Genomic DNA, 288358 nt, shown 5'->3' on the forward strand with positions numbered 1-288358 from the left:
GATCGATTTTTCAAAAGTTGTTCATGTAATCAACTGTGCAGAGATAGTCTCTATCTGCAAACTTTTGCCCAGGGTCTATCAGGGGCTTCATGGACCCCTAATGGTTCTGCCGGATTGGCTACTTCATATTTTCTACATGTGGGTCATTTTGAAACGTAGTCCCTTATGTCACTGTTCATATTTGGCCAATACAAACATTCTCTTGCTCTTCTGCAACATCCCTCTACTCCCAGGTGTGTGGAATGCAGCTTTTCTTTCAATACTCCTCACTGTGTCAGTGGGACCACTACCTGGTTTCCTCTGAAAATTAACCCATCTTGCACTGTCATTTCACTCCGCATATTATCTTCATCGTCCATATATTCACTGCCCAATCCATAGATGTATGCTCTTGATAGCGTGTCTGCAAGGAACATTTTCTTACCTGTATGGTACAGAACTGTAGCATCGTAAGCCTGTAGTCGCATCAGCATGTTTTGCAGTCGTTTTGATCATTTCACCAATTCTTTTTTCATGATCGCTTCCAGTGGCCTATGATCAGTTAGTACTGTTATCTGTCGACCAAACGTATATTGGTGAAACCATTTACATGCATAGACTACTGCTAGTAGTTCCTTCTCAATCTGTGCATACCGAGTTTCTGTGTCAGTCAGTGCACGGCTGATATAGGCTGACCCTCTTGCAGTAGTGCAGCCCCCATGCCCTTCTCACTTGCATCGCATTGAATGACCAAAGATTTGTTGGGGTCATAATACCTTAATACTGGTGCCTCACTCACTAACTCTTTAATTTTCCCAAAAGCCTCTTCATGAATTTGATCAGATGTCCATGGCACATCTGCCTTCATTAAATTTCTAATTTGGGCCATCACGTCAGATATGTGTGGTAGAAATTTTGCCAGGTAATTTACGAATCCAACCAATCGTTGCACTCCCTTCACATCTGTTGGACACAGCATCTCTTTTATGGCTCTTACCTTCCCAGGATCAGATGTAAACCATCATTGTAATCATGTGCCCCAGGAAAGATATAGACTTTTGTTGTAGGTTCAATTTTTCAGCATTCAATCTCATCCCACGATCACGACATCTCTGCAACAGTTTCCTAAGTTTTTGGTCATGATCAATTGTTGCTTCTTGCATAGTTTTACTCTTCCCAATAACCAGAAGATCATCTGCTTTGTTAATCACCCCTTCTAAATCGGACACATTGTCAAAAAGGGTCTTTTGAAATATCTCCAGAGCTGGAGCAATCCCGAAAGGTAAAACTTCCCACCGGAACCTACCATATGGTGTAGAAAATGTTGTTAAGCGACTGCTGGCTCCATCTAATTTCACATGTCAAAATTCATCTCGTAAATCCAGGGTAGAAAATACCTTGCTGTCAGCCAGTTCTTGTAGTAAATCGTCCAATGTAGGTAACTGAAAATGTTCCCTCTTCAAAGCTTTATTCAGTGGTCTTGGGTCTATGCATATTTGTAGGCTTCCATTTTTCTTAGCTACGTGCTAAAGCATTTACCCATGGTGTTGGGTCACTCACTGGTTCAATAACATTCTTCTTAACCAGTTTTTCTAACTCAACTTTTAGCTTGTCCTTAAGTGCCACTGGTATTCTTCGTGTTGCTGCAACATTTGGTGTTACTCCTGGATCCACCTGTAAATGTACCTCTCCTGGTAATTGACCCAATTCTTCCTTGAACACATTTCTGAAGTAATTGATAATGCTGTCTGAGTACTGGCTGTTGGATTCATTCATTTGGGCAACCATTTTTGAATTTGTCGTTATTGATTGTGACAAGTTCCATTTTCTGGATTGCATTTTTTCCAAGTAAGGGATGGAAATCCTCTTTCACAATGACAAACTTGATGCATACGTTTGTCCAGTTTTGGGGGTTTATCATTTTTATTCGACACCTTCCCAATGGCTTCACTTCTGCTCCATTCCACATGACAAGAGTCTTATTTGAATGTTCCAGTGTTTTTCCAATCACGTGTTTCTCATTCAATATGTTCACAGACGCTCCACTATCGAGCTGAAAGGCATTGGTTTTCCTTTCACCATCATTTCCACTTTTATCACCTCTTGACTTACAGCGTTCACCCTTTCCTTTATTGTTACGCCGTCTACATGTCCATAGTCTGAACAACTACTAATGTCGTTTTCCTGGTTATAATGTTGGGTTTTGACAGTCTGCACCTTCTTTTTCCTTGATACTTTGCATTTCACAGCAAAGTGTTTTTTCCCTTACATTTATAACAGGTTTTACCAAATGCAGGACATTGCTCACTCCATGCCGCAATGCACACGCCCAGCAGTTTCAGTCAGATTATACCAATGTCTTTCTCCTGGGTTTAAAATCAACCCTGTTCACTCCTTCAGGCCTTAGGATTCTGGACTGTAGCATTTTCAGACAGCTTACAGATGTCAATACATTTTTGTAAGTCTGTCTTATTTTCAATAACTCAGCTTGTGTCTGAGAGTTGTGTATTCCCAGTACTACCTGATCTCTGAGTACTGATGAAACACAATTGTCACAAAAATTGCACGTTTTTATCAACGTCCGAAGTGCCGTAATGAAAGATTCCACAGTCTCTGATTCTCCTTGCTTTCCAGAATGAAATACGTAACGCTCGTAGGTTTCATTGATTTCCTCTATAGCATATTTATCAAATGCCTGAATAATTTCGGTGGGTGTTCTTTTGTCCTCGGGTGTTGAAAATTGAAACCTGTAATAAACTTTCAATGCATCGTCTCCCAACGTATGAAGCAAAAGTGCCCCCTGATATTGTAATGACTGTTTCATCAAACACGTAATAATGGCGCAGTTATACCATTTCAGTTTAAACAACTTCCAATTCGCCGCTAAATTGTCTTCCATACATAGGGGCGCCAGAGGCCTTATGCCAGCCACTGATCTGTTTGTTTCTTCCATGTCCGCTTCCGACATTTTTTTTCTCGTCCATGTGACATACGTATAAATTAGAATTCGAAACAAGAACAATAAAGTTATCTGCTTCTGCAACTTTCCACTTCTTATTCTTTTCTACATCTTGGACTCTTTCCATCCCACCGCTGCCGCCATGTGTCGTTATCTTATCGAGGATGTCAATGGATTAGGAAAGACAGAATGATCGACTTTTACATAATGGCGTCTTTATTATCATTCGTAACAAAGCAAAACGTACACCGGTAAGGGACACAACTCGAGACGGTGAAAACTCTTATGAGTCCCTCATGGGAGTAATTTGGGAGTTTTTTAATTTTTGCATTTAACTGGCTTTGCAAACTCACTTTCAGATTTAAACAATCTAATCTGAGCTAAACAGGTGACTCAACAGTCACAATTTTTCTATTACTAATAATAACCGTCTGTTCCATCTGAAGTCATTCTACAATAACAAAAGAGTATTTTGATGGCATCATTGGTGCCGTCAACCAGGGTTTCCAGACTATAATAAATGTTTGAAGCCAAAATTTTCAGGAAAAAAGGCCAAAACAAAAGTCAAATTGAAATCCAAAGCCACTTTTAGAAACAAAAAAAAAAGCCAAAAATATCCAAATGGAAAATTTTCTGTATTAATGCTATATAAAGAAAAAAAAATGGTTATATTGAATATGTTAACTGGGCTATATTGAAGATGTTAGCTTCCAAATATTTGTGTTTTTAAAATTAATTTTGTATTGTTTTCATATCAGTGAAGTAAAGGCATTCCCTATAAAATTGAAATTATGGGCTTTTTATATATGCTGGGGGGGGGGGGAGAATTTTTTTTAGATAAATACATTTGCACTAAGTAACATTAATAATACATTCTACAGTGTACATATTATTTTTTTAAGCACACTAGAGAACTTTAAAGAATATTTGTAAGTATTATATATTGTCGATAAATATGTAGATGAGTAACCTAATCTAAATCCTACTCCTTAAAAATAAGATCCTTCTAAATATTATTTCAGAATTTAGAGTTGGCAATTAATTTGGCATGATGCACATTCATAATCCAATTCAGACTAATCATATATTCAAATAGCATTCTAAGAATATATACCCCGATTTCTTTTCGCTAAGTGAAATAAATTGTGTGCGTGGTTTTTTTTTGGGGGGGGGGGGGGGTGAAAAAACTTCATTAGCGCTACCGCAAACCCTAAGTCCAGGTGACAACAGTTCTCCCCAAATCCCTCTGTTAATTTTATCATTAACCTTAAGTTCAGGTGCCGTCCCCCACCCCCTCCCAAAATACTTTACTTCATAGAACTAGAATGTTTAGATGGCATTCAAATGTAATCTGGCCAAAAAGTAAGAGATCATGTTGCATTAAACTCATGTGAAACTGATCCCTGAATTTAAATTCTAAAATAATTGTTTTTGTTTTTTCTTTTTTCAGAGTGCTCATACTAGTGTTGCGTCTGGAATGATTAATCAGAATCGGGAATCAGATAAATTGGAACTTTTGGGGGTATCAGAATTGGAAAAATTATAATCTTATTTCCGATTCTAAAAATGATTCATTAAAAAATTTTTCTTGACAAAAAAAAAATGAAACAAACATGATGTATTTATTTATTAGAAGGTTGTTTATTTATTGCATAAAACCAAGGAGCACAAGATCACAGATTAGGAATTCCATTCCCAAATTTACCATTAGACTCTCAAAGTTTAATGTACTTTTTTTAAATAGTAAATTATGGTAAAAAAAATATTGTAGAGTTCATTTGCCTACTCCCTTATCAAATCTTTTAAAATGTTAAAATTTCTTTTTGTACCTATTTACTAAACTTCTATATGAGCCCTTCAAAGAGATCATCATTAATATGATGAGATTTACAATGCTGGAACAAGTTTTACTTTTTTATTTTATTGGCATCATTCTGACTTTACTTGTTGCCTCTGAAATAATGTTTCGCTGAACTTTTTCAGTTTTTAGCAGAAGTTAAAAATGTAGTTTAAAATCTTGTTGCGGCGGCCGATCGTCCGGAGACAATCGACCCAACAACTAACAAAATAGACACAGGCAAAAAGTAAACAAAGAAGAATGACAGACACAGGTTGTTTGGTTAAAGACGAGGGTTCACCTTTTATTTTGAATAGAAGAAGCAAAAATCGTTCACTCTGGGTGCTGGTCGCACGTCACTGGAGGCAAGGTCTGGAGGTCCGGACTGGTATTCTGGACATAGTGTGGTTCAAAGGGTGCTCGCTGGGTATGGAATGGTCAGCTGGGCGTCAGGGCGATCCGGAACGAAGGGTGAACACTGAGAGCTCGGGGGTCAGTGTTAAGGAACAGACAACACTGAGAACGGAGGGATCAGTGTTCGGAACGGACGACACTGCGAACGGAGGGATCAGTGTTTAAGAACGGACGACCGGTAGGGAGCCAGATTGCGGAACAGAGGAACAACGTGCGAGCGAGGTAGCGGACTAGAGGTGCAAGCGAGGTAGCGGACCAGAGGTGCAAGGCACCAGCGAAGTAGCAGACCAGAGGTGCAAGGCACCAGCGAGGTAGCGGACCAGAGGTGCAAGCGAGGTAGCGGACCAGAGGTGCAAGCGAGGTAGCGGACCAGAGGTGCAAGCGAGGTAGCGGATCAGAGGTGCAAGCGAGGTTGCAGGCGGGAGATGCAGGTGCAGTGCAGGAAGCTGAGGCTGCAGACAGGAGGTGCAGGAAGCTGGATGCTGCAGCCAGGAGAGGCAGGACGCTGGACGCTGCAGGCAGGAGGTGCTAACAGAGTAAACAAAGTGGTAGGTCTTTCGTAGGAACCTAGCCCTGAAAAGGGCCCTTTGAATTACTGCTGCTGCTGCTTCGGCGCTGGTTCATGTTCTGGGGTGTTTCCTGACCGCTGCTGCTCCCGCAATGAGATCCTTCAGCAAGTGAGTGGATATCCAATTCAGGGAACTCGTAGCCCCCTAGCCGGCTTCACTTTTTTGTACGAGAGGCGCTTTCTTTGTGGAGACAGGGTGTTACAAGTGACGTCGCTCTCGGAAAATGAATAAATGAAGGTCATTAATTCCAGACGAAATTTTTACAAGTCAAACTTAGTTTAGAAGTTTGAGAATTGTATTTTAATTCATTCCGTCTGAAACAAAAAGACAATTATTTAGCTTTTAATCGTAAAAGATTAATTTTTATGTGTATTTTCTTTCACAGCGAGAATGCTGGGGAAGGAGACATAAGTAGGTCAGCTGGCCTTGCCTTTGAGGTGAGGCTATTCGTCCACTCTCCTCTCTTTTCTTCTGTTGCTCATGCTAGAAATGACGCGTGCTTATTTTATTGGATAAAAAACGGTGGAGTGGGGGAAGGTAGTTTTTCTTGCCCCCACGACAATCTCACTATGAGTTTATCAAAATCCTTGGCCCTCGGGACAAGATCAAAGTGTAGTATCTGTTCTCAGTGCTTACTGCGGTCTGCCTCAACGCCAGTTGTGAGCTCTTAAGCTTTTAGCTTAGAGTTTTTTTCCTTTTGGCTCTCTGCAAGGACCAGCCCCTTCTTGGGGATTTGGACCCGCAAAGACTTTTTTGTTTCTTGTTTTATTTGTTTTTGTTATTGCCCATCCTGGGCAACTACTAATTGTTATTGTTTTCTCTTTTCTTTCAGATAGTCCGGGGTCCAGCTAGCACTTAAGCAGCCGGCAGGGCCAAGGGAAACCGACGTGCCTTTTTAGGCGAAGGTCCCCTTGGTTTCCGAATCGGCGGGTGCTTAGCCGGGCCTTGGGCCGTCAAAGTAGATGGAGCAGGCCTCTGCTCCTGCCACCTTGGGGGACGCCCCGGGTGTAGTGATCGTGAAGGGTCCGGGGGGTGCCGTCCCGCAAGGCACCCCCAGTTCGAGAAAGGTTCCTGGGGTCGCCACCCCAGAATGTTCGGTCGAGTCGGTGGTCGGATCGCGAGCGGGGGTCGCCACCCCCAGTAGGGTCGAGTCGGGTGTTGCCACCCCGAAAGGCAGCACCAGTGCAGGAACGGGAGAGGGGGTCGCCGCCCCCAGTAGCGTTGAGTGTGGTGTCGCCACCCCGAAAGGTGACACAAATGCCCGTTTTGTCCGAGAGCGGGTGGAGAAAAAGTCGAAGAAGTGGTGGGTCCTTGAGGAGGAAAAGCCCAGGGTCCCTCTGACAAGGTCGCAGTCTACTAGGGTTAGTCCCAAAAAGGTAGATGAAGGTAGCCTTAGGAGAAGCAAATCGGAGGAGGTAGTTGTGGTCGATGGGTGCTCCCCCGGGGGGACGGTGTCCGGTAACGAGACACCAATTAGCCTGTTCGAGTGGCCAGCCCTCACAATGAGCGATTGCTCCCCAATCCCTCCTGGACAGGATAGAACAGCAGAGACGGTAGCAGCAGCAGCAGCAGCAGTGGAGGCCAGTAGGACCAAAGCAGCGGAGAACTGTGCGTGGGGTCGGAAAAAGCAGACCCAGAAGACCCCAGGCTACTACCAGGAACTGTTGCGGGAAAAATATCAAGGATTTATTAGCGGAAACAAGCTGATGGTGGTGCCCGGAGCGCTGGAAGACATCAAACTCCGCACGGTTTCTCTAGTCACCCTGGATGCCAACGGAAAGGGGCTCGTCGGCGTGCCGCTAGAGAAGATGTGCGATGCAATAGGAGAGCTCCGGATTCCCGCACAGTACCTGGTTCGAAAATACCACGCCACGTGGGATCTCCTCCTGCCATCAAAGGAGGAAGCGGAGAAGTTAGCAGGAGGGGACCTCACGTGGAAGAACTTAAGGCTCCGCCCCGAGTATCTATCAAAGAGGAGAGCGGGAGTAACAGTACTCGGGGTGCCCTGCTTTATTACTGCCGATCAGATAGGTGCCACCTTGGCCCAGTTTGGAGAGGTCGAGGAAGTTAGCCCAACAAAAGGACCTAGAAATATCCAAACTGGGTCATATAAAATACATATGAAGGTGGACCGGCAGAATTTTCACCAAATACCGGCGCAGCTAACATGTGAGGGCTGGCAGATGGCCGTCATCGTTGAGGGGAGGAGGCCATACTGTTGGCAGTGTTCCAAGCCAGGGCACGTAGCCCGATTCTGCCCGCAAAGGAAGGGGACAGAGACACAAGCATCGGGCACAAAGTCGGCAGCACAGGAGGGTCCAGCAGCAGACGGAAAAAAGAAGGAAGATGGAGAAGGAGGAGCTTGGAGCAAGGTCGTCGCCAAGAGGGGCAGGAAGAAGGAAGGAGAGGCCCCTCCAGTAACACCAAAAACACCGGCGGCGACCTCAAAAAGAAAGTTACAAACGAGCTCCTCTGAATCTGAAGGAGAGGATGGAGAGGCTGCCAACAAGCACACTGAAAAGAGGGAGAGAAAAGAAACACCGAAAGGATCTCCTAAGAAGTCTCCCAGGAGTAATGAAATTGAAATGACCGAGACCAGCTCTGAGCCTCCAACATCAGCTGCCCCAGAGGACGCTCAGCCCACCCCACCCCTATTTAACACCCCGGAGCCAAAAGTGATAGCTCCAGTTGCCGAGGAGGAAGAAGCAGGAGAAGTGGAACAGGAGAAGGCGGCCCCCAGGAAGGAAAAAACCCGAAAGTGCCCGTTCTGGCCGGGGGACCGTCTCTGCGAGGTGGATGAAGCGATAGGGGATCTGAGCGGGACGCAGCGTAAATACCTGCGCATCCTGGAAAGTTTAAAAATGGTGGAGGGGAAGGACGTCACCGACCCGAGGAACTTCCCTGACGCCCCACAAATCATTACTTTTGTTAGGCCCAACAGGGGTGGGCGAGCTAAAGCCCTCTGGAGAATGTTGGAGGAGGGGAAGACGGCATTCCCGGGGATTAGACTAATAGACGGGGAGCACCCATCCTTAGAGCAGGTCGCGAAGCGATGTGAGGGGAGGGTCCCTGTTTACGTTCACCCTTCATTTTATAGGGCCATTAAGTTGACGTTCCCTCTGGACGTGGGAGGTCTGGCCAAAGACGGGCGGCTTACGCCTGTCCTGCTTACGGGCAGTCTTGGGCAGACCTTTGACGCCCTTTCCCCCGAGGATTTCAGACCCTTGTTAGAGGAATATTACTAGTTAGGGAAACATGGCTACAAGCTTAAACCTAGCTAGTTTGAATGCGAGGGGCATGAGGTCTCGAAGCAAGGCTTCTCGCGTGCTGAGGGACCTCATGGCCCTTGAGGTAGACATAGCTGCAATTCAGGAGACCCACTTTGTTGGGGCTGGGGACTGCGATGTGCTGGTGAACGATTTTAACGTTTACTCAGCATATGGCAGTCTCCAGAGCCGGGGGGTTTCTGTGCTAGTAAGTCGCACCCTATCTGCGACGGTTACACTTGTTCATGCGGACGCTCATGGGAGGCTGGTCGTGGTCGATGTTGCCGTTAGCAGCAGCGCGTTCCGGATCATGGCAGTTTACGCGCCCAACATCCAAACCGAGAGGGTTTCCTTTTTTCGGCGGGTGGAGGGGTTTCTCTCTTCGGGTCCGGAGCGGGTAGTTTTAATGGGGGACTGGAATGCCATCCTGGACCCCAATTTAGATAAGGTCGGGGGGCCTAGCGGGCAGGGTAGGTGTGATAGCAGCCTGTCTGACCTGATGGCCTCGTGCGATCTGGTCGACAGGTTCCGTCTGGATCACCCCGGGAGGGAGATGTGGACGTGGCATACTAGTGCGGCCTCCAGTCCAAGCACATACTTGGACAGGATGTTAATTAGAAGGGGCGACGTAGATTTTCTATCTTGTCCCACGTTCCACTGGTTAGGTCATTCGGACCACAAACTCGTGTTGGCCCGTTTGAAGTTAGGTAATAGACCTAGGTTGGCTGGCTACTGGAAGATGAACGCCTCCTTGTTGGAGTCGGTCGACTTCCGGGAGCAGCTGACAACACTAATTCAGAGGGAGTTAGTGGGGGCGGTTACCGGGAGTAGATGGTGGGTTAATCTTAAGGTGACCATTAGGCATTTTTGTGTCCAATATAGCCAAAGCCTCGCTTTAACTAGGGCACGGACCAAAAAGCACCTAGAGGATAGATTGACCCGGGCGGTGGCAGGGGGGATTCCCTAGATCTAGCACTAATTAAGGGGGACCTCAGTCGCTTGGCTAGCGAGCGATATGAAGGTCAAGTAGTTAGGGCTAGGTTAAATAGAGTCTCCAACGAAGCCGTGAACGTTGACGCTGTTGAGCGTGGGGCCGCTTTAAGACGCGGCTCGGATGGGTACATTCGGGAGGTGAAAAACCTGGAAGGACGTTCTCTCGTATCGACGCGGGAGATCTGCAATGGGTTTCGGCAACATTTGGAGGAGCGCTTCACCAAACTACCCAGACTCCGCGGCCAGGAGTTTGGCAGCTATTTAGCTGGCTCGCCCCGCCTTACTGCGGCCCGAGCGGCTAGTTGCGAGGGGGTGGTTACGGAGCGTGAGGTCATTACTGCGTTGAAGCAGGTTGGCCACAACAAATCTCCGGGGCTCGATGGTTTGCCCTACGAACTGTACTTGAGGCTGTCGCCCATGTTTGTGCCCCTTTTGACGGGCGTGTTTAACCACTGGTTTGCCCAGGATTCGATCCCGAGGCAGGTAACCAAAGGAGTGGTCACGCTTCTGAAGAAGGGAAACCAACATGGAGGGGGGAACCTAGATGATTATAGGCCCATAACTCTGCTTAACGCAGATTTTAAGATTTTGGCCCGTATTCTTGCGAATTGGCTGCAGGTCGTTATCGACGAGTTGGTCGAACCGGATCAGAACTACGCTGTGAAGGGTCGAACAATTCAAAACAATCTGCACTTGGTTCGCACGATAATAGAGGGATTAGAAGACGACACGGAAGCCGCGCTGATCAATTTAGATCAGTCCAAGGCGTTCGATAGGGTGGACCATGGGTTCCTGAGGGCTGTTGTGGAGGCCGCCGGCTTTGGTCCGGACTTCCGCAAGTGGATCTCCGCCCTGTATCGTGACCCCGCGGTGGTGGTGCAAGTCAATGGTAGGTTGTCGGAGTCCTTTGGGGTCTCCCGGTCGGTGCGGCAGGGCTGTCCGCTGTCGCCTCTGCTCTATGTCCTGGCGTTGGAGCCCTTCCTTCGCAAATTAAGGGACGAGGCGGCGAGACCAGTCCTACGCGGCATTGCTCTACCTGGCGGCCGAGTTGCCAGGGTGTCCGCGTACGCTGATGACGTCACCGTTTTCGCAGCCAGTCGTAACGACATCGAAGCGGTGATAGAGGCGATCGCTGAGTACGAAGTTGTCACAGGGGCCGTAATCAATCGCAGCAAGTCCGTCGGTCTGCGGTTGAGCGCCTGGACCGGGGTAAACTCGCTTCCAGGTGCGTTCGGCTGGACTGATGGCCCGGTTAAGATCCTCGGTGTGTGGTTCGGGCCGGATCTCCAGCTGGACAGAAATTGGTCGGAGGTACAGACGAAGGTCGAGTCCGCTGTCGGAACTTGGATTCGAAGGAGATTGTCCTTGAAGGGTCGTGCGGAGGCATGCGCCACTTACGTGTTTCCGCTGATCCTTTACCGGTTATCTGTTCTTCCCCTGCCTGCGGACCGCTGTAAGGCTTTAGAGCGACTCCTTTTCAAACTGCTCTGGAAGGGAGGAAAGCCGTATGTCCGTAGACAGGTCTGTACGCAGAAGCTTAGCGAGGGAGGCTTGGGGATGCCTGATCTGCGCAGCCATCAAAACGCAGAAAGACTGGCGTTCCTAAGTCGGACACTGATAGAGGAGGCACCCTGGGTACCAGCCGTGGAGCACGCTTTCCCACGGCTGTTAACCGACCCCGCCGCCGAAGGTCGCCGTCGACCAGCGGGGGAAGGGCGCTTCCTGACCGAATGCCGAGCCGCCCTTAGGGCATTGCCGGGGTCCAGTGACCTTGCACGGCCTAGGTGGAGGCTATATGAGGATTTAGTGGAGGGTACCGCAAACGACCCGCTGGTGGAGCGGCTACATCTGTCGAGGGGGGAAGTTCTCTCGCTTTGGAGTTGGGCGCCTGCCAGTAGCTACATAAATAATGCAGAGTTTTCGATAACGTGGAGGCTAGTCCGGGATGCGTTGCCTCTCTTCGACCGACTTGCCAGGGATTTTAGGGATCGCGAGTATTATTATCCCCCGTGCCCACGCTGCGACGATGAGAACGAGGACGAGACGCGTGAACACGCGTTCTTTCTTTGCAGCGGGGTACGGAGTCTCTGGAGGTATGTCGAAGGGGTAACGGCTCGCATCGACCCCGAGCGGTCGGTGCCACTTGATTTGGCGTACGTGGTTGACAATGTGGACCCACCGTTTATCAGGGAGAAACGGGCGGTGTTTCTGGCGATACTGGCTGTAGCTAGGCTAGTGACGTGGGTTACACGTCTGAACATTGTCTATGAGGGGCGATCTGTTTCCGATCAGGATCTGGTCCTTTATTTTAAGCACCAACTTAAAATAAAAATCAGATGTGATTGGAAAAGGTTGCCCCGCATCGACTTTGATAGGAGATGGGTGCACAACACTAGTTTGTGCATCCGACGAGGAGCTAGGTATGAGCTTGTGTTTCCACCCTAGTAGTATTCGTCTGGAGGTGCTGAAGTTTCGATTGTCGTGCACTCGGAACCCAGCCCCTCATATGTTAATACGGGGTTGACCCCGTAATCATGGGTAGGAGTAGGTTTGCTAGTTAGGCGGAGTAACCACCTAGAGTGGAAAGCATGTGCTTTATTTAGGGCCTAGACTAGGGTGAATGTGAGTTTGATCCTGTCCCCTGTAGATCTTTGTTTTTTGTTAGATTGGCACTAGGAGAGCTTCCAAAGATGCCCAAAGTCCACCAGTTTTATTTTGTCCTCGGCCTGTTTTTACCCCTTACGTACATTATCTTGGAAGACGCCATCCATCCCTGTTTTCCCCGACCCTAATGTATTTTTCTTACAAATCCCTAGTTCCTCCACTCCCCCCTAGGAAACGACCTGCTTGCTTTCACCCTTTCCCCCCGGGGGAAGTGGACCGGAAGACAGTGGGCGTTTCATACGACAGACCAGCCGATAGGTAGGGAGGGTCCCCTTACTAACCCGCCCCCATAGGCATTTTATTAAGTTGGTTTCTTTTTCTTTCTTTTTGGGTGTATTTTAGTTTGCCCCCCTCCCCATCATCTCACCCCCATTTATATAAAAAAAAAAAAAAAAAAAAAAAAAAATATATATATCTTAAGTTTGTACATATGATTTTTTGTTTTGTTTTTGTAAATAAAGTTCTTCTTTTTTCACAGTACGAATGTCGCCCGCCATCCCGATAAGCTGGGGAGCTGTCTATTTTAAGTAGGTCCTGGTAAGAATGTAGGCGGATGAGTTATGATAGAATCTAGTGTAGGGTTTTTCTAAATAAAATACTTGCTTTTCAACGCAAGTTTAGCTAGCAAATTTAGTAAAGTCCCGTTTTCTTCCCCACCTCCCCCTTACTGGCCTTTGTGCCTAAGTTGTATCGGACCCCAAATGAGGGCTTGGTAGTAGATAATGCCAAGTCCGGGGCCGATACGACTAAATACCATCTGTTCTTCAGATGCTGCACTTCTATTTCTTGTTCTCTTTCGGTGGAGGAGAAATCCTTCACGACTGAGACAATTTTTATTTTTGTACCTTTTCTCCACGTTAAAATACGACCCTGGTGTCTAACTCTGTCCCGTGGGGAGGCATAGTAAATAGGTACATAAAGAGAAACGATTTAGAATTTAGTCAAATTAAAAAAAAGCAATTATATCTGCATTTAAAAGTACCCCGCCCCCCAAAAAATAATGAGATACTACGTTTTTAGGAGATTATGTGTTAATGCATTGAAAAACAAACAATTATTTTAGAATTTAGTCGAAAGTAATAAAGTAGTTGTGCACATATTAATTGAATGGAAGAAAATGATTCTCATTTCCTGCCATTCTAAATTTTGGGAAAGTTAACTAAATTTTTACCACTAACTTTACATATACGACTTGCAAATTTTTTGTATTACCACATAAACTTAAGGGTAAATAGGAAAGTGGCATGTTTTTATGACATAAAAATGACATATTTTACACCAAAGAAATATGATCAGAAATATGACAGATTCAAAACAAAATTGGTTACATGTCCTACAAACAAAATTGGTTACATGTCCTACAAACACTGTCTGATCCGAAAGCGGAATCATCTTACGTTATATTTACATGCAAAAATGATGTTTTGTTGTTATATTTTATTTTTGCCAATAAATTCTTCAGGCTGCTTACATGTAATTGCTTAAAAATTGGGAATATCATTTTTTTTTTTTTTTTTGGTAAATAAGTATGAAGTGCAGAGATGTAATAATACTTTATTATAAATTTATAATTGTAAATTGACGAGAAAAAAAAAAGAAACAAGTGTGTCACAGTTTCAAAATCACCGCCTTCATTTTTTCCTTTCTCGCTTCACCCCTGCTGTTTTCTCTTCACTTAAACAAACGATGCGATTGGCTAAACGCGAGCTAACGTATGAACAATATCCGGGTTCAGTGAATTCATTCACCCTCCCTTTCTCTTTTCATCATCAACGTCGCTACACATGTCGGAATTTAAATGTATCAACAAAATGCCAACAAAACAGGCGATTGACTTTTTACCTTTTAGATGAAATTAATTTAAATGGAATCAACAAACTCACAATCTACTTTTGATTGCATAAATTTCGTTCTAGAATTAATTAGAGTCGATTAGTTGTTTCTTTGAGAGCGACATCACTAACATCACGCTGGCCAAATGAATACAGCCAGCCTCGGCCTACGGGGCTTGACAACAAAGTGTAGCATCTCTTCTGGCAGATACTGCAAGCAAAGACCATTGATCTTGTGGCAATGAGTTTCTGGTCCATGCAGGGACAACCCTATATACCAAGAGGCTCCCATTTCCCACCTCTCGGGAGCTTGTCCCCCATCCCTATTCTCCTCCCCCTCTCCACATTAAAAAACGGCTTCATACCTAATTTGCTCTTGTGGGAAAGCAAATAAATACAGAGCAAGTCTCGGCCGAGCGCCAGCCCTGGCGAGAGGAGAAGGAGGAGGCTCCCGAAGTGACGACTGACGCTACCATTCACGTTGACCGAATCCACCATCGCCGAAGGATTCCAACAGCAGTAGCAAACTTCAACTTCCAGTCTCCAGCGGCTTCCTGCAGCCTTTCCAGCCCTTGGTGCCTCCAGCTCGCTCCAGCACCTCCATCTCATTCCTGCAGCTTTCCAGCCCTTGGTGCCCCCAGCTCGCTCCAGCTTCCTCCTGCAGCTTTCCTGCACCTCACTCCTTCGGTTTGCAACCTCACTCCCTACTGACTGTTCGTTCTTTAACACTGACCTCCCCATTCTCAGTGTTGTCCGTTCCTTAACACTGACCTCTCCATTCTCAGTGTCATCCGTTCCTTAACACTGACCTCTCCATTCTCAGTGTCATCTGTTCCTTAACACTGACCACTTCATTCTCAGTGTCCACCGTCTGTTCCGGATCGCCTTGACATCCAGTCGATCATTCCAGATCCAGTGATCAACCCTGAACCACGCTACGTCTAGAGTACCTGTTCCAGACCTCCAGACATTAGCCTCCAGTGACGTGCAACCTTCCCGGCGACCAGCATTCAGATCATACGATTTTTCGCTTCCTTTGCAAATAAAAGGCAAACCCTCGTCTTTAACCAAACAACCTGTGTCTGTCATTCTTCTTTGTCTTTTTTGTGCTGTTTACTTTTTGCCTGTGTCTACCTTGTTAGTTGTTGGGTCGATTGTCCCCGGACGACTGGCCCCACAACAAGTGCCATAATTTCATAAAAATGTAAGGCGGAGTTGTACAACCATCACCCCTATGCGTAATTTCTATATTGATAGGGTTTTTTTTTTTTTTTTTTTTTTCACTGGATTATTATTGATTGCACACTAATTAACCAAATTATGGGGGAAAAAATCATTATTTCGACATTTGAAAGGGGTGCTCACTTTTTAGTTACAACGTTCTGGTAAATCAGTCACCCATTTTGTAACCAATAAAAACGCGGGTATATCAAAACCATAGAAAGTAAAAATGACATGAGCCTACCGCATTTGTAAGTAAGAAATATTTTTGTTTCTTAAGAAAAAAAAAAAAAAAAAATAGAATGAACATGACTTTTTGGTGCTAATGCAGAGAGTGATCCGAGCTTTTTTTAAATCGTATTTCCACGTTTAAAGTTTTATGATGTTTTTTTTTTTATTCAGTTGTAAGAATAGGTACAAACAAAACCCCCTCCCCATGTTAAGAATGGCTTTTTTAATAATAACGTTATTATTTCAGCACGGAGTGCATGCTGCATAGTATCAGAATTTTTGTAGGAATTTTTGACACCCCTAACACGAAACTGCGAAATACAATATAAAAATCTCGTAATTTCTCTGTTAAAAGTGGGTTATTTATTTTCTTTATGGATTATACTTCCAAAATAAACTATTACAGTTGTTTTAAAAGTAATAGAAATTTTTTTTTTTTAAAACAGTAATGAATTTTCCGAACTCAATATTTTTCACTTTTTAAACTTTAAAAATCTATCAAAATTTTTCTATTGATTCTATTTTTACGATATTTTCAGGGTCAATGTGAAATTTTATGTTCTTTCCAATAAACCGAATATAATATTTTAGACAAACGTTTTTTTTTATTCACGCCCCCCCCCCCCCCCAAGTGTCACCCATTTTCAACTTTCTCTTAAAAAGTAAATAATTAATTTATGTCGGAGAGTTTTATATATCACAAATTGAAGAGAAAAGGTCAATAAATAATATATTCAAATTTAAAACAAAAAAAAATCCCTTTTTTAGAAATTTACCTGTAAAGTCCGAAGTTTAAAACTTAAAAAAAAAAAAAAACACATTGTTTTTTTTTTTTTTTTTAATAAAACCTTGGTCCTTGCTCCTTTAATTGAAAAAAAAATTAGGGCTTGAATTACATTTTTCGAGGAGTTATAAGCTTGGAAAGATGGGGTCGAATTATTCACTATTTTCACGAAATTTCTGACACTGATGACTTAGTACCGACTTTTTTTTTTATTGTTGTTTATGAAAATAAAGTTTCAAGGTTTGTTTGTTTTTTTTGTTTTTTTTAACTTATTTAGTTTTTGGTATTCAAAAGTGAGTTTGTGAGTGTTTTTTTTTTTTTTTAATAATTTATCTGTTTTTTATGAAAGGTGAGTTTTTTGGCTTTTTTAAAAAAAATTTAAGTATTATAAATTTCTCTAACATGCTGGAGAAATGTTTCATAATTTTCCATCCCGTTGTCAATTTTCATATCGTCGTACGCCTTTCAATATATTGCTTCAACATGGGACCATTTCAGATCTCCCGAAGACACTTCCCTGTTTAGAAAAAAAAAAAAAAATGGGTGACCCAAACGATTTGCCAGAACATTGTAACTAAAAAGTGAGCACTCCTTCCAAATGTCGAAATGATTTTTTTTTTTTTCAGAATCTGGTTAATTAGTGAAATTTTTTTCAAAAACCCTCAGAATAGAAATTACGCATGGGGTGATGGATGGTTGTACAACTCCGACAAATGTAATTCTAAAAAATCGGAAAAATGTTCAAAATGAAATAAAAAGTTTTGTGAAGAACAAAAAAATACTAATAAACATTTATTGTGAATAAAGAAATTAATGGAAATTGGAAAGTGAGAGATCAGTTTCACACACAAATTTTATGTAAAATGGGCTTCTATTCTAGCGTTTTAGAGCAGTTAACCAAATTTTTTTTCCTATGGGAAATAAATTCTGCCTATTTTGGAGGGTGGCTATTTTTTCAAGTGATTACGCATGCTTTTACGGCCTTGTCATGGTTAGTAAAAAAGTTAGTGAACAAAACAACATCCCTAAAACGTTTAAATGCGTTGAAAATGATGATCATTTGATGTTAAATTTAAATATGGAACAGATCTCCCACTCTAGATTCCAAAATAATTTTGGGGATTTTGTGGTACAACAAAACGATATAGTGGTAAAAATACAAATATATAGCAAATAAATGTTTTTCACCTTCAGTAAAAAAGGAAAAAAAAAAAAAAACCTAGTTCACTACACACGAGTCTAGTTTATTAATGCGTTTTTTTTTTTTACGCCATATCTTTAAAAGCTCCTACATTTAATAAGATAGTAGTTTAAATTGGTCAATTAATATTTGACTTTTCATGAAAAATAAAGAAAATGTAGCTTTTCGTACTGGCTTAATCTGGAAGTCTGGAAGACTTTGTTGAGAGAGAGTTCGTCATTCATTAAACAGACAGGCGGTGATTAAGGGAAGAACTCTTCTGCGCGAGGAGAGCAAATAACTAAAGAGAACATCTACGCTTCTTTTTTTTTTTTTTTTTGGTCGTAGTTCTTTTTCCTTTCCTCGTTTCACCTCTTCAAAACATTCGATACAAAACGTCGTTTGATTACACATCAAATGGATAAAATAGAAGATGATCTGAGGCTTCTTTTGGAGTCTCGGTCCGTTCAGTTACCCGATGAAGAACCGGACAGTGTACGAATTAGTAAGTACTTTGCCTGTTTTTATCTTTATTTTAATGGTTGCTGAGCACGTTAAAGATATATTTAACTAAGTAAACCCCAAGATCAAAATAGTAAAAACTCTACACGATTAAGTGGAGCAATTCATATATTAAATAAAAGATGAGTAAAAGTTACATTGAACTTTATCGTATCATCAGATCAATAAGAAAAAGGCTGATGGATGACACAGTAAAGTTCTATGTAACTTTTAATCCCATATATATATATATATATATATATATATATATATATATATATATATATATATATATATATATATATATGTATATATATATGTATATATATATATATTTCTGTCATTTCGAATATACAAGTTTTGTAGTTTTTAAAAACTGCCGGTTGTCAACATTTGAAATAAAAATCATATAAGATATTTTAGTCTTATTTCCATAACCTGAAAAAGTATCATCGTCTCGGAATCGAATTCATGACACTGTCATATGTTGTCAGAATGAATCTGTTTAAATTTTATATTTTTTCTCAAAATGACAGATAACAAATTAAAGTTTTTCGTTTCTGATTTTTATTTTAAATGTAACTCAGGCATTTGAATAATGAAAAGTGAAATTAGAGATGAAATTCTTGTTATGATCGAATTGTTATTGATCTGTTATGATTCTGCCCCCCCCTTCTCCCTCTCCCATCTCTTTACCATCCGTTTCTTGTTTTTATCTGAACTATCTCATTTACATCATTATATATATATATATATATATATATATATATATATATATATATATATATATATATATATCGTCGAATTTATTTTCACGAACAAATCGTTCATTTGCTCGAATTCATTTATTTTTTCTTATTTCAAACATTCTTTAGCTGATTTTCTCATTTAAAGAATTTTCAAGCTAAAGAAACAATGGGCAAATTATTATTATTATTATTATTATTATTATTATTATTTCACTATCTGTTTTTAAATAAATTTTACGTAGTTGTGAAATACAGAATTTTCGAATTTTTTAACATTGGATAAACTAAATCAATTAGTTTCCGTATCTTTAAGCACTGCCATCTCGAAATTGCTTGCTTTGAGCCGTTATGATCAGTTATTACAGACGAGGGTGATTAACTTAGTTTCTGGTTTTATTGTCATCGTTAATTGATTACAATTATTACTAACCGCACTTTGAAGGTTCACGGTAGCAAAGTGTGATACAAAGTCAGCTTCCCCTGATTGGGGGTGGGGCATTCTAGATGAGCATAGAAACAGCCCCGAGAGGGATCTGTCGGCATCACCCAATAAGGAGCGCCCCAGGCGAAAAGGAATAAATCAATATCACTCTCAAAGATGGGATGGGATGATTTTATTTTAATATAGAATGAGACCATATCTCATACCGACAAAGAACGTTTGATGTCAAGTCAACCCCTAAGTTGCCAGAAGTTATGAAAAAAATGTGTGCACAACTTTGTTATTCTCTGTAAAATTCTTTTGATTACAAAAAATGTAGATTGTCAACATTTGAAATAAAAAATGATGTAAAATTTTTTTTATCATTCGAATTATTCTCACTCCTAGTCTTGTTTTGGTCATTTCAATCGATGTAAACTCCGACCTTCGTCAGAACTACGAAATATGATCGTCGAACTCGAGAACATAAAAGTTCCAATGTTGGTACTAGTGCAGAGAGTGATCCGGACGTAAATAATAACGTTATTATTTAAAAAGCCATTCTTAACATGGGGAGGGGAGGATGTTTTGTACCTATTCTATACTTAAACTTTACAGTTGAAGAAGAAAAAAAAACATATTATAAAACTTTAAACTTGGAAATACGATTTAAAAAAAATAGCGCGGATGATCACTCTCTGCGCTAGCACCCCAATGTTAAAAGAAACACATGAAGAAGATCGAAATTTACATTGGTCGAAACGGGAAAAAGTGGAAAAGTAAAAGACCCTGCTTTAGTGCTTTAACATTTGAAATGTTGAAGTTCATTTTGGAACCAATTTCATATTAAAACAAAAAAATAATGAATGTTCGAACAACTCCATGCCAATTAAAGTTGATTGATTGATTTTAAAAAAAGGTTTTTCGAATTTTTTTTTGTTTTTTTTTTAATAAAATTGTTGTTTATTTATAATAAGTTTAAAATTTAATCTCCCTTTTCTGTTAAGTGTAATTGTTAAAAAGAAATGCCGGTATTATCACACAGATTTGGCATTGGCATTATTTCTCAGAACGTAAACAAAACATTAACATATTTCTTCGTTATTCAATAACGACCATTATTTTGTTTACTTCATTACGTTGTGAAGGAATCTTATTTTTCATTCATCGTTCACTTTTTTCTTTCTTTTTTTGACGTTTGTTTTTGTAGGCCAACCATTTTATAAAATAGGGGGTTGAAATTATCTTTTGGAATTTGTTTTTTAAAAAAGGATTGATAACTTCTATTATTTGGTTACGTTTTCAATTAGACTCGAGTCTTAATACGAAATTCCGAACTGGACGCTTTATTTTATTTTATGCAGATTTGTCGGGGTAGATTGTTCTCGTTCTATTAGCATGACCGGATAAAAGTGTTATCGTTATAGCGTTAGTTAATAACCAAGAATAACGCGATGATTAATTAACTAATAGTTATTATCACCTGTGCTAAGAATACTATATTTATTGTTACCGTGTTGAAATAATAATGTTATTTAGAGAGCCATTCTTAACATGAAGAGGGTGTTTTCGAACTATTCTCTACTTTCATCTAACAATTTAATATAAAAGATATCATAAAGCTTGAATTTAACTTGAAAATACTATTTTAAAAAATAGCGCGGTAACAAAAGTGCATAAGCACCTATTTATTTAATCCGGTTGTGTTTGACGGAACATCGAACTAGCATAATTTATCCTCTATGTGAGTTCCACGTAAACATCCCCAAGTGCAAAAAGATGCACTTGAAAAAGGTTGGATGTTATATCGGCCGAAACGTTATAAAAATAATAAAGATGAGAATAATGCTCCAAATGATACAAACCTTTACTTTTTTCTTTTTTTTTTTTTTATTAATAAGAAACTCACAGTTCAGTATTTTAAAAAATAAAAATAGACACTTAAATTTTTATTTTATTATTATTATTATTATTATTATTATTATTATTATTATTAAGCGATTTGCTTTAGTAGTTTTTAGTAATAGGTATTTATTTTTTTCAGTAATATTAAGTGAAATATTAATGCAAAATCGGAGGGGGGTGCTTGAAAGTTGATGTGAAATTGTAATTCAGTCATTGACTCATTGACTCAAACAAAATCAAAACAAACATTCTAGTGAAAAAAAAAATTAAAAAATAAAAAGTTAAAGTTTGAAAAATCGATTCTAAAATGTTTTCTATTCTTATTTTATACGAATGTGCGAAAATTGAAAAATCTGAAAAAAAAATTCTTGTTGAGTTATTCTTTAAATAAACAACGACGGACATCAAACACGCACAATATTAATTATTATGATGATTGCGTCTTGCTACTATTTTCGCTCGCTATGACGTCATATGTTCACATCTGGAGTCGCAGAAGCAGCAGCAGCAGCCGCCGTGCAGGTCGAGGCAAAAAGAAGATATTGCCAATAGATGCCATTCCATTCATTTGTGAATTTAATACTTTCAATAAAATACGCATTATACATGCAGGTCGTAATTTTCGGGCTTAGATCATCAAAAATGTCACTTTCTTGATCAGAAGGGTTTATTTCGAGAAAAGGGATAAATGCCTGTCGCCTGAGGCGCCCTTATCGGGAAATACATGGGAACCGTACTATGGGATGGAAGGGGACTTCTAGACTTCCCACCTTATATCACAAGGAAGACAGTTAAATAGAAACTGTGTCTATTATTCAATAAACTGAAAAAAGGAAGAAAATTAATTTAGCCAATAAAAAAAAATATTTTTTACAGCGAAACAACGGAACCAGTAAATTTAATTAATTAGTGTATATTTTTTGTGTGCTCAATTCAGTTCAATGAAAAATGTTATGAAATCAAATTGATATATAGTTTAACCCGGATATAAGAGACCCGTATATAAGGAAAAACTAATGTAAGAGAGATTTTCTCTGGTCCCAGTTTGGAGCCTGTATTAATGTACAGTGTAACCTGGATATAAGAATATAAGAGAGTTGTAGAGACATTTTAAGAAGTCTCTTATATTCGAGTTATACAGTAGTTAACATTGGAAATTCCAACATAGATTATCTCTCACGTTGCTTTTTCCTTTGTTGTTCCCGTTCATGTTTGCACAGGTAAACAATTTTGTTTATGGAGCTGAGAGGAAACAAAGATTCAAAACAATAATTAAAAAAAAATAACACGAAATAGGTTGATGGTTACATGATAGTTAATACAATTAGAAAATTGAAAATCTCCATAAATCATCCACTCAAATAAACGAACCAGAAAATATCAATTCTTTTCCTGGTGGATTAATAATGGGTCATTTCATCTTCTTGTAAAATTATGTTGCATAATTTTGCTGCTTCTGCTGAGCCTGATAGGTTAGACTTTGCAAAGAATTGGTAGCGAAAAATCTTCTGTGAAGATTATCATTAGTTGTTGGCTTGAGGTTCATTTAAAACAATGTTGGAATTGAAAAAAGTGGATAATTCCGACAACGTGGCAAAAACTGAATTCAACATTCTTTGCAAATTGGAAAGAAGATGTAATATCTTCTTTCCAATCTGCAAAGAATGTTGAATTTCAGTGTCTTGAAAGAACATCTAACTTAGTCGGTTAAAATTGTCTCAAAGATACCGACAATATTGGGCGCCTAAGGGCCCTTAAATTAATAAGAAAATTAATATGAATCCATCTCATATGAAAGTTTTTCTTGGACTGAAATTTTCAGTTAAAACGTGCCCACATTCACAGGTTAAAGTTCAAATCAACTAATAGGAAAGGCTGTAATTAAAAACAATGTGTTAAACCAATCAACCAATGAAGTGACAATTTCTCACAGACTAAAGCAAAAAATAGATAGAAAGCAAAAGTTGCCAACGCGGCTCAATTTTCCTTTAAAAAAAGAAAAGAAAAAGTTTTAAAATTATTGCCACAATTTGATTTCTCATAAAACTTTACTAAAAGATGTTACATTTGATCTTGGTACAGGTTTTTGTTATCAATTTGAATCTCGGAACAAAGAGACAGGTACATCCCCCCCACACACACACACAACTTCCGCTCGGGGTACAGGGATTACATAAAAATAATTCAAAATATAGTCGCATTTAAAATTTCTTTTTTAAAATTTGTTTTAGTTTCACAAGAATTCTCCTTGCTACCACCAGTGCAAAGAATATTCTTTTCTTCCTTGTGCGTCTAACATCCAACGGAATTACTATGAACAGAGTTTCTTTACTTCTCATATTGCCATATGATTGCTTCCCTGAAGGCTACAACATGGTCATCTTCGAATGTAATGTTAATAATCACTTTTCGTTTATGCCGTCCTTCCATTTTTTTATTTTTTTCTCCTCATTAATAAACAATGACTACGATATTACCCCGATGATTACTGTGCACTCAATAACCCTTATCTTCGAGTGGCCTCCAGGCCTTGATAAGTGGTGACTCCTATGTAAAAAAAAAAAAATTAACGGACATTATCCACATTTCTATCCTTATCCTTCAATTGCTTTTAGCCTTGATAAGTGGTGATTCATTAGTAAACGGTTTTTTTTTATTTCAAAATATTTTGATTAAACAATAGTTCAATGTGTTACAATCAGTTACATTTGGGCAAGAAACTCATATACACACAATATCTATGATATTATAGGAATTACGAAATAAAAGAAAGCAGCCATTTTATTTGAAAGTTGGGAGGGGGTTAACATTGCCTTTTTTGTTGCGTTTAGTTCTCTTGATTCCAAGTAAAAATTGACTTTTTTCTTATGAAAATTCCGCTATTTCTTTGACTGATAAACTTTTGACTCCATAAACGAGCTATATATAGAATTCTGTTTTTTATAATTGCTTATTTTTTAATTTATTTTTTACAAAGGAGTCACCACTTATCAAGACCTGGAAGCCACTTGAGGATAAGGGTTAAATGAGTGTACAGTACTCAATGGGAAAATGTCATAGCCATCGTTAGTAGTGGAAATTTGGTAAACTGGATTACTTAAGGGGATGGCTCATCAAGAACTTATTCACATTGGACTTGAAGATGATCGTATTGTAGTCAGTTGGAAAGCAGGAAAACAGAAGAGAGTTTCACAGGCGTGCAGTTCTAAGAAAGAAGCTTTGTTTATGAAATTTGCGTTTAGGTTTAGGCGCAGATAAAGAGTGTGGGAAATTATTGATAGACAAGTATTCTTGGGGGAGACCATAGATTGGAGTTCAGATGAGCACTTGCCATGAAAATAACAATAAAGCAGAGACAGGCTCGCAACATCTCTTCTGCGGGAAAGAGGTTGCAGGGAAGATAAAAGGGCAGCTACAAAGGCAGGATAAGATGCTTCTCGCAGCTCCTGCCCAGATGTGGCAACAGTGCTTGATCGTTGGATGCACTTCGTTCTTATACAGGTAGAGAATTGCATCAGCAGCGCGATATCTACTAGAGCCGTAGAATGATCCTACCATTTTCCCAGTAGCCCTAGCAACGAATTTGATGTACATGTTCCATCTCAGATCAGGAGTAATGGTCAAAACATGAAGCCTCCTCAAGATGAGAGCCATTCATTTCAATTGAAGCCAGATGTAGATCAGAGTGTTGATGATGTAAAGATAGAAACTGGGTTTTATATGCATTAAAATTAACCAGCCACCTCTTTCCCCATTGCACCATATGATCAAGATCAGAGGAGAGAGAATCAGAGAGAACTTCGTTGTTTATGGCCTTTGAAGTGTTGCCATAGATGGTAGTGTCTATGAATGATCTTAGGATGTTATTTGGGAGATCATTGATGTAGATCAGGAAGAGAGTTGGACCCAGGATAGAACCCTTAAGGACTCTTGCTGTAAGCCTTTGATCTCTGCTCATCGACCACTACACTTATGAACCTATCAGAGATAAATGATTTAATAATTGAAAAGACATTTCCAGCAATACCATAGCTGGAGATCTTGTGGAGTAGCTTATTAGTATATGTTTTCAAAAAAGCATTTTTAGTTTCATTTAAATTCACTGTCTTTTATATTTCATCTACTCAGCCATTTTTGCTTTGTTTAGTAATTTCAGTCTTGAACTAACAATGCCCCCCAAAGTAATAAGCTCTCTTTCTTCACCATAAAAGAAATATGGCAAAAATGTAATTAGGGTTACTTTTTTGTATCACACTTTAGAAGGTTGCTATGGTATGTTGACAGAAAAGGGTAATAGCAGTTTTGTGTGCTTCTATGGGATATATCTGCAAAAATGTAATGGAAATATTTTCAACTTGAATTATTGTCAGTAATTAAAAATGCTATACTTCATATCTTGTTACTGAATTCCTCCTAGGCTGAGCTGTTGTTTTATATTAAAACAAAAATCCCACGTGCAACAACACTATCTGTTCGCTCATGTCATATTAATCACTAAACTTATCTATATATATATAAAAGCAAAAATGTATGTATGTGTGTATGTTTGGATGTCTGCTAAAAACTTTTGACAGACGCGACGAAAATTCACAAACTCAGTATCACATCGAAGCTCCATCCTTTGCTCGAAAAATATCAAAAAATTGGCCAAAAACGTTAACTTTTTCACCCCGAAATCGACAATTTTCGACAGGGGGGGGGTCAACAAAAATGGTCCTCTCGTGACAATGACTGATTCTACGCATGTGTCAGATGACGTTGTGACCTGATTTACTTTAAATAGTTGAAAAACCGAACAAATTTCATGTACGTCACGTTAGGTCGTTTGCTTAAGGCCTTGGTTCATTTTGGGTTTGAATCATGGTGTGAGATGTTTTTTTTGTTTTTTTTTTAATCTAAATATTGAACCAGTGTTTCGTTTTTCTGCTTTTTTTTTTTTTTATTTCGCTTATTATCAGCGACACCCAAAAACACCCGGGTACCCACCGATTTTTTAAATTTTAATATCGAAACAGGCTTATTGAAGCCATTTTTCACATGTTCGTTTTTCTGTTTTCATTGTTCGTTTGCCTTACATTAGTTCTTTTTTGTTTTTTTCCCCGCTTAAGTGTTAACGTTGTTTTCTTTTTTTACTTCGCTTATAACAAACAAACCTACGTCGTCATTGTCGTCATCGTCGTCGTCATAGTCGTCGACTTCTGGCTACGCACCTGTCAATTTCGTTCTTAAATAAATTCAAACATCTTTCACTAACTCATTCTGGCTGCCCGATTTTATTTTCAAACTTTGCCTCAGGGCTTCGGGTTCGATCCTAACCCGAGTTCTTTTTTATTTAACACCACACACACCTACAAACACCCGGGCAACACCGGGTACCCCCGCTAGTCAGTTAATAAAAGAGACTTTCCAAAGTTACATTTTCAAATTAAAAATAGTGCATAAATATCCATAATCTACTTTCCCTTGATGTTCTTAAAATATACATAACCATGCAGCCCTACAATTCTTCTTTTTTTTTTCTAGACTCAAACTTGCACACAATTTTTAACTTTAACACAAGTTTGATACTAGCAACATCCCCCCCCCTCCCAAAAAAGTGTTAGAAATTAGAGGAAATAAGTTGATCTGCAGAAAAAAAGTTATAGGAAGTAAACTTAGGAGAAAGACAATTGAGAGGAAGTTGTTCACCAAGGAACACAAAGGAAGCTTAAATAGGATTGTTAATCAAGATGTGGCAGGTGAATGGAACAAAAGATTGGGCATGTTGATATATTTAGAGTTTACAGTTTTAGGAGTGACGGTGAATTTTACAACAGAGATAGTTGATGGACAGTTTCCAGTAGAATGCATATTGTGGCTCTGAGCAGATTGAGATGAGCTGATGCCAACTGACGAATATGGCCTTGATCGATTCAGTAGATGTGGACCTTAGCACTTTAAGGATTGTCCAATAACAAGATTAATGATGCAAGTGAACAATGGAAACTGTATGGAGCGATTATTTTGTGGGTTAGTTCTTTCATCAAGAAAGTGTAAAATGAATGATAAGACAAAGGTCACCAGATGTTGCAAAAATGTAGGTGAAAGAGACATTAAGATGATCACAGACTTGAGAAACCAGAACAAAAGAAGTGGTTGTTCCAAAAGATTGAGATCTTAGTACAATTGTATTGTGTAGTTAAAGAAAGAGCTCTGAATAGATAATTACAAAGGTTTAAAGTGGTTGGATGAAATCCTGAAAGTGGTTGAAAGAATAACTGACCAGCAAATAAGCTAAGCATAGATGAAATGCATTTTGGCTTTATGATGAAGTATCACTGGTGAAAGAGTTTGGCTTTGTTAGATGCTGACGGAATCTTGTTATAGTCTGCTTCTTTTGAAAATGCAAAACTTTTATTCTGATTAATAATATGAATTTTTACAGTCCTAATCTATAAATATATCCTAACAGTCATTTCTGAATGCATATACCATCTATTGGACAAAGCACGTGAAGTTAGGGCAGTAGCGTTTGACCTTTTTCAAAATTTTGTTTGACAAAATCAGATCCTTCTTAGCTAAAAAAATACAATATGTGTCCGTTGCTTGACAAGTGCCGCCAACCCTATCATTGTGTGCCGTCAAGTTCTTTGTCTGCTCTGCTTATGGCCATATCATCGTAGTTTCTCACACTGGCGTCCATCTAGGGGAGTGCATGGGCTTACAAGTAGAAAAATAAAATGAGAAAAACACAAAGTTTCACATATGTCAGTTGAATTCTGAGTGTGTATCACCATTGATCCTGTCGAGGCTGGGTTTGTGCATTGCTGTCAGTTCATCTCTATCTTCCAAAGCTTTCCCAACCTGGCCTAAGCCATGATCTGCTTTCTTTGTTGTTCAACTCACAATTGTTGTCAAATCTGAGTCACGACTGTCATCGTAAAAACTCATTGACTATCACAAAATACTAATTGCTGCAAACTGCTTCCCCATCATCATAAAACTAATGGTCAATCCTAAAGTAACCTCAAACCAAATCTATCTCAGGTCCATTATTCAATTCGTTTTCTAACCATCCTGGCCAACAATCCCATATTAAGTTTTTTTTATCTACCTTGATAACAGTCCTCTGGTTCTTTTATTCCTGTTATTTTAATTGTGGCCACACCTTACCTCCCTTTGCATTAAGGAGGAAATTCCTATCGTCTAACAAATCCCAGCTTCTATTTCTTTTGTTACCTGATAAACCTACTTCCTTTTCTTTTGTTATCTTTTTTTCGTTTTCTCTCCCACTTCCGAGCACTTTTTCATATGTACAATACCTTTGTCCTCATCAGCCACTAATACAGTTGACATGAATTGTATTCTCTTTATGGAAGAAGTTTAGTTCTTCACAGACTCCTCCACAGCACATATAATATCATCATTTTTTCCAGAATCATGACTATACATATATCCATGTATATATTCTGTTTTAAATAATATGTAGCAGGTGTGTGTGTGTGTGTGTGTGTATATGTATATATATATATATATATATATATATATATATTTGTTTTCAAGTAAGATCTTTGACTTGTTGTTTCATCAAATACTTCTGCATGCAAAATTCGATCCTGCATTTTGCTAATTCCTACCCTCTGATGAGAAGGAAAGTATTTCTTCGAAACTCTGCGGATTAAGGACTATCCATTTATCTAGTGTTTGCTTTTCAGATTAAATATGTTTTTAGCTCATTTCAAAGTGTTTTTTAACATATTTTATTAACTGTTTGCTCATATTATAAGCTCTATTTCCTATTTGGCTTTATCGAGCTTTTACATCTGGCTGAGATAATTTTATAAATATTAATTCTTTAATATTTATAATATACTTTAATTTTACCATCTTGGATCATTTTGGTAAATTTAATTGTAATTTTTATTTTATATACACACAATTTTTATTTTATATGCATTTATTTTTTATACACAGACGTGGATATAAAACGTGTAACACAATATATAGGCTTTGAATCTAAAATGTGTAAATGTTGCATAACAAGTGTGTAAATATACAAGATGCCATATGTACAAAACATGTATATATACAAGATGCCATATGTACAAAACATGTATATATACAAGATGCCATATGTACAAAACATGTCTTTTAGATCTTTTTCTAACATCATGCCCTGAACTGTTTATCCTCAGTCCTGTCTCTACTAGGATCTTCTGATCACTCAGATGTCTTAATAAAAATAAAACCAATGTATAACAAAACCTCAAATATTCCTCTCCATTGAATAGTGTACTGATATTCAATGGCTGACTGAGACGGTTTCTGAATATTCATATTGAACTAACCCTATGTTCTACGTTTAAAAAATGTGTCTTTTATAACATCTGACTTAACTGATTGGTTAATTATTGGCATAGACAGCTACATACCATATAAATATTAATGGCATAGACAGTTGCATACCATATAAATATTAATGGCATAGACAGCTACATACCATATAAATATTAATGGCATAGACAGTTGCATACCATATAAATATTAATGGCATAGACAGTTGCATACCATATAAATATTAATGGCATAGACAGTTGCATACCATATAAATATTAATGGCATAGACAGCTACATACCATATAAATATTAATGGCATAGACAGCTACATACCATATAAATATTAATGGCATAGACAGCTACATACCATATAAATATTAATGGCATAGACAGCTACATACCATATAAATATTAATGGCATAGACAGTTGCATACCATATAAATATTAATGGCATAGACAGCTACATACCATATAAATATTAATGGCATAGACAGCTACATACCATATAAATATTAATGGCATAGACAGCTACATACCATATAAATATTAATGGCATAGACAGCTACATACCATATAAATATTAATGGCATAGACAGCTACATACCATATAAATATTAATGGCATAGACAGCTACATACCATATAAATATTAATGGCATAGACAGCTACATATCCTCCAAAAAATTCCAACAGAAACTAAACAGCCAACCATGGTATGCTTCTAAATATGCAGTTGCACAAAGAAACCATTACTTCAATTGCTTTAAAATCGTCTTCAGATCTACCAACAATTACTGCAGAAAGATTACAGAAAGCACAAGAGGGTTGTATGTTCAGGCCATCAAGATGAACAGAGGCTTTATTTTCATAAGTTTTGGTGAATAACAAACAAGGTCCTAAATAGATGCATGTCCTCTATCCTAACCATCATCAACGGGGTTGAGGTGATTTTGTCAGCATCTAACAAAGCCAAACTCTTTCCAGCAAACTATGTGATCAGGGTTTTCTAACTTCCAAATTTCCTCCCAAGACAGAAAGTAATTTGAATGACATACACATATCTGTAATATTACTACACTTATCGAGAACCTTGATGCTAGCAAAGCAACTGGTCCTGACTATAATTCAGTTATAGTACTAAAAAGCTGAAACCAGAACTAGCACCCTTTATTGCAAAGCTGTGCAATCAATGCCCAAAGGAGAAATGCTTCCCAACACTTTAGAAAACCTCATTAATTTGCCCAGTATTTAAAAATAGTGGAGATCAGTCTTCTGCATCTCAGTCTTCAGACCGATTGGTCATGAGTTATGAGAATCCATGTTAAATAGAGAAATTGTCAAGCACTTCAGCAAAAACAACCTACTCAGTGACAAGCAATATGGTTTTCACCCAGTAAGATCTACAGCTGATGTACTGACTGTAATTTCACAAAGGATCAGTGAATCTATAAACAGGGGTTTCCTCTTGCGTAATAGGTCTTGACATATCAAAAGGTCTACTTTACAAGATTTCCAGCTATGGAATATCTTGAAATGTCTTCGTAACCATCGAATCTTTTCTTTCTGATAGGTTTTTACAATTAGTTGCCAATGTGCAGATGTCTGAAAATATCAATGCTAGCATGCCTTGGAGATCCATCCTGTGCACAACTCTTCCTTATCTTCATCAATGATCTCCCAAATCATATTCTAAGTTCGGCAGATAACACTACAATCTATGACAACATCACCAACGACCAAGATCTCTCTGATTCGCCTCAGACCTTGAGCATGTGAGGTAATGGAGTAAAAAGAGGTTGGTGAATTTTAACCAAATTCAAAACCAAATTCAAAACCAAGCTTTTATCTTTGTCATAAATGCTCTGATCTACATTTGCTTCCAATTGATATGAATGGCTCTTGTCTAAAAGAGGCTCCCTGTTTTGACAAACATCTGGGTCTGGCCTTCACTCTTAACCTGAGAAGACTTACATCAAATCTGTGGCAAATGTCGCTGGAAAATTGGTCGCATCATTTTACCAATCCAGAAGGTATCTCACTTCCAACGCAATCTTCTAATCATATAAGAGCCAGAAAAATCGTAAAATGAAGTACTGTTGCCATATCTGGGTGGTAGCTGCTCAAATCTCCGACTGACACCTTCTCTCTCGATGTGTTTGCAAACCTAATTTTTATCAAAACCTTTCCATCTACTTATGTCAGCAAGTTCAACCTTTATTTATTGTTGAACTCCGGAATCTGCACAGAATTACAAACGTCTTTCCTTTTACGCTCTTATTTCATTAGCCAGGTAGAAATAATTCACAATTGTATTTTTGAGTTGCGCATGCTGAGGATTGAACCTTTAATCTCTAGAAATTGTAACTTTTTACGACTCTGTCCATGTGTTTGGATGGAGTCCAAGCACGTGGGAACAATTCTAATACAGATTTAGGAGCCTTAAACCTCTGGTTAGGGATTTTAAAATTTGTAGTGGAATTTGACAAAAAAAACAACCAAATGTGTTGTTATTTTTTTTTTATTTATTTTATTATTCACCAATTTTATTTTTGTCTTACAGATGAACAGTTTGTTCCGATAGTGAAGAAGACGGTTGGCTACATTGTGTGTGGCATCATCTTTGATGAGTGTGGTCAAATTCTAATGATGCAGGAAGCTAAGACTTCCTGTTTTGGAACTTGGTATCTTCCAGCTGGTCGAATGGAAACTGGAGAAAACCTTTTGGTAAGTTCTTTAATATTGTTATCAATGATTGTTTTATTTTACGTTTTAATAGTATTGACTTTTCTATTTTTTTTTTTTTCAATTTTTCTTTTTATCAACTTTTTAATAGTATTGCAAGTTGACTTTTTCTTTTTTTTTTATCAATTTTTCTTTTTATCAACTTTTTAATAGTATTGCAAGTTGACTTTTTCTTTTTTTTTTTATCAACTTGGGTGAAAAGAATAAAAGCTGAAAACTGTTTGAATTATGCAAATGGTTTAAAAGTTCTAAGAACTGTTTGAATTATGCAAATGGTTTAAAAGTTCTAAGAATTTAAAACTGTTTGAATTATGCAAATGGTTTAAAAGTTCTAAGAACTGTTTGAATTATGCAAATGGTTTAAAAGTTCTAAGAACTGTTTGAATTATGCAAATGGTTTAAAAGTTCTAAGAATTTAAAACTGTTTGAATTATGCAAATGGTTTAAAAGTTCTAAGAATTTAAAACTGTTTGAATTATGCAAATGGTTTAAAAGTTCTAAGAATTTAAAACTGTTTGAATTATGCAAATGGTTTAAAAGTTCTAAAAACTGTTTGAATTATGCAAATGGTTTAAAAGTTCTAAGAATTTAAAATACCAAAATTTGTGCTTTTCCATGGATATTTAGCTATGGACAAGCACAAATAAAAAAAAAAAATAGGTCAAAATATTTCAAGAAATTTGATAATTTCTTCATAATTTATTGTGTATCTTTTACCTCAATAATTCTTTTTTTGTTGTTATCCATTATTATGTTAATCATATGGCTTTTTTCTTATCTACTTTAATCATAAAAATATGCATCTTGAATTATGTGTTTTAAAAAACATTCTGTGTTGTTCTAATTATAATTAACTGAACAAGTCACTCATCTCTCTTAGCTACGCATTTGAATCATTCACTAATATTTTTTAATGTCTCTGTAAGCATTTACATGCACTTTTTTTTTTTTTTAACTATGGGCATCTAATTTACATATGTGTATCTGTACACACCATATGCTGTCAAGTGTGAAATATGTGCAAAAAAATCTTTAGAAATTGTTTGTCATATATTTTTGACTGCTAGAATGAAGTGTCATTTTTTAAGAACAGACTTGAAACTGGTTTTTAGGTTTTAGAAAATTTTTTTAAATAATTAAAATGGCATCATTACAACAAATGTAACATTAAAAAAAAAAATTTTTTATTGATGTATTATGCCTTTTTGTGTAATAATGTGTGGTATGTGGGTGTGTAAATATGTTAAAAACGGTATTTTCCAAATAAGGTTGTATTGAGTGAAAGTGGAAAATTCCATTCGAAGTTAAAAGATTAGAATTGGTGCTGAATATTGTAACAGAGACAAGACAATGATCTGATAAAATCTTTCTCTTTTCTTCTGAATCGTGGAAGGGGGTGGTCATGTTTGGAAGAGCTCCTCCCTTGCCCTATGGCCGATAAGTTGAAGGGAGACTTACAGAGTGTTATGTTGACCACATGTACTGGCTTTTTTAGCTTGCTTGACTGCAATCCTCTCTGTGTTAAAGACTAGCATCACTAGAGTTTTTGGATGTCTAATCTATGAGATAGTGACAAAGGCCTTTCACTAGTTCCAAGGTTGCTTTGGGGCTGTCATCAAAACCAAACACAGATTCATTGAATGAAATCAGCAAAGCAAGTCATCAAGACAAATTGAGCCAAGTTTGATGATAAATCTCCAAAATGAAACTATTGTCAGATTATTTTTTCCCATAGAAATGTCATCTGCTCCTTATAATATATATCTGTTTCTTTTTCAGGATGCTGTCAAACGAGAAGTACTGGAAGAAACTGGTTTAGAATTTGATCCTCATTCGTTGCTGTGTGTTGAATTTGGTTCAGGTCATTGGTACCGGTTTACATTTGTAGGAGGAGCTATAGGTTAGTCTTGTTTTGCATATTGTTAACAAGTATTTGTATAAAAGATTATGACAATTTTTCTATGTTCTAATTAGCCATAATTTGCACATCAAGTGACTCATTTCTACTACGTTGCAGTCATTCACTGCACCCTCTCACTGTATGCTGTTTCATCTCCAGTTTTATATGGTGTGTATCCACTCTTGTTTCCGTATTTTCCTCTCCTTGTTTATTAATCAACCTCCTTTTTTTCTATATTGACAAATCTCTGCATAACAAACATCTTTTACACGTGTAAACAATTTAGTATCATCATTCTAACCTGTCGAATCTGTCACCCAAATGCTTGGTTTGGACAATTTTAAGAAGTCCAACTCCAATGACTAAAAAATCTTTTTCCATTATTAATAAAATTGTGTAACCATTTCTTGTGTTTGTTTCTCTTCTCTACATAATTTACACATCATTATTCAGTTTTAATCTAAAAATGTATAGATTCCAATTGGAGCACAGTGTGATAATCTGTGGAAGTGAAACCTGTCCAGTGATAGGTGAGGATGTGTTATGTCTTGTATGGAGAGAAATGACGTGATAATAATATGATCGATGTGTAATGAGTCTTAAAGACAAACTTAGATCTGATGATCTCAAAGAAATATTAAATCTGGACAATATAGGAAGATGTGTGAAGAACAGTAAACTTTGTTTGTTTGGTCACATTGGAAAAAGGTATGAGAGTTCTTGAGTTCGTAGATATAGAAAAGTTGAGGTCAGTTGGCAGCTAAGAAAAAACATGGAGGAAGTGATAAGAATGGATTTTAAAGAAAGAAGGGTAAATAAAAACCTGGCTAGAAATAGATTAATTTGGAAGACAATTTCTAAAAGCTGCCCAACACATGTGAGAATGTAAAACAGACATTAAACCAAATATGATGAGATGATGATGATGACTTATTTACAAAGAAATGGAAATTAATGTTGATGGTTTTAATTTTAGTACTCAACGCTAATCTCCTATATATAATAATTTGATTGTAGAAATTCCCCTTTGAACCAAATGACAGTAGGTTTGCAATAACAGATGCCACATGCAAATTTATTATGTCTAAACTTATACCCACCATCTTTTGTAACTTTTGCACTCTGTTACAAACACATTTATTCGTTCTAATAAAATCCTATTTTAATTCCTACAAGCGACATTGTCACAATTGCCAAGATCTACAGAAGAAGTAGTTTGTATTTGTCCCTCTACCTGAAAAGTCCTCCCACTCTCCCATTAAGGACCGAGTAAATATATAACCATTATAACTATATTGATCTGACACCCTTATTAACTGGATTAGACAGTCACACACATACAACTATTATTACACTTCACTATTCGAAAATAATTATTTCTCCCCAACAATATTCTGCCTATATAGAATTGGCTGCGACCATGAAATTCTATTATTCTGGATCATACAAAAAACAAACACTGTAGCCCGAATTCATTATGGCTGCTCAATCGTCACGCATTAATTCAAATCCTTTCTACTTTCCTATCTTCTTATCATATATGTTTCAACATCCTATATTAAGCGATACTAAAATGAAATGACCTCTTACAAACGATTAGAAACTGTTCTTTGTAATCAGGTATTAACAAAAAAAAAAAAAAAAACCACTGATACTTACATTACAAAAAACAAAAAAAAACAAACCACTGATACTTACATTACAAAAAACAAAAAAACAACAAACCACTGATACTTATATTACAAAAACAAAAAAAAACAACAAACCACTGATACTTATATTACAAAAAACAAAAAAACAACAAACCACTGATACTTACATTACAAAAACAAAAAAAAAACAACAAACCACTGATACTTATATTACAAAAAACAAAAAAACAACAAACCACTGATACTTACATTACAAAAAAAAACACTGATACTTACATTACAAAAAACAAAAAAACAACAAACCACTGATACTTATATTACAAAAACAAAAAAAAACAACAAACCACTGATACTTATATTACAAAAAACAAAAAAACAACAAACCACTGATACTTACATTACAGGAAAACATTCACCAAAGAAAGGGTGGCATTTTCTCCTTTGATTTAACAGTAAATAATATGGTACAGTTTTTCAAAACAATTACAGAAGCAACAATGTTTCCAGTCAGTCAATATATTTACACAATAAGTTGTGGCAACTATGTTTATTTATTTTTACTTATTTATTTTTTTTTTTTTGCGCAGTACATGTTATGGTAATGTTTGCAAAACATTTGCCTTCCACATTAAAAAAAAACAAAACAAACATCGTCCAAGTTTTATTCCGCTAATGATTTGATTTAATAACAAAATTCAGGGATCAGTTTTCAATTATAACATTTTAATAAATTGACCATGTATTTTGTGACCATAACTGAGAAAAATATTGTCACAATATTTTTCTCGGTGATGGTCACAAAGTATGTATTCAATTTAGTAGAACGTTATAATTGAAAACTGATCCCCGACGATAAAAGTGATAAAAAATTTTTTTTTTTCATCTGAAAGTTAAGTTTGTAATCGATGAGATTAACGTGAAAAAAGAAAACAAATTATAGTTATTTCAACTAATCCCCCCTCACTCTCCACCAAATAAAAACAAAAGATTGAGATGCAAACATTTATTACTGCAATTAATAGAACAAAACATAAATGGAAAACAAATATTCAACAAATAAATGTTACAAAGGCAAGACTCTTCTACCTACCTAGATAAGTTTCTTTGTGTTTCGACTTATTTTAAAGCATGTCTTTAGTTCAAAACAAATGTAGTGCTCACTCTGTTGAATTAGAATTTAAAAAATTGCTGTCTCTTTGCCCTTCACAAAGACCCTAGATAACCACTTAAAATTGAAAATTAAGCAAACACTCGAGAAAAAATGTTATGTTCTACCAGTTCTACTACTATTTTGTTTAATTTTCGATTTTTAAATGATTAGAGAAGATTAGAAAAGAATGAGCCGGAAATGAATATCGTTTTATGTTAAATTTATGTACAAAACTGCTTTCTTACTTTAAATTCTAAAATAATCCCCCCCCCCTGCTACTTAATCGTCTAAGAAAAGTAAAATTTCATTTCGGGGAATGATTTAACTAAATGTGTTAATCTATTTGCTATTATTATTATTATTATTATTATTATTATTATTATTATTATTATTATTATTTGTGTCTTGTTTAACACAAATCCTTTTACATTTTTTTTACATAATTTCTACAGTAACTATAACTTTTTACATAATTTCTACAGTAACTACAATCTAAAAACCTACCAAATCTTTATAATTCTAAGAAAAAAAATGTAAATATTTCTCCATAGAGGAAAGATAAACTAGTTAACAGAAACTCGTCCCAATATTAAGAATAGTTTTCTAAATAGTAACACTATTATGTAGAAACTCATTCTTGACATGGGATGGGCTTTGTTAACTATTCTGTTTGTAAACTGTTTTTTATTTTATTTTATATACTAACCGTCGATTATTTTTAATCATTTATGAAAGTTTCAAATGGTATTAATGACAACCAAATGCAAATGAGATTTGTGTTTTTAAAGAAAAGCAAATCTTGTCTCACAATTTTCAATCTATTACCAGGAAAACATCTGAGAGAAATATTTAGAAAAACCTAGTCTTGTAATACCAAGTATAGTTTTAACATTTAGCAAAATATTTGCAAACATTAGATGGGGGAGGAGGAGGGTACATTGAACATTTTTAAAAAGCATCAAATCATGATAAAGAAATTTTTAAAGAATCAAAATCAGAACTTGTATCAGAATTGGGCATTTAGAACATAATCGCTGTATCAAAATCGGGAAATATTTTGGATTTGTCCCGTCACTAGTGTGTGTGTGTGTGTGTGTGTGAGAAAAGTGTATATTAAAAATAGGAGTTTACAAATATTTTAAACTTTCAAAAAATTTATTTTTTGTATTAAATGTTTTATGTGCTTTATCCACATGTGTTAGGATGTGATCCTTTTGCTAAAGAGAATAAGTTCTATAGGGAATGCTTGTAAATTCATTAAATTTATGGCTTTTCTTCATAATAAATTTTCCTCTGTTTAAGCTGTGTGTACTTGTGTATCTTCTGTGTGGGTGTTTATTTATTGCCATTTCTCTGTGTAAGCATGTTTGTGTATTTGTACTTTTTCTAATGTGAGTTTGTGGTTGTGTCTTTGTTTTTAACTTATATGAGTGCATAATATTGCTTAGGGTTTGTTTGAATGTTGGTAAATTTTATGTGTTTTGTGTTTTTACAAGGTGCATAATATATATTTGCGTTCTGTTTTTATATAAGATAGTAGTAATGATGTATCCCTCTTTTGCATGGTGTGTATGAGCTTATTTTGATTAGTGTGCATATGTTATTCATACAAGTAAATTGTCTTGTTGTATTAGGATCTATATGGTACATATGTGTATGCATCTCCTACATATATACACACTCATGTACTTTATATAATTTATGTGTGTGCGTTGTGTTGTGATTTCTCTAGTGCTGGTGTGAATTTGTTTCTGGATTTTTGCTCTTTTTCATTAATAGGAATAATCTGTTTGATTTATCATCATGATTTTGAATTCACATTTGCTGCATTTTTTAATATGTTGAGAAACAGTGTTCTCTTTTATCTGAAAATCTCATGTTACTTTTGTGGAGTGTGACCCTGTTGTTGAGTTATGTTTGAAATTTTGTTTTTGATTTTTCTAGGTGGTTACTTAAAAGATTTATCAAAAAGTGACAAAGAATCTTTACAAGCTAAATGGTTTACGTATGATGAAATCAAAAATGGGAAAATCAAACTACGGTAATTACTTTCATTTAACAAATCAATTATATAATTTAAAATATTGTAATTAAAAAAAAGCTCTTCGCCATTTTTATTGTTTTTCTTTTATATAAAGTTACCCCCACCCCTCAAAAAAATACAATTCTACGCATGGAACTCTTAATAACCTTCACAATCCTGAATCTGACCATATTTACTACAAATAAACTATGCCTGACTTGTCCATCAAATTTCAGTCATAAATATCCAACAATCTTTCTTTAATTAACATTCTGTAAGAAGCATACCTGTATACAGATGGGCAAAATTATCAATAATAATTTGACACAACTATTCTCTTGGTACTTGCCTTGATTTAGGTTGTGATGGCTTCAGTTCAAGAATAATCTTCGGTTTGTTTTGATGAATATTATCTTTGAGGTCCCATCTAAAAATCTGGAGGATTAAAGTTCAGAAAATATGAAGCCCATCCAGGATCACACCAACAAGATTATCACTAAAGTCTCCTCACATCCATTTCAATGAGTCATTTTAAGTATGGGAAGTTGCTCTATTCTGTTGAAACCACTATTCATTCCTGACAACACTTTTTGTCTGCCCAAAACTTAAGAATCATTAGACAGTGCTCAGTATTTATCAGCACAAATCATTGAATGGCAATAAAACAAAGACTGTTGCACATTGGGTGGCATTTTTTTTTTTGGGGGGGGGGCTCACCTTATATTGTCTAATTTCTAAAGTATTTCTTATTGTAGATTAACACTTAAATGTGAAGATTTAATTTCTATCTCGTATCTGATAGGTCAAAGGATATTCTCCCACTCGTTGAATTAGGAATGAGACTAAGAAGCAGAAGTCCAACAGATCGTCATGCCAACTGTTTACCTGTCGAAACCCCTCATAGACGTCTGCTTCTGAGAATGGTAATTGCAGTAAAGACTGATAGGTAAGTATTTATTATTTTTCTTTTGTTTTTATTCATTTCTGGAAATGTATGCTTCAAATAAGATTAGAATTATTTACATTACATACATTTTTTTTCAGATGATAACTGAATGCATTAAAATTGCTATACAGGGTAAACCCCCTCTCCAAATACCAGCCACATAATTGTTTTTATTTTACTGCTATTCAATGATAATCACACTTGGATGATACATGCAGAATTATCAATAACTCTGAGAATTAGAGAGGGTGTCTTGATAAAAACATTGAATTAGCATCAAGAAAGCTTATAAAAATCTTGCCTCAATTAAGGAAATGACTTCCAAAGAAAATTGACTATGGAGTTGAGAAAAAGAAATGAAGACCTGATCAGAGACATCTCTTGATACTGCCATGATTTGTTTTGATAGGCACATCTTTGAGATTATTTCACAGATAAAAATCTGGAACAATTATGGTCCGACGAGTGTGAAACCTATTTGAGATCATATCTCTTACTTATATGAAAATGGCCAAGATACTCTCGCTTATCATTTAACGATGAAACAAATTGGATTGTTGAAAAGATTGTGAATTTTAGTAATGATAGGTGGCGTTTTTGTCAGGGGTAAAAATAACTTTCCATTTCTTCTGTTTTGCTTTTACCTAAAAATTATTTCTTTACATTTTTCTGAGTAACTTGGGAAGAAAAAAGAAATGTATCTTTCCGAAAATCTGCAGAATTGTCAAAACCTGTGAATACAATCCAATGTAGGTCAAAAGACAAAACAGAAATAAGATTTTGTTTTCTTGTTTTGCTTATTGAAAAAGTCTTACAATCAAATTGAATGGGCAAATTTTCAAGAACGCCTGAGAACCATCTTTTATGAAATTCAAAAAGAAAAAAGAACAACCTGAAAGTGATAATGAAACAAAACCAGCATTGGCTCAGTATAATCATGAGTTACATCCATTGAATGATACCAGCTTTTCATCTATACCCTTCTTTCTTGTAATGGAACACATCGACTTGCTGGGTTCATTGTTTATTTTTTTAATTATTTCCCCTGCATAATGCAGAATTGAAAATCAAGATGTGCCTTTTTTGTTTTTTTATTTTTTTTTCAGGCGTTCAGTTAGAGGTTGATTAGACATGTCTGCCCAACTCTCCATTTTTGCATGCTTTACTTAAGAATTATTAATTATTTATTATTAAGAATTATTTATTATTTATTATTAAGATTTATTATTTATTATTAAGATTTATTATTTATTATTATGAATTATTTATTATTAAGAATTATTGATTATTGATTATTTATTATTAAGATTTATTATTTATTATTAAGAATTATTTATTATTTATTATTATGAATTATTTATTATTTATTATTAAGAATTATTTATTATTTATTATTAAGAATTATTGATTATTGATTATTTATTATTAAGATTTATTATTTATTATTAAGAATTATTTATTATTTATTATTATGAATTATTTATTATTTATTATTAAGAATTATTTATTATTTATTATTAAGAATTATTTATTATTTATTATTATGAATTATTTATTATTTATTATTAAGAATTATTTATTATTTATTATTAAGAATTATTGATTATTGATTATTTATTATTAAGATTTATTATTTATTATTAAGAATTATTGATTATTGATTATTTATTATTAAGATTTATTATTTATTATTAAGAATTATTTATTATTTATTATTATGAATTATTTATTATTTATTATTAGGAATTATTTATTATTTATTATTAAGAATTATTGATTATTGATTATTTATTATTAAGATTTATTATTTATTATTAAGAATTATTTATTATTTATTATTATGAATTATTTATTATTTATTATTAAGAATTATTTATTATTTATTATTAAGAATTATTGATTATTGATTATTTATTATTAAGATTTATTATTTATTATTAAGAATTATTTATTATTTATTATTAAGAATTATTTATTATTTATTATTAAGAATTATTTATTATTTATTATTAAGAATTATTGATTATTGATTATTTATTATTAAGATTTATTATTTATTATTAAGAATTATTTATTATTTATTATTATGAATTATTTATTATTTATTATTAAGAATTATTTATTATTTATTATTAAGAATTATTGATTATTGATTATTTATTATTAAGATTTATTATTTATTATTAAGAATTATTTATTATTTATTATTATGAATTATTTATTATTTATTATTAAGAATTATTTATTATTTATTATTAAGAATTATTGATTATTGATTATTTATTATTAAGATTTATTATTTATTATTAAGAATTATTTATTATTTATTATTAAGAATTATTTATTATTTATTATTAAGAATTATTTATTATTTATTATTAAGAATTATTTATTATTTATTATTAAGAATTATTTATTATTTATTATTAAGAATTATTTATTATTTATTATTATGAATTATTTATTATTTATTATTAAGAATTATTTATTATTTATTATTAAGAATTATTTATTATTTATTATTAAGAATTATTTATTATTTATTATTAAGAATTATTTATTATTTATTATTAAGAATTATTTATTATTTATTATTAAGAATTATTTATTATTTATTATTAAGAATTATTTATTATTAAGAATTATTGATTATTTATTATTAAGAATTATTTATTATTTATTATTAAGAATTATTTATTATTTATTATTATGAATTATTTATTATTTATTATTATGAATTATTTATTATTTATTATTATGAATTATTTATTATTTATTATTAAGAATTATTTATTATTTATTATTAAGAATTATTTATTATTTATTATTAAGAATTATTTATTATTTATTATTAAGAATTATTTATTATTTATTATTAAGAATTATTTATTATTTATTATTATGAATTATTTATTATTTATTATTAAGAATTATTGATTATTGATTATTTATTATTAAGATTTATTATTTATTATTAAGAATTATTTATTATTTATTATTATGAATTATTTATTATTTATTATTAAAAATTATTTATTATTTATTATTAAGAATTATTGATTATTGATTATTTATTATTAAGATTTATTATTTATTATTAAGAATTATTTATTATTTATTATTATGAATTATTTATTATTTATTATTAAGAATTATTGATTATTGATTATTTATTATTAAGATTTATTATTTATTATTAAGAATTATTTATTATTTATTATTATGAATTATTTATTATTTATTATTAAGAATTATTTATTATTTATTATTAAGAATTATTGATTATTGATTATTTATTATTAAGATTTATTATTTATTATTAAGAATTATTTATTATTTATTATTATGAATTATTTATTATTTATTATTAAGAATTATTTATTATTTATTATTAAGAATTATTGATTATTGATTATTTATTATTAAGATTTATTATTTATTATTAAGAATTATTTATTATTTATTATTAAGAATTATTGATTATTGATTATTTATTATTAAGATTTATTATTTATTATTAAGAATTATTTATTATTTATTATTATGAATTATTTATTATTTATTATTAAGAATTATTTATTATTTATTATTAAGAATTATTGATTATTGATTATTTATTATTAAGATTTATTATTTATTATTAAGAATTATTTATTATTTATTATTATGAATTATTTATTATTTATTATTAAGAATTATTGATTATTGATTATTTATTATTAAGATTTATTATTTATTATTAAGAATTATTTATTATTTATTATTATGAATTATTTATTATTTATTATTAAGAATTATTTATTATTTATTATTAAGAATTATTGATTATTGATTATTTATTATTAAGATTTATTATTTATTATTAAGAATTATTTATTATTTATTATTATGAATTATTTATTATTTATTATTAAGAATTATTGATTATTGATTATTTATTATTAAGATTTATTATTTATTATTAAGAATTATTTATTATTTATTATTAAGAATTATTGATTATTTATTATTAAGAATTATTGATTATTGATTATTTATTATTAAGATTTATTATTTATTATTAAGAATTATTTATTATTTATTATTATGAATTATTTATTATTTATTATTAAGAATTATTGATTATTGATTATTTATTATTAAGATTTATTATTTATTATTAAGAATTATTTATTATTTATTATTAAGAATTATTGATTATTGATTATTTATTATTAAGATTTATTATTTATTATTAAGAATTATTTATTATTTATTATTAAGAATTATTTATTATTTATTATTAAGAATTATTGATTATTGATTATTTATTATTAAGATTTATTATTTATTATTAAGATTTATTATTTATTATTAAGAATTATTTATTATTTATTATTATGAATTATTTATTATTGATTATTTATTATTAAGATTTATTATTTATTATTAAGAATTATTTATTATTTATTATTAAGAATTATTGATTATTGATTATTTATTATTAAGATTTATTATTTATTATTAAGAATTATTTATTATTTATTATTAAGAATTATTGATTATTGATTATTTATTATTAAGATTTATTATTTATTATTAAGAATTATTTATTATTTATTATTAAGAATTATTGATTATTGATTATTTATTATTAAGATTTATTATTTATTATTAAGAATTATTTATTATTTATTATTAAGAATTATTGATTATTGATTATTTATTATTAAGATTTATTATTTATTATTAAGAATTATTTATTATTTATTATTAAGAATTATTGATTATTGATTATTTATTATTAAGATTTATTATTTATTATTAAGAATTATTTATTATTTATTATTAAGAATTATTGATTATTGATTATTTATTATTAAGATTTATTATTTATTATTAAGAATTATTTATTATTTATTATTAAGAATTATTGATTATTGATTATTTATTATTAAGATTTATTATTTATTATTAAGAATTATTTATTATTTATTATTAAGAATTATTGATTATTGATTATTTATTATTAAGATTTATTATTTATTATTAAGAATTATTTATTATTTATTATTATGAATTATTTATTATTTATTATTAAGAATTATTGATTATTGATTATTTATTATTAAGAATTATTTATTATTTATTATTAAGAATTATTTATTATTTATTATTAAGAATTATTTATTATTTATTATTAAGAACCCTCAAATAAGACATATTTACCAGCCCAAATATAACAACAGTACTCCATAAATGGTTTGATAGTAGACTTGTAGGGGTACAAGTGTGAGAAAGTGTTTAGAGTGATCTTACAAGAAACAGAAAGCGCAATGGATTTAATATAGGAACTCAAGGAAAGATTTGATGAGAATGAAAGATTAAAAAGTTTCAGAATCTATGTTTCCTCGAAAATAGTACCATCCATGAGAATTTCAGGAAGGAAAAAACCCTCCTATGATTGAGTTTTCATTGGTTTAAAAGAAACGAGCCATTTTGTACTCCGATCCACAACCGAATTCAAGTCAACTTTTAGACTAGTGGCATATTTCCGCATCCTATGGAGGAGCAACACCAGAATACAAGAGTGGTATCATCAGCAGAGATGCTAATCTTCTGAATAATATTTTCGGAAAGATCATTGATATAAAGAAACAGTATTGGACCAAGAATAGAACACCAGTATTGATAGGAAAAGAGAATGAGGAGACACTAGCCAGAGTTATTTTCAAGCTTTGATCAGAAATAAAAGACCTAATGAGTCATTTTTAAAACTTTTTATATCACGTTGAAATCATAATATCTACGAGTTACGAACTGGGGTCGCGTGTGTGTTTAATTTGCCCGACTTTCGAAAGCTAAATATTCAACATTTTTCGATCGGCGCGTGTAGATTCGCCTTTTTCATATAATAAAAGCAAAACTAATACAAAGGTTGTTACATCGTTCCCAGCGCGATTCGCCGGGAACGTCCAAAAGCGATCAGTTTTAATCAATGTGGTTTTTTCCTTATACCAGACAATTGCCATTCAATTTAAACAATCCCCTTTCAATGGGGAGCTGGCCCCCCCCCTCCCATCATCTTGGGGAAGCCCAAACTGTCCCGCACTAAATGAAAAAACGATCCCGCAGTGAAACAAAGTAAACAAATGCCAAAAAACTGCCCTGTCATCATAATGCTCCCACGATGGCCTTATTAAGCGGCGACCTGTCAATCAAACCTCCCTGACTTTACTCACTTTAATCGCTCTTACATTAACATTGTCGCTGTAGCGCTGGTGTTCAGGCTTAGTCTGTAGGCCTCAAGGCTCCGGGTTCGAGCCCACATGCCACCAACCCCCATCTTTTTTTTTTTAAATCGCTATCATTAAATTTCCTTTTTGTTCTGATTTACCCTCCTCCCACCACCACCATCATCACCAAACACACAAATACCCGGGCAACGCCAGGTACCCCCCGCTAGTCTATATATACAAAAGCGAAAATGTGTGTATGTATGTATGTTCGCTTTTTCTGTATGTCCGCAAAAGAATTTTTTTCAGCGGCTTCTTGAGGCTGTCGCTCATTTTTAAAACTTTTTATATCATGTCGAAATCATAATATCTACGAGTTACAAACGGGGATCGCCCGTCTATTTAATTTGCCCGACTTTGAAACGTTAAATATTTGACATTTTGGGATCGCCGCATATTGCTTTTGTTTTTCGGTATAAAAAAAACGAAACTCGATTCGAATACCTGGCCTATGGCCAGTGATCTCTAGAAAGCGATGTAACATTTTGTCAATGTCAGCTTACCGTTGTCATATCAGACGGTTGCTTTCATTTCGAGATGAGACACTCCCCTAATAAACGGGGGGAGCTGGTTTTCTCCAAAGTTAGGTAAAAACAAACAAACCGGGTTATTGACCTCATTAAAAACTGTCCCGCAGAAAATGTTGAATAGCTATTGCTTACGTCATCGTCATCGTAACGCTCACACAAAATGTTAACTCTACAACTTCCACTTGACGTCATTAAGTACGGGCACCTGTCAATTCTCTTCTTACTTAAATAAATTCAAACATCTTTCAGTAACTCATTCTGGCTGGCCGAGCGGTTAATTTGTCATGTTTTTTTTTTCACATTTTATTTTCCAACTTCACCTCAGGGCCTCGCGATCCTACCAGCTTACCAAAACTTTTTTTTTACCCCCCCCCCCCCGGATTTCCTTTTGATTTAAGGGCACCCACATCTCGTAACATCCCCACTAGTCTTCTATATATATAAAAGGCAAAATGTGTTTGACCATCTTGTGTATATCTCGCAAATGCTTCTTTCGCACACGCTCCCAATCAACATTTTCTGCGGGACAGTTTTTAATGAGGTCCTCTCGTGACGACGACCGGTTCTACGCATGTGTCAGATGATGTCATGACCTAATTTACTTTCAATAGTTAAAGAACTGACTAAATTTCATGTCGCGTTAGCTCAGTTGGTTAGCGCATTGGGTCATTATCTAAACGTTTTGGGTTCGAATCGTGGTGTGAGATTTTTTTTTTCTTTTTTCAATTTTTTAAATTTAAATATTGAAGCAGGGTTATTTAAGCCATTTTTCACATAACCTTCGTTTTTCTGTTTTTTTTTTTTACTTCGCTTATTCTTAGGTTTTCATTAACACCCCACACCCGACCGACCACACACACCAAAAAACACCCGGGTACCCACCAATTTTTTAAACTTTAATATCGAAACAGGCTTATTTAAGCCATTTTTCATGTGTTTTTTTTTTGGGGGGGGGGTTAGTTTTAACGTTCGTGTTTCTGTTTTCTTTTTTGATTTTCAGATTTTTACATTTAACATTGTTCGTTTGCCTTACGTTATTTTTTTCTTTGTTTTGATTCCCCCCCCCCCCGCTTTATTTTTCAGATAAGTTTTAACGTTCGTTTTTCTGTTTTCCTTTTTTACTTCGCTTATCCTTAGGTTTTCATTAACAACCACACACACCTCCAAACACTCGGGCAACGCCGGGTACCCCCCTCCCCGCTAGTCTATATATATAAAAGCGAAAATGTGTGGGTATGTATGTATGTTTGTATGTGTGCTTGTGTGTCTGCTAAAAACTTTCGACAGACACTACAAAAATTCACAAACTCGGTATCATATTGAAGCTCCATCCTTTGCCCGAAAAATATCGAAAAATTGGCCAAAAACATTAATTTTTTCTCTCCGAAAATCGACAATTTTCGACAGGGGGGAGTCAACAAAAATGGTCCTCTCGTGACGACGACCGGTTCTACGCATGCGTCAGATGATGTCATGGCCTGATTTACTTTAAATAGTTGAAGAACTGACTAAATTTCATGTATGTCGCGTTAGCTCAGTTGGTTAGCACATTGGGTCATTATCTGAACGTTTTGGGTTCGAATCGTGGTGTGAGATGTCTTCTTATTTTTTCAATTTAAATATTGAACCAGTGTTATTTAAGCCATTTTTCACATAACGTTCGTTTTTCTGTTTTTTTTTTTTACTTTGCTTATCCACCCCCGACCACACACCCAAAAACACCCGGGTACCCACCGATTTTTTTAAATTTTAATATCGAAACAGGCTTATTTAAGCCATTTTTCACGTGTTTTTTTTTTTGGTTTTAACGTTCGCTTTTCTGTTTTCTTTTTTGTTTTTTCGATTTTTACATTTAACATTGTTCGTTTGCCTTATGTTAGTTTTTTTTTTCCGATATTTTGATTATCCCCCCCCTCCTGCTTACGTTTTAACGTTCGTTTTTATGTTTTCTTTTTTTACTTCGCTTATAACAAACAAACCTGGTCATTGACCTCATTTGCTGAATAGCTATTGCTTACGTCGTCGTCGTCGTAACGCTCGACGACTTCCATGCGGGCACCTGTCAATTTGGTTCTTACTTAAATAAATTCAAACATCTTTCATTAACTCATTCTGGCTGGCCGAACGGTCCATGTTTTTTTCACATTTTATTTTCAAACTTCGCCTCAGGGCTTCGGGTTCGACCCCCCTCCCCGGTTTCTTTTTTATTTAAGAGCACACACACCTCCAAACACCCGGGCAACGCCGGGTATTCCCCCCCCCCACTACATTAGTTTGTTTTTCGATTTTTTACCCCCCCCCCCCCGTTTGCCTGACGTTAGTTTTTTTGTTTTTTTTTTGGTTTTTTTTTAAGTTTTTGATTACCCCTCCCCACCACCCGAGCACACACACCTTCAAACACTCGGGCAATGCCGGGTACCCCCACTAGTCTATAAATATAAAAGCGAAAATGTATGTATGATGTGTATGTGTGTTCGCTTTTTCTGTATGTCTACAAAAGGCTTTTTTCAGAGAAGCGGTCGGTCGCTTCACAACTTTTTAAAACTTTTTATATCACATGTAAATCGTAATATCTCAGAGTTAACAAGGGAGCTCACCTGTCTATTTAATTTGCTCGATTTCGGGAAGATAAATATTCAACATTTGTCTCTCGCCGCATGTGGGTTATTCTTTTTCATAGGAAACATCTTGGAAAAATAAAAATAAAAAAAGCGTTCCCGCAGTAAATGAAATACTATCCCGCAGTCAAACTTGACCTAATTAAGTCATTAAAATGTGCACCTGCCAAATCCAAGTAATTAAATAAATTCAAACATGTTTCTGTTAACATCTCGCGATGGCCCAATAGTTAAAATCATCGCACTCTTTTTTTTTCACACTTTAATTTACAACTTTGCCTCAAGAGTTCAGTTCGATCCTCATACTTACCTACCAAAACATTTTTTTTTATTTTAACCCCCCCCCCCCGCCCCGGAGTTTTGATTTACCCAAAACCACACACACCTCTAAACACCCAGGCAACGTCGGGTACTCCTCGCTAGTCTATATATATAAAAGCGAAAATGTATGTATGTATGTGTGTATGTTTGGATGTCTGCTAAAAACAACATCATCGTCGTCGTCATGAACGTTGTGGATTTGTGCCGTTATGAACGCGTTTTCATTTTAAAAACTGTATAACCGGCAAAGCGAACGTCTCTCTATTCTATCTTCTGTGTATTTGGCATTGTTTTACTCTTTTATTCATGTTGAATTCACCTATTCGTAACAACCATCATCATCGTCATGATAAATGCTCCTCCATATATATTCTACATGTACGTGTGTGTGCATATGTATGTACATGCATGTATGTATGAATGTTTGAATGTATGTGCATGTTGTCATGTGTGTTTGTTCTTGCGTATGTATGTTTGCGTGCATCTGTTTGTATGCATGCTTGTATGTGTACGTGAATATCTTTATTTCGATATGTGTGTGGGGTGGAGAGGACTTCCAAAAGCCCTGTTAAGGCAACCCCTCTGGGTGAAGCAAATCTCTGATTTAAAAAAAAAAAACAAAGCAGGAGACCAGTACCCGCATTAAGCTGGTCTGCAGTTTGATTTGTTGCTGGCTATCTTGCTCATGCTTGTTCCTGGATCTTAACATTTTGAACCGAGAGAGAGACTTAGCTGTCGTATAAAGCTAAAACTCTGTAATATCATCTTTGTATAGATACTTCCTCAGGCATTTGTCTATAAAAATTGTCCGTGGCGATGGAAAAAGTCTCATGTGTGTAGCCCTGAAATGCTGGAAGCATGTAATAATTGATCTGCCATCATTCTATATATGCATATGTGTGTGTGTGTATGTATGTATGTTAATATATGTACTAGTGTATGTATACCTATTTGTATATGTATGTATATATTTTTATTTATTTATTTATTGTGTATACATGTTTATGTGTGTTTGTATGTATATATGTATATATATTTGTGTGTATGTATATGTATATATATATGTATGCATATAAGTGCATATATATGTATGTGTAGGTATATGTAGGTAACTTTATGTGCATGTATGTATATGTGCATACATGTGTACGTATATGTATGTGAATATGTATGCATGTATATGTGTGTATGTATTTGTATATGATAGTATATATGTGTATGCATATATATGTATATGTGTGTATGTATATGTTTGTATGTATGTGTTATATGTATTGTGTATGTATGGATGTGTGTATGTTTATGGGTATTTATGTGTGTATATATATGTATGCCAAGGACCGTCTTCAATGTCATGTCTGCTTGAGCGTGTGAATTCGCTGGCAGGACTAAAAAAAAAAAAAAGGGTTATCTTCGGGCTCATGCACTTTCAGTGACTGAGGGAGCGGCACTCGTCTGACAGGACGTTGCAATCATAATGTGTGTATGTTTGGATGTCTGCTAAAAACTTTTGACAGATGCGACGAAAATTCACAAACTCGGTATCACATCGAAGCTCCATCCTTTGCTCGAAAAATTGGCCAAAAACGTTAAGTTTTTCACCCCGAAATCGACAATTTTCGACAGGGTGGGGTCAACAAAAACGGTCCTCTCGTGACAATGACCGATTCTACGCATGCGTCAGATGACGTTGTGACCTGATTTATTTTAAATAGTTGAAAAACCGAACAAATTTCATGTATGTCGCGTTAGCTCAGTTGGTACATTATCTAAACGTTTTGGGTTCGAATCGTGGTGTGAGATGTTTTTTTTTTTTTTTTTTTTTTTTTTAAATTTTAATATTGAACCAGTGTTATTTAAGCCATTTTTCACATAATGTTCGTTTTTCTGCTTTTTTTTTTTTTACTTCGCTTATTCTTAGCGACATCCAAAAACACCCGGATACCCACTGATTTTTTAAATTTTAATATCGAAACAGGCTTATTTAAGCCATTTTTCATGTGTTCGTTTTTATGTTTTCATCGTTCGTTTGCCTTACGTTAGTTTTTTTTTGTGTTTTTTTTATTGTTTGATCGCCGCATAGCGGGGAAAACAGAAACTGGCTTCCTCAATTTGACGTTGTCGCACCTGCTAATTTCGGTTATAAACATCAACTTAACACACTTATCAATTCATCTGTTCCCGTGGTCGCGATGGTTAGGTCGCAGGGGTTTTTTTTTTCCATTTCCTTTCCACCTTCGCGTCAAACATTCGGGGTTCAAGCCTACCTTTATACCAAACTATTTTTTTTCTTTTACACCTCCAAATAACCAACCAACGTTTTTTTTTTTCAACAGGGTTGTTTTAATCTATAAAAAAATTGGCGAAAAACATTCATTCCTTCAACCTCAACTTGGCCATTTTGTACAAGGAGGGGTTACTTTTTTCGCCAACATTTTAGCAAGTCATCATCATCGTTGACTGCACTTAATTTTGACGTTTGCGACTTCCAGTTTTGCGGTGGATGCATCGGCAAAGATGTCATGTTCTTTTTTCACCTTCTTTTCCTCCTTCATGTTACCTACTACCATTTTTTCTTCTTAACTCCTCTCTTCACCCAAACTGCCTACTGTTGTTTTACCCCCCCCCCACTACTACCACTCCCCCACCCAGGTTCCTTACTACACCTCCACATACCCAGGCGATGATGGGTACCCCTGCTATTCTTCTATATATATAAAAAGCAAATGCGGCGCGCATTTTTGTATATCTCAAAAAGGCGTTTTTCGCTGGCATTCTCGGGGGGGGGGGGTTACTATCGCGTTCGCAAATCTTCGATATTATTATCTAAGGGGTATATAAATACCCCTTAGATAATAATATCGAAGATTTGTGAACGCGCATCGCATCTAGATTTATTTACATCGACTTTTATGAGATTCGCGCTATTTCGCTCTGTCCTCTGTTTGTCCTGCTTTTTAGTGTAAATAAAGTGAAACTAAATTCAAACGGTTCTCGGCTTTTGCGCCGAAACGTCCAGAAAGCAATCAGCTTTTGATCAATGTGGAGTTTCTCCATATATCAGACAATTGCTATTCGATTTGGAAATCCCCGTTAAATGGGGAGCTGCCCCCCCCCACCATCATCTAGGGGAAGCGAAAACTAAAAATACTGCCACGTCATCGTAACGCTCCCATGATGACCTCATTTAGCGTCTACCTGTCAATCAAACCTCTTTCACTCGCTTTATAATCAATTACTCTCACTCGTGGTCGAGACGGTTAAGTGGTAGGCTTTTGTTTCCACCTCTGCGTCAAGGCTTCCGGGTTCAGTCTCGCCTCCCGACCAAAACTATTTTTTTTTCTTTTACACCTTTAAACACCTGGGCAACGTTTTTTTATTACTTCGCTTAATCTTTAGTTTGCCCCCCCCCCTTATACACACAGCGTTGTTATCTTAAGATGACAGGTCCGATCCGACAGGTTTATTTATGCCATTTTTTTTTCCGTTTTGGTTTTTCCAATTTATTTTTAACATCATCTTTTTTATAATATTTAAGCAGGGTTATCTCTGACCCCCCCCCCCCCATACACACACCTACAAACATCCGGGCAACGCCGGGTACCCCCTGCTAATCTATATATATAAAAGGCATATGCGGCACGTGCATTGTTGTATATCTCACAGCCTTTTTTCATCGCCATTCTCGGGGGGGGGGTTACTATGTCTTAGAAGTGTTTATATATCCCCTAGATCATAATATGTACAATTTGCGAACGCGCGTTGCGTCTAGATTTATTTACGTCAATTTTTATAAAATTCTTGCTTTTTCAGCCCGTCTGGTGTTCGTTCAGCTTTTTTGTATAAAATCAAAAGTAATTCAAAGCTAAGGCACTTTTACCGTCCCTCCATGGCCCAGGTGACAAGATCATAGTGTAGTATCTGTTCCGGCAGATACTGCAAGCAAAGACCATTGCCCTTGGGGAAATCTTCTTGTCCATGTAGGGGCAACATGGGCCAGCTGGCAAATCACTATCCACCTCCCATTTCCCACCTCTCGGGAACTGGTCCCTTTTCCCTTCCCCTTCCCCTCCACAATAAAAAACGGCCTTGTGCCTAATTTGCTCAGTGAGAAAGCAAATAAATACACCCTCTGTGGCCCGGGTGACAAGATCACAGTGTAATATCTGTCTGACAGATACTGCAAGCAAAGACCACATGTGGGGGCAACCCCACATATAAGACCTTGGTCAATGTAGGGGAAACCCTTCATACCAATTGTCACTATCCAGCTCCTCTACTCCCCGGGGAGTTGGTCCCCATCTCCCCTTCACTCCTCACATAAAAATTGGCCTTGTGTCTAATTTGCTCGGTGGGGTAGCAAATAAATACACACTGTTCCCGACAATCACACTGGGGAACATCCAGAAGCAATCAGTTTTGATCAATGTGGGTTCAAACACCTTATATCGGACAATTGCTATTCAATTTGGACAACCCCTTTTTATGGGGAGCTGGTTTCTCCCTCCCCAACATCTTGGGGAAACAACCAGCCAAAGTTGGGTAAACAAACCCAAAAGTTGCCCCGCAGTAAAAATTAACTCCGCTACTTCTATTTGACCTCATTAATGAGGTCACAAAGAAGGAGTGGAATTAACTTTTATTGCGGGCACGTGTCAATTCTGTTTTTAATACTTAAATAAATTCAAAGTGTTTCAGTTGCTCTTTGTTGGCCGAGTGGGTAACGTGTCAGGTTTTTTGCACACTTTCTTTTCCACCTTCACCTCAAGGCTTCAGGTTCGATCCTAACTACTTACCAAAACTGTTTTTTTTTTTTTTTAAGACCCCCCCCCCAACACAAACATCCGGGCAACGATTTTCTTTAAAGAAGTTTTAACATTGTTTTATATATATATATATATATATATATATAATATTTAAGCAGAGTTGTTACTTCGCTTATTCTTTTGTTTTGATCCTCCCCCACCCAACACACACACCTCTAAACACCCGGGCAATGCTGGGTACCCCTGCTAGTCTATATATATATATAAAAGGCAAAATGTGTGTGACCATTTCGTGTATGTATTCATTCTATTATTCATTATTTTTAATCCTATCATTTAACTGACAATCCATTTATTTCATTAACTTTTGTCCTTAAATGATTTGTATACTAATTCCTATTGTCTCATTTTTTTTTTATAAATGAATTTTCATCTTGTATATCGAAATGTTTTGATGAAATTGCAAAATCTGTCATCTGATTGTTTTGATTCAAATGAAATGTATTATCGCCCGATTTTTTTTTTTTTTTTTTTTTTCAGTGATGTAAAATTATTGGTAAAAATGAATAATCTCCCTCATTTCCCTGTGAGTGACATTGCACCTGATGACTGGTCCTTACTTATGCCCGTATTCTTCATCCTCAGGGTAAGTTCATTTTTTTAATTAGAATGTTTTCCACCACGATTTTTTAAATATAAAACACTTGTTTTGACGATGTGAACAAATGTGTGAATTTATCATTATTATATATATTATATTATTATATATATTATATTATGCTAAAACTAAGTTAATCAACGTTTGTTTCCCTATGGCTTTCTGCTTAGATATTTGAATGCCACAAAACACAGGTTCAGGATTGAGTTATGTTTGAAAAAATAAATCTATTTTAATCGTTCTAATTGACCATAATTTTCTATTTACTCACCAAGTCATTTATTTCTTATCCTCTTTCTATCATGTTTGATCCTGTCTCTTTCTCTTATTTTATACATTCTCTATCATTCTCTCAAATTTCGTTGAGCACAAATGCTATTAGAATGGAAACACGTCACTTCTATCCTGCTGAATCATATAGAATGAATTACAAAAATATTTTATTGCTTTTTTTTATTTAATGGCAGAAAAAAATTGATATTGCATAAAAATCAACAAATGTTAGATTATCAAAAATGTCAGATCCCAGAATAACAAATAAACTGTGAAATTTGAGATTAAAGCAAATTGAAACTGTTATGAGGACTCATCCATTCACTCATAATAGACTTTTCTAACCATTATAAAAACCCAGTCTAATACTCTCGTGAGGAATTGTTGTGATCTAATGGCAAGACTACTGTCAGAAAAACCTTTTCTTTGTGTTCACTTTTTGTACAATATACTCTTTTCTACCTTTTGTTTGAGTCTGTCTTTCTGACGTCTTCCCAGGGCCACAGCAACTGGCAACAAAGAATTCAAATTAACAACGTGGTATTCAAAGGCATCAAACTTGCAACAAAGTATTCGAACGATCCATTGATAGTGTTCCAAGTCAATACCGTAAAACCCAGACAACTAAATGTTTTAAGGACTAGGAAACAACTCTGAAAGTTGCACAGAATTCTACAAGATTCTGAAGGATTGTTTTTCTAAGAACCTTTTAAAAAAACAACAAAAAACAAAGATAATAGAATTATTCCACAAGTAAAAGTTATAAATGAAAAATCTATAAGTTGATTTTTTTTCTCTTTTGTTGAACCAAAAAGTGACTTCACAGTTTTTGTTTTTTTTCCTTTGTGTTTTCTCTCAGAAAATTAAATGCTGTCACAAAAAGAACTTGACTTAAATTTTTTTCTGCCATGAAAAAAATAAGGTGAATTTTAATTGAGAGGAGAGATGTGATCTTTTTTCTCGTTTGATCTCAAGATCTACATTTTGTGATGATTAAGAAAAAAAAAAGCTACATAGAAAATAGTAAATAATTTTTAACACATTCAAGGCCATATTCAATTTTTTTGCCTCTTCTTAAGAGAAAAATAAGAAGTCATGGACTTAAAATCAACTATGGCACAACTGTGGAGACACCAATTGGAACAACAACAGAAAATGGAAGGAAGATTTTAAAAATGGCTACGAACAACAAAAAAAACAGACGTATAAACTTTTACAAATAAATACCAAATCATGAAAAGTAAATAGCATTCTCACAAAACGCAATCTGAAATACTATTGACAATTTCATTCATACCCCAGACGAAGACAAGACTTTCACTTTGTATTTTAGAAGGTTTGAGAACCTGTATAACATTGATTGTGCTAATTGAGCAGATTCTAAAAAGGCCTGTTTACTGTTTTGACAACTGGGATCCACAGAACTCAAATTCATGGTTTACATTTTACCGCAAAAAATGTATGACTTAACTTTTTCTGAAACCATAAAACTTAACAGAAGATGAAAATTTGTTAAGTCTTAGGAAGTGGAAATTCCTAAATTTAACCAAGAAAGAAGACAAGAACTATTTAATATTTGTATCAATAGACAAACATTGCAACAATTATAATTTAGCTGAATGAGTACTGATGATTTCAAAGGCACAATATTTGTACAAGGATTGATATTGGCAACAGACTCTGAAATTTGTCACAAAGTTTGAATTAAATTAGAAAATGAACCAAACCTGACACTACAAAAATTTTTAGAACAAAGGACAAAATTAAAAGTCAGGTACAACACATTAGAACAAATGAAAAAGACAATAAAAATATGTATAAATATGTGCTGGTGAAAATATTAAATAAAAACAAAGTTTCAGTTAGGTTCAGAATCAGACTCATTAATTTACAGAATTATTAATTTATATACATAGAAAAGATTAAATAAAATACAAAAATTAAAATTAAGGAAGTTATAACTATTTTTATGCTTCACACGTTTGGATATTTTTTCCTCTTTAAGACCATATACGTTTTGTCACATTTTTTACACTACGCTAGTATTGAATTATGATCACATATTCTTAAGGAAGATAACTCAGCATGACGGTATTATTTTCAGTTGTCGTCTGTCTCTTCTATTTGTGTTTGTTTTTTTTTGCTATCAAACCTTGTGTAAATATTGAGCATTTGAAATTATCCGAAATCTTCACAGTGCTTATTAACTATAGACGCAAAAGTTGTATAGTCCTGACTCTCCATATGTGCAAGTTTCATGCATTCCATCTTTTATGAAAAAGGCTTCTTTTTGGACAGTATAACTCCATTAACAGTTTGACTGCCTCGTCAAACAACAATTTGTTGGGTTTTCTTGGTCCACAAATTTGTTATATTCGGATGTACCTAACTCCCATCGCAATAAACGTTCTTTTGATCAGTCCATGCACTGCAATCAATCTTAAAAAGGTCTTCAAATCTTCTGAAATATGCTTCAAACATTAGGTCTTCCTCAGGAACATAGTGAAATGTATCAATAGCTGACTAGATCGCATTTTGGGAAAAAGCTGTGCCGGTTTCTTCTCCACTGTCCTTATTCACTAAAACTTGCGTTATCAAATCCATTTTTTTATCTGATTGGTTTTGTTACTCTAAATGTAATTTTTTCAATTTCAATATTTGTTTGTTCATTTCTTTCTTTCCTCTTTCCTGTTTTTCTTCGAGTTATGTCATTAATTCTAACTGCTTTTCCAATATTTGTTCATTCATTTCCTTCTTTTCTCTTCCTTGTTTTTCTTTTCATCAAATTTAACTGTTTCTCTTCGTTTTATTTCTGTATTGCCAAATGCTCTTCTTGGAACCTTTTTTCAAGTTCTAATTGTTGACTTTGTTGGAATTTCACCATTTTCCAAAATTTGTTTTGCAAATTCGTCCATTTTGTTGTTCTTTTTGTTGTTGTTTTTTTTTTTTTGTTTTTGGGCAGTGTGAAATTACTTAATGAAAAAATTAGTTTTTTCGGAAACAACACAATTCGTTGATTTACTTTTCCTATAGTACCAACTCTATAGAAAAAACCTTTACAAAATTCGTAACTGGTTATTTAACGAATATTCCTTTCATATATGTCTTTTCTCATGTGGCAATTTGTCTGAGAAAATAATTCAGCATTTGCATTTATACAAAAAACAGTAGATTTTGTTTGTCATTTTTTGTAACTGGGTCCAATTCCTTGTTAATCCTACACATTTTTTCCCCTCTTTTTTCCTTAAAAAGAAAAGTTACTTATCTGTGAAAGAGAGTTTATAGCATTTATTTAATATTGGCTATTCTTTTTGATTTCTGTGTAAAAAAGAATGTCCTTTTCTTGTTAACACTTTATTTGTTGTGCTTAGCGAAATCATTTTTTTTCTTCTTCGACGTGCAGTCCTGTTGACCAGTGAAAAGTTTATTTTAATTGGATTAAAATCCAACGTTTTTTTTTATTATTTGTGTGTGAATACTCGCTTTAGCCAACAAAAAATATATCATTTACTTTTGCTGGAGTTTTTTTTTTTCTCTTTTCCCAATGCTAATGCCTTTTAACCATAGGACATATTAGCAAGACATGCTTTTTAGAACGACAAAGTCTTTTTTCAACATTACCTTTTTATAGGGATGGAAAAAAGTTGGGTTTTTTTTTTTGTACTTACTGAAAACTTGGTCTCATTAATTCAGTAGTAATAATTCTCCATGTAATTTGTCGTATGAGTTCTGTTTCAACTCGTAGTTATGTTCTCTTTGAGTAGCTTTTTTAACAGCAAGAAAAGGCTTCGACGACGTCTTTGTAAAATCCTTTTTTCGGCAAGGATTGTTGTTCTTTTTTTTAAATGTTTTTTATCCCGTATTTGTGGATTTTTATGCTCGAATGTTGTTTTTTTTTTTTTTTTTTCTCAACGTAGACAAGTAGTTTTTCCTGTTCTTCACCAAACTTTTGAAAACTAAATACTTTTGAATCTTTGAATTTCCCCTGAGTGTAAGAAAAAATTATTTCGAATATCTGCGTGTGTCTATATATATATAATCATGTTCATGTAGATATGTATAAGTTTACACTATTTACATATATATATAAATATATATATATATATATATATATATATATATATATATATATGATTTTCCACTATTTACATATATCTATCTATATATCTATAAAAGTGAGTGTCTGTCTGTGTGTCTACACTTCCCTCCACAATAACTCTGTCAATTTTCAGTCCACAGACTCGAAATTTGATATACAGGGTATGGAGATTTGGGAAAATCTTTGTAATCCGTTTTCGGCCAGAAATTTGGTTGTAGGGGTCAAAGTTCAACGATTTGACCTTTGAGAACTCTACCAAACTCCTCAATTGAAATTTTAGATATAGGCTCCTAACTTAATAACTTGATTTGAGCCCAAAACAATAAATGTTAAGGGGTTATAATAGGGGTTAAAGTTAAAAAAAAAATTTGATCTGCAGTTTCTACCAAATTACTCAGACAATTTCTGGTCTAAACATTTGAAATTTTACATAAAGGGTATTTAGAGATAGGGCAAGATTTTTAATCTGTTTGGGTTGAAAGTTTGAGCTACCAATATATAAATGTATGTATGTTTGCATGTCTGCCTAAAACTTTTGACAGAGGCAACAAATTTTAACAAGATCGGTATCGTTTTGAAGTTCGACCCTTCAGACAACAAATACCAAAAAATTGGATAAAAACATTGTTCACCCTCAACTGGGCACTTTTCTATGGGGAGGGATCGCTTTTTTCACCAATATTTTTGAAAGTCATTTTCGATTGTCTAGCCTTAATTTAAACCTACGTCACTTCCGCAGTACGGGTTCGAGCCTGCCTTCCTACTACCACTTTTTTTTTTGCACCTCCAAACACCTGGGGAAACACAATATATATATACTAGCATTTCAGCCCGGCGTTGCCCGGGTGTTTGCAGGTGTATGTTGAGCAAAAAAAAAAAAAAAGAAAGCGTTCAATTTTTTTAACTTTGACCCCTATTATGACCCCTTAACATTTATTGTTTTGGGCTCAAATCAAGTTATTAAGTTAGATCCATGTCCAAGGAACCTATATCTAAAATTTCAAGTGTTTAGACTCAAAATTGTCGGAGGAGTTTGGTAGAGTTCTCAAAGGTCAAATCGTTGAACTTTGACACTTTCACTTTTATAGATATATAGATATCATTTTTTGAAAAAAAAATTATACATATATAATTTTTGGAAAATATATATTTGAAAAATAATTCCCATTTTTTAGCATAATTTTTTAGAACTAGTAGTAAGACGTGATGTTTTATGCGATTGAATAAACGAATGTTCCATGCTTCCAATACTTTTATTGTCATCGAAATCAGTGAACTCAACTATTTTTTTATCGGATCGATTGTCTGCTCTAGTTCTTAACTACTGTAGTGCACTGGGAGGAGGCTTCGTATGCCTCCACACACACTAAAAACTAAATTAGTGCACATTGTAGTCGACATTGCACTGTAGAGAACTTTCTGTTGATTTTATAAGATTATTTTATATAATGGCTTATTTAAAATTTAGAATGCAAAAGTCAAGTCTCATGGTTCGATTGGGCTCTAAATAGAAACATTTACTTCGAATACACCTCTGTTTTTTCAAAGAACTACTGTGGATCTTATACACCAGTCTACTTTGATTGTGTCATGATAAAACTTCTCAAATGCATTTGGGATGTTAGACTGCATAAGGGTGTTAACTGTAGTCAAAATGCGACTGTTCCTTTTTTAATCAGATTTTTTGATTATTGATTTTCATTCAAGGCATTTTGATATCTAAGAACACTCCTGGGCACTAAAGTACATTAGTGTGAAAAAACAAAATCGGCACAGTTTTTTCAGTGTCCATAGGAAACGAACGCACACACGCAAAAGTGTCTTTTCTATATCAGTAGAGATGAAATGTTTCAGCATTATGGCTGATAGTTGTTTATAATGGGCGATTGTAATCTTTTCTCTAATGATTTGGTTAATAAAATCGAGCATGATGAAAATGGCAGTGATAAAAGTGATGTAAAAGAAGAGTGGGAGGAGGGTCAAACAGGAAAAGCTTTGTATACCTCCGTGTGTGTGTTTTGAAAGTGATGAGTTAATTGCAAATCACAACTAATAATTAAAACAAATTTTTTTTTTCAAATGTAACCTCAAAATCAAGGAATATTTTAGCATATTATGTGTGCCATTAAAATATTTTAGCATATTATGTATGCCATTAAAATATTTTAGCATATTATGTGTGCCATTAAAATATTTTAGCATATTATGTGTGCCATTAAAATATTTTAGCATATTATGTGTGCCATTAAAATATTTAAGCATTTTATGTGTGCCATTAAAATATTTTAGCATATTATGTGTGCCATTAAAATATTTTAGCATATTATGTGTGCCATTAAAATATAGGAAAAAAACCTTAGGGAAACAATTGTTGAGAAACTTTGCTTTTATGTAATTTTTTTTTTTTTTCAATTATTTGTGCAAATTTAAAAATTTATGTATAACATTGTTGAACTTGAAAATTTATCCATAATTTGTGTGAATTTTAATTTAAATTTTTAATGTCCAGTTTTTTTTTATTTAAATATTTTTCTTTTGTGTTTAGGATGCCTTTGGACATCATAGCCTGAAACCTAAAATCTGTGGAATTTTGTCTGTAGAGCATTCTGGTGTTCCTGCTGTGGCCAATGATGGAATTTGTTTGACTTGTGTCATCTCCCTGAATTTCTCTGATGATTTGCAGATGTACAATTTTGTTAACCACGATTACCAGTGGTACTCCATAAGTGATCCGACTCTTATGTCTTTCCTGGACAGATCTTTAATACCAGGCATGTCGGTACCACTGATTGACCACCATTCCTATTAAATTATCCAACTACCCATCCACCATTTCCCTCCTTTTTTCACATCCCCCTTTCCCTCTCTTTCATCCACTCATGCGTATGCTTACTTTTTTTTTTTTTTTTTTTTTTTTTTTTTTTTTTGCATCCTTTATGTCAGCCTCTCATAATGCATTTTTTTGGATGCTACATGAGCCGGAAGTGGAATACAAAGTGCTCCCTCTGGAGGAGGGGGTTTATGGAGCAACAACCAAGAAGGTGGCAAGCAAGGCAGACTTGGAATCATGACAGCACTTTCAACTTCATGCATAATTTGATGATTATCAGAAAGTTTGAATTTATTTTGTTTGTTTTGTTTGTTTTTTTTGCTTCACCATGTGTGTGTGTGTGTGTATGTAAGTGTTTTTTTTTTTTTGCATTGGTAAAAATAGGTTTTCAAAGTTTTACTATAAGTTAAAACTAAACTATAATTTGATAAACCAAAGGGAGAAATTTTAAACATGAATTGTATTTTTTTTTATCTGTGTTTAATTAGTTAATCTATTTATAGCACTGGCAGTAAGATTAAAACGCACAAGTCATATTCAAACTTTAGCTTACTAATATACTGAACATGTCTATGCAATTGATGAACTAAAACAACTAATTTGCATATTGCTTTGTAAATGGACATTTCATTAATTCACTGTTCATTCTTATTTTCTAATTTTCATTTATGCCTATTTTTTTATTGTGGATAGAAAATTATCATTATCAAAATTAACTTCTAGTTCTACATTTTAAATTTATAATTTTTATAAATATAAAAATTATAGATTATAAATTATAAAACAAATTCCCCCCCCCCTTCTAACATCATACACACTGCAGTCAAGTAAACAAGTTAGTGAACATTCCTTATATTTCCTACCCCGAATAACTTTTTATAAATATTTTTTTTAACTGTGGATAAAAGGTTTAGCAATTTACGTGTAAAGAGTCATCCAGTCATTCAGTTCTTCCCGGTCAATTTATTTTTAGGAGTTAGGATTCTTGATGTGCTCAATTTTTGCAGCCAACACTAGGAATTTATCCTGTGAATATAAGCATCCCCTGTTTCTTTGACATATAATATTTTTAATGGGAATTTTTTAGATGAGGATTGAAAATTTGTTCAGATTTTTCGGACTTCTGTTCTCATCTTGGATGTTATTCTCACAACGTTTTTGTTGATGTGACCTTCAAACTCCAAAGCAGGTGCATCTTGTCAAACTCAGAAAAATCTATACAAAATTTCTAATGGCACTTTTTATTTAATCCACAAGAATCTCTCACTCCATCAGGTAGAAGTTTTAAGTAATTTGCAATGTTGTATTGTTAGTATTGCCTGCACTGAGGATTGAACCTTCAGAAGACTGTCACTAAGGATCTGTGCAGAAAGAAATAAAAGTGCTAAGTAATAATTCGTTCAAAGTGAATCTTCTGGAACTTGCTTTTATATGTTTTTGTTTTCGGATTTTTTACTCACTACAGCTAGTGTGTTTCCTATTTCAGTGTTTGCCTCTCAACAAGAAATGAATTAAAAAAATGAAACTTAATTCTGATTGATTTCCATATTTAACCACAAAATTATATTTAAAACAAAATCTTAATATTTGCGAGGCATGAGGAAGCACGAACGGATAACACTGGATAGATACAGCTAAAAACAATAAACTTTATGTAACATTTTGGGAGAACATTTTTTTTAAATTGCGTTTTGAATTTTATTCATTGATATTATTTTCATTGTAAATAAACAAATATGACAAGCTATAAATAAACTTTACGCTAGTAATTTAGCCATACTGAATTATGGTCCCTGATGGTGGGGCTCCAATCAACTACTTTTGTATTCGTATGTGTTTACAATTGGGTCCAAGTTTTTTCATTCTACTTTTTAGTAATTCTATTTTATATTCTAGTAACTGGTGCGGTAGCAGTGACGGGATTGTATGTTAGGACATCCAATTACTGGAAAGTATGATAAAGAGACTTTATTAGAATCAAACGTAAATGCATGAAGAGAAAGATATCACTAGAGGGCCAAGAATTGTAACTCAGTATAACTAAAAAACTGGCAAAAAATATTTGTAATATTTTCAGCCTATAAATAGAGGATGGGGGCATTTTTATTTTAATAACATACTTTTAGAATCAATTTTGTCATAAATAAAATAATGTATTTACAACAACTGAATTAATCTGTAATTAAAAGAAAATATATCTAGAAATTAATTCAGCTGATCTTTTTGAGAAAATTAGTTTATCATAATGAAAACAGCTCTTTCCACCGTGCAATATTTTTCTTTATTCTGAACTAAACGCCATTTGTAAAGTATGAATGTTTTTGAGGGCTATGAAAGATTGTTAATTCATGATAAACTTAACAATAGATTGCATTGACTATGAGCAAATTTGAACCAATCTTAATTTCTACTGCAATACTAACTTGATCTCAGAAAAACACATTGCTGTGTTTAAACTTTGCAGAGATAGACAACTTTTCCTTTTATATGTATATTAAATTGTACAAATCTCTATGAAATGACAAAATATTGGCCAGTGGAAAGATGCTATATTCTCTTGAAAGTTTTAATTTATTTCATTTTTATATAATAATTTTCATGATAGGTCCCAAACCAACATTTTATTTTATCTAAAATCTTTTAATGTGAGACCATAGATCTTTGCAAAACATAAACAATGATACCAGATTTAGTTTGGTAACCAACAAATTATGACTGTTCAGTTTGTTGGAAATTAGAAAATTTGCCATCTTGTGTGTTATTGATCCAGAAGTCAATGCAGGCTTCAAACTAATGAAACTCCTCACAAATGTAATTTCATTTTGTGATAAATAAAAAATTAATCATAATGGAAGCAGTAATTTTTAGATCAAGACATTCTAAATATTATTCTTGGAAAAAAAATGTGCAAAACTCATATGCTTAAATTTGACAAAAATCTTTAGAAAACACCAACATTTTGTTTTCACATAAAATGAATCGTCTATCACTAAAAATAGTGACCTAACTAGAAATAGCATTTTTTTGGAGGGTGATTTTATTTATCGCTAATGTCAGATGGATGTGCTTATTTGCTCATAAGCAGCTAATTCCAGTTTAGAACAGGTGGAGACAATGCTACAAGCAGGTCAAATATAGTGTCAAGCTGGTTTCTGGTCTTTACTTGAGTTAATTGAGAATATCCAAGTCCACACAAAATAGTTGTAGACTAATAACTCATATCCGCCCCCCGCTCTAAATTACAGTATTCAGCAAGTATATTAGATCTGATTTTTTTTTTTTTTGTAATTTTTCTTTTAGTTTATTTTTTTTTACTTGCAACTGTGAATTTAAAATTATATTTTCTTTTAAGCAAGTCAGTATATTTTTAACAATAGGCTTGTGTTTAAAATCAGTTTTTAAAAAGTTTTAATATTAAATAACCCATTAATGGTTTGATGTGACATAAAACATGTTTTATCGCATATCAACAACCAAATCAAACAACATTTATTAAGTTAAAAATCAAATGATATGCAAATATTCCGGTTATAAAATATCCTCTAATCCTTAAAAATTAAAATTAAGTTTTAATTTTTCACCATGGAGGAAACTTTGTATTGCAAAATATTCTATTTTTTTATTAAGATTTCTTATTCATTGTTGGATTTTCCTTTTCTTTGAAAAACTTTGTCATCAGTTGAACCACTTTTTGTTTACATTCTTCTCTTTTTATCATCTCCCAATTCCTTCCGACCCAACTCATCACATTTATAAGTAATGGTTCTGATATTTTATACTAATTTATTTTAAAAGTATTTTTGCTTCAATTTTTTTTTTTTCTCTCAAATTTAATTTCACTGTTTCAACATCCAAAGATGAGCATTGATAATTTGTATCAATTGAACTACTATTCTCATCTTAGTTATTAGTTTCATAATGTTTCCACTGATGGAACCTCCAACCTTCTTTAGGTGCTTTGTTTCAAACTTGGGAACATATACAGAATTTTGAACTAAACCCATTTATTAAATTCATATGGTAGATTGTTCTTGTTCCATTAGTCATAATTAATTTTTATATCATTAATCGTTTCACCAGTTTTATGTGGATTAAATAAAGAGTCTAGTTTGAGATTTCAATTGATAATAACTAAGAATACACAGTTTCTCGATTTTGACATAAAGATTCACAAATACAAAATGATGAACAAGGTTGGCAGTTACTTTGTCTGAAATGTTGTGCAAAAAACAACCAAAATAGAACAATCCAAATAATACACATTTTTATAAACTTTGTGCAAAATTTCTCTAAGAATTTGTGATACAACGAAACGGTTCTTCTCTGATTCTTGTATTTTTTTTCACTTAATTGAAAGGATTTTAGTCAATTAAGTTTAGTGAATTGGCAAAATGGACAAATGCTTTAACGCATTGCCCATTTAAATGTTTTGCATTTAGAGCTGTTGTCAAAATGTCTTTAAAAAATGGTAGTTTTTTTTTTGTTGTTTGTTTACTATTTTGAATATTCTTCAAATACAGCGTATTTAAATGCTGTTTTCTATACAAACTGAAATATTTTGTGTCTGTTTTATCCATGATGATCCATGTGTATCATGTCTGGTCATATATTCTTCTCATATATTTTTCTTTAAACAATCTATAATATTCTAAAGAGCAATATTTTTCACATTTGAGTAATTTTGTGTTGATGGAACTTTTACTCCCCAATATTCAGTGCATATGGGAAGAGCGTTTTTCAAGTTTTTTTTTCAGATTGGCACAGAAAAAATAAAAACATTTGCTGCAAATTGAAACCTTTGGAATTACATTTTACAGTGGGGCAGATTCATAATACGGAGAGGTAAACACAGGATAACTAGAAAAAAATGATACAATAGTTTTACTTTTTTTTTTTTTTTTAAAAGATGTATTTATCAAACTTGGATCATTTTGTCTTCATGATGTGTTCGATTGGTTTCACTCAATGAACCCACCTTTTGGATTTGAGGACAGCCTCAAGGCGACTTCAAAACCAGCCACAGGTCTTTGTCACTTGAACTATTCCAGAATTTAGCTTATCTTTGGTGTCTCATTCCATCAAATCCTATACCAACAAGTTGAGAGAGTTGCAGTCAGATGAGCTGGGAAATCAGATTTCAGGTGAAGTATAGTCAGCAAAGTTCTATGACAGCCAGTCCTTAGTCTTCTGTCAGGTATAGAAAACTGCTGAGTCTTACTGACCTGATTGATTTACGGCTTAACTATTTAGAATGTGGATGTGGGGTAGCATTATCTTACCTTCACTGCTAACCCTAACCCTTCTAAAAGAGCCAGATCATGTATTTTTCTCTCTGATATCACCACATTAATAGAATCTTGAAATTTTTCAATTCCTTTCTGACACTTCAGTGCAGATATCAAAGAGAATTGCATGTCTCTTACACAACTATGGAGGTTCATTTATTTTGAAAAAATTTGGAAATATAGTCATTGTTTTCATGAAAACAAAACTGACAACAACATTTTTTTTTTAAATTAGCATAAAATTAATAGTTTAAAATTGCGAACATCCTCCACATATTGTTAATAATAAAACATCTTTAATTTTACTATGATTCTTAGAAACTAAGCCAGAAAAATCATTTGCATTTTTTTTTTCTAATTAAAAAAATGTTTTTAAAAGCTGAGAGAAAAAAAATTATCTTTGTTTTAGATTTGAAAAATAAAAATCCTTTTTTATAAAAAAGGATTTTTATTTTTCAAATCTAAAACAAAGATAATTTTTTATATGATATATTTAGCAATAAATCAATTTTGGAAAATTAAACCCAAAATTTCAAAGAGAATTGCATTATATACATTATATATATTTATTTTACATTATGCATATTTATTTCACATTATCTCAAATCATTTGTAACATATAATGGTTAGAATGTGTGCTAATGGGTTGGGAGACAGGCATTCAATCGGCTGTTAAATTATACTAAAGACTAAAATAATGACATTTGATACTTCTTCTCTAAACACACTCAGCATTATGAGGGGAAAATAAGAGCTTTCAGGTCGACTGTGACCGTGGTCGTCAGTGCATTTATTTTTTCTTATATCTCAAATCTACAGATTCAGTTTATGATATTGTAGATTTTATATTTAATTGATTTTATTTTAAATTTTTATTTAAGTAGAATCTTTTGTGAAAAATGTTAGAAGATGCACTTTATTTACTGAAATTGTTTTTTATTTTGTCATGCAGCAATATTGAGCCAGCTTCCTTCGCAATGTTGTAGACATTTATGATTCTATTAATCTATTAATGAAAGAATCTATAACATTTTGTGTGTAGATTCTTTCAAATCGCTAGTTTTTTATCATTGGTTTATTTTAGATTTATAACAAATTCCAGTAGTCTCAGTTTCCACTTGGAGCCGACTTTTTTTGATTAGATTTCACAAGAGGTAAATTATAATAGTCTAAGATAATGCTGTGTAAAATAAAACGGATATTATTTTTTTGTCAATTTCTATTTGATGAAACTAAATGATAAATGTTTTTGTACATTTAAGTAATTGTAGGTTTTAAAAAAAATCTCTTTTTGAGAATATTGAAAGCAAAACCAAATCTATTTTTTATATTTTTTTGTCTTAATGCAACATCAGAATTTTGTTTCTGGTGAAATTTTTTTTTTTTTTTTGCGCAGCAAACTTACTAATTTTATAAGATATTTTTCAAACTCAAATTTTATTTTCATTAATTTTTACATTAAATTTTTTTATTAAACTTTTTTTATTATTTTTTAAAAAACCTTTTATTGTTGATTGTTGGCACATAAAGCTTTTCAAAAAAAAAAAAAAAATTTACAGAATCAGTTTCTGAAAGTCATCCAGTGCATGCCAACATATAAAACAAGCCCGATGAAGACGATTAAGTAACTAACTAAAAATGCAAGTGAAAATATGTCATCTTGTGGTAAACGAAAATGAATTATTTACAAGATGGCAATAATTTTTAGCCAGCCTAAACATTGGTCAAAATTCCATTACTTAAAAGTGCAAAAATGACACAGAAACACAAGTTTGACTTCATAGAAAATTCATTTCATAGTTGATTTTTCCTTTAATATTTTTCCAATCACTAAAAAGACTCATATTTGAATTATGTAAAGATAAATGAAACATTATTACTATAGGGATGAAATTTCTTTAACAAAAAATTATGAATCAAGTATTAAAGATAACTTAAAACCCTATATTAAATCTGGATAAGTAACCGTTTTTCTTTATACATAGACATACATAATATCTCACATTTCATATATGAAAAATATGAACATGTTTTTCTCGTAAAAATAAATTGCTTGTCACCAAAAATAGTAACTTGAAGTAGCCGGAGAAAAAAAAAAGCAACTATTAATGACAATAGAAAGAACTATATTTATATAGAGAAAAAGTGAAATTTATTTGCATCCAAACTTTATTAAAATAACTCAAAAATAAGATATCACAAGGGACTTTCACGATGTCTACCAATTTTTGCACTCTAACCTAGGATGCTTCATGAACCCATGAAGATGTCATTAAAAAGAAACTGAAAATCTGGACTTGATATCTTTTAGTAGTTGAATGTTCAGTTATTTCCGACTTGTTTGTAATATTTTCTATAACCCTTGTCTCGTTATGATGTACAATGAATGTAAAATCAACCTTGATCTTTAATATTGAAATAAGTTTTTATAAACACAAAGGAAAATATAACAGATTCAGCAAGAAATTGTGTCGGTGCAACTGCAATCTTCCTTTGTACAGGATGACTCTCATGTCCACCGCTAAAAATGGCAACCATGACAGTTTTAATAAAATTTAATCTTTTCTGCAATCCCACCATATTTAGGACTGTGCCTGACATGAAAATCCAAGTTTTTTTTGGGTTTTTTTTACATTATTCTATGATATTGCTATCATCTTATCAATAGGAGATGTAATCCTGATTGGGCTTCACGCTCTTTTGACCTTAAATAGTCTATATTTTTATTTGTGAGGTCATCTCAAAGATGATGTATATCCAAATAATTCTGAGATTAATCTTAAACTGAAGAGAGCCGTCACAACCTAAATCATAGCAGTATCAAAAACATTTGTGTTAGTATCACTTATTGTGCTTATCTTTGAATGGCAATAAAAAGTGAATTGTTAAATATGGTTGGATTGCAGAAATTATGAATTATAATAATAAGTCCATATGTGACATTGGTGGCTTTGTGGTAAAACCTTGTACCTGTACAACTGTAATCTGCTCTTGTACAAAACTTGTGTAAATATCCATTGTTATAAACTGCAATAAAGCACACAAATAGCAGTTGCTCCATACAATCCATAGGAAATCATTATTATCTTAGCCAATAATAAGTTTTATTCATAAGAATTATAATATGACTTAAATCTACAGCGTATCTACCAGGCAACTATCCAAACCATCCTTCTCTAATGCTACTGACCCATAGAAGCTTGAAATATTCAACAACTCTACATGTCGTCTTGCCCTATTGTCACGTTGATTGTCTGCAACCAGTCTATGTCAACAACGTAATCTGCAACCATTGCAGTAATGTTTTCAGTGGTTTCATCATGCTGCTCATCGTCAAGCTGGATAATTGGTTTGATATATTCTCCTCCCACCACCACTACTCAATTTGTATTGGTAGGCAGCCGACAACCTAGACAGCTATCATCAAGGATATTGGCAAAATTTCTGGCGGTTGATCTTCATTGATGGAATAGGAATGATCTTACCAACTTAGCGGAGTTTGTGCGGGATTGTTATGCATGAGCTACTATCGTCAAAAATGTTATGCAGGTGAAGGACAACGTAATCTGCCTAGAGTGAATGCCGCACCAAGAATATTTAGCATTGTGGTAAAAAATCAACCCAACAAGCAATAAGATCACATGAATTTGTTTAGCACTCAAAATGACTTTCAGTTCTTGTCTTATAGAAATTGATTTTTTTAATATATGCACAATTTAAAAACTTAATTTTGATTCTTTCTAATAAATGAATGTCTTGAAATGTGTATACAGCTTGCATAAATTGTATATTTCCCACTGGGTTGTAGACTATTGGATCTAAATTATTGAAACATTCCTTATAAAATATAGAGGGATCCACAAACCCTCTAAACTTGATAGATTGTATGTTGTACCACCATATTTTGTGGGGTCAATTTATCCGGTGTTAATGGCATGAACGAACTGTTCAGCATTTTTTGTACCATCCATAGATAATATTGAGAGAAAGTTTATTTCAAATGCAAAAACATTAAAAAATTTTTGAAAAACAAGAAAAATTATGTAAAGTGCTAGCAGTTGTGTTTTGACAAGAAACCATTCTATGGAGACTTTTTTCTAAATGATTTAACTTTCTCTTCTATTTAGATTTTCTTTCTCTCAATAATTGGAATTCCTATTTTTGATGTTTTTTTTTTTTTCATACCAGAAAATATTTTTGTGTTTTGCCTATGGTTTATATTTCTATGATTTTTATTTTTCATAATTCAACTGTGCTGAATGGTATACTTTCTATTTTCAAATGTTCTTACACAGATGATAAAAACAAAAATTAACAAAAAAATTATGGTATTTGATTGCATCTTTCTCCATCGTCCACATTAGTTTTTTGCATAAAACTACTGAATCATACGTGGATGTTTGTTCAGTATGGACGCCATATTGTCTTTCTTCCATTATTTTTAACCTCACACTTAAATGTTTCGTCTTTTGATGTTTTTCATTGATTTTCCTTTTCTGACTTGATCTACAGAATGCCACTTACGGAATTGTAAAAATTCACAATCTTTTTTGAAATGTAAACATTATAAACTTCAATCTATACTTTATTTGTCAACCAATTTTCAGTCAGAAATCTTTAACAGTCTTTGTATGCATCTGTTCATAAATACTGAGTGTTACTTAGTGGTCATTAAGAAGTTTGGGATGACAAAGAGGTGTTGTGAGTGAGAGGGACACTTTGGTGACCGTCTCATTAGCAGGAGGTATGATCCTGAATGAGTTTCACACTCACAGATTTTTATTCAGTTATCTAAAAGATAATATCTATCAAAACAATCGTCAAACCCTCTTTAAAATGAAGAAGGCTATTACAGCCCAAATCAGTTTAGTGCTAAGAGATAAGTGGACATGTGATATTCATAATTTTGTATGTTGTATATCATTGAACAGTAATAAAACAAAGATTTTTTGGGATGTTTGTGATTTGAACTTACTGGACAAATAAGGCAAAAACAGAAAAAAACATTTATTGGATTGCAGAAAGGATTGTAAATTGTATTACTGATTTCATTGGTGACATTTGAGGGACGGTCACTCTGCATGAATCTGACAACTTGTGTCCGATTCTTTATAACTATGCTCCCTCACAAATGAAATAGTCTCCGCTGTGATATTTGTAACCCGTCCTTTTTAGTTCAACTTTGTAGTTTATCCTTTATTTTATGATTTTTACTTCACTGAAATTTTGAACAGTAACAACAATTATAATTTTCTAATAAATTGGTTCAATTAATCATTTCATAACCAAACAATACTGTACCCATTTTTTGAAATTATATTTAAAAACAAAATCTTAATATTCAAAAACAAAAAACAAAAGCAGTTTAATTTATGTAAAGAAAGGAACAATACTGGGTACTGCTGCTTAGCCTTTTTTAACAAAAATATCTTTTGCACATTTCTGCATATTTGGTGATATATAAATTCTTAGAATCGTGCATATGTTGAGGTATCTTTTTTTGCAAATGTGTTCACTAACAAACATCACATCAGGGTCACCACTTAATTATAACAGTATTTATTTGCACTTACAAGCAATAGAGAGGACTCCATCATTTTTTTCTTTGCATTAAATGAGTAATGATTAAATGTCAGTCTTCATTCGACGAAATGACCTACTTTTTGGCCTCTGTTTTTTTGTTTTTACATGTTACATGACTTATGTTTTTTGTTTTTTTTATCAGTTATTTAAATCGTATCATATCATAAAGAGATTTTATAAAAATACCAAAATTTACAAAATTATAAGTTATGTTTTATCTTTCATTTATTTTTCCTATAAAAGAATTACTGCAAAACCAATATTTTTTCATTTGGGAGATTTCCACCAACCACATTTGATAATAAACTGTGTGGGTGTATTTTTTCAAAGAATAAAAATAGTTAAAGAGGGTTCAATGCTAGAAGCAAAAGTCTCTTGAGTTACTTCATTTTCCTAGGACATACGTCTCACTAATTATGATAGATAACAGGCACGTAAAATGTAAAACTCAGCTGAGAAAGGACATATGGGTCAATTTGTGTTGTCATGAGAGTCACTTGCAACTAATTGAAGTTGCTTGATAAAATTATTGAAAACTATGCTAAGAAACATGCAATATATACATATGATCTTTTTTTTTTTTTTTCAGTCATTGGAGTTTAATATAAATTTATTGTTTTTTAATTTTAATTTCTGGATTTAGGAAAATGTGAAATTTTGATTTCTGGATTTAGAAAATGTGAAATTTTGATTTCTGGATTTAAGAAAATGTGAAATTTTGATCCCACAGATGGATTTGTCTGTTTTTTTTGCTTTTTAAAAGCAATAAAATATGAAAATCAATTTGAAGTGTAAAGAAACAATAAAAGACGATGCACATTTATCCAAATAACTGATAAAAACTGCAATTTTGGTCATTAAATTGAAGAAATTGCATTATTTTTTATATGGACCACAAGTTTGCTTGTAACGGGCCATGTTCTGCATGTTTGTTTGCCTGGTGTATAAGATTAAAGAAAATATTTGTACCTTTGTGAGTAAAAATGTTTTTCCGATTCTAATTTTCTAAATTTATGCTTTACTAGCTTGTAAAAAGATAAATATTTTATTTGAAATTAAAAACCATTAAAAAGAAATGAAACTTTCATATTTGATAGAAATTAATTTTATCTCGTTAATATACATTACTGTTGTACATACCCAGTGTTATATGGGGTGCCATTTGGAGTTTAATTTTTATTTGTTTAGATATTTTTAAACTTAAAGTAGAATTATTTTCTTCAATTTAAAATATAAGTTGTCCTCTTTATTTTTAGATGATTATTTAAAAATGTTCCATATTAACCTGGGCTTGACTAAATAATTTTTAAAACATAGCAAGTACATTATTATACTGCCAATTGCATGTTACAACAATAATAAATGAAAAGGGCCATGTACTAAAGTAATCCACAAGCAATTTCAAAACTCAGGGTCAACATCACTTAGCAGATCTTGTGTTGAGGCACTTTCATTTAATGGCTCTAAATATGCCATCAGCACTGAAGTGCACATTTTGAAAATCTGTTTTAAAGTTTTCATTTCATAACTAGAGATACTGAATGGACATCCATTTTAATTATCATTTCAGCTTTTAAGAAATCCAATTTTTTTTGTATGGTTCTTAAAAGTTAGATGGGTTACCACGTTTACACTGAGACATATTAATATTATGTATTTTTGGTTTCTTCATTCTTGTTTTTTACTAGTCATTGCTTACCAAATTCAAAAGCCACTCGAGGATAAAGGTTAATGAACGGGGAGGGGGATTAACAATTAAATGAGAGGGTTTAAAATTATGAATGGAATGAATAAAATTTGATGACTTATGAAGATGGTTTATTGACATTAGATTTGAAGATGATCACGTTTTGGCTCTCATCGGACAATCTTGTGGCATGTTTTTTTTTTTAGGTAAAAATAGAAATGATAAAATAGTTTTATTTTTATGTTTGTCATCATAAAAGATGAGCATAGAAAAAAAGAACAAGAATTTAATTTTTTAATAAAATGTTTATTTGAATGCAGTCTGTTTTTATGTATTTAAAAGCAAACTATTTGGAAAAAAAAGCTTCATTAATGCCTACTAGACATAATCCTCTAGTGTCTAAGGTAAAACCTGTTATAAGAATACTTCTGCCCTACAAGTAAATCCTAAATATTCAAAATAATATGAAGTATCTGGAGCATAAATAAAATCCCCTCCACTAGTTTTAAACGAGGATTGGAGCACCTTCTCTAAGTAATATTGGTTCCCACTGTGGTATACTCCACTAGAATAGATGAGTTTTTGTCATGTAAGACCAACAGAAAGATAATCTAGAATGTAGTTAACTAGTTATAAGTGAGAGGAAAATTAATATCCAAAACTTTTTTACTAACTCAACGTTGTAATGAAATATTCAAATATCTATCCATCCCATATAGAAGATTGGTGCAATTACATCAAAACTCATTGTATATCTAGCATAAGCTTAACACTAAGATCTCCATGTTCACAATCCAATACTGCAACTCTAACCAGCTTTTCAGTCGTTCATTAACACAAACATTGCATAATATTGAATCCAGGTGAGAGTTTCTTGTGTTTCTCAATTTATCCGGTAAGAAAATTAGAAGGAAATATTTAAACATATAGATGGGTGCACCAAACAACCTCTACAATCTGGAGAACAATACGATTGGTTTATTTTAGGATGAACTGATAAGGCTTCTCTTTTTTATAGTTAATCTTTTAAAAAAAAAAGTATTGTAATCTCTATGGAAACAGTAAAAAGTAACTTATATATGATTCCAGTTACGTTTGATTTATAAGAGTTAATCCAGTGAATGCTTACTCTGTTTATATAAAAAATATGCTAATAAACATTTTTTATTTATATTAGACATTTTAGCAAACATGCCTCAGTTTCATTTGGAAATCAGCTGAGCTTCATCATTCTTTGTATGAAGGCAGAGATGAGAATGAACAAAATTTCAGAGCGCTTACAACAAGCATAGTCACATGATATGGATTTATAAAATAAATAAATATATATATATATATTTAATAGTACAGAAGTTCAGAAAAACATTGGTACCGTCGGTTTCAAGCCCAATATAAAGGGAAGCAGTTAATGGTAAAACGTAAATGATGTTAGGCTCTCGTCAGCCATGTTGTTTTTGTCTGTTTATGTTAGCCTTGAAACCGACGGTACAAATGTTTTTCTGAACTTCTGTACTATTAAATAAATAAATATTAAGCTCTTATATCGAAAAAGTTTTTCTTTGTAATCGAGCATTTTGTTGGAATTCTTTTCCCAAAAAACAGTAAACAAATATATATATATATATATATATATGAGTTGAATTTAAATTTTTTTACATTTTTAGCTTTTATATAACATTGTTCTTCCAACTCCTATAAAATGGTTTTATATAAAAGTTCAAAAATTAAGATTTCAATTTCTGAAAAATTTTCTGTACTAAATAAATATTGTTGAGCAACTATTATATAAACACAATATATTAATGGTTAAACAGTGATTTTTGGAATATGGGGAAGATTAAATAAATGGACAAGAGTTCTTGGCTCCCCTATATATATATATATATATATATATATATAAGTAGTGAGAGTTTTTTCAGTTTTCTTATGGGATGATCATCTTTAGTTAACTATTACATGTAATTATATTTATGCAGATATTCTACATGATTTATACTTGGGTAATATTTGTGTAAAAAGGTTGTTAAACACAAACCTCTCTCTCTCTCTCTCTATATATATATATATATATATATATATATATATATTCTCTCTCTCTCTCTCTCTATATATATATATATATATATATATGTATATATAACTACTTCATTTACTTACATAAATTTAATATACGGAAGTATAGATTTATGCGTAAACTTTAAGTATTTACTTCAAAAGTGCTCAATACGTAGGTAGAGCTAGTTAGTAATTTATAAAATATATATGGCGATTAAGCTACACTGAATATTCTGCGTTTAATCCATTGTAGGATTCGTCAGGCTTATGCGCAAATTCTGTGGTTGCTTCTTGTTTTTATATATGTTGAGGATTTCTAGTTAGCCAATCAGCTTTCTAGTATCCACCGCGCCCCTTCCTATCAGCCAATGGGCATGCATTTTATCGAACAAAGGATCTGTTTTTGAACTAGGTTAGTGGTTTTAGGTAGATCTTTTCCCTCCTTTTTTTTTTTTTATATATATATATATATATAAATATACCTATGTGTACACACATACATGCACATATATATACATATATATATATATATATACATATGTGTGATCGTTTATGTATATTCATGTTTATTTAATTTATTTATTTGTTTGTTTTCTATTGTTATTGTTAGTTTTAAAGCTATTTTGTATCGCTAATTTCGAAACATCACTAAAAAACATCCCCACACCCAGCAAGCATAGCTATATTATTAAATTAATCCAAAAAAAACAGATGAACTAATGAATGCGATGGCGAGCAAATTTCTTCCTTAAAAATGAAAACGTAAACAAAAAAGAATCCTATGGTTTTAAAACTCTTAAAAATGCGAAAACAGTAGACCTTCTGATAAACTTTGAAAATGACCTTTTAAACATAATTAAAAACCTAGAATTCCACAATCAACCTAACAATTTCCAACGGAAACTACACAAAATCGTTAGAAACATAAACAACTCTAATAAAATCTTTGTAAAAGCAGATAAAACCAGAAACTTTTATAAAATAGATAAGCAAGAATATAACAAACTAATCACAGAAAACATTACAAAAAACTACAAAAAACTAGACACAAACAAATGCGATTACATAGATATAATAAATACTGAAAGTAAACAAATTACCGATAAATTAAAAATTAGCGATAAAGTTGGCAAATTGAAACCTAGAGAGTCATACATTCTGCTTAAAGACCACAAATGGGACTTTAATAATAATCCGAGCACCCGCCTGATAAACCCAACTAAACCAGAAATAGGTAGAATTAACAAAACTATACTTTCTAGAGTAAACAAACAAATCAAACAGGACCTAGAATTAAACCAGTGGGCAAATACTACCGAAGCAATCACCTGGTTTAAAAATATAGAAAACAAAGATAAATGTACGTTCATACAGTTTGACATCATAGACTTTTATCCCTCGATATTCGAAGAACTTTTTAACATTGCCCTAGAATTTGCCGAGGCATACGCTGATATATCCTCAGAAGAAATCAACATCATTAAAAAATGTAGAAAATAGTTCTCATAAATAACAATAACCAATGGATAAAAACTAAAATGAAAAATTCGTTCGATTTGGCGATGAGTGCCAGAGACTCTGCAGAGGCATCAGATCTTGTGGGATTATTCATTCTATATACTCTCACAAGCATATTCGATACTACGGATATCGGCCTATATAGAGATGACGGACTAGCTATAATAAAAAACGCCAACAAAGTCAAGGGAGAAAACTTTAAGAAAATCATACACAAAGAAATGAAAAAATTAGGCCTAAAAGCGGACGTATCAGCTAACATAAAAATAAACTTCCTGGACGTCACGTTAAACTTAGGTAAAAACACATATGAACCATTCTTAAAAGATAACGCTACTCCAATTTACGTAAACCCTAAGTCCAACCACCCACCATCAATTATAAAACACATTCCTAGCTCGATCGTAAGTAGACTCAGTAATAACTCAAGCGATGAAAATATCTACGAAACAGCCCTAAAAAATAGTGGATACAAAAATATCGATATCAAATATAAGCAACAAAACACCAACAACTATAATAAAATTAAAAATAGAAGAAAAAGAACTATAATTTGGTATACGGCCCCATACAATCAAATGTTAAAAACAAAACTTGGCAAGAAATTTCTAGATCTTATTGAAAAACACTTTCCCGCAACCAACCCCTTACACAAAATCTTCAATAAAAATACCTTGAAGTTATCTTACAGTTGTTGCGAAAATTTAGAGATGATAATTAAAGCACATAATAACAAAATACTAAATGAAAACAATGTAAACAACAACAAAATAAACAATAAAAAAAGTAGACACCATGACAGAAATAAAATCAACACTAGCAGACATAATAATAATAATAATGATAATAATAATAATAACAAACCAACCCGACAAGAACAACCATACCATAAATAAAAATACTAATAACGAACAAGATAAATGCAATTGTAGACACCGCACACTTTGCCCAGTCCAAAATAAATGTCTAATAAAAAGTGTAGTTTATCAAGCAACAATATTTGCGAAAGAAAACCCGAATAACAAGAAATATTACATAGGCATGACTTCCTTAGATTTCAAAATCCGATACTATGACCACAAAAGTAAATTCAAAAATAAAAAACACCGTATAAAAACAACACTTGCGAATAAATACTGGGAACTCAAAGAAAGCGGACATTCGCCGGTAGTCGAATGGAAAATAATGAGACAAGCTACCACGTGCAGACATTTAGACGATCCATGTAAATTATGCCTCCATGAAAAATTTGCGATCTTGTACTTTAAAGAACCTCAAAATCTATTAAACTGTAGACGAGAAATAGCAAACAACTGTGTTCACAAAATAAAACTTACTCTAGGATAGCGATACAAAATAGCTTTAAAACTAACAATAACAATAGAAAACAAACAAATAAATAAATTAAATAAACATGAATATACATAAACGATCACACATATGTATATATATATATGTATATATATGTGCATGTATGTGTGTTCACATAGATATATTTATATATATAAAAAAAAAAAAAAGGAGGGAAAAGATCTATCTAAAACCACTAACCTAGTTCAAAAACAGATCCTTTGTTCGATAAAATGCATGCCCATTGGCTGATAGGAAGGGGCGCGGTGGATACTAGAAAGCTGATTTGACTAACTAGAAATCCTCAACATATATAAAAACAAGAAGCAACCACAGAATTCGCGCATAAGCCTGACGAATCCTATAGTGGATGAAACGCAGAATATTCAGTGTAGCTTAATCGCCATATATATTTTATAAATTACTATATATATATATATATATATATATATATATCTTTTTTTTTTTTTTTTTGTTTAAAAAATTTGCCTACCAAACTCCTCTATCAATTTTTGGTCTAAAAACAGGACACTTAATATATAGGGTATTCAAACCCATGCAAAATTTTATATTTGGGTTTTTGCCAGGGAAAATCAATGCAAATGTGCAAAATTAGATAAATGGAAGTTGCCAGATGAAGGTCGAACGATGGCATCACAAATATGTGTAATAACTTTTGGTTCATGTTTTGATTTTTAGCCTTGCCACACACGTCTTCATAGCTCAGTCATTAACGTCAAAGGAAAAAGTAAATTGTAAGCTAAACGTTTTGTTTTGATTCTCGGTGGTGGCACACAAGTCTTTTTTTTTTTTTTTTTTTTTACTTTTTAAACCATTACTATATATTGGATCCAATACGACATAATAATAAATATGAAATCTGCATCAATCAAAATGTCATATTTAAGCGTATTTTATGACCGAGCAATGTAGGGCGGCCTGCTAGTGTACATGAAACCGAATGTAAAAATTAATTTATTTCTTAACTTGATTTTTTTTTTTTTTTTTTTAATTTCTATGTTGAATTCTTTGAACGGATATAAATGAATATTTCATGAATTTGTTTCTGAACTAGTTAGCAAGAAATGCACGTCTGTGGATAACTTTTTGTGTATGTAAAAAAATTATATATGTAACTACTGTCATTATTATTTACTTTTTTGTAACAATTTGAATTATAACTTATTTTTCTTATTTCTTAATTCCTTTTAATCCAAAGATTTTGTTTTATTATTATTATTATTATTATTATTATTAATACTCTATCTAACATATAAAGTTATTTTGTCGGATTTTTCAAGTCAGACCCAAGTAGCATTTAAGCTGACAATACAAACTTTGCTTCTAATTAGCCAATTTTGAATAGTTATTATTGTACTTTTTTATTGGCAATATAATAACATACTTCGCTACAATTTAATTTTAAAAATATTTAGTCTGGTTCAGACTGCTAAAATGAAACATTTTTAAATAATCACCTAAAAAAAAAATCAGCAAAAGGAATAACTCATATTTAAGATTAAAAATATAATAGGAATTGTCTACCTTATGTGCAACCAAATTAAAAATAAATTGACTTAAATGCATCCTGAGCAACGCTGGGTAGGTAAAGATAGTCTTTGAATAATATTAAAATTTTCGTCTTTGTTTCTTTTCTTTTTTTTATAACCAACTTAATACTGTGATTTAAGCCGCACTTTTGTCTTTCATAGAACAGGATGCATACACGTTGATATGTGCATCTCATCGTTCCAGTGCACCTGATTTCACATGTGTACTTTTTTGGGTGCATGCACTTTTAATTACATATCGTACTAGTTGTACATACTCAGTATTGCCTGAGATAGAATTTTAGTTTTTAATTTGTACTTGTTTGCACATTCTTATTTTTAGGTGATTATTTAAAAATTCCTTATTACGAGTCATGTGAGCTGTACTAAGTAATTAAATAACTAATAATACTAAGTAATTAATAATACTAATTAATAATACTACGTAATTAAGTAATTAATAATACTAAGTAATTAAATAACTAATAATACTAAGTAATTAATAATACTAAGTAATTAAATAATTAATAATACTAAGTAATTAAATAACGAATAATACTAAGTAATTAATAATACTAAGTAATTAATAATACTAAGTAATTAAATAATTAATAATACTAAGTAATTAAATAACTAATAATAACCAAGTAGGATGTGAATCTGCATTTTTGTGCATTCACAGGTTGTGATTGTCCATTCAAGTTGATTTGATTTCAACACTGATCTTTGTGTCACTAATGTGGTCTCGGTCAGTAACAAAAAGTTTTCTCTTCCAAATAAGGTTACAACTCAAGTTTAACAATGTTTTATTTTTTTATTTACAATTAGCTTTAGCTAACAAATGAAAGAAAAAATAATATTGTACTTCTTACCTAATATATAAACTCAGTTTCTTTCTTGATTTTTACTTTCTTACTACAAATTCAATATTTGATTCTGTCAGGGGTTTTTTTGGGGGGGGGATCTTGTGAACATGTTGTTTGTTGAACAGTAAAATATAAGAATACTTTGAGTTAGAATTATTTTCATACAACTTTGAATTGATCAATACAGAAAAAGTATTTGAAGAAAATATATGTTCAAAAAAAGTGGCAAGTAAAAACACTACTGGGCAACGCTGGGTATGAATAGCTAGTATATAAATACTTTTATGGCATCAAAATTGTTTTCTTCTGAAAAACTTGAATTTCAATCAAAATTAGTAAAAATCTATTCATGAAATTAACATATTTCTAAAATAATTAATGTTAAAAATATTTAAATTTGAATTTTCATTTAAACATTTTAATTTTCCATTGTAAATTTTTGTTTTTTGTTAAGAATTTTAAAACAAAATAATATTTTTGTCTCCTACCAAGCTCTCTTCTGTAAATTTTTTTTTTAATGTAAATTTTGTCAGTTTTTATTGAGAGTAAAAGTGCTCAGAAAAACCTGAAACAATTGTGAATTCAAAAATGTGTACATAACAAAAACAGTGATTAATGATGGATTTGTTTCAAGTTTGTTCACACATGCACACACTTTTTTTATATTGGCAATTATTTTCAACAGTATATTTTATTGTTTTTGTTCAAGCTAATGTGTTAGTAATATCATTAAGCAAAGGATTACGGCTGGGTATAAGCAAAAAATAACACAAGATAAAAAATGAGACTCATACAAAAAAAAGAACCACTTGACACAAGCATCGTTTTAGACTGCTTGATCATACATAGCTGAAATTGTACAAATAACTCATGGACTAAATAAATCATTTTTTAGTGGTGTTATCGAAAAACATTAGCTTAAAAACAAAAGCATATTATATAACACTCATACACACACACACGCATACATACATGCTGTCTAAATGTTATCCATTTAATAACTAACTATATATATATATATATATATATATGACGAGAAATAGCAAACAACTGTGTTCAAAAAATAAAACTTACTCTAGGATAGCGATACAAAATAGCTTTAAAACTAACAATAACAATAGAAAACAAACAAATAAATAAATTAAACATGAATATACATAAACGATCACACATATGTGTATATATATATATATATATATATGTATATATATGTGCATGTATGTGTGTACGCATAGGTATATTTATATATATAAAAAAAAAAAAGGAAAACGTCTACCTTAAACCACTAACCTAGTTCTAAAACAGATCCTTTGTTTGATAAAATGCATGCCCATTGGCTGATAGGAAGGGGTGCGGTGGATACTAGAAAGCTGATTGGCTAACTAAAAATCCTCAACATATATAAAAACAAGAAACAACCACAGAATTCGCGCATAAGCCTGACGAATCCTATATATATATGTATGTATGTATGTATGTATGTATGGTGACCCACAAAAAACGGGCCCCAACTCTAATTAGGCCTCGTTTTATAGTGTTTTGTCCGAACGAAATTTAACACAGTGTATTCTTTGTCCCAGCTCCCACTGGGGGTCTTGGTGAACTCACGGTCGTTGATTCTACTATGTCCTGTAAGATAAGGGCAATCAGTGAATAAATAATAGAGATATCACGTTTTTTTAGGGGTCACCCTGTATATATAGATATGTACACAAACACAAATATATATATACATATACAGGCCGTCTCAGTATCAACATGAGTATGTAATAACTCTGCCAATATTAATTTCAAGATAGAAAATAGAATGCTTCAAACGATCCAAGGAGATGATGGCGTTATCACTGATATTGAATTATTAATTTCCAAATTGATGTTGTTTCGTGATAAAGCCCACTAATACCATGTCAACAGTAAAAACAATTTGTGTTGTACTGAGCCATTCAGAAGTCACAGCACTCAGTGAAGTGCATCACATAGCCATCACTCAGAAGAGTGTGTCAGGGTAATTGACAATTTCGCTCAAAATATGCCATCATGCATATTTTGAGATTTGTTAATTTTATAACAAAATATGTTGAATGAACATTCATTTGAATTCTAAAGGAAATCCAAATTTTTTTTTTTGTCTTTCTGGGCTCGTTCATAAGTTATGAATGTGTAGATGGACCATTATTTATATTGAGACATGAGTGAAATAAATTTGCAATTAAAATGAAATGCTTAATGTATGAAATGAGCTAATAAGCAAGAAAACAAACTAATTTAAATATTTCCACAAACACCGGTTTAAAAAGTTCACAAACTTCAATAGTTTCTTTACACTAACCAGTTTAAGTATATATACACATTTAAAATGGTCTACAGAAATCAATTCATGTTCAATATGTGTGTGTGTGTGTGTGTGTGTGTGTGTGTGTGTGTATATATATATATATATATATATGTAATTATTCAGTGCTTTTAAATCTATGTAAGTGTTTAGTCAAAATCCAAGTATTTTTCCAACCTAGAAATCCATTTGAAATGCTTTAAGATATGGCAAATATGTTGGTTTATGATATTATATATTTGAGTGAATATTTTCTTAAATGTCAATCCATGGGTGAATAATAAGGCAATGATGTGTGTGCGTATATGTGCATATCTATGTAGTTTTTCTTTTCAATTGTTGACTTCCCTCCACCATGGATGTCAACATAGAACATGAAGGTTTCAAAACTTTTTTTCAGTTTTACTGATTGTGGTTTAAATAAAACTGAGTCAATTTCAAAATGTTGTCTTCATTTTTTCAGTTATGAAATTTCAAAGAATTCAACTTGTCATTTTTCTTGGCAGAAATTTTTATAAATTTTGCGATGAGAATAATATGTATTGGACAAATATTTTCATTTTGGTTATATTTTTTTCACGTTTTTGCCATTTTTTTCATATCTTTTTCAATACAGAAATCTTTATGTTGAACTTGGGAAGCGAAGTTCAACATAAAGATTTAAAGCTGAACTTTTTAGTTAATCCACAGTTTTGTTCTCTTAGCCATAACCGGATAGAAGTGTTAATTATTATTATTGTTATTCTTAGTTATTATTGCCTGTAATAAGAATTGAACTTTTAAGAATTCTAAAATTCATACTAGAATTGATCTATGGTGCAATGGATAAATGTGTTGATTAGCAATTAATTCCAAGTGATAATCTTCTGCAAGTTTAATCCTTATAACAGGTGACAGTAACTGAGAATAATATATTCACACTTCTACTCATTCATGGTTGATGACACAAGAACAATCTACCCCATAGATATAGAGTTCGGTTCAAAATACCATACAGGTTTTGTAGTTTGAAAAGATGCATAGATGCATCTGAAGAAGGTTGGAGATTACATCAGCAAAAACGTGAAAATAACAAGATGAGTTTAGTAATATGAATAATACGTTTTTTAAAACATTCTTTGTTGTTGTTGTTTTTTTGTTTTTTTTACAAATTTTTTTTTTTTTTTACAAAATTTTTTAATTTTTTTTTTTTTACAAATTTTTTTTTTTTTTTTTTACAAAATTCCAATTCTCATGAATTCTCAAAATTTGAATTCTTTGAAATTGTTAAAAATTCGATGTTTGTTTCGAACTTATGTTTTTGATTATTGTTTTGACTGATGCTTGTTATTCTGCAGCTAACGTCATCGAAAACAACATGCATTATTTTTGTGATAATCTTTTTTAGCTGAGGAGTCACAACTTATTGAAGCTAAAAACACTTTGTTTTAATGAGACTGATTATCAGGTGAATGATAATGAACATTATAAGACGATTGAAAACCTCTACATACAATCCACTCGAAACATCAGGTGATGAGAAAACAGCAATTCTTCCTCCTTTGTCAGAAACGTCACTCATGAAATGTGGGGATTTAACAACAAAATAGGGGGAAGCAAAGTTAAGAAGGTACAAAAAGTAAACACAAAATATTATTTTCTATTCTCCATAAAAATCTGCTGGCATCAAACAGATTGCTTAACCATAACAGATTCAATATTTCAATCATTTTACAAATTAAAATTAAAAATGATTAAATAACAAATCACTATATACATAATATACATATACTATAACTATAATATACATTCCATCTAAACACACACCTGTGCTCATTTTTAACATTTTCAACAACATTGCCTTCACATTTATTAAAATTGCAGACTTGAAAAACTGATTCATATATAAAAAAATAAAAAGCCAACGGAATATTTTTGGAATTTTATTTCTTATTGGAGAATTCTAAAATAGATTTCGATTGTTGATGATGATGATAGTCACTGAAAACAACAATATCGCCAACCCCAACACAATGTGCCATGAATATATTTTCTACATTTGACTGTGTCGTTGTCTCACATTGGCGGCTGCTGAGAAGGTAAGGCGCACGGATTCACACGTGTAAAAATCTGTATCTACAACCATGTTTTGTCAGTTGAACAATTCATTTCCCCATCTCCACTGAGCCATTACCAATGAACAATTCATTTCCCCATCTCCACTGAGCCATTACCAATGAACAATTCATTTCCCCATCTCCACTGAGCCATTACCAATGAACAATTCATTTCCCCATCTCCACTGAGCCATTACCAATGAACAATTCATTTCCCCATCTCCACTGAGCCATTACCAATGAACAATTCATTTCCCCATCTCCACTGAGCCATTACCAATGAACAATTCATTTCCCCATCTCCACTGAGCCATTACCAATGAACAATTCATTTCCCCATCTCCACTGAGCCATTACCTACTTTCGACTGTGTTCAACTCGTAATTGTCATCAACCATCCATAACTGTTGCAAAACCCATCACTCTTAAAACTCTAAAATATACTGACTAATCTTTTTGTTTTAGTAACTGCCACACCTTGATTGACAATCCCATTTTAGCTTTCTTTTGTGTTCCTTGGTGAACAACTTCTCTATTGTTCTGCTGATAAACTCATTTCCTATTTCTTTTGTTATACTTTTTTTTTTTTCTTTTTTTAAAAAGTTTTTTCGATGGGGGTGCGTCGATAGTATCACATCTTTACAATCACCACGTCATAAAAAACGGAGCTGATGTGGATGATGAATTACTGACTGCTCCAGTTGATAAATGGCTGCCCATGCTCGTCAAAATGCCAACAATTTTTGTGCTATCTTCAGTGATGATTAGGGGATAATTATCTGAAACCATTGTAGATAAACATCAGGAACCAAAAAATGAATTACATCTGATTATGCAAATGACTCCTTGACCAATCGTCGACATTTTGGTACATGTATTTCTCTTATTCAGTCAATTAATTTGACAACTAGCCTGCTGTTCAGTTCCAATTGGTCTTTGTTGTAAACTCGTGCCCTGTTTGTTGTTGTAAGAGGTGAACAGATCAAGGAGCCCTTGTTCATCCATTAAAATTTAAGTCAGTCAAAAGTTGGTCGATTCCAACCTTTTTTAGCAACTCTGAGATTAACAAATAAAAAAATATCTGCAAACAACTTTTGTTTTTCTTAAATGATAATGAAGGCTGACCCCCCCCCCCACATACACACACACTTAAAAATATCAGCATTGGAAATTCACAATCGTTTATTCAATTCTACAAAATATTTGCGGCAAATAAATTTCACTCTATACCTGCTTTGTCCACCAAGTCATGAAGATCCAATAGTTTTAGTTTTATCACCTCAATTATATGCTCCAAATATGCACGTCTGTGTTGCAAACATGTTTGGTTATGACTTACAAAATTGTCAATAACTCTGACATGCTCCTCCCTTGACATTGTTCTGATTTGCAATTGCCAATGTTAGTTCAGAAACATTCTTTCGATGAACATTATCAGATAATGATTGTTTGGATGTGATCCAGTGTGTGTGAAGCCCATTCAAGGTTACACTTTCTACTGATGAGACAACAGTCAAAATGTCCTCATGGCCAATGATTTGAAGTGTGCTGAGTTGCCACATCCTGTTGAAGTCACTGTCCAATCTTCACAACATCTCTTCATGTGCTCCAAACAACCTCCATGGCATAACACTCACTACTGATCAATGCATATGTGCACATTTGGAGCATATTGAATGATAAAGCAAAGACTGTTGGATATTATGATTTAAATTTGGTGGACAAGATTATTTGTACCAAATATGGTCAGATTTCAGATTGGATTGTCTATTTTAATAATGATTGCATGGGTTACATTATTTTGAAGGGGCAGAGGAGGAAATGAGAGATTGCTGCATGTTTCTTCATTTCACTTTCTTTATTTGAACTGACAATTCTGTCCAAACTATTAAGCACAAAGCATTTTTATATTTGATGCCTTCAAATCAAAAGGTAGCCTAACAATAACCATAACAATAACCATAACAATAACCATAACCATAACCATAACAATAACCATAACAATAACCATAACAATAACCATAACAATAATTCTGGTAGCTAAAGAGAGTGCAACCATATTAAATGCCATCAGGCAGAATAGGAATAGATAAAGTATAAATTAATCTCCTATGTACAAATTAAGTGATTAATCGCTGATGAGAACCAGGATAAAAATATTGGGTTAGCAATGATAACAACCTTCATGATGATGATGATGATGACGACTAGTGTTATTAGATTTCTATAGACTTGATAAGGAGACTAGAAGAGCTAAATGAGGTAATAGTTTGACAAAAGTCTTTATTTCAATTACACATTTTGATATCCACTTTTTTTGTTTGAAATTTATTATTTATTATTAATATATGGATTATACACATAAAAATGCAATAGTGTGAAGTAATAAAACCAATGCATTTCTGCTTCTTTTTAAAGTCAACCATTTTATTGTTTTGTTGTTAGTTGAAAAAAATCTAAATATTTTTGTAATCCTTTGAAAATTCACAGCAATCTGAAAATATTTAAACTTGAATAAAAAGTAATTTTAACTAGTTTTAAAATTCTAGTGCGATGTATTGAAAATTGAGAATTTTTACTCTTTTTACATAATTACAGAGTGAAACAACTTTATTTTAAGAACAAATAATTAAATTTTTATACAATTGCATTTAATTAATAATTTGATAAGCAAATTTTACTATAAAAATTCAATTCAATATTTAAAACTAAATTTAAAAACAAAAAATATTATTTTGAAAAACAAAATGAAATGAAAGTAAAATCACTGAGAATATATACAACATGTAATATATATAACAAATACTGGTCCCCAACATGTCTAGTGGTACAATAAATATAAAGCAATAATTACTGTGTACTGTTTTATAATATATAAAGTTATCTTGCCAGATTTTTCATGTTGCCCTAATTAGCATTGTATCTGACAAATATTTGATTCTGACTAGCCATTTCTTCCTTTTTATACTTACAGCATGTTCTTTACACTAAAAATGTGTAATTATTCCAGCAAAAAAGATTATTAGAATGAAAACCTAAATTAATGACCAAAAGGCTCAAAATGTAATCCATAATTTAACGAAAAAAATGAATTATCTCTGTTTTACATTTTAAACTTTTTTCTTTTCTCCATCTTTTTGTGACTTACACATTATTATTTTTTTAATTTTAAAAATTTAAGCTAAAATGGCATTGATGAATCCCAGATGATGCCACATACAGCCTCTGTACCCAGAGTTAGGTAAGGTACTAGCTGTATAAGGTACAGCTAGTACCTTACATGACATCAGGTATTCCTGTGCCAAGGAGAAAAAATAATCCTTTGTCTGTATGAACGTTTTGTCTGTTTACCAATATTAGACACACCAAAGATTTTTTAGAATATTTTCAAATTCCTGATCTGATTGGATCCCAAGACTCAAACCTTCATAATATTCTTCCCATTCGATATATTCCAAGATTTCACTTTCTTTTGTTGACTTTTTACAAACTCCAAGCATCAATTCAAAAGCATCATACAAAGTACCACCTGAAAAAGGAAAATGAAAGCAGAAATTAAAAGTTTCTTCAACATCTAATTAATTTTTAAAACTCACAAAAATGCACCTCCATTTTAGTGTAAAAAAAACCATATCATCATTAAATTATTAAAAAGGAAATCAAACATTTCTTTGCTTTTTTAATGTACAACAAAAGGATGGAGTACTGCTGCCACATCTGGGCAGGAGCTACTAAAAACAACCTATCCTGCCTTGACAGAGTACAAAATAGACTTCGTGGCTTGGTGGGGGATGCCTTTTCTCTTCCCTGCAACCTCTCTCACACAGAAGAGATGTTGCGAGCCTGTCTTTGTTTTATCATTATTTCCATGGCAAATGTTCGTCTGAGCTCCAATCTCTGGTTCTAGTCCGCCAATATTTAATGAAAAACACCTGTCTAGCTGAAACCATCAAAATCTACAAAATCATGTCTGTACACGGTCGCTTCTACAAAATCATGTCTGTACGCGGTCGCTTCTACAAAATGATTCTAATCTTAACATTTTGTTACAACGCTTGCAACAAATGAAAGAATACAATATTTTCAAAGAAATTAATTCGCAACAATGTAATCTTTTTGTAACATATACTCACTAACTTTCTACGATGGCTCTAATAATAAGATGTAATAAAAGTTCTTGAAATAAAATGCATTTCATTCTTCAAATAAGTAATAATTCCAGTATTTTTCTCAGTTCCGATACAATTACCAATTTTGATTCTAATTCTTTTTCAATTTCTATACATAGTTTTTTTTTGGGGGGGGGGAGGATTGGATCACCACAAAAAAACTATGTAATATGTGCATATATTTTCACATTTCACATACATAAAATACACTTGTGGGATGATGTATAGATTTTAGTTTTGCTGATGGCAAATCAAGATCAAGAAATATCATTTCATCATTAATATAGAAAATTACATTTGGAACAAAACAAACATCACTATAAAAGAATTGTTTTTGTGTAACACTATTGCTTAAGCAAAGTCCCAGTGCCCCCTCACTATGGCTAGTTCCAAGAAATTCAACCTCCAGGCCAAACTAATTGCCATAATAACTATAAGCCCTGATTGAAATCAGCAATGTATCAACTAATGGATATTAAGGGCCAGTGTGTGTGTTTGGCTGGATAATAAAATTACGCAATATTCATGCAAAAATGACAAATAATTGTTGGTTAAAGATGTTTCCAGACAGGAGCCATGTTGATTCGCTTTGGAATTTCAATTGATGTGTGTACTAGGGAGTAACAAAATATTATATATATTACTTAATTATACATACGAAATACACCATAACCTAAAATGTAGCTCCAGTTACACCCTGAGTGTACTGCACCTACACCCTAACCTCCGTAAACCTAAATATACAGTGACTGGGCAAAATTTCTTAGCTCAATTCCTAATACCTACTCAAACTATAACGTTATCCTGAACCCAAACTAACATAAAGTTATAAAAAAAAAAAAAAAAAAAAAAAATGAAAAAAACCTAAGGTAAAAGTCTTAATCCGCACTAACGCTTTTCTAACAAGCCTCCCCTCAAAACTGCTCCCACTGCATGTCCCTAAATAACTTTGAAGAGTGTAACTATTCATTAGATATATAACCTCTACAAACTAACCCTGTAACATTAACAAACAAGCCTCCTCACAAAACCGCTTCCACTGAATGCCCCTAAATCACTTTGAGGAGTGTAACTATTCATTAGATATATAACCTTTACAAGCTAAACCTGTAACATTAACTAACCATGCGGGGTCGCAGAAATACCTGGAGTAGGACCCAGGCACGGAGCAAACCCTCTCAGGGCTGATGGACCCAGTAGATCTTCCCAGATCACCGTCTAGGAGAAGGAAAACTCTGAAACTAAACCAAAGGGGAGGGAGGCCTCTCCAGTCTTGGACGACAACCTTCCTAGAGCTGGTGACTCAAACAAATTACCGGTCTGCAAACCTAAATTGCTTAAGGAGTAGATAGGCTCTGTCTATCGCCGGCTTCCATACTCCTTCTTTGCCTATTAGTCAGGCGCAGAGACACTATCACAAGTGAATCGACAAAACACTTAGTGGTAGATCTTGTTTCTTGTCTAGGGCATTGAATGCCGTTCCCCCACTCCCGACACATCCCACCCCTCATAACTGGACACTTTGGAGTGCTTGAGTACCACGCATGCCTGTGCAATTAGATTGGGTGATCTTCTTCTGATGGGCTGAGGGTACCGGATTGACAGTTCCTGGCTGCTGTTTCCGACTGGTAGTACAGGACCCTAACTCTTTGGTAGCGCTTAGAGCGGCTGCTCCATCAACAGTTGTATAATATCGGGTTGTTTGTAGTGCCATGTCGCGCATGGAAAGGGACCCTGCACTCACCCCGATGGGCTTTCCCGAGGCCACAGTCCTAGTTGAAGAAAGGTCAACCAATTGGTCTATTTGTGCTGCATGTCTGATATCCTGCATAACCTCTTGTTCAGCTCCCCCTCACCTAACTGAAACTCTTTAAAAACATGATGACACTAAAATCAAAAAATAAGCTTAAACCAGGCCTAGGGACAAACAAATTCAACTTGCCTCCTCCCTTGAGGCTTGCATTCACTAACATCCGTGGGCTTAGAACTAATTTAGCTGATGTTGAAGCATTTCTCCTAACAAATACCCCGGATATCTTAGCACTAAGCGAAACTAACCTACACTCCTCCATCCCCTCTAACTACTTTAACATGCCTGGCTATCTCCCACTCTGCCGTAAGAACTCTAACAGACATATGCACAGACTTGGATCTACATTCGTAATACCCTCCCCCTGACTAGAGAAACAAACCTAGAAACGGACGATCAAGCCTTTATGTGCTTTAGACTAAACATACAACACAACATTAGCTACTTTTATTTTCTCTACCGCTCTCCCTCAACCCAGGATTGCACCATAATAAATAAAGTCTCTGACAGTATAGACACAGCACTCTCCCTCGACACTAGCGCCCAAGTCCATGTATTTGGTAATTTTAATGTCCACCACAAAAACTGGCTTGGATTCTCTACTCACACAGATGCAGCGGGCAGCACAACACATAGTTTTGCTATATCTCACTCCCTATCACAAATGGTTACGTTTCCAACCCGTTTCCCTGACCAGCAAGAACAACAAGCATCACTTCTAGATCTGTTTCTGACTACAGTTCCCGAGGATTGTACAACAAATGCTAACAGCCCACTCGAGAACGCTGATCATGCAGTGATAATGGTAGAAATCGCCCTAAATTCTAGACCCGAAACTGAAGAGCCAGTGCTCAAAACAACGAGATATTATAAAAAGGCTGACTGGGAAGCCATCAGAGATCTTATCAGAGATGCCCCATGGGGAAATATTTTTTCTCTTCCTGCCGAACAGTGCGCAAATGAGACCACTGAATGGTTCAAAACAGCAATGGAAGCACATGTTCCCATGCGGAAATTTTATAGCAAGCCCCACTCTCCCCAATGGTTTACTTCGACTTGCGCAACTGCCATTGCTCAAAGGCAGCATGCATACCGCAGATTTAACTGACATAAGTCCAGTTCAAACAAACAGAAGTACATAGAAGCGAGAAATAACGTTAAGAAAAAAATAGCGACAGCTAAGAGAGAATTTACTAAAACCACTAAAAAACGCATCGAAGCACAAAAATTAGGAACTCGTGACTTCTGGAAAATCTAGTAGTGTAGTAAATAATGGGCAATCAACAATTCCCCCACTAACCAACAATCACGAGGTTGTTTGCTCAGCAACCGACAAAGCTAATATGCTTGCCAGCCGGTTTGCCTCGAACTCCACACTGGACCCTTCCAACCACCCCCTGCCTGACTTTCCTTTGCGGACAGACGCCACGCTAGACGATCTAAAAATCACCCCTGCTCAGGTACATGCTATCATAAAAAATCTTGACACTTCAAAAGCATGTGGACCTGATCTCATCCCAGCTGTGCTATTAAAAAAGTGCTCAGCCGAAGTAGCTCCAGTTCTCTCCAAACTCTACAACAAATGCCTTAATGAATCATGCTTTCCGGGCTGTTGGAAAACCGCTTCTGTGGTACCAATATTCAAGAATTCTGGCGAAAGAACTGACCCATCAAATTATCGCCCCATTAGCCTCCTCCCACTTTTCACCAAAATATTTGAGACCATAATTAACCATGCTCTAGTCCGGCACCTTACAGATGCTAAACTTCTGACTGACAAACAATATGGATTTAGACAAGCCTGTTTCACAGCTGACATCCTCACTGTAATCTCTGGACGTATATACCATTCACTGGACAAAGCAGGGGAGGGCAGAGCGGTAGCTCTAGATATATCTAAGGCTTTTGACAGGATATGGCACAAGGGTCTCCTCAGGAAAATTAAATCATACGGTATCACTGGTAGAATACTTAGCATAATTAAATCCTTCTTAGATAAGAGAAAAATCCAGGTTGTCCTCGACGGTCGAACATCTAAACAGTGTGATATAAATGCGGGAGTGCCTCAGGAGTCTATTCTTGGACCTGTATTATTCCTGATATTTATTAATGACCTCCCCAACAAAACTGCCTCTGAGATGGGTATATATGCTGATGACACTACACTCTATAACAGGCATGACAGGAAAACAAATGAACACATATCTAAAGAAATGGCAAAAACACTAGAGGATGACCTCCAATCTGTAGTGGAATGGGGACATAAATGAATACTCACATTCAATGCTGACAAGACTAAACTGGTTTCCTTCAATAACTACAAGAAACCTTCTCTGCCACCAATAGCAATGGCCAGTGACTCCCTGTCTGAGAGTACATCTTTCAAACTGCTTGGCCTAACGTTCACAGGAAACATGAGCTGGAACAATTATATTGAAAACATTGCTAGGGCTGCTGCAAAAAAGGTAGGCTCTCTCTACTGTGCTAGAAAACTACTGACACCTGAAAGTATCCTGTACCTCTATAAGGCCACCATTCGCCCATGTATGGAGTATTGTTGTCACATCTGGGCTAGTGCGTCTACTACTAGTCTCTTGCTAGACAAGGTTCAAAAAAGAGTCGGCAATCTGATAGGCCCTGAACTGGCATCTAAGCTTCAGCCTCTGTCCCATCGATGAAATGTTGCATCCCTCTGCTTGTTCTACAAGTATTTTAATGGTGAATGCTCTGAAGAATTGCAGACACTTGTGCCCCCACGACGCAGACACCCTCGACAAACCTGACAGGCAGCTAAATCCCACCCCCACACAGTAGAGATCCTTAGATGTAAAAGATCTTTCTACTCCAGTAGTTTCTTCCCCAGAACCGCTAGACTCTGGAATTCCATTCCAGGATCCTGCTTCCCTAACTGTACTGACATGCAGAAGTTCAAGTGCAACGTGAACCGACATCTTGCTGCCCAAATCCCTACATAGTGCCCCAGTAGTTGCTGACCCTGATAGTAGCCCCCTACACCTGAGTGGCAATGTGCCTTGTTTGGGGTGAAAATGTAATTAAAAAAAAATAAATAAAAAAAAATTTAAATGCACTGACCAACGAAAATAATAAATAATAATTGAAAGATGTTTCCGGGCAGGAAGATGTTGATTCACTTTGGAAATTTAATTGACGTATGTGTTTGGGAGTTATGTAATAAATTTGATCAGCAAAAATGACAAATAAATAATTGTTTAGTTTAAAAGACTTAATTTTGCGCAAAAGGAGTTGAAAACCAGTTCGTTTATAATTTGACCACTGAGTAATAGGCTTGAACAAACTGACAGGGGTGAGAGTACCTTTGGTAATTGGTTATTTTGGTTGGATATTATTTTTTTAAATTATTATTAAAATATTTGTCCCTGTGAAAAAAAAATGGGGGAATGTCATTTTGATTGAAAACAAAAAGAAAATGTCAACTGGTGATAAGATCATGTTTGGCCTTGGATGCCATAGAGTTAGTTGCTTTGAATATTCAGTTTTGTGTTAAAAAGTAAATTTACTTTCACTTCAGAGTTGTTCCTTGATTATTCTACTACACACTTATTCTACAATCTGCTTTGAGTTGGGTTTGTCATTTGTGATGGCTTAAAACATTTGAAAAATAAATGTTTTAAGCCACATGATGGAGTGGAAATTTAAATAAAATAAAATGATGGTGTAGAAATTAAAAACAAAATGATTTAGAATGAAGTGAAACTTTAAAAAAATAAAATGGAGTAGAAATTAAAAAAAATTAAAATCATGGAATGAAAATTAATAAAAGTTAAAATGATAGTGAAAATAAAAAATTATTAGATAGAGGAGTGGAATTTAAAAACTAAAATGAAGTGGAAATTTTAAAACAATTAACAGGAAAAAAATAGAGATTAAAGACAATTAAAATAATGAAGTGAAATTAAAACCATTAAAATGATGAAGTGGAAATTTTAAAACAATTAAAATGAAAAAGTGGTAATTATAAACAATTAAAATAATGACGTGAAATTAAAAACCATTAAAATGATGAAGTGGAAATTTTAAAACCATTAAACTAATCGGAAAGGGAGTGTATTTCAAAGACAATTTATAAAATGGAAAAGGGAAGGTTTCTTCAATAGAAATTAATGAAATGTATTTTTAAGCAAAATAATTTCCATCTTGAAAAATAAATTTACATTTAAAAGTGAGAGCTCTTTTGTTACCTGCCATTACTTTAGTTTGACTTCCAGCATGATAAAATTTTCTCATCTCTCCGATAGAAATACTGCTATTTTTAGCAACTCCCATTTTCTGGTAAGTCTGTAGTGCAAGAACAAAATAACAAATTAAAATGATTCATTCTAATGAGAACATATTTTTAGATTGCAAATTAATTTTTTTTATCATAATCGAACATATAAAGCTATCTCGTCGAATTTTATATGTTAGACCCAAATTGCATCGCATTTATTATATCAGTATTTGATTCTGACTAACCCTTTTTTTTTCTTTTGGCTATTAACAATACAAAAATCACAGTTTGAAAAAGGAATTATTTTTGCTAGGAAGATTCTTATTATGGTGACAATTCTTAAATAATGCATCAAATAATTTACAGGATAAGCCTTTTCAGCTTAAAATATGATTTATCTCTCTTAGTTGAGTTATTACTGGGCTTTTTTTACTATCTCTTCTATAATATTCTGTGGCTACATTGTTTGTTTCTGTGTGTCTGTGTTTCTCACCTATATGTGACTTCCACATTATATTTGCATTTCGATTTGTTTCTTGCCTATTTTCTTTTTTTTTGCTTTTCCTTCATAACTTAAAAAATGTGCAACCAATGAATTCTGGGCAACACAAGATAGGTTCAGCTAATTAAATAATATAATAAACTGTTTCATTATTTAATCAATACTAAATTTGTATTCATTTTGCTCAAATTAAACAAATAATGATTGAAAATCCTGAATGTCCAATCTTGTATAGTGATAATTGCTGAGAAATTCTTGCTCTTGTTGTAAATTCAGAATATTCAGCAATTATTAACCTTGAATGATATTCAAATTATCTCCTCTAAATTATCACTAAGAAACAAATGAATGGCATCTTATATTCAAAAGCACAAAAAAGGAATTGTTTCATGCGTGTGAGATTCAAAATGAGGCATTTCTGGTTGGAAGCTTCAAATTAGGTGGATGTATTCTGGCGAGCTATACTTTTAGATGGTTTTCACACCTCAGATGTCATTTTGTCAACTATCATTTCTAAAGACTCTCAGACAGTATCCATGCTTTTCTATTGTAGGCATCATTCCCAAATAATATCAACATGAGTTGTATTATCTACCTAAGCATCTCAGTATGAATTGTTTGCCATGGCAATACAAACCTATTCCAGTTGTGTGTAGGGACAACTACTGTGGAATTATGTTAGTAGCTACATCTTATTTTTACTCTCTTTTTATGTATCATGTTACATTCGTTTTGTTAAACCTTCTTTCTGAGTAATAAATGTGTGTGTATGAATCTTGAATACAAAATACAAGTATATTTATTAAAACAAATTCAATATGTCGAATTATAACAAATTTTTTCATCAGGGAAAATCTAGGTGTTTTTAGTTTTATTTTATTTATTTTGATACTTGGGACGTCTTCAGATGTTGTTAAAGTCTTGAATGTTCATTACAGTGTTGGTCAATGGGTGTTTCATTTATATATATATATATATATATATATATATATATATATAATTCACTGTTTTTTAAGCACTGTTGATATATGGAATACAAAATTCAAGCTTTAACGGTTTTAAGACCAAAACAAGTGCAGACATTGTTTTTTTAAATAAGTATGTGTGTGAGAGAGTTCATATATAGTTTATTTATTATACAAGCATTATTGATTCTATACGTGGAGCGGAATCCAAATTCAAGGCTAACATGCCATCAAACCTAAAAAGAATCGATATTGAAACAGGAATCAAAATTCTTTCTAGTTTTATTTAGTTTTTATAAGATATTCAGGTGTGGTTTACGTTCTGAAAGAAAGTGGGTGTATACTTTGAATGTGAGCAGTATGGGTTTTGGAAGGAGGTGTGGTGAAGGAAGAGAGTAGGAGTGAAGAAGGAGGGGGGAAGTACGATTTTGCATGGTTAAACTGTCGCAGTGGGGAGGTGTTAGTATTCTTTTAACTTGCCCGTTGTTTATTTGTCTATTTGTTTAGAATACTAAGACCAATAAGCAACGATCAAGTACAAAGAATAGGACCTCCCCACTGCGGCAGTTTAACCACACAAAATCGTACTCCCCCCCTACTCCTTCCAAAACCCTTACTGCTCACATTTACAAAGTACACACCCCACTTTCTTACAGAACATAAATTGCGCCTGCTCTTGTAAAAACTAATGTGATTTTTACTCCCGTTTTAATATCGATTCTTTTTTGGTCTGATGAAGTGTTACTATGAATTGGGATTTCACTGAAACATGTATGTACATATGTAACTAATAATGTGTGTATAATAAACAAACTATATATCAGTTCTGTCTGGTATTGAGCACTCTTTAATAATCATGCGAGTTTCATTGGATTTACATCTAGGAAATCAATTGATACAACCACTATATACATATATATATATATATATATATATATATAGAATCATCCACATACAGTACTGTTTCACAGCTCATCAGTGCGGCTAGACAACTACCTCAAGCCAGGATCGAAACCCGATCACCCAAACAACAGTTGAAGTTTCTAACCGTTGCACTATACGGCTGCTGCTATGCAGGGAGTGAATTAACAATGTTTTGACATTGTCCAAATACCTAAACTCAATTTGTTTACACCACGAGCTTCACTTCATATGCTAATGATAATTTGTATATCACTTCCCAATATGCTCAACCTAAGATAGGGAGCATTATGTGTGCGTGTGTGAGTTCAACCATTTCTTTAACATTGTTCTTTACATTCTGTTCCCATGTAAAACTGACAACGTATTCAACATCATGGGGCTTTTAATACGTGCTGTAAAAAACATAAAATATCAAATATTCTTATTTTTCACAGTAAAATTCTATTCTTTGATTGAAAAAATTACTGACCTTACGCACCAAATGTTTGCGATTTTCATTCATTTGCCCAATCACCGCAAACATGTACAAATAATAATCCAGTGAGTCTTTATGCTTGTATTTTATGACTGCAAATAAATCAGCCAATGTCTGTGGATAAAAAAAAAGAAATCCACAAAAATGGATGAGTGAAAATAAGTGTTTGTTATAAAAGAAAACGTTTTATTCAAAGAAGCAACTTTAAAGCTAAAATTTAAATTAAATTAACCTTGGTTTTACATGCAAAACAAAAAAATGACAATTTTGGACAATTACTATTATAAAGAAAAACCCCAAAGACATTTTTAGAGACATTCAATTAGCTGTAATGAATGACTAACTTCTTTACAAAAAAATCAGAAATTAATTTTGATCACTTTCGTAATCAAATTTTTTTGTGAAAAAGGAATTAATAGTAAAGTATGTAGCGAAATACACACATACACAAATATAGGCACATTCGAATACGAATGTGAGTAAGGAAAAATGTCTCCATTCTAACAATTTTCTGTATTTTCAGAAAAAAACTGAAGCAAAATAAAAAAGAAGAATGAAAAAATAACAGATCAATTTTAAAATAATTAAAAATAATGTCAGGTGATCATTTCAGTTAACTTATACTAAAGGTCCATACAAAATTTCAGCCAGATCGACTCCGTAGTTTGCAAGAAAAAGTGGAACAGACAAACAGATAGATAGACTAAGAGAAATATTATTGTTATGTCCCTTGGATTGGTGGGAGTTGCCCCCCTTTGTTCAATGTTTTATAATGTAAACTCTCGGACATAAACGTGAATAAACGAGACTTGGTCAGTCGGCCATGTTGATCTGAACAATGATATCCTTGTCCTGTTGTTATTAATAGAAACGTAACAAAACATGGTGTCAGAAGTGAGATTTACAAACAAATGTGAGCAAAATACGGGGAAAGACTTATACTAAATATCGAGCCTCAGAGCCGTTAAAAAAAATAAAAAAGGAAGTTAAATTCCATAAGACCCCCCCCCCCCGAATGAATAGCCATGTGAACCTACCAGAACCCTTTCCGTTCAACCAATCCGAGTTATGGGAAAAATGGATACAACGGTTCAACCGTTACCGGACAGTGTCCAGCCTTGACGAAAAACCAAGTCCTTGTCATGTGGACACCTTAATATATTGTATGGCCGATAAAGCCGAAGACATTTTTACCACATTCAAACTTGCACCTGAGGAAGCCCAGAACTTCAAGATAGTGGTAGCAAAGTTCAATGACCATTTCAAAGGCGACACGAACATAATTTACAAATGGGTCACATTCAACTGAAGGTGTCAAGAAGAAGGTGCGTACATTGATTCATTCATCACTAATCTCTGCACACTAACTAAAAACTGCAATTTCCAAGACCTGCACGAGGAATTAATTTGCGACAGAATTGTAGTTAGGTGTACAGATCCTAAGCTATTGCTAAGTCTGCAAATGATTCCAGACCTCACCTTGGACGGGGCCATTAGACGCGCGCGACAGAGTGAAACAATAAAATCACAACAGTATCTCCTGCAGTGTTCAGAACACATCATGGTGAAGATTCGGCTTACAATAATATTGCAGTCCACTACATTAGTGATAACAGAATTCGCAGACAAGGTCAGGGTAAACACATAAGACCCAGGCGAGAATTGCACTATGAAAATCGACAAAAAAATGAGCGTATACAGCAGCATAGACCAGAGGCTGAGTGCCAACGCTGTGGTAACAAAACCCAACATCAGAGATGCACATGTCCTGCGATTTCAGCCAACTGCCACAATTGTGGTAGGATTGGCCACTATGCTCAGCGCTGTCGCACGAGAAGGCTGCATGAAATTAATCCTAACTTGGATGACCATGAAAGTAATCAGAATGTGTACCTTGATGTTATGACGATATCAGAGATCAGCATGAGTAAACCTTGGCGAACCAATATCACCATCAATGGAGTGCCACTGAAATTCAAGCTGGGCGGATGTGACTGCGATTCCAGAGCACATACACAAGTTAAGGAGAGACCTACCAGATCTCTCGGATCCCCACAAAATTCTTCATGATCCAAGACATATTCCACTCAAAGTGACTGGAGTGGTCACTGCAACTGTCTCGCATGAAGAGCTTTCAACACAACAGCAGATATTTATTATCCCCAATCTCGAGGAGCCGTTGTTAGGAAGGCCAGCCATCGAAGCATTAAGCTAGTAACTATCCACCCAAACCTGCATACCATCAGCAGCCAGAAACGACCATTCGACCCAAAAAATGAAATGCCAGACCTATTCACAGGCCTAGGAACATTTGGGGAAGAATGTATCATACTCTTACATCCGGATGCAAGTCCATACTCAGTAACCACACCACAACGCGTACCACTACCCTTGATCGAGAAAACACGGGCAGAGCTCCAGAGAATGGAAAAGCTGGGGGTCATAAGATTGACACACCCACTGAATGGTGTTCCCCCATGGTGGTAGTACTGAAATCAAACAGAACAATTAGGATATGCGTAGATCTCACAACAGCAGATATTGGCAGATTCCACTTTCATCAGAATCCCATTTGCTGATGACCTTCATAACTCCATTTGGACAATACCAATTCAACTGCCTCCCGTTTGGTATTTCATCAGCGAGTGAGATCTACCAGAAGTGCATGTCACAAGTACTAGAGGCCGAAATCAGAGCCATATGTATGCAAGATGACGTTTTAGTATATGGAAAAAATCAACAAGAACATGATGCCCAGCTGAAAAGCGCACTACAAAAAATTCAGGCTGCTGGCAATTCCGAAAAACGCGAAATATCCAAGTTATCAGTAAAATTTCTTGGACATATACTCAGTGCTGACGATCTGTGACTTGATCCAGAAAGGCTCACTGGTGTCTCCAAATTCCAAACACCAACGAACATGACGGAAACCCACCGGTTCTTAGGGATGGTGAATCAATTAGGAAAATTCATTCCAAACCTAGCAGACATGACAAAACCATTAAGGGATTTATTGAGTCAGAAATATGCGTTTGTTTGGGACAATGCACAACAGGATGCATTCAGCTCCATCAAGAAGGCATTGTGTTTACCACCTGTGCTATGCCTGTACAACCCATCAAATGAAACTGGTTTCTAGCGACACTTCATCTAATGTGTTAGGAGCAGTATTATTACAATGACAGGATGAGACAAAATTACATTCCATCGCCTACGCTTCACGAGCCATGTCAGAAACTGAAACTCGTTATGCTCAAATAGAAAAGAAGGCCTTAGCAATAACATGAGCTTGTGAATGCTTTTCAGACTATCTTGTTGGTCTTCACAGTGGAGACAGATCAGAAACTACTAGTGCCACTACTAGGTACCAAGGACCTCAGTGAACTTCCAGCAAGGATATAGAGGTTTTGAATACATTTAATGAGGTATGCATACACAATTCGCTATGTCCCTGGTAAGGAACTATATGCAGCTGATGCTTTGTCAATGGACTCACCAAGATAAGGACCTAGAAGAGTTAGCAACAGCATTCGTTCACACCATGATGGAATCTTTACCTGCCACAGAAAAACGTCTGAAAGAGTTGGAGGAAGCCACTAAAACTGATGAAATCAGCAACTACATATTACAATATGTAAGAAACGGCTGGCCATCAAAGGATCAAGTCCCAGCATCAATTAAACCCTATTCGGCGTACCGCAGCAGCATCACATGCGAGAATGGATATATGGCACACGGATTATAATCCCATCACTACTGAGACTGACTATCATTGCCAAAATCCACTCTGGTCATCAGGGAATTACTAGGTGCAGACAAAGAGCTCGCCAATCCATATGGTGGCCAGGACTGTTTGACCAAATCAAAAGGACTGCGGAAAACTGCCCAAGATGCGCCAAGCTAAGACACCAACCGCCTGAACCCCTCATGACAACTGAGCTTCCGACAAGACCATGGCACATTCTAGCCTCTGATCTGTTTGAGTTGAAAGGCAGCAGCTATGTCATAGTTGTCGATTACTTCTCTCAATATGCAGAGATCGCCATGCTTACATCAATGACTTCTAGTGCAATAGTACAGAGCTTTAAAACTATTTTTGCCAGTCATGGAATACCTGTCAGTCTAAGAACAGACCCAGCCAGCCATTCTATTACACTTCAAAAGACTTTGCCAAGTCCGCAAGTGACTAGGGATTTCAGCATGTTACAAACAGCCCTCACTATTCCCAAAGCAATGGAGCTGCAGAAGCCTGTGTAAAAACAATGAAAAAATGCTAAAGAATGCAAAACACCTATATCTTTATTTGCTTGCACACAAAGCAACACCAATGGACTGTGAGTTTAGCCCTAGTGAACTGTTAATGGGCTGAAGTCTCAGGACAAACATCTCGACTCACCCGGATCTACTAAACTGCAGATGGCCCGATCTTGAGAGTTTTAGACAGAGGGGAAAGAACCAGAAGGCTCAACAACGACTCACACACCACCTATCACATAAAGCTAAAGAGCTACAACCACTCGAAAATGGCACATCAATATAGGTCAGAAGCTCCAACCCTCCAAACCAGGAAGGCATCATTGTTGGAACGGCAAATACACCACGTTCCTATATTCTATGGACCAAAGAAGAAGGGACAATAATCCGACGCAATCGACGACACATCGTACCCAAACCACCAGAAATAGTCAAGACTCACACATCGGACTCCCATGCAGACAGTCATCTACCAAGGGAAGAAACAGTCAGAACAGCATGCCTCACCTTTACCTCTCAAGAGTATACAACAACCAGATCTGGATGTTAGTCAAGACCACCTATCAAGCTAGCCCTATAATATATATATATATATATATATATATATATATATATATATATATATATTAACTTCTTTTTTTTTTTTAATAGATATTATATCGAGAGAGAGGGTGTGTGAGAGAGAACGAGAGAGATCATACAGCTTGAATACTGAAGGACATCAAACATTATTAAATAAATTTAAAAAAAAAAAGGAGATGTTATGTCCCTTGGATTGGTGGGAGTTGCCCCCCTTTGTTCAATGTTTTAAAAAAACTACCCTGGTGTCTAACTCTGTCCCATGGGGAGGCATTGTAAATAGGAACTCTTGGACATAAACGAGACTAGTCAGTCGGCCATGTTGGTCTGAATGATATCCTTGTCCTGTTGTTATTAATAGAAACGTAACAAAACAATTATAATTTATATATATATACTAGCGAGGGGTACCCGGCGTTGCCCGGGTGTTTGTAGGGGTGTGTGGTGTTAAATAAAAAAGAAGCCGGGGGGTGGGGTAGGATCGAAGCCGAATCCCTGAGGCGAAGTTTGAAAATAAAATCGGCCAGCCAGAAGTGAAAGATGTTTGAAAGTCATCGAGCGTTACGACGATGACGATGTAAGCATTGTTATAAGCGAAGTAAGAAAAGAAAACAATGTTTTAATTAAGCGGAGGTGGGGGGGGGGGGTAAAACACAAGAAAAAATAACGTAAGGCAAACGAACGAACGTTACGTGAAAAATGGCTTAAATAATACAAGGTTCAATATTTAAATTCAAAAAATCGAAAAAAAAAAACATCTCACACCACAATTCGAACCCAAAACGTTTATATAATGAACCAAGGCCTTAACTCCTGCGCTAAAGCGGCGTATATAAAGTTTGTTCGGTTTATCAACTATTTAAAGTAAATCAGGTCACGACGTCATGACGTCATCTGACGCATGCGTTGTTGACCCTCCCCCCTGTCGAATCTGTCTAGACATCTCTCTCTCTCTCTCTCTCTCTCTCTCTCTCTCTCTCTCTCTTCGTCTGTCTTACTCTAAAGACTGGAAAATGGTGTCTGGCTGTTTTATTTAAAAAAAACTTTGATCGTTAATATTTTTCGTAAGCGTATTTTTTTTTTTACTTCACTTTTTTTTTACTTTATTTTTCGTTTAACTATCGTATCTACCTATTTTGAATGTGGTAATAACTTTGGTAACGTTGCCATAGCGTAGAAGTTCATAGTTTAGCTTTAATTAATTTTTTTTTTACCGATAACAACATTTTTAAATTGTAAATTAAGACCGCCATTAGAGGTTGCTGACGTCAAGATCACGTGACATGACTCAGCGGGTTTTAAATACAAGTTGACCCAAAATAAACGGCCGCGTGTATACTTTATGTAAAAGAGTTGGCGGCCGTATTTTTTGGGGCAGTTATAAATCGATTTAAAAATATGTAATGTTTAACATTAAAATGTCACTTTTTGGGGGGACCCCCCTGCAGAAAATCGATCAGTTGACGTGCTTTGGGCCAATTTTTCGATATTTGTCGTCCAGAAGGTGGGGCTTTCATATGAGACCAAGTTTGTGAATTTTTGTTGTGTCTGTCGAAAGTTTTTAGCAGACACACAAACATGCATTCATACATATATTTTCGCTTTTATATATATAGATATATATTGTAGAGGACTAGGATATATAAATCCTAATCCCGTTACAAGAAAAAATAATGAAACAAATTGAATGAAGGAAACAAAGAACTCAAATGCTGGAATAAAATAAACATGTCGTTTATTTTCTGTTGAGAAATGAAAGTCTTGGGTGTACACGTGTTCATTCAGCCATTGACGACTATGCGCGTGGAAAGAAAGGGGAATGCAATAGAGAAACACGAAGTGGCAAGGCAGCCTGTAGAAAGAGAGGGTTAAGCTCAGTAGAACGTCGCGCACATGTCTGTGTCGATGGGCCAAAGCGAAGGGGAGATAGAGTGAGAAAGTCAATCCAGTTCATGGAGAGAGAAAGCGTATAAAGTGTACGTACTGTCTGTTGGCTTTTTGTCCCAAATAGTAGCAAGTGGCGTGAAGTACGCGCGTGCATGCCGAAAAGGCACGCTGTCGGTCCGTAGACTGTACAGCTCGAAAGCTGGTCCTAAAAGGAAGAAGCAGCTTATTGCTCTTGCTTTTATAGGTGTTTCCGTTGGTCTTTTGCGCATATGTGGATTTCCTTTGAAAGGGGAAGTGACGTCGTTCGTGTGTGCTTACGTGTGCGCATATATGAGTACATGTGTGTACGTTAGCGTGTGTGTATATACACGTGAATGTGAGTGTATGTACGCGAACGTGAATATATGTATGTGTGTGGACGTGTGCGCGTATGTATATGACAAGTAATATAGCTTGAAATGTGAACGCGTGTTTTTGTGTGAGACTAGAAAAGGCTCGCGCAATATATATATATATATATATATATATATATATATATAAATTAGTAGACAAGGCTGCAAATGAAACAACCAAGCAAAAAAATAACCCTAAGCAAAATTCATCCCAAAGAGGCAAATTTGGGCATACTTTATTGGTTTAAAAATATAATTTTTTTACCAATTGTCAGAAAATTTGTCTTTCTAGTTTTGCATATGAATTACAAAATATCTAATATTTCCCCAAAACCTATGGCCTTGATGGAGAGAAGAATAAAACTTGCTGCTATGTTTTCAAATAATCTGAAATAACAGCAAGGGGAAACTTGATTCTAAATATTTCTCATATGTTATATCTTCCCTCTTTGGTTTTCATACATAAAGTAAATTTCATGGTGTATAAAGATTATTTGATACTGGAGATATTCATAATCGTACCCTATTTCCAAAAGGTTTGGGGGTAACATGAGTTTATATAAAAAAAAAATATATAGTTTTAAGGTATCCCTTTCAATATCATACGCATTGTTTTAATGTCAACAAGTTCAATGAAGTTATGTTTCTAACTACTAATTGGTTGCATCGTCCAGTGATCAAAGGAAAAAATCAGATCACAAATATAATTTTTGTTTATTTTTATTTCGTCAAATGCTTATATTTATTTCCTTTACTATCTTAAATGTGTTTTGCAACTTTTAACAAAAAATAGTCTCTTTGGTTTATTTGGCTGCTCTTCAGAGACAATCAAATTTTAATAAAACAGACACATTATTCCAAGACAAAGTGAAAAAGGAAAAAAATGATGAGAAAGTAAAAAACAAAACAAAAACTGCAGTAGTAATGCTACGAACAATCGCAGGAAAATCAGAAGATGAAGTGTGGCATGTTTTATGGAGAGAAATGAAAGAAAATATGTGACATGGTGAAAGAAATCAGTATTTCGTTTGCTCACATGGTGAGCGCAAAATTTGAAAAAAAAAAATTCTCAAAGAGTTTATATCCGATGTTCTTAGAAAGTGAAAGAAAAGTATTTACGCAAATACAAAGAATTTTTATATTCTTATTGCCGTTTTTCTTTGAACTTTCTGAAAAATTGACGTCATATCGACTTGTGTTGATTGAAAAGCAATTCGGAGGTATTTTCTTTTGGTTAATATGATAAAACAAATTGTACTGTGGAAATTGTTTTTCTGTCATAAAGAAATTCTTAAAAGAAGTTTACGTATTTGAAAAAGACGAAAAGGATCTCTGAAAATTTGTAAACCATTGATATTTTGTATCGTGAACTTTTTTATTTCTTTTCCAACATTTCTTAAGTGCTGACAATTTTTTTTTTTCGTGACGAGATCTGAATTTTTGGAACAAAATTTTGTATATGTATATTTGTGCATTTAAAAAAAAAATGTCTTCTTTGTATATTTGTGCGTTTAAAAAAAATGTCTTCTGAACAAATAGTAACAAAAACGTTAACTGAAAGCGTGATCGCTCAGCAAAAAGCTCAAATTGAATTTCAAAAACGGATGTTGATTCAGCAAGAACGTTTTGAATCACTCGCCATTCAGCAAATTACAGAGAATCGTCTATTATGTGAAACTGTGTTGTCACAAAAATCTGAAGATGGCACATCTAGATATTTTTTGGCAGAGGGTATAGCCAACTCTCTAATAGAGTTCAAATACGACCCAGAACGAGGTGATACATTCCCTGCCTATTATCGCAGGTTTGAGAAAATTTTTACAAAAAGATGTGAGAAATGGTCGGACGAGGAAAGAATCACACTCCTACTTCAGAAATTGGGTATGGAGGAAAACACAAAATTTACGAATTTGATTTTACCAAAGAAACCAGAAGATATTTTTTTTTCAGAAACTGTTCGAATTTTGTATTCGATATTTAGTGAAAGAGACAGCCATTTTTCATACAAGGTATAAGTGCTTGAACATGCAAAAAGAAGAAACTGAGGATATTGTCACATATGCGGGTAAAGTGTGAACTATTTAAATTAAAAGATTTGTCAGTTGACATGTTTAAGTGTTATATATTTGTTCAGGGACTGACAGCACAGAAGGACAAGGATTTAAGGTCAAGGATTTTATTGCTTATAGAGCAAGATCCGGAAGTTAACTTGCAAAAAGTGACGGAAGAATGTCAGAAATTGATAAATGTGAAAAGGGATACCACTATACCCTACGTCCTAATGGTAAAACAGAAAACATTTCCCAAGAACAAATGAAAAAGTTTTAAATGTTGGAGCTTTGCGGGTTTGCAACTAAGAAAAAATTGCCCTTTTAAAGACCAATCTTATGCCAAATGTGGTTTAGTCAGACACTGAGCTTCCCAGTGCCGAACTAAACAAAATAAACAAAAACAAAATTTAAGTAAATGTGGTGTTGTCAAAAGAAGAAGTGAGACAAGGAAATAAAAGAAAATTTGTCAATACCAAAATAAATGGTCACATAGTGAAACTACTTTTGGATACAGGTAGCGATATTTCAATTACACTGTGCAACACTAAAAAAAGTACAGGATATCTGCAGCAATTTTTGTATACCTAGTAACATGGAAATTTTATTTCTGGCTTTCTTTTTGTTGAATTAGGTATAATTTGTGCAAAATTGCCACAGTCGTAAATTTCAGTAAAAACGTCAAAAATGGGTTACTGACGACTTTGTAGTCACATATTATGTGTATTAAATTATAAATCTTAAGAGAAAAACACAGTTTAATATACACATATTATGTACATTATTTGTTAAATCATTTATTTGAATCATTTATTTGCTAAAGTCAGCCGAAATGAGCTATTTTTCCAGATTTAAGAGAGCTAGATGACAGAGCTAGCTTGGTTAGCATAATATTTTCTAGACCAAGGACTAATTTTTTCAAAAGTAAAAACATAATGCTGTAGCACATGGTTTGGTGTTCACCACCTTCCGAAAAGCGATGGCATTCGTCAAGAAAGGCATTTTTTGATGTAGGCTAAAAAAATCAAGGAAAAGAAGCTAAAACCTGCCTCAGAACCTTATTTGTAGGGCAAAAAATCTGAGGGTTAAAAATAGATATCCATTTAATAAAGTATTTTTTAACTAAAAACTACAATAAAGACCGGATTATTGTGTATTTTAATGTTTTAAACATAAAGGGGCATTTTATACATTCTTTTCTGAAAATTTACTAAATTAAATGCAAAAAATAGAAATGAAATTTTATCAACCCCTTACTTTATGTACGAAAGAATCTAATAACTTGCTAGTGGGCGTTTATAATGGCTTAACATGTTAACATTATGGAATCCTTATTTTTCTTTATAAAACAATTTACTTTTTTTCTTGTCTTTATTCTTTAGATACAGTATAGGCTTTGACGATGACTTCAAGACAGTGCAAAAATGATCCAAGCAAATTCTGCTACCTATGTGGCGAATTAACATTTGCTAAAGAAATGCGCAGCATTACCAGCCATATCAAGAAATTGTACAAGGCGTACTTTCATTTTGATATAGGAGACCAAGACAAGTCATGGGCTCCTCATGCCTGTTGCCTTACATGTGTGAAAACATTGAGCGCATGGTATGCAAAAAAGAATGTTCACATGAAGTTTGGTGTGCCAATGATTTGGCGAGAGCAGAAAGATCATTCTAATGATTGCTATTTTTGTCAGCAAGACTATACGGGCTGTACAATAGCCAAAAAAAAGAAACACATTGTTTACCCAAATTTGCAATCAGCAATGCGCCCAGTTGAGCACTCAAAAGAATTACCTGTACCAAAACCCCCTGATCAGGAAATGTGGAGTTCAAGCAGTGGGGATGAACATTACAGTGATGAAACAGTAGAATTTTCTAATTCAGAAAGCAATAATAAACCAATACTATTTTCTTTTAACTTTAACTTTTAACACACATCTCACGAGAAAAGAAAAATGTGCCTTTGAGTCATTCAAGAAAGTTTGTGATAACTTCCTGGGAAAACATCGTTCAGAAGACTATGTGCAAGTTGTGAATGATCTATTGCATCATTTTCATGATATGGGATGTAACATGTCTCTAAAAGTTCATGTGCTCCACTCTCATTTGGATTTTTTTGCTGAGAATCTTGGCCATGTGAGTGATGAACATGGTGAAAGGTTCCATCAAGATATTTCATTAATAGAAAAACGTTTTAAAGGAAAATGGAACACTGGTATGTTGGCAGACTACTGCTGGAATTTAAAAAAGGATGCTGACACTCTACACAAGAGAGTTAAGAGGACAAATGTTGTTTAAACTGGTGAATTCGGTGTTTTTTTTTTTCAAAATAATTAATAATAAAGTACATGGAAATGGTACCTAATCCAGAGAAATAAATGTCAGATTTGGAATCAGCATACTTTTCTTACACCGAAACAGGTCTTATATGTCTTGTACTTTTTTTCAATTCAAATTTGTTGCACAGTGTTATCGACAAAGTGACCTGGAAGAGGATTGGGTGCCCAAAACTAGGAAAAACATTTAAAATTGCCAAAGAAGTATCCGGCAAGAGATTAAAATTCATTGGAGAATTTAATTGCAGTGTATCCCTTGGATCAAAAACTTTTTCTAGAAAAGTGTCAGTTGTTCCAGGTATAAATTCTTGCCTTTTCGGAATTGATTGGATCGTTTTGTTTGATTTATGGGAGCTACCCATAAATTCATTTTGTAACAGTGTGAGTGTAACTGAAAAGAAAAATTCCAAACAAAATGAGGATTTTCTTACGGTCTTAAAAAGTGAATTACCCAGGGTTTTCCTGAGGGGCTAGGTATGTGTACTAAGACCAAATGTGAAACCTGTTTTTAAACCAAAAAGAAATGTGCCTTTTTCTTCAAAAGAAAATATTGAAATTGAACTGCAGAGACTACAGGAAAATGGTGTAGTAAAAAAAGTTGACTATTTTGATTGGGCAAGCCACACTGTATTTGTTAAAAAGAAAAATAAGAGGATTCAGGTATGTACCGATTTTTCTACAGGCCTCAATGACTGTCTTATGCATCATAGTTATCCACTCCCATCCCCTGAAGACAGTTTTACAAAGCTGAATGGAGGGAAAATTTTCTCCAAAATTGATTTATCTAAAGGTAATTTAGGTAAAAGTCAGTGAAGAATGTTTGAACTATTGGTGTATCAATACCCATTTAGGACTCTTCAGACTCAAAAGGTAACTCCAAGCGTTATTTCAACAAATAATGTAACTCCAAAAGGTAACTCCAGCGTTATTTCAGCAAATAATGGACACAATGCTTGCTGATTTAGGTTTTGCAATCGCATATTTGGATGACATTCTTGTAAAGAGTAGAAATGTGCAGGAATATAAGGAACATAAGGATTATATCAGGACAGTTTTCCAAAGAATTGAGGAATTTGGTTTCAAATTGAATGCCGAAAAATGTGAATTTTTTTTTATACAGATAAAATATCTGGGTCATTGACAGCCAAGGCAGAAGACCAGATCCTCAGAGAACAGAAGCCATTGAGAAGATGCCAGTGCCTAGCAATGTTGCCCAGTTACAATCTTTTTTGGGTTTAGCACAATATTATTCTATCTATATCCCAAAAATGCATAAGTTGAGAGCACCGTTGAACGAATTATAAAAAAAAGGATGAAATTGGAGTTGGTCAAAGGAGTGCCAAAGTGCATTTGAAGAGATTAAGAAATGCCTGCTATCTGATTTAGCACTGGTACACTTCGATCCACAGAAGGAATTGATTGTGGCGTCAAATGCAAGTGATTATGGTATAGGAGCAGTACTTCTCCATAGACTGGAAGACGGATCAACGAAGCCAATAGTTCATGCTTCCAGATCACTTTTGCCTGCAGAGAGAAACTATTCTCAAATTGAAAAAGAAAGTTTAGCAATAATTTATGTAATTAGAAAATTTCATAGATTTATTTATGGCAGGATTTTTATGTTGCAGACTGACCACAAGTCCTTGTTGACTATTTTTGGATCTAAAAAAGGCATACCCACTCACATTGCAACAGACTTCAACGATGGAGCATAATTCTGTTGAATTATAATTTTAAAATGGAGTACATTTCATCCAAAAATATCGGACATGCAGATGGACTATCCAGATTGATTCAAAAGTGTGCAGAACCTTTAGAGGACACAGTGATAGCTGCATTAAGAGAGGTATTGTATGACTCTTTTAATATTCCTCTACCCATAGCACAACCTACTCCAACCGTAGTATCTTCTACTCCAGGTCAGAGAGTACCAGTTTCACCACCTGCTCCACCCCCTCAAACGGTGTTGAAGAGAAAAAGTACAAGGGTGAAAAGAAAAGTTAACCGACTGAGCCCCAGACCTAAAAACAAACGGTATTAAGCAAAATTCTCCAAGGAGAAATTGGCTTGGGGGAGGTTTTATGTGGAGATAGGCAACCAACCCGGAACATTCTACATAAGGAACCGAGTCACCGGTTTTCACCGGACCCTTGAAAAAACAGAGATTTCTCCCTGAAACATAACACGCTTTATTTGTCTCTATGGAAATAAATTTCTCTTTCAGTATTTAAACCACAGTGTGTATTTATTTATTTATTCCTTTCACGGAATACTTTATCTTTGATTGTCCGAATAATATGCCACCTTAGGACATATCGAAAATATAAAAATAAATATTTAATAAATATAAAATTAAACAAAGATATTATTGTCTACATACAAAATGACAAAATTAGTTTGGAAGGTGCACTAGCTATATCATAGTTTTCACTGTAACTTCATCACCCCAGACCAATATTTAACCTGAAACAGATAGTATAAATTCTACCCAAATTAAACTTAAGATTACAAACAATTAGATTTTTTTCTGAATTCTATAACTTGATAATTAAATTATCTTCATATAATTTACAATCACTCATTTGATTTTAGGATTATGAAAACAAATCTGAAAGATATATACCATAAAATATGAATGAACTCACTTTTTGAGGTAAATCAATATGAAATTCTTTCAGGCCATCTTCAAGGTCTGATTTGGAGAGACACCAATCCTTTGCTGAAAGATGATGACATAATTTCCGATAGTGTTGACCAAGACCTGTTATGGTGCGCACACCCCGCTTCTTTAACATATGCTGCACAATTTCTGATTAAAAAAAGTTGAACAATGATAAGTGAATCAATGACACAAGAAAATGATACAAAAAAATGACACAAAAAAATGACACAAAATGTCACAAAAACAAATGATATATTTCCATTTTCCTTCTTACTTTATAAAGTAAAATGAAAGTTTTCCCCAGTAAAAACTTATAATCAAAAACTACATAAAAAATTGTTTTGCTGTGGTTATATAATCGATAATGAAATAGGGAAAAAATCATTTTAGTTTATTATAAGGATTATTGTTACTGAATGAAGTGATGAAAAGCTGAATGTATTTGTATAATATTCAGTTATCTCCCCTTAACCATTATCAGTCAAAAAACGAATGCACGCTCTTAAGGTAATTCCGCCCATTATTGAACAGTATTCACATAGTAATTGTCTGTATTTTTGTGACATATGGCCGAGTGGTCCTAGACGTTGTATCAAAAGTTTACAGTTACCCAAAACGGCCGAAACGTTGTGACGATAACAACCAAGATGAGGAAGTCAGTCCAACAATCTCTGCTGCTATGCATTTTAGACATCTTCTCATCACTGTCATCTTCCAACCCTTATTTAATTAAATTATTGTAAACATTCATTGACCCTCATAACTCGCACATGTTTTTCTGTGTTGGGATATTCATGTAGTTTCAGTTTTAGCAACTACATCTGTAGTTTCTACCTCTCTATGCATCATGTTCCGTCTGTTGTTTGTCTTCGATAAACTGTTTATGTGAGAATAAATGTATGCAACACGTAACATGGCAGCCATGTCTCTTGGAAAGAAACATGTGGTCATTAAAAAGTTCAAAATACAAATACTATTGGAATTTATAAGGTATTCATAAATGGATCAGTAGTCGTCTCCCTGGTCCCTTTAAGGGTAGCATAGATTGACCAAAAAATCACCGCTCCCTTAAGAGGTCATGTGAGCAAGCTTATAGAAACTCAAACCGTTTGTGCTTTTTTCTCAGTAACCATGGAAGTCAGTTTGATTTTATTTTAAAAGCCACAGAAGCCAATCCTCTTTCTTTTTTTTTTTTTTTTTTTTTTTTTACAAGGTGGTCACCACTTATCAAGGCCCGGAAGCCACTCAGGGATAAGGATTATTGTAAATACAGTACATTAGTGTCTACTTAAGGGGGGGGGGCGGTTCATCAGGAATTTGTTTTTCCAGCTTCCCTACTTTGATTGAAGTAGCTATGAATACAATACAACACAAGCCTTAGAAAGTAGTCGCAGGTAAAGGTCATTCCCTCCATAACAAAAAAAGCTAAAATTGTCTTGAGCCAAGCATGTGCAAACTGTTACTTGAACATTTTTTCATTTAAGATAAAAAAAGAAAAAAATCTGAGGATGAATCAGCTGGATTTTAAAATAGTCATAGAAAATATGAATTTTGAAGGTCAAAATCACAACATACGCTGAACTTCTGCAAGCAATTTTGTTTTCTCTCTGTCACCCTTGTGGTAAGAAGTGTGCAATTTGGCATACACATTAGGAAAATGGTTGGAAAATTTCACACCAGAAAGTCTGCAAGAACAGAGTCAAATAGAAAATTTACAAAACAAAATATGTAAATGGTTGGAAAATTTCACACCAGAAAGTCTGCAAGAACAGAGTCAAATAGAAAATTTACAAAACAAAATATGAAAATGGTTGGAAAATTTCACACCAGAAAGTCTGCAAGAACAGAGTCAAATAGAAAATTTACAAAACAAAATATGTAAATTCAGTAAATGAAATATTAGTAGAGTAAATATTAAGTTGCTTTAATTCTATATTATTATTATTGGCTCACAAGGAGCTTTTACACAGGTCATCAAAATCTCTCCTTGATAACAGCCTACGGTGTTTCCTGAAAGCTGAGTGACAACAAGTCTCCCCAGGTTTCCAGTACTCTCCACCTCTTTCGATAACATTTGCAAATAAATTTGCATTATCGCACCAGCTGCTTTCCATTGATTTCTCGTTGGTGGCACCTATTGGTTTTCACTGAAATTTGATTGGCAATAAGTCTCCTCAAGGTCCCAGTTCTCTTCACACTTATCCAGCAGAGGCCTGGTCAGTTCATCGATCTTTCCTTCCTCCTTGACTCTACTTGGTTATTTGGTTTCACTCTTTTTTGGGGGGAGGAGGAGAAGTAATGTGGCAATGGGAGGATGGGGGTGAGGTTGTAGTTAGAGAACATAGATATGCGGCTTCAGTGTTCTCGGTTCCATGTAGTGTTTCATGTTTTGCCTTTGCAGCAGTTTGTCTGGCCCGCGCTGTGTGTCATTCCCTTAATTCCAATTTCTCCCATTCTTTTTTCAAAGGTTTTCGGGATTGTTCCTAGTGCTCATACTATTATAGGTATTATTTTGATTTTCTTCATCTTCCATATCCCTTTCAGCTCTCTGGCTAGCTCTGTGTATTTGCTCTGTTTCTCCTTTTCTTTGATATTTATCCTGTGGTTAACTGGCATAGCAAAGTCTACGATTTGACAGGACTTTTCTTTCTTGTTAATTATTACAACATCTGGTTTTCTTGCTTGGATGGGTTTATCAGTTTGTATGTCCATGACCCATAGAACTTTGTGATTTTTGTTTTCAAGTACTATTTCCAGCTTATGTTTGTACCACTTATATGTGCATTCGAAATACAGTTGTTTGCATAATTCCCAGTGTACTACCCTTCCCATTTGCTAGTGTCTGTTCTTGTATTCTTTTTGGGCTAGTTTGCTGCATTCACTTATTATATGGTTTATCATCTTGTCTCTTTGTCTACAGAGTTTGCATTTACTGTTTTCTTGTGTTTTGTTGATCTTTGCTTTGATGTGGTTGGTTCTTATCAAGTTGTCTTGTGCTGCGGTTATTATTATTATTATCATTATTATTATCATCATTATTATTATTATTATTAATTAATTTGTAATGATAATGATGCCACTGAACATCTTGAAGAGAGAGAAGCTGGTGTATAACTTTGGATCTGGTGGCAGACGCTTCGACCATCTACTGTGTGTGGATGATTTGAAGATATTTGGTAGAAATGAGAAGGAAATGGAGGGACTGGTAGAGCTCGTAAGGACATACTCAAAAGACATCGGGATGGAGTTTGGGATTAGTAAATGTGCGGTGCTATTGATAAAAAGGGGAGTAAAGGCTCATTTGAATGGAAAAATTATAAAAAAAATAGAAGATACAGGGTATAAGTATTTGGGAGTGATGGAGGGTGTAGGCATCATGAACAGAGAGATGAAAGAGAAAGTCAGGAAGGAGTATCTTAAAGAGTTAAGCTAATTGCGAAGTCGAAATTGTATGGAGGAAACCTGATGAAAGCAGTGAATGCATGGGCAATCAGTGTTTTGAGATACAGTGCAGGAATTTTAGAATGGTCTGACAAGGATTTGCATGCCATGGATATGAAAACAAGAAAAGTTTTAGGAATTCGAAGTAGCATAAAAAGAGTAGCAAAAGAGGAAAGGGCAGAAGAACTGGTTAGGAAGAAAATGCATGGAAACTTCTTCCAGGATATAGCTGAACTCATATAAAACTCCCTGGACAGCATTTCCAAGAGAAAAATGAAACACAACAGCAAGAGTTAGAAGTTTACAGATTCTACTGTAAAGGATAAATAATTTAAGAAAGATAAAGTGAAAATCTTTTTAATGAAAAACTTGAGAGAAAAACAAGAAATTAAAACTTACAAGATATCAGATTTTTCTTTTTCTGCGACATCTGTGACACGAAAAATAACATTTGGTTTAGATTTTAAGGTTTCTGGTAAACATGACTGGTTTTCTGTATTCAATACCAAATTGGATCCCTGATTGCAAAGGTGTAAAAAAAATCATATCTGATTTTGAAATTTCTTTTGAGTAGTTCATAAAACATAAAAACATAAACGAAAAATATTCAAAATAAAAACTCACAGATCATATTATTGGTTCCTAAATTAAAAAAAAAAATCATTTTTTTAACTTTAATTTTAAATTAAAATAATTGTAAATTGAATCGTTTTTATATTTTAAGCAGGAATTTTAAAATTATTTTTGGCTAAAATTAATTTAAAATTCAAAATAAAATATAAATGAAATTTTTAATTTTATGAAAGGAAAATGACAAGTTTACAGCTTTCCACTTTTCTATAAATATCAAAACTGCACATTTGAATAAAAATTTATCTGACCCATCTATGTGTTGCGCAGGAGTATTTATATTTTCATTTCACACAAACCCCATGATATACAATGTACAATAGCAACAGATAAATAAGAAATACCCTGTATGTAAAAATAGTGTTAAAAATGGTATCCTATATATAATGTTAGATTGAAGGGGAAAATTCCATTTGATGTTAAAGATAAAGGGCTGACATGTACCATATGTTATGTATTGGAAGGAAGTACATGGCAAAGAAACCAAATCATTTCTCACTCATTAAGTTTTTGAGGTGTTTACACCACCCCAGATAGGTTAGCAGTGAATATGCAGTTCCTGTATTTACTTTAAATTATTGTAAAGATCCATCAATGATGTTCAAAAAGAGAGATTAACATGTTTCCAGGCTACCAGACTCCAGCTATGTAAAGAAATAAGGACGATTTCACTGAAGATAAAGAGGATGATCACCAAAGAGACAGATCAACAAGATAAGAGATGATACTAGTATGCCATTCTGTGTTGAAAGACTAGCACAAAACTATGCAAATTTATATGTTTAAATAAATAATGCACAATAATGAAACAAAATGTAAATTGTTACCGGGTATATGTCACATAAGGTATAATGTTGACTTGAATCAGCTGCGTCTGGAGATGAATATTGACCTTTCTTTATGAAGGGTAAAGCTTTAGAACTAGAAAAAAGATAAAAAAGACAATCATTATGAAAATTAGGATTGAGATTGTCTTATAGCACATCAACCTTTTTGAGTAATTGCACTATATACAAGGTATTTATAAAATAGTCGTTTGATAAAGTCTGAAAAGTGATGCATTTTTGGCTTCTCCTAAAGCGATCTATTTAAGTGAAAAGAAGAAAGCAGAGAGAGATAGAAAAGAGGATTGAGATTAAAACAATCTCATCAACATTTTTGGTTATTTTGTGCCATATGATGTTTTTATGAATAACTTTCTCACATTTCCACATTTTCGTTTCTAACTATTGGTTGATGTTCGTACAATTTGTTGTTGAAAACATATTGTCTGCTATTTTTCTTTTCATGAAATGTACGGCCATCTTGATTTTGTAATCAGCATGCAGAAATGTAAGAATTGTTATTTTCATTGTTTTGTTTGTGAGTCAGCTTTTTTCTGATTGATGCCTATATAGAATGGGAAGCCAAGTCAGGAATATCATCATCTTTCCAATATTTTATGTGCATAAGAATGGTTAGAATTTCCTCTGTCAATTCGTTTCAGACAAAATGTCTGAGAAAATTATTACATACCATTTTTATATATTGTAATTCAATTGGAAAAGTCTTTAAAAGAAATAAAATTTGAACGTCCTAAAATGGAGTACTGTTGCCACATCTGGGCAGGAGCTGCTTGACGTGCCCTATCTTGCCTTGATAGAGTTCAAAACCAGCTTCGAAACCGAGTAGGTGATGCCCTTTTTTTTCTTCCTTGCAACCATTTTCCCACAGAAGAGACATTGCAAGCCTGTCTCTGCCTTATTGTTATTTTCATGGCAAGTGCTTATCTGAACTTTAATCTATAGTCCCCTTTTACCAACATTTCACAAAAAACACTCAACTAACTACAACCAATATCAACAATTTCCCTCAATCTCTATCTGTTCCTAAATCTAAACGCAGATTCCATGAACAAAGCTTCTTTCATAGAACTACTCAGTTGTGGAACACTGTTCTACTGGCCTGCTTCCTGGCCAATTTCAATATGGTAACCTTCAAGTTCAATGTAAACAAGTTTTTGCTGAGCTGTTCCTTTAAAAACATCCAAATTCTACCTAATCTACACCATTAACGATTACTACACTACCACCTTACCTTCGTTAATCCTTATCCTCGTATGGCCTTTGGGCCTTGATAAGTGATAACTTCCTTGTAAAAAAAAAAGAAAAGAAATATATATATATATATATATATATATATATATATATATATATATATATATATATATATATATATAATGCTTACCTTTTCCCAAATTGCCGGAATTCATAAATTGTGATTGTTTTATCAACATAGAAGAAGAATCCAATCAACTCCCTCAAAGCATCATGGCTATTGCTAGAGAGAAATGGTATGAGAGACGCAAACAATTCATTAAAATACATCTTATAATATTAATATTGATACAAAGTCTATGCTAATTATTAGCTAACATATTCCAGTCTACATCATATTCTGTGTTTCTAAAATGAATGGCAGTTATTTAACATATTTCAAGTTGCTAACAATCGACAAGATCATTAGAGGATGACTTAAATAATTTCATTCATCATACAACAAAAAGTTAAACAACAAAAGCAATTTCATGGTACTTGTGTCTGCTTATACTGAAACAACTGCTATTATTAGAGACGAGCAGTGAAAGTCATTTATTTTTTATTTCTAATGCATGTTTCCAGAAAATGTGAATGCATCCCATATTTTTAAATAATTTCTTACATTTATTCTGGAAAAGCTGATGTTCCCGACTATGTATTTTACAAAGAAGATGGCAGACATTTATCACTCTCCTTCAATTATCTACTCCTTGTACCTCGCATACATTGAGGAGTTTCCTTAAAAGATATTTTTGCTTAAATCACTATTATTGTTCCATTTTATAATTCGTACTGTTGCCTACATATTATACTAGATATTTAATATAAATAATGAATGCTCCCTCAATTTCACTTTAATTATTCCAGTTATTCTGACTGTATTCAAGAAATAAAGGAATATCAAAGTAGATGTTAAATACATGAACCGTTATTTGTACTCTTTTTTGAAATTATTCATGGATTCTTTTATTCTTTTATATTTTTCTTCTCATATTTCTTCATTTAAAACAAAGAACATTCGCTATATATTCAAATTTAAAAGTTAAATTCTATCAGACTTCCTAACAATATATTCTGTATACATTTTTTCACATTTCAGAACAGAGTGGAATATGTCAATTAATGAACAGCTTCTTAACATGGCAGGTTTTGCTGCCGGCATTCATGTATGGGCATTATTATAAATTTATACTTTTTCCAAAATAAAAACTACATTTTGCAGCTTTTCAAAAATCCGTTAGATCATAAGGAAAACATCTCCATACAAGCACTGGAAAAAGGTCACACATTTTTACGTTTTTTATATTTTTTCTGTGTTTACTTAATTTTTTGTGTTTTGTTATATTTTTACCATCGTAGCTTATCCACAGTAAAAAAATTTTTAAATCCGATTCAACTATTTGGGGACAAATACATGTAAACGGTCTAAAAAATATTTGCAAAGAAGGAATATAAAAACACTTAATATTTTGCATTTTTGTAGTGGCAGATCATTTCCCTATATATATTTAATGTAAAATAAGCACACAGCTGAAAACTTATTTCTTAATTTCCTTCATTTATTTACTTTTTTAATCTGATAAGATAAGCTTCACAAAAATTTTGAGTGACATTCATTTAAAAAAATTTATGCACAATATTAGAATGGGAACTTGTGCTATTTGAAAGTCAAACTAATTTCTTTGTAATTCAGGTGATTGAAATAGAATTTATTCATGTTGTCCTTCAAAATATAGAAAAAATCTATTTGTTTTATTTGAAACAATAAATATTTAACAAATCTTATTTTAATCACCTTAATGGCTTACAGTGGATGCTCTCATGATTTTTTTTTAATTTTAATATTTCTTTTTATTAAATTAAATTATTATTTCATATTTTCCTCAGTTAGTACTAAAATATTTGAACATCTTGCAGCGAAATGGGATTTTTTATGACTTTTTATTTACAGGAGTAATGCTCTAATACTTACATATTTTAAAATTAAATTATCATTTACATTTATCCCAGGCAACACCGAGAAACAAATCCTTCTAGTTTAAATATTAGATTCATATCAAGTAATGAACATGCGTGCTTTAAATCTTACCATGTCAATATTCTGACACCAAATCTCACTCTTTTGGAAAGTAGGTTTTCAGTTGAAGACCCTTGAGTCTGAATGCTGTGGAGTCAAAGCAAAAATATGAAGTCATAAGAATTCAAATAAGTATTTTCAACACATTTTTTCATTTTGTATTTTTAATATTCATTGTGCTTTTTTGTTGGTTCATAGCTTTTTTGTTGGTTCATAGCTGTTTTGTTGGTTCATAGCTGTTAATCCAATGAAACTACAGTGTTTATAAAACAGTGCTTAATGAGAAGTAGATCTGTATTTTAGTATACATTTTTATTTATACAAACATTTTTGGCCACAAAACAATACAGATCGATATTTGTTTCTGCATTGACAATCTTGTTGCACCATGTTATTTAACCTATAAAAAAGGTTCTTTATTTTGGTTTATTTAGAAAATTAATTATTCCAGTATGGAAGAATTATAAATTGGTTACATTCGCTATTAATGCTCAAAAAAAAATATTTTATAGCAACTACTTAAAGTGCTGTTATGTAGATTCTAAATAAATTTCTGTTTACATTTATTGAGGTAAAATCCAGTAATATGATTCATTTGTGCAAAATAGATAAACATTTTTTGGGAAGCCATTATTCTAGCAAATAGCCAATGTAATTTATTATATAATAAAACAGTCATTTCACAAATTGTTGTCATTAATAATTTTTTAACAACAAAATAATGTGCTTCGATTCATTTCTTTCATAAAGTATTTCATCCGCCAAGGAAAAATTTAAATGGATGCCATCTATTTAGCAAGAGAAGCCTTAGCAAATATAAAAGGCAGTAGGAGACAGCCAACTAGAATAGCTCGGTTGGAACTGCATCAGAATGAAGAATTAAGCGGTTCATTTTCAGTCACAGAACAACATGTGCATTTTTCTTTAGTGTTGGATATCTGTTAATTAATTTCGATACATTCTTTATTTAAATCAAAAATGCAATCTCATATTGTGTGGAAACCACCGCATTTTTATTTGTTAACAACTCAGTTATTTATAAAACTTTTGTTATTAAAAAAGAAAAATACTGATTTTTTAGACCCTGTAGCGATTTCCATCAGTCCATAAACATTTAATCTAATTAATTAGTCATTTCAACTAGTTTTCAGCTTCTTAGCAAACCTCAATATTGAAATTATTGGAAGCTATTTCCACCTAGAAATTTTACAAATACAGATTAATCCAACATTAACTTAAAAATTAGAAACAATTATAATTTTATAATTTGATGCAATCAAGAACTTAATAATCAAACAATACTCTTATAAGTACATTTCACTTTTACAATTAAAATTTGGAAATATAACAATCTTAAAATTTGGGATAATAAATCATCTTAGTTTAAATTAAAAAGTAAATCATGAAAACAAAATGACAGTAAAATAACAGAAAAAGCAGAGAGTGAGGCGGGAGAGAGAGAATGAGAAAGAAAGAGGGAAAGCGAGCGAGAAAGAATGAGAAGGAGAGAGGGAAAGCAGGTTGTTGAATCATGAATTTCATGCAACCTTATTCTTATTCATTCTTTTATCACTATTCATTTTTTATTTTTATTCGTTTTCTATTCTTATTCATTTTTTATTCTTATTCGTTTTTTATTCTTATTTTTTTTTATTCTTATTCATTTTTTATTCTTATTCATTTTTTTTTTTTCTGATTCGTTTTTTATTCTTATTCATTTTTTATTCTGATTCGTTTTTTATTCTTATTTTTTTTATTCTTATTCATTTTTTATTCTTATTCATTTTTTTTCTTATTCGTTTTTTATTCTTATTTTTTTATTCTTATTCATTTTTTATTCTTATTCGTTTTTTATTCTTATTCATTTTTTATTCTTAATCATTTTTTATTCTTAATCATTTTTTATTCTTAATCATTTTTTATTCTTAATCATTTTTTATTCTTATTCATTTTTTATTCTTAATCATTTTTTATTCTTAATCATTTTTTATTCTTATTCATTTTTTATTCTTATTCATTTTTTATTCTTAATCATTTTTTATTCTTAATCATTTTTTATTCTTAATCATTTTTTTATTCTTAATCATTTTTTATTCTTATTTATTTTTTATTCTTAATCATTTTTTATTCTTATTTATTTTTTATTCTTAATCATTTTTTATTCTTATTCATTTTTTATTCTTAATCATTTTTTATTCTTAATCATTTTTTATTCTTATTTATTTTTTATTCTTATTCATTTTTTATTCTTAATCATTTTTTATTCTTAATCATTTTTTATTCTTATTCATTTTTTATTCTTAATCATTTTTTATTCTTATTCATTTTTTATTCTTAATCATTTTTTATTCTTATTCATTCATTTATTCTTATTCATTTTTATTCTTATTCATTCATTTATTCTTATCCATTTTTTTTTTATTCTTATTCATATTTTTTATTCTTATTCATTTTTTTTCTTATTTTTTATTTTTATTAATTTTTTATTCTTATTAATTTTTTATTCTTATTCATTTTTTTATTCTTATTCATTTTGTATTCTTATAATTTTTTTATTCTAATTTTTTATTCTTAGTCATTTTTCATTCTTATTCATTTTTTATTTTTATTAATTTTTTATTTTCATTCATTTTTTTATTCTTAATTATTTTTATTTTCATTTATTTTTTCTATTCTTATTCATTTTTATTCTTATTCATTTTTATTCTTATTCATTTTTATTCTTATTCATTTTTATTCTTATTCATTTTTATTCTTATTCATTTTTTATTCTTATTCATTTTTTATTCTTATTATTTTTGTCTGATTCATTTTTTTATCTTATTCATTTTATAAATTCTTATTCATTTTTTATTCTTATTCATTTTTATTCTTATTCATTTGTTATTTTTATTCATTTTTTTAAATTCTTATTCATTTTTTATTCCGATTCATTTGTTATTCTTATTAATTTTTATTCATATCCATTTTTTATTCATATTCTGTTTTATTCTTTTTTTATTCTTATTCTTTTTTATTCTTATTATTTTTTTTTATTCTTATTCATTTTTTTTTATTCTTATTCATTTTTTATTCTTATTCATTTTTTATTCTTATTCTTTTTTTATTCTTATTCATTTTTTATACTCATTCATTTTTTATTCTTATTTTTTTTTTATTCTTATTCTGTTTTATTCTTTTTTTATTCTTATTCTTTTTTATTCTCATTCATTTTTTATTCCGATTCATTTATTATTCTTATTCATTTTTTATTCTTATTTATTTTTTATTCCGATTATTTATTATTCTTATTCATTTTTTATTCTTATTCATTTTTTATTCTTATTTATTTTTTATTCTTATTCATTTTTTATTCTTATTCATTTTTTATTCTCATTCATTTTTTATTCTTATTCATTTTTTATTCTTATTCTGTTTTATTCTTTTTTTATTCTTATTCTTTTTTATTCTCATCCATTTTTTATTCTTATTCTTTTTTATTCTTATTCATTTTTTATTCTTATTCATTTTTTATTCTTATTCATTTTTTATTCTATATAATTTTTTTATTCTTATTAATTATTTATTCTCATTCATTCTTTTATTCTTATTCATTTGTTATTCTCATTCATTTTTATTCTTATTCATTTTTTATTCTTATTCATTTTTTATTCTTATTCATTTTTTATTTTTATGCATTTTCTTATTCTTATTCATTTTTTATTTTTATTAATTTCTTATTCTCATTCATTTTTTATTCTAATTCATTTTTTATTCTCATTCTTTTTTTATTCTTATTCATTTTTTATTCTTATTCTTTATTATTTTATTTATTTTTTATTCGTATTTATTTTATTCTTATTCATTTTCAATTCTTATTCTTTATTATTCTTATTTATTTATTTATTCTTATTTATTTTTATTAATTTTTTATTCTTATTCTTTTTTATTCTTATAAATTTTTATTCTTATTCTTTTTTATTCTTATTTATCCTTTATTCCTATTCATTTTTTATTCTTATTCATTTTTTATTCTTATTCATTTTATTTCTTATTAATTTTTTATTCTTATTCTTTTTTTATTCTCATTCATTTTTTTTTTTATTCATTTTTTATTCTTATTCATTTTTTATTCTTATCCATTTTTTATTTTTATTCATTTTTATTCTTATTTATTTTTTTAATCTTATTCATTTGTTTTATTCTTATTCTTTTTTATTCTTATTTATTCTTCATTCTTATTCATTTGTTATTATCATTCATTTTTTATTCTTATTCATTTTTTATTCTCATTCATTTTTTATTCTAATTCATTTTTTATTCTTATTCATTTTTTATTCTTCATTTTTTATTCTGATTCATTTTTAATTTTTATTCATTTTTTATTCTTATTCATTTTTAATTCTTATTCATTTTTTATTCTGATTCATTTTTTATTCTTATTACTTTTTTTTATTCTTATTCTTTTTTATTCTTATTCTTTTTTTATTCTTATTCATTTCTTATTCTTATTCATTTTTTATTCTCATTCATTTTTTTTATTCTTATTTATTTTTTATTCTTATTCATTTGTTATTCTCATTCATTTTTTATTCTTATTCATTTGTTATTCTTATTCATTTTTTATTCTTATTACTTTTTTTTATTCTTATTCTTTTTTATTCTCATTCATTTTTTATTCTCATTCATTTTTTTATTCTTATTCATTTGTTATTCTTATTCATTTTTTATTCTCATTCATTTTTTTTATTCTTATTCATTTGTTATTCTCATTCATTTTTTATTTTTATTTATTTTTTTTATTCTTATGCATTTTTTATTCTTGTTCATTTATTATTCTTGTTCTTTTTTATTCTTATTCTTTTTTATTCTTATTCTTTTTTATTCTTATTTGTTTTTATTTTATTCATTACTTATTCTCATTAATTTTTATTTTTATTCATTTTTTATTCTTATTCTTTTTTATTTTTATTCTTTATTATTTTATTTATTTTTTTATTCGTATTTATTTTATTCTTATTCATTTTTTATTCTTATTCTTTATTATTCTTATTTATTTATTTATTCTTATTTATTTTTTTATTCTTATTCATTTTTTATTCATTTTCATATGCCTTTTTTATTCCATAAAAATATTATTATTCATTTTTTATTCTTATTTATTTTTTATTCTTATTAATTCTTTTATTCTTATTCATTTTTTTATTCTTATTCATTTTTTTATTCTTATTCATTTTTTTATTCTTATTCATTTTTTATTTTTATTCGTTTTTTATTCTTATTCATTTTTTATTCCTGTTCATTTTTTATTCTTATTCAGTTTTATTCTTTTTCATTTTTTATTGTTTGTTTTTTTATTCTTATTCATTTTTTATTCTTATTCATTTTTTATTCCAATTCATTTTTTATTCTTATTCATTTTTTTATTCTTAGTCATTTTTTATTCTTATTAATTTTTTATTTCAATTCATTTTTTATTCTTATTCATTTTTTATTCGTATCCATTTTTTATTCTTATTCTGTTTTATTCTTTTTTATTCTTATTCTTTTTTATTCTTATTCATTTTTTATTCTTATTCATTTTTTATTCTTATTCATTTTGTCTTATTCATTTTTTTAATTCTTATTCATTTTTTTTTTTTACCTGGATTCATGCAGGAACCTATTTGCACCTCGGGGCCGATGAGCAATATATTCATGAGGCTCTGTTAAATATTTATTTTGGTCAGGATCACATATTACACTTCTATAATAAAAATGAAATTACATTTAAATATTTTTTTGATGTGATGTTCAATTTTAAACCAAAAATTGAATAATTTTTAATGAGTTTGAGATAAGTTCAAATTTCTAAGCAGTTTTGCTCGATAATATTTTCTTCTACATATTTTCCTCTGTAGGAAGTTTTAAAAGCCAGCACTCAGAAACATGTATTAAGCTCTTTCATATTACTGGCCAACAAAAAAATATTGACACAGTGCTTAAAATGTTTTAACGATTTTTAACTAATTTAAGGACACTGATTCCAGAAATGCTGTCACTTTTATTCTATCTAGTTTTTCTGTTATGGTATACTCCCTCTGTAGGAAGCTGATAGCTACAATAAAACCAGGCGAATTGAAAAAACAATATTTTTATGTAACTTTAAGACAGATATTCATGAAATCACAATAAAATATTCACAATTAAAACTGGAAGTTGTAAAAGAATATTAAGCATAGACATCATCATCATCATCATCATCATCATCATCCTCCTCCTCCTCCTCCATAAATTGGCATTTTACTGACTTTCTAGAATGGGGGACTCCGGCATCATTGCACTTAATAGACCAACAGTAGTCTGCAAGCATGGTGGCATCCCAACGACCTTGATAGCGAACTTTCATGTTGTTGATGAAAGTGCTCTCCTTGCTCGTCACTTACATCACCTAAATTTTCTGAAAAACGGGCAAGATAGCTGTGCAAAAAATGTAACTTGATGCTCATATTTGCATCGAGTTGATGGAAACTTTTGAGTAATGTTTCAACAAACTTTTTGTAGTTGAGTGCCTTTATTTTTCCAAGAAGAAATTTTTTATGTTCCTAAAAGCTGTCCAGGCACTCAATTCTGCAGGATTCATAAAATTACAGAAATTTGCATCATTCATTAAATTTTGCTTTTCATTCATTAAATTCCAGCTTTTGATTTATCTGTGGTTAGGCCTGGAAATTTCATGCAAATATATTTGAAACCGTCGCCATCACAAACTGTTTTATGATGCCAAGCTTTATGTGAAGAGGAGGAAACATAATTTTGGAACGCTCCACAAAAAGAGGAACCAGAATATTAAGAAAGCCAGAAATCAGTTCACTGCACACAGGCCAATCTTTTTTTATTCAGTGGTCTGTTCTTGCTTTGCTATCCCACAAGCACAAGAAGCAAGGAAATTTTGTGTAGCCTAAGGAGAAACCCAACCATTTTTAAATTGACACAAATGATCCGTTGGTGCTGTCTGTATGAAATCTTTTCTAGAACAAATTTGATTTCATCATATTTTTCTTTGAGGATCGTTGAATGGCCAAGAGGAACTGATCTATATAAGTTGCCATTGTGAAGAAAAACACATTTTAAACTTTTTTTGGAATTGTCTATAAAAAGGCGCCAATCCTGAGATAATACTGTTTGACACCAAGCTGCTGCAGCAGGCTGGCAACATCCTTACAATATACTGCGTCATTTTCCTGAGTGAAATATGATAAGAATTCAATATGGTATTATCTATAGAAGGTTATGCGAGTTCTCAGCTGAAGTAGATTTTTTTCTTTGAGTCTTGAAGCTAAAAATCCAGAAGATTCTTTGGAAAGGTTGAGATCTCATCAGATCGTTAAGTTCTCCTTGAGAAAAAAAACTGTGGTAGTGAAGGAGGAGGAAAACTAACAGTAGTGAAACAGTGGTTTCACTACTGTCAGTGGACAAAACAGAAGCTTGGTCTTCTTCAGAACCAGGCAATTCCAATTTTGGCAAGCCTTTAAACACTGGAACAGTAATTTCATTGTATTATGGTATTGGCCAAATTGCAGACTTGAGGTTTGAATAAACTAACGAATTTCTGTTCCTCCTGTTGATTCCTTTCATTTCGACTGCACAGAAATAGCAGTCATTGAAATGGTTTTTTGGTTCATGCCAGACCACTGGAATACCAAAGCAGAGTTACTTTCTATCCTTTTTTTGTCCACTGCTGAAGATGCTCAACACATTGCTTGCATACAATATGGGTGCCTATGCCTTATCTTGATCAACTAGCGTTATTTTGAAATAAGCAATATAAGCACATTTCACAAATTTGCTGGTCCATTTCCTGTTGGATTGCAACGCATATTCCTCACAAATATAGCAAAACACATTTGGATTAATTAAACAACGTCGCCTAGGAGATGAGGTAGTCATACTTAATTTTTGCTCCAAAAATCTGCAAAGAAAGTAAAATAATGCAACTTAATTATTTGCTGTCTGACTTATGAGTTCCTAATATTAAGAGAATAAACCTTACTTTGACCCAGAAATCAACAAAAACATGCAACAATTTACCAACTACCTCATCGCATAGCAAATTTGACTTTTTTACTTTAAGGTTTGTGATGTCATAATCAATTAACATACATCACAATAACAACTTGTTATTATGAAGCTAGAATGTATATAGAAACATGCCTAATGTACTGTCGTCGCACGTACCTACATTTCACAGTTAGATAAACTATTTAAAAAAATAATGATTCTGAAGACTAATACATATTTATTTAAAGAGAAAAAGTAAAAACTGAAAGAGAAAAAATGACGGGTATGAGAAAATAAAAACAATAACAACTAACGAAGGTAGGAAAATGAAGGAATTAAAGAAGTCGAAAGACTGAATAAGCCCGTAAAGAAATGGAACCTGAAATGTCACGTTGCATGACAAAATCAACAAACACATTATCCAGGAAAGGAAATGAGTAAAACATACCGTTGATGCCGGGGATGGGAGCAGATAAAGAAAAAAGAGGTGTGGTGTGTCGCCAGTGGTTACAAAATGGAAGTAAAGACCAACCGGAAGAGGAAATTAGGAAGAATGTAACTTTGTAGTTAAGAGTAACTTAAAGGAAGATAAACAGAGAGGCAGAATTTTAAGGTAAAAAAAAAGGTATATAGTAGCACCTTCTGCACCAGAAAATGTGTTGGCAAGTGCATTCATCAAGTTTAGCAATGTGTGGATAGAGAAATTAAATAAATGTCGTGGAGTTTGCTAAAATTTTCTATGTATCAATTCACAGCAGAGGCACATATTGGAAAGTAACAAAAATAGTAAAAGCAGCCGTGAGAGACAAGAACATTTCATTTATTAATAATTTGTCTATGATGTAAAAGAGACATGTAATAATACATTGTTCACACACAAGAATGCACAAACTATTCCTGTAAAAAGATAAAATGTGTGAAAAACTAATAATAATGTTTTAATTTTCACATTTTTAGGTGAACAATTGTTGAGATAAATCTTTTTTGTACATAAAGTTGCCAATTTGAAAGAAAGAAGTGGACCTATGTGAAGAACACATACATAGTTATTCACAGAGATTGTATAAAACAATATATACAGCACGGTACCAAAAATGATATTCTCCTAAAAATATTATATATATACTAGACTACCCGTGACCCATTGGTTCAGTATGTTATATTAGCTATGGAATTTATGTATGAGCGTGACACTTGTGACGTAAAGAAAATAGTTTTTTTTTACATAACAGAAACATTTCTATGAACGTATATTAAAATGAAAAATCACGGACGGATCACTCAAACATAAAAAAAAAAAATCCTCCCTATTCGTGTAAAGTTACTTATTTTTCCAAATAATCGCTCAAAAATAAAAAATTAAACATGATTTTCCTACGAATCGAACGCCGACGAAAGTCATTTAGCAGCAAAAACGCACATGAACCTACCGATGAGAAATATAAGTATGAAAAATCCTTACTGGAATCCTTCAACCAAGTTACAGAAACTTAAAATCTAAAAAAAAATAATTAATAAAACCTGAAGCACAAAAATAAGACCTAAATAAATAAAATAAAATAAAACTAATATTGAAACAGATTAGTAAATGTGTCAACAAATTCACCGTTCTCACACAACTATTTTGTATCTAGAAATGTAAACAAAAAATAAAAAAAGAAGGAAGGAAGGAAAAGGGACGGATAGAGAGTAGTAGTAGTAATAGTAGTAGTAGTAGTAGTCTTGGCTTTACTACAATTGTTCTTATGTTTGTCAATGGGTTAAAGTTGTTTAGTTGTAAGAAAATAGCGACAGTATAGTCGTAATAAAGAATAGTTGCAAAACACCCCCACTCTTCCCATGTTAAATAATAATTTTGAAAGGTCAAAATCTGCAAAAGAAGCGATTTGTGTTTATTTGTTTACGTTATTATGGGTTAATGTTTATGCGCGCATGCGCACCCAGGTGTCGTAAACCGGAAAGTGGGTTACATCACTCGTTACAAGGTCATTTGAGTTTTATATATATATATATATATGACAACCATAATTATTTCTCTTACAGAGAAACTTGTTTCTTGACATGAGGTTGAAATGTGTAAATACACACACACACTCATATATATGCATATGTACACATTTATTCACACAGAAAGAGTTTGTAAAAGAGGGATAAACAAAACAAAAAGGGTGAAAAATCATAAAGTTGCTAAGGGAAAGGCTCTGTTAATCATCCCAACAAAATCAAAGTACATTTGTCGACAGGCTAAAACAATATTGACAGGGTAAACAGAGAGAGAGATATCCAATGAATCAAGTCAAGTACAAACAAATTTTGACTGACTTTGTTGTTACTATTCCATACTTTGTGATTAGGAAGAATTGTATGTGTGTCATTCATGCATGTTTTATTATCCTGTCTTTATAATTTGTTGTAAAATATTGATGAATGAAATTTCTTTGTTCCTACAATTTTTTAATTAGCTTGTGCTTTCTAATATGTTTAACAGCAGTGAAATAATAAACAACGTTTTGAAAATCATTACATGTGTTCAAATAATTCATTTAAATATGCTAATCTTGATAAAATAGAATAGCACATATTCTTATTATTACATAAAAAATAAAGCAGCAAATGTTTAATTCAAATTTAATTAAGTTTATTTTGAATCAAATTTCATTAAATCAATTTTAAATCAAATTTGATCAAATCAATTTGCTTTTTATAATTTTCATTAAACAGAAAATAAAAGAATTCTGTAAAATATGAGGTGCCTTCAATAGAAGGCACCTCATATTTTACAGAATTCTTTTTTCCAGACTTTTTCGTATGGCACTTTTATTGATAGTACACACATGAAACTCTATTTTCCTTCAAAGTAATTTCCTCTGGCTGCAATGCACTTCTTGTAATGTTTCAATAACTTCTGGGAGACCTCATGAAAGTCCTCTTGTGTAAGCGTGTCAATGGCCCTCGTCAGAGCCTCTTTCATATTCTTAATTATCTCATAATAACAGCCTTTAACGTTTTCCTTGAGCTTAGGGAATAACCAAAAGTCACAAGGAGCAAGGGAGGGTGTCTTGATGCCCATCTTGGTCAAATAGTTTGTGACAAAAATGGAGTTGTGGGCTGGTGCATTGTTCTAGTGAAAATGCCACTGACCCGATTTGAAGAGTGGTGGCCTCTTCCGATGCAAATAATTTGGTGTACAGTTCCTATACTGGCATCAAACTCTGCACTTATTGTCTCTATAGACACACGACAGTCCTTATCCATGAAATTCTTTATTTGGCCAATCAACCCTGGTGTTTTGACTTCCTTACACTTCCACACCTCTCATCATTTTTCACAGACTCTCTGGCTTCCTTGAATCTCTTATGCCACCAGAAAATTGATGCTTCATTCATGAAAGATGGTCCAAAAGCAGTTTGAAACATTCCATACGTTTTGTGGGAATTTTTCCAAGTTTAAAACAGAATTTTATTGCATATCGTTCTTCTAAAGTGTCCTCACATCCAGATTGCATTTTTGAAATTCACCAGCTGTGACAATCAGGCTTTAGTATGGTGTATTCTAATTACTGCTGTAATTGTTCAGTTGAACCTGGAATCATAAAAATTGCCGAGTCATCTCATAAGATGTAATGCAATAACATACTAAATTTTCAAGATTCTATCACAATTTCAAATGCCTGTACAAAAAATTTGAAATCTTATTGAAGGCACCTAGTATATCAAATTATCATTTCAACATATAAAAATTAAATTTAATTCATTAAAAATCAAAAACAAATTCATTTTTTTCAATCAAAAATGTAGAAATTATTAATCCTTACCTTGCCAATTGATCAATCATGACAGTTTCAATAAGTTTTTCTTTCTTTTTCGTGTTTTCTGATTCTTCCTGAAAAATAACAAAAAGAAAAAGTTTAACAATTAACATTTTTTTTCCATTTGGTAACATAAAATTAATATATATTTCTTTTCATCTTGTTTTTAAACTCAATCTGAATAGTCACTGTTCATTAAAAAGAATTACCATAATTTAGGCACATGAGATGAAAAAAAAATCTTTTCTTAGTATATTGTTTGTAGTCTGTCTAAGCAACACTAATCTAAATCAACATATCAGTGTGGCAGCCTCCCGTGCTCAGGTCAGCAACTGACCTCTAACCTCATCGGAAACTGTGGCTTGTGATCGTCAACCAGGAGAGCTTCACAATGTTCTTTGCATCTCTGTGTTAATTTCTGCTGAAAAGCAAAAGCAAAGCTTGCATGCACGCTGAGAAAGAAGACCGACACCCAGGGTTCGAGCTACGAAAAGTTAATTTAACAAAAGTTACAGATTTTTTTACATATGTACATCATTCAGTTCACCAAAACATTTTACGTCTCCAAAATCTATTCTTCCACTGAAGAGGGGTCGGACGGTTTTTGTGAGCTTATTTCTTTCTGGAAAATCAGCCTCAATCTGCTCCCAACCATCTGGCGCTTGTTTAAATATTCGGTATGGCAATTTGCCAGATCAACCAAAATCCAACACGTCAAGAGGGAAATCCCTCAGCCATTTTGCATGTGTGCAATTCAGCAAACCGTCCGCAATTCTGAAAATCTGAGACCAAAAATGAAACCCTTTTCACACGACCTAAAGGGATCAAAACCTTTCATTCAGAAAGCCATTGTCTGAACAGGTGTTCTTCAAGCCAGCATAGGTCTGGCTTCCACATTATTCTGACATTTCCGGTCCCTTCATTTGCAAACAATAAAAATTATGTCTGTTTTTCCCAAGTACAAGTAAATCAGGGCACCCGCCACTGTCCGGGATTCATTTAAGTTCAACAAACAATCTTAGCATATTTACCCGGCCTTCCTCAGGATTTAGGGGGGTCTCAACCTCCCTAATGGGGAGCAACATCACTCCCTCAAGACGGTGACGTCACCCCCCCTAGACATATTGCTTCATACAGAACCAATAGGTCTAAGCCCAACACACTATTCCGCCCTTCTCACTGCTCACCACCAGGTTTCTTGTGCCCCCTTTCTCTATCGTTGGTTTACCTGTCAAGAAAAGACAGCATGCACATAGTCCGACAGTCACCCTCCAACGAGGGTTCTTCCCCTTTTTTTTTTTCATACAAAAGTTCATAAGAACGTCATTACAAAGAATTAGAAAGAATATCAAAAAGTTCATTAAAAGTAATAAAATCTAGAGTCCACAGTCTTATTCAGGGTAATTAAGTCTCCTTTTCTTTTTCATCATGAAAGTTTTTGTTTGTTCTTTTTTTCACAATTTAAATTTACAATGATAACACAAAAAAAATTCAACATTTATAAATGTCACTCACAAGTTTTTTTTTTTCCAGTTCATAAATCCTGTATTTTTTAATTATCAACTTATTTAAAATTGTAATGTTTTTTTTTCAAAACTTATAAGAGTTATCTCCCCTGTTTAAAAAAGAATTTTTTTTTTTTTTTTTTTTTAAATAATACTCAGATTTTCCCGTCAAGGGTTTACAAGAGTTATTTTCTCATCATTTTTTTTTTTTTCAGTTTCAGTCACAATTTATAAGATTTTTTTTTTTTATTAACATCACAGTCTCTTAATAGAAGGTATACACCCCTAATCAGGGTACTTAAGCACCTGCTTTTTATTGAGCGAGGGGAGGTTTCTCCCACCTTATAACCAGTCACAGTTGAGATTTCATCTTATAATTCACAGTTCAGCACCTTATAAGAAATTTGTTGAACTGAGGACTTCTTCTCATCTCATTCAAATTACCGTTGGGATTTTTTTTTGGCAATTCTCAGCTCAGCATCCTACAAGAATTTTGATAAAACAAAAGAAAAGAAAAGAAAGAGAAGAAAAAAAAAAAAATATATATATATATATATATATATATATATATATATATATATATATATTCAAGTCATCTTTTAGTGCTTCTGGATCTCAGCGTTGGGAAGGTTCAGCACGCACGATTGATCTCTCTTGAGTCAGCACCATGAATCTGCATTCTCCTCCGGAATTATAGGCGGGTTGGACCAGAGTTTCTCTTGCTATCCACACAACCAGTCTCGAGATGCTTGTCGCCTCATTTCCCCATCACATTCGTTCTTTTTACACACGATATGATCGCAGGAAACAACACATACCATCATCACCAGCAGCATGCATATCATTCATAGTACGCTTACTCCCCCCCTATTCTCGTACACCACACCTATGAATGAACACAGGACCTTTGAGGGACGGAGGCATCACCATTGGGGTCAGGTCACCCCCGGCCGGATCAAAAACCGAGAGCCACCCAACAATCATTACAATGGCACATGGCCCGTTCCACTGTCAGCCCTTTTACTGTTCTTAACACTCCCCCCAAATTAATTAATGCTAAAATGCATAATGTTTAACGGCCTTGCAAGCCGTAGGGTCAGTTAATGCCCCGATATCTCGCAAGAAATTCTGTTCTTGACTAATGTTTTCAGGTGCGAACACCATGCGCACAATTTACTCACAATGAAAAGTCCATCTAAAAACAAATATGAATCACTTTCGAGCTAAATTTGGGTGCAGTACAATTAGTTTATTACCTCTGCTCAGTGATACTGATAATTATTTTCAATTAATCCCACTCAATTAGCGGCTTCTTGACACTTATTTCTCAATTAAGAAATCCTTCCTGACTGAGGTAAAATTCTATTTTCTTCTCAAAAGTTAATTTAATCGCTGAAATTAATGCCCTCAATTATTCTCAACTGAATTCAACTAAAATCTGTTGAATTTCATGAGAAATTTTTCCAGACCGAGGAAAAAAATAAAAATAATAATTTTCCCTAAAAAACTATTCAATTCTCAAAATTAATATCTCTACAAAACCTGTTAAAATAATATTCGCATCATTTTTTTTTTTTCAGTTTTTCTTTCAATTAAATTTAATCACCGGAATTCTCCCTTCACAATTTATATGTAATTTAATCAAAATCATTATCATCAGAGCCAACTCGTTCTTGATTTTTGTTCAATTATTATTACATATATCTATTTTTTTTTTTAAATTAGATTGACTCGTCACAACTTAATATTCATAATTTCACAATTAGGAATGATTGTTCCATACTCTATAAAAAAAACGAAGTCGATTCAACTCATATTCCAAATAAGATGTCAACAGTTCTCTCCCCTTTTCCATCAATTTTATCACCCTATATCCATGAGCGAGCAGCATTTCGCCTCATTGGGTTATTATCCAAGTTAATTTAGGGGTCAAAAGTTTCCCTCTCGTTCTCTCTCTCTCTCTCTCTGGCCGTGGCTCCCCTCAGCCTGTCCTTTAGGGGCATTTCCCTTGGAAGCAGTGCCCCGCTGGTCCCCTCCGTTCGCTGCGACAGCCGTTCTTTTAATAAGGATAGGGAATTTGATCCTCCTCCTTCCAAGAACCGTCGGTATCTTCCGGGGCTTCACTGTCCGCATTCAACACCTCCCCTGGGTCATCTCCAATGCCGACGCTTTCTGTGGTTCTCGGATCGGAAATCGGCTCAGACTGGCACCGACTTCCTACCGCCTGGGGTTCCTGAGAGACTGGTGTCGCCGCCTTATTACCCCGGTTTCTAAGCGTCCTAATAACATCTACGTTGAGCTGAACGGACATCGCCTCTTCATCGGAGGTTTCTGTTTCCTGGGGTGCAATTAAGGTAGCCTTACGTGGGTGTCTCCCCGATTTTTGAGGAACGAGTTTTATATCACATTCCAATTTTGCCAGCTGAAGGTCATTGGCATGTACTCTTTTTATCTTTCCAGCAACCTGGTCCTAGATTATAAAGGAAAGAGGACCGGTCTGCTCTACTATTCGGTAGTAAGGAGTTCAAGGTTTATCTAGCTTCCCTTCTCGAGCTTGCACGTTGTAGTAAATGGGATCTCCCACCTTGAACTCCACCTCCCTTCTATCTTTATTCACTCAAGCGTTCCATTTCTTTTGTGCTCGTTTAATACGGTCTCTGGCCCGACGGACAAATCTATTATCTTGCTGTTCCAACAATAACTCGTGATGTTCCTCCCCCCCAATACTTCCTACACGGCTTCAAGAGATTATCAATCAGGAAAATCACATCCCTCCCAAACACCAACTCAAATAGTGAAAATTCCGAGGTTTCATTCATCGTGAACCTCACTGCTGCTAAGGCTTGTGTGAGGAACCGATCCCATTCCACTGGATTATCAGTGACAAGTTTACTCAGGATATCCACCAGTGTCTTGTAAAATCGCCCGACCTTGGAGTTACTCTGGAGGTGGTAAGGGGAGGCCAACACATGTACCTCCTTCATAATCTTATTCACATTCTCTGCGCCATTGTCGGTGACTAATTGCTCTGGGGACCCATACCTCGGATAGATCTTCCCCAGGATTATACCGGCCACTGACTGGGCAGTCTTATCTGGCACCACGTAAGCCTCTGGCCAGTTAGTGAGCCAGTCCACTATGCTCACAATATATTGATTACCACGCTCTGTCAGAGGGTAGAGTCCAGAGATGTCCAGACTCACTTTCTGGAAAGGATACTGCGGAACATTTGTTTCTGACAGTGGAACAAGCGGTTGATATCTACTGCGAGTCTGATATTTTACACATCTGTTCACCCATTCCACAACATCCCTGCCAATAATAGTTTCTAAATATTAACTGATAAGTTTTTTTGATCCCTAAGTGTCCTGCCCTCTCAGGATTTCTCTCTGGAGTTGGGATGGTACTACCATTTTTAATCCCATTTCTCTGTCCCGACCAGCAATATAATACAGCTGGTCATGGTAGAGGGTGTATTTTTGGGTTCGACCTTCCACCACCCGGGCTCTTAGCCCCGCTAATTCTTTAACTTTTTGACCTGCCTCGATCATTTCGACCCAATGTTCAACTTCGATTACATCTGTTTAACTCCAGTCATATCTTTCCTTTACAGTGTGGGAATTAATCGCTCCTACCTGGAAAGCCCTGTTATCCACCGCCAGTTCCAATCAGATGACTTCGGATTCCAGCGCAGCTGGAATCCGGGACAGAAGATCTTGCAAATATTCGATTCGGCACTGATAGACGAACAACTTGAGTGACCACTACTGGATCTTCTTGTTCATCCAATCTGCCTCAAATAGATATTTCAATGGTTTGTGATCAGTTTTCACCACAAATTCAGTCCCACTCAGATAATAGTTTAGCTTTTGTACCACGTATACAATCGCAAATGCATCCTTCTCAATCACTGGCCACCTCTGTTGGGTTTCGGATAGCTTATGCAACAGGAAATATATGGGAATTTCCTCTGGTATGCCAGGCATGGGGCCTTCCTTCTCAGGACATGGTTGGGTCAATACTGCCCCTATACATGTGACACTCGTGTCCGTATACAGAACCATAAGCTTACTTAGGTCTGGATACACCAGCAACGGTATAGCAGTCAGCTGCTCTTTCAGGGCGTCAAAAGCCCTCTGACATTCCGGGGTCCATTTATAATGGGCATGCTTTTTCGTTAACGCTATTATGGGAATGGCCAATCGACTAAACGCAGGTTTAAATCGGCAATAATAGCATTCCAATGAACCCTCACACTTGTCGCACGATCTTCGGCTCGGTAGAGACCTAATGACTTCCACCTTGTCTATGCTCGGTCTTATTCCAGCCTCATTAATCACAAATCCCAAATACTTGGTTTCTTTCTTAAGAAACTGACACTTGAGCAATTTTATTTTCAGTTGATGTTGCCGCAACCTCTCAATTACTTCTGTCAAATACCTGAAAGTGCTCCTCAAGCGTTCGTGAGAAGATTAGAATATCATCCAAGTATGCCACCGCAAACCCCTCCAACCCCGTAAAACTATCGACATCAATTGTGAGAAGACCCCTGGTGCATTACAGAGGCAAAACGGCAAAACTCTGGAGTTAAATACTCCCGCATGACATGCAGAAGCCGCTTTCTCTTGATCAGTTTTTCCATACCTACCAACATAATAGATGTACTGAGACTAAAGCTGCTTTCTGGACTGCCAGCAACCACTGTAAAAGAGTAATAAAACATGCAAGAGAGCTATATGCTCAGTCTGTTAAATCCAAAGTAGCTGAGCAGTGGTTTGGTTCCCGCCAATTCTGGCAAATAGTAAACGGGATCTTGAACAGAAGCGTATGTTCTATCATCAATGGACCTGAGGTCATCTCGTCAGCATCAGACAAGGCCAGACTATTTGCCAAGAACTTTGCAGCTAATTCTACCCTATGCGACAATGGCCATCAACTCCCTGTATTTCCTCCTATAACAGACAACACGCTATGCAACATACAAAATCTGTGCGTGATGTCACCAAGCTAATCAAGAACCTTGATTCCAGTAAAGCAACTGGCCCTGACGGCATTCCAGTTATAGTGCTGAAAAAGCTCCAACCAGAACTTGCCCCTATACTTACAAAACAGTTTAAGAGTTGCCTTAAGGAGAAGTGCTTTCCAACACTCTGGAAAACCTCATCAGTATGCCCTGTATTTAAGAATTCAGGTGAAAAGTCATCTCCCTCTCAGTACAAACCAATAAGTCTCCTGTGCGTCATGAGTAAATTGTTGGAATCCATATTAAATAAAGAAGTAGTCAACCACCTCAATAAAAACAACCTTCTTAGTGACATGCAATATGGTTTCCGCTCTGCAAGATCTACAGCAGATGTGCTAACGGTTATATCACATAGGATTAGTGAATCTCTTGACAAAGGTTTCTTTTCCAGGGCAATTGCTCTTGACATATCAAAGGCCTTTGATAAGGTATGGCATAAGGGCCTACTTCACAAGATTTCCAGCTATGGTATAACTGGAAATGTTTTCTCAATCATTAAATCATTTCTCTCTGATAGGTTCATAAGAGTAGTGGTTGATGGGCAGAAATCAGAGGCCCACAGTATTAATGCTGGAGTCCCCCAGGGGTCCATTCTGGGCCCAACTCTCTTCCTGATCTACATCAATGATCTCCCAAAACGCATACTTAAATGATTTGTTGACATCTATGCTGATGACAACCATCTATGGCAACACATCATTGGCCGTAAATGACAAAGTTCTCTCTAATTCTCTCTCCTCTGATCTTGAGCGCGTGGTACAATGGGGGAAGAGGTGGCTGGTCACTTTTAATGCATCCAAAACCAAGCTTCTATCTTTACATCATCAACACTCTGATCCCCATCTGGCATCAATTGAAATGGATGGCTCTCGTCTTGGGGAGGCTCCATGTTTTGACAAGCTTCTGGGTTTGACCTTTACTCCTGATCTGTAATGGAACACGTACATCAAATCTGTTGCCAGGGACACTGGGAAAATGGTGGGATCCTTCTACCGCTTCAGACGATATCTCACTACTGATGCAATTCTCTATCTGTATAAAAGCCAAGTACATCCAAGGATGGAGTACTGCTGCCACATCTGGGCAGGAGCTGCTAAAAATAGCCTATCCTGCCTTGACAGAGTACAAAATAGACTTCGTGGTTTGGTGGGGGATGCCCTTTTCTCTTCCCTGCAGCCTCTCTCCCACAGAAGAGACATTCCGAGCCTGTCTTTGTTTTATCGTTATTTTCATGCCAAGTGCTCGTCTGAGCTCCAATCTCTCGTCCCCCTCGCCAATCTTTCACAAGAAACACCCGTCTGGCTGAAACTACTGTTAATAATTTTCCCCACTCTTTATCTGTGCCTAAATCCAAACGTAGATTCCATGATCAGAGCTTCTTTCTCAGAAGTGCACGATTGTGGAACTCTCTTCCGTTCGCCTGTTTCCCACCTGACTACAACTTGGATGTCTACAAATCCAACAGAAACAAATTCCTGACAAACCGCACCCTTAAGTAAGACACTCTATCAAATCTCCGATACTAATGATTACTACAATCTTATTGATTACTGTACATGCAATAACCCTTATCCCTTAGTGGCCTCCGGGCCTTGATAACTGGTGACCCCATGTAAAAAAAAAAAAAAAAATCCTCCCCATCAAGGGCTACTTGCCAGTAACCCAATTTTAAGTCTAGGGTGGTAAAACATCTTGCTCTACCCAACAAAGCCAGTATGTCGTCTATTAGGGGCAGAGGCACCACTAAGGGTTTGGTAAATCTGTGTCCGCTGTCCTTCTTCTCCACGATCACCACGGGGAAACTCCACGGTGAGGTGGAGTGTTCAATTATTCCTGCCTCCAACATCTCAGACACCGCCTCCTCTACAATTTTTCTTTTATGAATCGGGGTTCGGTAGGGTTTCAATCTTACAGGGGGGGGTCTCCTGTATCAATCCTCATCGTTACTGTGTTTGTACATCCCAACTCCCGATTGCTAGAAGTCATAATATCTCGTGCTCAGGTCAGCAACTGACCTCTAACCTCATCGGAAACTATGGCTCATGATTGTCAGCTGGGAGAGCTTCACAATGTTCTTTGCATCTCTGTGTTAATTTCTGCTGAAAAGCAAAAGCAAAGCTTGCATGCACGCTGAGAAAGAAGATCGACACTCAGGGTTCGAGCTACGAAAAGTTAATTTAACAAAAGTTACAGATTTTTTTACATATGGACATCATTCAGTTCACCAAAACATTTTACGTCTCAAAAATCTATTCTTCGTCCACTGGATGGCGGTCATGATGTAGAGGGGGGGGGCGGACAGTTTTTGTGAGCTTATTTCTTTCTGAAAAATCAGCCTCAATCTGCTCCCAACCATCTGGGCACTTGTTTAATTATTCAGGGACGGGGTGGGTAAGGCAATTTGCCAGACCAACACATCAAGAGGGGAAACCTCAACCATTTTGCATGTGTGCAATTCAGCAAACCGTCTGCAATTCTGAAAATCTGAGATCAAAAATGAAACCCTTTTCACACGACCTCCACGAGTCAAAACCTGTCATTCAGAAAGCCAGCATAGGTCTCCACATTATTCTGACATTTCCGGTCCCTTCATTTGCAAACAATAAAATTATGTTTTTCCCAAGTACAAGTACATCAGGTCACCTGCCACTGTCCGGGATTCATTTACTTTCAACAGACAATCTCAGCATACTTACCCGGCCCCCCTCAGGTGTTTGGGGGAGGGGTCTCAACCTCCCCAATGGGAAGCAACATCGCTCCCTCAAGACGGTGATGTCACATTATATCCAACAAGATATGATTAACAAACTCTAAACATGATGGTCGATGCAACTAAGATTGCATGCCATGAGCAGCAGCTTAACGTCCACCGCTTCATCATCGTGGTAGGTGTGATGGCAACATGATAATGTCAGAACTACTTGACTAAAAGATCTCTAATGAAAATCCAGGATCCAATGTCTTCTGCCTCTCATCTATGGCAAGCAAAGCCATGTCGAGCATCAAATTGCAAATCCATGGAGGATAACAACGTTGCTTTTTTTCAAGGTAAAACCTTCTCCGACTTCATCTAAAATCACTGAGCAAAATCCGATACTTTTGCATAAAAAATAGTTACAGTCAAAGTTTTCTTTCTAAAATTCAAATAAAAATTATTTTTATCATAATTTTTAATTGTAAATTTTTTTGCTGGATATATAAATTATTTCGCTGAATATATAAATTTTTTTGCTGAATATATAAATTATTTTGCTGAATATATAATTGTTTTGCTGAATATATAAATTATTTTGCTGAATATATATGTTTTTTGCTGAATATATAGATTATTTTGCTGAATATGTCATTTTTTTGCTGAATATATAATTTTTTTGCTGAATATATAAATTATTTTGCTGAATATATAAATTATTTTGCTGAATATATAAATTATTTTACTGAATATATAATTTTTTTGCTGAATATATAAATTATTTTGCTGAATATCTAAATTTGCTAATTTGCTGTATACTATTATTTGATACATATAGTTGTCACAATGTTAATGCTCAAACAGCCTGAATTATCTCCTCTTTGGAGAAATTATTTTCCAGGCCAGAGTTATTCTTATCCTCATCATTATAGAGACTCTCATGCAAACACATGGTTAAGAAATAAGACCAGAATTCTTCCTCATTTGTTTTGGCCACACCTTTCACATTTTTGCAGTGTGTTTAGCATATACATTCTTTACTTCCTTATGAATCTTGTAATATTATGATGTATTTACTTGTATGTTTAATCTATGTATACATGTCTTCATAATGGTCTTTATAGGTTGTTGTAGGCAAACTATTAATAAATGATAAGTATTTGTTCACACCAGTATTTTTACCACGTTTTATTTTCTACATGCATACGTATGTAATACATGGCAATTCTTAACAACACCCAACATGCACAACAAATTCATTTAAATTCTTGACCCACATGTTGCTGTTCTTGATGAAATCGAATATCAAAGTCAAAAATAGAATACTTACCACATCGAGTTTCCTCTCAGTAAAAGAAGGAAATAATGACTTCAGTTGAGTAAAACTCTGTTCCAATATGGTGTCGTCTTCATCTTTGTTCACTTTTTTGCTGTTTTTCTCTTCTTGTGGATTTGTTATAGCATCTTTCTTTGGATTCTGTTCAAATCGAAGCGAATAGACAGCATCAATAATCAAAACAAAAAAACAATAAATAAAAAAACAATAAAGTCATTAAAACAATAAAAAACAATCTCATTGGAACAAGATCAATCAATTTTTTTTTTAGTACTGAATGGTTGTAAGAGAAGACAAGAGAAATAGATAACAAAGAGAGAGATGGGTTAGTTGTTTAATTAATTACAATTTATGCTAATTATAAGGTGTGTGTGTGGGGGGGGGTTTATTTAACTAATGAGCAGATCATTGTATATTTTGGATGTATATTCTTAGCAACACGGTGAGTAATATTAGCACATTATTTTTTTTTTTGTGTGTGTACATTTTAAGGCTGCATTTATAGTGTTTTTTGTGTACATTTTAAGGCTGCATTTATAGAAAGATTTTATTTATGAATTTTGGAATATATGTTCTGGGCAACTTGATAAGTAACATGCATGTATTACTTTTTGTTTTTTGCAAACTTTACTATTTAAGGGGTGTGACCATTCAAACTCAAAATCACTCTCAAAATCATTTTTTAAAAATTCAGATACAAAATTTTCTATTGCCCTAAATTAAATTTTGATTAAATATTTTTAAAAGGAATATTGAGTACAACCAGGTGAGTAACATTGTTTAGTATTTTTGTAAATTTACGATTTGGGAGAGTGCCACTGAAACCATATTGTACTCCTTAAGGAAAGAAAAACACATTTAAACTTAAAGCTAATGCTATATGCATTGCTTATGCCCATCCATAGATGGGCATTTTGCTAGTAATATATATATATATATATATATATATATATATATATATATATATATATATATATAAGGCAAAATGTGTGTGATCATTTTATGTATGTTTCGCAGAGGCTTTCCAGGTGGTTATTATCACTTAGAAGTGTTTATATACCTATCTAGGATTTGGAAACGAGTGTCGGGTCTAGATTTATTTACATCGACTTTTATAAAAATCGCGCTATTTCTCTGTCGCCTGTTTGTCCTGCTTTTTAGTATAAATAAAGTGAAACTAAATTCAAACGGTCCGTGTTCTCGGCTTTCTTTTGGCCAAGATCAAACTGTAGTAGGATTAGACTCCAACCAGAGTACCTCAACAAAAGGAGAACCAATGTGACCGTGCTGAATGTCCCGGTCTTCATGGGCGCCCGGCAGGTCGGGGCAATACTAAGCCAGTACGGAGACGTGGAATCCGTCACGCCAGTCCGCGGTCAACGGAATGTGATGACCGGAGACCATAAGGTCAAGATGGTCCTGGACAAAGCTGAATTCTACAAAATCCCTACGATGATGAAATTCGACGAGTGGACGATGACCATCATTGCGGAGGGCAGGAGGCCCCAATGTTGGCACTGCCAAAAACAAGGGGACATGGCTAAGGAATGCCCTAAAAGACAGCCCCTTCCAAATCACAAGGGATGGCCTCTACCAAAGAACCAACCCAAACCCTGGCTGCAGGCCCATCAACAACTTCCACTACAGCTGAACTGGGACAAGCAGCAGAGGCTGGTTGGTCGACAGTCACCAAGAAGGGCAGACGCCCCAAAGCCATGCCCAAGCAAACAGTAACCCAAGACCAGCCAGAGCACACTCCAATGAACATCCTGGCACCCTCTTCCTCGAACAAGAGGAAACTTCAAGACTCGGAGGAAGAGAACGCGTCGGAAGAAGAGACAGCAGCATCAGCAGTGGCGGTAACAATAGACGCTGTAGAGACGGCAGAGAAGAAGACGAAGAGGAGAAAGAGTAGGAAGGCAAAAGGAAGCACCCCCACCTCTAAAGACAAGGTTTCATATGCCGAGGCTGATCTCCCTTCAACCCCAACCCCCAAACAGCCAGAGCAACAACCCCCCCTACATCCACAAACCCCCAAGAACTCTAGCACGCAACCCATCCCCAGAAAGATCAAATAACGCCCCCAAAAAAGAAACACCCCTACACCCGACACACCAACCCCCACTTCCTCCACCCCCATTACTCCTCCTCCCACCACCAACCCCAATCACAACAGTCCATACGGAGCGGACATAAAGACCCTCCATCCTTCCAGGAGGAAGGATATGTGAAACGGGCCGTCTGCCAACTATACCTGAGCACAAAAGCCAGCAGAAGGTCCGCTACAACCAATTTAAGGACTTTATATACGTCGGGGCGATAATGTCACCAACCCAACCAAGTTCCAAAACGCTCCCTTGTTGACCACATTTGTTAGGGTCAACAAGGATTCCAGGACAGAGGCTCTCTGGGTCATGATAGATGCCGCGAAAGATGCAATCCCAGGCCAGCAGCTGGTGGACACGGAGCATCCTTCGCTGAACAATTTATTTTTCAAATGTGAGGGCAGAGTCCATCCACCCCCTCCTTTTACAAGGCACTCAAATTAACCTTTCCCCTGGACGTGGGAGGTGTGGCCAAGAATGGATCACCCTCAGCTGACTTATTGACCGGAAGCTTTGGACAAGCCTGCCACGTCCTCACCCCGAGGATTTCAGGCCCGTGTGTGACACTGAATAATGTAGGTGACCATCGCTTTAAACTTGGCTACTTATAATGTGAGGGGCCTCAGATGTCGAAGCAAGGCTGTGCGCGTGCTGAGAGATCTGGTGTCCCTCGAGGTAGATATTGCCGCTATACAGGAGACCCACTTTATGTGTGATGGGATTGTCAGGTCCTGGTGAGCGACTACGATGTTTACTCAACATATGGCAATAGCTATAGCCGTGGAATCTCCTTGCTAGTAAATCGCACCCTATCAGCATCGGTGAATGTTGTTCATGCAGACAGGGACGGGCGGGCGATTGTCGTCGATGTTGCCATTAATAGCAGTCTGTTTTGGATAGTCGCAGTTTATGCGCCTAATTCCACTGTGAAGAGGGCTTCCTTCTTTCGACGGGTGGATGGCTTTATAGATAATCCGGAGAGAGTAGTTTTAATGGGTGATTGGAATGCCATCCTTGATCCCAAGATAGATAAAGTCGGGGGGTCAGTGTGGTGTGACAGCAGTCTGTCTGACCTGATGGCTTCGTGCGACCTGGTCGATAGATTTCGCCTGGATCACCCGGGGCGGGAGATGTGAGCATGGCATCCTAATGCGCCTTCCCATCCAAGTACTTACTTAGATCAGAAGTTAGTTAGAAGAGGCGATGTAGATTTCCTATCTTGCCCCACATTCCACTTTTTAGGACACTCAGACCACAAACAGTTATGGCCCGTCTGAACTTGAGCTCTAGGCCTAAATTGGCCGGATACTGGAAGTTCAAAAGCACCTTGTTGGAGCTGGAGGACTACCGGTTGAAGGTTACAGAGATAATCCAACGGGCATTAGTGGGGGTGGTTACTGGGAGTAAGTGATGGGTTAGTCTCAAGGCTAAGATTAGACGCTTCTCAGTCCAGTACAGCTAACGCCTCATGCTAGATAAGGCCAAGAAGCGTATAGAGAATAGGCTGACCTGGGTGGTGGTGTGAGGGAACCCCCTAGAGATAGTGGTGGTGGGAGGGGACCCCCTAGAGATAGCACTAGCTAAACAAGCCCTCAACTGCTTGGCTAACAAGCGGTACGAGGGCCAGATAGTTAGGGCTAGGCTAATGAAAGTCTCGAACGAGGCTATTAATGTAGATGCTGTTGAGCATAAGGCTGTTCTAAGGCATGGCTCGGACAAGTACATGCGAAAAGTAAACGACCTGGAAGGGCACATTCTCGTGTCGACGCGGGAGATTTGCGAGGGGTTTTGAGAGCATCTATCGGAGTGCTTCACACAACTACCCAGACTCAGAGTTGAAGAGTTTGGCAGCTATTTAGCCGACTCGCCCCACCTCATGGCGGCTCGAGCGGCTAGCTGTGATGGTCTTGTCGCGGAACATGAAATCATTACTGCGTTGAAGCAGGTCAGCTGCAACAAGTCCCTGGGGCTACCCTACGAATTCTACTTGAGGCTGTCGCCCATGTTGGTCCCTATTCTGAAGGATATGTTCAACCATTGGTTTGTTCAGAGCTCCATCCCTGGGCAGGTGACCAAGGGAGTGATCACATTGCTGAGGAAAGTTCAACGGCATAGTGGGGAAGAAGATTTAGATGATTTCAGGCCCTTGACTCTGCTAAACACAGAGTTAAAAATTTCGGCTAAGGTTCTTGCGAATCGGTTGCAGGTTAGTAATTGTCTGTATTTTTGAGATGAGGTGTTTTCATTAATTGAGATTGTCGGACTGACTTCCTCATCTTGGTTGTTATTGTCACAACGTTTCGGCCGTTTTGCCTTCCGGCCTTTGTCAGGTGTTTTGTATCGAACTGGGGAACCGTTTGTTAGGAGTCTTGAACCCAACCCTTTATTATTATTACGGGGGTACCGTGTTCGGACTCCAGCTTGGGACATAGTTGCTGATTCTCTGTTTTTGAGTGTTACTTTTTCACTGCCTTCGTTCAGGATTGAACCTAGCACCTTTGGGTAACTGTAAACTATGATACAACGTCTAGGACTACTCGGCGAAATATCACAATTCTTAGTTGGTTTTTGTTAATCTTAAACCTATGTTGTTATTCAAGGTTTTCTCTCTCTATCAGAGGTGTCCAAATTGCATTCAGCTCTATGCTTGGTTTGCTCAGTAGGTTGTTATGTCCGAGCATGTGAGCTGTTTCTTTAAGTTTTCTCACTTTCCAGTGGGTCTCTCTGTTTATTATTTTTACTTCATCCCATGGGGGCGATGGTCCCCCCTCTCCATCCAGACATGGTCGGCTATACCTGATTTTTCCGTCTCCCCTTTAGTTATCGCTTTTCGGTGTTCTTCCACCCTTACTTTAAGGGGGCGGCATGTTTCACCCTTGTAAAACTTTCTGCACCTGCATGGGATGGAGTATGTTCTCCTCCATGCGGGGCTTCACTCGTACCAGGTGTCGTCTGAGTGTTGACTCGCTCTTGAATACCGTCCTAATGTTGTAGGGGGCACATATTCTCTGAATCTTTTCGGAGATGCCTCGTATGTATGGTAGGCAGACTGTTGGAGGATTTTGGGTTTCATTCTCCTCTCTTATACTATTAACACGTCTGGTGGATAGTATGCTATCGGGGTAGTTGTTACGATGGAGGGTATTCTTCAACCTGACCATTTCTTGGTGATATGTAATGGTGTCGCTACTTATTATCTCTGCTCGATGTTGTAAGCAGCGTGCGATTCCATGTTTGATACTGTATGGGTGATGGGAGTTGAAGTTTAGGTATTGTCCAGTGAAGGTAGGCTTGCGATATACGGATCTCTTAAACCCATGCTCTGTGCGTGATATGAGTATATCAAGGAAGGCCAGTTGGTTATCTTTTTCTTTCTCCATTGTGAACTGTATCGATGGTCTTATTGAGTTCACATGGTCTAGGAGAGCCTGGATGTCTTCCTGATGGGGCCAGAGTATGAAGGTGTCATCAACATATCAGCCACATGGTGGGCTTTAAGGGAGCTGAACCTAAGGCCATGTCTTCGAAGTATTCCATATATATGTTCGCCATCACTGGTGATAATGGTGAGCCCATAGCTAGCCCCTCCTCTTGTCGATATAGGTCAGTACCCATTCTGAAGTAGGTTGTTTCTATGCAGAATGTCAGCATTTCCATTAAGTTTGGCAATGGTACACATGTGCGCTCTTCTATGGAGAGGTCCGCAGCTAGTTTGTCTTGAATTAATGCTAGTGCCTCACTAGTTGGGACTTTAGTGAACAGGCTAACCACATCTAGGCTTACCATTTGGTTTGTACTGACGGGTGCTCCCTTGATCAGTTCCGTGAAGTGGGCAGAATTCTTTACATGTGTTGCTGACTTGCCTGCTAATGGGTTTATTATATCCACAAGGTACCTGCTCAGTGGGTGGCATGCTGAGCCTTGGCAGCTCACTATGGGTCTGAGTGGAATACCGTCTTTGTGTATCTTGGGGAGACCTTAGATATGTGGTAGCTTACTGTAATGCTGGACCAGCTGTCTATATCTCATCGGAGCGATGTGTTCCTTGTTTTTGGTAAGGATTTGTAACAGCTTTCTTTCGGTTTTCAAAGTTGGGTCCTTCTTTATTTTACCGTAGCTACCATCTGCGATTAGGCCTGCCATTTTTTCAGTACTCCAACATGTCCATCACCACAGTAGCATTGCCTTTGTCTGCTGGCAGAATTATTACACTGCTGTCACTCTGTAGGGTTCTTATAGCCAGCCTATCTTCCCGAGAGATGTTTGATTTAGGAGGCTTAGCTTTCTCAAGTACTTGTCTCACTTTCCATCTTATTTCATCACCTTGGGTTGATGGGATTCTCAAGGCTATATCTTCCATGTGTGTTATGATATCTAAGAATGGAACGTGTTTAGTTGTTGTTGCGAAGTTGAGACCTTTATTTAGTACTGCTTCCTCTGAGTGACTCAGTTGGCGGCTGCTGAGGTTGATGACCGCTTTCACAGGTGAGCGGTGTTTTGATGTTACATTCCTCTGGTCTTTGAGCTTTGTGAGCTTCTTGATTTAGCATTCTTTGACCTTCTCATATTCTTGTCTGTACGAATTATCCAAATCTGATTGGATTCTCACCCTGTCTTCCTCTTGAGTCACTTTGACAAGGAACGATGTTAAGGTGTTGGAGATCTCGTTCCTTAGTTTTTGTTTATTCCAGCGGGTGTGTTGGATTCTTTCTCGAACGAAGGCATGCCCTGCCCTTTCCGCGACTCTACGTGCCTATCTGGAATCCACTGTTGTTTGTAATGTCAACCCTGCTGGTATGAGTTTTAAGTCTCTACATCTGTACAGGAAGGTTAGATGGTTAGCGAGTCTTGCCAGTTTCATATGACGCTTTTCTAGGTGTCGCCATTCAATTCTAATGTCGGGTCCGTACCGATTGGATAGTAATTGTCTGTATTTTTGAGATGAGGTGTTTTCATTGATTGAGATTGTTGGACTGACTTCCTCATCTTGGTTGCAGGTTGTCATCACTGACTTGATCGAACCAGACCAGAGCTATGCTCTGAAGGAGAGATCGATTCAGGACAATCTTCATCTGATATGCACGACCATAGAGGGGACATAGGATGATGCTGAGGCCGCGTTGATCAGTTTGGATCAGTCCAAGGCTTTCAATAGGGTGGACCATCAGTACCTGGGATCTGTGCTGGAGGCTGCCAGATTTAATTCGGACTTCCGCAAGTGGATCTCTGTACTGTATGACAGGCCGACGGTAGCGGAGCAGATCAACGGTAAGCTGTCGGAATCTCTCAGTTGGTTCGACAGGGTTTTCCGCTGTCACCTCTCTTGTACGTCCTGGCGTTGGAACCCCGCCTTCGCAAGTCAAGGAACAAGGCGACTACACCAGTCCTGCGCGGGATAGTTCTCTCTGGAGGCACACGAGCCAGGGTTTCCGCATTCGCCGATGACGTCACCGTGTTCCTGCCTTGCCCCACGGACATTCAAGTGGTCACCAAGGTGCTCGCTTGATACAAAGAAGTTACGGGGGCCGTCTTCAATCACAGTAAGTCGGTGCATCTGCGCTTGGGTGCCTGGACTGGAGTAAATTCACTTCCGGGCATCTTCAGTTGGACCGACGGCCCGGTCTGGATCCTCAGTGTGTGGGTGTGTGGTTCGGACCAGGTCTCCAGCTGAAGAAAAACTGGTCGAATCTTCTGTCAAGACTTGGGTTTGAAGGAAATTGTTCTTGAAGGGTCAGGCAGAGGCGTGTATTACATACGCCTTTCTGCTCATCCTTTACCGTCTATCTGTACTTCCCCTCCCTGCAAAACGATGAACCAGCTCACAGGAGCACCTCGACACACTCTTGTGGAACGAGGGTAAGCATTATGTTTGCAGATCCGAGCGAGGGAGGCTTGGGACTGCCCGATCTCCTGTGTCACAAGCATGCAGAGAGGTTGGCCATCTTGAGCCGTTCGTTGTACATAGACGTTCCATGGGTCACAGCGGTTGCAAGCTCGTTTTCCAATCTCACACCCAACCCCTCGGTCTCCGCCGAGATTCGACCGAGGGGGGAACAAACATTCTACGCCGAATGCTGGTCCGCACTTAGAGTGTTGCCGGGGACCAGTGTCCTTGAACAGTCTAGGAACAGGCTTTATTGGGAGCTAGTGGGGCGTAACACAAAGGAACCGCTAGTGAAATGGACGGGTTTGTCGTTAGAGGAGGTCCACTCCCAGTGGAGTTGGGTGCCAGGACAGGACTTTCTTACAAACTCGGAATTTTCCCTTACCTGGCGACTTGTCCGGAACGCACTGCCCCTCCTTGAGGAACTCAACCTATACAATGAAGAAACCCAGGTCTACTGCCTGCGCTGCGACGAGGACATGAGGGAAACAGCCGGACATGACTTTTTCCGCTGCAGCAGGCTCTAGACCCTCCTAGGGTATGTCAACGCGCTGGCTTGAACTCGATGAGTCATATTTTGTGGAGAACATTAATCCGCCGCTGCCTAGGGAGAAAAGAATAGTTTTTCTAGTGATACTAGCAGTAGCGAGGATGGTCATATGGATCACACGCCTCAAGCGAGTCCACAAAGGGATATCTGTTCCGGATCGGGATCTGATCGTCTACTCTAAAATCTGCTTAAAGTAAAGATCAGATGCGACTGGAAGAGGTTACCTCGAGTGGCCTTTGACAAGAGGTGGGTGCATGATGCTAGCTTGTGCATCTGACGAAGCGCCAAGTTTGAATTCGTGTTACTACCATAAGCATGGCACGCACGGTACTGGGTCCTATGGAGCTCATTCTGCTAGGTTATACAAATAAAAAGTAAAGAAACTTTTGACTGCTGGTACAAATGAGATCCTGTCCCCCGATTGTTTTGGGGTTTTTTTTGGCACTAGAGAACCTTCCGAGGCTACCCTACTGTCCTCCCCCCCCCTATCTTTTTGTTTTATCACCTCCTGGTCAACCTTTACTTCCCCCCTTTTTGTTTTTTGACAATCTATTTATTTTTCCTCCCTACACCCGATAAGAATTCTTCCCAATCTCCACTAGGGATCTTCCCGCTTGTTTTCGGTGTCCCAGAAAAACAGTAGGTGATCTAACTTTGTAGATTAGCTCAGGGAGGAACCTTACTAACAATGCACTAGTCAATTTTATTTTTGTATATTTTTTCTAGATTCCCCACTCTCCAACACGAACTGTTTTTCTTCCAAATTCAAGAACTTTTTATTTTCCAATGAATTGAACTGTTCACACACACACACACACACACACACACACACACACACACATTTTAATAAAAAAATTTTTTTAAATTTGCACACACACACATACAGAAATTGTATATATATCCTTTCTTGCAAAAACGATGGGGTTTTCATTAGTTAGTTTAGAGTCCATAGAGCGAATGACGTATTGTGGTAAATGTTGCCAGTCAAGAGTAAAGTCGCCGAGACTCCAATTTTTACCTTAGTTACAAAGACCGTACAACACTCCCCTCCCCAGATCTTATAGGGCCTTGTGCCTAAATTTGTTTTGTCTTTTGGAGATTTAATTTTTAAAATTTTTTAATTGTAATTTTTTTTTTAAACCGGCAACGACCACCCACTTGACCAATCTTTGGTCAAGTTTAAGGGTTTTTCTTGTTTGGCCTCAAAGGACCACTCACCCCATTTTTGGGGTGAGTGGTCCTTAAGGCATTGTTTTGTTTTTTGTTATTGTTTCTACTAATTGTTACTTGTTTTTCTATTTTTTTCAGATAGTCCAGTATCTGGACCCAGCTTAAGCAGCCAGTAGGGCTAAGGGATACTGACATGCCTTTTTAAGCGAAGGTCCCCTTAGTTCCAAATCGGCAGGTTGGGAAAGGGCACTGGAACACCACCTGGGGGGGGGCAGGCCTCTGCCTCTTCACCATGGGGGACGCCCCTGGTATAGCATATGAGAAGGGTCCGGGGGGATGCTGTCCCGAAAGGCACATCCAATTCGAGAAGGGTTCCGGGGTCGCCACCCCCAATTCGGTCAGTTCGGTTCCGGGGGTCGCCGCCCCCAGTTCGGTCAGTGCAGTTGGTCCAGGTACATGTGCAACAGCGACCAGTAGCGTTAAGGGCACCCCACGAGTGATCAACACCCCAGTGCAGTCTCGGGTGTAGCGGTGGTGGAGGTGGAGCCAGCAACGATGCCGGCAGAGGAGACCAAGAAGCCTTGGGTAACTTCAGAGACAGTGGTGGCCACTTCTAGAAAACAGGTAGTAGAGGCCTGGAAGAAGTATGTGCTGGAGACCCCTGGAGGAGAAGTACAGAACGGAAAAGAAAGAGAAAAGGCGGCCGGTGAAGCGCTGGTGGGTCCTGGATGAGGACACAGCAACGGCCACTCAAACACAGTCGGAAAGGAACAACCCCCAGAAGCCTACAGCGAAGAGGCTTAGAAAGACTAAATCAATGGAGGTGATAGTAGTAGATGGGTGCTCTCCGAGGATAGGAAGGGTAAAGGAAACAGCACTATTGCCAGTCAGTACAGAAGAATGGCCAGCCCTCTCGAAGGACGATTCCCCAATACTGGCTGCACAGAGACAAGTCGGCACAGCATCAACATGGAGCGGCTTGCAGAGGGAAGGAGCAGCAGTAGCAGGAGCGTCGGGTTTGAAGAAGAAGAAGACCCCACAATACTACAGGGACCTGTACGAAAATAAATACCAGCAATATGTGGCGGAAACCGAAATGAAGGTGGTCCGGGGATCCTAGAAACATTGCAAGAATGAACAGTTTCCCTTGTGACATTTGAGGTGAAAGAAAAAGGACTGACTGGAATCCCCAAGGATAAAATGATCGAGATCCTTGAGGAATTAAAGATTCCCACCCAATATATGGTCCGGCGTTTCCACGCCATGTGAGATCTCCTTTTGCCGACGAAAGAGGAGGCAGTAAGGATTGCAAAAGAGGACCTCACGTGGAAGAATTTCCGCTTAAGACCGGAGTATATGTCCAAACGACGTGCTCTCGTAACGGTTGTAGAAGTTGTTTTGTGTCAGAGGACCAGCTGGGAGCTACAATGACCCAGTTTGGTGAAGTGAAGAAAGTGGATTTCAAGATCGAAATGAGGGTCACCAGGTAAGAGTTCGACCATATCCCCTCCCAGTTGACATGTGAGGGCTGGCACATGCTAGTCATTGTGGAAGGTCAGAGACTGCACTGCTGGCACTGCTAGAAACCAGGGCATGTGTCCCGTTTCTGCCTCAAGAGAAAGGCAGCAGAGGCAGAAAAGGAAGAGGTGGTTGTGAGGCCAGCAGAGGAGGAGGACAAAAGGAAGGAGGCAGAGAAGAGCAAAGCCGGCACCTGGAGCAAGCTGGTCTCTAAAAAGACCAAGAAACCAGCAGAAGAGGCAGCTCCTCAAACAGCACCAAGAGGAGCAGCGGTGTCGGCTAAGCGAAAGCTGAGAACGAGTTCCTCTCAGTCTGAGGACAAGGAAGGAGGTGATAAGAGGACAAAAGAGGTAAAAAGAGAAAGAAAAGAAAAAGACCAAGATATTGAGCATCCACCACAGGTCCCCCAGGAGGATGCCCAGTCCACCCCTCCCCTATTCAATACTCCAGAGGAGCAGAGCGAAGCTCCTATCACAGTTATGGAGACGACACCATCAGAGAAGACAGAGATGAAACAGGACCAACAAGAAGCGGCCCCCAGAATGGAGAAAACCAGAACATTTCCTTTCTGGTTGGGGGAACGCCTCTGTGAAGTAAGAGTAGAGGAGACGACCAGTGACCTTAACGGACACCAGAAAAACACATAAAAGCCCTCACAAGCCTCTCAAAGGTGGACGAGAAGGAGGTCGCTGATCCTTGGAATTCCTCAGATGCTCTTCAATTAATCACATTTGTGCGTCCAAATAGGGGAGAGAGAGCAAAGGCCCTGTGGTGGATGCTGGAAGCTGGAAAGACGGCATTTAGCGGACTGAGGATCGTGGACGGGGAGCAGCCATAGCTAGGGAAGATAGCTAAGCGCTGCGAAGAGAGGGTCCCCATTTATGTTCATCCTTACTTTTATAGGGCATTAAAGATTACGTTCCCCTTGGACGTGGGGGGTCTGGCTTGAGACGGACGGCTTACGCCCGACCTGCTCAAGGGCAGTCTCGGCCAGGCCTTTGACGTACTTAACCCCAAGGACTTCAGACTCTTAGTCAACGAATACTACTAGTTAGGGACACATGGTATGGGCTTGAACCTAGCTAGTTTGAATGCGAGGAGCATGAGATCTCGAAGCAAGGCTGCATTGCAGGAGACCTACTTTGTTGGGGCAAGGGACTGCGATGTGCTGGTAAGCGATTTTGACATTTACTCAGCATATGGCAGCCTCCTGAGCTGGGGGGTTTCTGTACTAGTGAGTCGCACCCTGTCTGCGACAGTTACCATTGTCCACGCGGACGCTCATGGAAGGCTGGTTGTGGTCAATGTTGCCGTTAAAAGTGGCGCGTTCCGGATCGTGGCAGTTTATGCACCTAACATCCGCAGCGAGACGGTTTCCTTTTTTTGGCGGGTGGAGGTGTTTCTCTCCTCGGGTCCGGAGCAGATAGTTTTAATGGGGGACTGGAATGCCGTCCTGGACCCCAATATAGATAAGGTCGGGGAGTTAGGGGGTCAGCAGTGTGATAGCAGCCTGTCTGACCTGATGGCCTCATGCGATCTGGTCTACAGGTTCCGTCTGGATCACCTCGGGAGGGAGATGTGGACGTGGCATACTAGTTCGGCCGTCTGTCCAAGCACATACTTGGACAGAATGTTAATTAGAAGGGGTGACATAGATTTCCTATCTTGTCCCACGTTCCACTGGCTAGGTCATTCGGACCACAAACTCATTTTGGCCCATCTGAAATTAGGTAATAGGCCTAGGTTGGCTGGCTACTGGAAGTTGAACGTCTCCTTGTTGGGGTCGAATGACTTCCGGGAGCAGCTGACGTCACTAATTCAGAGTTAGTGGGGGTGGTTACCGGGAGTAGCTGGTGGGTTAAGCTTAAGGCTACCATTAGGCTCTTTTGTAGCCAACGCCTCGTATTAACTAGGGCGTGGACCAAAAGGCAGCTAGATGATAGACTGACCCGGGCGGTGGCAGGGGGGGGATTCCCTAGGACTAGCTCTAGTTTAAGGGGCACCTGAATCGCTTGGCTAGCAATATGCAGGTCAGGTAGTTAGAACTAGGCTAAAAAGAGCCTCCAACGAAGCCGTGAATGTTGACGCTGCTGAGCGTAAGGCTGCCCTAAGATGGGTACATTCGGCAGGAGAAAAACATGGTAGGGCGCTCTCTCGTATCGGCATGGGAGATCTGCAATAGGTCTCGGCAACATTTGGAGGAACGCTTCGCCCAACTATCCAGATTCCACGGCCAGGAGTTTGGCAGCTATTTAGCTCCAGGCTCAATGGTTTGCCCTACAAACTGTTCTTGAAGCTGTCGCCCATGATTGTGCCCCTTCTGATGGGCGTGTTTAACCACTGGTTTGCCCAGGGCTCGATCCCAAGGCAGGTTATCAAAGGAGTGGTCACGTTTCTGAAGAAGGGAGATCAGCATGGAGGGAGGAATCTAGATGATTACAGACCCATAACTCTGCTTAACGCAGATTTCAAGATTTTGTCCCGCGTTCTTGTGAACCGACTGCAGGTTGTTATTGGTGACTTGGTCAAGCCGGATCAGAACTACGCTGTAAAGGGTCGATCGATTCAGAACAATTTGCACTTAGTTCGCACAATCATAGAAGGTGTAGAAGCTGACATGGAAGCCGCGCTGATCAATTTAGATCAGTCCAAGGCATTTGATAGGGTGGACCATGGGTTCTTGAGATCTGTTGTGGAAACCGCCGGACTTCCGCAAGTGGGTCTCTACTCTGTATCGTGATCCTGCAGTAGCGGTGCAAGTAAATGGTAGGTTGTCGGAGTCCTTTGGGGTTTCCCGGTTGGTGCGGCAGGGTTGCTTGCTGTCACCTCTGTTATATGTCCTGGCATTGGAGCCCTTCCTTCGCAAATTAAGGGACGAGGCGGTGAGACCAGTCCTGCACAGCATAGCTCTATCTGGCGGCAAATTTGCCAGGGTGTCTGCATACACTGATGATGTCACCGTGTTTGCTGCAAGGCATATCGATGTTAAAGCTGTGATAGAGGCAATCGCTGAGTACGAAGTTGTCATAGGGGCCGTGATCAATCGCAGCAAGTCTGTTGGGCTGCGGTTGGGCGCCTGGACCGGGGTAAACTCGCTTCCCGGGTGCGTTCGGCTGGACTGATGGCCCGATTAAAATCCTCGGAGTGTGGTTCGGGCTTGGACTCCAGCTGGACAAGAATTGGTCGGGGGTACAGACGAAGGTCGAGTCGTCAGTAGGGACTTGGATTCGGAGGAGTTTGTCCTTAAAGGGTCGCATGGAGGCATGTGCTACGTACGTGTTTCCTTTGATCCTTTACCGTCTATCTGTGCTTCCCCTGCCTGTGGATTGCTGTAAGGCTTTAGAGCGCCTCCTTTTCAAACTTCTTTGGATTGGAGGAAAGCCGTATGTCCACAGACAGGTTTGTACGCAGAAACGTAGCGAGGGAGGCTTAGGAATGCCTGACTTACAAAGCCATAAGCACAGTGAAAGATTGGCGTTCCTGAGTCGGACACTGATGGAGGAAACGTACTGGGTACCAGTCGTGGAGCAAGCTTTTCCACGACTCATATCCAACCCCACCGCAGAAGGTCACAGAAGACCGGTGGGGGAATGGCGTTTCCTGACCGAATGCCGAGCCGCCCTTATGGCATTGCCGGGGTCCAGTGACCTTGCACGGCCTAGGAGGAGGCTATATGAGATGTTAGTGGTGGTTAACGTGAAAGATCCGCTGGTGGAGTGGCTGCATCTGTCGAGGGGGGAATTTCTCTCGCTGTGAAGTTGGGCATCAGCCAGTAGTTATATAAATAACGTAGTTTTCCGTCACATGAAGGCTAGTTCGGGACGCGCTGCCACTCTTCAGCAGACTAGCCAGGGATTTCAGGGATATTGAATATTATTATCCCCCGTGCCCACGCTGCAACGACGGAGATGAGAGAACATGTGTTCTTTCATTGCAGCGGGGTTCGGAGTCTCTAGGAGTATGTCAGAGAGGTAAACGGCTCGCATCGACCTCAAGCAGTCGGTGCCACTTGATTTAGCGTACGTTGTTGACATTGTGGACTTGCCGTTTATCAGAGAGAAACGGGTGGTGTTTCTAGCGATCCTAGCTGTAGCTAGATTAGTGACGTAGGTTTCACGTCTGGGCATTGTCTATGAGGGGTGATCTGTTTCGGATCAGGATCTGGTCATTTATTTTAAGCATCAACTTAAAATAAAGATCAGATGTGATTGGGAAAGATTGCACCGTATAGACTTTGATAGGAGGTGGATGCACAACACTAGCTTGTGCATCCAACGAGGTGCTAGGTTCGAGTTCATGTTTCCACCCTAGTGGTATTGGTCCTAAGGTGCTGGGGTTTTTTTCTCAGAACCCAACCCCTTGGTTAATACAAGGTTTACCTTGTACTATGGGTAGATAGTAGGTAGTTAGGCTGTGTAACCACCAAGAGTGGAAAAGAAGTACTTTATTAGGGCCTAGACTAGGGTAAGTATGCGTGTCAATCCTGTTCCCGAGTGTTTTTATTTTTCGGTAGTTGGCACTAGGAGAGCTTCCAAAGATGCCCAGTCACTTGTTTGTTTTGTACCCGGCCTGTTTTTGCCCATTACGTACTTTATCTTGGAAGACGCCGTCCATCCCTGTTGACCCCAACCCCAAGTTATTTTCGCAGAAGTGCTATCCTTTAGGTCCTCCACTCCCCACTAGGGAACGACCTGCTTGCTTTCACCTCTTCTCTAGGGGAGGGGACCGGAAGACAGTGGGCGTTCTAATTGACGAATAGCAAGTAGGAAGGGAGGGTCCCGTTACTAACCCGCCCCCATAGACATTTTGTTTATTTGTTTTCTTTTTCTTTCTTTTTGGGATGTTTCATAGTTTGCCCCCCTCCCCATCATCTCACCCCCATTATATTTAAAAAAAAAAAAAATAGTTTTGGTTTTGTAAACAAGTTTTGTTCTGTTTTTGTAAATGTGTTATTTTCCCTTTTAAACAGCGTGAATGTCGCCCGCCATCCCGTAAGCTGGGGAGCAGTTGTTTTAAGTAGGTCCTGGTAAGAATGTAGGCGGTTGTGTATAGAATGATAGAGACTCTACCATAGGTGTTTTCTTAATAAAGTACTTGCTTTTCAACGCAAGTCTAGCGTAGTCCTTAGAAAAGACACGTTTTTTTCCCCCAATCCCCCTTACTGGCCCTGGTGCCTAAGCTCTTTCAGACCCTAAATGAGGCCAAGGCCTCTGTGTTCTCGGCTTTCGCGCCGGAACGTCCAGAAAGCAATCAGCTTTTCGATCAATGCAGTGGAAACCTTATATCAGACAACTGCTTTCATATGGACACCCCTATTTTTTATGGGGACTGGTTTTCAACCCAACATGTTGGGAAACTAAACCAAAACAAACTTGACTGCGGGATTGATATTTGACCTAATTCACTTTTTAGTTAATTCATAACGTTTTTTTGTTTTTTTCCCCTTGTGCCTCAAGTATTCGAGTTCGAACCTCCCCTCCCTCAAACTTTTTGGGTTTTTCAAACACCCGGGCACCGCCGAACCGTTCGTTTTTTTTTGTTTTTTTTTTAGAAGTTTTAACATTGTTTGTTTTTATAATATTTGGTAAATTTTTAGATTAGGTCCACCCCCACAATTTTCTTGTAAATGACGACTCTTATAAGTTTTCGACTATGTTGAATATGGGAATTGCATTGAAATTTTGCAGAAATAAGTAGTTATCGAGATATAAAAAGTTGTATTATGCTTTTTTTTAGATGCATATTTAAAAAAATTTCTTTTTAGATGCATCTTTTTAAAAAATTTTTTTAGATGCATCTTTTTGGTGGCCTTCTGTATTACGCGTGTGCATGCGCGCCATAAACAAATCTATGCGCGTAACAAAGATAGATGGCCGCCAAAGAATACAATGCATAAAAAACTTTTTATATCTCAATAACTACTTCTTTCTCCAAAATTTCAATGCAATTTCCGTATTCAGCATAGTCGAAAACCTATACAAGTCGTCATTTAAAAGAAAATTGTGGAGGTGGATCTAATCTAAAAAAATACCTAATATTTAAACAGGGTTATTACTTTGCTTTGTAATCATTTTACCCCCTCCCCCATGCCTCCAAAAACCCGGGCAATGCCGAGTACCCCCGCCAGTATATATATAATTTATAGTGTTTTATTCTACTATTTATAATTATCGCCTCTCAGTTTGTATTAAATTCTAACTTATATACCATAGTCACCTAACATATACTGTACTCCTCGGAAACAGAATGCGCATTTAGTTAAAATTAGATTTAAAATTCCCCAAAATCATTATATAAAAGTGCCCACATTGATCTGTAGTGCAATGGTTAAAGGCATTGATTAGCAATATGTTCTAAATGACAGTCAGTCATGCCTGATGAACTGCAAACAATTCATTCCTGTGAATCCCAAAAAAGGTTTAGTTCAAAATTCCATAGAGGTCACTTAGTCCAACATTAACTAATTTTGAAAAAGATGCATCTAAAAAAAAAATTTTGAAAAAGATGTATCTAAAATAAAAATTTGGAAAAAGATGTATCTAAAAAAATTTTTAAAAAGATGCATCTAAAAAAAATTTTTTAAAAAGATACATTTAAAAAAGAATTTTAAAAAGATGCATCTAAAAAATTTTTTTTAAATATGCATCTAAAAAAAAATTTTTGAAAAAGATGCATCTAAAAAAAATTTTTTTAAAGCTGCATCTAAAAGAATTTTGAAAAAGATGCATCTAAAAAATAAATTTTGAAAAAGATGCATCTAAAAATTTTTTTAAAAAGATGCATCAAAAAAAATTCTTAAAAAGATGCATCTAAAAAATTTTGAAAAAGATGCATCTAAAAAAAAATTTTTTTAAAAGATGCATCTAAAAAAATTCTTAGAAAGATGCATCTAAAAAAAATTTGGAAAAAGGTGCATCTAAAAATATTTTTTTAAAAAGATGCATCTAAAAGAATTTTTAAAAAGATGCGTCTAAAAAATTTTTGAAAAAGATGCATCTAAAAAATCTAAGCATAACATAAACTTCCACTTAAAAAAATCAACGTGGTTTTTTTTTTAAAAAAAAGGTTTTACACTTTGGACTTTACAGGTAAATTTACATAATTACATAATTTTTTGTTTTGAATTAGAATATTTTATTTATTGATCTTTTATCTTCAATTTGTGATATATATTTGGTAAGTAAATTAATTATTTAAATTTTAATAGACATTTCAAAATGGGGGGGGATGAATTTAAAAAAACCGTTTGTCTAAAATATTATATTTGGTTGGAAAGAGCATAAAATTTCACATTGACCCTGAAAATATTGTAAAAATTGAAGCAGTAGAAAAATTTTGATAGATTTTTAAAGTTTCAAAATTGAAAAATATTTAACTCGTAAAATTCAATTGGTTTCATTGTGTAAAAAAAATGACTGCATGAAGGTGCGCCGGCATTTTGTAAACACTGATTTTTTTTTAAATAAAAAATAATATTTCTATTATTTTTTAAACAACTTTAATAGTTTATTTTGGAAGTATATTCCATAAAGAAAATAAACAACCTACTTTAAAAAGAGAAATTACAAGTTTTTTTATATTTTATTTGCAGTTTTGTGTTAGGGGTGTCAAAAATTCCCCCAAAATTCTGATACACCTAATAGAACACCAGTTGATTTCTCTAATAATAACCAATGCTAATAATTGTGACTTGTTATTATTTACCTCTAAAAGCAAAGCTTCTCTGCTGTCACCATCAATGATTGGAGATCATTTGTTGATATCACAACTGTCTGCCATAGAAGAGTATTGCTGATTAAGGCTTGTAACCACTGGAACTTAGGGTTGGTGTACATTTTATTGCCTGTGTGCATGCCCTGCCCACAGAGGGATTATATTTATGGTCCCATGATGCAGGATCTTGCATAACCGCCTTCCAATCATTATTAAATAAGAACTCGTTTTCTATCATAACTACAAAAATTGTCATTTTTTCTTCCATTTAGTTTACATCAAATGGTATTTCCATGAACAGAGCTCCTTTCCAAGAGATTTCTGTGTAACATATCATCATAGGACTATTTTCCTGCAAGTTAAAACATGGTCATGTTCAAATGCAATGATAACAAATACTTGTCATAAATAGTTCTCATGAGTAATCAATTTCTGTTCATTCTATTCATCCTTTTCAATCCTCTCATAATAGTCTTCCTTATTCAAGTGACGATCCACTCATCTCATTAAACCTTATCCTCAAATTGATTTTGGCCTTACACATATGCAAATTAGATGGCAAATTAATCTTTTTACTTTTTTAAATAATACTTTTATATAATAATGATAAAATAATATAGAAGTAAAGACTTATTATTTTTAGTTATGTAAAGAGAATGTATTAACAAATATGTTATGGTTTATGAATTTTCAAATTCAAAATACAATACGCCTGAAAAAGAATTTTATTTATGTGTGACAAAAATGTTCAAACAAATGAAAGAAAAGGCAATAATCGATATGTGTGCATACTTACATTCTTTTGTCGATAAGAGTTTCGCATTTCTTCTTTATACTGTTTGTACATATGGCGGTGTTTAATCGAGGGACCTGGCAAATCTTCTGGAACAATTGCATTATCCCAAATGTTCTACAGTGGAAAAAAAATGTAAAAAAGTTATTAGAAAAATTTGTGAAACAAACATGGAAAAATGTCAAGCTAAATTTTTACATCTGAAAATTTTTCTCTTGTAATTCAGATTTTCATTTTTACTGAATTTTTTAAAGAAAGCAACCATTTTTGAATCCAGAAGTTAAATATTCATAAGAAAATAAAAAGATAAAAATTGCACAAAAAGTGAACTGCATGTGCAAATCAGCAAAGCCTGAACAAAATGAAAGCATTCCCAAAATCTTCCTACCAAGAAGAAATGTGATTTCTTTGAAGCCATTTTTACATCAATATGTCATGTAATGCTATTCAATCATAATCCTTCCTACAATCTAACCAGATTTGATACAAATAAACTTTAGTTCACGTTTGTGTCTATCAGGCATGTGTATACATTAGAAATTGAAACCTGACCAGTTGTATGATATGAGACTCATACAATTGATATGTAATGTAAGTTTTAAAGATAGGCTTAAATCTGATGACCTCAGAGGAAGATTATATGTAAAGGTGTGCACAAGAGGAGACTGCTAGTTTGGTCGTATTAAAAGAATGCATGAGAGGGCTTGGGTAAATAGATGTAGAACAGTTGAGGTAGCAAGGTCAGTTGGCAAGAGAAGGCTGGAGAAAACATGGGAGAAAAATGATAAAGATTTGAAAGTAAGAAATAGATTCTTTAGCAATCAATTTCTAAATCCATCAAACACCTGACAGACAACTGACCTTTTGCTAAAGAAGAAGAAGAAGAAGAAGAAAAGGAAGAAGAAGAAGAAGAAGAAGAAGAAGAAGAAGAAGAATCTAACCTCTTTCACTTCCATAGAAACAGTAGGATTTTCTTTAAAATCAAATCCTAAAGTTGGAACATCAGGATGAGGACCAGAAGATGCTTTGGACTAAAAAAAACAAAAAAACAAAAAATCATCAAATAGATCAATACTTTTTTACTCCTTCAATTTATTTTCTATTTGAGATTAATTTGTAAACTCAAAATCAAATAAAAATTAAAAATACAAAATGTCATTGGAGTTCATCAATGATCTGTCAGAAGGTTTTTCTTTTTGCCGATGACGTCAAGATAATTGTTCCCAGAAGTGACTTTTAAGATCTCTGTATATGCCTCCATCAAGTTGGGAAATGATGAAACCTTAGGGATTTGTCCTTCAGTGTCAATAAATGCAATTACCTATGTTTTTTTTACATTTGATTTCGAATCTTGCTAATTTATACTGGAGAAGATAATGCAGTCCAAAGACTTTGATGTAGTGGTCAATTTCTCTTTTAGACTCACTGCCCAATGAATTCAGGGGCCAGTAATGTGATCGTTCTCATCTACCACTCCTTTATCAGCATAACAGCTGACATCTTCCTAAGACTACGATATGATCTCTGATGCTACCCATTCTGGAATATGGTATCTAAGCTTCATTCCTCTATTTTGTTCAGGATATTCATCGATCATGTTCAGAGATTTGTGATGTAGATTGTCTGTGAACTCCACACAAAACGCAATGAACAAAGATTGGAGGCCCTCAACCTGTATTTGCTGGAGTGTAGATGCTTGTGTGGAAACCTCATTCTTGCCTCTAACATCACGCATGACAACTACAATATGCCTTGTAACCTCTTCATAACACCAGCTGTACAGAGAGAGAGAACATCGTGGAAAATCAGAGAAGTTTTACCTGAAATAATTTTGGCTAAATCGTTGGAAGGCATCTTTTTCTATTCAGGTCATTACATCATGGAACAGGCCGCCAGATGTCGTGGTCAGCCTACAAACGGACAAACAATTCAAGGCAGTATTAAATGCATCATGGCCGCTGATCTTTAACTGAAATGCATTTGGATGTGTTTCTGGCATAACCGGAATTTGAATGTACTTTTGAGGAAGTCTTTCACCCCAGACCCAAATCATGGTTTTCATGAAACCCAGCAAAGTTAAAACAAAAGCGAAATTCTCTGTCTGTGATTTTGCTTCATGGAACAGCTTGCCAGAGATGATGACGATGATGATGGTGGTGCCGTCATCAGTCAGGATTGAAAACGGTTAAACCATTCAGATGGTGTTTAGATGTACACATATTTTAACGTTTCCATTTACATGACTTGCCAATAAATTTAATTCGATTGATCAATTAATGAGTGTGGCACCAGTGTTTTAGAGGAAAAATTTTATAGGCTAGAATTATTATCATTTCGCCTGGAACCCCTTGATAACAATAAGTAAATACCTAAAATCTTATCGACAAAAAAGGTTGAGACCATAAAGAACAAACATTTTTTATCTTCTGATTAATAACTTGTGTAGTTCATTGCTTGGGAACAATGTATTTACTTGTATTTTTAATCTATTATAAGTCTTGCTTCTATAACTTTCATACATGACGTAGTAAAATTATTAATGAATGAAATGTCTTTATCGATGCTTTTATTTCCAACTTATGCATAGTTATTCTTTACTCAACAAAAGCAGAGAATTTCTTTAAATTCTCTGCTCACCTGTTAATAATTCTGATCAATTAGAATATTAACTTTTTTTTTTCACATTCGCAGCACAACTTTGTCCAGCTTTAATCAGATAAGACAGGACAGTTCTAACAAAAATTATCAACATTGTGTTTAGCAAAGTTAAGATGCAAAAAACCATTAATGCAGTTTCCATTCAAAGCAACTTTACTACATCACTTGTACTAAAGTTGTTCCAAAAGTACAGGCTCCCATTTTTTTTTACTCAAATAGTTGAAGAGCTATGAAGGCGGGAATGGTATCATTAAACTGAGTGACCTTTTGTGCTCAAGAATTTATTTTTCTACATAGCTACCACCCCTCTCAATTCATTTTTGCCAGTAATTCAATGACACATCTCTGCTTCTGATGCATGTCCATGGGTTGATTTCTTAGAGTCTCACACCACCAATATTTGCAATGGAGAGATGAAACTTTCAAGTCATGAATGCATAAGTTCAATCACCATAACAATGCAATTCGCAGTCCCCTCTAATCCATTCAAACAGAATAAAAAAATAAGAGGCATTATTTTTGAAATGCCTTTATACTTGCAAATAGATCCAAAATCTTTTTGTACAAAATAAACTGCTTCAGACTTTGAATAGTCTGCTAAAATAAATGAGTTTTTACCTGATTATTAAGCTGTTTTGTGAAAAAAAAAAAAAAAATTCTAATTAATGCTGGGCAAGAGCAGCTAGTGTCATACAAAGCCAACAACTACTTATATAAGTATATGCATGAAAATACAAGAAAAAATATACTTACCATATATTCCCATAATCTGTTATCATATTGAGAATCCAGTGCCTTATCACATCTAAAATAATTAAAAGATAAGAAAAGGAAGTATTTTTGAAAATAAGTTTAAAGAAGTGGAAATCTTTGTATTAGGCAAGTTTGATAATTATTATCTATCTAACTATATTAGAAATTTTTACTACAACACGACTTTTTCGGAATTGATTATTTCAGCGAAGGTTGATCAGTTAAACTAATAGATCCAGTTCACATGAGAAGGCCAATGGGAAAACTTGAAGGAAATGATAAAAATAAATTTGAGAGGAAGAAGGATAAATAAAGACCTAACCATAGAGATAAGTTAGTTTGGAAGTCAATTTCTGAAGGCTGTCCAACACATGCCAGCATGTAAAATGGATATTAAACTACTACTACTACTACTACTACTACTACTACTACTACTACTACTACTACTACTGATGATGATGATGATGATGATGATGATCATCATCATCATCATCATCATCATCATCATCATAATAATAATAATAATAATAATAATAATCATAATAATAATAATAGAAGAAGAAGAAGAAGAAGAAGAAGAAGAAATTAAAACGAAAATCTATCAATATATAATCATAGCTAAAAAAGAAATTTAGATCTTTAAAATAAATTTAATAACAAAATTACTAAACATTTTTCTGTTGTTTCATTAATTTGGTTCAAATTTTGCAAGTACTGAGTGGTCAAAAAAATTCCGTTCATAAGATCATTAATGAAATTTAAAATTCTCTCTGTAATCAAATTATATTTGATACAAATATCAAATGATACAAATAAACTTTAATCTATGCCTGACTCAAGTTTCAGTTGCGAATATTCAACATTTTTTGTTTCATCATTATACACATGTCTGATAGACTCTTCTCTTAGTTGACAGCAATAACACTCTGCTCGTTAGTAATAGCAGAAGTTCCCCAATATTCCCATCATCCCAGTATATTTGGATGGTAAATCTATTGAGTCAAGAAGATTTTTTATCTTGGTGATGGCATTGGAGTCATCCACTCCTTTTAAGTCTTGCAATCACACAAGCACCTGCTCCACCCTGCCTCCAATGCCATCACCAAGATAAGAAAACTTCTTGATTCAATAGATTTACCATCCAAATATACTTTCTCCACATCTGTGTTTTCATCCATCTTCACTGTCTTAAACTTTTTGCAAATAAATTGGTTTTATTCTCTCAACCTAGTAATTCCACTACATTTTACAAATACTACAAAAGACTGAATTGCACCTAATTCCCGTTTCACAAACCGAGTAGGGGAACTTACCTCTTTTTAAGAACTTTTCAACACTACAACCAATTTGTCTTCAATTTAGTCTTGGCAATATTCACTCTCAAACCTTTACTTTCTATAGAATTTTTTCAAGTCTTTAAGAAGTATGTTTTCCATCATTTCATGCACAAATACTAAATCAACAACATACAGCATCTATTTTAGATAACCTATACAAAACTCTCTGGAATATAATTTTAAGACAAAAATGGAAATCAACAAACTGATTTACTCTTACTGTAATGCTGTCACTAAATGTGTTGTTGAGTCTAATGTGACTTTGAGCATTTCTCTACATTGCTTGAACAATCTTCACCAACCACTTGCGTGTCCCTAGTTTACACAAAGCCGAATAGGAAACATTTTGACACCCTGTAAAAAGCTTTTTACAAATACAAGTTCTTCTTATCAAAGTACTTATTTTGCATTTGTCTCAGAATAAACATCACACCAGTTGTGCTTTGCCATAAAATCCAAACTGCATTTCAGCTATGCTTATCTGACTTCTTATTTGCTGCTCAGGATCTGATTCATTTAATTATGTTTTTCTAGTGCTTCCTCTTTATCTTTTTATAACAATTCACAATGTATTAAGTTCACAATTTTTCAAAATAACTCCTTTTGGATGATCATGTCTGTCATCATCTCAGTGCCTGTTTCACCTGAAGTCTGTATGGGAAGCTGTGATTAAGATGAAGAAGGTTAAGGCTGGTGAAGCTTCAGATGCTGTTGCAAAATGGTCAATTCTGCAGCAGCACCTGAAGCTTCTCTAGCCTCACCCTTCTTCATCTTATTCACAGCTTCTCACATCATTTTTTTCTCAATTCTTATAGCTGAATTAGATACTGCTTCTGCAACTGCTAGTTTTTTGGTTCCATGAAAACTCAGAATTCATCAATTTCTCATAATGGCATTCCAAGCATCCCTGTTGTCCTATTCATTCAAGACTTCATTCAAGACTTCATTACAATTTCAAATGATTTTTTGCCATATTTGCCTTCATCATTTGTTAAGCTATTCTGAATACTTCTTTCTTTTATCATCCTTTAAAGTATTTTTTTTACAAAGTATTCACCACTTATCAAGGTCCGGAGGCCCTTTGAGGATAAAGGTTAATGAGTGTACAGTATTCAATGGGACAATATTGTAGTAATCGTTAATAGTGGACATTTGGTAAATTGGATTACTTAAGGGGATGACGACTCATCAAGAATTTGTTTATGTTGAACTTGAAGATGACCATATTGTAGTGAGCTGAAAAACAGGGAAACAGAAGAGAGTTCCATAGGTGTGCAGTTCTAAGAAAGAAGCTTTTTTCATGGAATCTACGTTTAGGTTTAAGCACAGATAAATAGTGGGAGAAAATTATTGATAGTGGTTTCAGCTAGATGAATATTTTTCGTGAAAGATTGGTGAAAAGGGACCATAGATTGGAGCTCAGACGAGCACTTGCCATGAAAATAATGATAAAGCAGAGACAGGCTCACAATATCCCTTCTGTGGGAAAGAGGTTGCAGGGAAGAGAAAATGGCTTCCCCCAGTAGGTTATGAAATTTATTTTGAACTCTGTCAAGGTAAGATAAGCTGCTTCTAGCAGCTCCTGGCCAGATGTGGCAACAGTACTCCATCCTTGGAGATACTTAGCTCTTATACAGGTAGAGAATTGCATCGGCAGTGAGATATCTACTGAAGCGGTAGAATGATCCAACCATTTTTCCAGCAACTTGGTAACAGATTTGATGTATATGTTCTATTTCAGATCAGGAGTAAAGGTTAGGCCTAGAAGCTTATCAAAACATGGAGCCTCCCCAAGTCGAGAATCATTCATTTCAATTGTTGCCAGACAGGGATCAGAGCATTGAAGATAGAAGCTTAGTTTTAGATACATTAAAATTAAACAGCCACCCCTTTCCCCACATGCTCAAGAAGAAAGAGAATCATAGAGAACTTGGTCATTTATGGTCTTTGAAGCCTTGCATAAATGTCTGCAAATGATCTTAGGATTTGATTTGGAAGATCATTGATGTAGGTCAGGAAAAGTGTTGGGTCCAAGATGAAACCCTGAGGAACTCCAGCATTAATACTGTGAGCTTCTGATTTCTGCCCATCAACCATTATGAACTTATCAGAGAGAAATGATTTAATAATTGAGAACACATTTCCAGCTATGGAATAGCTGGGGATCTTATGAAGTATGAGGGGCGTGCAATAAGTAATGCCCCTGACCCACTTCCAGTTGTCTGATCTAGCTGAAATTTTGCATGTGCAATGATTTATATCTCTACGGGTTATGTAGCAAATTACAGCTCTGAACTAATTGTGGTTTCTGTTTTACAGGTGTTTGAACTGAGTCAGGTGTGAAATGGAGCCTGTTGAATGTCAAGCAGTGATCTGGTTTTTGTATTTGAAAGGACGCACACCACAAGAGACTTTTGATGAAATGAAAGAAACTTATGGTGATAATGTCCCATCATATGACCTTGTAAAACGCTGGCATCATGAATTCAAACATGACCAGAAGTCTGTGGAAACAGCTCCCAGACCTGGTCGCCCTCCCTCCTGCCATTGATGAGGCATCTGTCCGTAAAGTTGAGGCTGCCATTTTGGAAGATCAGCGCATTACTATTCGCCAAATAGCCCAAGATGTCAAGATTAGTACAGGGTCTGTGGAAACTATCATTCATGACCATTTGCATATGCATAAGGTGTCTTCCAGATGGATTCCCAGGTTGCTCACATCATTCCGTAAGCGAGAACGCGTCAAGTGCTCGAGGATGAATTTGGAGATGTGCCAAGAAGATGAGTCAAAGTTTTTCAAAAGACTAATTACACAGGATGAAAGTTGAATCCATCACTATGATCCAGAGACCAAAGCCCAGTCAATGCAGTTTAAGCACGTGGACTCACCACCTCCAAAGAAGGCAAGGGTGCAGCCCTCTGCTGGCAAGGTCACAGTCTTCCGGGACCAGGACGGAGTAGTGATGACAAATTTCCTGGCAAATGGTACCACAATTAAAGGAGCCTATTATGCTTCACTTCTGAGGAAATTAAGGGAAGCTATCAAAATCAAGAGGCGGGGCAAGATCAGCAAAGGTACCCTCCTCCTGCAGGACAACGCTCCGGTCCACAACTAGCATGTCGCCAGATCAGAAGCACAGACATGTGGTTATGAAATCCTCCCCCATCCTCCCTACTCTCCTGACCTTGCACCCTCTGACTTTCACCTCTTCCCAGCTATGAAGTTGTTTTTGAAAGGAAAGCGTTTCCCAGATGATGCAGCCTTGATTTCTGAAGTCACGTCATGGTTGGAGGACCAACCTGGGGTGTTCTATAAAAACGGTCTCCAGAGCTGCATCAAACAATGGGAGAAATGCATAACTCTGGGTGGTTCCTATGTAGAGAAAGACTAATAACTGTGCCAAGTTTCGTTGCTCTACTCTATGGGAAGTGGATCAGGGACATTACTTATTGCACACCCCTCGTAGACCTTTATGCCATACCCTAATCAAAGGCCTTTGATATGTCAAGGGCAATTGCCCTAGAAAGGAAATCTCCATTGAGAGATTTACTAATCTTATGAAATATAACTGTTAGATCAAGCAGAATGGAATATAACTGAAGATCAAGATGAATGGAATATAACTGAAGATCAAGCAGAATGAAATATAACTGAAGATCAAGCAGAATGGAATATAACTGAAGATCAAGCAGAATGGAATATAACTGAAGATCAAGCAGAATGGAATATAACTGAAGATCAAGCAGAATGGAATATAACTGAAGATCAAGCAGAATGGAATATAACTGAAGATCAAGCAGAATGAAATATAACTGAAGATCAAGCAGAATGGAATATAACTGAAGATCAAGCAGAATGGAATATAACTGAAGATCAAGCAGAATGAAATATAACTGAAGATCAAGCAGAATGGAATATAACTGAAGATCAAGCAGAATGAAATATAACTGAAGATCAAGCAGAATGAAATATAACTGAAGATCAAGCAGAATGAAATATAACTGAAGATCAAGCAGAATGGAATATAACTGAAGATCAAGCAGAATGGAATATAACTGAAGATCAAGCAGAATGGAATATAACTGAAGATCAAGCAGAATGAAATATAACTGAAGATCAAGCAGAATGAAATATAACTGAAGATCAAGCAGAATGGAATATAACTGAAGATCAAGCAGAATGGAATATAACTGAAGATCAAGCAGAATGGAATATAACTGAAGATCAAGCAGAATGTAATATAACTGAAGATCAAGCAGAATGGAATATAACTGAAGATCAAGCAGAATGAAATATAACTGAAGATCAAGCAGAATGGAATATAACTGAAGATCAAGCAGAATGGAATATAACTGAAGATCAAGCAGAATGAAATATAACTGAAGATCAAGCAGAATGAAATATAACTGAAGATCAAGCAGAATGGAATATAACTGAAGATCAAGCAGAATGGAATATAACTGAAGATCAAGCAGAATGAAATATAACTGAAGATCAAGCAGAATGGAATATAACTGAAGATCAAGCAGAATGGAATATAACTGAAGATCAAGCAGAATGGAATATAACTGAAGATCAAGCAGAATGGAATATAACTGAAGATCAAGCAGAATGGAATATAACTGAAGATCAAGCAGAATGGAATATAACTGAAGATCAAGCAGAATGGAATATAACTGAAGATCAAGCAGAATGGAATATAACTGAAGATCAAGCAGAATGGAATATAACTGAAGATCAAGCAGAATGGAATATAACTGAAGATCAAGCAGAATGGAATATAACTGAAGATCAAGCAGAATGAAATATAACTGAAGATCAAGCAGAATGGAATATAACTGAAGATCAAGCAGAATGGAATATAACTGAAGATCAAGCAGAATGAAATATAACTGAAGATCAAGCAGAATGGAATATAACTGAAGATCAAGCAGAATGGAATATAACTGAAGATCAAGCAGAATGAAATATAACTGAAGATCAAGCAGAATGGAATATAACTGAAGATCAAGCAGAATGGAATATAACTGAAGATCAAGCAGAATGAAATATAACTGAAGATCAAGCAGAATGGAATATAACTAAAGATCAAGCAGAATGAAATATAACTTAAGATCAAGCAGAATGGAATATAACTGAAGATCAAGCAGAATGGAATATAACTGAAGATCAAGCAGAATGAAATATAACTGAAGATCAAGCAGAATGGAATATAACTGAAGATCAAGCAGAATGGAATATAACTGAAGATCAAGCAGAATGGAATATAACTGAAGATCAAGCAGAATGGAATATAACTGAAGATCAAGCAGAATGAAATATAACTGAAGATCAAGCAGAATGGAATATAACTGAAGATCAAGCAGAATGGAATATAACTGAAGATCAAGCAGAATGGAATATAACTGAAGATCAAGCAGAATGAAATATAATTGAAGATCAAGCAGAATGGAATATAACTGAAGATCAAGCAGAATGGAATATAACTGAAGATCAAGCAGAATGAAATATAACTGAAGATCAAGCAGAATGGAATATAACTGAAGATCAAGCAGAATGAAATATAACTGAAGATCAAGCAGAATGGAATATAACTGAAGATCAAGCAGAATGAAATATAACTGAAGATCAAGCAGAATGGAATATAACTGAAGATCAAGCAGAATGAAATATAACTGAAGATCAAGCAGAATGGAATATAACTGAAGATCAAGCAGAATGGAATATAACTGAAGATCAAGCAGAATGAAATATAACTGAAGATCAAGCAGAATGGAATATAACTGAAGATCAAGCAGAATGGAATATAACTGAAGATCAAGCAGAATGAAATATAACTGAAGATCAAGCAGAATGGAATATAACTGAAGATCAAGCAGAATGAAATATAACTGAAGATCAAGCAGAATGAAATATAACTGAAGATCAAGCAGAATGGAATATAACTGAAGATCAAGCAGAATGGAATATAACTGAAGATCAAGCAGAATGAAATATAACTGAAGATCAAGCAGAATGGAATATAACTGAAGATCAAGCAGAATGGAATATAACTGAAGATCAAGCAGAATGAAATATAACTGAAGATCAAGCAGAATGGAATATAACTGAAGATCAAGCAGAATGAAATATAACTGAAGATCAAGCAGAATGGAATATAACTGAAGATCAAGCAGAATGGAATATAACTGAAGATCAAGCAGAATGGAATATAACTGAAGATCAAGCAGAATGAAATATAACTGAAGATCAAGCAGAATGAAATATAACTGAAGATCAAGCAGAATGGAATATAACTAAAGATCAAGCAGAATGAAATATAACTTAAGATCAAGCAGAATGGAATATAACTGAAGATCAAGCAGAATGAAATATAACTGAAGATCAAGCAGAATGAAATATAACTGAAGATCAAGCAGAATGGAATATAACTGAAGATCAAGCAGAATGGAATATAACTGAAGATCAAGCAGATTGGAATATAACTGAAGATCAAGCAGAATGGAATATAACTGAAGATCAAGCAGAATGAAATATAACTGAAGATCAAGCAGAATGGAATATAACTGAAGATCAAGCAGAATGGAATATAACTGAAGATCAAGCAGAATGGAATATAACTGAAGATCAAGCAGAATGAAATATAATTGAAGATCAAGCAGAATGGAATATAACTGAAGATCAAGCAGAATGGAATATAACTGAAGATCAAGCAGAATGAAATATAACTGAAGATCAAGCAGAATGGAATATAACTGAAGATCAAGCAGAATGAAATATAACTGAAGATCAAGCAGAATGGAATATAACTGAAGATCAAGCAGAATGAAATATAACTGAAGATCAAGCAGAATGGAATATAACTGAAGATCAAGCAGAATGAAATATAACTGAAGATCAAGCAGAATGGAATATAACTGAAGATCAAGCAGAATGGAATATAACTGAAGATCAAGCAGAATGAAATATAACTGAAGATCAAGCAGAATGGAATATAACTGAAGATCAAGCAGAATGAAATATAACTGAAGATCAAGCAGAATGGAATATAACTGAAGATCAAGCAGAATGGAATATAACTGAAGATCAAGCAGAATGAAATATAACTGAAGATCAAGCAGAATGAAATATAACTGAAGATCAAGCAGAATGAAATATAACTGAAGATCAAGCAGAATGGAATATAACTGAAGATCAAGCAGAATGGAATATAACTGAAGATCAAGCAGAATGAAATATAACTGAAGATCAAGCAGAATGGAATATAACTGAAGATCAAGCAGAATGGAATATAACTGAAGATCAAGCAGAATGAAATATAACTGAAGATCAAGCAGAATGGAATATAACTGAAGATCAAGCAGAATGAAATATAACTGAAGATCAAGCAGAATGGAATATAACTGAAGATCAAGCAGAATGGAATATAACTGAAGATCAAGCAGAATGGAATATAACTGAAGATCAAGCAGAATGGAATATAACTGAAGATCAAGCAGAATGGAAACGATATTGCAATATCACTGAGGAGGTTATTTTTACTGAGGTGGTTCACTACTTCTCTATTTAACACAGATTCTAGCAACTTACTCATGATACACAAGAGACATACTGGTTTGTACTGAGAGAGATGACCAATCACCTGAATTTTTAAATACGGGGCATACTGATGAGGTTTTGTTGGGAAGCAATTCTCCTTAAGACAATGCTTAAACAGCTTTTTAAGTATGGGAGCTATTTCTGATTGAAGCTGCTTCAGCACTATAATTGGAATGCCGTCAGGGCCAGTTGCTTTACTGGAATCAAGGTTTTTGATTAGCTTGGCAACATCACGCATAGATATTTGCATGTTGCATAGCATGTTTTCAGATACAGGAGGAAATACGGGGAGAGGGTGGTGGCCTTGATCACATAAGATAGAATTAGCTGCAAAGTTCTTGGCAAAGAGTTTGGCTTTGTCCGATGTTGATGAGATTACCTCAGGTTCATTGATGTTGGTTGGAATAGAGCACACACTATTGTTCAGGACCGTTTGTTATTTGTCAAAACTGGTGGGAACCAAGCTGCTGCTTAGCTACTTTTAACTTGACGGACTGAGCATACAACTCTCTCGCATTCTTTATTACCTTTGTCAGTTGTTGCTGGCAGTCCTGAAGGCAGCTTTAGTCTCAGTACACCTATTACGTTGGAAGAAATGGAAAAAATGATTTCTGTGCGCAATGGCAGCAGGACATTCTGGAGAGAACCACAGCTGGTTGTTAGGTTTTTACTGGAATTTTTTTTAGGATAAGAAGCAGTCTATATCTACAATTAACCATAACTGATACTATGGAGGACACATCGTTTTTAAACATGGAATGCAGAGGTAGATCAGATATGAATGTACGGAAACTATTTGCTCATTTACATGATTAACTTTAATCACTTTATCTCCTCTGCAATAAAAATATCAACACCACCTTTTTTTTCCCTTTTCATTTCCAATCAAAACACCGTGTATCTTGCATTCTTTCCCATCATTCTAGAAGAATTACCTTTCTTACATGCAACACAGGTTTATACCTCTTCTCTCAACAATCTTTATTTTACCAATCAACCATTGCTTATCAAGGCCAAAAGCCTCAACTGTAACCACACGGAGACAGACTAGTTAGGAAGTCGATTTTTGGCTGTCTAACGTATGCCAGTATATAAAACAGAAATTAAATTACTACTACTACTATTTCTACTACTGCTACTACTATTGATGATGATGATGATGATGATGATGATGATGATGATGATGATGATGATGATGATGATGATGATGAAAAGAGAGTGGATGAGGTAAAAGTCTAACAGTCTAAAAATGATCTTGTTTGATTTTCAAAGTTAAACCAATTAGCATTTAAGCTGACAAATCCAATTTATTTCTGGCTAATTTTCATCTATTATTGTTGTACCATGTTATTGGCAATATAATAATGTTCTTTACTACAATTTATTAAAAATTTACTTAGTTTGTACCAGATGACAGCAAATACAAAATAATCACCTAAAGATAAAAAAATGCTTCTCCCAGGCATTACCGCTTTTTTCAGTAGGAAGTTTTGTCAATCACCTGAGTCATCCCTACAACAGAATGCTAACAGAATCAATCATGGCACATTTTGTACCCAGATTGTCTTTCTGTCTTTAGGGGAGTTGAATCCTTCTTTGGAAGAGTTATACCCTCCAACATACACGCAAGTTAAACTACTCTTTTCTTTACCAATGAATGAACGCTTATCAAGGCCAAAAGCCACTTGAGGCAAAGAGTTAACAATGAATGATAAAAAATATTATGAGAGGATTGAAAATGATGAATGAAATGAACAAAGTTGGATTACTTATGAGTATAGCTTATGACAAATATTTGTTGACATTGAAATTGAAGATAAACCTGTTGTAGTCTGCAAAGAAGCAGTGTCATAGTAATGTTCCACAGATGGGAAACTTCCTCACTGCAGTGTAAATATACTTACTCTATAACCGAAACTGAAGTGGGAGAAGTCAATTCATAGTTATATAAATCTGGTTGCAGTTTTGTTTTTGTTTCTCGTTCTTGAAGGAAACCCAGATCCAAAAAAGGAACGCTGAAATATAGATGAAAAAATTGATGAAAAATTATGAATATTATTTGGAGAACAAATTATTTCATTTATCACAACAATTATCATCAACAAACTTTATCACTACATTGCTGAAATATTTTTGTTGTTAAACCAAATTTCAAGCACATTGCTTTTGTATAGAAATTATTGATTTTCAATTAGTTATTTCTGTTTACTAGAAAAACCTATGACTCACAATTACTATTTATTCTACGCTGATTTCATTTTAAAATTCATCAACTATGACATATATTTTAATTCATAACAAAAAATAATAAGTCTCTTTTCTTCTTCTTCTTCTTCTTCTTCTTATTATTATTATTATTATTATTATTTTTATTATTATTATACTTTTTTTTTAATTATTATTGTACCTTTTTTTTTTTTTACATTTTCACCCCAAACAGGGCACATTGCCACTTTGATGTAGGGGACTAATATCAGGGACCAAAGTTGCGGGAGTACTATGTAGGGAATTTAGCAGCAAGATGCCTGTTCACATTATACTTGAACTTCTGCATGTCAGTACAGTTGGGGAAGCAGGAAACTGGAAGAGAATTCCAAAGTCCTGCAGTTCTAGGAAAGAAGCTATTAGAGTAGAAGGCTTTCTTACATCTAGGAATCTCTACTGTGTAGGGGTGGGATTTCGCTGCTTGTCGGGTTTGTCAGGGGTATTTTCTTTGAGGGGGTACAAGGGCTTATAGTTCATCAGAGCATCCACCATTGAAATACTTCTAAAACAGGCAGAGAGATGCAACATTTCGCCAATGGGGCAGGGGCTGAAGCTTAGCTGACAGTTCAGGATCTATTAGGTTGGTGACTCTCTTTTGGACCCTGTCCAGGAGCAAGAGACTAATAGCAGATGCACCAGTCCAAATGTGACAACAATACTCCATACATGGGTGAATAGTGGCTTTGCAGAGGTACAGGAACTTTCAGGCTTAAGTAACTTTCTAGCACGATAGAGAGAGCCCTCCTTCTTTGCAGCAGCCTTGGAAATGATCTTGATGTATCTATTCCAACTCATGTTTCCTGTGAACGTTAAGCTAAGGAGCTTGAATGAAGTGTTTTTAGGTAAAGTATCTCTAGCCATAGATATTGGTGGCTGCAATTATTAAAGGAAACGAGCTTGGTATTATAAATTTTTAATTATATAGCAAAGTAAGATTTTCCCCTATTTTAATGACTAGTATAGTTGTTGTATATAGAATTCAGTCATTTTCCATTTACATGGGAATAGGAATGACCAACCATTCGAACTTATTGTAAAATTTATGATTTTGAAATCGAATCATTTAATTTATTACTATACCATTGACAGATGAGAATTTCGATGTGGAGAAAGTATATTTGGATTGTTAGACTATTGAGGTTGTCAGAAGTTTTGTTACTTTGGTGATACGACTGGAGCACAGAAAGGAGCTGGTGTTGGCGTGATAGTAAAAGTTAGGAGTGGATGGAATAACTTCAAGGAAATTCTGTCATTACTAAACAACAGAGCATGAGTACTATCAAGAAAGGGAAGAATCTATTAGATATGTGTGCACAGTGTGATGATGTATGGAAGTGAAAGCTGGTCAGTGAAGGTTGAGGATATGTGTTGCATGGAAATAAATGATGATATGATATGTAATGTGAATCATAAAGACAGGCTCAGATAACCTTAATAAGTCTCTTTTCTTCTTCTTATTATTATTGTTATTATTATTGTTATTGTTATTATTATTATTATTGTTATTGTTATTGTAAAAGCAAATAAACACGGACAACTGGAGTAGGATCGAAGAGCATTTATTTAACACATGCGTATCGCTCGCGCTATATATTTCGAAAGTTCTTTTTACACCGTTTCCGGTAGGGAAGTTAACTCTCTATTGTGGAGAGTGTTCAAAGGACACAACTGGATAAAGTTAACAATACTTCTTGTTAACTTTACCCAGTTGTGTCCCTTGAACACTCTCCACAATAGAGAGTTAACTTCCCTACCGGAAACGGTGTAAAAAGAACTTTCGAAATATATAGCGAAAGAGGAAAAAAAAATTAATTTTTAAATACCAGTTTCTTTGGGTTTAGATACAAACTTAAGTATCTTAAATGAAGGGACTCCCTTCTTGGTTAAGCAGTCAGCTACCTGTCCATTGAACCAAGAGAACTCTGCTATTTCTTTTCTTTCCAGCATTTCTCTCAAAATAGTCATCTCAATACGAAGCCTTTTATCTAGTATTTGGGTGGGTGAATGCACGGAGTCAAAGAGACAGGAATTGTCAGTTTTGCAGATTATTTTTAGATTTTCGGGTTCATCTTTTAATTGCAGTATTTCTAATAGTGGTTGCCTCCGACATGTCAACCATGGCTAGGGTTTCAGCAGCCAGTGTGCTCTTCTAATGTGCTTGAACTGCCAGGTTATTGGTGTATATTTGTGGTTATTTTGTGGAGAAAGAAGTGGCTTACCGTTAAAGCGGCTGTGCATTTGTGCATGCAAAGCACAAATTGAGAATCAAGACGGCGCCCGCATGCGTTTATGTGGAAAAAAGTCTCGTGGAATCTTGGGAAATCTTTGAGAATCTCGTACCCTGATTCCATAAATAACGAGGAAAGGAAAGTGGGAGGACAGACGATTTTTAGTCACTAAAGCGAACGGACGTGTGTAAAAGAAGAGGTAGAAGAAAAGAGTGTGGTGAACGAAACAAACAACGACTCAGTTGAAAGTAGAGTTGTAACGAACACAAGCTATTCCGGCATGACGTCAGGATTTGAACCCAAGCTAATTCCCTTGTTTGATGGCAGTAGCACTGATCACTCAGTGCAGGAATGGGTGGAAAAAGCAGAATTAATATGTCAGCTAAGTGGGGTGAAGCGTATGGAATGCGTGATCCCAATGCGCCTCACTGGGGGAGCATATGCAGTATACCAGCAGTTGGCTGATGAGAAGAAAACAGATTTTGCCTGCATAAAGCACCCCCTTTTTACAGCATTTGCGTTAGATCCAGTTACTGCATGGAAGGAATTCATGGCCCGAAAATTACATCCCGGGGAAACGGTGGATGTGTATCTGGCTGAGCTAAAAAAGCTATCGGTCCTTTTTGGAGGGATGTCAGACAAAGGCTTGGTGTGCGCCTTTGTTGCAGGATTACCTAAGAGTGTGGAAGATCTGCTCCGTGCCTTATCCCAAGTGGACGAGATGGACATATCGGAAGTATTGGCGCAGGCACGAGCAATACTGAAGAAAACCCTAACACTATAGACCAAGCGGCAGCTGTACAACCATCACAGGTTGGATTGCAGGACCTGGGCGCAGCTACAACCTGCTATAAGTGTGGAGGACCCAACCATTTGGCCCGTGATTGTCTTTCGTCACGTCAATCAACTCGGAAACTTGACGGGCCGCAGTGCTACAAGTGCAAAAAACACAGACACCTGGCCTGCACCTGTCTGGGAAACAGGCAAGGGGAAGAAGCTACAGCGCCAGTCTTCTCCCCAGATCATCATTGAGCAGGGCGCTACCCACTGTAAGCATACACATTAATGGAAGCGAGCGCCTCGCGCTTGTGGACACTGGGTGCACCCAGACTCTCGTAAGCAAGATATGCTGTGCCACTTGGAAAGCAGAGAGAATTCCGGTACTAACTGTAGGCGGAGGTTCACTAGCCTCTTGTGGGGTGAGCATTATCCATGCAAGCATCAACGACGGGCCTGCAGTAGCCGTGCAAGCCCTGGTTGGGGAGGGAGAGCTTCTCGGGTACGACCTACTCCTGGGTATGGACTTGATTACACAACTGGGTGGAATTACTGTGGACAGAACCGGCAAGGTACAGTTCTCCCGATGTAAGGAACATGTTTGTGCTCTCATAACTCTTGACGAACCTGACTTTCATGCAGAGTATGATAGAAACATCAATGCATGGACGGCGTCTTGGAAGTGGTCAAACGATCAGCCACCAATATCCTTGCGGAACCAGTTATCGGAATATCCCCACCCATGTGGGTAAGGGAACAGTATGAAGAAGAACTGCAAACGTGGATCGACAATGGCTGGCTTCTTCCATACCCAGAGGATGAGCGAGGGCTGATTCCCTTGATGGCCGTCGTACAAGAGACCAAACAAAAGGTCCGCCCCATCCTAGACTACCGTGAGCTCAATGAGCATGTCGACCCATATACGGCAAGGGTTGATGTGTGTGCACTCAAATTAAGGGAGTGGCGACAGCAGGGATTGAACGTGGCAACTCTGGACCTATGCAGGGCCTATCTGCAAATACGCATTGAGAAGAAATTGTGGCCATTTCAGACTGTGGAAATTAGAGGAACCCGATATTGTCTAACCAGGCTAGGGTTCGGTCTAAATGTGGCACCAGGCATTATGACAGCAATCATGCATGCTATCCAGCAGCAAGATGAGGCAATGCAACAGGCAACATCCTCATACATCGATGATATATTCGTCAATGAGAGCCTCATGTCAGCGCAATCGGTTAGAATGCACTTTGAGAGCTTTGGACTGACATGTAAGGAACCAGAGCGTCTGTGCGATGGAGCAAAAGTTTTCGGCCTGCATGTGCGCAATAGCAAGGAGGGACTTTGCTAGAGAAGAGGAAGTCGCGTCCCCAATGTCCTATCAAACATCACTCGACGAACAGTGTTTTCGCTTTGTGGAAAGATGGTAGGCCATTTCCCTGTGTGCGGTTGGCTCAGGGTGGCCGTGGCGGCCATAAAAAGACGTGCAACAGCCGTGTTGTCGGGATGGGACGATGCAGTACACGATGTCACCCTAAGGAGCATGCTGACAGAGACTGTGTCCAGGATGACCAGTGATGACCCCGTTCAGGGAAAGTGGTGCGTTAGCGGGAATGAGTTCATGGTCTGGGTGGATGCTAGTTCACTGGCCCTTGGAGTTGCCCTTGCAGTTAATGATTCCATTATTGAAGATGCCTGTTGGCTTCGGCCAGAGAATGATTTGAGGCACATAAACCTGGCCGAACTTGATGCCACATTGAAGGGCGTTAACTTGGCACTTCAATGGCAAGCCAAGGTTCTACATATCATGACTGACTCGGCATGCACTCATCGGTGGATAACCGATGCATTAAGTGGAAGAGCACGGCTGACGACACGAGCATTGAGTGAGATGTTAATTCGAAGACGGCTTGCCACCTTGGTCGACACCATCACAGAGTACGACCTGACTGTGGACGTAATGTTGATCAGGTCTGCGCTCAACAGAGCAGATGCTCTGTCAAGAGTCCCTCAATGATGGCTTCTGGCTGGTGCTCGGAGAGATTTTGATAATCTGCAAAACACATGTGCAGCAGTTGTGTGTAATATGGATGCAGCGCGCATCATGGACATTCATCGACAGTGTGGACATCCTGGCATCAAGCGGACCATGTACTTTGTCAAGATGATTGATCCAGGAGTAGAAAAAATAGATATCCGAAGAGTGGTGGAAAGTTGCGAGGTCTGCCAATCCATCGACCCAGCTCCAGCACGATGGAAGAAAGGGGAGTTGGGAGTGAGTGGTAAATGGCAGAGAGTGGGCATGGACATCACACACTATGGTGGCAACCACTTCCTTACCCTCATCGATTGTGGGCCTACACGTTTCGCAGTCTGGAGACTCCTCGGGCGGCAGGACTCTTGCACCATTATTCGCCAGCTGTCATCCATGTTCTGTGAAAGAGGTGCGCCCGATGAAGTGCTGACGGACAACAACCCAGTCTTTTGCAGCCATCAGATGAGGCAGTTCTTACAAGAATGGGGCGTGCGGCTGCGGCTTAGATGCGCTTATGTGCCTTCTGGCAATGGTATAGCTGAGAGAAGCCATCGCAGCATCAAAACAATTGCAGCCAGGAAGCAGTGCACCATCGCAGAAGCTGTGTACTGGTATAATCTCATGCCAAAGGATGGCATCTCTCCAGGAATGGCGCCTGCAAACGCAATCTATCAGTACCGTGTTCGAGAAAAAGGAATCCACCCCGATACGACTGTGGCCACTGAGACAGAACGGAATCGATATGCCAAAGGGGATGCTGTCTGGGTGAAGCCGCCAGGAAACCGATGTACTGACAAGTATAAACGGGGCACAGTGACCGATGTGGTGAGTCAGCAGTGTGTCCAGGTTGATAGCGTACCCTGTCACGTTAGGGACCTACGGCTGGCGACACATGTACCACCTCCAGTGGACGATGAGAGTGACTCTGACTCTGAGACGAGTGGGCCATCACTTTGGTTTGCACCATCCCTATCAAGCGGTGACTCTGATATCAGTAGCCTCCACGGAGATGAAGCCTTCCCCGACCATCAGGCGGTGGATTAGAGCGCACGCGAAGACGAGAGCAGCATTGTCCCCCTTCGCAGAAGCACCCGATGGCGGCGATCGCCACCCCCCTGCCGTCTCTGTGATCATGAGATCAGGGGGGAGTGTGGAGAAAGAAGTGGCTTACCGTTAAAGCGGCTGTGCGTTTGTGCATGCAAAGCACAAATTGAGAATCAAGATGGCGCCCGCATGCGTTTATGTGGAAAAAAGTCGTGGAATTTCGGGGAATCTTTGAGAATCTCGTACCCTGATTCCATAAATAACGAGGAAAGGAAAGTGGGAGGACAGACGATTTTTAGTCACTAAAGTGAACGGACGTGTGTAAAAGAAGAGGTAGAAGAAAAGAGTGTGGTGAACGAAACAAACAACGACTAAGTTGAAAGTAGAGTTGTAACGAACACATATTTCCAACTAAAAAGATTATGTAACCACCTAAAGATCCTCCGTCTGTCAGGTTGGCGAATGAGGCATCACTGTAGACAATAATCTTGAGATGATTGAGATCTCCTAAGTCAGGAATATCTACCTGGGATTTTTCTTTCTTGGCTTTCTTTACTACTCTATTGGCATGTTTTATACATTCCACATTGCTTTGCTTGAGGATGGAACTTAATGCATTGACATCGTAGCTGAGAACAGGTCTGGTCTGGGTAATCAGCCAGTTAAGCTGGCTGATAACTTGCCTGATTTCAGAAATTTCCGCTGTAGATATTTTGTCGTTAATATTCCTGCCAGTTTCCACTGGGATATATTTCAATTCTCATTCTGTCCGAGTTTAATATTTTTCTTTACATTCTGTTTGATGTCTAATCCTATTTACTGAAAATCTGAAATTTCTTCTGATTTAACTGCAAATACTTGACGGATTTTGTCAATAACTTTTCTATGCAAAATCTCTGACCCTGCAAAGCAAAAATCATCCAGATGGGTAGCAATTATACCTTGCAATTTGTTTTCGAAATGCCATGTAAATATAGCCTGATCATATTTTGAAGCTATAGCTCCTGACTTTATCAATTCCTCCCTGAGTGTGAGATACCAGGACCTAGAGGCATTGGTCAGGCCATATACACATTTGGACAGTTTCCAAATATAGCCTTGGGGTACATTAGCTTCTTTGGGAAGATTCAGATAAACCAGTCGGTCCAACTTCTTGCTTTGCAGAAATGCTGTTTTGATATCCATAGATTTACATGCCCAATGGTTGGATGCCATTATAGCTTGAATTTTTGTTGGTTATTGGAATTTTTGCTTGTGTAAATCCATCTGGTGGATATTTTTGGTTGGCCTTGATCCGGTACTTGAACATCGACTTTATTTTTAACCCAGCTCTGAAGTTCCTTTTGTTTAGCTTCCTCTAGTTCCAGGCTATCATTGGCAGAGATGATCATTACTTCTTCCTCAGTGCAGGAATCATGGTGCATTTTCTTCAGTCTCATTGGTTTACCAATCGGAAACTCCATGTTCAAAGTCCAACCAAAAAGGTTCACTCTGTTCCATAACTACATTCATCAAATGTTTATTTTTACCAGTGGTTTTGCCTTCTCTACTTATGACATTTCACTTCTCCCAGTCTGATTCTGTCTCATTGGCAAGCTTGCATTTGATGGTTTGTCCAGGTTTGGGAAGTTTGGCTTTCCTGGTGGTGGTATCGCATTTATTGGTTATGTCTTGAGTCTCCACAGTAGGGCGTTGTTCAGTGTTGTCTGCTATTTCTAAATCTTCTTCTAAAATATTCTCTTCGAAGTTTGACACTCTTGGGGATCCTTCAGACTCTTGTTGGGTGCTCAATTCCTCGTTGTAACCCTCATTGTGATTCTGGTATGTTTCGGGGTAGAAAGAGACGGATGCACTCTAACATAGGTGCCGCCATGCTTGACAAGCACCTGTTTTTTCTCCCACCCTATGACTGTCCCAGGCCTGAGCCACCTATCACACAAGTTCCTTTTGTAGAGAACAGCATCTCCATCTTTATAGGATTGGGTGATACCTGTTCTAACTTGGTGGCGGAGTGCTCGTCTAAGCTTTTCTGAAGATTCACTCGCTATGAAGTGTTTCCTGGCAGCATGCATAGCGTTAAGGTTATTTGCAACAATTTCACTGGTAGAGACACCTTCTAGTGCAGGGAGTTTGTCATTAAGAAAACCAGGTAGGTTGGGATTTCTCGAAATTGAGGCTTGTGCTGGCTCTTTTCATTGACTTTTTGCTCAGTAAAAGTGGTATTTCGGCATCCACCACGTCAGTGATAATACTGACTTCAATGCCAGCAATGACACATGGTAAAGTTGCTGTGTGAGTGGATTTAATGATGTTGCCATCACCAAATTTGTAGCTTTTCCCTTCACCTTGAACTTTTATTTTTTGTTTTTCTGGCAGGGTTTCTAGAAAACACTCAAGCCATTTTCTTCCACAAACTGTCCGAGATGCACCATTATCCAAGACAGCGGAGCTGAGCGTTTCTCTCAAAAACGTGCTGGTGCCACCATATTCTTCACGCTCATTCATGAGGACGATGTTGGAAACGAGAAAATGGCCTCCTTTTTCGTGTTGTCGATTTCGTCATACAGACAGTCACGAACCCAGTGGTATTTACACGCACACTTGAAACAAACACCACTGCTGCTGTCGCTTTCAACCTTGTGGTTTGAATTTCTTTTAATGTTGTTATTGTTGTTGTTGTTGTTGTAGTGTGTTGAATTTTTGTTGCGACCCCATCTGCCAGCAGCACAACTGGTGAGACTGGAATTTTTATCACCATGGCGGCGGCGTCAACCACGACTACTGGTGTAGTAGGTTTCTTCAGTTTCATCAGTGGTGAAAATAATGTCAAATTCGGTTTTTACAGCAACCGGAGGAATTTTTGGCGAGTAATGAGCTTCAAAATCATTAAGAACTTTTTTTAATTGTTTGGACATTTCTCCGAGTGTCAGTTCCAGAATGGTGGCTTTTATTAAGCGTTCGTTTTCGGGGGTGAGGTTGGCGATTTTGAGAGCTCTGAACACCAGGACCAGCTCGGGCAGAATTATGTTAAATTCTTTCAACTTGGCAATGTGATGTTCAAATTTGATTAGAAAAGTATCTATTCCCATGCCGCTCTTTCTTCGGTGACTTTCGGACGCCTCATATGCCCTAAATGTTGCCTAGTTTGCGTCTTTTAAAAAGAGGGTGTCCAGCTTTTGATATAATATCTCCATTCCGTTTTTGACATTGAGTGAGGTAATATCCAATTCAAGCAGGGCTTCTCTCGCTTTTCACTCCATGGACAAAAGCACGACGGGGGCCCGTTTTCTTTCATCTAAAGTAGTGGCTAGTTCCCATATACGCATTTCTTTCTTCCAGGAATTGTATTTTTCTGTGTTTAACGTTGGTAGGGGAATGTATTTAGAGGCCATGTTTTTTTTGTTTTGTTTTTGTACACTCTGCTACCAATGTAAAAGCAAATAAACACGGACAACTGGAGTAAGGTTGAAGAGCATTTATTTAACACGTGCGTATCGTTCGCGCTATATATTTCGAAAGTTCTTTTTACACCATTTCCTGCAGGGAAGTTAAGTCTCTGTTGTGGAGAGTGTTCAAGGGACACAACTGAGTAAAGTTAACAGTTATAATAGTGGTATTATTATTTTTTTATTTATGTAGGAAAATCAGATGTTCCCCTATTTTAATGACTAGTATAGTTGTTGCATATAAAATTTTACTTTGTGTGCGTTTTAGTCGCATATTAATACCTTTATAAAAAAAAAATAATTTACCTTTGTTCACATTCATTGAATTTTATATTTTATCTGCTTAGCCATTTTCCACTTGTATGGGAATAGGAATGACTAACTATTCTAATTCATCAAGAAATTTATGATTTTGAAATTGAATCATCTAATTTATTACTATATCACTGACATTGTAAATGTAAAACTCCACTGGAGTGGAGAGTGGATCAACCAGGAAGGTGGAGAGGAGTCTTCCTCGGGGGTGTGGGGCAGCTTTTTACAACTTATGGTTTTGTGCCAAATCTTGATGCAGTTACAAGCAAGTAAATACCAACATTATTGAATTTAATTTACATACATACATACATACACACAAACTTACACACACACACATATATACATACACACATATGTACACATATATACATACACATATATATACACATACATACACATATATACACATATACTGGGGTGATTGGAACATACCTCCCATTTATCAAGTGGACGTAATTTTACAAAAAATATGATAAGACAGTGAATCGGGGTTTTATTTAGAATTTAATATGGTCACTAGTATTCACCAACAGCTGCCTGGAAACCGCATTAACTGATTTCATAAGAAACTGTTTTATTCCTTTTTATTTGCTAATATGTCATATGAAAGCTAAAAACAGATGAAAAGATTGAGAATTGACAAGAACAGTTCTTCCGTCTTTGTCAAAAAATATCACTCATAGAATGTGTTAACTTGCTTTCCAATCATTTTGTTCACATATATTAATATAAGAAATAAAAGTGAAATCCATTTCTTACTCTGCCGGTCTGCTGTGCACTCTTTCTTCTTTTTGACTATTGCTCAGGTGTGTTGTCTGTTTGTTGACAGGTTTCTAAAATGAAATAAATTTTATTAGAATAAATTCAAATGCACATAGATTTGTCAATATGATTATGGTTCCTTTAAGGGTCGTGAGAAAATCTTCTTCTTTTCCTTTTGACACAACTACAGTTGACGTTACTTACCAGTTGATTGTATTATGGCATCAAGTCCATGTTAAAACTTCTTCATTTAAGCAAAAGTTTGAAAACAATACAGAACTCTAAAAATTTGACAGTGGTACATCGTCATTCACACAATTCTGAGGCAACAGGACTGCAGAATACAATGCAAAAGATCGCCAGTGCATCTCTGAGCAAACACTGGTTTGATTATGTAGAGGGTCTAATTTGAATGTATTTCATTGCAGTTGGTATGTTCAACCACATCACAAGAAAATATTTAAGCATTGAGGCAAGAACGATGAAATAATTTGTGGGCAACAGATGCAACTGTCACACACAAGTAGACAACAGATCTAATCCAAACAGTTCATATACTCTAGAGGGAAAAGGGTGGTGGCAGGGAATATGTAGTCTACATCTGATATAGCACAATGTTGTAGACGCTCAAGAGAATAAGAGAACATCTTGCCAACTCCAGTGAACACTAGGGACTCGTATCACAAGTGGGAACAAATCATTGCCTTGTAAAAGCCTAGTCAGCAAATGTCATTCATGAGGAATTTGGTAGCTCAGGATACGCAACATGTAAAGTTTTTTATTAACCTGTTGGAGACATAAGACAAATGATCATCAAACCTAAGATTGCTAGAACACAGTCAAGACATTGTAGCTAAAATAAGATGTTGCACTGTCTGTTAATATCAGCAGGTCGTTAACGAAGAACAAAACTAACATTGGCACAATAACATTTTCCTGCGACACTCTGGCTGAGAGGAAGCTCATCCGATAAACAACCAGTGACCAAAGTTTCCTGCAGCCAATCAGAGATATAGTTGCAGGTCCAAGAAAAGAGTCCATCTCAGATGTTAAATAAGGGTAGTTTCTGCTGCGGGTTTGTCCTGATATACTTTATTTAAGAAAAAAGTTGGTTTTATTTCAAAATAGTTGTAAATCATAACCAGAACTGTGCAATCAAACCAATTCTTAATCAGAGACAAGCATTGGAATTCTAGTGTTACAAATGTCAATGAGTGATTATGCAATTTTGCAGCATGTTTAGACATATGAGCCGATATTACCAAGCCGAGCTGAGAGGTTAAAAAATTGCAAGCAATATCAAGATCATTATATTTGTAAAATATATCCCCGGGTGGAGCATTGATTGCTGAATCAAACAGAGACTAATCAGTAACAGAGGCAAAGTCAAACCATTCTAGGATGTTAGGAATTTCAATTGGATTCATAGCATCATTTAAGCAAAAGACAACAATTGTACCTACAGGAGGGTCCAATGGCAGTACATTAAATATGTCAGACATGTTAAAATAATATTTAATAAAGACAGACGTCCAGTAGGACCATCACAGAATCTCATTGTAGTCTTTACAATTTGAGTCAAACCAAAATCAGTATAAACATTATGATCATCTGGGTCAGTTGCTAACCAATTTGAATTCTGACAGCTGAAATTATCCAGTATCATATATGCAGTGTTGTATGATACATGATATGAGTTGATAGATGATTCAATCTGTGGTAAAATAGACATATCAGTACTCGGTGTGTATTCTAGTGAGCAGATAACTTCATGATCTTTGCACTCGAGGGAATCAAGTCGCTTAAAAATGGCAAAAATCAGAAGGCCACCATGTGATGCATTAATTTATCAATCTCTGCATAAAATGACATATCCAAAAATATCTACTACACACTTAAGCACACTAGAATTTAACAATGTTTCAGAAACAAAGGCATAAAGAGGAAGGGGGGGCTAAGCAAAACACATGATTTGAGTTCATTGAATTTATCAACCCGCAAATATTAGTAAGCCAAAGTTCAGACATTTTGAGCAGCTATTTTGATGTAGTTTGATTGGATGTTTTACTGGCTTGATAGGATGAGATCCAGTTAACTCAAAATGGTTCTTTTAGGACCTAATATTTATAGATGCTGCATGACCAATCTTTCCACTTGTTGTTGGTGATTAATTGGAATACATATCTATCGAGAAAACAGCTCTCCATTGATTTTGCAACATGGGCATCATTTGCTGCCAATTCAGTAAGTCCTTTTATATTTGCCTTTAACAAACTCTTTATCTGAAAATATATTTAAGTAAATTTAATTCTTTCTTCACTATTGTCCATTCCTCTTCTGACGATTGTGTCTGTTAATCACAATAACAAAACACAGAAACTGGACATGTGCTCGTTAAAAGTGCTAGATATAAAATATCCACAAATAATTTTTTTTTTAATCTTACATTTTTATTTTTGTTGTTCAAGCGAATGTGTTTACTTTGATCCATCCTGGGAGTTTCACAGCCATGCACGCTAAGATCCATTTCATTCTCTGAAAATAATTGACTTTGAAAATAATTACAGAAAAACAAAGAAAATGCAAAAAAGTAGAGTTTTAATTTCAATAGTAATATTAAAAAAGGGCAGAGTTTTATTATCAAGGCCAAGAGGCCACTCGAGGATAAGAGTTAAAGAGTGTATAGTAGAAATTGAACAGTATAGTCACAATTAGTAATGGAAATTCAGTAAATTTGTTAACTTATATGGAACGGCTCATCAAGAACTTGTTTATGTTAGACTTGAAGACAACCATATTGTAGTCAGCCGGAAAGCAGGAAAACGGAAGACAATTCTACAGGCGTGCAGTTCTAAGAAAGAAGCTTTGTTCATGGAATCTACATTTAGGTTTAGGCACAGATAAAGATTGGGGGGAATTACTGATAGTGTTTTCAGCTAGACGAGTGTTTCTTGTGAAAGTTTGGCGAGGAGGGACCATAGACTGAAGCTCAGTCGAACACTTTCCATGAAAATCCTTTAATTGCGAACTCTCCTAGGGAAATAGTCTGTCCAATGCCAGTTTCGCTTAAAAATAAAAGGTCTGGTTTAGTCTCCTGTAATTGGGTTTCAACCTCTGGAAGGTTAGAACGTAGACCCCTGATGTTGGAGAAGGAGACATGGACATTGGAAGTTGGAGAACTGGGTTTAATTGTGTATTTTTTCTTGAAGCTTGTCATGATGGAATTTTGGAATTTGTGGACTAGGTTGTCAGATTTGCTTAAAGCAGGACAGAGAGGAGAAACTAAGAGAGAAAAAGAAACAAAGACTTTTTTTTTTTTGTAGAACATGATAAGGTAAAGCTGTAACAATTACCCACTAATATGGCATCGAGAGGCCCCACCAGAAGCTACTGCATGGTCCAGAATCCATTCACCAAATGGCAATACAGCAGCCCCAGTACTTTGCACCTGCTGATAGGACAGCCTTCTTAGTGGTTAATCCAAGGTTCGGGTCCCTGACTATCTGGCGGATAACGTCAGCCCAGATAAAACGTTTACCTCTAGCACCCTTACTAGTGACATGGCTACAAGGATAGACATAGAAACAGAAAATTTCCGCCATCTCTGCCAACTATTCGCGCAAAATACTGCCAACCTAGAAAACAGCTTTTTCTTCTCCCTTTGTCAGAAAAATCACTCATTAAAAAATGAGGACTGAGGGACAAATAAAGAGAAGCAAGAGTAACGGGAGCTGCTGATAACGCATCCACAATGCGTTTTCTACTCTCCATTAAAAAAAATAAAAATTATTAATTATTATAATAAAAGTCCAACGGACGTGTTTAAGGGAAAGTATGGTGATAGATTCCCCTCTCACGAACTAAAAATGAATATAATTACCTAATCTATTTTTGCAATCAACTTGGTAGATAAATAAACATTTATAGACGAGAAAAACGCTAGCATTTAATAAAACAGAAATACATAAATTAAATACTGAATTAAAATGTAATTATTAATATTTGAATCTAAAGATAAAAGTAGGATTAATATAGAAGTCACTTATCTCGACAAAAACACTTCTGTCTCTAAAATGCAAACTGTAGAAAAGAATTTTAGTTTTAATAACATCAGCGTTCAAAAAACTTCTTTTTTTTTTTTAATTAACCGTTACAAGAAAAGCGTGATCTTATTCTGGACTTTAGCTAGTCACGTTTTAAGAAACTTGCGATATAAAAGAAAAGCGGAGGGCGGTGGGTTTTTTTCCAAAAGTTAGTTGGTGACGTTATAAGTAATTGCGAGATAAAATGAAAGCAGGATTAAGGAGTGGGGACTTAAAGGATAATATAATGGATTGAGTCTATGCAATATTTAAGATCAACTTGGTAGATAAATAAACATTTATAGACGAGAAAAACGCTAGCATTTAATAAAACAGAAATGCATAAATTAAATACTGAAATAAAATGTAGTTATTAATGCATTAATATTAGTTTTAAGGTGTTTTATTTTCAAAATGTATTAGAATACTTTTTACTCATTTATTTTTCACATTATGCTCAAAATTCCAGATTGAAACGGACACTGAAAAAATTATTTTTCATTTGAAAGTAAATAAATTCATTTGAAAGAACATTTTTATTTTACAAAAAAACGAATGCTACGAGAAATATAAATGGCATAATTATTACAAATAAAATTAGAATTTTTTCCTTTAATTGTGTGTAATGCAAGAATACTTGTGATAATGATACTAAAATAAATACCAAACCCATATAACTTTCAAAATATTGATAATTTTATTAAACTTCAAAGCAAATAAAAAAACAGACATGTAGAAAACTTTTTAATTGTTTTTATCCGGAAAAAAAAGGACTGTTGGGGGTCAAAATTGTAAAATTGGTGCGTGGGAGTCATCAAATTTTAATTTGTCAACTGCTTCACAAATGTGCATGCATGACTTGTTTAAATGACAGATTCCTTATGTTAATAATAAGTAGATTTGAAAACACTTTTTATAAAGATTGTGTCAAGCTGGCCGAATGGTTATTGTACTTGACTCACTGTCTTTAGGTTTGGGTTTCGATGTCAGCTGGAGTATTTTTTTTTACTTACAAGAAGTGAACTGTTTAGAAAAACATAATACTCACAGGCACATGTCTCAGTTTCTTTCCGTTTTTATTTCATTTTTTTAAAGGAATTTAACGTTACGTTTAATACTTACGATATTTCTGTTTCTAATAAATAAGTATTCTGCATTAATTAAAATATAATATTTAGGTGTATTTTACGACCGGGCAACACCAGTTAACTTGCTAGTAGTCAAATAAAAGGATGATGTTAAGTTTTATATCACTATCTACAGAAAAGGAAAAAAAGTAGACATTTTATTTTAATTTACACATCTTTTAATTTACTGCCACTGCATGAGAACAAAGTCAAACTCAGGGTCAGTTTTTAATGAGGGGAAAATCTAATTCCACAAAAGGGGGCATTCTAGACCAAGATAAAAAATAAAAAATATGATCAGAAAATGTATATGATTTTTTTACAATTTAATATGAGCATCAACATTTGCTAACAGTTTCCCAGGCTTCCTAATAATTACATCACAAGTAACTTATTTTTTATTCTAATGAGTCACCACTTATGAATGAAGGTTGAAACAAAACAAACATTTGAGGATAAGAAGTAATAAGATGGATAGATTGATGATGAATATTATGAGAAGATTGAAAATCTCTAAATACCATCTATCTCAAATACAACTAATCCAGAAAACTGCAATCCTTCCCTTTTCAAAAACATTGCTTGTGGATCCTTTCATTATTATTATTGTGGGGCATACACACCCTTATAACTAGAGTTGGATCAAATACAATTGTATTTGTATTTCAATTGTATTTAAATACAATTTTAATGTAATTGTATTTGTATTTGTATTTTTAGATTTAGGAATAAATGTATTTGTATTTGTATTTGTATTTTTAGACTTAGGAGTAAAAGTATTTGTATTTGTATTTGTATTTCTGGTAACCTAAACGAAAGTATTTGCATTTCAATTGTTAAAAGTCAGTATTTGATCCAACCCTGTTCACATACATGTTGCGTGTACGTGTACCAGTCTACCAGCCCTGTCCACTTCCAGTCACACACGCTGCTGCTAGTTGAGTGACGATAAGTCTGTGAGTCAAGTAGCTTCAATTCAGGGTTGACAGCTTGGCTTTTTTAAGGCCAAATTTCGCGAATTTGGCTTTTTTTTAAGCAGTTTGGCTTTCAAAATTTTTGTTTGTTTTTTTTCAAATTTATGCTTCAAATTTGGTCTTTTTCGGATAATTTTATATAAATATTTATTAAATATGGATTATTAAAGAAAAAGTTATAATAAAGTAATTTAAACAGTTGTTTGGATGTCTAAACTTGTAGATTTAAAAAAAAAACTTTTGACCTCCCACTCCCATTCATGGATTTACACCCTCTTGCACTAAGCGAATCTCATACCTAAATGTTTAATCCGGTTTCACAGTTACTTACTAAATGTCTATATGGACCCTTTCAAAGAGTTCACAGTTGAGTATGAAACCATTTTGGGGACATTTTTTAGTGCTGGCGCCTTGTCCCTGCCAATTAGGTCACTGAGTATATTTCCTCTGAAATAATTAATTCTTGTATTTTTCGTTTGAAATTCTTTAAAAGTAGTGTTTTGAAATTAATTGAATTAATTTATTTTCAATTTATAGAAATTTGAAAACTTATAACTATAACTATTTAAAGTTGTATTTAAAATGAATATTTTTAAGTATTCATATACTTTTTCCTGAGTAGTCCCAAAAGTTTAATTAAAAGTCAATAATTATAGATTTTCTAACTATCTTGGATTAATAGACACATTTGCCTTAATAATGACGCATAGATGGTTCTTGGAAACAAAGTCTAGTTTTAGAGTTATGACTAAAATTAAATTTATCAATATTTTAGAGATATTTTAAGTTGATACCTCCAATCCCCCCCGAGTAAATTTGGTCTTCTGACGACTGACATAATTCTTTTAAGAATATGATTGACAAATAGAAACTTATTTACAAATTGTACCAATAAATATGGTATGGAAAAAATGGCACTAGTAAAAATGGTAAGTAGATGTGGAGTCTAAGATAATAACCAACTACTTTTCAATTATGCTGTCATCTTAGAAATCTGTTGATTATACTCGCATGTTTACTCATTGTAAGTGTTTTCTTCAGATTTAATGTGTAATACTAAATAGATTGTAACTCCAAATGGTTACTAATATCATAATCGTAAAAAAAACATTTATAAACATCTCTTTTATGTAATCTGTCCCCGTTGTCAATCAATGCTTACATTAAAGTGTAGTACCTGCTCTGATGACCTAACTTTATCTAGTCTGTCCTTGGTCGATGAAAGAAAAATTCTTCTAAATTGGGGTATATATTTTTGGCTATGGGAGATAAATTCTGTGCCTTTTACTTTTTAAGGCAATTTCATTTGGTTTTACAATTTTGCCAGTCAGACTTAGAGATAGAAAAAAGTTAACTACCCTAAAAAGTTATGATGGCCCGAAAATGAAAGATGCAATGTCGCAAGTGGAAGGAGAAAACATGGTGACACTTTCTTGCATTGCACCAGTTGTATTTGGCCTTGAACACAGCCTCAAACTATTCATGGAAAGTAAACCAACCTACTGCTTAAACTTGGCTAATGCACTACAGTCTTCTATCAAAAAGAGATTGCATCCGTTTCTTGATAGGACTGATGTCATTGCTGCAGCTGTCATGGACCCCAGGTTTAAGCTGTCATGGCTGTCATGTGAAAAAATGAAAAATAAAAATATTTCGAAGATTGTGGACCTAATTATTTCGCAGTCAACTCAGTTGTCTTTGAAGAACACAGTTCAAGAGAGGAAGTTTTTCATGACCGTGAACACAAATCAAGACGAGGCTGACATGAATGCAAAACACCCTCGTCTTTTTGCCTACATGCCACCAGCTGGGAAGCTAAATGTAAGTCCATCAATAAGCGACACTACAGCGGTAAAGGCAGAACTCGATTCCTACTTAGAAGAATGTGTTCTGGCTTTTGACGTCAACCCACTGAGGTACTGGCGGGAAAACAAGAGCTTCAAGATTTTGAAGCCTTTCGCCAGAAATATTCTAGGGTGCTGTGCAACATCGGCACCATCTGAAAGAGTTTTCAGCAAGGCTGGAAATTTTTATACCCCAGAGCGAGCCAAACTTGGCCCGGAAACTTTCAGAGCTCTAATGATGATAAAATGCAATGAGGACATGATATAGAGTGTAATGTAGATGTCAAATTTGGAAGGAAATATTTCTTCTTTTTTCTTCGCATATTTTCAGATTGTTTAAATCAGTTATTGTATTTTTATTTGTATTTTGAGATTGAGGAATAAAAGTATTTGTATTTGTATTTTTAGCGTTAGTATTTGTATTTGTATTTTTAGAGTTAGGAATAAAAGTATTTGTATTTGTATTTCTGGTAACCTTAACGAAAGTATTTGTATTTGTATTTCAATTGTTAAAAGTCAGTATTTGATCCAACCCTGCAACTGCTAACATGGACTCGTCCATTAGGCATATAACCAGCAAGTCTAGACCGCTCAATGAGAGCTATCCCGGATGTCGTCGTACAGAGACGACTCCCCATGGACTTTCTAACCGTTTCTGTACCACTAACCCTTGCTTGATATAAATGTTTTTCTTATTCTCGCCGTGTTCCTACTTTCACACTTTCTGGCTCCACTACAATGGCGACAAGGATGTAAAAAAAAAAAAAATTTTTTTTAAAAGAACTTAGGTGTAAAACTTTCAACTTTCAAACGTATGAAATGGTTGCAAACTTTCCAAGTTACAACGCAAAACCACGATGGAAAATTGCAGTGTGAAAAAAAAAAAAAAAAAAAAAAAAAAAAAAAAGAAATTACAACACTTAAATTTATCTACTCAAAGAAATTGTAAGTAGAATTTATTTTTTCATTCTTTGCTAAAAAAAAATGTAATCTTGTTTTAATTTGCCGTAGAATGTGTTGACCCAATTGTTTATGCAAATTACACATGGACTTTATGTTGGAAGATTTTTTTTTCTACTGTTACTGAAATTTTGGGAAATGAATTCTTGTTTTATGATAAAGTGGTTATTGTTAACCGACTAGTTGTTTGTTTGAACTCTTCCGTGAAGAAGAAAAGAAAGACAGTTGTGATGAAAAGGCAAATATTCTTTTTATGTGCTGCGAAGCCATTTTTTTGTTTCTGATGATTTGAAAAAATTTTTTTTTTTTTTTTTTTTTCCTCCCATTTATTTTTGCAACGGCAGTCACGCACACTGAAAAGAAATGATACCTTTTTTTTCTTTCACTTTTAAAATAAAGACTTTTCGTTGTTGGATAAATTTTTGCTCACCAGCGGAGTGAGAAAATATACTACTCAGGCAACAATCTATTACTGAAAACAGGAACTCGGAACAAATTTTTTTTTTTTTTTTTTTTTTTGTAAAACCGTAACTTTGCTGAACACAAGTTGACTTGTATATTGCATGTTTTATGTTGCATGGTGTATATAGTATATTGTACTATTTTTTTTTCTCTTCGGTAAACCAAAAATCTGTCTCCATTTCCAAACTATTGGCATATCAGAGACAAAAGGAACATGTGTCAACGAGTAAATAAGTGTATACTAGTCCATAAATTATAAAAGTTTTCCCTTGCTGTGACTTCCGTTTAAGTTATAAATTCCCTTAAAAGAATAGGATTTTTTTTTTTTTTTTTTTTTTTTTTTCCCATAAAATAAGAGGCAATGGAAGATGTGAAAGATATGATAACCCGGCTAACTGAATTTCAAATGAATCAGTGGAGGATGTCTTGTTAGAATTATTTGTACTCAAACTTTGTAAGGTAATTTGCATAAAGCCACTTATGCAAATTACCCACTATTACTTGGAGTTGCTTGCAACAATAAAAAAGAAAAAAAAGATTAACAGCGAGCACTCCTCAGAAATTACACTCTTTTTCTGCAACAAACAGAAACTCCTCCAGAACAACTGTTTTGGAAATTTTAACCTGTACTTGTAAATATACGTTATTTTAAATACAAGAATTTTATTGTGTTATTCTTTCTCAAAATTAACCAAGTTGTTCGGATAACAAGGAACCAAGAGAAGAGAGGCGCGTTAGAAATAAAAAAAAAATTTCTAACATATTTCCAAAACAGTTAACATCGTGGTATTCGCGTCCATAACATTTAATATGGATAACCAACGAGGAATGAACCTTCTCCAAGTGATGTTACCTCAAGGATGGATACTCCACAAGAGAGAAATTATTATTCTGGATCCAAACTAACGGTATACTATGACATATTCAAAACTTTTATGGAACATACTTACTCGAGTTTTATAAAACGTGAATTTGGGACGCTCAAAACATACAAAAACTCTACCCGCGTGGATTAAAAAAGTTATTTCATGGCACTTGTAAAAAAAAAAAAGTGTTTTGACGAAACTCTACCCGCGTGGATATTAAAATTATTTTATTGCACTTGTATTCAAATTTCGGTACTTATTCATACCTACTAAAATAAATGGCTATTAAGGAAGACGTCACCATGGAGGGAACACTTAAAAACCTTCTGGGAGAAGAAAAACTTGAATATTGAAATGATACGAGAAAAATTATTGTCTTTTAAACGATACCGGGCTACACATAAAAGAAAAGTAACAATGTACTTTAATAGCCTGGAGACCATGTATGACAATTCTACCCTGAATACTTTCCTGTGTAAAAAAAAAAAAACAGTTAAAAGCCATTGATGAAGTGTCCAAAATCAATTATTGGAATGAGGTAATTAATACCTTTTCACAAAGGGTTGATTATAGTATTAAAGACGAAGAAGCCTTGAATAATGAATTAGATAGTCAAGCCGAATATAATGTTTCTATCTTAGTGAGTACAGCCAAATACGAGGACTATTTAACCAGTAAAGATGACAAGACTCCTTCAACGTTGTCAATTGAAGAAACTTTAAGTGAGGGAAAACCTCCTCCTTTGAATTGCAGCACTTTTTCGGGAAATGAAAAGGACAAGTTCGCCTTTCACAATTTTTTAATTCAATTTAACAATGTGATTGATTCTAGAAGGAAATTGTCAGACTCGGCTAAACTGTCTTATTTGGTCGGTTACTTGAAGGATTATGCCTTAAAACAAGACATTTGTCAATAACCGATACGAATTATAAAATTGCTTTAGATTTATTGAAAGTTTTTAGATAAAGCATATATTATCGACGAAACATTAAAAAACATATTAAAAGCTAAACCTGGTGAGGAATATAGTCCAGAATATTTGAATGTTAAATATTATATATCAGAAATAAGGGCCTACTTATATGAGCTAAAACAATATGAAATTGATTTTTTGGAAGAGGGTTCTTCTGGAAATATTCTAATTAGTCACATTATGACTAAACTTCCCAAAGTAGTTGTTAAAGAATTAATAAAGTTAATAATAATTATCCCAACTTAAAGCAAATATTTGATAGCTATAGGGATATTTTAAAAACTCTAACTCGGACTTTAACTGTAAAAAATATTGCTAAGGATAAAAAAAATTTCAGTAGCTATGACTTTAAACGTAGTTTTAAAATAAACCCAAAAGATAAAGTACCAACGGTACAAAATTTCAAAGTACAAGCTATAAAAAAATCCGTGTGTAAGCTATGTTCCTCGGAAGGACACTACTTCGGAAAGTGTGAAACTTATCCTAATTATGAGGCTAAACTAGCAAGAATCTTAGAACTGTCCTTGTGCACCAGATGTGCTGGTTCAGGTCACAATGAATCAGAATGCTATGGAAAAAAGGGGTTCTTAAAGTTTCCGTGTCTCAAAAAAAAAAGAACATGTAACTTCTTTGTGTCTTACTCAAAAGGCTGTTCAAACAAACTTGTGTTACGCCTTGAAAAATACGGACACTTGTAATATGTTACCTACTATGACCCTAAATTTAAAATGTGGTCATAAGCAGAGACAAGTTAGGTGCTTAATAGATTGTGGCAGCCAAAGATCTTTTATAACAAAAGAAGCTGCTCTAGCATTATCCCCAAATTATAATGAGTTGTTCTCATCAGAGCATGAGATACATAGTTATTTAGGACGGCAAGTTAAGAAATTTAAACAAATGTCTACTGGTGTAAAATTAAAGAATAGAATGTTTTTTATTCCGCTATTGGTAGACTAAAGCATGAATATAAATTACACGATGCACGGAATGAAAGATGTAATTAATAAATTAAAATTACAGGGTGTAAATCTGCTTGATGAGTCCTTTTACTTAAATAAAGAACACGACACTATTGAAATAGATATGCTCATGGGGATAGACATAATTCAATATCTTTCCTTTTCTATAAAAAAGATAGGGGTGGTTATAACCCTATCATAGATGATAGGGTAGCTCCTATTGGAAACATTTTCAATTTTATCAGTTCAGCCGAGAGAAATGACTTGCTTAACACTCAATTAAAACCAATAAAAAATAATAAAACAGTAATTAACCTAATAATGGATCCCCTTAAATCGTATTTCAATCCCTTAGAGAATATTTTATCCGACAGTGAAGTAGACAACGGCTTAGAAAATCTCTTTAGTCTTGAATCTATGGGAATAAGGCCCAATGATCAAGAATCTTTCCTTTGACAACAAGCAAATAAGTAAATTTAGGGAAGGAATAAAACAGATCGATGGGCATTATTATATAGAATTGCCCTGGTATCCTGATAGGATCGAAAAAGTTCCATCAAACCATTTCATAGCTCTCAAGGTGTTAGACCGAACAATGAACTTTTTAAATAAAAGAGGATTAACTAAAAAATACGATGCAATCTTCAGCAAACAACTAGAAGATGGAATCATCGAACAAATAGAAGTTAATCCTTCAAATTACTATAAATATACGTGGATTCCCCACAGACCCGTTTTAAAAACTGCGGAACAAGTGACAACGAAAATAAGGCCCGTCTTTAATTGTTCGTTAAAGACAAACAAGGAATTACCTTCAATTAATGAAGCAGCCTATACGGGTATAGATTTAATGGGTTCTTTATTGAAGTTGTTGCTTTACTTCAGAAGCAACAAATATGTGATGTTAGGAGATATTAAACAGGCATTCTTAATGATAAAACTAAGTAGTGAATACGACAAAAATAGGTTTTGTTTTTTTGGGAGAAGAGAAAACAAACTTATTTGTTATAGATATAAAACGATAGTATTTGGCTATACATCATCGCCTTTTATACTCCATTATGTAATGAACCATCATGTTAAGTCTTACCCTCAGGATAAATGCAGCAAAATATTGGGCAATAACTTTTATGTGGACAACTTAGTAGTAACTGGCAACAATATAAATGAAATGCAAGATTTGTATAAAAAATGTTTTGTTAGAATGCAGGAAGGAGGCTTCACCTTACGATCTTGGAATTCCAATTCTGATGAATTAAGAAACCTAATGAAGGCTGAAGGTAGATTGGTAGAACATGGCTGTCAGAATGAAAAAGTGTTGGGATATAGATACAACACTGAGAAGGATAGTTTAAGCTTAGCACCTTTTACGTTAAAGGAAGCTTACACAAAGCGTCTAGTACTTTCACAGATTTCCAAAGTGTATGACCCCCTAAATTTTACCTTGCCTGTAAGCATAAGAGGCAGGGTATTAATGAGAAAAATTTGGAAATTAAATATAAATTGGGATGAAAAGGTGCCTAAAGAAATAAGTGATGAAATGAAAATAATAACTAGAGATTTCGAAATGTTGCCAGAGTTGTCTTTTCCAAGAGCTGCAATTAATGATAATGAACCTTATGGCTTACATATATTCTGTGATAGTTCAACAGAAGCTTATGGGTTCGTAATATATGCCTGCTCAAATGAAAAAACAAGTTCGTTTTTATTTGCTAAATCTAAATTGTCCTCGTTAAGGAAAGGTGGTGAACTTAGTGTCCCTACTTTGGAACTAATGGGAGTAATACTGGCATTAAAATGATTTAATTGAAACTTATGAAAATATTCAGTTTCAATTTATTAATATATGCGTGGATGCTCAAGTAGTTTTAAATTGGTTAATCACAAAAGTAAAGTAAAATCTAAATTTGTTAAAAATAGAATATCCGAAGTAAATGGATTAATAAAAGCTCTTGAGGATGAATTTAAACTACCAATAATGTTTCACTATGTTCATACAGATCAAAATCCGGCTGATATGTTAACTAGGGGAATATCTTACGATAAATATTTAAGAAATAGAAAATTATGGTTGGAAGGACCAAGTTGGCTTACCAACGAATTTAAAAATTGGCCTAAATACCCTTTAATGAGTATTTCACCTGACCATAAGAGAACAGTAAATGTTAATTGTAATCAAATAATTAAAACAAAAACTGCCATTTTGGACATTGAAAAATATTCTGATTACAATAAATTATTGAGAATAACAAGTTTATTGTTCAAACCGTTTTGTAAGAAAAAAAATTGTGTTAATCCATTGAAGAAAGCAAAAATGTACTGGATAAGGTTAATACAGAATGAGCATTTCTTCAAGGAGATTGACTTTTTGAAATCACAGGACAAAAGTAATAAAAATGTCCCCACTTTGGTTTCAAATTTAAATTTATTCATAGACTCTGATGGAATTTTGAGATCTCAAGGGAGGATAAGCAAATGCCTATATTTCAACTATGAAGTATATAACCCTGTGTTATTGCCTAAAAGAAATAAATTTACGTCCTTATTCATTAACTATTGCCATGCTAAGGTGCAACACATGGGAATAGGTACCACATTAAATTATTTGCGAGAGCAAGGTGTGTGGATTCCCCAAGGTTTGACTGTAAATAATTTTTTAACCTGCAAAAAGTATAATGCTTTGGCTTATAAATATCCTAAAGTTGTGGATATGCCTAGGCATCATGTCAATTTAGTGAAACCTTTCAATCATGTGGGAATCTGTACGAGCCTTTTTCAAGTCTCACACAAAACACACATTCATATTTCAAGCTGTCATATACATACGCGCACATATACGCACCCACGTCCACATGTACACATGTTCGCGTACATACACTCACATTCACGTATATATACACACACGCTTACGTATACACATGTACTCACACACGCGAACACGAACACACACATGGACGACGTCACTTCCGCTTTCTAAGGAAATACACATGCGCAAAAGACACTCCAGAAGCGAGTATAAAACATGGAGACAAGCTGTTTCTAATCCTCTTTTTAGGACCAACTCTCAACTAGAGGTTGGGCGAACAAGCCGCCGCCGTTTCGGCGCACGCGCACCTCACGCCCACTTCCTACTATGTATGGGGCACGAGCTAATGACTGTATGTATACATTCTCCCTCTTTCTCTCTCCATCTACTACTGGCCACTAAGAACACCTTCGCGTAGCTGACTACTAACTGATGACAACTCTAATATCCTCTTCCTTGCCTACACGCTGGATTCTCATTTCCACTACAACACTCACTTCAATTCCCATGCGCGAACAAACAATAGTGACCCAAACTTGAGATGAAAACACATTTCCTTTTCTTGCTACAACAGCAGTCCTGCAACAGACATTGGTTACATACGCGCGGACATGTTATAACTAAAATGTTCATTTCTTTCAACAGCAAATAAACGACGTTTATCTTATCCATTACTTGAGTCTTTGTTTCCTTCAATTCCCATTCGTTTCATTATTATTTTGTAACGGGATTGGGGTATTTATATATCCTAGTCCCCTACAAATCGACTACACAGGTCATTTGTGGGTAAAGAATGAAGTGGGTGGAAGTACAGTAAAAATGTTTGTTTTAATATTTACTTGCCTTAACATAAGGGCAGTCCATTTTGAACTGTTATCCGATATGTCCACCCGAAATTTTATGCTGGCCTTTCAGAGATTTTGCAACATGTATTCTGTACCTCAATTTTTATACAGTAATAACGCTAAAACCTTTAAAAAGGCAGGTTGTATTCTTGAAAGTTCTCTACAGTCAGACGTTTCAGGAAGAACTAGAGAAATTAGATATCCGACATATCAAAATCCCTTTATATTCTGCGTGGGTTGGTTCGGCTTGGGAGAGATTGATAAGAGTTCTTAAGGGATGTCTATTCAAGATCATAGGAAGATCTAGACTTAGCTATTTTGAACTTTTAACAACATTGTCAAATATTAAGTTGGCTATAAATTCTAGACCTTTAACTTATAGATTAAGCTCTCCTAATCTTGAAATTATAACTCCTAATTCCTTTTTGAGAATATATGGGAATTCCTCTTTAGTTCTAAAATCTGAAGAGGAAGAGGTTTGGCAGGAAGAACCTGACTCAAACTCATTAAATAAAACTTTAAATTTTCAAGAAGAAATAATATTAAAATTTAAATTATTATGGTATGAAAGCTATTTGCTAAGTTTAAGAGAACATGGCAGGTATATTTACCAAAATAAATGGGAAAATAGAATAAAAGTAGGGGATGTCGTATTGATCAAATCCACGACTAAATCGAGACCCTTCTGGATGCTGGGCAAGGTTTTAAAAAATGTAATAGGGTTTGACAATAAAATACGAGCTGTTAAACTGAAGCAAGGTAATGGGGCAATAGAGTATCACTCCATTTCTAACCTATACCCTATGGAAATATCATGTCCCCAAGGTAATACTCGAATGGAAGAACCTATCAGTAAGCCTTTCCAAAATGATTCTAGTGAAAGACTTAATGATAAAACACTGCAATTAGGCAATAGTAATAGTAATGAAGAGGTGTCCAATCAACTCAGGACTAGACCCAAACGCTATGCCTCTACCAAATTCTATCAAATGATGAAAGATAATATTGATTATCTGTAATAATTAAACAAATTCAACTTTCCTATTTAAAAAAAATAAATTATTAAAAAATTATATATATATATTCCCAGTTTAAAATAAAATTTCAGCTTTAAAAATTTTTTTAAATAAATAAAAAATCTAATACATATATATTCATTCCCAGTTTAAAATATTTTTCAGTCAAAAAAAGCAAAAAAAATGTTCTTCGCATTGAATGACCTAAAAAGGTTGATACCAAAAAAAAAAAATCAACCATCCAACAATTTAAAAAAAAAAAAATGAAAAACGAAGATATAGAAAAATAAAACGGCAAATTATTTTTTTATAAATTCTTTATATATATTTCAGATATCTCTCCTGTTTTTATTGCAATAAACGTATTGCAATCTTCTTGGAGGGAGTGTGTTAGAATTATTTGTACTCAAACTTTGTAAGGTAATTTGCATAAAGCCACTTATGCAAATTACCTACTATTACTTGGAGTTGCTTGCAACAATAAAAAAGAAAAAAAGGATTAACAGCGAGCACTTCTCAGAAATTACTCTCTTTTTCTGCAACAAACAAACTCCTCCAGAACAATTGTTTTGGAAACTTTAACCTGTACTTTTAAATATACGTTATTTTAAATACAAGAATTTTATTGTTATTCTTTCTCAAAATTAACCAAATTGTTCGGATAACAAGGAACCAAGAGAAGAGAGGCGCGTTAGAAATAAAAAAAAATTTCTAACAGTCTACTATTTGATTGTAGTAGATAGCTATTACAAAATGGCCAGAAGTACTCAGGTGCAAGAGACCCACCACAGGCAACATTCTCTTTCCTCCATGAATATTTTGGCGTTGTCGATTGCTTAGTCAGCAACAATGGGACACAGTTCACATCAACTGATTTTAAAGAATCCAGCGACAAATTTCAAATAAAACCCATCACTATATCTCCGTATGATAATCTAATGGACAGGCAGAACGTTTCATAGACACTTTGAAAAGAGCATTAAAGAAAACTTTGGAACACCTTCAGATAAGGCTTTGCAACAGTTCTTACAGGTTTTCAGGATCACACCGAACCTGAATACCCCTGAAGCAACATCTCCTGAAAAGACCATGTTTGCACAAAAAATAGGACCAGTCTTCGAAAAACTACTGCCAAAACAAGAAAATTCGGGTAGGACCAGTGGTCCTAAGGACCACTAACCATTCTCACAAAAAGTATAACCCAAGAGAAAAAGTTTTCTTTAAAGCATAGGGAAATAATAGATCGCTTTGGGAACAACAAAAGAATAGGAAACACAACCTACATCGTTCTAGGCCCTACCACCACTCACAAGAGACACCTAAATCAAATTAGACATCGTAGTGACGATGGCAAAGACACACCTCACGTCAAGGAAGATACGTTATATGATATGTTTGATATCAAGCCTCCCCAAGCAAACCTAGAACAGCACTGATCGACAAGGAAAATAAAGATTAGTGAACCCCTTACCATCGATCCAAACAGGAAGAAATATTAAAGTTTTTTTTCCCCTGAACAAAAAGCGTGAGAGAGGGGACATACACACCCTTATAACTGCTAAGATGGACTGGCATATAACCAGCAAGTCTAGACCGCTCAATGAGAGCTATCCCGGATGTCATACAGAGACGGCTCCCCACGGACTTACTAACCTTTTCTGTGCCACTAACCATTGCTTGATATTAATGTTCTTCTCAAGTCGTTGTGTTCCTACTTTCACCTTTTCCGGTTCCACTACAATTATTAAATTAGTCAAAAACAGAAGAAAAAAAAAGAATTCTTTTTGAAAGCAGATCCCAGGTTTGAAAAGCTAGTGGCGAATACTGGCATGCATAATGAATACTTTCTTATCATATTCATTTCTTGTAGAATTATATTTCAGTAATAAATTATGAGCACTTAATAATGGAGTTACATTCCTGTAATGATCCGGTCCTTGTTGATTTTGTGGTGGAAGTTTAGTTTTGTGCAGTTCTAGGAGGTTCACCCTCCCATGCTTTGTTTTCTCTCTTTGAGAAGGTGTCAGTTTATTGCTAGTCACCAGAGGCGCCCTTACTGGGGAATGCCGACGGGGCTGCCCAGGCACTTTTTGCAGGTCAGAGTACCCCTCAATGCTGACTTCCCAATCCCACTTTCCGACCTTGGCGTGTAAGTTTGTGCAGTGGGAAAGAACTAAAAACCTTCAACTGATCACCGTGTGTTCTTCAGAACTATCTATTAAGCATCAGGTTTCAGATTATTACTTTTTTAAACATTACTTGTTTGTTTTATAGATGGGGGAAGGGGGTTAATGTCAAGTTTTACTTATGATGGTGATTTGTGATAAATTTTTCCCTCAAAGAAATCCATACCAGTAAACTAAACTAGTGAGAATACCATATAGACTATTTGGAAAATTTAAAAAAAAAAACATAAAACAAAAAAGTGTTATTTAATAACATTTGCCCTGATGAAAACACACTGCCTAAACACACACACACACACACACACACACACACACACACACACACACACACACACACACAATTATTATGAAATTAATAATCCAATATAATGAAAAATGTAAAAATTCCCCTTTTTCTTCATTTTTAAAACGCACACGCATATTCTAATAATTATAGGAGCAACTGTATTCATGAAAAGGAATTTCAAAATATACCTAGCAAATATACTGGGTGAACCAAATTCAAAAATGATTCAAACAATTGCACTTAAAGGGACGGTTAGGATCTTAAAAATATCTCTCGGTTGAAATATATAAGATAGCTAAAGAATGTTTGGCATCCTGTAGGATACCCCATCTCCAGCTAGAACAAAATGATGAGACAACTAAAAAAGAAAAGTGAAAGAGAAATTTTAATTTTAATTTTAATTTTTGAAAATTCTTAATTGTCTTGGAAATTATCGTACACCAAATCTTTGTTGATCTTGAATTCTTAGACCTGATATAAATGTTATATAGTTATGTTTCGACTTACTATGTATGTGCGTGTGTGTATTTGTTTTATCAGAACAACATCGGTACAATCTGTTTCAAGTCTAAACAAAGGGAACTTATAACTGATTTCCTTTATCAGACTCTCTTCCGCATCCATTTATGTTTGCCTTCTCAGAAATAATATATAAGTGTTGTACCGATTAATCGGGAATCGGAAAAATCGGTAGTTTTTGGGGTATCGGAATCGGAAAAATTTGTACCTAATTTCTGATTCCAAAACCGATTCTCTTAATATTTTATTATGTTAATTTTTCATTGCTGATACCGTTGATAAATATTTATTCCTTTTAAACTATTAGTAAAACTAACCCCTATAGATCATGATAACATTAAAAGATCTAAATTTATTTTATCTGCGTAAAATAAACAAAATAAAACTTGAAACTTTGCGAAAATTAGCTAGATAATCTTTAGAAGAATGCAGTTTATTTGCAAGGTATTGAAAAAATTGTTTAAATTTAAAGAAATATTTTGTCAAGAAAAATATCAAACATTATTGGTAATTAAATCAAAATCAAAATATAATAGTGTTGGATTTTGTCCGGTTAGGTTTTTGTCCACTCCCTTACTCGGCATTGGTAAATATGACAAGGAATGGCGAAAGGTGTGAAAAGGATTGGCCTTGAATTGAATTTGAAATGAACTCGTGAAATGTCATGCTTCCGTGTGATTTTCTTTGATTCTGCTGGTATAATTTATGTTTTTACTTAGGGATTCCTACCGCGGCGCGGCGCCAATGCCGTCTAGAGCCCACCAATCTCACTCCCCTATATAAGGCAATAAAAACCTAAACCACTAACTGAAAGTATTTGGGGGTAATTAACATATACCGGTTGGCTTTGACAATTTCGCAACGTAAAATGTAAGTGTATTTTTAAATAACTATTTTAAAGATATTCAAAATGTGTTTCATGATTTGAAAATTAATTACTAGCATATTTTTACTTCATTTTTGTTTAATATTTATTTTAATGTGATGCAACAGTTCGAATTGTTTTTTTTTTTGTAAAAGTCAAATATATTCTTTTGTTAGGTAGAAGTGTAACCTATCTTGCCCTTGGTAACATTTATTGGGTGGGTTTCTACTATTATATTGTTTAATTTTTAATTTTTGAGTCATTATTGAGAGTTAACAGTCGTATGTCAGCCTTTTTTCTTGTTCTCACATAACATCAAGTGAACATAGTGACATTTCTTGGGTTTCTATCAGTAATTTGATTTCTGATTTCTGAGCTATTATCGAGGTTCGAATATGGCTTGAATAATATCACCATTTTTATTTGTTTTAACCCAATAGGTTTTACACTACCATTGTTATAAGTTAAAAGACACTTTAAAATAAGTTAAAAGACACTTTAAAATAAGTTAAAAGACACTTTAAAATAAGTTAAAAGACACTTTAAAATAAGTTAAAAGACACTTTAAAATAAGTTAAAAGACACTTTAAAATAAGTTAAAAGACACTTTAAAATAAGTTAAAAGACACTTTAAAATAAGTTAAAAGACACTTTAAAATAAGTTAAAAGACACTTTAAAATAAGTTAAAAGACACTTTAAAATAAGTTAAAAGACACTTTAAAATAAGTTAAAAGACACTTTAAAATAAGTTAAAAGACACTTTAAAATAAGTTAAAAGACACTTTAAAATAAGTTAAAAGACACTTTAAAATAAGTTAAAAGACACTTTAAAATAAGTTAAAAGACACTTTAAAATAAGTTAAAAGACACTTTAAAATAAGTTAAAAGACACTTTAAAATAAGTTAAAAGACACTTTAAAATAAGTTAAAAGACACTTTAAAATAAGTTAAAAGACACTTTAAAATAAGTTAAAAGACACTTTAAAATAAGTTAAAAGACACTTTAAAATAAGTTAAAAGACACTTTAAAATAAGTTAAAAGACACTTTAAAATAAGTTAAAAGACACTTTAAAATAAGTTAAAAGACACTTTAAAATAAGTTAAAAGACACTTTAAAATAAGTTAAAAGACACTTTAAAATAAGTTAAAAGACACTTTAAAATAAGTTAAAAGACACTTTAAAATAAGTTAAAAGACACTTTAAAATAAGTTAAAAGACACTTTAAAATAAGTTAAAAGACACTTTAAAATAAGTTAAGACACTTTAAAATAAGTTAAGACACTTTAAAATAAGTTAAGACACTTTAAAATAAGTTAAGACACTTTAAAATAAGTTAAAAGACACTTTAAAATAAGTTAAAAGACACTTTAAAATAAGTTAAAAGACACTTTAAAATAAGTTAAAAGACACTTTAAAATAAGTTAAAAGACACTTTAAAATAAGTTAAAAGACACTTTAAAATAAGTTAAAAGACACTTTAAAATAAGTTAAAAGACACTTTAAAATAAGTTAAAAGACACTTTAAAATAAGTTAAAAGACACTTTAAAATAAGTTAAAAGACACTTTAAAATAAGTTAAAAGACACTTTAAAATAAGTTAAAAGACACTTTAAAATAAGTTAAAAGACACTTTAAAATAAGTTAAAAGACACTTTAAAATAAGTTAAAAGACACTTTAAAATAAGTTAAAAGACACTTTAAAATAAGTTAAAAGACACTTTAAAATAAGTTAAAAGACACTTTAAAATAAGTTAAAAGACACTTTAAAATAAGTTAAAAGACACTTTAAAATAAGTTAAAAGACACTTTAAAATAAGTTAAAAGACACTTTAAAATAAGTTAAAAGACACTTTAAAATAAGTTAAAAGACACTTTAAAATAAGTTAAAAGACACTTTAAAATAAGTTAAAAGACACTTTAAAATAAGTTAAAAGACACTTTAAAATAAGTTAAAAGACACTTTAAAATAAGTTAAAAGACACTTTAAAATAAGTTAAAAGACACTTTAAAATAAGTTAAAAGACACTTTAAAATAAGTTAAAAGACACTTTAAAATAAGTTAAAAGACACTTTAAAATAAGTTAAAAGACACTTTAAAATAAGTTAAAAGACACTTTAAAATAAGTTAAAAGACACTTTAAAATAAGTTAAAAGACACTTTAAAATAAGTTAAAAGACACTTTAAAATAAGTTAAAAGACACTTTAAAATAAGTTAAAAGACACTTTAAAATAAGTTAAAAGACACTTTAAAATAAGTTAAAAGACACTTTAAAATAAGTTAAAAGACACTTTAAAATAAGTTAAAAGACACTTTAAAATAAGTTAAAAGACACTTTAAAATAAGTTAAAAGACACTTTAAAATAAGTTAAAAGACACTTTAAAATAAGCTAAAGTGCAAAAGAAAAGAAAAAAAATTATCCAGGTAATGAAAATGTAGCTTCGCTTGTTTTTCGTAACATTTATTCGTTGTGTATTCATTTATTTCGCCCCCTTTTCTTTCTTATTCTGAAAAATTATCCACCAGACGAGAAGTAAAAAAATAATAAATTTAAGAATTTATAGTGTCTGTTTTACAGGTAAATTTAACAGAAAATGAGCCTCCATATCCAAGTAATTCTAACGTTTAAGGACAGTTAACCAAAGATTGCTATAATATGTAAGTTCTGTGCGTTTCTGTATGTGGAAGGTTACTTTTGAAGTGATAATATGCTGGTTTTATGAACTTACCAGTCTAACTTAGGGTAAGTTGTAAAAGAATTTAATGAACAATCATAATAATTTATAATGGCCAGAAAATGAAGATGATTTTATTTTAAACTGATCCCACTCTCTAAATTTAATTAGTTTTTTGTTTTTATTTTTTTAATATGTTTACAATCGCCTAAAAATGTAGAATCTCATTTTGTCTGGGGTGTGTGAGTTTACATGTGATTCTATTTACTTGTCATCCCCTATCCGAAGGTCTGGTGCTACCAGATCAGGCTGCCCTGTGGCTTCCTGAGATGAAATGCACCTACATTGACGTTTTTTTGTTTTCTGATCCTTTTTGTAAAACTTAATTATGTTCTGCAAAACCAAAAACAAAAACAACAGCTTATCTCCCTCCCCTTTTTATTTTATTTTTTCCTACCTTACTCCCGGTCCTTCGCCCTGTCGGTGGGGCATCAGAATACACCCTCTGCCCCCCTGCAGAGTAAAAGTCCCTCAATGGGGCCACCTGTTTGCCGTGGGTGGCGACCTGTGACACCTTGGAACGGAATCCTGGTGGTTGAGGGTTGTAGAGGATAGATATGAGTTCCTCTCCTTCCCAACATGCCACTTTGGTCCTTACCTTGGCTAGACGGGCGGTCGGAGAGGCCCGCTCCGATCAATCGGCTGGTCACGTCAAGCCCTAAATCAGACAAACATAACAAGAAAATACGCCCACACTCCCCACATTATACAAACTGATTTAGCAAGCGGTGGCTGTAGGGTCAAACAACGTGCTGGACAATGGAGAAAACATGGCTGTAAATCTGAATTTTTTCCTGAAAACGAGGCCTTCAGAAAAATTGAAGAACCACAGATGCTTAGATCCACCAGCAGGGAGTGTATACTTTTCCTGTATCCCTGTTGGGTTGGGGGCGAAAGGGTATCCCCCCTGCCCCCAACACTTCCCAAATAGGACTCCGAGGCGGGTGGGGAGCAGGAAAAATGAAAAAAAAAGAAATCCATCTATGAATACAAACAAGCCTCAAAAAAAAAGAATACGAGATCTAGTATCAGATTCTTCAAACTCAGACTCTGAAAATGAACCAATATCAAGTAATGAGAATTTCCCAACATTTCTAGTATTGGAATCAACCAGTGAACAACCCAGAACCAAAACTTCTCCATTTAAAATCGAAAAAATACTCTCACAAAGTATTAAACCTATATCGGTTAAAAAACTAAATAATGGCACAATATTAACACAAATAAAGAATAAAAAGCAAGCTGAGGAACTGCTAAAATGGAAAACTTTTGACAACAAAACCATTAAAGTTTATCCTCACAAGACACTAAATTCAAGTAAAGGTGTCATCAAGACCTCTGAACTTGCATTATGTACCATAGATGAAATAAGACAACCTTAGATCCCAAAACGTCACAGATGTACAAAGAATCCAAATAAGGAAAAATTCCGAAACTATACTCACCAACACATACATTCTGACATTCAACACACCAATAATCCCACAAAAAATCAAAATTGGTTACCTAACAGTCAACACTGAGCCATACATCCCAAACCCCCTAAGATGCCATAACTGCCAAAAATATGGACACCATCGCGACCGATGTTCACGGTCACCAACATGCATAAGATGTGGTGAAAAAGACTTCCACGAGGATTGCAAAAAAAAACCTAAATGTGCAAACTGCCAGGAAAACCACTACGCAAACTCAAAAACCTGCCCAATCTGGAAAAAAGAAAGAGCAATACTCAAAACAAAGTACACAAATAACATTTCATTTAACGAAGCTAGGAAAATCATAGAAAGCTCCAACTATGCAGATATAACAAAAAAAAATATACAGTACTTCAATAACTCAAACCAACATTCAATAGCATCAAACTCCAATAGCAATGTTGACATTATCACGAAGCTCTTAAACGAAACAAAAAGTTTACTTGAAGAATTTAAAAAAATAATGACCATTCAATGTAATACAATAAACAATACTTCAACAATAAACCAAAACACAACTATAAACTCACAAACAAAACCCCAACCAAAAAGTAAAGAAATAACCACAAATAAAAAAACAAGACACAACAAACGAACACTCAAAATAGATTTCAACTACTGAGAAAAGTTGAGGATGAAAACACCAATAAAAATGTCGGTGAGAAAAATAATAAAACTAAGAAGTTGGAAGAGCCCAGAACACCAGAAGTTATACCAAAATCAAAACCAAGATCTAGATAAAATTCAATATCCAGATCTAGATCAAATACAAAAGGAAAAGACCCTTTACAAAACTCTCAAATGACAGATAAATCTATGGACTCCCTGGAAATGGAAGTCAAGGAAGGGAGAAACGAAGCAAGCCCCCCCAAAAAAAACACAACACCAATCACTGTCCAAACAAAGGGGAAAAAAAAAAACAAAAACAAAATGGATACACAGTCCCGAGCAAACTCCAGTTCCCGAACTCCTAACAGCAGAAATGAAGAGCCAAGCGAAGCAACACCATCATCGCCCAATAAAGCAAGAACTAGGGAAGGACCAGGATCCAGATCCCAATCCCAATCTACCTCAAGAGAAGGAAACGAAGAAACATTGGAGGAAATGGAAGTAGAAAACAAAACACCCCTAGACAAATAAAATGGAACAAAATAAAAGAACTCAAAATATAACAGCCATACAATGGAACTGTAGAGGATTGAAATCCAACTATGAAGAATTAAAACGATTAATTAAAGATCACAACCCAAATATCGTATGTCTACAGGAAACTCTAATGAAGGAAAACTCAAACCTCTCCCTTAGAGACTACGAAGTATATAACAAAATCAACCTATCACATATAGACCATAGACCAACAGGTGGTACAACCATTTTGTTAAAGAAAACAATACCCCATGAAAAACTCATTTTAAACACAGAACTACAAGCCATAGCAGTAAGAGCTACCTTACATCAAACTATCACAATTTGCTCAATCTACATTCCACCAAAATATAAATTAAAAAAAATTCAAATAAATCAAATAATCGAACAGCTTCCTGCACCATCATTAATCCTAGGGGATTTCAATGCGCACAGCAACCTTTGGGGAGACAGACAACGAAATCATAATGGAAATATAATAGAATCCATACTAGAAACCACAAACATGTGTGTACTGAACAACGGCAAACACACCTACCTACATCCATCTACAGGAACAACCTCAGCTATAGACCTGACACTCAGCTCTCCGACTATCTACATGGACTTCAATTGGGATATCCATGAAGAACAGTGTGGTAGTGACCACTACCCAATTTTCATTAAAACAAATAAACCCACAATAGAAGACATAGTACCAAAATGGCAACTAAAGAGAGCTGACTGGTCCACATTCAGAAATCTCTGCCAAACACAAATAAATAACGAAATACTCCAGGAACCTGACCCAATAGCAACATTTACACAAAGATTAATAAAAATAGCGGAAGAAACAATCCCTAAAACTTCAAAGAAAAACAGCAAGCACAAACCATGGTTCACAAAAGAGTGTAAAGAAGCAATTAAGAAAAGGAAAAAAGCCCTAAAAAAATTCAGATTAAACCCAACCTCAATAAACTTAGAGCTCTACCGCCAAGCTCGTGCAAAAGCACGACAAATAACCAAAAAAGCTAAACGAGAAACATGGCAAGATTATGTATCTAAATTAAATAATAAAACACCTAGCAAGAAAGTATGGGACATGGTGAGGAAGATAAATGGAAAGCAAACCCAACACCCCATTATACACCTAAAAAACCCGGATGGTGGAAAATGCACGGAAAAAAAGGATATGGCAAATCTACTTGCTGAGCAACTAAATAAAAACTCCTCTCCCAAACACCACAGCTTAACATTCCAAAACTACAAAAAAGAAGCAGAAGAAAGAAAGCTGTACTTCAGCTCAAACAATACAGAAAAATACAATTTACCATTCACAATATCTGAACTTAAAAACGCTCTGGATAGAAGCAAAGATACTGCTACTGGACCGGACGAGATACACTACCAATTTTTGAAACAACTACCAGAAACCTCATTAAACACTTTCCTGAATATACTAAATAATATCTGGCTCTTAGGCTACTTTCCTAACGCTTGGCGAGAGTCCACGATCATACAAATCCCAAAACCTGATAAAGATCCCACAAATCCAACAAACTACCGCCCTATCTCTCTAACCAGCTGTATCTGTAAAACCATGGAGAGAATGATAAACGATCGACTCGTATGGATATTAGAAAAAAATAAAATATTTGACAAATATCAATGTGGTTTCAGAAAAGAAAGGAACACAATGGACCAATTGGTCAAAATGGAATCGTACATTAAAGACGGTCTTATTAGAAACCACCATGTGGTGTCAGTATTCTTTGATTTAGAAAAGGCATACGACACTACATGGAAATACGGCATTATGAGGGACATACATAACCTTGGAATCAGAGGAAGGATGCCAATATTCATACAAAACTTTCTCGGGTCACTCATTTAGGGTACGCCTCGGGAGAGATGTCTGAGGTATACGGACAGGAGATGGGAGTGCCCCAGGGAAGCATAATATCAGTTACACTCTTCCTCCTAAAAATCAACATCAGCAAAGCAGTGACTACAGACATTGACAAAGCCCTCTTTGTAGACGATTTTACAATCAGCTACTCATCCCCTAACATGCAAACAATAGAAAGGAAATTGCAGGAGTGCCTTGATAAAATTGAAAAATGGACAAATGAAAATGGGTTTATCCTCTCCAAAACTAAAACAGTATGCATACACTTTTGCAAAAAGAGAGGATATCACCATGACCCACAACTGAAAATAAATAACAACACAATACCAGTGGCACAGCAAACCAAATACCTGGGAATGATCCTGGACAATAAACTCAATTTCAAGCCACATATAGATGCACTAAAAAAAAAATGCCAGAAAGCATTAAACATATTAAAAATAATATCCCACACAAACTGGGGAGCAGACAGTAAAACCATGCTCCTATTGTATAGAGCAATCATAAGACCAAAGCTGGACTATGGTTGTATTATATACAGTTCAACAAGGAAATCATACCTAGAAAAATTGAAACCAATACAAAATCAAGCACTCAGACTCTGCCTAGGAGCCTTCCAAACATCACCTATTCTAAGCCTACACACAGAAGCTAATGAACTCCCCCTTCACCTGAGATGGGAAAAACTCTCACTCCAATATACATTGAAACTTAAAAGTTTACCAGAAAATCCTGCTCACGAAAAAGTATATACGTCAATGTATGAAAATTTCTATACCAGCAGAACTACAGCTGCTCAACCTTTGAGATATCGCCTTAAAAAGGCTATTATAGAAGGATACGAAGAACCAAAAAACATACAAACTTACACAATTCATAATACTCCACCATGGACAATCACAGAACCATACATTGACATGACTATCAAAATGGCCAAAAAACAGACTAGCAATCAAACCTATCAAAACAAATTCCTAGAACTCAGGGATGAATACTCCACATACAAAACCATCTATACAGATGGCTCAAAAATAACTGGAAAAGTAGGAGCAGCAGCAAAAATGCATAATGCACACAAGCAAATCCGATTACCAGATGGTGCCTCTATATACACTGCAGAGTTACAGGCTATTAAGATGGCTCTTGAACTGGTCCAGGAGTCTAGTGAAAACAAATTCCTTATCTTCAGTGACTCCATGTCCAGCTTAATTGCATTGAAAGGAGGGAAAGTAAACCACCCGTACATCCTGGAAATTATAGAAACATACCAACACCAAATAAAGAATAAAACAATAGTACTAGCATGGATACCGAGTCATGTCGGCATAAGAGGAAATACAGAAGCTGACAAACTAGCTAAAGAAGCAACAAAGCTGATACCTTCAAACAGAAAAATCCCATACACGGATACGAAAAATAAAATAAACTACTACATAAAAACAAAATGGCAAAAACTATGGGACGAACAACTAAACAACAAACTTAAAGAAATACACCCAAATGTTGTGCAAGAGAGAACCATAATACCAATACGAAAAGTAGACACTATATTCACCAGAATCCGAATTGGTCACTCAAGACTAACACATGAATACCTTCTGCTTTCAGAAGGTATTCATCCCTCAATGCAGAATCTGCCAACAACCACTAACCATTAAACACATATTAATGAAATGTAAAAAATATGAAAATATTCGTACGAAATATTTCAAGGAACAAAACCTTAAAACAATATTTGAAAAAGAAACACCTTACAAAATATTAGATTTCCTGAGAAAAATTAAACTTTTGGAACTTATTTGAAAATAAAGCAAACCACTGGCCAGTCTCAAATGAAGAATATTCTCTTCACCTTTTATGGCATGAAATGACCTATAGGGTTGATGTGCCGTTAAACAAAAACTTACCTTACCTATCCGAAGGTAGTGTTAGACACAAGGTCGGTTTTTAATATAGGGAATCCAACTCTTTATTTTTTGTATTATCACGGACTTAGGGTTAGTAGTAGGAAAGGGCTGTCGTTTATAAAATGGAGAATCGAACTTTTCTTTTCGCAACAAAAAGTTATAATTGCGATGGGCGAAAAATGAAAACGGAGGATTAAAAAACACTGATAATTTCATGAGAATACATTATTTACATCTTCATACCATTTTACATGTAACTATTTAAAAATGAAATATAAACATTACCTATAAACACTCAGGATTATAAAAAATAAATATAAAACGATTAGGAATTTAAAATAGAGGGTCAATTTCACAAATAAATTTAACGTAAAATGAGCTGCTTTTCCAAAACATTGTAGTGTTACCAATTTTTAATTATGTGCGCTTATTCGAGGAAGGGGGTGTCTACTTTTTAAGCGATTACTCATGGTTTTACAACATCGCAAATCGAACTTAATTTAGTGAGAAACAATTTAGTTAACATCCATAAAGAATTAGGGTGGCCAGAAACGATCATTTTACGTTAAATTTATATTTGAAACTGATCTAACACTCTAAATTCTATAATGATCGCGGTACTTGTGCAGTTTACGTCCGCCATTAAAAAGGGAAAATTTTAACAAAAAAAAAAACTATTATATTCTACGTACCCGTTATGGAATGAAGTTCTCATAAAAAAATTTCACTTAATTTCATCAAGTAGTTTTGTTTTTATCGCAAAAAGCATTCATTTGAGGCATTCGAAACAGTCAATCTAAACTACGCCATTAGCATTGATTTTCATCGAAATATAATGGATTACTTCCCTTTGATATCAATTAAGCGATTTATATATATATATATATATATATATATATATATATAATTCCATGTTCCCGAGATTGAAAACAAGCTGTAAAAACAAAACTACTTGATGAAATTAAGTCAAACTTTTTAGAACTTCATTCCACAACGGGTACGTAGAATATAATTGTTTTTTGAAATTTTCGTTTTTTAATGAGGGACGTAAACTGCACAAGTACCATGATCGCTTTTCTTTCCGTCAATTTAAAAAAATGGGTAAACAATCTATACAAGTAATATTTCATTTTGGAATAGGGATTTAGCTGCGTGTTAATCTACAAAGTCGTTGTTGTCACTGTTGTGGTCATCGTCATCATCATCACCATTTGCACGTTTTGTTTTATTTTTTATAGCAAAGTAAATCAATTTAATAACCTATCAAATTTTTATAATTAAAATAAAATTTTAGTTCATAAGATCTACAGCAGATGTGCTAACGGTTATATCACATAGGATTAGTGAATTTCTTGACAAAGGTTTCCTTTCCAGGGCAATTGCTCTTGACATATCAAAGGCCTTCGATAATGTATGGCATAAGGGCCTACTTCACAAGATTTCCAGCTATGGTATTACTGGAAATGTTTTCTCAATCATTAAATCATTTCTCTCTGATAGGTTCAGAAGAGTAGTGGTTGATGGGCAGAAATCAGAGGGGAGTCCCCCAGGGGTCCATTCTGGGCCCAACTCTCTTCCTGATCTACATCAATGATCTCCCAAAACACCTACTTAAATCATTTGTTGACATCTATGCTGATGACACGACCATCTATGGCAACACATCAAAGGCTGTAAATGACAGTTCTCTCTAATTCTCTCTCCTTTGATCTTGAGCACGTGGTACAATGGAAGAGGTGGCTGGTCACTTTTAATGCATCCAAAACCAAGCTTCTATCTTTACATCATCAACACTCTGATCCCCATCTGGCATCAATTGAAATGGATGGTTCTCGTCTTGGGGAGGCTCGATGTTTTGACAAGCTTCTGGGTTTGACCTTTACTCCTGATCTGAAATGGAACACGTACATCAGGTCTGTTGCCAGGAACGCTGGGAAAATGGTAGGATTCTTCTATCGCTCCAGAAGATATCTCACTACTGATGCAATTCTCTATCTTTATAAAAGCCAAGTACGTCCAAGGATGGAGTATTGCTGCCACATCTGGGTAGGAGCTGCTAAAAACAGCCTATCCTGCCTTGACAGAGTACAAAATAGACTTCGTGGTTTGGTGGGGGATGCCCTTTTCTCTTCCCTGCAGCCTCTCTCCCACAGAAGAGACGTTGCGAGCCTGTCTTTGTTTTATCGTTATTTCCATGCCAAGTGCTCGTCTGAGCTCCAATCTCTCGTCCCCCCCCCCCGCCAATCTTTCACAAGAAACACCCGTCTGGCTGAAACTACTGTTAATAATTTTCCCCACTCTTTATCTGTGCCTAAATCCAAACGTAGATTCCATGAACAAAGCTTCTTTCTCAGAAGTGCACGATTGTGGAACTCTTCCGCTTGCCTGTTTCCCACCTGACTACAACTTGGATGTCTACAAATCCAACATAAACAAATTCCTGACAAACCGCACCCTTAAGTAAGACACTCTATCAAATCTCCAATACTAATGATTACTACAATACTATCTCATTGATTACTGTACATGCAATAACCCTTCTCCCTGGGTGGCCTCCGGGCCTTGATAAGTGGTGAACCCCATGTTAAAAAAAGAAAAAAAAAAAAAAAAGCTCACGCAATCTCACGTTAAAAATGTTTTTCTAAATAGTAACATTAATATTTAGAAATTTGTTCGTAACAATGAGAAGTGACGTTGTTAAATATGTTGTTCTTACATCGTTTTCTTATTTTGCCTACCAATCTTTGAATATTTTCAACTATTTAACTATTTATGTAAGTGGCATGTTATACAGTAAATACGAACTGATACAATATAGCTTTGTTTTAAAATCAAAATAAATGTTTTGTTGTCTTATAATTTTTAATTAATTAGAAAAAATATATGCGGACATTACCCAGGGGTTTATGTAATAATTTGAAAATTTACGAATGAAACAAAACAAAAACAAAACAAATCTCTAATTAAATATGTATAAATTTTAAAAGAATCAGAATCGGAAATTTCGAAAGGAATTGGTAATTGTATCGGAATCAGGAAAAATTTTGGAATCGTCCCATCGCTAATATATATATATATATATATATATAAAAGGCACCGTGTGTGTGCGTGCACGCGAGTTTGTTCTCTATGAACTCCAAAACGACCGAACTGATCAAAAAAAATTTACACACATGTAACTTATGTGCCTGGGAGAGTTCTTAGATAGGTCTTGTATCGGAATGCATCTGATAAGTATAAAAAATCGATAATTGAAGAAATCCTATTAAAGAAGGAACAGTCAGATTTTGAGCAAAGTTAACACTTTTATACAACCTAACATAAGTACACTTGAGAGGTTTTATCAACACACAAGCGGAAAGGCTCAACATATAAAATCAACAGCAGGTTCTTTGATAAGACAGGAGCACGTTCAAGATCAATATTTCTGTTTAAAGCACAATGAAACCATTGTATTTAACTTTTGCATTTTAATTTTTAATTCAAGTTGTTGTGGTTTGCCAGTTAACCACTCCCATGTTTGTAAACAAAAACACACTGACACCCCTCAAACATGTCACGACTGTAGCAGTGACCATTTTCAAGCAACAAAGAGAAAACACAAAAATTTTATCTTTCACAACCTAAACAATAGACTATTATTTCGAACCTAGATTAAAATATAGTTAATAAACACTGAAGCCACTTTTTCAATGCCTAAATAAAAAGGAAAATTGTAATTTTGAATTATTGTAATAGGCTATTATTGTAAATTTTTTATTTTGGTGAATAAATCGCGAGTTAAGAGTACTCTGATCTTGACTGCACTTTCGTCAAGTCAGCATTCTCAGTCACCATAGGGACCAGGGGTAGCAGCAGCAGTACATCTTACAGCCTGCCACTCCAGCACTGTGCAGATCTCCTATCTCCTCTTTCTGACTTGTTACATAATAGGAAGAAGAAAAACTGATATTTTAACAAAGTGAAGCAAAAACAACATTCTTACCTGTCCATCCTGCACCTGATGCCCAGTTTTCACTGGTCATTGATACATCGGGTACAGCTGTAGGTGCAGTGTTGCAACAGCAGCACCACCACCAACTATAACCTCTTGCATATTTTTCAAGGCAGCTGAAACCAGCAAAATGTTTCAGCAGGTTTGACTGAACTCCTGGCTATGTACCTCGCAGGAAACACTTTCAGCATTCACTTGAGGACCATCAATTTGTGATCTACACTGATCACTGTCCACTTACGTTCACACTGCGTTCTAAGCCAGACAAATATTTTCATGAAACTTAACACTTAGATTTTGTTTCACAATTTGCCAATAATATCCAGCGCATCTCTGAACAGGATGCGGCGACAGACACATTGTCCTGCCTTCCTATTAATTCTCTGTCCTCACTTTTGGATATCGACTTACAGCAGATGGCTGTAAACCAATTACATCTTTACACTTTGGATCTATCGTCATCTGAATTTGCAACTTGCAAATTCTCATATCTACCTGTGCCCGCTGCAGGTACGCAGATCAACTGTGACACCTCAACAGATTCGCTCTCATGACTCATTGCAGAGTTGTTTTTAAAGATATTCTGACACAATCTGGCAGACACTTGATTCAAAGTCAACCGTGAAGCTGATTACAACTAGATTTTCTGGTCAAATATGAGGTGTGACATCACTGCCTGGCCACGTTCTTGTGTTTCCTGTCAAAAGTCACAGGTGCACAAGCATATCTGTGCACCTCTTGGAACATTCAGCACTCCAGAGTCTAGGTTTAGCCATGTTCATATTAATCTGGTTGAATTTACAAAAAAATTAAACTAGATAAACTTCCGGAAAGAACTGAAAAAAAAAAATTAATGAAAACGGAAAAGTTTTTCATTTAATTTTAGGTTAATTTATTCTTTCCGGAAGCAATCGTTCTCCAGTTTAATTTTTTTGTTATTTATTTCATGCTTCGGTCATAGTTTAAAATACTGATTTCTCCCTTGGATTTTAACAGCAGGTGCACAAAATAAAATGGTGTCTCCAGTTTCGGCGATAATGTGTAGAAGTACCAAAAAATATAGGGGTTTGCATTATTGTACACATAGATTTGAAAAAGCTGTCAAAATAACAAATATATAACAAATAAATGTTATCAAATGCAAGATAAGTTACTGTTCTTCCTAACCGGATAATTTTCTAGTGTTTTTATTTAATGTAACATGTTTCGTAATTTTGAATATATTATTTTCGACATGACAAGTACTGTTGTTTTCGCTTAAAACCACGTATTTTAAAAAATCGATCTGTCGACTCTATCTTAACAAATTGTCAAAAACTATTTTCATGGATAATTAATTTTTACCTTATCGGTTTTGGTAATTTTTGGATATGTTTGTGGCAGAAACAAATGGCACTTTTTTCTTTTAACGAATCAATGCCTCTCTCCTGTGCTATTTGGCCACGTACTGACCAATCAAGGGTACGGCGCATTGATCCTTCCTATCCCCTAAGGAATTTGGCCAGCATCCGGTTTGAGGAATAAGAACTTGTCCTTACTGAGAAAGACATCAAACGGAACGGACCCTTTTTCTTCGCTCTCTCCACCTCGGTGTTATTTCTACCGGTATCGACGATTCCACTGGAATAACTACCGCGATAGCACCAGGTAGCCGGAGTCCAGCTTTTGACAAGGAACATATCACATTCTCTTTAATAAACCTTTTCTGTGTTACCTTTTATGAAGTTGTTGCGTTCATCATTTCAGAAGCTTGTATTGAATTATTTATTTTATTAGGTTGTGCCCTAAAAGCATTCAAAATCCTAAATGTTTATTACTGTGACAATTACCATTGGTTTTACTTACAATTCAATATTTTGAATTTCACTATTATAACGAAAAAGAACCAAACTTTCATAACCACATCTTAAAATAATGTTATTTTGGTAACGAATGTGGAGAACAATCTATTATATCTATAAAAGTGAACGTGTCTGTCTGTCTGTCTGTCTGTCTGTGTGTCTGTGTACATTTCCCTACGCAATAACTCTGTCAATTTTTAGTCTATAGACTCGAAATTTGAAATACCGGATACTGAGATTTGGGAAAATCGATGTGACGGGTGTCAGCCAGAAATTTGGCTGTTAAGGGGTCAAATTTCAACGATTTGACCTTTAAGAACTCTACCAAACTCCTCCGACAATTTTGGGTCTAGACACTTGAAATTTTAGATATAGGTTCCTTGAACCTGGATCTAACTTAATAAAGTGATTTGAGCCCGAAACTATAAATTTTAAGGGGTCATAATAGGGGTCAAAGTTAAAAAAAATTGACCGCTATTTTTTTTTTTTTGCTCAACATACACCTCCAAACACCCGGGCAACGCCGGGATGAAATGCTAGTACAAGTATACAATATAATAAAGAAGCGTTACAGGGAATGAAGAACACTGAAGCTGCATATCTACAAGTTCTACACTCCCATCACGCATACTCTCCCATTGTCTCATCACCGCCCCCCGCCCCCCCAAAAAAAGTGATACAAGAGCCGAGAAAGGTCAAGGAGGATGGAAATCCCGAAGAGAGCGCTGACCAGACCTCCGCTGGACAAGCGCGAAGAGAACTGGGACCTTGGGGGGGTAGTACCACTCAAATTCCAGTATAAACCAATGGCCACTGCCAGCGAGAAATCAATGGTAAGAGGCTGTTGCGATGACGCAAATTTATTTGCAAATGCTATAAGGAGCTAGAAAGAGCTGGCTGGACGTCTGGGAGACCTGTTGTCACTCAGCTTCTAGAGAACACCACAGGTTCCCAATCAGATCTTTGATGACTTGTGTGAAAGCTCCATGTGAGCCAATAATAAAATTAAAAATAAATAAAAATTTGTCAAAAAAAAAAAAAAAAGGAACGAAAAAATAACAATGAAACTAAAGACTCCCGGGCAACGTCATGTAAGTACAACTAATTCTTTAAAGATATCGAATTAAGAAAAAATATTTTAAAATAAAAGAAAAAATACTTCAAAGGTAAAAAAGAGCACCTATATTTACAATTCGAAACTGCTGAAATAATTTTAAAATCGTTTAATCAAGGAATTTTTTAAATAACTTTACCATTTGATGATTTTCCGTGTTTTTTTTTTGTTGTTGTTTTTTTTTTTCCTCTTAAGAAGTCGATTTCGTCCGTTAATTTTGTGTGTGTTTTTTGTTTGTTTGTTGTGTTTCTTCCCCAGAAATTGTAAATTTAATCCATTGCTTTTTTGCTGACATACACACTCGGTTTTTCTTTCTTTCTCTATTTAATTTTTTAAAATATATTTTTCTTTTTAGCCTTTATAAAGAAACGAAAGAAACAATTAAAAAATATAAATGAACAATGATAGTATGAGGAAATCTAACACAACACGCGGTAAAAATAATTTGGCTACGAATTAATTGCCCTGCACACAAGCGACATGTGTTATTTTCAGGTTGCCATGACAACGCTTACAACTTACATTAATTTTCGTTCCGAGAATTTAATTGGAGTATTTATGTAGATATTATAGAATATATATATTATGTAGATATTATAGAATATATATATATATATATATATATATATATATATATATATATAAGAAAAAGAACTTTTGTAATCATTTAATAAATTGAGATTGGAACGATGAAAATAAGTTTAAAGGAAAGACAACTCGTAAAAACTATAAGTTAGAACCTCTTTAGTTGAAGAAAAGGAATTTTATTATCGAGGAAGCATACTAAACCTGGTAGGTTTTTGAAAGTCGAAAGAAGTAGTTTTGTTAATTAATTTGAAGATCCAGACGAATTACATTTACCGCTTTTTTATTTTTTCCAATAAAGTCTTTAAAAAAAAAAAGGAAAATTTTGGTCACTTTTGCATGTCAGTGACATGAGGCGAATGTGTATTTTAGTTTCCTGAACCGCCGACAGATACAAGCCAAGGAACAGGGGTCGATAACTATTTCTTTTCTAAAAGTGCGTGCAAACTAAAATTATATTTTGCTACATTTTTATACAACTTTACCGTAACAAAAAAAATTATAAAAACAATCTATAAATGTTTCGTGTTTTTATCATATTTATTTTATTTTAGGTACGGGCAATTCTAATGGCTGCTTAGGTATGGGACCTGATTTTGAACGCCAGTTAATTATATTTTAATTTTCGGTTACTTTTTGATTATGTTTAAAAGATTACAGTTTGAAGTTAATTTCTGAAAGAAAAAATAGCGTGTGAAATAAAAAATACATGGAATAATTTTATCTCAAATTGTCGGAAATTTATCTTGTTTCTAGATAAATTCCACGCGAAAGTAACTAGCCTGAAAAAAAAATAAAAGCATGAAATAAAAAAAGGGGGGGGGCAAAGAATAAAATATAAAGGTCTTGTTTCAAAACGAAGAGATTTTATTTACAATAAAATTAGTTGAAAATTTTTCCCTTTGCTGGCATTAAATTCAAAGAACGCCAAGGTAAAATATAATGAAAAAAAACAACACACTGGTTCTTATATTAAAATGTCGTATCCATGAACGAACACAATATTATGATTCAAAATCACTCTCATATGTAATAAATTTTAATTTCCTAATCGCACTCTCATATGAAATAAATTTTAGGAGCATGCTCACAAATTGAAAGCCAGTCAGACACGTGCCTTTTTCTTTTTTCTCGTTTAAAGTCCTTTTAGAAATTTCTCTTTTTCCATTTACGTGCAAACCGTAGCCATGCAAAATAAAGTTTTCTTAAAATTACACTCCTTCCAAATATGTGCAGACAGTAGCCACGTAGATAGTTTTCAGAAGCATGCTTTGTCGCATGTCCGAGGTATTCTTGCCGGGCCTTCTTCTTTGAAGGAGGCTCCAAAATTCCTTGTCTACACCGGGCAATGAATCTGCATCCACTCTCCACGTCACTGGAACCAAAAAGAGGCCAAAATTCACGCTGGGCTCGTGACGTCATCAAGGAGCTAGCATTTCCCTTTTCTTCAAATTACAGGGAGTTTCATACAAACCCAAAATATACAAAACTAAGAATCATAAGATACGAAATACAAAAAATCAAATATAAGAACCAGAATATAAATAATAAATGTAAAGGGGGGGGGATGCACAATTATTGGTACAAGAAAAATTCTAGCATTCTCGCCCAACAGAAAATGGCAGTCAACCTACAGTTGGATGACACCTGTAAAATTTACAATACAAAATTTTTTCTTTTTATATACATATACCACACAATGTATGGTCAGAAGAACTCCAGGAAACATATATCAGAATAAAAAATCAGAAAAATTCAAATAAGCTTATTCTCTAAAAATTCACATGAAAACCTTCATGTTTTAGGTTTGAACAGAGGAGTACCAAACCAGATTCACAAATTTAAACTAATGCTACGGTGCTAGGTTGCAACAGAAGTTTGAACAGAGAATATTCCACCAGATAATTAACTACTTACATATAAAAGAGTATAAAGACTTGAAGTTCACTTACCATCCAACCTCCTCATCCTTATATTATTTCTGGCGAACACCAAAATATCTCAGCTCCCTCGTAACCACAAGAGCCCAGTGAGATCAACACCGGTGCTACAAGAGGGACGAATACAACCAACCCTATGCTTTGATAAGTTCTTCAACTGAAACACAAATCCTGCACAAATTATGCCAGGCAATTACAGTTTTAAACGTTTGTATAGCTATATACATATAGCCAAACAAACAAAGTTGAGTATAGGTGTCAGAAACACCTAGGTAGCTGGAGATGTAATATTTATGGAAGGCCCCTATCAAGGAGAGATCCAATCTTGTTGTGTGCAGCATTGAAACAAACATATCAGCATCAGAAAACTCACTCCTAAGTGTAAGATGGTCCTGAGCGCCTCAGAAACACCCCTGGACAAATCGGGCTTGACTTCGATAGCTCTTGCAATACTGCAGGAAGCTACGTCAAGGCAGATCTTCAAAAAACATTTAAAAACAATAACACCTGCATGTGACTCCAAAACGGGGAAACGTTCTACTTAAAGGAGCAACTTCATAGAATGAAGGTTCTGCAAGTAACCTCTGCACAACATATCGTACATTCTCGTAGGAACTCGGAGAAGCTGAACTACACATCATGTACTCAGCAAATTCGACAGGATCCATCATGGGATTCTTTATCGAGTTACACTCAACCTGAATCTGGATGCCCCAGTCCAACTTGAGTTCACGTAACTCTTCAAAAACCATTCTCCTCTTGGTTTTTACAAGTTGACAGGTGGATATAGTACTTTCTGCCCTATACCCTTGATGGAGAATTTCTCTCCCCAGTGCTAACATTAGCACTTAAAGAAGTGCACAAAACTTACACATTCACACAGGATTGACTCCTGTCCTTCAACCACTGACCATTGTCAGAACTACATGACCTGAGTAATATCTCACTGTCATGACTAAGTTCCTTATTATTCTGACAAAGTTGCGGTAGATAGTCACACAGCCACACATGCGAGATTTCAAACTCACATGGTTAAAGGGTAAAACAATCCCAACATTCCATGGAAATCCCTCCATGAATTTCACAATATTCATGCCCACACTTAACAAGTCGTGGACACGAGTGGTATCATTCATGATACCTGGGAATCTCACTCCCAATACATTTTTCTTTAAAATATTACTGGCAAACTGCCCGCCAGAAAAATCAAACTTCAGAGCCTGACTATGCAGATCCTTTGAAGTGGCACTTGCAACACTGCTTTCAGACTGTGATGCAATATTTTCCAAACCAAACTTGCTAGCACTCAGCAAACAGTTTTCAGAGTCTGGACATTTGGGCTTAGTAGTTGGCAACTTGCCAATCATCTCCTTAGGGGTTTCGAATATCACAGGGTTACACAAGGAATTACACTCTACACCATCTGCCAACCTTGAGAGAATAAATCAAACCTGGGATGAGAACATTACAACGTTAATAGCATTCGCTTCTACAAGCAAACCGTCCACGTCCTCACGTAAGGAACGATCACCCAACAACTCGGTTATATTATCTACTGATGATAAACATTTGACATAAGCCTTCATTGTCATAAAATAAGGTTTAGGTAATTCCCTCTGCAACCACAATAAATCTAAGACAACGATAATTTTCCCTAAATAAAACTTTCGTTTCCTTACAAGGAATCCGGAAGAACGAGTGACCAACATCGTGCAGCGTTTGTTTTCTCAAACCAATACAAAAAATAAGTGTTCAAATATTATACACAAAAAATGCACACACGAAGGTTACAAAGGTATATGCATAAAATTCCTTCCTCATAGCACAAACAAAACAAGACCAATACAGCATATTGAGCAGTGAAAATATCAAGGGATACAATCCCCAGTTACAAATTAAAAGGGTCACTATGACTCAAAATTAAAATTAAGTGGATTTAAAATTCAAACTTCTATATGGAAGTTAATTGACTGGAAAATGAAGAATAACGTTTAACACTCTTTATAGTAATATCCTCACTGAAAAGCAACCTAGGAAAAAAGTGGAGAAAAAGTTTAAATATACAATTACCTCGGGAGGATATATGCCACATGTATATCTTTGAATGAATCCAAATAACCAAATGCAAATACGGGCTAAGGCGAAGGAAAGGGAACTTGTTTTTTCACAAACTCTTAGTATAACACAGTCCGCAAAGCAAATGGGTATGAACTCCCTATTGAAAACTATAAATATCTTCAACGTATAAAAAATCCTTTTTTGCAATAAAATACGAAAGTAATCGCACACATGTGAATTCAACAAGTTTTAGGTAAAGTAGACTGCAACACATAATACAATATCTGTGATACTATCGTCCGGTTAATTCACAACCCAGAGACATTTAACATGTGAGAGAATGCACGTGTTCATTACAAATTAAAATTGTGGGGTATATACTTATTCCTTTTATATATATATATATATATATATATATATATATTGGGGAAAAATACAAACATATAACTAACAACGGCTTCGGACACAGCATCTCTATTTACTAGGCTCACCACGAGGGTATAGTTAGATAAAAGTCGTTTCTTAAAGTGGGGAAAATCCAGCTTCCAAAAAATATCGAACACACTGAATTAGGACGAAAAAATAAAATTACCTCAGTCTAGCAGGATTTCTTATTCACTGACTAGGGACAGAAAATGCTAGTTTCTCCCAATGTAAATCGCAATACCTGTGGGAATTCAACTAATGCAAGTAAAATGTAAATTATATTTCGAAAGAGGGTTACAAAAGTTACAACTTCAATTTTAAAAAGTAGAAAATGGAAAGTATATGTATCGCTTAATCTCTTAAGAAAAATATATGTGAAAAACTGTGCTTCACTAGGCGTACATAAAATATATCAGCCAGATATAAATAAAGATATTAGACGTACATAAAAATGTTAAATTCAGGCATAAACTGACTATAACATTCCAATCCCTGTACAGAAAATTCGGGAATTTTTGTTAAGCGAATGTCAAATGTCCGAGACATACCCTACAAGTTTCTTAACTCAATGGTAATAGTAGTCGTTGACGAAACTTCTAGGGGGACGCTAAGTTACAAGTTAACCATGTGGGAAGGGAGGTAACAGAAAGAGTCAACAAGTGGGCCAGTGATATGAGTGTATTTAACCCTAACTAAGTAATGCATTGACAGAATGAGAATAAAATGGGTCTCAACATAGGAAAGGGTAAAGCATGCGTATCGTATCATACAGAGCGAATAGTAACTTAATTCACTAAAAATTATTCAAACTTAATTTGAAAAGTAATAAGGGGCATGAATTTGGAAAATGTCTTTAAATAACGGAAGAAATTCACAGTTGTCGACGAGTCTAAGAGACAAATTGATAGTCAGGTAGCGGAGGTAACAGAAATTTCAAGAGGTTAAATTTCATCCTAACTTGAAAGAAAAAGAATTAAAACGTATCTTGATTGGAAAAGGGTACATTTAATTTTCAAAGTGTTCCAAAAAAAGGGAACAAATTTGCTAAATGCTTTCAAATAAAAGCAGAAATTTTCCAAACTACGTTTTTTTTTTTGTTTTTTTTTACATGGGGGTCACCACTTATCCAGGCCTGGAGGCAACTCAGGGATAAGGGTTATTGCGTGTACAGTAATCAATGAGATAGTATTGTAATAATCATTAGTATTGGAGATTTGATAGTGTTTTACTTAAGGGGGCGGTTTGTCAGGAATTTGTTTATGTTGGATTTGTAGACATCCAAGTTGTAGTCAGGTGGGAAACAGGCGACCGGAAGAGAGTTCTACAATCGTGCACTTCTGAGAAAGAAGCTCTGCTCATGGAATCTACGTTTGGATTTAAGCACAGATAAAGAGTGGGGAAAATTATTGACAGTAGTTTCAGCCAGACGGGTGTTTCTTGTGAAAGATTGGCGGGGGGGGGGGGGGAGACGAGAGATTGGAGCTCAGACGAGCACTTGGCATGGAAATAACGATAAAACAAAGACAGGCTCGCAACGTTTCTTCTGTGGGAGAGAGGCTGCAGGGAAGAGAAAAGGGCATCCCCCACCAAACCACGAAGTCTATTTTGTACTCTGTCAAAGCAGGACACTGTTTTTAGCAGCTCCTATCCAGATGTGGCAGCAGTACTCCATCCTTGGACTTACTTGGCTTTTATAAAGATAGAGAATTGCATCAGTAGTGAGATATCTTCTGGAGCGATAGAAGGATCCTACCCTTTTCCCAGCGTCCCTGGCAACAGATTTGATGTACGTGTTCCATTTCAGATTAGGAGTGAAGGTCAAACCCAAAAGCTTGTCAAAACATGGAGCCTCCCCAAGACGAGAACCATCCATTTCAATTGATGCCAGATGGGGATCAGAGCGTTGATATATTTTTATATAAAGGGACAAAAATTTGCAAAATGTCAGAAATTTATCTTGTTTCCAGATAAATTTGACGCAAAAGTAACTAGCCTGAAAAAAAAATAAAAGCATGAAATAAAAAGGGGGGGGAGAATAAAATATAAAGGTCTCGTTTCAAAACGAAGAAGAAATTTTATTCACAATAAAATTAGTTGCAAATTTTTCCCTTTGCGGGCATTAAATTCAAAGAACACCAAGGTAAAATATAATGAAAAAAACACACTGGTTCTTATATTAAAAGGTCGTATCCATGAACGAACACAATATTATGATTCAAAATCACTCTCTCATATGTAATAAATTTTAATTTCCTAATCACATTCTCATATGAAATAAATTTTAGGAGCATACTCACAAATTGAAAGCCAGTCAGGCATGTGCTTTTTTCTCTTTTTTCTTGTTTAAAGTCCTTTTAGAAATTTCTGCAAACCATAGCCACGCAAAATAAAGTTTTCTTAAAAAATTACACTCCTTCCAAATACTTGCAGACCATAGCCACATAGATAGTTCTCAGAGGCATGCCTCGTCGCATGTCCGGGGTATTCTTGCCGGGTTTTCTTCCTTGAAAGAGGCTCCAAAATTCCTTGTCTGCGCCGGACAATGAATCTGCATTCACTCTCCATGTCGCTGGAATCAAAAAGAGGCCGAAATTCATGCTGGGCTCGTGACGTCAAGGAGCTAGCATTTCCCTTTTCTTCAAATTAAAGGGAGTTTCGTACAAACCCAAAATATACAAAACTAAGAATCATAAGATGCGAAATACAAAAAATCAAATATAAGAACCAGAATATAAATAATTAATGCAAATAGGGGGATGCACTATTATTGGTACAAAAAAAATTTCCAACAAAATCTGAAAAACCGTATATTTCACCTAAAAATTCATCATGACAAATATCGTGCTTACATTTTTCTTGCAAGAGAAATATAAGTTTTCTGGAATTATTTCCAAGTGAAGTATTAGTCTTAAAATAATGAATTAATACAATAAATGTACTTAACTTCTGCTAAAAAGGGTAATAATTATCCAAAAATATGGTCATGGTAGCAACAAGATTAGGTTCGTGTCAAAAAAAAGTCATGGCGGCAAAATTCAAAGAACTACGGAAGCACATTAATGAGATAATTTCATTATTTAACAATTCAATTTAAAAATTCAGTGAATTCAATTCACTAAGTTACCATAACAATTTATTCATTTATAAAAGTTCAAACACTTATTAATAGAATTTAAACTTTCATAAACTTTAAACGGCATAAATGTTAATTAAATTCATTAATTATACTGACGATTTATTCATTGAAAAAAAAAAATGTTAACACTATTATTTATTAATATCTATACAGAATTCAAAGTGGAAAGGAAACAATTTATAATTATTGAAAAAATTAACACTTAAAAAATACAAACTTACGTTTTAATTAATCGGAATGTTTACGTGAAATTTAAAGTCGACTTTACACAATTTGAAACGTATCTAAAAATGACATCGGGTAGTTGGAGGGAAAAGGTAGGGGGCAAAGGTGGAGGAGGGAGCAAAACGGACAGGTTTCCTTTTCTTTTCAAGAATGGGCATCCGTAGTTACCGACATGGAACGTTTGGATAAAATTTTCCATTTTTTAATTTAATTATTTGTGTATGTTCCTGTTTTTAAATTAATTTATTTTTTTAATTATTGTTCAATATTATATAAAATATGTTATGCCGAAAGTTTCACATTCTTGCGAGCAAGGAAATTATTAAAAGCTTGCATATAAAAATTATACGAATTAATGTAATTAAAAAAAAAAAAAAAAAAAAAAAAAAAAAGAAATATTTTTTGCAATTATAATTGTTTTGTGTGAAGATATTAAATAAACATTGCTTAATCCAATGGTAATATCGGTAGTTCGAGAAATTCATTTTTCTTCGAGTTATATCGAATTCATTAATACGGACTTTAGGGGCTTTTTTTTTTTTTTTTTTTGTAATGTTCCCGTAAAATTTTTATTTTTATTACAAATTATGATTTCTTTTTATAAAAACAAAGCAAAAATAAATTCTTGCGTTTTTTATTTACTACTGAAAACCATAACTTTAAAGGTATTTTTTGTCTAAACAGAATAATACATTTCCACTAAGATTTAAATAAAAATAATTAGTTCATTATATTCCGCGATCATTATTTGATAGATACTGAAAATGTTATTAAAATTGGTTAATTTCCTGATTTTTGGTGAATTTTTAAGTAAAGGGAGGGGGTCAAAATGTTTATACATTTTGAGCGTCAGCATTCATTTTGCCCGTACCTATTTATTTACAGTTATGAATCACTCATTGAAAAAAAGAAATTATATGAATACATTAAAATTATATTTGTAGGAGAAAAATAATTTAAGAGAAATTAAATTCCTCTTCCCCCCCCCCCAAATAATAATAATAATAATAAAAAAAAAAGAAATAAAACACAATGACATCTTCTTCTCGTTTAAAATGCGCCGCATTTATTTTTCCACAACAGAACCAGCAAAGTCCGATCGGTAAGAGTTCTTGTGAAATCATTGAAGTTAGAATATTCAAATTAGGTGAAAATCCTTTGTGGAATTACTAAGATTAAAAGGTCATGTTAGATGAAAGTCCTTCGTTAAAATAATAAGATTGGAAGGTGTCAATCTGAAGCGAAAAGAGAGATAGAAAGAATGTTTGTTGCATTTAAATACTTTTTTAGCACAAGATTGTTGTTGCTGATACGAGGGGCGTGCAATAAGTAATGCCCCTGACCCACTTCTCATAGCAGCACCCTTGCCTTCTTTGGAGGTGGTGAGTCCAAGTGCTTCCACTGCATTGACTGGACTTTGGTCTCTGGATCATAGTGATGGACCCAGGTTTCATCCTATGTAATCAGTCTTTTGAAAAACTTTGACTCATCTTCTTGGCACATCTCCAAATTCATCCTCAAGCACTCAACACGTTCTCGCTTCTGGAATGGTGTGAGTAACCTGGGAATCCATCTGGCAGACACCTTATGCATATACAAATGGTCATGAATGATAGTTTCCACAGACCCTGTACTAATCTTATCTTGGGCTATTTGGCATATAGTAATGCGCCGATCTTCCAAAACGGACAGATGCCTCATCAATGGCAGAAGTGGGGGCAACCAGACTTCCGGCTATGTTTGAATTCACGATGCCAGCGTTTTACAAGGTCATATGATGGGGCATTATCACCATAAGTTTTTTTCATTTCATTAAAAGTCTATTGTGGTGTGCGTCCTTTCAAATACAAAAATCGGATCACTGCTCGACATTCAACAGGCTCTATTTCCCACCTGACTCAGTTCAAACACCTGTAAAACAGAAACCACAATTAGTTCAGAGCTGTAATTTCCTAAATAACCCATAGAGATATGAATCATTGCACATGCAAAATTTCAGCTAGATCAGACAACTGGAAGTGAGTCAGGGACATTACTTATTGCATGCACCTCTTATTTAGTTTGGGAAAGCGTTAAAAACAATCTTCTAAAATTTCTCATTGGTCGATATTGTCATGTGGTATTGTCTTCGCCTACGTCCGCCGAAATATGTCCATTTTGCTTTTATTGTTATGAGAAAAGCATGTGGGCGTATTTGAAATTATGTCGTTGCTGGAAGAATTTATTTTTTTGCAAATGTGCTGGGAAATTAAAATAACTCAACGTCCGTTTTTTTTTTTGCGCGTGAGCGTGTGAAAACACATATTTTGATACATTTTCATATTTTATAGTTTTGTACAAAAAATGTTTTGATTTTCATATTTTAATACAATAAATATTTTGATTTTTATACAATAAATGTTTTGATTTTCAAATTTTTATATAAATAATTGTTTTGATTTTCAAATTTTTATATAAATAATTGTTTTGATTTTCATATTTTTATATAAATGTTTTGATTTTCATATTTTTATATAAATGTTTTGATTTTCATATTTTTATACAATGTTTTGATTTTCATATTTTTATACAATGTTTTGATTTTCATATTTTTATACAATGTTTTGATTTTCATATTTTTATACAATGTTTTGATTTTCATATTTTTATACAAATAAATGTTTTGATTTTCATATTTTTATATAAATAAATGTTTTGATTTTCATATTTTTATATCAATAAATGTTTTGATTTTCATATTTTTATATCAATAAATGTTTTGATTTCAATATTTTTATACAATAAATGTTTTGATTTTCATATTTTTATGTAAGTAAATGTTTTGATTTGCATATTTTTATACTAATAAATGTTTTGATTTTCATATTTTATATTTTTATACAATAAATGATTTTCATATTTTTATACAATTAATGTTAAGATTTTCATATTTCTATAAAATACATGTTTTGATTTGCATAATTTTATATAAATAAATGTTTTGATTTGCATAATTTTATATAAATAAATGTTTTGATTTGCATAATTTTATATAAATAAATGTTTTGATTTTCATATTTGTATATAAATAAATATTTTGATTTTCATATCTTATATTTTTATATAGTATGTGTTGATTTTCATATTTTTATACAATGTTTAGATTGTCCTATTTTTATACAATGTTTAGATTGTCCTATTTTTATACAATAAATGTTTAGATTGTCCTATTTTTATACAATAAATGTTTAGATTGTCCTATTTTTATACAATAAATGTTTAGATTGTCCTATTTTTATACAATAAATGTTTAGATTGTCCTATTTTTATACAATAAATGTTTAGATTGTCCTATTTTTATACAATAAATGTTTAGATTGTCCTATTTTTATACAATAAATGTTTTGATTTTCATATTTTTATATATGTTTTGATTTTCATGCCATATTTTTATGCAATAAATGTTTTCATTTGCATATTTTTATATAAATAAATATTTTGATTTTCATATTTTTATATAAATAGATGTGTTGATTTTCATATTTTTATATAAATGTGTTGATTTTCATATTTTTATATAAATAAATGTGTTGATTTTCATATTTTTATACAATAAATGTTTGTATTTTCATATTTTTATACAATGTTTGTATTTCCATATTTTCATATAAATAAATGTGTTGATTTTCATATTTTTTGCAATAAGTATTTGTATTTTCATATTTTTATCAAATAAGTTTTGATTTTCATATTTTCTATTTTTATACAATAAATGTTCTGATTTTCATATTTTTATACAATAAATATTTTGATTTTTATATAAATAAATGTTGATTTTCATATTTTTATCAATTAAATGTTTAGATTTGAATATTTTTATATAAATAAATGTTTTTGTTTTGATAGGTTTATGCAATAAATATTTTGATGTGCATAATTTTATGAAATAAATGTTTTGATTTTCATATTGTATACAATAAATGTTTTGACTTTCATATATTTATACAATTAATGTTTTTATTTTCATATTTTTGTAAAATAAATGTTTTGATTTTCATATTTTTACATAAATAAATGTTTTGATTTTAATATTTTTATATAAATGTTTTGATTTTCATATTTTAATATTTTTATACAATAAATGTTTTGATTTTCATATTTTTATACAATAAAAGTTTCGATTTTGATAATTTTGTCCTATTTATTTTGTTATATATTTTTGCATTATTGTAAACACTTGTGTATATTTGAGGTTCACATAGTGGCCACTAGACATCAGTTCTCTTTTGAAGAACAGGGGTGTGATAACTCGTCTCCGTGGCTAATATGTCACTGACATGCAGAAGTGCCGAAATTTTAAAGTATGAGAGGTACCAGCCACGGAAATATGAACAGCCATCTCTAGGTATTTCTTTGGCCAATACTGGATTTATGTTGATTATATAGTTCCATTTCATTCAATATATGCGAAAAATTCGTATTTCAGTATTATGTTAAGTTGCGATTTCTTTTCCATATTTTTAGTTTGTCAAAAATTCAGAATTTTTCCAGTCAATATTCATCATTTCTGTAAAACATTTTCTGAAAATAAACCTATTTTTTTAACACCATTTACCTCTTACGATTTCAAAATCGGAATTGGTTTGGTAAATATGCTTCATCACTTTTGTTCATCATTCTATTACAGTCATATGAGGCCAAATCCAACTAACTCTACCAAGTTAAGTTCTTTATCCTGTCTTCCTAACCAACGCCAACTATTTGTCCATAAAAAGACTAAAATTATATTAATGTTAGCGAAACTTACCCCCCCCCCCCCCGGCAGCAATTAATTGAGATTGATGTATGGTTAGAAACAATTTTTTTCTTTAATGTTTTTACTCAGAGAATTCCATATTTTCACATCAAACTAAATTACTCCCCCCTCCCACCCATTAAAATGTAATTCTACTTTTTAGGATCATTTTAACTTAATAAGCAAACATTAACTATAAGTCTGACTGCCAATGTCAAAAAACCACATGTAATCGCCTAAAAAAAGTGGACCTCCCACAAAAATAAGGTACAATATTTATCTGAATAACAAGAAAAAGAAATAAATGAAAAAAATAAAAATCGTTAAATATCATAAAAACTTAGAATGGCAAGGAAAAGGGGGATCATTTTACATTACATTTTTATGCAAAACTGATTACTCACCCTAAATTCTAAAATAATTTTTTTTTTTTTTTCTTTCTGACAAATCTTTCAAAATATCTATGTGTAAAATTTCATGGAGGGTACTGGGAAGTTTGTAATAATCTTTACTTACATATAAAAGGCACTTTGTGTGTGTGTGAGTTCGTTTTCTATGGACTCCAAAACGGCTGGGCCGTTTTTTTTTTATTTCATACAAATGTACTCGATATGTCTACAAGTGTTCTGGGATTTGTATCAGAATGTCTCCAATAAGTATTGAAAATTGCTAATCGAAAAAATCCAATTAAATAAGTGTAACAAAGTAAGGGTGTGGGTAGGTTGATGCCCCCCCCCCCCGTTAGGAAGAAAGGCAAAACCACTTGAAAGAATTATAAGAACTGTACTGTTTTTTTTTTGTTTTTTTTTGTTAATATATATTTGGTGCAGAATCGTTTTATCCTGTTTTGTTTTCTTTTACTACACAAAAAAATCCACGGTTCTATTTCGACGATGTTTGTCGTTAAGAGGGTACACAACGAATTGGTCCAGGATATATAACTAGACGATCAACCGATAATTCGGTCACTTCCCCATACCAGTAACTTTAGACGGCCAAGAATTATCACTGGCAGTGGAAGGGTTCCGAGGTCGACAATCGTCCTCAACCAACTGGTGAAAGAGTGGGGGTGACATGAGAAATAGTTAGGCTGTATAGCTTTGCTCAAAGTCAAACATCACAAGTGCATTTGAGAAAATTAGATAGCAAAATAATAGGTCATTTTACTTCTATCCTTCTAGTTATCCATAAGGATGATATAGAAATAAAGGTAGTTTTAGCTATACAAGAAGCATTTCTAAACAGATTTATCAGTTTATAAACTTTCAAATAGATAAATATCCAAACAAATAATGGCAATGGTTGCGATCCGATGTGTTACAGGTAATCTAGTATACTGCTGTGACAAGATGCCCAAAACCTGAAAAGAGGGTTCAAAGTGTTTAAAGGAAACGCAAATATGTTACACTTTTGAAAATTAGTCACAATCCAGAACTGTAGTTTTTACTCTCAGGAAAGATTTATTTAAGGCAAAATATCAACAACAATAAAAAAAAATGCGATAATTTGTTCTTCTAATCACATGGAAAGTTTGGTATGAGATTAAGTTGGCTGCGGTCAGAACAAGAAAACAGAATCATCTGACGAGTATTTGCCATCTGCAAGTTAAAGAGGTTATGGGATTGAATCAACAATGGTGAATGAATTTTGATATTGAAAAGAAAAAGGGGAAAAAAAATTAAAGTAAAAATGTAATTGAGTCCAGGTTTTTAGTCTCAAATGTGAATTTCTACCTTTTCTCCATTAAAATGCCAGATTGTCATCTTAGATGAAACGAAGTCTTATTTACCCACAACTGAACTGGCCAGAAATAGAAAGTATACATGTTCAGTGATGTGCCAACCATCCTGTGTATCACTGCATGAGTTTACTAATATGCCTGTGTTATTGAACCAAAGCACAACCAATGACGATGCAAGAGAATGCATATACCGGACAAAAGAAATAGATCTTACTCATGAAACTTACAGGTACATCCAGTATTGTCATTAGAAAGAGAAGGCCAGCTAGTGAATGGCAGTGATCATAAAACACAGTTAAATGGATGAACAGCAATGCTATGTATGTATGCGTGCGTGTGTGTGGGCGAATTTTCATTGTCCACTTCTCCCAGGTAAGACTGAGTGATAAATAGAGAAGGAATGAGTTAGGATGCTGGGCAGCACTGGGTTGCTTTGCTGGATTTCAGCCTCTTTTTTTTTTTTTTTTTTTTACTACAGTGATCACCACTTATCAAGGCCCGGAAGTCACTCAGGGATAAGGGTTATTGCAAATACATTACGTTAGTGTGGAGATTTGATGAAGTGTTTACCTAAGGGGGCGGTTCATTAGGAATTTGTTAACGTTGGACTTGAAGACATCCAAGTTGTAGTCCGGTGGGAAGAAAGAAGCTTTGTTTATGGAATCCGCGTTTTGATTTAGGCACAGATATAGAGTGGGGGAAATTTTTCACAGTGGATTCAGCTAGACGGGTGTTTTTCGTGAAAGATTGGCGAGGGGGGACCAGAGATTGGAGTTCAGACGAGCACCTGCCATGGAAATAACGATAAAACAAGGATAGGCTCGCAACGTCTCTTCTGTGGGAGAGAGGTTGCAGGGTAGAGAAAAGGGCATCCCCCACTAAGCCACGAAGTCTATTTTGTACTCTGTCAAGGCAGGATAGGCTGTTTTTAGCAGGTCCTGCCCAGATATGGCAACAGTATTCCATCCTTGGACGTACTTGGCTTTTATACAGATAGAGAATTGCATCAGTAGTGAGATATCTTCTGGAGCGGTAGAAGGATCCCACCATCTTTCCAGTGACCTTGGCAACAGACTTGATGTACGTGTTCCATTTCAGATCAGGAGTAAAGGTCAAACCCAGAAGCTTGTCAAAACACGGGGCCTCACCCAGACGAGAGCCATCCATCACAATTGATGCCAGATGGGGATCAGAGCATTGATGATGTAAAGATAGGAGTTTGGTTTTGGAAGCATTAAAGGTAACCAGCCACATCTTCCCCCACTGAACCACGCGCTCGAGATCAGAGGAGAGAGAATCAGAGAGAACTTTGTCATTTACAGCCTTTGATGTGTTGCCGTAGATGGTCGTGTCATCAGCATAGATGTCAACGAATGATTTAAGTATGTGTTTAGGGAGGTCATTGATGTAGATCAGGAAGAGAGTTGGGCCTAGGATTGACCCCTGAGGGACTCCAGCATTTATATTGCAGGCCTCCGATTTTTGTCCATCTACCACTACTCTTATGAGCCTATCGGAGAGAAATGATTTAATGATTGAGAAAACATTTCCAGTTATACCGTAGCTGGAAATCTTGTGAAGTAGACCCTTATGCCATACCTTGTCGAAGGCCTTTGATATGTCAAGAGCAATTGCCCTAGAAAGGAAGCCTTTGTCAAGAGATTCACTAATCCTGTGGGATATAACCATCAGCACATCTGCGGTAGATCTTGCAGAGCGGAAACCATATTGTGTGTCACTAAGAAGGTTATTCCTGCTGAGGTGGTTAACTATTTCTCTATTTAATATGGATTCCAGCAACTTACTCATAACACACAGGAGACTTATTGGTCTGTACTGAGAGGGAGATGACTTATCACCTGAATTCTTAAATACAGGGCAAACTGATGAGGTCTTCCAGGGAGTCGGAAAGCACTTCTCCTTAAGGCAGCGCTTAAACAGTTTCGTAAGTATGGGAGCAATTTCTGGTTGAAGCTTTTTTAACACTATAATTGGGATGCCATCAGGGCCAGTTGCTTTACTGGAATCTAGGTTCTTGATTAGCTTGGTGACCTCATGCACGGATATTTGTATGTTACCTAGCTTGTTCTGTGTTATAGGAGGAAATATGGGGAGTTGATGGCCTTCGTCGCATAGGGTAGAATTAGCTGTAAAGTTCTTTGCAAATAGTTTGGCCTTGTCTGACGCTGACGAGATGACCTCTGGTCCATTGATAATGGTTGGGATAGAACGCACACTTCTGTTCAGGATCCTATTTGTTATTTGCCAAAACTGGTGGGAACCAAGCAGCTGATCAGCTACCTTGGATTTAACAGACTGGGCATATAGCTCTCTTGCATTTTTTATTACTCTTATACAGTGGCTGCTGGCAGTCCTGAAAGCAGCTTTAATCTCAGTGCATCTATTACGTTGGTAGCTATGGAAAAAGTGATTTCTGTGCGCGATAGCAGCAGCACATTCTGGGGAGAACCATGGCTGGCTGTTAGGTTATATCATTTTATATTAGGTATATAATGAGCCACATTTTTGTAGCATATAGACTCACATTTTTATTGCCAGGAGGAATTCACACTGGTTGGCATGACATACAGATTGGGACTCATCATTACTGAATAACTCAACTGCTGTATGATAACTCGTCCAATATTTTCAACTAGGTTAACTCCAAGCTCTCACAGTGAAGAATTAAATCTGAAATACAAAGTTATCCATGTACAGACGTGTTGTTTTCCACATAATACATAGATGATATTTCATAATACATAATACATAGATAATATTTCCTCTTTTACTAATAAAAGGATTTGATTTTGTACCTGTATCAGATGTGCTTCCATTCCATCGATTATTACCAAAATTGAACTCGGATGCTGATCTTCATAATGTGAGAGAAATTCAGCAATGATGAACAAAAATAATTTGATACAACAGGTCTTCAGCAGCAAAGAAATGACATTCCATTCAGCATGATGTCTTGAAATATGAAGATGGCTGCATCTAGTAACGTCACATCAATGGTAGGAGTAACATTTCAAATTCTGTGACTCTTTTTTATGTGCACACTGGGTGACATATTTATTATTTTATGAATAATAATGTTATTATTTCAGCATTCTCCATAAATATTAAGACTAATTTTATAAGTTGATTGAGATTGTCAGACTGACTTCTTCATCTTGGTTGTTATAGTCACAACGTTTCGGCCTTCATCAGGTGTTTTGTATCAAACTGGGGAACCGTTTGTTAGGAGTCTCGAACCCAACCCTTTATTATTATTACAGGGGTACCATGTTTGGACTCCAGCTAGGCTCTGGGACATAGTTGCTGATTCTGTTTTGAAAGTTACTTTTCACTGCCTTCGGTCAGGATTGAACTCAGCACCTTTGGGTAACTGCAACTTTGATACAACGTCTAGGACCACTCGGCCATATGTCACTAGGACAATTCTTAGTTGGTTTTGTTAATCTTAAACCTATATTGTTATTCAAGGTTTTCTCTCTATCAGAGGTGTCCAAATTGCATTCAGCTCTATGCTTGGTTTGCTCAGTAGGTTGTTATGTCCGAGCATGTGAGCTGTTTCTTTAAGTTTTCTCACTTTCCAGTGGGTCTCTCTGTTTATTATTTTTACTTCATCCCATAGGGGGCGATGATCCCCCCTCTCCATCCAGACATGGTTGGCTATACCCGATTTTTCCGTCTCCCCTTTAGTTACCGCTTTTCGGTGTTCTTCCACCCTTACTTTGAGGGGGCAGCATGTTTCACCCTTGTAAACCTTTCTGCAACTGCATGGGATGGAGTATATGCAGTTCTTGGTCAGGTTCTCCTCCATGCGGGGCTTCACTTGTACCAGGTGTCGTCTGAGTGTTAACTCGCTCTTGAATACCGTCCTGATGTTGTAGGGGGCACATATTCTCTGAATCTTTTCGGAGATGCCTCGTATGTATGGTAGGCAGACCGTTGGAGGTTTTTGGGTTTCATTCTCCTCTCTTATACTATTAACACGTCTGGTGGATAGTATGCTATTGGGGTAGTTGTTACGACGGAGGGTATTCTTCAACCTGACCATTTCTTGGTGGTATGTAATGGTGTCGCTACTTATTGTCTCTGCTCGATGTTGTAAGCAGCGTGCGATTCCATGTTTGATACTGTATGGGTGATGGGAGTTGAAGTTAAGGTATTGTCCGGTGAAGGCTTGCGATATACGGATGTCTTAAACCCATGCTCTGTGCGTGATATGAGTATATCAAGGAAGGCCAGTTGGTTATCTTTTTCTTTCTCCATTGTGAACTGTATCGATGGTCTTATTGAGTTCACATGGTCTAGGAGAGCCTGGATGTCTTCCTGATGGGGCCAGAGTATGAAGGTGTCATCAACGTATCTTAGCCACATGGTTGGCTTTAAGGGAGCTGAACCTATGGCCATGTTTTCGAAGTATTCCATGTATATGTTCGCCATCACTGGTGATAATGGCGAGCCCATAGCTAGGCCCTCCTCTTGTCGATATAGGTCAGTACCCATTCTGAAGTAGGTTGTTTCTATGCAGAATGTCAGCATTTCGATTAAGTTTGGCAATGGTACACATGTGTGCTCTTCTATGGAGAGGTCCGCAGCTAGTTTGTCTTGAATTACTGCTAGTGCCTTACTAGTTGGGACTTTAGTGAACAGGCTAACCACATCTAGGCTTACCATTTGGTTTGTACTGACGGGTACTCCCTTGATCAGTTCCGTGAAGTGGCCAGAATTCTTTACATGTGTTGCTGACTTGCCTGCTAATGGGTTTATTATATCCACAAGGTACCTGCTCAGTGGGTGGCATGCTGAGCCTCGGCAGCTCACTATGGGTCTGAGTGGAATACCGTCTTTGTGTATCTTGGGGAGACCGTACATATGTGGTAGCTTACTGTAATGCTGGACCAGCTGTCTATATCTCATCAGAGTGATGTGTTCCTTGTTTTTGGTAAGGATTTGTAACAGCTTTCTTTCGGTTTTCAAAGTTGGGTCCTTCTTTATTTTACCGTAGCTACCATCTGCGATTAGGCCTGCCATTTTTTCAGTACTCCAACATGTCCATCACCACAGTAGCATTGCCTTTGTCTTCCATGTGTGTTATGATATCTAAGAATGGAACGCGTTTGGTTGTTGTTGCGAAGTTGAGATCTTTATTTAGTACTGCTTCCTCTGAGTGGCTCAGTTGGCGGCTGCTGAGGTTGATGACCGCTTTCACAGGTGAGCGGTGTTTTTGAGCTTTGTGAGCTTCTTGATTTGGCGTTCTTTTACCTTCTCATATTCTTGTGTGTACGATTTATCGAGATCTGATTGGATTCTTACCCTGTCTTCCTCTTGAGTCACTTTGACAAGGAACGATGTTAAGGTGTCGTAATAATAATAAAGAGTTGGGTTCAAGACTCCTAACAAACGGTTTCCCAGTTCGATACAAAACACCTGATGAAGGCCGGAGGGCAAAACGGCCGAAACGTTGCGACTATAACAACCAAGATGAGGAAGTCAGTCCGACAATCTCAATCAATGAAAACACCTCATCTCAAAAATACAGACAATTACTAATTTTATAAGTGTTATAAAACTTGTTGATGCAAAAATTCAAAACTATGTGGGAATAAATATATATATATAGTTTTAATTTACAAAGTTGTTTATGGAAGTATGTTTGCATTTCTTAACTTATAATTTGAACGAGGACAAACATTACTTTTTAAAAGTATTATTATACAAAAAAATTCCTGATAGAAATAATAAACTTGAAACATTTTTATACAAAAAAAAACTCCCAAAAAACAGTGTTAATGGAATTAAAAAGATAGAACTGAACAAGTTGAAACACGGTTATAGAATTAAAAATTCTGCAAAATATATGAATACTGCGAATAATTTTATTATTAAGACTGGCCAACATTTTCTGTCAAAATTATTTGTTTAACAGGGTTAAAAGCTAAACAACAAAAATTTAATATTCAACTTTCTGACCAAAAATTTGTCATATTTTTTAGATAAGAAAATATTTGGTTAAAAAGAAAAACAATTCAACAATATGTAGTATTATCAAGAAAAAAAGAATGTAAAAAATCTAATTTAAAGATTATTTGAAAACTGGTGTATCTTTAACTTAATATTAAAGTCATGTGCAAATTAATAGTTGAATACACTTTAAACAAATTGAGTTGGCTAATAGTAATTGAAAATAAATAAAATTAAATTCACGGTAAGCATTAAAAAATATTTTTAAAGTGTCTTTGTTTTTCTTTCAGTCATGTATTAATTTTGCTTTCATTTATGTATTAATTTACCAAATTGTTTATTCTTTCTACACTTGTCCACGAACACCTACTCCAAATACTATTGTTAAAACTTATTGGAATTTATTGTTGTTAATTTGCAGCTTGTAATTCGCTCATTAAATTTCCTCAAAATAAACGTGTTTTCCAATTTTGAATTCAATGTCTTCCCACATTTCTTTTGCAAAAAAAAAAAAAAAAAAAAAAACTGCCGATGCCATTCCATTTTTAGTATTCTTTTCAAAAAGACATGCTAATAAATGCGCTGTCTAGTGTCGAAGTAAGCAAAAGGGGTAGATGATTTCCATTCAAATCAAGTTGGGAGCAACTCGAGAGAATTCTAGCCGAGTTGCTCAAGAATTACAGACGTTAAATTTGTCAACTTAATTCTTTCTATATTTCAGTTAGTGAGAGGGGAACCTATTGACATACTTTCCCCTAAACAAGCCTATTAAGTAGAATTTAGTTAGAGTATTAGTATCAGTTCCTTTTTCTTTTTTAATGGAGAGTAGATAATGCATTGTCGGCAGCTCCCATAACTCTCACTTCTCCTAATTCGTCTCTCAGTCCTCGTTTGGAACGAAGGATTTTTCTGACAAAGGGAGAAGAAAAAGATATATTCTAGGTTGGCAGAATTTTGTGTTAGCAGTTGCCTGAGATGTCAGAAATTTTCTGTTTCTATTTCTATTCTTGTAACCATGTCACTAGTAAGGGTACTGGAGGTAAACGTTTTATCTGGGTTGACATTATCCGCCTGATAGTCAGAGACCCAAACCTTGGACTAACCACTAAGGAGGCCGTCCTATTAGCAGGTGTAAAGTACTGAGGCTGCTGTATTGCCATTTGGTGAATGGATTCTGGACCATACAGTAGCTTCTGATGGAGCTTCTCGATGCGATATTAATGGGTAATTGTTACGGCTTTACCTTATCATGGTCTACAAAAAATATTTCTTTACTTCTTTTTCTTCCTTTAGTTTCCCTCTCTGGGTTGGTCTAACCAAGTCTGTCAACCTATTCCACAAATCCTAAAACTCCATCATGAAAGTTTCCAGAAGAAAACAAAACAAGATTAAACCCAGAACTCCAACTCCCAACGTAGACCTCCCCACTACCAGGTCTCCTTCTCTAACATCAGGGATCTACGTTCCAACCTTCCAGAGGTTGAAATCCAATTATAGGAAACAAAACTATTTCTTTCTAAGCTAAACTGGCATTGAACCAACTATTTCCCTAGAGGAATTTGTAATTAAAGGATATTCTAATTTAACATCCAAATCTGACCCCCAAGATCGACATGGGCATGGAATATGTGCCTACATTAGAGATGGCTTTCCATGTTTTTTTTTTTTTTTTTTTTTTTTTTTTTATTACATTTTCACCCCAAACAAGGCAAATTGCCACTTTGGTGTAGGGGGCTACTATCAGGGGCAACAACTACTGGGGTACTATGTAGGGATTTGGGCAGCAAGATGTCGGTTCACGTTACACTTGAACTTTTGCACGTCAGTACTGTTGGGGAAGCAGGGACCTGGAATGGAATTCCAGAGTCTAGCGGTTCTGGGGAAGAAACTATTGGAGTAAAAAGATCTTTTACATCTAGGGATCTCTACAGTGTGGGGGTGGGATTTAGCAGCCTGTCGGGTTTGTCGAGGGTGCTCACGTCGTGGGGGCACAAGTGATTGCAGTTCGTCAGAGCATTCACCACTAAAATACTTGTAGAAAAGGCAGAGGGATGCAACATTTCGTCGATGGGACAGAGGCTGAAGCTTAGATGCCAGTTCAGGGCCTATCAGGTTTGCGACTCTCTTTTGAACCTTGTCAAGGAGCGAGAGACTAGTAGCAGATGCACCAGCCCAGATGTGGCAGCAATACTCCATACAAGGGCGAATGCTGGCCTTATAGAGGTACAGGATACTTTCGGGTGTTAGTAGTTTTCTTGCACGGTAGAGAGAGCCCACCTTTCTTGCAGCGGACCTGGCAATGCCTTCAATGTAATTGTTCCAACTCATGTTTCCTGTGAACGTTAGGCCAAGGAGTTTGAAAGATGGACTCTCAGATAAAGAGTCGTTGGCCATTGCTATGGGTGGTAGAGTGGGTTTCTTGTAATTATTGAATGAAACTAGTTTAGTCTTGGCAGCATTGAACGCGACCAACCACTTTTGTCCCCATTCCACTACAGATTGGAGGTCTTCCTCTAGTGTTTCTGCCATTTCTTTAGAAATGTGTTCATTCGTCTTCCTGTCGTGCCTGCCATAGAGTGTAGTGTCATCAGCATATATACCCATCTCAGAGGCAGTTTTGTCGGGGAGGTCATTTATGAATATCAGGAACGATAGAGGTCCAAGGATAGAACCCTGGGGCACCCCCGCATTTATATCATATTGTTTAGATGTACAACCGTCGAGGACAACCTGGATTTTTCTCTTATCTAAGAAGGATTTAATTATGTTAAGTATTCTACCAGTGATACCATATGATCTGATTTTCCTGAGGAGACTCTCATGCCATACCCTGTCAAAAGCCTTAGATATATCTAGAGCTACCGCTCTGCCCTCCCCCGCTTTGTCCAGTGAATGGTATATACGTTCAGAGATCACAGTTAGGATGTCTGCTGTGGAACGGGCTTGTCTAAATCCATATTGTTTGTCAGTCAGTAGTTTAGCATCTGTAAGATGATGGACTAGAGCATGGTTAATTATGGTCTCAAATATTTTGGCAAAAAGTGGGAGGAGGCTAATGGGGCGATAATTTGATGGGTCTGTCCTTTCGCCAGAATTCTTCAGTACTGGTACAACAGAAGCAGTTTTCCAACAGCCCGGAAAGCAAGCTTCATTAAGGCATTTGTTGTTTGGAGAGAACTGGAGCTACTTCAGCTGCGCGCTTTTTTAATAGCACAGCTGGGATAAGATCGGGTCCACATGCTTTTGAAGTGTCAAGGTTTTTTATGATAGCATGCACCTGAGCAGGGGTGGTTTTCAGATCGTCTAGCGTGGCGTCTGTCCGCATAGGAAAGTCAGGTAGGGGGTGGTTGGAAGGGTCCAGTGTGGAGTTTGAGGCAAACCGACTGGCAAGCATGTTAGCCTTGTCGGTTGCTGAGGAGACAACCTCGTGATTGTTGGTTAGTGGGGGAATCGTTGATTGCCCATTATTTATTACACTGTTGTAGATTTACCAGAAGTCTCGAGTTCCTAGTTTTTGTGCTTCGATGCGCTTTTTAGTGGTTTCCGTAAATTCTCTCTTGGCTGTCGCTATTTCTTTCTTAACGTTATTTCTAGCTTCTATATACTTCAGTCTGTTTGAACTGGACTTATGTCGGTTAAACCTATGGTATGCATGCTGCTTTTGAGCAATGGCAGTTGCACAAGTCGACGTAAACCATCGGGGAGAGTGGGGCTTACTATAAAATTTCCGCATGGGAACATGCGCTTCGATTGCAGTTTTGAACCAGTCAGTGGTCTCGTTTGCACATTGTTCAGCAGGGAGAGAGAAAATATTTCTCCATGGGGCATCTCTAATTAGTTCCCTGACGGCTTCCCAGTCAGCCTTTTTATAATATCTTGTTGTTTTGAGCACTGGCTCTTCAGTTTTGGCTCTAGAGTTTAGGGCGATTTCAACCATTATCATTCCATGATCAGCGTTCCCGAGTGGCCTGTGGGCCTTCGTTATGCAGTCATCGGGAACTGTGGTCAAAAACAGATCTAGAAGTGATGCGTGTTGTTCTTCCTGGTCAGGGAAACGGGTTCGAAACGTAACAATTTGTGATAGGGAGTCAGATATAGTGAAGCTATGAGTTGTGCTGCCCGCTGCATCTGTGTAAGTAGAGAATCCAAGCCAGTTTTTGTGGTGGACATTAAAATCACCAAATACATGTATTTGTGCGCTAGTGTCAAGGGACAGTGCCATGTCTATGCTGTCAGATACTTTGTTTATTATGGTGCAGTCCTGAGTCGAGGGAGAGCGGTAGAGAAAATAATAGTAGTTAATATTGTGTTGCATGTTTAGTCTAAAGCACATAAAGGCTTGATCGTCCGTTTCTAGGTTTGTTTCTCTAGTCAAGGGAAGGGTATTACGAATGTAAACTCCAAGTCCGTGCATATGTCTGTCAGAGTCCTTACGGCAGAGTGGGAGATATCCAGGCATGTTAAAGTGGTTAGAGGGAATGGAGGAGTGTAAGTTAGTCTCACTTAGTGCTAAGATATCCGGGGTATTTGTTAAGAGAAATGCTTCAACATCAGCTAAGTTAGTTCTAAGCCCACGGATATTTGTGAATGAGAGCCTCAAGGGAGGAGGCAAGTTGAATTTGTTTGTCCCTAATCCTGGTTTAAGCTTATTTTTAGATTGTACTATCGTCATATTTTTTTTTAAGAGTTTCGGTTTAGGTAAGGGGGAGCTAAACAAGAGGTTATGCAGAGCTTCAGACATGCATCACAAGTAGACCATCAGCTGACCTTTCTCTAATTAGGATTGTGGCCTCAGGAAAGCCCATCGGGGATGAGTGCAAGGTCCCTTTCCATGCGCGTCATGGCACTACAAACAACCCGATATTATTCAACTGTTGATGGAGCAGCCGCTCTAAGCGCTACCAAAGAGTTAGGGTCCTGTACTACCAGTCGGGAACAGCAGCCAGGAACTGTCAATCCGGTACCCTCAACCCATTAGAAGAAGGTCAACCCAATCTAATTGCTCAGGCATATCTCATACTCAAGCACTCCCAAATGTTCAGTTTTAGGGGTGGGGCGTGCTGGGAATGGGGAAAAACGGCGTTCGTTGCCCTAGCCAGGAAACAAGATCTACCGCTGGGTGTTTCTGTCGAATCACTGAGATAGTGTCTCTGCGCTTGACTAATAGGCAAAGAAGGAGTATGGAAGCCGGGCGATAGACAGAGCCTATCTACTCCTTAAGCAATTTAGGCTCGCAAACCGGTGAATTTGTTTGAGTCACCAGCTCTAGGAAGGTTGTCATCCAAGACTGAAGAGGCCTCTCTCCCCTTTGGTTTAGTTTCAGAGTTTTCCTTCTCCTAGACGGATGATCTGGGAAGACCTACTGGGTCCGTCAGCACTGAGAGGGTTTTCTCCGCGCCTAGGTTCTAATCCAGGTATTTCTGCGACCCCGCGTGGTTAGTGTTACTGGGTTAGTTTGTGGGGGTTATATCTCTGCTGATTAGTTACACTCCTCAAAGTGATTTAGGGACATGTTATTTAATTGTTAATGGATAAAGGGGGTGAGTGAAGTTCATGCTGTGTAAGCATCTATGATTGTAAGAGGGCTTGTTAGGGAGGAGATAATGTGGTTTTAGTCTTACCCTTTTTTTTATTTTATTTATGTTAGCTTAGGTCTAGGATAATGTTACAGTATGAGTAGGTATTAAGAATTGAGCTACGAGTTGTGCCCGAGCTATTTTAGATGATAGAAGGGTTAAGATATAAGTGCAATATAGTATGGATAAGACAGCAAGTTTTGAGTCATGCGTAATTAGGTGAATAGATATATGGGCAGGTTTTGAGTCATGCGTAATTAGGTGAATAGATATATGGGCAGGTTTTCAGTAGGTGCGAATAGAGTTGAAGTTGTAGGTATTTTCAAGTAAGAATCATGGGACATTTTGCATAACAAGGAGTGTCGTTTCAATAACGTATTAATCGTTGCAAAACTCGAGGAGACAGTTATGTAGTGCAGATCGCTTTGTTTCTGAGTACTTTGGCTGTTAAGTACCTGCCTATGTGTGCTTAGGCTGTTAAATCCCTTACTGGATAGGAATGAGCTGTAATGCATACCTTAGAGGTAGAAATGTATAGATGTTTAGTGATGGCTATTAAAACAGTTTGCATGTGAGGGGCTGGAAGTTAGCGATTCCACTACAGATGAGGGGCAATGTGGGAGTTTACTGGCGGATAGGTTGGAAGGAGTATATTGTTAGCGTTCAAGAGACAAGGGGTTATTTATTTACAGATAGATTTCCATTAGGATTTTTGAGTTACAGGTAAGGTTTAGTTTGAAGAAGGGGGGGGAACAATTTTTTTTTTTTTTTTTTTGCATGCAGGTAAGACAAACGCAATCGTCTTGGAGGTAAAATGTATAAGATTTTGTAGCTAGCTATTAGGTTTTTCCCTCCCAGTTATAGGAACAGCTAGTTCGTTGGGATTCGGAATGTGGTAGGGATATCTCCAGAAAAGACCCTAAATTACCCTGCATGTGCTTTCGAATTGCACTTGCTCACACCACTGCGTTTATATTTGCCCTCTATTGCCCCCATAACAGTGGAGTTAGTATATTTAAGAGCATATCTGAGAAAATTGACTACATCCTGTCTGCTCATCCTTCAGCTAACATTCACGTCTGTCAATGTTCACAATGTGGAATGGTTAGTCCACTCAAACAAGACAGATGATGAGGGGAGGTTCTGTCACGATTTCTCTATTGCTTATGACCTAACTCAGATTGTTCACGAACCCACCCGTGTACCTGACACTGATGGTCAATATGCGAGTCTCCCAGACCTTTTTCTTACAACTTGCTTTGAGCTATGTTTGTCTTCCATTCTGTCTCCACTGTGACCTTCAGACCACTCGGGTGTCTCTGGTAAAATAAAAACAAAATGTAATAAGTCCTCCGACATACCTCTCCATCATACAGTATATCAATACTCTATGGCTGACTGGGATAGCTTTTGTACATTTATATCAGATCTACCTCTTCAATCCATGTTTAAAAAGAATGTGTCCTCCATGGTATCAGACCTAACTGAATGGTTAATTGTAAATATAGACCGATTCACACCCTTTAAAATATTCCAGCAAAAACTAACAGCCAGCCGTGGTTCTCTTCAGAATGTGCTGCTGCCATTGCGCACAGAAATCAATATTTCCATTGCTCATCAAACGTAATAGATGTATTGAGACTAAAGCCACTTTCAGGACTGCCAGCAACCACTGTAAGAGAGTAATAAAGAATGCCAGAGTTGTATGCTTAGTCCATCAAGTCCAAAGTAGCTGAGCAGCAGCTTGGTTTCTACCAGTTTTGGGAAATAACAAACAGGGTCTTGAATAGAAGTGTGCGCTCTATCCCAACCATTATGAATGGACCTGAGCTGACCTTGTCAGCATTGGACGAAGCCAAACTCTTTGGCAAAAACTATGAGATCAGGGCTGCTAACCCCCGTGTCTGAAAACACACTATGTGACATAGTGTGTGATGTTTCCAAGCTAATCAAAAACCTTGATCCAAATAAAGTAACCGGCCCTGACGGCATTCCAATTATAGTGCTCAAAAAGCTTCAACCAGAACTAGCTCCTATACTTACAAAGCTATTTAAGCGTTGTCTTATGGAGAATTGCTTCCCAACACCTTGGAAAACCTCATCAGTTGCCCCATATTTAAAAATTTAGGTGGTCGCTCATCTCCCTCTCAATACAGACCAATAAGTCTCCTGTGTGTCATGAGTAAGTTGCTAGAATGTGTTAAATAGAGTAGTCAACTACCTTAGCAAAAATAATCTCCTCAGTGACATGCAATATGGTTTCCATTCTGCTAGATCTACAGATGTGTTAACAGTTATATCTCATAGGATTAGCAAATCTCTCGATAGAGGCTTCCTTTCTAAGGCAATTGCTCTTGACATATCAAAGGCTTTTGATAGTGTGTCATAAAGGTCTACTCCACAAAATCTCCAGCTATGGTATAGCTGGAAACATCTTTTCAATTATTAAATCATTTCTCTCTGATAGGTTCATAAGAGTAGTGGTTGATGGGCAGAAATCTGAAGCTCACAGAATTAATGCTGGAGTCCTTCAGGGATCCATCCTGGGCCCAACTCTTTATCTGATCTACATCAATGATCTCCCAAATTACATCCTAAGATTATTTGTAGACATTTATGCTGACAACACTACCATCTATGGCAACACTCCAAAGGCTGTAAACGACCAAATTCTCTCTGATTCTCTCTCCTCTGATCTTGAGCACATGGTACAATGGGGAAAGTGGTGGCTGGTTAATTTTAATGCATCTAAAATCAAACTGATATCTTTCCATCATCAACGCTCTAATCCCCATCTGGCATCAATTGAAATGAATGACTCGCATCTTGAGGAGGCTCCATGTGTTGACAAACTTCTGGGCTTGACCTTTACTCCTGATTTGGTTGGTTGTTTTACGGTATATCAACCCTTTTCAGGTTATTTAATGCCAAATCCCGTGATTTTGAAGAAAAATTTTTTAATAGAATATATATTTTTTTTCTCCAGTCGGTTTCTATTCAACCTAACTCTAACAGGTACTCTGGGTCAGAGTGGACATGGGAGCAATGGCAATTAAAGGATGGCTCCATACTCCCCAAAGCTTGCAAGCTGGGGCCTCACCATCGGATGTAGTTTAAGGTTATATCCAGGACCACTCCTGATCTGAGATGGAACACGTACATCAAATCTGGGAAAATGGTGGGATCGTTCTACCGCTCCAGTAGACATCTCACTGCTGATGCAATTCTCTACATATATAAGAGCCAAGTGCGTCCAAGGATGGAATACTGGTGCAACATCTGAGCAGGAACTGCTAGAAGCAGCTTATCCTGCCTTGACAGAGTTCAAAATAGACTTCGTAGCTTAGTCGGGGATGCCATTTTCTCTTCTCTGGAACCTCTTTTCCACAGAAAAGATGTCGCAAGCCTGTCTCTGCTTTATCGTTATTTTCATGACAAGTGCTTGCCTGAGCGCCTTCTGGCCTGGCTTTCATAAAAAACACTTGTCTAACTGAAACCACTATCAATAATTTCCCCCACTCTTTATCTGTGCCTAAACCTAAACGTAGATTCCATGAACAAAGCTTCTTTCTTAGAACTGCACACCTGTTCCATTTTTCTGCTTTCCAAATGACTACAATATGGTTGTCAAGTCCAACATGAACAAATTCTTGAGCCATCCCCTTAAGTAATCCAATTTACCAAATTTCCATTACTAACGATGACCGACATGTTTCACATAACCACTATTAACCCTTATCCTCGAGTGTCCTTCGGGCCTTAATAAGTGGTGACTTTTGTAAAAAAAAAGAACTTTTAAAATATTTCTAAATAGAACAATCGAAATAATTATATTGCCACAAACAATAACATGTAGTTAATTATTCAAATGGATTTTCATGTAATATGCAAATGAAGTTACTTCTTGACAGTATTTTCCAGCCAAAAAAATATTCCCTTTTATTTGCACATGTCCAAACATAGAATAACTATCTTTCAGAAAATAAAATAGTCACTTCTGGATCAGTTTCATGAATCCCACAGTAATTTCTTTGAGAACTGAAACAGAAGATAACCATCCTTCGTAATAGTCAATACTGTGGCACGAACGCCATGACTGTCGGCGATGAATGTTCAAAATGCTTAATTTTTTTCAATTTTGACCCGTAAAAAATCCAATCATTTGAGGCCCTTGGTGCCACTCTGTGACTTAGTTTCAGAGGAGATAGAGTTTGAAAATGTGAAGCCAGCCAGCCAGCCATTTATATATTAGATTACATCTTGGAAAACTTTATCAGTCTGCCTAGAGAGCGGTCTTCTGCATATCAGTACAGTCTCCTGTGTGTCATGAGTAAGTTGCTTGAATGTGATAAATGAAGAAATTTCAATCATCTCAACAAAAACAGCCTACTCAGTGACAAGCAATATGGATTTCATCCTGCAAAAATTTACAACTGATGTTCTGACTGTAATATCACATAGGATCAGTGAACCTATTGACGGGCCTTTATTTCTAGACCTATCAAAAGCCTTTGATCAACTTTACAAGATTTTTAGCTTTCGAGTATCGGGAAATGTCCTCTCAACCATTAGATCTTTTCTCTCTGATAGGTTTATAAAATTGGTTGTTGATGGGTAGATGTATGAAGCATATACCATCAATACTGGCGTGCCTCAAGGAGCAATTCTGGATTCAACTACCTTCTTAATCACATTCGCCGACACTTATGCAAATGACAACATTAAAGAACCTTAATGATCGAGATCTTTCTGATTTTCTCTTCTGACCTGAAGAATGTGGTGTGATGGAGGGGGGGGGAAAGGTTTCTGGTTACTCTTAATACGGCTAAAACTACACTTCTCTCCTTTCACTACTAACGCTCTGATCATCACCTTGCCCAGATAAAATGAAGGTCTCTCTTATTGTGGAAGGCCTTTGCTTTGATAAGATTTTGGGATTGACTTTCGTCTTGAAATGGAAGATTTACATCAAATCCATTGCTAAAAAAGAAAATGGTTGGCTCATTCTACTGCTCCAAAAAGAATCTCACTCCTGATGCAATCCTCGCCCTGTTGCATAAAACTCAAATACATCCTAAGCTGGCGTACTGTTGCTCACAGCACTCTTCTATATTGACAGAATACAAAACCGACTTTGAAATCTAGTGGGTGATGTACTCTCCCACCTCTTTCATAGAAATATTAGTATTTCTCTACTCTCTTGCTATTTTTATAGCAAGTGCTCGACTGAGCTCCAATTGCTGGCAGTAATTTTCCTTTCTCCCTTTGTCGACCTAAAATTAAGCAGAACTTTCAGGAGCAAATTTTATTTCTTAGAACTATCCATTTGTGGCACACTGTACCATGGAGCTACTTGCCGACTATTTTCAAATTGTTGATCAGAGTTCTTAAATAAATTTATGGCCAGTTGCAACCATTGTTACTAATCTGCTCACCGGACAAATTCAGTAACCCCTATCCTCAGGTGGTCATTGGGCCTTGATAAAGGGTGATTATGTTTTGTCTGTATTTTGTGAATTGAGTGGCTTAGTTTACCATTGAACTTAGGATTAATTTTTCAAATGTCAAACTTAGAATAAGAAAAAAAACCCCCAAAAACAAAGGTTCAAAATGCTGTTAGGGCTGCCAAAGTTAGTTATAAAAGTGGTGACAATCTTATATTTCTTTTTTAAATTACAAGTGGGGATCAATCCTGATAGCATTAAAAACAAAAACCACAGCCCCCCCACCCCCGAAAAAAAAAACAATGCCCGTGATATTTTTTTATTTTATTATGGCTGTTAGATCAAGACACTTGTGAAACTGTACTTGCAAAACAGTCATGACAGTAGTTGGAACATACTCTCCATCATGTAACGGACAAATGGATTATCATGAAAGATGTTTTTTTGTCCTGGCAGCACCAAACATTCTTTCCTAAATGATAAATAAATGAAGAAAATCATTTTCTTCAGCAAAACAAAACAGATCAAAGATTGGTTGTAGAATTACCTGCCATTGAGAAAATTGTCTAAAATTAATTCCAATTAGTAGGGAGAGTACCAGTCCAGATTGGAGATATTAACCTCACAAACAAAAGTTAAATCAAGTATGAACGAAAATAAGTTTTTTCTCGTGTGAATAGTAAATTCAGTTGAGAAAGGAGTTGGCTGGCTTTAATTGGAATGGGTCACTAATGATAGTAGACAGTGATGATGGACACATGCTAGACATTAAGAACACAAATTCTATTTTTGAAGGGTCTGTGTGACAATGAGCCTGTCAAAGTAACAAGAAATATGTAATAACTTGATACAGAAATTTGGAAAGAATCTAACTGCCTATTCGACGATATAATCAGTTGTATTTTTGTGGCAAAGAGACTGTTTAGCCTGTCATTGGTTTTCATATTGTTAAAAATTCCAAACATAATTGCCAAGCCAGTCCAAAACACTAATTAATAAGTGCATTTAGAAGTTATTTTTTTTCTACACAAATTCATTTTCATGAATTTTTTTTTAGAAAAGTTAAATGATTATTATTGTTTAAAAAATTTGGTCTCTTGTGGCCAATACCAGAAGATTGCCCTCTGAATCTGGACACATGACATGAGTTGTAATCTGATGGAATGACATTTGTGACCAAAGTCAGCGATGTCACTAGGAGTGCAATCCTGTGGAAGTTAATCACAACACACCAAGTAGAAAAAAACAAAAAAAAAGTAAAAAGTACTAAGTTTATTGTTCCTATTTACTTTGCCTCCCACTAGGGCAAATAATGTGTGTGGGGGGTAGAACAAAAATAAATTGTCCCAGTTTCTCCACTAACTGAAAACAAAGAAGCCGCGCATGCATGGTCCCCCTCTTGTGCTGCATGTGAGATGATGCAAAAAAAAAAAAAAAAAAAAAAAAAAAAAAAAAAAAGTGAAGAAAGTTTCAAAAAAAATCTAATGGATGAAGCAAAAGTTATGGGGTAAAAAGTGTTTTGATAAATTTAAAATTCTTACAAAAAGAGAAATGCCGGGCAGTATTAATATTTTGTTTGGACATTGTTTCTCCTTTCGACCACTGATCGTCTGCAAATTTCTTTTATCTTCCACAATTTCCGAAGCATTATCATTCAATAACATTTTTAGAAGCAAATCTGAAGACATCAGTTGAGAGGGTCATTGCAAACTAAAACAAATGAGAAAGTGCTCTATTCAGTAACACACAGCTCATCCTATTTATAATATTCTAGTAATAAAGGCTTTCTGCACATTTTGATATTAATTTTCCTGCAATCTCCTTGTTCAAGAGACTTATTTGCCTTGGTTTTGAACCCTTTGAGTAAACATCTTTTTTGTAATTCTTACTCATTTGTTAGTGGAAAAAAAAAAAAAAAAAAAAAAAAAAAGTAAAATTTTTTGATCAGGTTTAATTTTTGTCAGTGCATGTTTTACTACAGTGGGCGTGAGAAGTCTCAGGCGATTTTGAGGTATTTAAACTATCTATTAGAAAATAATTTTCCTAATTAAATTTGTGAACAAGTTACAAGAATAAATAGGTCACCACAAAAGCTTGCAATTGAATAAAATTGTTTGAAGAAATAAAAAATAAATCAATAGAAATTTGGTTTTATGTCTGAATAACTGATTTTATCAATATTTTCTTTTGCAAATTTGGAGAAAATTCTTGACAAACATGTCTATTCTACTCCATGTAAATTCACACCAAGTGAAGGTTGTTTAAGTAATGTATAGAAATTTTCAGTGGTATTAGAATAACAATCATTTTATGAGAATTTTAATATTGAAATGGAAGTATATCAGATCTGTGTTGTACAGATTGAAAAGATGATTTATACATATTATTCCTTAATTGGAATTCATTTTTGAGATGAGCATTATAGATATTAATTTATTTTTATTTCGGACTATTATTCTCATCTTTATTAGTTGTTTTTCACAGTGTTTCGGCCAACTATTCCTCTGGCCTTTGCCAGGTGGTAACAACCACAACGGATATGAACTTTGAATCCCCTAATTGCATTCTCGGCAATCACTGCCATCCGTAGTTGTCGTTGTCTCACCACATTTTGGCCAAGTAAACCTCTGGCATGCTTTGGGTAGGATTGAATAGCGATTTCAATCCTACCCAAACTGTGCCAGAGGTTTACTTGGCCAAAATGTGGTGAGATGACGACAACTATGGATGGCAGTGATTGCTGAGAATGCAGTTAGGGGATTCAAAGTTCATATCCGTCATGGTTACCACCTGACGAAGGCCAGAGGAATAGTTGGCCGAAACGTTGTGAAAAACAACAACTAATAAAGATGAGAATAATAGTCCGAAATAAAAATAAATTAATACAGATGATTTATGTTCAGAATTTAAACGAAACGATAGAAGGGCCGATGGAGGAATAACTCCAAGAATGAATGTTACCAAGATTGTTGTGCTACACATTTTCAAAAGTTGCTTTTGTGAAAAGAGTACACTGAACTTTTCTGGCATGTGTATTAGGATCACAATTGCAATGCAATTACGGTACATTCGATTATAAGGCAAAAAAAAAAAAGCACAAGACAAAAACCATTAAATTATATTAACAATATTTATTACTTGAAGCAGTTTAAAACTGGATCATCTGGCCCTACAAAAAAAGAAAAGAAAAAGAAAAATTAGAACGTACACTCTTTAAAAGATAGAAAAAGAAATGTTTCTACAAAAATGTTACCAGACCAGCTAGAACTCCATCACTTAACATTAAAAAAGAGGTTAAACGGACAGAGTCTTTAATACTGAAATCTTGGCATTTATTCTACTTCCTTTGCACGATCCATATTGACATGGTCCAAAAGTCCATGCTAAAGAATCAACACAAACTTTGCAGACTACAATAGGACACAGGTGTGCAGGAAGAATCGTTTGAGATTACTAAACAATTCAAAATCTGTAAAAAATCAAATGTCAAAACTTATTAAAAGATTGTAATTTATTTGAATTATTTGAAGTTAAATGAGAAAAAAAAAAAAAAAAAAAAAAATTTTTTTTTTTTTTTTTTAAGTTCTGAATCCTTCCAACTTCATAAAACTTTTTTTTTTTTTTTTTTAAATATAATTGGTGGATCATTAAACTTTGCAAAGGGAACCCACTAACTTTTCAAACTAAAAAAACAAAAAACAAAACTAAGTTATGGTAATTTTTTTAAAAAAGTTTGCAGCCACACATTCATATAGCATGATCATAATTGTTCAACACGGCAGAGTAAAAACAAGTTGGGGACTTTGCCCTTTTTGTGTATGCGAATATGGAAAATATTGTAGAGTTCCAAGTTACCATTGAGCAAGGCGAAGCACCTGTTAGCTCCCTTCTGATATTCTAGTTACCATAGCAGCAATGCATGGGCGTTTTTGGCATCAAACTAGCTCTGCACTTCATATACGTCTATTACAAGACGTTTCCACCTACATAACAGAAGGCTCCTATGGTAGAACATTGATGTTCTGACAAAATTTATCTTTTAGAGGAAGGGAATCTCAGTTGCTTAAATGTAAGTTTTCTACTATGATAGGCAAATAAATCTAAATAAAATTAAAAAGAAATGTTTCTACAAAAATGTTACCAGACCAGCTAGAACTCCATCACTTAACATTAAAAAAGAGGTTAAACGGACAGAGTCTTTAATACTGAAATCTTGGCATTTATTCTACTTCCTTCGCACAATCCATATTGACACGGTCCAAAAGTCCATGCTAAAGAATCAACACAAACTTTGCAGACTACAATAGGACACAGGTGTGCAGGAAGAATCGTTCATCAGAGATAGAGAGATAGAGAGATAGAGAGAGAGAGAGAGAGAAAAAAAAAAAAAAAAAAAAAAACCCTACCTTCTTTCTCTTGTCTCCACCAAGCTCAAAATGTTTACAACGCTTAATGGGTAATTGTTTTCGGAACTTACATTCTGTGCATTCCATTCGGAGGACAATTTTCTTTGTAGTCTTTGCCTGAAAACAAAAAGGAAAGAGTTTTTAAAATAGTGTTGCCCAGGATGAAGTGAAGTCATTTGAATCTTTACATGTTTATAAAATTATAATACAGAAAAGGAAACAAAATCTTATTTCTAGGATTGACAACCTATTATATCCCTCAATATAAAAGTCGTTCCATTGTTGCTTTTTATGTAATAAATTAAAAAGCCAGACTAATTGTTGAATTATAGCTAATAATAAATGAAAATTTTCTAGTTAGAAGCCAAGTTTGATTTGTCAGCCATAAATGTTATTTGGGTCTGACTAAATCTTATCTCATAATATCTCAGATTAAAAGCCATAAGTCCATCTGACATATAGCTGGGAAATTTTTTTTTTTTTAAACGGTATGTGTCAAAATTTGAGTCCAATCAGGTTATTAGTTTATTCAGTGAATATATTAAAACATTTCAAAAATAATGGGAAAATCTGAAATTCATGTGCTAAATCACTGCTTTCTGGTGGGAAGAGATACTGTTCAATCAAAAGTCTGACAAATGTTATTCTGATTACTCCATTGTAAACAAAGTGGTGGTAGAACTTTTGCATCAACATGACAATGGATGAAATATGGATTCATCTTGCTCTGAACTCAAGTGAAAAGTAAGGTTTTAGCTCATTTTGTCCAAGGATCATTCAGATTATACATCACAAATCTGACAATGCACTTTAAATTCTTTCCATACCTTCAGTCTAATGCAGAAATTAAAAGAATGTTGCGATTCAGAAATAAGCATATATTGACATCAAAAATCATTCTACACAAAAAGGCATTGAATTGTTAGGTTGAAATCGATGTACCTAAGCTTTAAGACCTCCACTCATTATCACCATTTTGTATTTAAGCAACAAATGATAAAAGAATCCAATCAGAACGTAAAAATTACACTGGCAAGTACAAGATATGAAAAAGTGGTAAAGGAACAAATATCTAATAAACAAATGTTACCAAAGATAAGTTACTTTTCTACTTACCTGGATAATTTTTGGGCGTTTTAACTGATTTTAAAGTGTTTTAAAATCAAGGTTCAAGTTGCACTGAGTGCTTAAGTTAAAATGAAAAACATGGCAGCTGACAATTAAAAAAACTATTGACAAAAATCCACCGAATAAATGATATTTACAGGATTTATCAGTATTTTACATTAGAGTTCAACCAATTCTTGGCACTCCAACGACAAAAAGCACCATAGTGCCATGTTTGTTTTTGTTTTAATTTAAGCACTTAGCACAACTTGTATTCCACATAAAAAAAAACAAAAAAAAACACCACCACCAACTGTCTTTGGTAACATTTGTTATGTATTTGTTTTATTACAACTTTTTCATATGTAGGTATTGTAAAACAAATCTAAGTCATACAATCAAATGTGCATCACAGTTAAGGTTTTCACAAACCTGGAAAGATAGCTTTACCCCCATTCCACCAACGAAAGCAATAAGGAAAAATGATTTACTTTTGCAAGTATGTTTTAGAAAATTAAAAACTCAATAGTGAGAATGAACGCTCATCCACTCTCAATCAGAATGATACTTAATTTTACATAAAATTTTTGTTAATGAATATTAAATCACAAGTATTCAGAGGAGCCTTTACTTTAGATAATGAAGTGGTCCCAAATTTTTATGCAATCCCTCTTAGAGTTATGAAGCAGATATCTTTGAATTCAGACTTGTATTAGAAGCAACATCATGTAGGCAATAACACAAGTTCAATCTTCCTGCCTGTACATATTTACAGATTCATCTGTGATAATCAAAGGCTTAGTTTCAAAAATACTTTTTTAATAACACAAAATACATTAGCTCTGTCTAAAATTTTTTTTTTTTTTTTTAATTGATCACAATTTATCAATTATGGTTCATTAAAAAAGATTTAAATGAACTCACCCATCTCATTGTCAATTTAAGCAAACCAATATTTCATGTTTGTAAACATTAAAACAATGTAAATTAGATTTAAAAATTCACATGATTTCAAGAAATACCTTTTTATGGAAAATAGGCTTTGTTTGACCACCATATCCTCTTTGTTTACGATCATAACGCCGTTTACCTGGGGAAAAAAAAAAAAAAAAATAAAAAGTTAAAACAATTATCAATTTACATCAAACTAAAGTAGAAAGTAGGTTCGTGAAATTTAATGAAGACTGATAGAGAACATAGACTTGAAAGATTAAAATACTCAAATAAAAAATTCTGAAGATTTTAAATACACTGTACATAGGCTCTAATTTGGGACCAGAGAAATTTGGGTCTCATATCTAGGTTACGTTGTATAAGCAAAATGAACAGGCCGTGCGTGTAGTCCCCCTCTGGTGCTGCCTGTGAGATGACGCAAAAAAAGTGAAGAAATGACGAACATGAGAAGTAGGGACTGCAAAAAAAAAAAAAAAAGCATGATTCCATGACGTCAGACTTGTTAACTATGCAAACTATGGAAAAGCAGAAGGAACTTGATTTTTTTTTTTAAAACATTGTTTATCTTCTTCAAACTGCAATTAATAATTAATTACAGTTTAATGATTAATATAAATATTTGCATATTAAATGAAATATGGTTTTATTGAATGTTCATTTGGTTAACTACAGCTTTCATTTTTTGTTCGGTAAAAAGAGACAAAATATGCTTAATGTTTGTGCAATATTTTCAAATCTGTTTTAATCTGGTGATAAAATAGCTGACAAGAGTCATGTTTATATTAAAACTTGATATATAAAATTTTTTTTAAACACAATTAAAAATCTATGTTGTACCAACATTTTGAAATAATGGAATTTTAATCTTTTAAAAATTAATTAATGTTTACGAAGTTTCTTTTTCTTGGCAACTCAACTGATTATAGTATATATTAATTAAAAAAAAAAATAATTCATTTTTTTAATTGCCACTTCAAGGTAAATTTTATTCAATATGTTTAAAAGTTAGAAAAGCATTTCATCCAAGGCATGAAAATTGTTAAAGATGTTTTTACTATAGGCTTTAAAAATTACCATATATTTATTTTATGTAATGTACATTCTGTTGCACATAAAAATCAAAAAAAATCATTGTAAATTTTATATATCATTAATTGCTAGATGAAAGAATCTTTAAAATTGCAACAAAAATGTACATTTTTGTTGCAATTTTAAAAAGATTATCTTTCATCTAGCAATTAATGATATATAAAATTTACAATGATTTTTTAAGTGCAACAGAATGTACATTACATAAAATAAATCCATGGTAATTTTTTTGATTCAATTTGAATTTGTATTACTGTACACAGATTCGAAAAAGTTGTCAAAAAACAAATATGTTATCAAAGGCAAGATAAGTTACTTTTCTACCTAACTGGATATATTTTTTGTGCTTTTATTCAATGTAACATGTTTATTCAGCTCGAAAAACATACAGTGTTACCGATGTATTGGAAAATTCAAGATGGCGCCCGACTCTCTTTAACAGGGTAAGTTTGGGAAAAGGTGTTATAAAAAAAAACTTGACAAAATACTGTTAAAAAGCCGAATATATGTCACGGTAACATATTGAGCGAGTTTTTAACAGTATTTTGTCTAGTTTTTGTTTTTTTTATTTATAACACCGTTTCCCAAACTTACCGTGTTAAATAGAGTCAGGCGCCATCTTGAATTTTCCAATACATCGGTAAACACTGTTTTTCAAGCTGAATAAACATGTTACATTGAATAAAAACACGAAAAATATATCCAGTTTGGTAGAAAAGTAACTTATCTTGCCTTTGATAACATTTGTGATATATTTTTTTTTTTTGACAACTTTTTCGAATCCATGTGTACAGTACTATAAACCCTTTAATTTTTATACCTTACTAAAATTTATAAAAGTGCACTTTCAAGATAAATAAATTTCCAATTGAATCTTTTACCTGTATTTTTAAAGCCTATAGTAAAAACATTTTGTTTAACAATTTTCATGCCTTGGATAAAATGGTTTTCTAACTTGTATCTTATCTTTTTAAGATTATATTTAAAAACTATTTCAGTTTGTATTTCTCCTCACACCACAACTCATTTTTTGCAACCACGTCTTTGTAATACAGGTATGAATCAGAAAATCTGAAATTTTTTTAAAACTTCTTCCAGAATAGAAAATCTTTAAATTTAATAAGGAACATATTTCATATAGGTTCCATTAACAAATATTCAGTACATAACCAGAAAAATAGATGAAAATTTCAAAAGGACCGTATAACTGGCTACAGTAAATAGTTCTCGCCAGCGATAATCTTTGTTATTGTTATTCTATTATTTAAAACATTTTGTGTCCTGCTCTTTCGCGCGAGGACTAAAGTAAAAAAAAAAAAAAAAAAAAAAAAAAAAAAAAGTAAATGTTTTACTTATTTGAATTTTTATACTTCATAATAGAAATTGATAGATTCCAATTAAAAAAAAAAGAGAAAACAGGCACTAAACGCCCTTGTATATTTTACGGAAACTACATTTTATATGTAACTCCATTCTAAAAATGAATAAGTATCGAAAATTTCACGAAAACCTGACCATTATTTGATTGTTGGTAGATTTATTTGGGCTTGTCTATAAATAGGCAGAATTTTTTTTTTTTTACAAGAAAAATCTTTATAATGTACGTACTTGTCACTGCCTGAAGATGTCATATTCCACAAATCACGTAAATCGATTAAGTATTTTTTAAAAATAAAATCAAATATCACACGGTTTATCGATGCCATCTTGTTTGAAAGCTAACGACACCTGGCGGAAATATAGGATCAACAAGGGCAGACAATCGACTTAAATTTTTTTTTTTTGAAAACTTTTTATAATACAAATACAAAATAAAAAATTAACTTATTTAATAAATAGACTTCTTTTAATAGAGAATGTCGAAAACGCTTTTTTTTGGGGAGTTTGAAAACAGACTTTAATAAGCGAACATGAAAAACTTAGATGAAAATATACAAGATCGCCACTGAAAACACGTTCCCTGCAATAAATTGAGTAGAATTTAATCATTTAAAGGGACGACTGATACTAAATGCAAGATAAATTACTCTGGCTAATTGGATAAGTTTTGTGCTTTAATTTTAAAGCGTTTACTTACTTTGGTGGTGAGGGGCATTTTGTAGTATAGACAATAAAAAAGTGGTAAAAACAAACAAAGGTTACTCTTGTTTAATGGCCGACATGAGACCGTCAGCTTTGTAATTCCTCATTTTAATTTTATATTTAATCAGCCAAATTTGATAGTCATGAAAAACTGTACATCTGTGAAAAAGTAAAAACCCAAGTTAACCACACTCACTTAAAGTACATTCTGCACAAGAAAAAAAAAACTTACCTTGAGCATAGAGAGAAGCCTTGCCTGCTTTGTACTGTGAGACTTTGTGAAGCGTGTGCTTTCTGCATTTCTTACCCTTGCAGTAGGTTCTGCGCGTTTTTGGTACGTTCACCTAAAACATCAAATTTGAAAATAGAAAAACTCTAAACCAATTCATTAACATTACATCTATACAAAGGGGGGGGGGGGGCTGGTCATTTAAGACACTAAATTATTTGAACAAGGAAGCAACTGTATTTCAAATATATTCATTCCTGACCTCACTCTAAAAATCGGTGAAATGTTCAAAACGAGATAAAAGGTTTAAAATTTTAAGATTTTATAGAGTATCTGCAGGTGCAGTAAATCTTAGAAAAATTATTTAGAAAGCAAGAAAAAGGCAATCCTGAACTGGAAATTAAACAATTGAAGATGCTAGAGTAAAACAATAAAATCCAGCTTTGTAATGGCTACGATTTACTTAAATCATTTTTCCTTTTTCGTGTTTTATTTTGTAAATCAATTAATATAAGAAAAAAGGTACTCATGCAGTGCATGAGTCATGCACTGCATGCAGTGCACTTATTGATCAGTGCTGAAATAATGTTAAAAAAGCCATTCTTAACATGGGGAGGGGAGGAGGTTTTGTACCTATTCTGTATTTTAACCTTACAATTGAATAAAAACTTTTAACATGGGGAGGGGAGGAGGTTTTGTACCTATTCTGTATTTTAACCTTACAATTGAATAAAAACTTTAAACTTGGAAATACGATTTAAAAAGTAGCGCGGATCAGTAAGTGCATTAGCACCAAGAAAAATTCAAACATTGATTTTATGGCCATTAACTTCAAAGTGAAAGAATTGAATGTTATTATATAGCAATCATTTGAACTTTAACTCAATATAATGTTCGAATTTTAACCTAAATTTTTAAATTTTGTAACATGAAATATTAGGGGGGGGGGGGAGGGGAAGAACATCCCTTATATTTAACGAAAACTGCTTTAAAATAAAGCATTAATGAATAAGTATTAAAAATTTCATGAAAATCTGAGCACCAGTTGATTTTTACTAGATTTAAACATGTATTACGCCTTCAAAATGATCAGTATATAGGAACGTTGTTTTAATCCATCGATAATGTAAACACGATTTTTATCTCGCATTTTCAAATATTAATTTTACCCTTTTTTAAAGTATATAAAAAAAAAAGACCCTGTTTATAGCAATAAACTTTTTTTTTTTTTCCAAGTGTGACGTCAAGTCCGTTTACCTTTTTTCACTTGCAATTCGAAAGTGAAAAGGCAAATTGATTTTTGGGTGGGCTTGTTGTACAGAGGTACAAAAAAAAAAAAAAAAAAAAAAAAAAAAAAAAAATGGTTGAATAACAAATATTATCAAAAGCAAGATATCTGGAAAAGTTTTAAATATTTTGCTTCATTTTAAAGCGTTTATTCGGTTCTAAAAAGTGTCGAGTACTCGAGTGTTATGTGAGGACAAGATAAATGGCCGTGAATTGACACCTTATTGAAAGTTTTAAATCTCAAAATAAAGCGGGTTTTTATTACTGTACACATATTCGAAAAGTCAACACAAATGTTATCAAGAGCAAGTTACTTTTCTATCTAACTGGATGTTTTTAGTGTTTTTATTTAATGTTACTTTTTTTATTCAGCTCGAAAAAAAAAAAAAAAAAAAAAAAAAGGTACTAGTGCTGAAATAACGTTATTTCAAAAGCCATTCTTAACATGGGGAGGGGAGTGTGCTTTCTACCATTCTATACTTTAACCTTACAATTGAATAATAATAATAATAATAATAATAAAAAACAATTAAACTTGGAAATACGATTTAAAAAATAGCGCGGATCAGTAAGTGCACTAGCACTGAAAAACCTACAGCGTTTACCGATATGTATTGGAAAATTAAAAATGGCGCACGCACGACTCTGACACGGTAAATTTGGATAAAGGAGTTAAAAAATAAATAAAAATACTGTTAAAAACACACCGAATATGTCAACCTATGTCACGTGAGCAAGTTTCTAACCGTATTTTGTCTTTATTTATAACCCCTTTTCCCAAAACTTACCATGTCAAAGAGTCGGGCGTCATTTTTATTTTTTCCATACATCGGTAAACACCATATTTCTCGAGCTGAATAAACATGTTACATTAAATGAAAACACTAAAAATACCCAGTTAGGTAGAAAAGGGTATTATTATACAAACACCGTGACAGCGTTAGGGTTAGGATTTAGGTTAATTCGCTGTCACAGTGTTTGTATAAATTTACCCAGAAAAGTAACTTATCTTGCCTTTGATAACATTTGTTATATATATATTTTTTGACAACTTTTTCGAATCTATGTGTACAGTAATACAAACCCAAGCAAAATGTTACAATCATGCTTATAAAGTAATGAATGATGGAACTTTAAATCAATGTTACATTTCAGTTGTTTAACAGTACACGCTAAAATAGTTCAGACCGGACAATTATTTTGCAAGTAAACTAAATTTCTTCCCATCTGTTTATTTAACCATGAATGTTAATGAGAAGTTACTGATTTTTAAACTAATTTACATAAACTAAGGATAAATTGTACTAGAAATTAAGTTGAAAGAATTTTTCGTTATGACAAAATAAGTTAACACGTCAAGTTTAATTTTCGACTGAAAGAATATTGGTAGTAACTTATGAGTATTGTATGGAATGCTGGCGGCCATGCCCTTTCTCATAGGAAAAATAAAATTACTTGTAAAATAAAACAGAATGTTTGCAAAAGGCAAAACAAAATTACATCTCAATTATATCAAACGCAGATCAGCATCGATAAATAATTTGCAAAATAAAAAGAAATCCAAATATTTTAATGCTAAGATTATCTCGAACTGGTTGAAAACTAAGAAATCACAACACGTGGTTAACATAAGCAAACTTTTAAAAGATAAAACGAATATGAAAACGTCATGCAGTTGAGTTCGTCGACTTCAAATAGTAATTATATTTTTTTTATTTAAGATTTTACTAATTTTTTTTTAACTAATTTTACTGTACACACTTTAGACTGACACGCAAATATTTTATTTTTGAACTGCCATAATTCATTTGTGCATAAGAACCGAAATGCTTTTAATTATATATATTTTTTATGAAAAATAATTAAATACTTGTTTGAAATAGAATTCGAAATTTATTTAGAATTGTATCTTGTACTTTTGTCAATAGATACATAAAATAACACGACCGCATTTTTGCTTTCTTCCTGTGTAATTCATAAGAAATTAAGCTATAAACTATTAAGAAATATAAATATACATAATGAAGTGTAAAACAACATTAAAAATATAAAATAAAAACATTCGATGGCATCAGATTGAAGTAGAGAAATAGAGGAGATTGAGAAACTTACCATCTTGCTCGTTAACCTGACAGGCCGGAAAGACCGAATTTACATATTAACTTCCGGTTCCACACGCCGCATAAAACATATATTGTAAAAGAAAATTTCAATTTTTGTCGTTAAATCTTACATTTTTATGCATTAAAAATTCCAAAAATATTTTTTATGATAAATAAAAATATTTTTTGTTGTAGTTGTGAAATTATAGTTTTTATCTTGACATTTGCTGTTCAGCCCGAAGGGTCAAGGTCAATTGTGGCGCCCTTCTTTTCTGCACACTTCAGAAACATTTTTCGCTTTTTTACCGGCCTGAAAATATGAGTTCTGACGCGCGCACCACCCAAACCGACGCCAAAAATGCGAAAAATAAGGTGAGCATTGTATATTTTTCTCACATTTAGATTAAATATTTTTTGTGCTTAAATCAATTCTAAAAAATGGAAATATCTTAAGTTTTGATTCGTTTTTATTTTTGCAGTATGCACACCATCGTTGTTATTGTTGTGGTAGTTTTTTGAAATTCCATATTTAGCGGCGAAATTTTCTTTGTTATTTTTTTTATATTAGGTAACGATATCCACATTTTCATTATTAATATATATTTCTAATGTTTTGGTGTTCATGTTAGTGATTTAAGTGATTTATTAATTAAGATATGTCATAGAAAACCAACTAAAAAACCGACTTTTTTATTCATTAAAGAAAAAATCGGAAATGTCAGTTTTGTTAAAAAAAAAAAGTGGGAAAGAAAGAATTCAAACTTGGGCGACGAGATCTTTAAATTTTTTGTTCAGAATTTTCTAAATTTTATAATTATTGCTTAATTGTTCATTTTTGCTCAACTTTTTAATATATTTTTTAATTCGAACAACACTAAAAATGTGTACTTTTTCTAAATTTAAAATTTGCAAAATAAGGAAATTTGTTGAAAAACTGCTTATCCATTATTATTTTTTAATTATAACTTGTTCATTTAATGTAACTTATGTTCGTACCCTCTACAATTGTATGATTTTATTTGAAATAATTACAAGTTTATTAATTTATCACATTTAGTTGTAAATAAGAATAGAATTTCTAGTAGTCGTACTCTTTAAAAAACTAGGTACTCATGCAGAGAGTAATCCGTGCTGAAATAATGTTATTTAAAAAGCCATTCTTAACATGGGGAGGGTGTTTTGTACCTATTCTGTACTTCAACCTTACAATTGAATAAAAAAAACATAAAACTTTAATTAAAAGTGCAAATACGATTAAAAAAATAGCGCCGATCACTTTCTGCATTAGCACCAAAAAAGGGATTTTATTTTTAGCTCTTCTCTTCAATTAAAATTCATCTTTTTTTCTTACGTTCTTCACTTTTTCTTTGCATTTTTTTTTTAAATCTTAAAAATAAAATCAATTCAATCAAATTAAACAAATTAGTTTTAATTTAAGAACGAAACTCGGATCAACACATTTCCAGCCGCTTGAACAGTTTAATTTTTGGTCTTATTATTTCGATTATGTTCTAAAAATCAAATCTTCGAAATAAGTCATTCGTTTCCTTTGAGATTTTTTATTTATTTAAATCGAAAGACGGAAAAATTAACAATTAGTGTAAACCTTGCCTAATTTGTATTGCAGCGTAAAATGTTATCGCCTTTTTTAAGTTGGCTTTACATCATATCGATTATAGCCCGTTTTTAAAAAAAAAGTTTTAAATCTCATCACCATTAAATCTGGATTTTTTGTATCATTATTTCAATACTTTGGCTTTTTTCAATTGAAATAACCACAAAGAGTGTAAAATCGGTTAATTTTAGTTTTAATTTAAAACTGCTTCTCCTGCATCGAAAATTTGAATTCGATTGAACTTGTGGTCCACATTTGAAATGTCCATTTCGTTTCGAGCCCCCTAAGTCGACAGTTCCCCTCTTTTTGTTACATAATCAGTAAAAATGATGCTTCCAAACTGACAATGGTACAAGTTGGGGTTGTTAATCTTGAAGGAAAGGGCGAAGTAGAAGGCGGCCGTTATTCTTTTTTTTTTCTTTTTGTCCCATTAAAAAAAAAAAAAAAATCTTGCCTTTCCCCCCTTCCTACGTACACGCTTCTTTCTTCAGATTTTTTCTAGGCGCGCTTTTCATAAATCGAAAAAGAAAATCATTTTCTCTTTTATTTTAGTTTAACGTAGATTCAAAATATTAACTTGATGAAACTAATTGAAAAGCATTTTAACAATTAAATTAGTTTTCATTATCTAGGTCAGCAGCGAAATGTTTTTACTTCAAGTAGTGGGTTGTGTACGGTTTCAGCGTCCCAAATTCTCTTTTTCAAGAAGACGTCATTCGATTTGTTTTTAAGGTTAACAATGCAATAATGAAAAATATTCAAAAAGATTTTTAACATCGATATATTTTTAGAGAGAATAAAGAAAAGTATTTTGTTTTGCTAACTTTAATAACAAAGAGAGAAAAACATAACAGGAACGATATACAAACCTTAAACTTGACACACACGCACACAAAATCAATGTTAAATTAAATCTTAATTCATTTCTTATATCTTCATTTTTAATGTGATTTTAAAAAATCGAATGACTTTAAAAAAAAAAATTTGGGACGCTGAAAACGTACACAATCAAGAAAAAAAAAAGAAACTTGTTATTAACAAAAAAAAAAATGAACTTTTCAATTTGATTAGACATGATATAATACATCTTTTGAAAATATTAATGTAAGGATTTTCATAATTTTTTAGTGTGGTGGGACTTGCTCATCGGTAATAAATGACTCACTTTTGTTCCCCCTCCTCCCTAATAAGGGATGTACAACTGCGTGAAGAAGAATGGCTTTATGTTCGTTAGATTTGTTTAGAATGTAGCGACTCTAAAGATGTTTGGTGTTTTCTTTAAAAAATGCGCGAGTTTAGAAGAAAAGGACTATTGTTATTGATTTATGGGGACTTTTAGAACGTTTTTAATAACTTTCCGGCTTTTTTGTGTCGAGTTTTTTTTTTTAATTTTTTTTTCTTCCGATAATTGCATCTCTCTTTCTTTTGCAACTCCAAATCGGTCGCTCTCAGATTTCTGTAATAAATGAAACAAAAGAATATTTAATGATAATCTTATGTTCTATTAAAAAATCTGACAAAATTAAAAAGATAAAAATGAATTTTAAAAAAGGCAACAAAAAATAAACAAACAAAAAAAAAATCTCGCGGCATTTTCGTTAAGAAAAGAATCCTTTTCTAGAACGGCGGTGCAAACCGTCATTTTTTTTCTCGTTAAAATCTGATTTTACTTTTTAAATTTTATTAATTAAAATCTATTTAATAATACTTAATGCATTTACTTGAAATTTTCTTCAAAATTCGATACCATTTTTCTTTTTCCTTTTTATTTTAAAGAATGCTAGTCTAGTTAGGCGATGCCCCCCTCCTCCTCCTCAAAGGCCATTGTTCATGTCGCTCCTAAAAAACAAAAAACAAAAAAAAACGCAACTGCTGCCAGCCATTAAGAACAACAAAAAAAAAACTTTTTTTTTTTTTTTTTTGTTTTTTCTGCTTGGAACTAAAGCCATCTTTTTCTTTATCCGCCAGAAAAATAAATCGTTAAAATTAAGGTAATCAATAAATTGCTTTTCTCAGAGATTCCTGCAACTATTTGGGGAGGGGGCACAAAAAGTAAGATAGGATATTTAATTCCTTTTTTTATCAGGATGTTAAAAATTGTATCTTTATTTTTTTTTTTTTACGTTTATTTTAACATTTTTTTTATTTATTTATCAATAAATTTTTATTTTTAGAATTATATTTTAAGTGTCTTGGTTTCTTGTGTCCTTATAAAGTAATGCACGCGATCATGATTTAAAAATGAAGATCAGTCGACACTGATTTCATTTCGACAGGAATTCAAATAAAGATCTTTATTACATATTTTGTGGTGTTTTCCAAAAGTGGAGAGGAAAAGTTTCAAGGGATAATTAAGAAAGAATTCTGTAAAATTGTGGCTCTGCGTCCTATGTTTACCCCCTCCCTCCCACTAAATTCTACTTTTTAGCCGATTACATGTAAACAAATGATCACTCGCTTCCCGATCAGCGTTTTTATAAATTCTTTTCTTCTTACTACTAACTTTTCTAGGCTGTTTACAATCGCCGAAAAAGTAGAATCTCCTTTTATTTTAGTTAAGACTTGTACAGGGCATCTCCAATTTTCTCTACTCCAAACGCCTTACCTGTCTCAACCTCCCTACTCTTGAATTCCACAGATAACGTACCGATATAAACAGACCTACAATATAAGTGGTTTCAATAATGTCCACCATTAAATACCTTGCACTATTAACTCAGGAAATTGCTTGTTCGCTCCAGCCCTCAACCCATCCACCAGGGGACACAACCTGAAGATACAGATCCAGCATTGGAACGGGCTGTTCCCTCTCCATTAATGCCCCCTTAATGTCTTCAAGTCACGCCTGACTACAGAATGGAAGAACCACCAACATTACTGATGTTCGTATTGAGCCAGTCAGCAGTCACTCTCCCCTCACGTATTTTTCATGGGCATTACAACTAGTACTACATGACACTTTTCGACAGAAGAGGATCAAAACCTTGACAACCCTAATCGTATAAGCATTGACCTATACTTGAGATATTTTTAGAATTATAGAAAAGAGCGCCGGTCTCCAATACTCGTTTTTCTAAGAGTGGAGGAATTCCTAGAAACCGAAGAGACAAAAGGTAAAAAATAATAAAAAGAAATCTATTTCATCTTCTCTTGGATTTCAAAGATTTCTTGCACAAAACACTTTCTGTTGCTGCTCTCACCATGATAAATTAAGTTCCTTCATTTTGAAACCCTGCCAACTAAGAAACCGGTTGACCTACAAAATTTAGTTATAAACCATAAAGGTTTTATGTAGAAATCTTTTTTTATTTTTGTTTTTAATGTAAATTTAGATTTTCAACCTAGTTAGAGAGTGGAGGAATTCTCCATTAGTTTTGAAATTTATACTTTAACAATCTATTTTCTCGTGATCCGGCGTTTTCCGGGAAAATTTAGGAATCCAGGAAATTCCTGTTCCCAACTGTAAACATTTTTAATGGATTTGTTTTTTTTTTACTTTCTATAAAAGTTAAATTATCCCCAAATAAAATTGAAACAATTATTGAAATTGAAAGCAAATATTTTTCTTTGCCGCAGGGTTTTCAAAATGAAATTATTTTTGGATAAGAATTTGTAAAAAAAAAAAAAAAAAAAAGTTATGATGAAATGGCCCAGTTTTTTAGCACTTTCTTTGACATCTGAAACTGCATGCATGAAGGGGGAAATGTCTACAGAGTCAGCATTCAGTCAAATAATAATTGTATGGTAATGTTCTAAGTTTTAGGAGGTACTTGACGTATCTTGGAAAAAAATACCAAAGTTAATAAGGCTATCTATATTAAGTTAAAAAATCACTGTAAAGATGACCATTATTTTTTCATCTACACATTAAGTTTCTTTGCATACATTTTTCAGTACTCCTGCACTTATTGATCCGTGCTGAAATAATGTTATTATTTAAAAAACATTGTTAACATGGGAGGGGGGGGTGTTTTGTACCTATTCTGTACTTTAATCTTGCAATTGAATAAATTAAACTTGGAAATACGATTTAAAAAATAGCGCGGATCAGTAAGTGCATTAGCACCCTTTTTTCAATATTCTGTTAAAGATCATTATCGCTTGGTAACACATGTAGGGCACACACTCGTTGGGATTGTCACCATATCATAAGGTCATAAATGTGAAACCATATCATAAGGTCATAAATGTGAAACAAATCTAAACTCAATTGATACAATATTTTGGCACAGTCATACCTGGAATATTGGCAGAGTTTTGGTTGTGAGCAGGAATGCAACTAGATTCAATAAGCATGTAAGAATGTGTCCCACTTCACCCCTGTCACTTAATCTTGCTTCTCATTCAAAAAAGTGTTTACACCTTCTCAGTTTAAGAATAATTATACAAGTAATTTAAATAGAACTTGTCATTCACATTTTTTGAGTGAAAAACAGAAAGAATAATACAGTTTCAAATATGTAACGATAATGCTTTATGCAAGCCATAATGGAAGCATCAAACCCTGGGGAAAAACTATGTTGGGAGAAAATAGGGATAATCATTTGTAGCTCGTTAATTGGATTGCAACTTGTTGAAAATCCAGTAAATGGAACAATTTTTTTTCACTAAAAATGTTAAACCTTTACCCACAATATAAAAAGGAAGTCTTCATAATTAGAAGTGTTTAAAGAACATATCACAAGGATAAATATGGAAATCTGGTTGAATTTATATATTTGATAAATCTGGTTGAATTTATATATTTGATAAATCTGATTGAATAAAATCAAAATAATCCACTACCTTCAAATGATGATTCAGGTTTTGGTTTCGATTAACTATGAAAAAAAAATTTTAAGCCATGGTTAAAAAACTGTTAGCAATAGACAGAGGCTACTTAGCTAATTAGGGAATGCATAAAACTTAGAAATATCATAATAGTTAAACAATACAGAACTCTGAAAATGTGACTGATGGATCTTCATTTACACAATTCTGAGGCAGCACGTTCAGGACTGCAGAACACAGTGCAAAGGGAGATCACCAGTACATCTCTGAGCAAACAGCAGTGTGATTATGCAATGAGTTTAATGTGAATATATATTGTCCACAGCACATGATAATATTTAAGTATAGAAGTGAGGCAAGAACCATAAAACTGTTAGATTCCAGCGAGTAGACAGCAGATCTAATCCAAACAGATCATGTATTCCAGAGGAAATAGGGTCGCAGCAGGGAATATATAGTATATATCTGACAGCACGATGCTATAGATACTCAAGAAAATCAGAGAACACCTTGCCAACTCTGACGAACACTAGGGATCTGGATTTCAATGGGGCCCGAATCATTGCCTTGTAAAGTATAGTCAGCAAATGCCATTCATGAGAAATTTGGTAGTTTTTGATATGCAAAATGTAAAGCTCCCGATTAACTTTATAATAGGATACATGAGACATATTATAGGATACATAAGACATATAGGATACATGAGACAAGTGGTCATCAAACCTGAGATTGCTAGATATTATTACTCCCAGATAATTTATGACATTTTGAGAATGGCACCAATGTGTCTTGAAGCCAAATCCCAGGGGCAACTCTGTTTCTGCTAGGTTGCACACCATGGTGGACCTCTTGTCCACAGACACAAAAACAAGCAGCAGTGTCGATTATACCGACGCTAAGTAAGAGTCTGAGTGTGATACAGAAATTTGTGTCATCGGCACAGTCAAGTTGTCACAGTTAAAATGAGATATTGCACTGTCCATTAATGTCGGCAGGTTGTTGAAGAACGAAAATAACATTGGCGTAATAACACTTCCCTACGGCTCTCCAGCAAGACTGACAGCTTATCCAACAGTTAGCGACCAAAGTTCCTTGCAGCTAATCAAAAATAGTTAAAGATCCAAGAAAAGAGTTTGTCTTGGATGCCAAATGAGGATAATTTCTGCTGCAGGACTGAGTGGGGAACGGTTTTGGATCTAAAAATTCTGAAGTTGTGTATTTCTGAGCCTTACGTTCTGAGGTCAAGTGCTGATAGACAGGCAGCCTAATCCGCAGCAGAGTGCGATTTTAGAAGACTGGACCGAGATGGGTGAGTTTATTTTCTATGAGATGTGAAGGTAGTTCACAATGTGTTCCATGATCTTGCCATGGCAAGAGGTCAGAGAAATTGGATAAATTGGACGGCAACACATCAAAGGCTGTAAATGACAAAGTTCTCTCTGATTCTCTCTCCTCTGATCTTGAGCGCGTGGTTCAGTGGGGGAAGATGTGGCTGGTTACCTTTAATGCTTCCAAAACCAAACTCCTATCTTTACATCATCAATGCTCTGATCCCCATCTGGCATCAATTGTGATGGATGGCTCTCGTCTGGGTGAGGCCCCGTGTTTTGACAAGCTTCTGGGCTTGACCTTTACTCCTGATCTGAAATGGAACACGTACATCAAGTCTGTTGCCAAGGTCGCTGGAAAGATGGTGGGATCCTTCTACCGCTCCAGAAGATATCTCACTACTAATGCGATTCTCTATCTACATAAAAGCCAATTACGTCCAAGGATGGAATACTGTTGCCATATCTGGGCAGGAGCTGCTAAAAACAGCCTATCCTGCCTTGACAGAGTACAAAATAGACTTCGTGGCTTAGTGGGGGATGCCCTTTTCTCTACCCTGCAACCTCTCTCCCACAGAAGAGACATTGCAAGCCTATCCTTGTTTTATCGTTATTTCCATGGCAGGTGCTCGTCTGAACTCCAATCTCTGGTCCCCCCTCGCCAATCTTTCACGAAAAACACCCGTCTAGCTGAATCCACTGTGAAGAATTTCCCCCACTCTGTATCTGTGCCTAAATTAAAACGCGGATTCCATGAACAAAGCTTCTTTCTTAGAACTGCATGCCTGTGGAACTCTGTTCCGTCTGCCTGCTTCCCTCCGGACTACAACTTGGATGTTCTCAAGTCCAATGTTAACAAATTCCTAATGAACCGCCCCCTTAATTAAACATTTCATCAAATCTCCACACTAACGTAATGTACTTGCAATAACCTTTATCCCTGAGTGGCTTCCGGGCCTTGATAAGTGGTGATCGCTGTGTAAAAAAAGAAGGTAGATAACTTCAATTTATTACCTTTGCATTTGTAGACTGGAACCATGGTGGAGATCTTCCATAGAAGAGGCGTGTGACCAATAAAACAAATGAGCCAGGAACTCTGATAAAAACTTTAAAGAGTTTCTAAAAAGTGCCACTCTGAAAACGATTATATTTAAATTTTCTGGATGAAAAAATAATATAATGTAAAAACAATTACCATTGTTTAGTTGACTATGAGATGGCATTTTTTAGCATGACTGTGTCTTGTTTACTGTTGCATTATGGTCCAATGTTTTTATAGGGGTAGGGAAAGTAAAATTTTGTCTTGAATGTCTACAAAATTGTTTTATTTTGATTTTCCCCAAAATTCAACTTTAATCCATCAGTGACGATGTGGAGATGCATCCATCATGAAAATGGCATTTTACGTTTTTTTTTTTTTTTTTTTTTTCGGTTTTATATTAATCATTTTATTTATTTTTCTATTTCTCATTATCCATATGGAAAGAGAGCAAGAGGTTATTTGTGATATAGTGTATAAGTGGTGAACGGGAGATAAATTTCGTAAAAGAGATAAAAAATGATAAACTTTGTATGTTATGGGTCATTTGGTAAGTTAATTGCAAATTACAGTTAATTAGCACTTTTTTTTTCCAAAACATTACTCGATTCCAAAACAAAGGAATATTTTTAATCTGTATTATATTTGATTAAAATGTACGAGTAGTGACAAATGTTAATTACCAAAAGATTCATAGCATCATTGATGGTTGTACATCTAAACAACAGGATAATAATGAGGATGTGCCCGAAGGGTTGATCCTTAGACTTTTATTATTCTTGATCTTTATAGAGAACGTCCTGATGAAATTATATCCGAGATGGATATATTTGCTAACAACACTACGCTCTATACCAACATGTTGGAAAAACGAAAACCTGCATATTCAAGACAATGGCTGAATCCTTAAAAAATGACCTCCAGTTGGTAGTGGAATGAGCAAATAAATGGCTAAAGCGCACTACATGAGAACTCCTCATTTAATCTACTTGGCTCAACTTTCACAGATAGCATCAATTGCAACAAATGCAGAGAATACATTGCCAAGGCTGCTGCAAAGGACGTGGATTCCCTCTAATGAGCTAGAAAATTTCTCACACCTGTGAGTAGCCAATATCTCTACAAAACCGCCATTCACCCATGCATGGAATATTGTTATATCTGGGTTTGGACAGGGTCTAAAAAAAGTATCTCTAATCTAATAGATCCAACACTATTTAATAAATTCCAGTCTCTGTTCCATCACTGCAATTTTTCATGCATGTGCTTCTTCTACAAGTACTTCAATGGAATGTGCTCTAACGCATATGCAGTACTGGTGCAATTACATAAATATTTGCAATCAATCAGTCGGTAAGATTCCTTCTTTTCACTGTAAAGGTGCCTACATGACAGGATTTTCTATTCTAATAGTTTCTTTTCTTGAATTTGAAATTCCCATTCTGTTTCCTTGACTGTGTGTCAAGATGCAGAGGTTTGAATGTAATGTGAACAAGTATCTTGCTGCTCAACTTCACATGTAAGATGCCCCTCCCATATGTCTCAATGGCATTGTACCTTGTTTGAAACAATCAAAAGAAAAAATAGCTAAGGTTCTTTTGAAATAGTTTAGCTGCATTTTTCCAGAATCTCTTAAAAATTAATTCGCAATTTTTTTTTCAATGAGAAAATATGTACACAATGTTATAAAATTTGGAAAATGAAAATTTCTTGCAATTGTATTTTATGTTGATCAGTGTTTGCATCCGTTTGAAATGCTGTTGAATTTCAATAAAAGTAAAAAAAAAAAAAGTAATTGTTGCTTCAGAAGGAAAAAGAAAAACCATTTTAAACACTGAATTTATTTCTGTTGAAACCAAGGTAGGCATAAAGCCTCGTCTAGATTTCATGTTTCGATTGTTCTGTATTTCAGGGTTTTGATACATTAACAATTGTTGCTTGTTTTGGTTGAAATAATTTTTCTTTTTACCTTTCACTTATTTTACATTAGTTCAGATGTCAGAATTTATGCAATTTTATTTTTTACTGAAAATGATTTTCATAATTTTCTGTAAAATCCATTTACTTAAGTAATTTTATATCTTATTTTGATATTGAACGTGTGAACATGATCAGTTTCTATCCAATATGAAACTAGGGAGATATTTGAGAACTCGAGTATAAAGAAAATGTATTTGTTTGGAGGGTTTTTTGGGATTCAAAAGTTTTATTTGGATCATATTGGAGCACAGGAAGGAGCTGGCATTAATGTGATTGTAAGAGTTTGGAGTGGAAACTTCTGCCATTACCAACCAGCAGAGTGTTATGTTGTTGACCACTGTGATAATGTGTGGAAGTGAAAGCTGGTTAGTGAAGATTGAGGATATGTGTTACATGAAGAGAAATAGTATGATGGATGTGTAATCTGACTCTTAAAAACGGGCTCAAATCATCGTGATACTGGCCACTCTGTTCTCATATTTCAGTGTTTTCTAATCGTCCATGGTCTTCGGCTCTCAATCCCATCAATAGTACATCGAAACATCTATCTTACCTCACACTTACTGTTATTAAAGATTTGAAATGTTTCTGAAACAAAAGAATTATCAAATGAGTCCTGAACACTTTGTATTATTAAATACTATATATTTATTCACGGAGACAGTTTGTCTTTGACAAAGTTAAATATATATTGAACATGGTACATAATGTGTTAAAATCACACATGTTGTTAGTAACATGAAAGTGTATGTTAAATCTCTCAACACAATCCACAAATAGTATGTATTGCCAAGGTAAATACATGTGCATGGATGATAAGTAAATGTAACATTCTTGATGTATTGAGTAAATTTTGAACTATGATATATCATTTTTATTGTAAAGAATACTTATTTTAACAATGTTACAAACTGTAATTTCAGCAGTTAAGTGACAAAATACTACATTTTTATGTGACTAACCACATGTGTGATTTGTGGGCTAAGTGTGTGTGTGTGTGTGTGTGTGTGTGTGTGTGTGTGTGTTTTTCAAGTTTATTTTTTCTCCAAAATAGAGAAAATTTATAGCATGTTTATTGACAATGAATTTGAATATGATCATGTTGTAGCACTTGGGAAGCTATCTAGTGACAATGTATTCCACAGATTTTTGAAAAGAAACTGTTTATGTAAATTCTCTTTGATGTTTGGTACATGGAGAAAAAAAATTCTTTGCAGTTGAGGTAATACAAGTTCTTGCTGTAAGTTTTACAAGGAGAAAGTAGAGATTATTACACCGTCCATGGAAATGACATCGTAGAGAAAGACTAGCAACCTCGATTTGTGGCAAATTTATTTTAGTGAATAGAACATTTATCCTATATATAAATGTGGGTTTGGTATAAGGATTACTTGAAATATTTTTTCTTGAATAATTGAAACTGATTGTATACTGAAAAATAAGACATTAGTGTTGCCCATATACATTGGACAATAGGTGTAATATTTGAAAGATATTTCAATCTTTATGATTAACTCTATATATACGAGGGGCGTGCAATAAGTAATGCCCCTGACCATTTCCCATAGCAGTAGAGCAACGAAACTTGGCACAATTATTAGTCTTTCTCTACATAGGGACCACTCAGAGTTATGCATTTCTCCCATCTTTGATGCAGCTCTGGAAACCATTTTTGTAGAACACCCCAGATCGGTACATCGACCACGACGTGACTTCAGAAATCAAGGCTGCATCATCTGGGAAACGCTTTCCTTTCAAAAACAACTTCATGGCTGGGAAGAGGTGAAAGTCAGAGGGTGCAGGGTCAGGAGAGTAGGGAGGATGGGGTAGGATTTCATAACCACATGCCTGTGCTTCTGATCTGACGACATGCGAGTTGTGGACCAGAGCGTTGTCCTGCAGGAGGAGGAGGGTACCTTTGCTGATCTTGCCCCACCTCTTGATTTTGATAGCTTCCCTTAATTTCCTCAAAAGTGAAGCATAATAGGCTCCTGTAATTGTAGTACCCTTTGCCAGGAAATCTGTCATCACTACTCCGTCCTGGACCCAGAAGACTGTGACCTTGCCAACGGAGGGCTGCACCCTTGCCTTCTTTGAAGATGGTGAGTCCAAGTGCTTAAACTGCATTGACTGGGCTTTGGTCTCTGGATCATAATGATGGACCCAGGTTTCATCCTATGTAATCAGTCTTTTGAAAAACTTTGACTCATCTTCTTGGCACATCTCCAAATTCATCCTCTAGCACTTGACGCGTTCTCGCTTCTGGAATGGTGTGAGCAATCTGGGAATCCATCTGGCAGACACCTTATACATATGCAAATGGTCATGAATGATAGTCTCCACAGACCCTGTACTAATCTTGACGTCTTGGACTATTTGGCGAATAGTAATGTGCCGATCTTCCAAAATGGCAGCCTCAACTTTATGCCTCATCAATGGCAGAAGGGAGGGCGACCAGGTCTGGGAGCTGTTTCCACAGACTTCCAGCCATATTTGAATTCACAATGCCAGCATTTTACAAGGTCATATAATGGGGCATTATCACCATAAGTTTCTTTCATTTCATCAAAAGTCTATTGTGGTGTGCGTCCTTTCAAATACAAAAACCAGATCACTGCTTGACATTCAACAGGCTCCATTTCACACCTGACTCAGTTCAAACACCTGTAAAACAGAAACCACAATTAGTTCAGAGCTGTAATTTGCCACATAACCTGTAGAGATATAAACCATTGCACATGCAAAATTTCAGCTAGATCAGACAACGAAGTGGGTCAGGGGCATTACTTATTGCATGCCCCTCGTGTGTGTATATATATATATATATATATATATATATATATATATATATATATATATGAACAATATAGATGCTCTAAAATATGAGGCACTATCTTGCTCGTTCTAAAAAAGGTGCTAATGGGTCAATAATTTCTAGTTTCCTTATAGGCAAGACAATATTAAATTATATTAAGTTGAATGCCTCATCTTGTAACAGTGAGTGTTTTTTTTTTTGTTACATAGCCAAGGTGAGTGTGTAGGTGTCAGGTATCAACATGACATGTGTAATTATTTCTTTTAATTGCCTTGATCCAATTCTATTTTAAGTTAGCATCACAACTCGAACGTTAGTGCACACATGCATGTGTTATAGCTGTTGACTCAGGAAATTTTGTGTGCTTGAAGATTGTTCATTATCATTCTAAGTTAAATGACACAAGTTTAGATAATGACGCATTTTACTATGATTGTCTTGTAGGCAGAAAAGGAAAAAAATCAACTATTCTAATTTTTAATGATATTACATAATCATATTTTTGTAAAATTAGCATTGTAATTAACATGTCTTATACAATTCAAAACTTATTGTTTTGTTAATCTTAAACATGTTTATTTAGTTCAGTCACTCCATCCACACTCTTGGAATTGCATCTGACGTCACATACGACCAAACATTAAACTTCTTTTCTTACAAATTCAAACTTTTGATCAAACATTTGAACCCTTCATGATCCTTTATGTGAGATTTCTCTCACAAGGTTTTTGCCCTTGGCAGAATGGAAGAAAACCAAACAGAAATTACAAGCTCACCTTATAAATTTTATTAAAGTAAAAAGGTCCATGTTTGCAAAAGATGCGTTATCTTCAGTTATCTGCCATTTTGAGCTGGTAACATTCCCGAAGGGAATAATAGTTCTTCGATAAAGGCTGGGTAGAATTCCTGCTGACGAAGTATGCACAGGTCTGAGAAGTCATGTCTTCCTCGAGCGATGCTGCTAGATGGGCACACACAAGGAGTCCTTGTAGAATACTGTCCAATCACGGACAAATGACAGGTCAAACAGTAGACCTTAATTTCGTCTTCAGACAATAAATTGTAGCACTAGCGTGCAGATATAACTTCGCCCTACTTTAGGGCATTGATAATTAAACGATAAAGTTCCGCTCCAGGGCATTTAAAACGTCTTGAAGCAACAAGTAATTTCGTAGCTTCGATTCGAGTGACAATCCAGTCTGTTCCTCTCTACGTCTTTATAATAAATTATAAATGTGTATGGGAATTGATTCTCCTACATACGACACAGCTACAGAGAACTAGTTTCACCACTTGCCTTCCCTGGAGGAGCCAAAAACCGGATAGTCTTAATTTGCTAAAGGTAGAACTTGCTCCCATATAACAACAATTCAAATGAGATTCAATAATGACCAATTTGGTCAGGTGACTATTTTTTCCTAACAGTATAGGAAATTTTACATCATATGGAAAAACATCGGAGTTCTGAATGCGTCCTTGGATCCGCATCAGTCCATCCTTATCCAGAAATAAGCCAAGGGCCGTCACCCTTGAGGGTGCAACTTTATTTGTAGGTTGCTTCAAATAAGCCAATTCCAAGGGAAAAGTTTCATTTTGCATATGAGAAAAAAGCAACAATTTAACTCTTTTAACGGTGTCAGTCTTTCGGTGTCGTAATTTGTAACTGAATCTAAAAACTTTTTCTAAGACATTAATCGCGTTAGTTTATGTGGAGAAATCAGATATTTTAATTGGTAAACGAATCTCGTTTGAATCCGCTTCGTCCGATAACGTTATGATTTTTTTGTTGTCGTTAAGACAGGGTAATGGTTTTTGCACTTGATCAAAGGCCGGTAACTCTTCCTTAACCTTTGCATTGGAATTCAAAAATTTAGACCCCTCACCGAAGGGAATTATGCACTTGGGAAGTTTCCATGGAGAACCTCCCAAACATTTAATTAAACGGAGATTATCAATCCTTGGAATAAGGTCCAGGCCAATTATGCCGTGAGAGCAGACTCATTTAATTCAGAGTATCCAGGACAAAGACGAAAACCAATTTTGACGTGATCTCATCAAATTTGTCCACCTGAAATTTTAACTTCAAATCATCTGCAAACAAGGCAGAAAAAGGAAAGGAACGCTGATGTCCCAATTTAAGACATTTCCAGCTCTCTAAGTTTTAAAGAATTTGTCCCACAAGAGTATTAACAGGCAATTCAACCATCCCAGGTTTTAATTTATTACCGGGACTTAAACGGTTTAGTATTACGTCAGAAAAGAAGGATTTCTGGCTACCCATATCCAAAAGACAGTAAAAATAGACTGGGCACCCTTTCGCCTTCATTGATATTTTTAGTACAGGAAATATACATTCTTCCTGTCCCGATAATGATGTACATCCCACAAAGGATTTGGGACCTTTGGGGCACATAATACAAAAATGGTTCTTAAAACCACAAACGGCGCAAGGATAAGGAAAACCCTTTATCCCCTTGCAAACAGTCTCAGAGTGCTCACAGAGGCACATGAAACATAATTTGAGTTCTTTGACTCATAATTTTTGAGTCAAAGTTTGGATATTTGGAACAAATTTTAGTTGGGTGATCAGTAACCTTACATAATTTACAAAATTTATTAATCTCGCCATTATTAACGAGAGAGTTATTATTATTAACGAGAGACTTATTATTACTCTTTTTTGAATAAATCTGTTTAGACTCAGGACTCTTCGCCATATTGGATTTTGAATCCGAAGAAGAAGCCAACATTTTTGGCGAGCTATTTTCCCGCCTCTGCACAACTAATGGTGATGCCATCAATATATCTAAAATGTCGAAAGTGTACAACATGATGGAAGAAAGAGAGGGGAAAACGTTCATTAGATTTGTTCATTAGCTCTCTGCACACGCTGTTTGGAAATTTAGCAAACAGAATATGTGCTACCATAATTCCAGATGTAGAATTATCTGGAAAAAAAAATCGGTACCAAAAGACTTGTCTATCTTTCTGGAATCCAGTGAGAATTCTACATGTGTTCACCACGACATCTTTCTGGAATCTAATCTCATAAGGAA

The 288358-nt window shown here is 34.7% G+C and overlaps 4 protein-coding genes across 7 annotated transcripts in view; 2 read left to right on the forward strand and 2 right to left on the reverse strand.

Annotated features, from left to right (window-relative positions):
- The first annotated feature begins 18212 nt into the window (after positions 1-18212).
- Positions 18213-62599, forward strand: LOC145241493 (8-oxo-dGDP phosphatase NUDT18-like). The gene is made up of 7 exons (XM_080104504.1): positions 18213-18434; positions 32382-32545; positions 34343-34463; positions 39210-39306; positions 40091-40234; positions 55285-55390; positions 62320-62599. The coding sequence occupies exons 1-7, from the start codon at positions 18347-18349 to the stop codon at positions 62581-62583; spliced, it is 984 nt and encodes a 327-aa protein (XP_079960630.1). The 5' UTR covers positions 18213-18346; the 3' UTR covers positions 62584-62599.
- Positions 62600-81318: 18719 nt separating this feature from the next.
- Positions 81319-227122, reverse strand: LOC145241496 (calcyphosin-2-like). 4 transcript variants are annotated; one of them, XM_080104511.1, is made up of 19 exons: positions 226758-227122; positions 192189-192277; positions 189740-189813; positions 178775-178885; positions 167934-167985; positions 165464-165553; positions 164526-164639; positions 144784-144930; positions 134240-134307; positions 128030-128131; positions 122419-122493; positions 120478-120570; positions 119079-119172; positions 118021-118139; positions 115756-115865; positions 114164-114327; positions 100015-100134; positions 97126-97222; positions 81319-90455 (listed from the first exon to the last, which is right to left on the reverse strand). In XM_080104511.1, the coding sequence occupies exons 2-19, from the start codon at positions 192267-192269 to the stop codon at positions 90283-90285; spliced, it is 1884 nt and encodes a 627-aa protein (XP_079960637.1). In that variant the 5' UTR covers positions 192270-192277; positions 226758-227122; the 3' UTR covers positions 81319-90282. The 4 variants fall into 4 exon arrangements, with proteins under 4 accessions (XP_079960637.1, XP_079960638.1, XP_079960639.1 ...); XM_080104512.1 differs by lacking the exon at positions 192189-192277; XM_080104513.1 differs by lacking the exon at positions 128030-128131.
- A 34493-nt stretch (positions 227123-261615) lies between these two features.
- Positions 261616-271898, reverse strand: LOC145241498 (uncharacterized). Its single transcript, XM_080104516.1, has 5 exons — positions 271766-271898; positions 268370-268481; positions 265035-265102; positions 262906-263022; positions 261616-261668 (listed from the first exon to the last, which is right to left on the reverse strand). The coding sequence occupies exons 1-5, from the start codon at positions 271766-271768 to the stop codon at positions 261648-261650; spliced, it is 321 nt and encodes a 106-aa protein (XP_079960642.1). The 5' UTR covers positions 271769-271898; the 3' UTR covers positions 261616-261647.
- A 78-nt stretch (positions 271899-271976) lies between these two features.
- Positions 271977-288358, forward strand: part of LOC145241497 (uncharacterized) — a 54099-nt gene continuing 37717 nt past the window's right edge. Inside the window, exon 1 of the mRNA XM_080104515.1 lies at positions 271977-272127. Within this exon, the coding sequence (XP_079960641.1) occupies positions 272074-272127 (54 nt within the window). The 5' untranslated portion in view covers positions 271977-272073. The remainder of the gene's footprint in view (positions 272128-288358) is intronic.

This window comes from Euprymna scolopes, chromosome 20 (assembly GCF_053919585.1).
Source record: "Euprymna scolopes isolate OS-2025 chromosome 20, ASM5391958v1, whole genome shotgun sequence".
Classification (NCBI taxonomy): domain Eukaryota; kingdom Metazoa; phylum Mollusca; class Cephalopoda; order Sepiida; family Sepiolidae; genus Euprymna; species Euprymna scolopes.

Excerpts from the sequence above, each read along its gene's own strand:
- LOC145241493 (XM_080104504.1), top strand. The coding sequence starts at position 18,347 with ATGGATAAAATAGAAGATGATCTGAGGCTTCTTTTGGAGTCTCGGTCC. Across the intron at positions 18,435-32,381 it reads ACCGGACAGTGTACGAATTA|ATGAACAGTTTGTTCCGATA; the intron begins GTAAGTACTTTG and ends TTTGTCTTACAG. Across the intron at positions 40,235-55,284 it reads ATTGCAGTAAAGACTGATAG|TGATGTAAAATTATTGGTAA; the intron begins GTAAGTATTTAT and ends TTTTTTTTTCAG.
- LOC145241496 (XM_080104511.1), bottom strand. The coding sequence starts at position 192,269 with ATGGATCTTAGCGTGCATGGCTGTGAAACTCCCAGGATGGATCAAAGT. Across the intron at positions 178,886-189,739 it reads GTGCACAGCAGACCGGCAGA|CGTTCCTTTTTTGGATCTGG; the intron begins GTAAGAAATGGA and ends TCTATATTTCAG. Across the intron at positions 165,554-167,933 it reads ACAGATTATGGGAATATATG|TCCAAAGCATCTTCTGGTCC; the intron begins GTAAGTATATTT and ends TGTTTTTTTTAG.
- LOC145241498 (XM_080104516.1), bottom strand. Across the intron at positions 263,023-265,034 it reads AGCCTATTTTCCATAAAAAG|GCAAAGACTACAAAGAAAAT; the intron begins GTATTTCTTGAA and ends TTTTGTTTTCAG. Across the intron at positions 261,669-262,905 it reads GTGGAGACAAGAGAAAGAAG|GGCCAGATGATCCAGTTTTA; the intron begins GTAGGGTTTTTT and ends CTTTTTTTGTAG.